Here is a 242,880-nt window from a genome sequence, read left to right as displayed (position 1 = left end):
GGACACGCACCCGCTCCGCAGCGCACGGGGCAGGCGCGCGGGCGGTGCGCGGCAGCGCAGCACCCGCACCGTCGCGCCCAGGGCGGCCCGCGGGGGTGCGGAAGCCGGCCCGGGAAACACTGCCCGGCTCTGCGCTCCCGGGATGCCACCGCTCGAGCCCGGCCCCGAGCCGCCCGCGGCCCCGAGCGGAACGGGAGCGGTGCGGCTCCGCAGCGGCCCCGCAGCGCCCCAGGACTCGCGCGGCTCCCGCGGCGGCTGCAGCCGGAGACCAAACGCCTTCGACCGGACAGGAGCGGGGTGGTCAAGCAGCTCGGAGCCCTTTAAAGATATATTAGCTTCTCCTAATTCAATAACGTCTTGCTAACAGTTCAAATAGAGAAATTATTAGTTTTCTCTCAGCGAGGCGGTCTTGAGTTAGAGGCTATTATAATTGTACATTTGAAAATGTTAATCTCAATACAGGCCTAATTAATTCTGCCTTGTTGCTGACAAGTAGTTCATCAAATATCTGATTCGAAGATTTTCATAATGAGGATATTAATTAAACTATGAATAATCCAAAGGTGCTTATATTGAAACAATACCTCATTACAATGATTAAGTCCTGATTTCGAATATTATACCTTTAACAATTGTCACCCCGCAAACACAACCTTATGGATGAGCCTGTAAATGGCAAAATGTAATTTTGGGATATATTTTTTCCTTGTTGGGAAAAAAAAAGTGCCCCTCATTTTCAAACACTTCTGAAATAGGTTACACACAGCTTAATGATGATCAAAATGACTCTTTTCTGCAAAAAAAGACCCCAAAGTGCGCGTACAGCTGCAAACCCAAGAGGGTCAGCATCATTTCACTGTATTCTCTTCTTGATTACAAGCCGAGCCCATCAAACACAACATAATTACAGTAATTTCAGGTTTATTTATTCTAATGCAGTTTCCCCATCTCTCTGGTAATTATGAGCAATTTTTTCGCCCAGGGAATCTTTTTGCATTAACAAAAGAGATAACGCACTGAAAGCCAAATTTGCTGTGCATTGAGAAAAGCGAAGAAAAAAAAAATAAAATAGGTGCGAGCTGCCATCTCTGCAATTCTCCTATATTGGAGCTCTGCAAATTGCTTGCAGGTGTATGGAGCAGAGCTGTCAATAGGAAGGGGCTTCCAAATTAGCAAATGCACAATGTTGAAGTAATGAAGACAGACTTAGCAAAATTGCCAAACAACAGATACCTCTTTAATATCTTCCACCCAAAAAGAAAAAGGGGGGAAAAAATCCCTTTGGAGTGTCCCTGCGAACCCCCTTGAATGGCTGGGAGATGTTGTATGTGTGTCAATCTAATTGCAGAGCACAGAGCGGCCCCTGAAGCTGGGGGGGGGAAATCAAATATCGGAGCCCGAGCCCGTCTGCACTCGGAATTTGCTCCCTTAGTTTGACAGAGGGGCATCAGCAATCCCCGCCGCCGCCCGCTCCGCTCTCCCCGCCGCCGGCCGCCGGCCCCGCTCCCGCCACCGCCGCCGCTCTCACGCCGGTGACAAAGTGCCATGTGCCCCCCCCGCCCGGTGCCCTCCCCTCCCGCCTCTGGGCGCCGGGCGGTAACGCTGCCCTTTGCAAGGAACCGACAAGCGCACGCCGCGAACCCACCGCCGAAAACGAGCAGCCCCCGGCCCCCGCGGGAGCCCCGAGCGGCGAGTGCCCCGCTCCGCCCCGGCGCCGCTCTGCCCGCGCAGCGCTCCGCGGCTCGGCTCGGCTCGGCGCGGCGCGGCGCGGCTCGGCTCGGCCCGCGAGCTGCCCCGGCGCTGCGCGGCTCGGCTGTGCGCGGCGCCCCCGCCGCCCGGCCCGGCCCGGCCCGCCGCCCCGCTCCCGTCCCTCGCCCTGCGGGCAGTTTGCGGGGAGCTGAGCCGGCGGAGCCGCCGCCGGTGCTCCTCCCGCCGCGGGGCATCCGTCCGCGTCGCGCCCCGTGCACTCACCTACCCCCTCGGGAAAGGAGCCTGTGTCGCCACCCTTACCTTCCGCCTCAGTCCCTGAGGCTCTGGGCACAAGTCTTTGCTTTACAACAAACCAAAGGACCGAACGCGGCTTTTTGCTACGAAAGTTACAGGAGCGAGAGAGTGTGAGAGACAGGGAGAGGATCGGGAAGGGAGAAGGGAAGGGGAGAGGGAGAGAGGGGGGGGAAACAAAAAAAAAAAAAAAAAAGAAGCCGAGCACAATAATAATATCCTGAGAGTGCAAATGTGGATTGAGATCCCCCAGAGATGCACATGCCTCTGAGCGCAGCAGCCTTTTTGCAGCTCTGCTCTTGCAGAATATGACTGAAATTTTCTGCTATATAGCCTCTGTCTTTATAGCTGATGAAAAAAATTGCAGATTATTAGCATAAATGTTTACTCTTCATTACGCTGATGACATTGTGCACTCGAGATCTTGGTAATCTTTGGGAAAATTATGAGTAATTTTTAAAAATTTTAAAGCAGCAGCAGTTACCATGCAATTCAGGCTAATTCTGCGTAGGCTCCGAACGGATATAATTATCGAGGAGTCAAGATGTTATGCTAAAAACTATGCATTGATATTCCCATTTATTATGTACATACAACTTTGACAATGTTGATGCTTGAAATAGCAGGAAATTGTCTTGCGCAAAAATTACAGTCCATATTAGGACATGTGAAATTGCGAAGAATTATATAGTAATTGCAGGCTTTCAGATGGGAGAGCCAGAATGCTCAAACTAGTGCAAATGTGGATAAAATTACAGATCAGAGCAAAAATTAGGGAAAAAAGGGGTCTGGGATTTTTCAAGTTGGCTATAGGATTCCGGAAGTGTCTAATGCCACATGATTGCTGCAGCTTTAGGGGAGACATTCATGCCTCAAATAACTCCTTTTGCCAGAGCCGCTTTAATTGAATTTCTCGTGCTTTTTCTTTTCACCGGGCAAATGAGTAAATTGCCTACCCACGGCACAAGCCCGGCCGGCCCCGCCCGTGCGCCGGGGAGGCAGAGGGTGCCCCTCGCCCGGGCGGCTGCCGGGCTCCCCCCCCCCCCCCGGACCGGGCTGGCCGCCGAGCCGTCACTTAGCCCGGCCGCCCCCCCGGGCCCGGCCCCGCTCGGCCGCCCCCGCCCGGGGCCGGGGCCCATGGTGGGGGGGAGGGAGCGTCGACGCTGGGACGTGGGGCGGAATCAGCTTAGGCCCCCCCCCGTAACCCTTCCCGGAGGGCTGGGGAAGAGGGGCAGCTCTCGCCCCCGGCTGCCCTGCCCCCCGCCGCTTTCCCGGCCCCGGGCGGCCGAGCCTCGCGGAGCTGCCGCCCTGTGCGGGGCCACACGGCTCGCAGCGGTGCCTGCCCCGTCCTACCGGACAGGGAAAGAGCACGGGAGCGCAGATCACCAACACACACCCGGCTATACGTGTGCGCCTGCCGTGCGCGCGGAAGCCCCGCGCGCCGATGCAGCCGCGTGCCTGCGCCGTCGGCAGCGCGGTGCGAGCCGCATCCCGAGCGCGTGCGGGCAGCGGGCGAAATGCGGAGCCTGGAAGGGCTCCGGGAGCTGCGGGGATGCTGCAGGGTGAAGCACGAAACCCCCACGCGCACACCAGGTGCGGGCAGCCCAGAGAGAGCTGCTAGCGGGCACCAGCTAAATGCTCATGAATAAATAATAAAATAATACACCGCGAAATAGGAGACGGAAAGCGCGGAGGGCGACAGGGACGGCCCGCGGTCTCCTCGGCTCGGGGCGCTCCGTTCCCACACGGCTGACAAGCGACCCCCGCCTGGGCAGGGCTCTCCCCCCTTCCCCGGGACCCCCCGCCGCTGCCGGTGTCCTGCCCGACCCCACGGGGCCGAGCCACGCTCCACACCGCACCGCTGCACCGGGCTGGAGTCGCTGGGCGAGGGTGGGCGGCGGGGAGGGGACTGGGGAGCAGGTGTTTGGGGGAACTTTATTTAACAGCGACAAGCGCCTGTAAAAACGACGAGGCGGAAGGGCGGGGGTGTTATCCCTGTCCTGGCCATGTCCCGCGGCCACGGCCTCCTCGCGCATCCCGGACCAAAACCTGTTACCTGGTAGAGGGGGTGTCCCTGTCCCCTGACACCCCCCGGTCCACGAAGGCACCGCGCGCTGCCGCGAGCACAGCCCCTGACAGACCGCGGGGGGTGGGGGAGTGTCCGCACCGCGGCTCCCCACGCGTGCCCCTGTCTCTGGAAGCGGCCCCGCTGCCTCCCGCCGCCCCCACCCCCCAGTTCCGTGCCCGCCGCCCCATCGCTTCGCCGCCCGCCAGCGGGGAAACTCCTTCCCCCCGGCCCGGGCGGGCCGGAGGCCAGTGCCGCCGGGTCTGCCCGCGGCCGGGAGGGTGGCGGCGGAGAGAGGCGCGCGGCACGGTTTCCCGGGGGGGCTCTGGGGTCTCCTCCCCGTCCGCGCCGCCCGTTCCCTCTTTGTCTCTCCCGCTCCCTCCTCTCGCTCCCTTTGCAGCCGCGTCTCTCGCCCTCCAACACCCCCCTCCTTCTCTCTTCCTCACTCCTCCTTCGCCCCCCTGCCCTCCTCCCTTCGCCCCAAGCTTTCCCCAGGCTCTCAGGAGCAACCCGCCCCCCGGCGTGTCCCCCGTGGGGCCGGCCCCCCCGCGCCTTCCCCGGCCCCGCCCGGGCTCCTCATGCCAAGGCCTGTCGGGAGAGTCCCGGCCGGGCTGCACATTCCCTGCCCCGGGCGAGCTGGCCTGGGCCTCTTCATCATCTTGTCTGCAGCGGGACCCTGCGCACCGGGCCCTCTCCCCCTCCCCCGCCACCCTCGCAGGCCGGCGGGGCCCTCGGGGCAACAAGGGGCAGAGACCACCCTCTCACCTCCCTTTACTTCTCCAGCCGTCAGGACCTCCAGTGGTGCGGCCCGGAGGGGTACCCTCCTCAGGGTTATGGCTTGGAGGGGCACAGCCGGGAGGGGCACGTCCCGGGAGGGGCACGTCCCAAGAGGGGCAGCCTAGAAAGGGGTTCAGCTCGGAGAGGTGCAGGGTGCGGGGCCTCCCAGAGGGCTACATCCTGGAGGGGTCCAGCCCTCAAGGGATACATCCCAGATTGAGATGCAGCTTGGAGGGGTGTTCAGTCGGCCTGGAGGGATCAAGCCCTCGTGGGGTACATGCTAGAGGGGTTCAGCTATGAGGGGTGAAGACAGGAGGGCTGCATCCCAGGGGGTTACATCCTGAGGGGTCCAGCCCTCCAGGGGCACATCCCAGAGAGGCCCAGCCGGTGCTTCCAGCCCTCGAAAGGGCCAAGTGAGGCTCTGGGGCAGCCACCGGCTCCGGCCCAAGCAAAGCTCCCGGGCAGGCTGCCGGCCTGGGTGCTGCCGACGGCGAAATTTTCCCGGGGCAGGGCTGCGCCCCAGGACCCGCTGCAGGAACGCTCCGGTCCCCGGACACGGCCCTGCCCCAAACCCCTCTGGCCCGTCTGGGAGACGGCAGGAGACAGTCCGTGGGGGAAATGTCGCTGGCGCCAGCGGGCGGGGGCGGGGGTCGCCTCTGGGCTGCTGCCGGCAGCGCTGAGTGATGCATGGCTTCGTCGAGAAGACTGGCAGGGGCGATTTTGTTGTAGACGCGAACAGGGACCAGGGAAGGGAAACAAGGTGAAGGGGGGGTTGCCGGCTTGCGGCAGCAGTTGCAATGGGGAGGGGGTGGAGGGAACACAGCTCTCCCCCCTCAGCGAGAGCCGGGGTCCGGATCGACACCCCCAACCTCCCCCGTCCCCAAAGAAACAGCGCGAGCACCATGGAAACAATAATTTATTTAAATAATCTCTGCTTACTGTAAAAGAAACATTAAAGAGTGTTTAAGTTTTCCATAATAAATAACCAAAAATACCCTTTTTCGTTGTGGTTTGCTTCTTTTTTTTCTTTTTCTTTTTTTCTCCACGACTCTAGACATCAAACGGCGCAGGGGCAGGAGCAGTGGCTGGGTTGCCGGCGTGGGGGCGGAGGGAAGGAAGGGCTCACGGCGGCTCGACGGCCGCCCCGGGGAAGCCCCGTTGGGGCATGAAACCCACCCGGTGGCATCGCGCGGGCGGGAGCCCCCCCGCCGGGGGGGGCAGAGCCGCACCGGCACCGCCGCTGCCACCGGCCCCCCTTGCCGGACGGTTTCGTTCATGACTAAAAAGTATAACTTCAACACGGGAGGCTCTTGTTTTAAATCTACATATAAAAATTATTTATATTTTTTTAACGTTTTATTTTTGAATCCCCAACATCAAAGTGAGGTCCATCCGCAAAGGCACCTATCAACTTTAAAAAAATAAAAAATAAAGTTAACCAAAGTTCTGCACCGGTGGTTCGATGAAAATGCCGGGGAGGAGGAGGAAGGACGGAGCGCGGGAGGTGGGTTCTTGCTCCGCAGCGCGGGGATGTTGGCGGCGGGAGGGCGGACCCCGCGGGGCCGCGCGCATACGGGCTTCACCGCCGACGGCGCGACGGGACGGGACAGGGCGTGGAGCTGCGCGGTTCCTCCCCGCCGGGACGGCCGGAGCCGGCTTCACCAAAGCACCAGTGCTGCACCTCGGTGCCCCGCGGCCGCCGGGCGCGGCGCCGCGGGCTGCAGTCTCTGCGGCGCCTAGAAGATGCCGCCGCCGCCGTGGTGGTGCGGGGGCTGCGCCGGCTGCGGGAGGGGGGCGGCCGCCGGCAGGTGCGCCGGGCCGCCGGGCGCCGGCGGGTACCACGAGTAGCTACCGAGGAAGGCGGCGGCGGGGCTGGGGCTGGCGGTGCCGCCCGCCGTGCGCGGGTGCGGAGCGAAGTCCCAGGTGGGGGGCGAGGCGGGGGGCGGCGGCGAGGCGCTGCGGCGGGGGGGCGGCTCCGCCGGGATCTCGCCGCTCTTCCACATCTTCTTGAACTTGGAGCGGCGGTTCTGAAACCAGATCTTCACCTGGGGGGAGAGGGGCGTCAAGCGGCCGCAGCCTCCGCGGGGCCGCCCGCGGCGGGTCAGGGACGAGCAGCAGCTCTCGCAGCCCCGAGCGCTGCGGGCCGAGCCCCCTCCCACGTCCGCACCCGACCCCGCGGAGGGCGGGCGGCCCCGGCGCAGCACGACGTGCCCGGGGCCCCGCGGTGGGGGAGCCCTACCTGTGTCTGGGTGAGGCCGAGGGAGGCCGCCAGCTCCGCTCTCTCGGGCAGGGCGAGGTACTGGGTTTTCTGGAAGCGCCTCTGCAGAGCCGCCAGCTGGAAGCTGGAGTAGATGGTCCGGGGCTTCCGCACTTTCTTCGGCTTCCCGTTCACGATCCTGATCTCCGGCTCGCAGTCTTCCTTCTCTGCTGCGGCAGAAACGGCGGCCCCGGTGAGAAGAGGCATCCCCACCGCCCCGGGCCCAGCCCGCAGCGCGGCATCACCACCCGCCCCGTCGGGCCGGCGACGGGCTCCCTCCCGGCCCACCCCGGGTCCCGAGCCCCGACCGCCTCCCTCGCCGTGCCTGGCGGGGCCTCCCGGCTCCTGCGAGCCGCGTCCCAACCTCGCCCCTCCCCGGGGCTCAGACGTACCGGAGTCGTTGTTGGCCGGAGAGGCCCTGCTGCCGTAGCGCCCGTAGGAGCCGTAGGCGGCCTGGTAGCCCAGGTCGTAGCCGGCCTTGGCGGAGTAGGGGGCGGTGCCGCCGCCCGCGTAGGGGTAGGAGCCCACCGGGCCGTAGGGCGGCCCGCCCGCCGCCCCGTGCTGCTGGTTGGTGTAGTAGCTGCTGTCGGTGGCCGTGGAGACGGGCAGCGTGGGGGACTCCTGCGGCTTGTGCAGGCCGCCGTGCTGGTGGTAGCTGCCGGCGGAGATCTGGCTGGCGTGCATGTCCGGCACCAGGCTCTCCAGAACCCCGGTCATCCCGCGCCCCCGCCCGCCGGGGCACGGGCCGCCGCCGCCGCCCCGCGGCCGTCCCCACCGGGGAGAGGCAATCAGGGACGCGCCACCATGGTCGCCGCGCTGCGCTGCGCTCCGCGCCCGCAGGGCCGGGCCGGGCCGGGCAAACCGCGCTCCCGCCGCCGCCAGCGGGACGGGCTCTGCGGCGCCGCGCGCCGCCGGGACGGCATTTAACACCGGTCACGTGGCGCGGCGCACGTCACCTAGCAACAGCCAATGGGGCGCCCGGCCACCCCGTATCCCCGCGGGTTCGCGGGGCACGGGCACGAGCTGGCCGCGGGGTCGCGCCCGGCGTGGGGCTGCGTGGCGCCACGGCCGCCCCGGCGGCGACGGGACCGGTTACCGGGACCTTCCCCGGCCCCGTCGTGCGGTTCATTCCACCGTCCCTCTTCGCCGGCGCGGTCCGACGGGGCGGTCCGGCCCCCCCGCTGGCGAGCGCTCGGGGCTGCGACTCGGCCCGGCCGCTTCTATCGCCCTGTGCCCGGTGTGTGCCCCCTCCCGGCCGGCGAGCCCAGGGAAAGGCCCGCGGTGTCCGTCCCGTCCCTCTGTGAAGGCACAGCCCGCGCGGGCGCTGCTGGCGGCGGGCGCCAGTAGGACGGCAAGCGGCGGGCGGAGCTGGAGGGGGGGCCTCGCGGCTATTCTGGCCCCGGCGGAGCGGCCGCGTCGGGGGTGTGCGGCACCCCCCTCTCCGTACCGGGCTGGCAGCGCTTTCCCGCGAAACCTCGGCAACGTCACGCGCGGAGCGGGGACGCTCCGTCCGGTACACACGCACATGTATTTTACAGCGCAGCAGCTGCTGGCGGCACCCGCGGAACGTCCCTCCGCGCGGCGGCCGGTAACGGCGCGTTGTTGCGACCCGGGCACGACAGCGGAACCGGCGGAGCCGGGCACCCCGCGCAGTCGCCCGCCTCCCTGCCCGGCCCGGCCGGCCTGCGGCTGCACCGAGAGGGGCACCGGCCATCGAGGCTGCTGTGGGGCGGGCGGCGCTGCCCTGGGCCGCTCTCTGCCGAGCGGCAGGAACGGGCGGGCGGCCGCGGGCAGCCGGCACGGCGTCTCGGAGCCGCGGGGAAACGGCTTTGAGCTGATGTTTATGTTTGTATGTTATTTTCTCTCGGCCGACCGCCTCGCCGCGGAGCCGAGCCGCTTGCCCGGAGACGCGCTTCTTTCGCGGGGCGATGCCCGATCCCGGGGCTGCGGGGTCGGGGCGGGAAGCTCACGGGTGTTCAGCGTGGGCCCCCGCGGAGAGGGCAGAGGGCGGCGGCGCTGGCGTGGGGGTGGCTGTGACAAAAACGAGGGGGAAAAAAGAGACTCTGGCCGCCCCGGCGTTATTTGCAAAGGGCCGGGGATGGGCGGCCCCAGCGCGAGCCGCGGCGCGTGGCCCCTCAGGACTCCCCGCGCGCTGGGCGCGGCGCCCGCTCCCTCACGGCGCAGGTGCCGGTGCCGGCCGTCCCGCCCCCGCCGCCGGCCGTCTTCGCCCGGGCCGCGGCCCCGCTGCGGTCTGTTTGAAGCGGGGCGCGGCTGGAGCCTGCCCGTCTGTGCCCGGCGGGGCGGCGTCGCGGCGTCGGGCGAAGGTGAGCGTGGCCGGGCCGGGCTCCCGTGACGCCGGCGGTGGCAGGTGCCCCCGGGAGTGGGGCCGCAGCGGGCGGGGGGCCCAACCGGGTCGGCGTTAAGTCCGGGGTGCCTCCGGGAGAACCGGGGGTGGCACCGCCGGTAACCTGGCGCCCGGCCCTGCCGGGGCGAGCGGAGCCCGCGGAGTCCCGGGGGCGGGCCGGGAGAGAGCAGCCGCGGCTGCGGAGACGGCTCGGCGGGCCGGCGTGCTGCTGGCTGTCTCGGGCATAGTTGGTATTTAACGCAAAGGAAGCTGGCTTGTGAAACCCGCAGTCCGATCGAACTGCTGTCCCAAGCCGCGGCGGTGCGGTGCGTGCCCGCTGCTGGAGGGGGCCGGCAGGCTGGAGCCGCCGGGGGTGGCGGGCGGCAGGGCCGGGGCGGCCGGCTGCCCTTCGTCAGGCACGCTTGGAAGCGGGCGAAGGCGTAAGATAAAAACAGAAAAAAAATGGGAGAAAGGCCGTGTCGCCTTACATTATCTCATTCTGAGGGCTTAATAACGCAAAGGACTTTATTGGAAATTTGTCTTGCTATGTGGCAAAACCTTTTTTTTTTAAAAAAAAACCTAAGTATTTCGGTGCTGTATAGCCCCATGCTTGTGCATGGTGGTTCAAACAAAAAGTTAAGGCATGGTTTTGTTTACTTCAGTATATATGAATAGCCTGTATTATGCAAGTCGTTCCGCATAAGTTAGCCCAGGGCTCGAACATTTAAGTGAATTGTCACATGGTAGCTGCTCCAGTCTTACAGCTTTGTTCCTGCAATTTGTTCTGCGTGTGTGGAGGCCCAGGCTGTGCTGGAGTGACAGCTTGGGAGTTACACATATATTCACACAGCTGATCTTGTAGGTGTGATTTTATTATTTCTCATTTGCCTGAACTTTGTTCATAAGGTGGCTGTTTTAAACACCAACTTGAATAAATAAGGGCATGACGCCTTTGAAGGTGAGCAGGTGCAGGGGGGAAGACATCACGTGGAAGTGAGGGAGGGCGGGCTCATTGTACTAGATAAGAGACAGCTTGACTACTATGAATCTTTTAAAACATGCTCTTCTGAATTGGTCTTGGTATTAGCCAAGGGCCAGCCTGATGCCATTATTTATGTGGTTTTGTATTCTCATGTTGATAATTTTAATTCTACTTTTTTTGTCTCTGCTTTGGGAATTGTGGATATTGTGTGGCTAGGTAATTAGAAAAGACCCAGGAACAATGGGGCATGAGGTAGAACTTCAAAGGAGAGGAGGCGTGTTTTGTATACTTGCTATAACTGCTCTGCAGTCTTGCTTGGTTTTGATGTAGTAATCATGTTACTATTTATGTCCTGTGAGAAGGAATGTTTGGGTGATGCAAAATATGTATCTTATGGACATTAGTCATTCAGTTACACATGGGAGGGAGGTGCTTGCCTTCTCGTTGCAGAGCAGTTCACTGTTCAAAAGTTTTGGTTGTGAGGTTTATATGAATGTACAGCACTTATTGCCAGAGGCTGCAAAACTGTTGATTGGGCTTTGTTGTTGACTCTTTTGTTTTAAAACCTCGTGCAGCTAGGACTGTGGACATACTTTGTTTATCGAATATACTAAACGGTGTGTACAAACACAAGAAAGGACTATCAGTCTTCAAAATCACCATGTCTCTAGCTCATCAGTTTGTAATGGCTATAGTAACTCCTGCCTGGTATGTTTGTTTTTTTTTTTTTATTAACTCTTACTTCTGATTCTCTTCCTGAAACAGACTTCACCTGAGGAAAAATATGAAAGCACTTGGAGGCTACATCCTCAGTCTTTATATAAGGTATAGATTTAACCTAGGGATCAACAGGGAAAGTTGTTCCATGATGTTTTAGCTCAAGTTTGACTTGAAGACAACCACATTCAGTATTAAGAGATTAACTTTTAATCTGCTGTAGTTGTTAATATTATTTTATTCATTATGATCCACAACTGCCTGAACCATTTCACTTATTTTATTGGGAATGTGATGAATCTTGTGGAAATGGGCCTGTTATTTCTGATAATGCTGCAAAAAAGTAATTGGACAGCAGTCCCTACTGTAGTGGCACACAAACAAGTATGGGTTTCTTTTCATGGTTGTGGAAAATGCTTTCCAGTGGATTTGTGGTGATACACTGCATGGTATAGTCCTGAGGGTTTCCCTTTCTAATAGAAGGGTCATTTAAATAATGTGCCAGATGAAGCCATGAGGAGGGTTTATGTTTGCATTGTACCTATGAGATCTGATATTACACTCTGGAGTAATGGTAACAGTTAAATCTTCCTTTTCCAAGGGATTAAGCATATCAGCTTTTAGGGAATTGTATGAATCTTTTCAACGCCCATCCAGAAGCTGGCTACCTGCTATGCTTAGTTTCAGAATCTAGCGTTATAATTTTCTTCTCTAAAAACTGTTTATTGTCCCATCCATCTGTGCCTCAGATTACTTCATTCCAAAAATCACAAAACGCTTTTGGGAAGAATATGCCCCCTTGTGTGGCTTCCCGAGTTTGTTTTTTTTTTTCTTAGTTTCTTGTTGTAAACAGCTTAAACAAGCGTGATAAGAGATATGGGCTCTGTAAAATCCTTTCAGAGTTGTTTACTAAGCTGTCATGGCCCCAGATTATCTTTCTTAGTGAAGATTCACTGGCAGCTCAGCACCTTTTCACTGGAAACCTTTGCAAACTGGAGCACAAACTGTGCTTTTTAATAGTGAATTAGTCTGGTGGTGTTCAGCACAGGTGTTTCTCATTTGTTTCCTTGTGCTATATTGAGGAAGTACACAGCCTGATACATTGGAGTGAGTAACACCAGCATGCTCTTGGGTCTAATTATTGCTACAGATGTGGGGTGAAGGAAGGAGGATTTGTGTGCAGAGTGTGAAGGCAGTAAGGCAGCAGTCCTCCATGTGGGGCACATGGGTTTTGGGAATAAAGCAGAGCACACCCAAGCAGTGCACACCCAAGCAGTCTCTCTTGCCTCCTTTATGGCTGTGAAATCCCACCCAGTGCTTAAGTAGGGCTCTTTAGGCTGTTCTGACCACCTCTTGTGTTTCCAGATTATTACTTTTTTTCATTACCATCTGTGTCATAAGTAACAGCACTGACAAAAGCTGTATGCTTTTTTCTATAGAAGGGGATTGGTAGAACAGCTAGAAAGTAACCTTTTTAGTAGTGCTGTATGGGAATGTTAACTAGCCATGGGTTAGGCAACCATGGCTGCAAGTACATGGACACTCTGGAGCTGGTGATTCCGAGTCCACTTTATACTGGATTTGAGCAAACTCGGGTTTAGCCCACAGGTAAATCTTTGTTGAAAACGTTTTGTGTGTGAATATTTAGATGGAAAAAATACGTAGTAAGATCATATGTGAAAAATACTTTCAAGATGAATCATTAGGTAATTTCTAATATTGCTGTAGATGACAAGTGCAAGAGAAGCTGAGAGGCGTATTTTGTGGGAGCAGGTTTAGGCTGAGTTGTTAACTTGTATTATTATGAACTCTTGTTTTCCACAGGTAGTGGAAAACAGATTCATTTATTTATTTATTTTCCCCTTGATTGTAACATCTGTGCAACCTTTACCTGTGCAGTCTAAGTACAGTTTAAGCAAACTGTTTAACATTGAGAATAAGCTAGACTGCTTTGGTTTTACTTTATTGATAAATATAATAATATTTTATTATAAAATATAATAAAATTATTAAGGGTTCAATTTAGTGGACAATGGTATTTGGAGCTGAGAAACACTCTGTCACCTCAATGTGCTTGGATGAGTTTTGATTTGTAGTGCCAGTGTAGTTTCATCTGGAGCATGTTGCTTGAGCTGACACCTCCTCTAACTGGCCAATAAGGTCTGTTCATGCTGGAAAACATGAATGTCTTGCTTGGAAGGATGGAATGTTTGTTTTGCTTTAAAGAAGATATGCTCCAGAACAGACCTCCTAAGTGGATTATACAGCTGCAACACACTTGGGGCAAGTCCTAGGTGGCTGCATTTCCAGCTGGAATACCATACTAAATTGACTCAAACTGTGGGCAATGCAGATTGCAGAGCCTCTTCATGGGAACACTTGGACATATGCTCCAGGATTTGGCAAGGGCTCTCCCTAGTCTTCGTAGGCAGCTTAAGCAGAGATGGTGAATTGCTTGAAGTAAATTTAAAATAAAATTTTTTCCTGTAGTGAGAAAATATGCACATACAAATCACAAAAAGTAATTGTACTTGTAGTTAATTTTAATTTTCTTTTTGTTTTTAAAAGTGGTAAAGTCAGCATGGTCAGAGGTGAGTGAGTTGGGATGACTTGTGAAGACACAGCTGTCCCATGAACTGGCTGGGGGACCATTTTTTTGAGCTGTATAGCTGAAGTCTCTCATGTAAGTATGAAAACAGAGGGAGTTTGGGGCAGTGAGTTGTTTGTGAGGAGCATTCAACCTCATAGTCTGCATACATATCTATCCTGAAATTGTTCCTCGCTTGGAGGGAAGGGGATGAAAAGAACTGTATTCAGATTCACAAAGAGTTACTGGCCTTTTGTTTCCTTGTGGTTGCTTAGCTTACAATATTGGCAGGTGCTTTACACATGTATTTCATCTGAGAGTATTTTTCCTGTTGGCAGAATGCCTAGATCTGGGAACTACATGCATTTTATGAACACTGCTATAAATCTAAATAAATTAAATTAGAATGTTGCTTTTGACTTGTATGCATGGCTGTCAGGGGTTAGTGTTGTCACCTAAACAATCTCAAACTCCTTGAATGCTCTTAATTTTTTTTTTCTTTACTTGGAAACTAAATAACCCACGAGTAGGTAAGATACTGAAAACTGAGGTAGAGCACAGCAACTGCTGAGAAGGGATAAAGTGGTATGTGGGAAGTTAGCTAAGAAAATTCGATTGCTTTCGGGCCCTCTTACGTTATTAAGTGACTTTGCATCTAATTTGCAAAAGTGGTTGAACAAATGGATTAAAAATAATAATGGGAACATCCACGTGTAAAGAATCGAAGTGGCCACAGGATGTCCCCACTGTTCCATGCTGTTGCATCCGAATAGGCCACTTATCCTGTAGTACAAAGCTTGATGGTTTAAGTGTGAGACTTTATATGTTGGAGGTTTATCATTGATTTTCATATTCCCAATCCTTATTAATTGACAGGGCAACCAACTAACATCTGGTCTGATGGAGAGAGAAAAGGGAAAAAGAAGAATGCTTTGCTTGGCTGGCTTGTTTTAGGTCTGAGTTCTCTTTTAACTTCCAAAGATTAGGAATGGACAAGACTTTGATTTTTTTTTTTTTTTTTTTTTGGAACACTTACTCATTCCATGTGAATGCGATTTGGTTGCTTAAATTAGAATGTTAATTTAATCAGAAAGGTAGTTTTCTGCCTACTTTTAAAAGCCTGCTATAGTTGGTTTGCATGTTGACTAAGAAATCAAAGGGGGTACTTCTCTAAGGGCTTGTCTGAGAAAGGCTGGTGCCATTGAATAAACTGAAGTGTGAAAGTAAAAGTAATGTTTTAGGGTTGTTAGGGTAACTTACCATGGAAGTGGTTTAATTTAAACAGAAGGAAGACATTCTGTAAAAATAACGTATCCGTGCAGGAAGCTGGTGCAGACAATAGCTACGCTGGTACACCCTGGATTCTCAATAACTTATGTGTCCAAAAACTATGTACCATATGTGATGGAACAGATCATGGCTGATGCTATGCAAGGATATATGCAGGGGAAAGTATAGAGCATAAGGAGCTCTACATTAGGGCTGGGACTTTATGTGGAAAACCTCCCAAGTCCAAGACCATGCTGTTACAGGTAGGCTATGGCAGCAATGTTTTCCTTAAGAATTCTTTATAGCTACAGCAACTATATCCAATTGCTTCAGATTTTCAGCATCTCTGAAAATCACAGCCTATGTTTTGAAGTCAGATAGTTTTTGAGATGAGGAATGATAACATTTTGGTTAGCTGCTTGTGCCTGGAAATCCATGCAGTGAGGCTTTGTACAGACAGACATATACTTTTTTTACATGCATGTGGCCATTCAGCCTTCTGGGAAAACCTGAAGAGGAAACTCTTCTTCCCTGAGCAGGCTGTTGCTTTTGTTAGTCCTTTCTGCAGTGCAGGAGCTGAGAATTACATTTTAGTGTCAGTGGCACACTTGTCTTTTCCTACTGACTTGAAGGCTGCAATAGTGGCAGCATTCTGCACTCTTGTTTATCTGGTAGCTTCCAGGCTTGGATTATCTATCCTATTTTAAATAGCTCTGTAGACCAGACTTGTCTAAATAACTACAGTAATTATGCTGCAAACAACAGATGACTGGCATTTCACCCAGAGATGTTTCTTTGGGAGTTGGTAAATGTGAGTTTTCTTTCTTAAGAAGAGCTACTTTAGAAGTAAGCTTGGAGTGTAGCACTGAGTTAACACATAAACTACATCTTTTCTTGTCCATAAGGGCATGCTACTCAAATCTGTATGATTGTATATGCTTTTGTTATTGAAAGAGCTTGGGGGGAGACAAAATAGGTGTTTTATGTGGAAATATGTTAGCTTTTTTGTACCTATGGTTTTCATGACCAACGTGAAAGGATTTTTATGAAGGCGGCATCTGCTATCATCCACTTTTAGTATATGGAAGATTCCCTCCAGACCAGACTCCTCCTACTGCTACCACTGCCTGCTTGGTCGGCTCATTGACATCAGAAATAGCTTTGCATGAAAGACAAAACTCTGATGGATCTTTTAGTGAGGCTAGTACTGTTCAAAACAACAGGACTCTTATGTATCTAGAGAATGCAAATCTTGACTCAGACCTAGTCTTTCAAGTCTTACAGTCACTGATGTGAAGTGATCCAATGATGGAAGCTGATCACCAAACAGATAAAACTTTTACAGTGCTTCTGGAACTGAAAGGCTGGAGTTGCACTACAGTGTGTGCAAGGCATGAACAACTGGGCTGTTGAACTCGGACTGGTCAGGTTTTGTAAGGAGCCTGCAGTGCTGCTAATTGAGAATCCTGTTGTGTAGATTTCAGACGGAAGAGTAACTGCATTACTAAGTGCACCGCAGCAAAGGAAAAGGCCACCTTACAAGCAGGGAATTTGTGTGCTCTAATTGAGGAACTGTGAACAGTTGTTCTTGAACAATGTGAGGCAGCACATACTGGGAGGAATAATTGCCCTTCAGACATAAACTATGGGTTGCATGCTTGCTTAGTAATACTTTTTATGTTCCTTTGGCTACTGTCTTCCTTTTTTCTTCCTGCATATGCATACCGTTCTGGAATGGGGAATAATTAGTGCAGGTTTTCAGTGAGAGAGCCAGCTGCCTGGAGGTTATGAATTCTCTCCTTTCCTCATTCCCTAGCAGGAATAAGGCAGGAGATGGCATTCCTGCCTGGTTGGGTTCAGGTCACTTACTACATCTCATTCTGTGTATCTAGCCCTGTAAATGGTTAGAAGAAGGCAGCAATAAGAAATGTGGTCTCGGGTCCACTATCTACAGTATGGCATTGCTGGCATGGCTCTTCTGGCTTTGTGTGTGTGTCTGTGTGGCACAGGAATGCAGCGGTGCTGTGACTGGAGTATAGCAGCTGCCAGCTTGCTGTGGGAATCGGAATTCAGATGTTGCTGCCTCTGACCAGAAGAGATGTGTGCCACGTCATCAGCCAGCTTGACTTCTGGAAAGAAAAACGAGGTGGGGAACACTGCCTGTCCAGGTTATTGGCCTCTATGTTAGCTGGTCCAGTCTTGACAAAATCCAGGAGCAGAGACAAACAGATAGGAAGGTGCCTGCATAGCCATATTGTTAGGAAAAAAGCTTTCTTCCAGGAGATGGCACATTTCCACCAGGTGTTGGCAGGGAGACTCCAGCCCCCTGGTGGAGGAGGAAATCCTGTTTTACTTTTCATTCATCCAGCAATGAAGACAGACCTTTCCTAGAAAGATAAAATAGGTATGACAGGAAGAATTCCTCTAACTGGTAACTAGCTGTGGCTGCCAGCTGGTGCTCACCTAGCATACCTGTAAATGTTAAATTCTGTTATATCAATGGGGAGCTGTGGAGGGGGGAAGAGATTACTGTGTGATGAGAGGAAGCGTGAAACTCACCTGGCTCTGGAGGGGGAAGGAGAGAGCACTGTCATCGCTTAGGTGGGGTGGGGGAACAATGTGTTTTGCAGTCCAGAGATTTGCTTTTTATTACGTAAAACATAAAGCATAAACACTGTTAAGTTGAACCAGAGCTTTTTTTACTGTTATTGAAAGTCATCTTTTGTATGTGCTATGAAGACACTAAATATTTTTTAATTCTACAAGTGTCCTCACTGTTCTGGGGAGGACTGGATAGAGGTAATTTAGCAGTTTGTAAGAGTTATCTGTCTTTAAGACAAAAATGTGTTGGTTTTGATCCCTAGTTTGCATGACCTAGTTAACTAGTTAAGTTTCTCAGAGCTCTGCAGAGACTTAATAGTAACCTTGCATTGTAATTTGCAGCTCTTCAAAAGAATACCAAGTTTCAACAAATGTATTACAGTTGAAGGTGTGCTCAGTGAACTGATAGCAAAGGTAAGTAAATAAGCTGCTGTGCCTGCTTCTGTCCTGTTTGCCTGATGTGCTACTCAGCAGTTACTTAAACATATTATAGGGAGGTAAATAAATTGGACCTTCCTTTCTTTCAGGTGACATCTGACAGCTAGCTGTTTTCTTGTTGCTTCTAATACATCTTCTCTTTTGACAGCAGCTCACTTGATGGAGTTGATGTGCTGTCTTTAACACAACTCTAGTGTCTGTTGTTAGCCAGGAAGTCAGTGATGCATCATCTCTTGAAATTCTGTTAATCTTAAATTCTCATTGCTGTATACATCCTTTCTTATACTGTTTTTTTTTTTTCACTGTAAGGGTGGGCCACATTCTCGTGGGAGTTGTTAAGGAAGCAGTTAAAGGTAACGTGTCATTTTAAAAACAAATGTACATCGTGTCTGTTGCTTAATTGCACAGTGATATGTAACAATACTCAGTTCATCCATGTACACAAATGTGGGGTTTGCACTGGCAGTTTTAGCAGGAGATTCTGGAAACCTGGGCTTTCTCCTTGGTGATGGTATTTGAAGGTGAAAAGTACAGCTGTACTTGTGAAAGCTGGCAGAAAAAGCTCTTTTGCAATAACAGTGGTTATACTCTTGCATCCTTACTCCCTACTGTTATGTGCTATTGAAAAATGGATGATTGAAATTTGAGTCAATGTAAACCACAACGGTCTTAATGAAAAATGTGGGAAAATAGTTTTAACATTTTTGCCAAGCAGCTTTAAACTGTGCTTAGGGGTAATATGAATAAATCTCAGGTAATCCTCTGCAGAACCTGCAAAGGAAATAGAACCATCTTGAGGATTTAATGCAATTCCTTCAGGAGGTTGCCTGAATGTAGTGTTTGGACTTAATCTGCACGAAATGTTCATGAAAAGAAACATCCTTGGCTAATTCCCTACTTGCATTAGGTATTTGCACTCTTCTTACAAGAAGAGCAGCAATGCCTGACCTTTCTTCTGCATAAAACCGAAACTTCAAAACCACATTGCTATCAAATGCCTGGTGTGTTTGTGTTTTCTTTCTGGAGCATGGTGGTATCTTTTGCACAAACATCACTGTTGTGACAAGGCGATTAATGGATAAGTGTTTTCTAAATCTGTCCACTTGGCTGCACTGTAGATTTATTAATGTTAACTTAAAAATCTTCCCCTCCTGGCTTATTTCCTGAAGTAGTCCTTCACCTGAGCTTGAAAAACTTTTAATTTCTTGAGGTGTTTCCAAAGTTCTGGAACCAGGTCTTCTGTCAGAACAAGATTTTGCAAAATCATCCTGAACGTGGCATAAAGGCCTACAGTTTATATCCTCTGCCAGATTTTCACATCTACACTTATATAACATGTTGAATTCAGAAACTGAAGTGAAATTGTTTTGTTGGTCTGTCTGTGTGACATGTGCAGCATAGTTTTTGGGCAAAAGCATTTTTTTGGTGCTAAACCAGCTCTGGAGTTAGGATAAGGGGGTATGTGAGCTAGGTATAGCCATAGGGACTGGCACCTAATCCCCCTAAGGCTCGCCTCCCTGCACCTCTGGCCCTGGGTACATGCATAGGTTGGGCAGGAGCCACAGGAGAGCCTCCCACCTAGCCAAAACAGCTGCAGAGGAGGGGAGGAGGGCTCTGCACCACACTCCCTGCTCCCCAGTGGAGCCAGCTGTTCCAGTGTCCACCCTGGCAGAGAACTGGGCCTTTGGGAACAAGTGGGATAAAGCCAGTGGAACTTGCGCATTATGGGGGCATGAGGGATGGATGTAAGGAGGTGAAGAAACCAACTTGCTTTGTGATGGTTGTGTAGGCTTTCCCTAGTCCTTATCCTTTTTCTTGCCCTTGGTAGTTTTCTGCAGAACCTACTGCATTGTGTGAGATGTGGCTGATCTCCAGTAGCCTCATAATGCTACCACCTCTTCTGAGGTACAGGAAAATTAAAACAAGAGCATGCACTGTCACGGATCTCTAATATGGTCTCTACCAATGGGTTTCCAGACAAAGATCTGGACCCCACCTGATTTGAAAATTGTTTTGCTTTAGTAGGTGCTAACAGTTTTGCTTGTTTCATATCTCTGGCATTGAATATTGTGAATTGGGAATTATATTTCAGTAGAAACCCTTCTTAGGATGGCAGAGTATAGCTATCAATTTATGGATTACTTCATTCACATATTATCTATTATTATTACATATTGCTCCATCAAACACAGTATTAGCTTTAAAGATCATGCATAGAGGAACAGTGTTTAGTAATACATAGCATTAACAAACAGCATTACTTGGCAGCCTGGCCACCCAGCTTATAATAAAAGCTTTGGCTTTCACATCAGTGAGATCTTTGTATTGCTGCCAGCATGCTTTCCACAACACTGCTTCATGGTTGTGTAGAACTTCTGAGAGAAGACTTACAGAAATAACAGGCTACATCATTGTGCAGCAAGATTATACACTGCTTATCATAGATGAAGTGCTAAGTACTGGCTGAGTCATCAAAGAGATTGAGATTGATGTGTGTGTGAGTGGATGGCTGCATGTTTAACTTCTTCCTTGTGTTCCTTGGTGTAATATTGTCTTAGCTGTTCAGCCTGGGTACTTTCACTAATACTTGCTGTGTTTAGCTACTGCCAATTTTGACTAAGCACCAGTCACAACAAAGGGCAGAAATTTTCTAAACTTGTTCTTCCTTAGCTATCTGGGATATATCTGCCAAATTCCTTAAAAGAAGTTTTATTCTTCTTACCTGATGCTTCCAGTGGTCTAGTACACATAGATTAGCTGGATTTATACCTTCAAAATGTGCTTGATCATGATTTGCGAATGACTGTTTTTTCAAATATTCTGATTTTATAAAAGGAACTTTCTTGAATTAAATGGCTGCTCCTCTATTATATAAATGTTTAGCAGTTTCCCCCTTTTTCTTGTGCATATCAATGAGGTTTACTTCAAATCTCAGTTATTGCAATGGAATCAGAGACATTATAGCATGTGCCTGTAAATACGTAAGCAAAACAGTGGCTTGACCTAAAGCCAGCAATAAAATAATGACTTCAGCTATAAAAACTTAGAACAGTAATTTCTCCAAAACACTTTATTCTGTCTGGAGAATCAGAAGTTTGTTTTAAAAAATAGTCTGGAGCATTCAGGAAACTTACAGGTAAGGTTGTTCAAACACTCTAGTGCTACCCTGAGAAAATCAGTCTATGACAACTTTATCTTTCACCTCACAGTTCTTATTATCAGTGAGCATTAACAGCTTTTATATTAGACAGAGAACAGCAATATCTTGCTATTACAGAGAAAGCTATGCAGCAGAAAATAATAGGTTGCTATTTCCTGTACAGCTTAAAAATAAATAGTGTTAGCATGTATATTCAGTTATGTGCTATATGAGCACTTCAGTTTAACTGTGCAAGAGACTTTGTTGGACATTTGCTTTTTTGTTTAGCTGCTAAGGCTTCATTGGTTTGTGGGTTTTTTGGGTTTTTTTTTGTTGTTGTTGCTGATGGTCAGCGTTCAAACTGACAAGCAGTAATTGGAGGTCAGTAAGCTTGCTTCCAAGGCTGACTGAGGTGCTGGTTGTGTCAGGCAACCACAGCTGCTGTTGGCTGAAACTCTCCAGTTTCACATTGTGTTTTGGAAGGCTCTTGCAAGCCTCAGATGAGGTCACTGCATAACAGCAAAAGAGCAATGAGTGAGAAGCAACTAAGTTCTAGGATCCTAATTTTTACACTTTAAGGGATTAAGAAAATTTGTAGATCTGCTGTAAAAAATGTAGAACAAGAGCTGAGAAGAAACAAAGATGCAGCAGTAGTCTGAAAACAGCAGCAAGTGTACTAAGAGCTGTCTTCCAGGGTTAGGGGGTTTGCTGACTCTTAGACCTCTGCCTATTAGGTCATTAGTGCCTGGCTTCAACCTTTGATCTTTCTGCAGTTCTGGAAGCTCTCTTCATTTTTTTCCAACACAAGGCCAAAGTGTGTGATTACAGTGAGGCCATTGTACTAAACATCCCACGTGGACGCAGCGCAGAAGACTCGGAGTAGTGGCTTAATGTTGCAAGAATTCAACAATCTGCATTGTACAATGTATATTCATCTCAAAACAGCCTTTATTAAGTGAATAAGGCCTCGTTGTTTTTGTTTAAACAGAGTCTTTTTGCAGGAGGGAAGATGCACCTCAAGACAAGATAAGGGATGGATAATTAAACTCCCCTGTGACACATTAGACAGAGAGGAGAGGGCTGTTTGTCAAGTCAGAACTGTTGGAGAGCAAAGCTCTTGGGAGAGAATGAGGAGCAGCAACATGAGACCTCAAAAACTCGGGGACAGCAACACTGAATTGTGTTGTTAAGTGTAATGAAACTTGGACACCTTTGCTGTAACTCCCAATAATGTTGGAAAACCACCAGAGTTTATAAGTTCTGTGCAATGGATTAATTGGAGACTTGACTAACCTGAAATTACTCGTATCTCGGGAGAAGTGTGCCCTCTAGGTCAGGACAGAGATGCTGGAAGTATGTGTGTGTTCCTTAAGAAGGGTTCCCCTGTTTAATTTTTAAGAAAAGTTTTCTTTTTCCCTTGGTATTTGGGTGAGTATGTAGTAGTGTCTTTAATGGTTTATTTTGATTGCCATGCATGGTTACCTTCCCTCGTGATTTATGTGCCAGATTCTTGGCCGTTTGGGGGCATCACTGACCGTTCAGGAGCATCACTGCAGATTTGGGAGTACAATGTGCAGATTGGATACACCCCAGTGTCTTTGGGTTTGTTCTGGTCGGTGGAGTAGGGCAAACCTGGGAGCTTTAACATCTTTTCCTAGGCAGTGAAAGAAAAGGACTTGGAAATAACTGTATCGCCTGATTACCCAAGGCTGCTCTCTTGCATATTTGCTAACATGTTTGCTCCCTTCCTGCTTGTATGAAAATACCTGATATTTCTTAGCTTTGCTTTTATTGTACTCCACCACCACTGATGATCTGGAGTCCAGTAAGCTAACAGTACCCCGGAGCACAGCTTTCAGACTACTTACAGCAGTTTCTTTCTTGTTACTGTAGCAGTTACTTGCTTTTGGTTACCAGTGAGCTGTGCTAGTAGTTGCCAACTCTGACTGAAGCACGGACGTTTTGTTGGAGTTGCAGCACCTCTTTGTCTTCCTCCTCATCTTTCCCTAGTTTAGATGGCCCGCCCTCAGTGTTGCTCAGAGAACCTGCCCAGGAGCAGTGGGTGAAGCACTGAGTCATGGAAACAGGAGCTGTGTGTGCTGTGCCGGCAGGGTTCTTGGAGCACCTTGGGGCAGATGCCAGGACAGACTCATTCAAGCTCGCTCTTGCCTCTCAGGCTTAACCACTGGCAGGCTCTGTCTTGTCCCACATACCAGCACCCAGACTTGCATGGCATTACAGAGGAGAGTCCCAGGATGTCTGTGCTGTAAACAAAGATGTAGCTGTGGAGCCAAATACTGAAATCTTTTGAAGGTCTCAGAGGCTGGAAGGGTTGTGTTGTGAAATTTGTTTCGGCAAGTTCAGTTCAGTGACCTTACATATCTTTTTTTTTTTTTCTTTTTTCTTTCCATGTTTTAAGAATAAAAACCAAAGGGAACCAATAGATCATCTGTCTTAGTCACTATCTGACACTTAGCCTAGCTATCAATTTACTTAGAAAACAAAACTGACAAAATGTGTAATAAGCTATACTTAAAGGGAATCCTAGGACTAGTATAGGCATTAATAACAATAGGAAAGTTAGGGAATCACATTGTAGTCAGGGGGCAGCGTCTTAAATGCTACCATTTAAAAGAATAACAACAACAAAAAGTAAAATCTTATTTTCTTTGACATCACTGCAAAAGATTTCTCTATTTGGAAATGATACACTTTTCCATTATTAAAAAGGGAGCATGACAGCACAGCTAGGCTTCCTGTTAAGATTTGGTATCTTCCTACACAGTCAGTAAGCAGAGTGTGTTTACCAGGAAATAACTGAAAATCTTCCTGGAATATTACAGATACTCTGTCCAGAGCTGGCCGTCTCAGACAGTCCTGGTAGCGGTAGACCTCTAATTGTAATTAAAAACCAGTAATTGGGGATTTATTTCACTTACTGGAAGCCCTCCTTCTGGTTTCAAAGAGCTGGATCAGTAACTTACTGCTGTCAGTCATCCTGTTATCGTCCTGTATTTTGCTGTGTTCAGTCTGAAGAGTGAAGCTATTCCATGTTGTTATTTAAGCACTATCACTTAAGCAGGACATCACAGTGCCTGACAACACACTATTAAAAAGTTAAGGTTCTTTACTAAAGTAAGGAACATGCAGCCCCATGAATTTGGCTTTCCTTGCTGCAGCGTTGCTGTGCAGCTATGTGTGGTTATCCTCGGCTACACTAGGTTTGATCTCTGTGGGTTTGTGGAAAAGAATAGCCGCCTAGGGGGATCAAACTTCTTGTGGATATTGGCTGCTCTGTTGCAGTGACTGCCAGCTTTGCTCAGGATTAAAGGTGCTCCATGGAGCTGAGTATGGTAAAGATCTGGTCTTTACTGATTGGAAATGGTTTTGCATGTGCATGTTGTTAAAAGTTGGTCATGGTATACAGAGTCCTCAATAGAGCTCAGTGTGTAGAAACTGCAGTCGGCACGCCTTGCCTGTGCTATTCAGAACAGGTAAAGCAAGGTGGGACACTGGAAACCAAGAGTGGGCAGAATGTTCCCTCTGCAGGAAGAAGCATGCCCATTGCTCTTAAAAACCTAGTAACTTGCATTACTGAGCCCAGATAGTCTGCTGTGTGGGTGGGGAGCTGGAGCAATGGCAGCACTGGATGTGGTGTTTCTCTTCCTTTTTAGTTTTCCACTGCTTAGCAGTGCAAAGGCACTTCCCCATATGTGGAAACTGGTCAGGATCCTGCAGATGTCGCAGTGCTGTGTTTGTACTACAAAGGGCAAACCTACCGTAGCAACCGTAAAGTCATCCTGGTCCTTTGAATCAGTAATGAGTGCTGAGGCATTCCTGCGCAGGGTGGGGTGAAGCAGGGAAAGGCAGGTGAGCCCAGGACATGGCTTGGGTGCTCAGCCTGGGCTGTCTGTAGTGACCAGTAACCCTCCCAGCATCACTGCTACTCACCCTTGCACAGGGGGCAGGCAGCTTCAGTTAGCCCATCTGCCCCTCTGGCTTTGGATAGTTCATTTTCACCTCCTGTTGTGCTGCTTGTATACCTGAGCACAAGACCCAGGGACATGAGTTCTCTCACAGGTTGCCTACAGTCTCATTTTCACCCCTGATCTCTCCCCAGGACATGTGGTTGGGCCTCTGTTGATAGCTGTACTACTGGCTCTGGGGCATATTGAGAAAGTGTGAATAAATCCCTAAAGGGAGTAAAATTATGTAAGAATGTTAGATAATCCAGCTATTTTGTATTCCTCTCATCCTTGTATGCTAACACCTTGGGTTTGTGATCACGTTTGCCTGGCAGAGGCTGTCACTGTGACAGAGAGGTGGTCCTGCTGCCCCTGGTTGCCATCTCCTCTGCTGTACTGAACCCTTTGTGTGCTGGTGTTCAGTGTGCTTGTGGTAAACTGTGCATACTGTAGTGTGGCTTAATGGTGAAATGGCAGCCTTGGTGCCCTTAAGGAGTACATTTTCGTGTGCAGTTGGCATACATGGTGTTAGATAAACCTTAAGGTGTGTCCAAGAAGCAGAGTGAGGCAATTGTGTGGCTGGAGGCATAGAATTAGGTTGGAGAAATGTGTTGCAAAATTTTTGAGGAGGAGGCAGGGAAAAGGGCAGAGTTGGCCTTCCCCCCCTTCACTGCTTTTTGCTGTTACTTGGGAACACAGGTTTGAGCTGTAAGGATTGTTTTGAAGATTACAGCACTAGAGTTTAAAATCCCACTCTTCGTGTACTTTGTGTTTCTGGAGTGACAGAACCGAGGATGGATTTTTCCTTAAATAGTGCAAGTGCAAACTCTGAACAGGGAAGACAGTGTAATACTCAGGAACATTTTTCTGTAACTGAAATGCTGCATCTCTGGTATTTATACCCTTTCCTGGGCTGCTTCCAGGGGCATGCAGGAAAGACTTATTTCACAGCAAGGAGACTGTCATGGACTCAGGAAGGTCTGGAAACAAGACCAGCTATGTAAAAATTCAAAAGATCTCTTTCTCTTCCCTTTTTTTTGTTCTTTTTACAAGATGATGGCAGACAGTGGCTTGCTGGACTTCTGTCTCAGCTGCATGTAATGTATTCCAGAGTAGCAAAAGACACAAAAGCCATTATACTGAAGGTGTAAATTAGCTTGTACTCAGGACTGTTGCCAGACCAGAGGACAATGTGTGAAGCATACCAAATGATAGAGCTGGGTATATGGTCATGATAATCAGTCCAGAAAGAGGCTGCCACCTTTTTGCTCCAGCAATATATGAATTGGCAAGGAGAGAAAGAGCCCCTTCATGCAGGAATTCATGAAGAGGAGAGAAAACAGTGTTAAATTAGCATTTGGTGTCTCTAGTTGCCAAAATGTCTCACTTGGGCGGCATGTAACTGCAGGGCTGTGTATTCCCAGCAGCATGTTTCTGGAGCCCAAGAGGGCTGGGGTGGAGCTGGGAAGCACCTGCCATGGTGCACTCCCACTTTGTGGTGGTGTGTGAAGGCAGGCAGTGGCTGCCGAGTGATAACTTCTGCTGAAAGTACCCAACCCGTGTGTGGAAAGCTGCCTGGGGGGGTATGGAGCTAAATAAGTGACAGAGTCCTGGTTTAAACTGTAGCTTCCAGCTCTGTACCAAGATTAAAGGAAAGACAAGATGTGTGGGTAGGGTGTGCTTAAATGTAGGAAGGAAAACTACTCTTCAGCTGAGCAATGTCTTCATTGTATTCCATACAGAATAACCTGCCAGCTATTGGCATAGAAATGTACCACCTCCAGACATGTAAGACCAACAGCCAGTTGATCAAGGCTAAATTGCCTTGTCTAGAGTTTGAGAGTTTATATCCACACTCTGATGTTGTACTGGATTAGAAAATAAGAAACAGAAGCGATAGAATGGTGTGAAACACAGCAGTATGGGAGCTGCAGCTAAAACAAGGCTCAGATAACTACTGTGTTGTACATGAGCAACTGCCAGATGAAATTCAGGAATTCCTAGGAAGGCTTTATTCTGTGTGTTTTGAAGATAGAAATATAAAATCTCTATGACAATAAAAGTCTGCCTCCCTTTGTAATGACTTAAAAAATGGCATTATCCTGACACCTAGGAAGCAGTTGGAGACTGTGGTCTCATTGTGCTAGACCGATGCAAGGAAGTATAAGCCACCAGTAAATAGCTGTCGATGAATACAGTCACTTTAACAGATTTGCAAAGCCGCGTTGCCCATTTTTAATTTTTTTTCTTTTGCAATAGTTTATCAGTGGATTCATATTAAATAGCCAGCTAAATTTATTCTGTTTTCAAAAGCTGCTTGTTGGGTCTTGTTTTGGTGCAGGCTGGTCTCATTTAGAATCTATGTTGACGGATGTATGTAGCCATAAGCTGCCCTTAAGATGCTGGAGTGTGTATTATCAGATTATTATCCTTAGAGTTATGTGGATTTTTAGGTATGCTTTAATCTCTTGCTGCTTCTTCCCTGGAAGACTGATTTTTTAAGTAGCAAAGCTGATTAAAGCTTTTTAAGTTTTGGGTTTTGTTCCTTTTTTTTTTTTTTTTTTTAAGGAAAGGACTGCATGCACTTTTATTTCTTCACCCATGTTCAACTAAGCTGTAACTGTTTGCTCTCATAGTTTAAAATAAAGCCTTTGTGATAGTGACTTGTTCTGCTGTGACTTTGGTGCTAATTTATTCAGTTAATCACTAAAAGAACAGTATTGCTGACCAGTGACAAAGCAGAGTCTGAGACTGAAAGAAAACTGCTGCACAGGCTTAAGGTGGAAGCTAACGTAGGAATAATGGTGATAGACCACCGGCTGACTGGGTAAGAGTCGGTTTACATGTCTGTTTACTTTTGGATGCAGAGGGAGAGAGCAGTTTGGAAGGAGGAAAACAAGTATTTCCAAAATCTCTGCATGAACTCAGCTCAACCAATTGACTATGATACCTAACAGAATCCATTTGATGTAATGCATTCTTATTTACCTGCACTCGCTTAAAAATGAAAGTGTTTCTAACACAAGCACGTTTTTCTGATCTTCAATGTTAACACTAATTGCATCTCCCAGTATCCACGCTCTGAATCATAACTGGGAGACCTTTGGTTTATGATGATGTTAAGCATCTCTTTCTGTTTTCTGGGTTTTTTTGTTTTGTTTTTTTTTTTTTTTCCTCTTAATAACTGAAAAGTTCATAATGTTTATCATGGCTAAATTTAGTAGTGATAGGATGGGATTCATCTTACTGAACAACAATGAATACTAGAAGAAACTCCATCATATAAGAAGTATGATTTTGTGGCTAACACCATAGCGGGATCTGGGTGGGTGAACTGTGACTGTCCATTTTGCAGCTGAGTTAGGCAAGTATTTAGTATGATCTGAAAAAAGCCACTTCCTTTTTCTTTGCCTCAAGTCTCTAAAAGCTAAATGTGGTGGATGCTTCCTTTTTCTTATACTTGACCATTTGTGTGTTCAGACAGAGAGTGGTCTAGTCTGCTATAAGCTGGAGTATCGTCATGTTCTCCAGTACAATTGAGAGTGTTTAGCTTAATGGGGGAATCGGAAACCGTTGTGGTATGGACACTAAGGTCATTCAGAAGCAGCCTACGAAATTTGACAGATGGGACTTTTGCAGGCACTTAATCTGATCTAAAAGATGAATTAGGGGTGGTGATTGGAGGAGAGTGGTGGGGACCAGCCTGGGGGAGTTATCAAACATTCTCTTTTCCTGGGCAACTCAGCTTTTGTTCCTTACCTTCTGTATTTAATGCAGTTTCCATGATTCAGCAAGCTCAGCATTCAGAGAAGTGCCAGACTGATGTCTATAGGCAGCCCTGTCTTCTGTGTCCTTCACTTGTGCCTGCTATCCATAAGTGTGACCCTGCTTCACAGAGGTTACAAGTACTTCTTCCTGCAGATGCCATCTTTGAATCCTTTTTCCCCAGTTAATTTTGTGTTGCATGTTTACAGTGGTGTTTATGAGAGACCAAATCGTCATTTCCTACACAGCTTCTCTTATACAGGCTGCTGTCATGTCCGTTGGTCATCTTTGAAAGAAGAGAAGCAAATTTTGCTGCTTCAAGGCAGTTATGGCAGGGACTGAGAAAAGACAGCCCTCAGCTCTGTATGCCATCAAAAAATTAGCTTTCTGTGCACAACATAGCGATAAGTAACTATTGGGGCTGAGCAACGATTTGACTTCACTCCAGAAGGGCCTGTGTATGCCAGAGATGTAGGGTTAAGGGACAGCTGACACAAAGCAGCTATTTATCAGTGAGCATAAGCATTATTAGGGATAACACCATATCCTGTGTGTAGGATATACCCTACATTAGTGATGCCTTGTATTTTCTCAGCCATAAGAATGCCAGCTGTTATCTCTGTTTCACAGTCATAGACTGATGGGACAATCACAGTTTGACCCATTAAGGTGAAGGACCCTAAAGGACCCGCAATGCCTGCATCCTAACCATTACAGCCCCTTCATCAGTAAACTGATGGAAACAGAATATTCCTTCAGGTATCCACTCCTACAAGAATGGGGTGTTTGTGCATATTTTGGATTATATTTACAAAAATGTTTCAGGTACAGAGACATCTGCTTTTGCTCATGAAAAAATGGGATGCTTAACTTGGCTTTGATACCGTGAACTCCTAGTAACAGTTCCAGAAGAACACTCTTCCATTAAATAAGAGATTAAAAAAAAAATTATTTGAGGTTAAGTAAAATTTGCACGTAACTTCTTTTGCAGTCCACAGAAGGAAGTGGTGGTCATAATCTGAGACAAAGTCTTAAAGCACAGTTTATCCTCATTGACTCGTTGTCCTGTATTTTGATTCAGAAAGGAAGGACAGGATTCTGAAGGAATGGAAGCAGATATTGGGAAGTTTATAGGGAAAAGTCTAGTAATTGCTGTAGTGTTTCCCCATTGTTCATAAATGACACAAGCCTGTCTGCGCTGAATGAAATATATCCTTGCAGCCTTATCAGAAGAAAAGAGGGAAGTCCTGTGAATGTTTGCCTTCTGGAGGTTGTTTCATATGAAGCAGAACAATTTGCCTCCCTCAATGATACCATTTGTTTGAAGAAAGCAGTGGATTACTTGCTGGGCAACTTGTTACTCTCAGTAAACTGCCTCAGCCCTACAGCGTCTGGGGGCTGGTGTCTCTGCAGGCTGGGATCAGAACATTTGACTTGCTACAAGCTGTACCTTGCACCTTAACAATTTAGATGAGGAAGCCCACCCTTAAATTACTTTGTGAGGCTCTTGGTTAGCAACTGCCAATTGCCCCTTCCCAGGGGGGAAGGGGAAAGTCTTTTGGTCAGCCCTACAGAGGAGAGAGACAACTGCTGCTATCTCCTGGCATGGTAAGCCCAAGTGAGAATGGCTTGAAGGAGAAGCAGGCACACTGTAAGGAAATCTGGTGCCCTTGGAATAATATAGTCTGGCATTAGTATGTACTTTTAAAGATAATTCTACAGGGAGGAGAACAATGCTATCACTAAGTAGTTGTTGCAGCATTTCTGCCAAACTTTGATTTTCAGCAGCAAAATAAGCTTAAGGAATGCTCTCCTTAAAACTGCTGTTTCTTGTGATTTACACTTCAGTCACAATCAGACTTCTCTGTGGTTTTTTGAAGTTTCTGAGTCAGACTTCTGCTTTTTCTTTTTAAATAAAAACCTCCTTAGTTTGGGAATAGCAGTACTACTGCAGGCACCAGTTCCCCTTTTCTATACAAACTCTTGTTGCCCTACGTTGCATAGCTCTGCTGCCCCACAGTGAGGAGTCCAGCTACAGCCTGTGAAGTGATAGCCTACTGTCACACCTGTCTAAACACAGCTGATTCCTCCCTGTTGTGATAACACCTCCTAAGTCCTGCATCACCTTGGTGTAGTTACTGTGGAGACTGGTTGGGATACCCACCCAAAGCTGACTGCTTTGTTTTAGAGGGGAAAATAGGGTCTTTTGCTGGTCTGGGTTGCTGTTCTGCAACACTGTGAGTAAGAGTTGTGCCTTGCCTTTACATCTAGCTGTGGCACATTCAGGAAGTTTACAAGCACAGTCTCTGCACTTTGGCTTTGGTCTCTGTGTCAGAACTCCATCTCAGCCCGTAGTTAGGCACATGGAGGAGAGCAGTGCAAGGCAAGATGCTACTATGCTGGGTGAATGTGATAGAAATTTAGGATAGCATGAGTGTGCCCTGGAATGAAATGAGAGCTTGCATTTTACTAAAGATAATATTGTTTGTTGCTTTTGTGTCATCCGAACCTGAAGAATTGACAGTAGTTTGTTCAGAACCTTGTTCTTTCTTGCTGGTTACCATAGCCAAAATATCTTAATGTTTTATGAGACAACTCTATGACAGTATGGACCTTACGATAGGATATAATACATGAAAATGCTGAGTCTCTTCTTTGGATATGAGTATTATAAATTTTGGGAGTACTTGGTGTAAGGCTTTGAGTTTAGTACTTTAGTGGTACGGTACATTGATAGGATAGCAATACTTCTTTTATCTTCATGTAGCCAGAAAGTGGTGCTGTCATATTTAAATGAATCCTGTAGAAACAGAAAATGTTCTAGTGTGCTTTTTGGGGACTAATGAAAAGTGTCCATAGCACTGCTTGGTTGGGACTGTGGTTGCATTTTGAAGAAAGTCTGGGGTCACTGAGCCAACAGGTTTATTGGCAGACCAGCCAGCTTGCGGAGAAACTGCTTTTGTTTTTAATGAGAAATACCATATTATTAGCACTGTTTTGATGTGGAGGAGTCAGAATTTCTGAGCTTGTTTGACATTTTGCCTTGATTGGGAAATTTGGTTGTGGTTTTTTTTTTGTTTTTTTTCTTTTTGTAAATAACAATGTAATAGCGACTGCATGCTGGAAGTGCTTACTTTACTCATGGCATAAGAAAGCTTTTCCTGTTCTGTGTGCGCATTTTGAATATGATCCAGAATCCAGGAGTGATTCACGATGCCTTTGTAATAGGCACCTGACTCACATATATCATGAATGAATCAGCTTCCTAGGCCTGATGGATGCTGTTCTGGGAAAGAGATGTTCTTTGGGCATGGTACAGCGTGCAAGCACATGTTCCTAGTCTCTTTCTGTGTTCATCCCATCAATTACTCAGACTGTAAATCCATGTCTAAATTGTCTTACTGTTTATGCAAATTAACATTTCAGAAAACCAGTATTTTGCCGTTGGTTCAATTTATTGCATGAGTAGAAATTCTTGGGCTGCTTTTATTCTTTCCCTTGTGACACTTTACTACTAGCTACCTCAGTGGTAGCTTTGTCTTTGCATCACAGTGGCTCTGCAAAAGACGAATTTGCAAGTGGAAGAGTGTTGCAATATAAGAGTTTCTAAAGCTTCATATTCAGCTTGAATATAGTAGGATGAAGTAGAAATGAAACAGGAGAGTTTAGCTTAGGAAAAACTACCCATATTTTGGAGGGTTTCTTAAGATTAAGCTGACTTGACATATAAAATACTTTTAACTGACACTTTATTAACCTCAGTGTGTTTAGAAGATTGAGAATAATTTCTCCCCTCTCCCTATTGGCCAAGGAGAATTTGTGTTTGCTTAAGCAATACGTTAGACGTTGCCATAGTGTTGTTATTACAAGAATGAAATATGTGACAAAAGCTACTTATGAAAAATGGTCACGGGCAGATGACCTTGTTTCTGAATATTGGTTCCATGTAATGGAATTAGAATTATTTTTTTTTAAGAGTTAGGAAATCACAGCTGAAAAAGTTATGTTAAAAGAACATATGTTAAATGCAGACTGAAGCATGTTTAGGAAATACCAGAATTAAATTTTCCTATGTAACCTTGTGAAATGTGGACTGGGCAGAATTTTCTGTTTGCAGATACACTTCTTGAAACTTACAGTTATTATTATAGGGTATGATTTCTTAACAATGAAATATCTTACATAACATAAATAAAAACTAAAATTGCATGATTTTTTTGAAAGTAAAGTCAAACATACTTTCCTTTCTGATCAAGGACAAGTGAACTTTTTAGCTCAAGAATTTTGTAGGTGCTTTGTTCTTAAATGTGATGCAGGTATATGTTCATTATGCCGTGTGCTTTGATTTTGAGTGTCTGGTTTTGGTCATGAAGCATGAGAACTGCAGTGTTAGTCTTTAAAGTGTGCATGGTACAGGAGTACTTACATAAACCTAAATGAACATAGATTATTATTCTCTGGTTCAACTTTTGGGGTTCTGTAGAAATACGACTAAGAAACAGCTTTTATTGTCACTTTGTACTATGCAATGCCATTAGTCCTTGCTGGTATGTAAACCTGAAACAATTTTTTTGATATAGTGAAATATTTTCTATTTCTTTGTTGTAATGCATATGGAAGCTTTTTAATGTTGTTATATAGTATGTAATTGCTAGTAAAGTGTCCTATACTGCATTTCATATTATACTTCCACAATGAAAGTAGCTTTTGTATACTCCACTACTGTTATACTTACAACAAAAGATGAAAGCAATTCATAGTTGAAAGACTGCATTTACATTAAAGTATAACCTGGAATATTGTGTTGACTTATGAATGGGAAAGAATGAGTGGTTTATATGCATTTATCAAGTGTATAATAACTTGGAATTCTTGACCATCATGGTATGGTTTTTATGGTATAAGCATGGTATAAAGAGCCAAAGATCTGAACACAGATACTGTGCTTGTAGCTAGGTGCTATTACTACAGTGGTAGTTCAGAAAAAACTACATATATGCAACTTCATCAGCCACCAGTTTGGAGGCTGCTGCTGCAGTGGTGGGTCTGCCTGCAGCAGACTGGCCACGGTCTGTGCCTGAGCCTCTGAGCACTGGGGGTGGGAGTGGTACCCATCCTTGTGGCTTCTGTCTTTTCCTTTCCCGAGCCTGCATTTTTTTACAGGAGAACTTGAGATGTGAGAATCTACAGGCTGTTGGTGAACTTCTAGGTTCTAAATCCGTATAGATTTTTAGATCTTTGTGTATAAAGTTGTTTAATTATGAATAAATAAAAAGTTTTGCTAGCAGTCATCTGTAGTTGCGCCTGCTCACGTGGATGAAACTGCCATAAGCAAGGTCAGACTCTCATCAAGAAAGTAAGATTCAGCAAAAGGCAGCATGAAATAGGCGGTATCAGCTGCTGCGATTGCCAGAAGAGAAGTTCCTTAAGCAGCTTTAGAGTTCATGTGGATGAGAGTGGAGTAAGAGGGGGAGTCAGATCCGCAGTTCTCAATAGCTACAATGTTTCTCTAGCATGTCACTTCTGTTGATGTGAGAACATAACTGAGGGGAATGTTGAAGGGGCTGGAATAATTGCTTTAAGCCACTTCTATGGCTTTCCCTCCAGCACCCTCCTAATACGGTGAAATGCAGCAGAGAGATCTGCATGAGTTGACTTACCTTGCTTATAGGGAACCTCCTGCCCTACTTAACAGGGATAGGAGTGTTGTACACAGCCTGTTAATACTGCCCACAGGGCATGCAATTCTCTCTTCAAACCTCGAAGCTAATTCAGGAATACTTCCAGTATTGACAGGTGGCGGAGACAGCACAGCACTAATGGACTTGCAGACATCCAGGACATCTGTGCCACACCTAAACTTTAACCATATCTGGACAGATGGCTAACAGATCTCTGACAGTACGGGATGTTGGTTGTCACAGGGTTGCTGAGCTGTTATCAATCCTATTTTGATCATTGTTAACATATGTGAGGTAAACTCCTTGTACAACCTCATGAAAATGTCTTTTCTTGAAAGTTTGGGGCACAGTGCGTGTCACAGTGTGTGTCCATTTGCAGCATGGTTGCACAAGCACAGCTTGTCTCTGTATCCTCTCTCAGTTGCTCCGAACACAAGCTGTATCTCTGCGCTCTGACTAACATTTGAGGCTTGTCAACCTTACGTGGTGGTTGCTTGGGCAGAAGCAAGGAAAAGAAATACTGGCTTAATAAAAAGCAGCAGTGTTTTGTTCTGGTAATTCGGGAGGGTAGGATTGGTTTCTCTAACGTGTAGCAGATTGTACCTTGCAGCTGTAGCCTGTTGCCAAGAGATGGGATTATGCAGACCCCGACCATTTCTTCATACAATTGTAAGACCAAATGGACAAGTTGTCCTGTAACATCCTGTGAGCGTGCTCAGGTAGTGCAGTGCCTTGCGGGGCTACGAAATGGGGTATGACTGCAGTGAGCTTACAGCTTGTCATGGGTGGTGCCCATAGCGCAGCCCAGCAAGATGAAATGATACTATACTGGCAAGATATATTACATTAATATATATATCAAGATAAGCACAATGCAGGTGCTTATCTTATAGGTAGCGTGCAGTACTGGTGGTGCTAGAAACACTTTAAGAATTAGAAATGCTTTTTGTGGGTTTAGGAGATCTTAAAAATGAGACAAAAGCTTTTGTTTTTCACCCCAGCCAATGTGAACTTGTACTTTATCTGGAGTGGAGTCTGAAATCTACGTTCTACCATATTGTGTTTCCCTATAGACAAACAACTTCCTTATCAGTCTTGATAAGAGTCAAATAACCTCCTGTATTGAAAAGGCAATGTTCACAAGTGGCTTCTAGTTTCAAAGCCAAGATCTTATTTCCCATGAAGACTATCGTGCTGCATCAGCTGAAATTGTTATTGGAAGACACAGCACTAATCTGCTTCTACTGATGATGAAATGTTCCAGTGTGAAATTTTATTTTATGTTCCAAAGATGTCAGCTGCATAGCAGGCATTGTAACTTGAAGGAGGAGTTTGCATGCAACAGCTGATATGTTTTTGAGAGTAACATACATCCTCTAAAGTTGCTAAAATTATCATTCTAATTACTTACTGTAATAGTAGCCTTTTTTTTTGGGGGGTGGGGCTGGATGTTGTGCAGACATCGCAGCTGCTGTGATAATCTGCACACACTGAGTAATGAATGCAGTGCAGCAGAAGTGGACCTTGCCCAGATGGTGGCACAGAAATCTGGAACTCCTCCCACGCAGGCGCTGACCACACCTGGCCCTCTCTGCCTATCCCAAAAGGATCCCTGTAGGTTGTCAAGGCTTAAGTCATTTCAGTTTATGACTTTATGACACAGATTTGTTGGCCTGTGTGTTTTCTGGGGGTGCCTGCTGTGTCTGGTAACATTTTTGCCTCACGAGTGTGAGAAGTGTATATCGGATATAGAATGGTTATGCACTGCATTCAGGGTAGCAACAATATGGCTTCATGATTTTGCCTAAAAGAAACTGACTCTACAATTTTGTCATAGAAAACAAACAACCTACAGCTAGAAGGATGAACCAGGATACACTCTATTTCTGCAACAGGTCACAAAGGGAGGGTTGTACAAACATTGTGTAAACTGGTAAAATTATTTGGATAAATTTGAGTTGTATTGTAAGAATCATTTCGGTAATCCACTCCACGTCAGCCTGGCTCTGCATAGTGAGGGGTAATGCTGGACCAGGAGAGAGTGTGGCTGAGTGGTGCTGTGGTGGGTTTTGGTGGGAAATGGCTGGGGCAGGAGATCTGCTGAGGCAGCTGTGGGCAGTGTATCTCACTTTCCGTTTTATTAGTTACAAATGGAAATGCTGTAGTATCTCCTAGATTTTTTTTTCCTTTGTGCTTTCAAAATTAGAGTTGCTAGGATTGCTTCCCTGCTTTACTACTTTGTTTTACACTTTCCAAGAGTACAGCAGAGTTGCTCTGACTTTGCTCTGTAAGAGCAGAGGAGCAAATCTGGTCTGATAGGTAGTGGATGATTTCGAAGTGTAGGGTTGTATTGTTTTGACTCTCTGAAAACTGAAATGGTGAACTGTTTTTTTCAAGGTTTGGTAGCCTATGTTAGCTGACAGCACACTGACCCAACATGGTCCTTAGAAAATATTACTACTTTATTTGGCTTGGCTTATTTAGGGCTGTCAGTTTTGTAGGGCTTTTTTCACTGTGGCCTCAGCTTTTTGCAGGCACTAAGAACACTGCTAGGACAGGCCTTGGTAACTCTGTTTTAGGGAAACATTTTCTATTTATGGCAATTTCCAACTACTTCAGCAAGAGCAGCGTGGCTGGACCTGAGTTAGAAAGTACCAGTAGGCAGTTTACTGCTGTGTGCTCCTAGGGAAGCAGTTACAGCTGTCACAGCCTGTCTGGGCCAACAGGGACTGTAACTCATGGGCAAAGAGTCAAAAGTACATGGCACTGTCCTTTCCCCACACCTCCTCTCTTCTCCCCTGGTAGCTTTATCTCTTCCAAGTGTTTCCAGCTGGTTTCCTGAGCTTGATGTGCCTTGTTCTATCCAGCAGTGTGAGGCAAACTCCTAAGTATATGTTTGCGCCTCCACACCACCCCAGCCTTATTTGAATGTTTCCAGAGCATAGCTTGGCTCATCACATTGCCGCAATCTGGTTAGTTCTGTGCGGAAATGCTGTGCATGTTTTTTCTAAACTGGCTCCTGGTAGTTCATTTGCTGGACTCTATCTCCAATATCAGAAGAGACCATGAAGAGTGTTTTCCCCGCTCTCCTTCCTCCTTTGTACTTTTTTGCTACCTGCTCCTGAAGCCAGTTTCCCTGGCTGAAGGATCATAACCTGCCCAGCTGACCTATACCTCTGTTCTTCCCTCTGTTGTCTCCTCTGAACATTTCACTTGCTGACATAAGGGAAGTAGTCTGAACTGCGCACAAGGTCTGGAAAAAGCGTGGATTTATTCAGCAGCATAATGTTGTTTTCTTTCTTACTGTTCTGTTCTTAATAACTCAATAGATTTTTGGTGGTGGCTAAGCACTGAGCTGATGTTTTCACGGAATTATCATAACCCCAGACCAGGCTTTAAAGAAGTAATGGCTAAAATACTCTTTTTTTCCCCCTCTGAGGTGAGAGAATCTAGCCTTCTATACAGTGGGGATACTAGAGTCATACCTATACTGAAGAGTTTGGAACTAGTAATTTAAAAACTATCATCTGGACACTTTTCAGGTGTTTTTAAAGTAGCTTGCTTGTAATATTCCTATAAACAATACTATGCAAATCTGCCATTGCTACATCTTTGATATATCTTCATACAGATTTGTTTATAAAACTGCACTTCCAACTGTGGTTGTCCAAGTTGTTAGAGACAGTCTGGCAATTGCCTTCAGTTGTGCTATACATTTGAATAATAAAAGTTACTGTTTTATATATCAGTGGACGTGAGCCCTGTGAGCTTCATGAGCTCTCTTTTTGCTTATTATCAGCTCTGGAGAATTACCTTTATTCATACAATCCTGGAAATTTATGCTTGACTGTATTTTTTGGAAATATTACAAACATAATTTTATATTATGGGAATACCTACTGTGTAGTAGGCATGAACTTGGGGTTGTGGGTTTTTATAGGCTTATATGATGGGCTTAAACTCTAGGGTGTTTATATATAAATTGCCTTGATGGGTGAGGGCTAGAAAGAAGCTTCCAGTACTGGTGGACTGTGCTCAGCTGTCCTATGTCATGTTGAGGAAGATTCAGAACTTGAAACGCTGACAGCTTTTTTCCCTGAAACACTCAGCAACTGGGCACAAGGTTGTTTCTGCATTACTGCTGTTCAGTGTAGGTCATACTGTAGTGCCAAAGAACTGTAGCCGTACCGTATGAGTGGTCAACACAGCAAGGTAACACACACACAATTAGATGCAGAATTTGTGGTTGAACAATGGCATGATTAACAGGTATTTCTGTTCTCCTTATTCTAAAATACATACATATCAATCATATATATATAAATCCTATATCTAAAACACTTAAATGTGAAGTATATTATTATATTTCTATTAACTGAGTATTTTTAATGTATTTCCACTGTCTAGTTGCTACTTATCAATTAAGACTGGTTGGACTGGAAACAGAAATAGCTTCTAAACAGGGGAAGGAGGGTTTCAAGACAGGGAAAAATAGTAGGGCAAGATTTAGGAAGGATGGGTAGCATTTGTGAGAGAGTAATGAAAACAAAAAATACACAAGTGGAACAAAAAGTTGAGATTAGCTAAGGGGGGGCTATGTGGTGAACCCTGATGGCATATATGCAGCCAGGTTTGCAATGGCAAAGAAACATGTATGTCTGTACTATCAGATTCTTTCTCTTCTTCCTTTTAACCCACTGTAACTCTTGAACCTATTGGCTGCAAAATTTAATAGGGAACAGGATGTCTCAAATATATTTAAGTTATTAGAAATTTAACGAAAATCAGCAGCTGGGTAAAAGAGAACAGCCTGATTAGTGCTCCCTGCTGAGAAAAGGCAGCTACATCTTGGCTCCCAGTCACCTCTACCAGGCATTGGCCAGCTGGTCAATGGGTACACGCATCCTGCACTGGCCGGTCAGCCAGCACACATGTAGCTGTGAAAACATCATGGACCATATGTCACTTGTCTGGCTGAACAGAGTGCTCGGGGATAAGTAGATTAAGAAATCTAGGACATGTCTATAGGAAACCAGCCATCACATTTCCAGTGGCTCGTGGAACAATGTGTTGTTTTAGCAGTAACGAAGATGTGATGTTTTACCAACTAATGTGTGCTTTAGAAGCTTCTATATGTATAATCTTGAGAATCTCATAGTCAAGTCACACATGAGGGGAGAGGCTCTGAAAAGTAGCTCTGGAGCTCTTGCTCTGGTTTGAAGGAGGAGTAGGAGTAGTCACTGTGCCATAATTGCAGTGTTGCCAATCAATTTATGCATGATGCATGTGCATTTCCCTTTTCATAAAAATAAACATGAATTGATAAGAAATATTTCCAAATTATCTCCATCTGTTTGTGGAGAAGCTGCCAAAGGAATGGTGGAGAAATGGAGAAAAATGCAGTAAATATTGCCATTAGGACTTCTTTTTTTTTTTTTTTTTTTTCTGACTGAGAGTGTTCCTTCAAATATTTTTAGTGCGTTTGATCTCATTTTTTCTAACTTTTAAAGTGTGCTAAGTCATCTTTACTTGAATAAGGGAGTAAGAAATTTGGCCAACATAATTTTGAGGAAATGTACTTTACATTTTAATTATGCTGATGCACCTGTTCCCTGTAGCCACTCTTTGTGGCATCAATGCATTTTCTTGTACTTTATTCAGTTTACCCAGGTATACCTTTCTTAACAGAACAGTATATTGGTGATGGTAAGATTTTAATGAAGAGAATGGGGGGGAACCCCCTAATAAACCTATACATTCTTTGAAGAACTGGGAGGGAACCAGAATCTGGGAGGACTTCCAAAGTGATAGACTCTTTGTCACTGTTACTCTGGTTCAGGGACACATTGACTGTTTGAAAACAGCATGCATCTTCACTTTGTGATGTTCCTGTGTTTGGGCTGAAATGCCAGTTCTGTGTTCAATGCAGTGTGTGTTCCAGTCCCTGTTGCATGGGTTGAATCTGGGAATATTTGTCCTGTGCTAGACAGAGTTGTGCTGGAGAGAGGGGACAAACCTGGTGGTTACTGCACGGGCTGTGGGGACTCTTGCCCCCATCCCAGCCCCCTGCTGTGGGAACAGTGCTTGTTAGTCTGCTGTCGCTTGGGGCTTTGTAACAGTCACCGGGCTGGTGGTGATCCTTATTGCTGCAGTCATACTGGTGACGATGTGATCTGGGAAATGATGCCATTGATGTCAGCTTTTCTCAGCAGTGTTAGGAGATTATTACCAAGCCTTTGGGAATATCTGTGTATATACATGGGAAATAGTTCCCTTTAATATCTTTAAAACTAGTGTGATAATGAACAGGAGATTACTCTGGCTTGCAGATTTATTCATGATACTTACACTGAAATACACATAAGTTTAGGTATTACATGAAATATAAATGTGTTTGATTTTATGATAATTTGTCTTGTGTTGGAAGACATGCTTTATTTTAAGCACATATGTATGTGTGAAAAGGACTAAACATACTAATGATTAACATACTTAACCCAGGTAACAGGTGGCTTGCTCTCATGCGTGTGCCATGCAGTTATTATTTCAAACTAGAGAGGATTGTAAAATTAAAAATATCGATTTCTGCAGGATGTTGGCACCCGTAGGATATACCGGTTAATGGTGAGGATCAATTTTTTTTTGCAGTGGAAAGAGTGTATCTTTGATACTATAGCACTTCTATAAATATGGCTATATCTTTTACAGTCAAGCTTGGAGAGTGTCTGAAAAATGCCGTATGCTGGAGAACAAAGTCTGACTTCACAAGTGCTATAGCTGCCTATGTCTACCCGTTATTTTATTGGGAAAACCATCAAGTAGCAAAACAAAGAATTGTGTGTTTAGCAGAATCTTTACATTGTCATTTTCAGATTCATTTAGCAAAGAGATGAAATCAATAGGAATTGATGGATTGTAGTAGAATAATGTAGAGGAGTTACAGAGGACTGTATGAAAAATTTATTTGTAAAAAGGTTGTAATTATTGGTAAAACTATGAGGTATGAAATGTTAAGAAAAAAAAGAGTTCAGGGACAAGTTGTTCGGACTGTATGAAAAGTTTATTTGTAAAAAGGTTATGATGATTGTTAAGTACCTAAGGTATGAAATGTTTAAAAGAAAAAAAAAGTGGAGGGGCGGGATTTGTAGAGGAGTTATAGAGGACTGTATGAAAAGTTTATTTGTAGAAAGGTTGTAATGATTGTTAAAAACATAAGGTATGAAATGTAAAAAAAAAAAAAAGTTGTAGAGGGATGAAGCTGGGTTAATTAATGTTGATAATATAAAGCTGTATAACAAACCAGGGTTATGTGATATTGTGCTACTTAATGTTTTAAAATTCTTAAAACATATGGTTATATTAATGAGTGGAGGTAAAAGAATATGAATAAAGATATTCTGGATGGAAGCTGATCTAGGCTGACAGAAGTCATGCTGTGTAATTACCCTAATTGGAAACAGTAACAGAAAAACAGATAGGCAAAGAGCATTACTAGAGAGGGATGTGGAAAGGATTATTTTTTTTTTTAATGTGAGACCAGCAGGAACAACTTTAACTGAAAGCAACAGAAAATCCATATGAGACTGGCCAGTGTGTTTTATGTGTATGAGGAGATACTGAAAGAAGGGCTGTGCTCTGAAATGATGCTCCCTTTGCCCTAACTCCTGTCTTGACATAGAGGTTTGTCTTTTGAAAAGTGCTGTAGTTCTTTTGTGCATAGTGGGAATGGAGTAGAAATGTAATGGTATTAAAATCTGTAACAGTTGAGCAAAGCTTAACAAAATGACTACAAACTATTTAAAATCTGCTTTATCTTTGAAGAATTATGTTGCTAAATAGTAAAGAACAAACACTTTAAATGAGAAATTTGAAACTGGTACTCAAATCACTGTCAAGTGAAGCTATTGGGAAAACTGGGCCTCACTTTGATTTCCTATGAGAAACGGCTGGAAGAAATGTGTTATCAGCCTCTGCTGCTTCACTGATAGGGAAGAGCAAAGCAGGTACAAACATTCTAGGCTTTCCTGTGTCGGAAGCCAAAGGTCAGTAAACTGATGCTGTGTGAGCTGATGCCCTGGGTTATTCTTCAGGGACTTCCTTGTGTAAGTAAGTGATTATGTCTCTGGCACAAATTTGCAAATTAGTTTTTCTGAAAATGTTTTAAATATATTTAACAACACAAGGTAGAGGGACGTTATATGGCCTGAGACACTGTTTATCCTGTGTATTTGAAAGATCAGTGCTTTTCTGAACCTCAAGAGAGATTTAGCTTAACATAAGGGCAAGAGTGGAAGAGCTAGCTACTCAAAAAGAGAGATAAATGGCAGGGAACCAAAACAAATGCACCCAGCCCTCACAAACAAAAAAACCCCAAAAATACTCTAACACAAACAACCCCTCTGTGAAGGGAAGGGAAAAAAAATCCAAACACCCTATGTCTTAAACCTGTGTTTTCTCTATTTTAAAGATATTTTGGAAATTAAGTTTTAGATTTCTTTTTTTTTCTTTAAACCTTTCTTGACTTGGAAGAAATAAATCTTAGTTGGCTGTTGCAGTTTGAAGAGACGTATTGTAAATTGTATTAGCAATATTTTATCTTCTAAGAGAATGTAATTTCAGATGAACCTATGGAGTGACAGTCAACCATTTAATTGGTATTGTGTGCAAGGCAGAATGTACACACCAAAGGTTACCTTGAGGTCTGCAGCTATAATTACCATTGACCAAACCAGACTTCTCATTTAATCAGCCCCCCTGAGAAATGATGTTGCAAGGTTAAAGGATTACTATTTTTCAAGAAAGATGTCAATAAGGAATGAAGACTGCTTACAATTTTGCAGTCTGTCTTGCCTCTCTTATGCTTGAAATCTAATGTGTGTTGGACAGACTGAGTTGGAGAGAGAGGGTTGGACCCTGTAGTGTATGAAAAAGAACTGTATTCAGAACTCCTTCCTACCAACCCTCCCCCACAACCACCTACCCCCCACTCCAAAAAAATCTCAAACAAAAACCAACAAAAATTTAAAGTTGAGGAGAGAAGACATTCAGGTATCATTTAAATACATTTAAGACTTGATCACATTCTGGTGAGTTTTTTAAAATTTCAACTTACAAAGAACTGAAATGGGGGAAAAAATGTTGGAAGTGTGGGACTGTCCCTTGGTGCAGAATTGGATATAATGTTGGCTGAGGCAATTTGAGGTGCTGAATTCACAGCTATGTAAATTTAGGAAGAGACATGTCATGGCAACTTTTATGTCCTTAACAAAGGCTTCTTAGCTCTACTGTGTGCTTCCCTTCTTTCATGGGGGTTCACATTTGGTTATGATGAGAAAACTCCGAGAAGCTCTTTAGATATTTTCTGGTGTTGAGGTAAAGAGTTAATTGATAACTTGACGCTAGGATACATAGGCTTGAGAAAATACTGTGACAAATGTCCTGTGCAGCCCAAGTATAGAAATACAGTTAAAACCATGTAGATAAAGATGGTTACTTACAGCTTTGAATACAGGGAATTAGGAGGAAAAATGTTGGCAATCTTTCCACCTTTATGTAACCATATCTGTAGGCCCTATGCAAATGGGAACTCTGCCAATTTTTGTTAATGAACTGAAAACCTTTTAAGTGGCTTGTGGATAATTTTGTGGCATGGCTTGATTCATGTAAAATGGACAAATCTAAATATAATCTAAAATGAGACTGCATCTTCTGTCCACGGGTTGGTTGGTTGGTTGTTTTCATACCTTGGGATAATGAGCATAATAGTTACCTGAAAATAGAAGACACAGCAAAAACCAGGCGCATTAACACAGTGTGCTGAAACCCCTTCCTGCTTCTTCCAGGGGAGCTGCATTGCTTGGATGCTGGAGCAGCAGAGCCATTTCTAGACTTTGGTGCCCTTTTTACAGCACGTCCTCCCAGCGGGCAGAGGTTGTGCCATGCCACCATGTGGAAGGCACAGGGCCACAGCTGCAACACTGTGCCCCTCTTTTGCCACTGGTCAGGAAACCTGCATCTGCCCATTTGTTGTCGCTGTCACCCTTCCTTTCTTGTCGCCTCCTTCCATCTGCAAACGATGTGTTTTTGTCCACTTTCCATAGCAGGATAATCTAATAGCTAGATAGCGTGAAGCAGGAGTTGGCTCTACTGTGACTTGTTCATGCAGCAATTAGCACAGTGAGGCCGCAGATTAGTGTAACAACTGCTGTCTTGGTGAAAACCAGATGCTTTGCTGTGGATCTCCAGAATTAAAAGCACAGCCTCTGTGTTAAACACGGTAGCTGTCAGGCTTGCATCCTTGTCACAGGGAGGGGCAGTGCAGCGGAGTGATGGGCTGCATTCCTGCGGCACACAATAGCAGTGGCACCTAAGGAGCTGCTACAAGGGGCCAAGGAGGGAAGGCGCAAGTACTGCAAATTTATTTATCTGCAGTGTGGGAAAAGTGTGGTTCTTGCACTTTCACCCCTGAGCATTTATATATAGGCTATACCAAACTTGCCTCTACCTAATTTGGTTAGGATCTTCGTGATTCTCAAGTTACTTTCCTTTACATTAATCTGATTTTCAAATCAACTGCAAGATTCAGGATGTGATAGGGAAGGATCTTAAACATTCACAATGAGCACAGCTTTCCAACTTTCAGCAAGCTAGAAATATGTATTTAAGACAAAACATGGAAGTCCTACAAATTATCAGTGAATGCCCATGTTCTCTTTTTCAGGAAGTACGCTTTGGCTTGCACATCCCTCTCAGTACAGAGTTCCCCAGCAGTCTTGCTGGACGGTTTGAAAGTGATTGCCGTGGTAACGCCACTTCCCACAGCCAAAAAGGCTTCAGGCAGCTTGTCTTGGTATTGCCTTTGTGCTCGGTGCTCTTAACAATTACAGTCCAAGTCCCTAATTATCCTGCTTCACAACAACTTTCCTTCTCTCCTGCTGGAGTGCTTGAAAGGGTGCAGTAAGTAGACTAAAGCAAGGATTTATATCTTTCAGACTTGTTCAAAATCAAGTCCTGACGACAAACTAAAATGCATTACAAAAGAAAAATGTTTTGATTTGGTTTCCTGCTGCTACATCCTCCTGTTTAAGACTAGCGTACACACATGCACGCACACGCTCTTCCTTTAAATCTCAGATGGGAATATGTTGCCAATTAAGAACGTAATCCTCGAACTATGAGAACCAAAAAGGGTTTGGCTAAGTGGGAGCAAGACAAAGTGGTTGGTTTTGTTTTCTGAGTTCCTCTTGGGGTCCGGTTTTATTGAGCATCCCAAACTGTATGGAGGTCAAACTGTAGCTACTTGATGTTTCTGAATGTCAGGTATTAGTTATTTTGCTGCATCCTATGCCAAATACTGCTGTTCTGCCTGTGTTATGGCAGTGAATGTCTTGCAGTGAGTCTGACAAATGTCCGTTTGTCCCAGGATTGTAAAGCTACTGTTCCATAAGGAAAGCTGTGAAGGTGAGGTGATACAAAGTTTGTGATCTTTAGCTCAGAGGCAGCAGTGGGTTGCAGTATGCCCCTCTCAGTGCTATGTCGCCCTGTTTCAAGGGCTGACATTGGATGCTTTCTTAATTTACATTTGAAACTGTTGTAATTGCTTTGCAGGTGAATTCAAGGACTTGCAGTATTAATAGATAATAAACAAACAAACCGCTACACTAAAGCAGCTCTTAGAACCGAGGAAAATGCTTCTGTGTGTTACAGACCTTGATGTCCCCTCACATTTAAATGATTGTAGCAGAACACAGATTTGGGTTTTGGGATCTACTGGAGATACTCCTTGTAGAGAGAAACAGGAATCTTTGGTTAGCATGGGATTGTACTGTTTACATAAGTAATGTCTAGTATTATGACAAAAAACTTGTTAGTATTTGTTAGAAAAAATCCTGCTTGTCTTTACATTATTAGGAAGGCATATGTTTGTGTTAGGGAAGCCAAGTGACTATTAAACGCTGCTTTTGTTGTTGATGGAAATTCCATGTTCAGTTGTGATGTGTCAAATATGAATGTAAAAGATCTGCCATTCCACAATAGCTGTCTACGGTATATCCCGATGACAGTGGAGCCAAATTAATCTGCTGTGTGTCGGTCAATATTTGCAATTGTTTAGAGAGTTTCCTTGATGGACGTTTATATAGATAGTGGTTCATTGTCCCTTAAGTGGATGTCACCTCCTGAGATGCATATTCTCCCAGGGGGAAAAAACAATCATGGCAAACCTATCATCACTCCATAGAGTGAGGGACATTCATTTTCTTTTTGTTTCATTGTGAATATCTATTCGGTGTGCCCGACACTGATTTAATACCCCACCCCCACCCCCCACCCCCCTTTCTGTAACGTACAATTGCAGTTGTCTAGTTTGTGCTGTTTCTTAGCAGAGTTTGGGATAGTTGCATTTCACACATCAAATCCTTCATACAAGGCAGAAAGATATATAGGTGTATAGGCGGTTGGTGGTTTTTTTTTTGTGCACAGTTATCAGAAATTAAAATTTCTCTTTTTTTTTCCCCTGTGAAATAAAAAGTCAAACTTTAAAATCAAGACTATACAGTTAAAATGGTAAGATACTAAACATTGCTGTGAAATTCAAGAACTTATATGGAATTGGACTAATTAACAATTGTAGTTCACAGTTCAGAGATGGTATGAAAGGACTGCCAATATGTTCAGCCCATCCTTAGCAGCTTCCCTGTCTTCTCAGGTCTTCTGCCAAACCCGTCTATAGTGCTGATGAGCCATCTGTGCTTTTTCTCTTCTGTAAACCAGACATCTGTAAACCTGGGCTGTTCGGTATTGACACCTCTTACATAGCATGGCAATAGGTGATATATTTTTGTATGTGAGCATTTATTTAGGAAGAAACAATGTTTGGTTAACAGTGTCTCACTGTACACTTGAGCAAATTTATCTTTACTCTGCTTCACTAGATTAGTGATAGGTTTAACCCTACGCTTGTGAATTACTGTGCTTCACGTAGAATAAGTAGTGGCTTCTCAAAATGTGCCTTTGAAAACTCATCCAAATAAATGTCTTTGTTCCTCAATACCTTAGTGAGACAAAAAACCTTTGCTTTTGGCTGTTCAGGTCTTCCATTTTTAAAATTAGTTGTGTTAAAAAACCTCTCAAAGGAACTGTCATCTACACAAGTGGGTTTTATTTATAGGAGAGTGGAGCTGGTTATCCTGCAGGAAGGACATATTTCTTCTGTCAGAAACAAAGAATTAAGCAAACTAAACCAAGGAAAAGGTCTGTTTTGTCTGTGCTTACTAATTAAAGAAGAATTAAAAAGCAAAAGATAGGCAGGGGAAGAGAGATCAGAGTTTGATTTGCTGTTTGGCTTCAGTTTGTAACTGTTTTCTGGCTCCTTGTTAGGAAATCCTCTTCCTGTGCCCCTAATGTCACAGGAGAGCAAGGGGAGAAATCTTGGGGTCACAGGTGTCCGTGGAAATGGTATTAACTTCAACCAGCAATGAGGGAGTTAGGTACAGTGCTCAAGAGAGGGACTGATCTTATGTTAGCCCAGGAAAACTACAGGGAGGGAAGAACTGTTATGGCAGTGGGATGCTTGAAAAAAGCGCCCTGAAACCATCTTTTTCCTTCTGTGTTGCGAATGGCTCAAGCTTTAGGAGAATGAATTGTGTCCTGACAAGCTTGCCTGTCAGTCTGTGACACCAGTAACATCCAGCCTTAAGGCAGCCAGTTCTCATCCACGTGTGCTTGGCGTGCTGGGCTGCGGGCCCTCCTTGGCAGCTTTGAGGCACAAAATACATGGACAAGGCTCTTGGGAAACAGGATTTGGTTGTTATTTGTGCTTGCCTGACTCTGTGTAATGCATTATAGATTCGTGAGTCGCTTCTTTTGCTCTAGCTTGTCCCTCCCACTCAATCTCCAGAACTTCCAGATGCCTGAAGATTTCATAAATAGGCTGCACGAGGGAAAAATACATTGTTTGAACTGTCCTGTTGGTAGGAGATTTAGTTCAAAGGTGGGTGTTTTCTGTGCCAGAGGCATGATTTCTGCATGTCAGTGACTTGTGATGCTTGGGTTTCTTTTGCAGTGATTTTACTTACGTTTAATAACTGAACAGTCCTTTGAAGAAAAAAAATTAGAGTTAACAGTTTCTTTGTGTGTACGTATCTGTGAAATTTGTTTAAAGCTAGTCAGGAGACAATTTTTAACAAAACTTAAAACAAAGCAAAATGTATTTGGGGCTTGATTTATATACAGAAGCCTCTGGTGCACAACAGAAAGTGGCAGAGTAAATAGACAAAAATGAGACTGGTTGATGAATAATTATAGCAGTATTTGAAAGAAGAGTAGTTTACAAATAAGTACTGTGTTGTGCACACAGGACTAGGGTATTCTGCAGTGCTCCCATGGTGTTTGTGCTCTCCCATACCATTTGTGCTTGGCCACATGGGGCTGTCAGTATCTTAAGTGTTGGGACCACTAATGCCTCTCAGCACCCTTACAAGTGGAGGACATGCCATCCTGCATGACAGCTGAGGGAGAGCAGAATATCTTATTCAAGGTTGCTTGGCAAGTCCAGCTGTTGAATTCCTGTGGCAAAAGCACTGGAGTTAATCTCCTGTTGCAGTGTTGGTGTATTCCTTGGTATGCCAACTCCTAGACAATTCTAATATAACAGAATAACTTTGCAGATTTTTCAGACTTTGGAGGGTGACATGGCACATCTAGAATGACCCCTGCAGAGGGTGTTTATTCAAGTTCACAGTGGCAGGTAGGGCTAGAGGAGGAATCAGTCTGCAACATGCAGCTAGGACTCTCTGGAGTGAGGTTAATAGCTTCGGTCCCTGAATGCCTATTTCCTGAATCCACTCTCAGCTCATCTGCAAAAAATAGTGTTGCCACTGCCACACTGGATTGTCCTGACCAGTGCTGCAGTTACTGACATTGCAGACTATATACAGACTATATACAGGCTCCATGGGCTTTACTTCAGAAACCCCTCTTCTACAGCAGGTAAAATTTTACCATTTTTACAACAGTGACAGTTGAACAAAAGTCATATTAAAATGCTTTATAAACTACAGTAGTAACTTTTTTCTCTTGCTATTACTGTTTTGTTGAACTCCCTATTAACAGTGAGAAATTCACGTTACATGTTGGTGCATGACTCATCCTAGGATGTACTATCTGTTGGGTGGTGGCCTTGGATGAGGCAGAGAGGTATCTCGTAAGTGGCTTTTATCAATAAATTAACTCAAAGGTAATATTCCTACACTTCACCAGTGCCCTTTTGTTTGTTTGTTCCGTTTCCTCTCCACCTCTAATATTAAAGGAGATGCCAATGACAAATAATTTTGGGCAATACTATGTTTCTTGTATTGCTTGGATGTCAATAATATTTCTCTGCAATGCAGCCTCAGGGATTGTCATATCCCCCACCCAGTGGCTTGCAAGGAATGCATTGGATAATGACAAACTGCAGTGCACTGTGCTCAGAGAGCTAATGAGGTGCTTTGTTCTTCAGCACCAGTACATATTTCATCTGCACCTTTCATGTACAGAAGTGGAGTTTTAACTGACATTATATGTATCTAAAAGGAAGTGAATTTTTGATGTGAATGTAGGTACTAATATCTTAACCATAATGATTTCATTATGTCCTCGAAACTCAGCATCATTGTCCTTGTGGGAAATGGATGTTTTGAATATAAGGTAGGAAATTACCAAAGGGGATTGAGGATGCCCTTCTGAAAGGGTGTCAGAAAGATGCTGGAACTTGTTAGAAGGAACAAGGGTATGATACATGCTTAGATGTGGCTTTGCAAGCCTTTCCTTGACACTAAGCATCTCTATTGAATGCTGGGGCTGCATTTCTACAAGGTGCATGTAACCATATGATAAATGTGCAGGAAATACATAATTTCAATCTTGTTTCTTTTATATATATGTAAAAAAAATAATAATCTCATTGTGCTACTTAAAAGGCTGGTATTTTCAGACCACAACTCTGGGTGGGAATGTATAAGGAAAATATGAATTTTGACTCTTAAGAAAATTACGTGTCTCCTAATATTATTAAAGTGGATATCAGCTGCTGGAGAAGTTGAGCATTGCTACCTGTGTAAAAGGATGCTGTTCTGAGCTCTGTAAAATACGCTAACTTGCTTGAGTTGTCTCTTCTATTGTATAGACTCTTGCTGTATATTTGCTACTGTTGTGCCTGATATTGTGCAGTAGTAAATGAAGTGATATGGCTAATATCTGCCGTGTGCTCTTACACTTCTCTCCCTGCAGGAGAACAGTGAATGCAGTGAAGTGGTTTATTTGGGATTTTTTTTTTTAACTGTCTGTATATACAGGCTTGCACATGTTGTTATGCACTTGTGCTGAGAGGTCAAGATCTAAGAAACAGTGTGGTTTGTGACATTTCACAATCCAGCTGATTCTCAAGATAACCTTTGGTTTCTGCCCAGGTCAGCCTATCACATAATACTGTTTTTGTCTGCAGAGTTTTTGAGTTCTGGAGCAATTCCAGGTAGTAGGTAGTGGCCTGATCTGAGGTTGTTTTGACAACGATCTGCAACCCCAAAGATAAATCTCAACAATGTAAAACTTTATTTCTTTGCATGTCTAAATCAAACTGCAGCTCTGCTTCCCTCCAGATTGATACAAATCTAATGGTTTTTTTTTGTTTGCGCTAGCATGCATCCTCATTGCCCCATCCGTTCCCCATGTGAAATGGAGGGTGCTGCCTGAAGTACAGATGCTCTGAAAGAAGAGTTGCTGGTTTTCTGCTACAACTGCAGGAAAAGTTTTAGTGTTTCTTCTTACCCCCTGCACTGTTCATCTCCTCCTTCCCCTCTGTTGCACTGCCATAGACAGCTTGCTCTTACCAAAAACTAACTTGAATGCAGTGTTAATAAGGTGAGTAGTGCTTGGATGTGAGGAGATGGGATAAAGGATGGAGACTAGGGGGCCTTCTGGTAAATATTTGCACTGAAACTGAGCTGCAAAATTTGTTAGTTGCTTGAAAAATATCTTCTGTGTCTGTTTGCTGCTGTCTGCCTGTATTACCAAGATCTGCCTTTGGAAATCAGTGCTAATGCTTTCGGAGCAGTGTTTCAAGGTGTTCTAGAATCCATGTGCGGGCTATGATTTTGCTTCAGCTATGTTGCAGACACATTAGTGCAGATTAAATGGAAGAAGATAAAAGGCAAGTTGATGCAATCATATTTGCAGAACAATAGAAGTGAGGGTGATCAAAGGCAAGCGTACAGCTGGGTCACTTTGCTGGAGTACTCCTGACACATAGCTCTCTTCACTTGAGCTGCTCTTAGCAGTTTTCCAGGCTCTTTGCAGCAGGAGTTGGAAGCATGCCCAAGGAAGGTGTTTTGCCATTAGTTAGTTTTTATTTACTGCTCGACAGCTGGGAACCAAAGAGTAGAGCCTGTTCTTTGATAAGTGGTTGACTTATTACACACCTCTTTAAAGTCCTTTCTTCAGCAGGAGTTATGCTTGCTAGTGCTGAGGTCTGAGATATTGAATGCCTTTTTGGTATGTGACAGATCTTTTGAAGCTACTAAAGTTGGAAGCACCATCAAACTTCCAAATTGTTTGTAGAGAGAGTATAACAGCTTGTTACAGAAAATAAGAAAGTTAGGGAATAACAGTGAAATGTTGAAGAGCTGCATTTGCTCCTTGTTGAACAAATGGTGTTACACTGCAGCACCTCAGTTAAGAAGGGGGATCATTACCCTAATGTGTAGAATACTTTGAGGCTGACAGCTGAAGGGAACTGTGGAAGTGTTTGGATTAATTACTGTTTTCTGCTGTATTTAGTATTACTGGTATGGCTACCACTCCTATAATCTGGCATAGGTTCATTTACATAATTAAACAATTCTATTGTCAATAGAGATTTGAATTGCAGCTTAAACATGCTGGTATGTTGAGGCAATGTAGAAACTCTCCTGTGACTTGCTGTGGCACAAACCCATTGCTGTCCTGGATTTTAGTGAGGATTACTTAGCAAAGTGACGTGCTAAATTTGAACAGTTGATCTTTTTGTTTTTTTGAGAAGCATGTCATCTGAAAGTTTGGATGTACATACACTTGCATGTTTTCATAACAGCTAAAATTAGTCTGGCTTAGTGATGTGTTCCTATAGTCAAGACCAGACCAGCAGGTGTAGAACAGACATCGGTAAAAATGCTTGAAGGATGAAGTGCCAAATGTTACAACTTGAGAGAGAGGCTCAAGAGAGACCTTGGGGCTAAGAAGGAGCTCACTGTTTATTCAGATGTTTCCTGACAGAAACTGTGGAAGTCAGTAGCTTTTGTGAGAAGGATTGATGGGCAAAGGTGAAATGGTGCTGGTGAAAGCTGAACTACTGGTTGATTTATGGCAGCCACCCGCAGCACACTGAGCACTAAGGGCTGCTGAGGTATCACACTGCTGATGTTTGCTATGGAAAGGGTGGATGGTCTGGTTTTGATCAGACATCTTCTAGGTTTTCTAAATATGACCCACAATGCTGCCATCTTGCTCTGTCCAGGGAGACAGTTTGCTCCAGGAGAAGTTTTGTATTGTTTTCACTCAATATGCTAATGTTCAAAGGGAGAAAAATGACCCCTTTTCTCATCCAAATTATGTATTTTGTAGTAGATAGGTTTTGTGACAGTTTGAGAATGGGGGCTCTTCCTTAATCTTGTTTTTTATTATTATTCTCCCTAGCTGTTTTGTATGTTTAGAGATGTTCATTAATCATGGCAGCGTTGTCATTTCGGATGGGTTTTGTGAGGCATCCAGCATGTTAGTACCTGTGAGCTGGCTGCCTCCTGCTCCAGCCAGCCACAGGATCACACCAGTCTGGCACAGGAATAAATAGCTTTACCTTCCCCCATCTTACAAATCTGCTGAGTGGGTCAGTCTGACTTCTTTCTTTCCTTGGCTTCCTTCCTTCCAGCTTTCACTCTGCCATGCCTTTGAAATACACAAGAAATGGTACAATACCAGTTCTACAGAACAAAAGAATAGAAGTGAAATGACTTGTCCATGTTCAGGAAGTAAGAAAAGAGACAGAAAACAAGCTCCTTAATTCCCAGGGCCTGCCTGGTAGAGCCAGCACAATCCCCTAACCTGACAGCTCCTCTCTCTTGCCTCTTACCAGTTATTTCCCATACTCATTTAAGAAAGTTTCAGGACTGTGTGCTTCCTTCTGCAGTGCTCAGTCTCAGTTTTCTCCTGTAGTAACCAAAGTGGTTTGAGATTCCCAGGTCCTTTTCGCTGTAACTGTCTTTTTTCTTTGTTTAGCTACAATTTAAATACCAGCCAAACTGTGTCAGTATTGTTACTTGCCATGACTTCTTCTGCTACCCTTAGCTACTTTGTTGTGTAGGCTGATAGGGGTACTTGAGAGCAAAATCTAATAATGCCATTTCCGTTCTCAGTAGATCTCATTCCTGCTCTTAACCTGTTCGTCTCCTCAACAGCAGTATCTGGGAAGCCATGCTTCCAGTTTAAGATTAAAGACACTTCAGAGATTACTTCTATAGCACTGGAAGATAACAAAAGAACTTTTGTCGCACAGGTTGCCAAAAGTGTATTTAGAAAATATGCAAATACCCATTTGCAAAAGAAACTCAATGTGGACAGAAGTGATGGAGAAGAAGGAAAAAGCCCTGGACTTAATTGTCCCTGAGACTGACTTCCAGAGTTGAGTGATCATTGGTGTTGTGGAAGGGTTATTTGAAGGTGTACGTTTTTTTGTGGTTTTTTTTTTTGTTCAGTGATCTCTAGAAGAGTAACTGCATCAGTTCTGTCAAAGTAGGTGTGGACTAGATTCACCAAATGTAGAACTTCAGTCTGTATGTGCACTGTTTCCACAGTTGCATACGTTTTGCATGCGAGGTGCCTGACACATCCCTGTCTCAAATCAAATTAAATGCTACAACATATCATAATTGGGGCATGGAGCAGTTGAGATTAACAGGCTGGAGCACAGCTATCATAACATCAAAGCTATAGAGTGACATGCTCTGGGTACCTATTTTCTGCTCAGAGTGCCTGATCAACCCTGGGTCTGTGCTGATGCACAAGTGGGTCTCTAAATGTTGCAGTACAGCATTTTCCAGCCACTCTTTTTGGCGATTTCTAGTCGTCTGAACTTGTTTATGAATTTTTACACTTGAATGTTGGTTACACAATGGGGTAGTACACTGATTTTATTCATTTTTGTTCAGTAGTTTGGATTTTTTAAATTTTTGACTCAGTTAAATGTTCTCTTCTGCTTCAGAGTGTACTTGTATGAATCTGTGTACCTTTTTAATGCATAAAAATGGCTTCATAGTTAAATGTATTCCTTTTGTGCCAGTCTACTACACGTGTCTTCCTTAGTGGTTCTTGTTCTGAGGGCAGGAAAGAAAGGGATGAATGAAATCTCCATTTTATACTCAGTTAGTTATCCAAACACTTTGCTTTGTCTAACAGCTTCAGGTTTTTCACTAGCAAGATCCCTCAATCATAGTTTGATCTTTAGAGATGATTTCTACGGACTGCTTTACAGGCAACTTTTGCATGTCGTTTAAGAGATTTCAATCAATTTTAACTGACATTTGTAATCTGGGAAAGAAAATTGTGCAACTGAAGAGCTCTCTTATACTTCTATGGTATAAATATGACATCACTCCTTTCAGTGTTTGTGGTATGTTGGTTTTTTTGAGTGTTTTTGTTTTGTGCTTTTTGTAAATCTTTTGGTGAAGTTTAGCAGAAGCAGTATAAACAAGGTTTCTAGGTAATGCAGTTAAGGTCAGTGTTTTACTGCAGTGATTAAGACAGTGCTCTATCATGTCTGACTGTATCGTTCACCGAATTTCTTTCATTCCCAGGTGTGAATTCTTATCATATTCTTTGCCTCTTCCACCCGCTGCAATTAGCTCAGCTAAAGTAAAGATAAAGTTTCTAGAATCAACCATATTCTGTTTCATGATTGTTCTAAAGCAAAATCAGAGTCTCTTTCATTGCATGTTTGGGGCACCTCAAATAAATAGCAGGTCAAATTACTAATCTATTAGCTCTTTGTCTGCCATGGTATGTGCAGTTAGTCATGAAATATTCATGCAATTCAGAAAAAAGCTGGGGGGGGGGGGGGCTCCTGAAATGAAACCACAGTATCATAAGGTCAATCAGCTTGCTGCTCTTAGATTCAAGCGCAGGTCAAGCCTTTCATCCTAGAAACTTTGCCCAAGAATTATTTACTTTCAGCTGTCAAGCTTGTTAAATGATTACCTAAGTCAATAGTGTGCATTTTCTTTATTCACTGGAAGATTTTTATAAATGACTTTTTTTCCTAAAGGATTACGTTTTTACAGTACATGGTTCTCTATATGTAAGCTTTTCACAGAAGTCCTAATCCAGCTTCAAATTAAATCAATTGGCAACTCCTGTTGACTTCAGTCAGAACAGCATAGTGCCTGTCTGTCTTCGTGTATTTGAAGGAAGTCCATTCAGCAGTAGAAAGCACATTCAATGGCACATAGTTATAAGATTAGTGGGTTTAAAAGAATATAAAGTTGCATATGCGCATAAATACAAAACTAGATGTACTCTGGTTGGGGTTCCTACCCCATCTCTTCATCTGGCCCTGAAGGATGAACAAATGCATGATAAAAGCGAAGCGGATAAAATTTTTATTTTAAATACAAAGAAAAATAAGAACCTTTGTTAAACCTATGCTAATATTGTGTTCAGTATGATCATAGCAGAAGAGTACCTTCTTCTATGTGCAAGTGACATACACATTTTTTCTGTTCTTGTGCTTCCTCATCAGTGAAAAATGTTCAAGGGAAGAAGGTTTCAGTTTGAGGGTCATTTTTTTCTTCTTTAAATAAATGTATGTCTTGGGGAAGGTGAGAAGAATCCAGCTTGTAACCTAGAGCAAAAGGTGACAAGGTTGGCTCCAAGACTGGTTGAAGGAAATTAATTTCATGCATTCAGGCTGATGCTTGTAGAAGCTTGCATCTTTTTCCATTATGTCAGGTGAACAAAGTGTTGCCTGTCATCTTTATTTCAGCACCTCATTTATTTTGACTAATCTGGTTCAAAGTTTTGGAAATTTTGCAGATTAACACCAGAGACCCTGATTTTGTATTTATTGGCCAGCATGTTGTACTCTGAGGATGCACACTGCAGTATCTTGTAGCACTTGCAGGTGCCTAAACACATCTGTGTTTTTGACACAGTCCAAGACAGGAATGACTTTCTAATTCAGACTGGAGAGTCAGACTAATGAGAAACATTGACTGGGGATACATAAAATTGTGGAGTCATAGGGATGTTGGCTGGAAAGGGCATGTAGTCCAGCGTACCTCCTGAGGCAGAACGATTGCCATCGGGCCAGCTCTAACTTTGCCTAGCTGCATCCTGAAAACCTCCAAGGATGAGGCGGCTTCCAGGCTCTGCAGGCTGACCCCCTGCTGGAGATTTTTCTTCCCCCCCCCCCCCAAATATCCAGCCTGAATCTCCCAAGCCTCAATTTCCAGTTGCAGTTTGTTGTTTTGTCCCATGTTACACTGTTTGTTACTACGGGAGTTTAGCTCCATCATCTTCATAACTGCCCTTGAAATAGCTGTAGTCTGCTGTTGGAACCTCCTATTGCCTCTAGCTAAACATAGACCAAACACTGAGAAAGGACAAAATATTTTGTAGGCAGATTTTACTGTAGTAGAAAATACAACCTGTGGCACATGCTCCATACATACCTGACCAGTGGCTGCTGAAGCTGTTAAATCATGGTAGAATAGAAGCGTGATCTATAAAGCATGAAATTTCCACTGGCTACCAGCCAGTGTTTTTCTTGAACAATTTAATGCTCCACCCTGTAGCAGGATACCCTGCCTAGCAGCAGGGTCAGGAAGTGATACATGGATTTGTTTTTTGAGTAAGAGCCTACACTGGCATAAAAAAAAAAGCATCTAAATCCAACAGCCTTTGTGCATCTTCCAGCGGAACTGACACATTCCCATAACCTGTTCCTTTTTAGTTAATGGTATGTGCAGTCCTTTGGTGTAACATGCTACCATTAGAGACAGAGGAGTCATGGGGAGGTAGAGCTGCTGTTGGGTCCAGCTGCAGTGTGTTATTTCTAAAAAATCATGTAGAGTTAAACACCTTAACATTACCCATTTCCAGATAGTACCTGCAGTGTTGTTACTGTGATGTTTCTGGCAAAGTATAAAGTAGTTCAACAAAGTTTCCGAGACCAGCTAAAAAAATTTGCTGCATGACATATATCAAATCACCAGACCAGTGGGAATTTTTTGGCCTACTGTAAATACAATGAAGACTCAGGTATTCTGATGTGTTAAATTAATCTGAAGTTACTGAATTGAAGTAAAATGCTAAAGTGAGCCCATCTGCAATATGTGCTGCTCTTAGGAAGCTGGTGCTGGTTGAAGAAAGATTTTCTGGGATACTTATATACTGATTTTTTTTTTTATGGAAGGGGAAGTGTCCATTTCTTGTATCATCCCATTGACTATGCCTTGCAGTAAAGCATTTGTGATTTTTGTAATACGGAAGTTAGGATTTTTAATGGGAAGTACCCTTTTAGTTGCCAGGATGTGGAAAAAATACATGGTACACTTTGAAAAGATGATTTCATATGTAGTTATACAATCAGGATTTCCTTCAAGGAAAAACAGTTGAGGAGATTGTTAAAAGAGCCTGTTCTGTGTCGACTCATAAACTGAGGTGCCATTGACTTCCCAAGCGCTGTGCATGCTGTTTCTCTGCACAGTGTTCTGCCATGACCATGGAGTAAAGATCAGGTGCTCTGCAGCTCTTTGAGATTGAAATGCCAAAAGCTGTTCCAGTTGCACACGCTACTGGATAATGTCTCCAGATATTCCTGCCACTGGGGAGGTCGTGGGGACCTGCACAGCAGCCCCTGTGGGAGCCTGTGATGCTCATCTCATTGCAGTGTGGGATGCACCCTCCCTTGGTGCTGCTGGTGGTACACTGAGCCCCAGGCCCTTGTGCGCTCTGCTGCACAGGGCTGGATAGATGCCTGTAGTAAAAGATTGCAGATCAAAAAACTAATTAAGCGGTTATGTCACACAGTGAACTCTAAAACAAGGATTGCTTTAGATATTTTCTGACAAGCATATCCCGCAAAGCTAAAATGAGGCACAGCCTTCTTTCTTGTGCAAGCTTTTATTCCACCTATACAGGAGGGCATCTCCACTTGAAACACAAGTCAGTCAAAATCATCTGGAGATATGCTGCTGTGGGATGCAGACTCCGAACTCCTGTCAGAGGCACTGGGAGAATTGCTGGTGCACCTGTGTAGAAAATTTCTGCCTTATTACCATAAAGAAATAGAAACCCACTGTGCATTGTCAGGGATTTGTGTGTTAATTATCACATTTTTCAATTGAATCTGGTCCATGGTGACATATCTGTAAGGAAGTATTAAACTAGATGAGGAGAAGAACACAGCTGATTAATGATTGTCATGATTCTTCTCATTTGCAGTTGGAATCTGGAAAGGGCACTAACTTGCACACCGGTAGAAAATTTATTTAATACTCCTATATTTCCCTTCCTTGTCCTAGATGATTTTTGTCTGTGTGTCTGCTTTTTTAAGAGGTGAGAATAATAAAATGTTAAACTTGGGAATATAAAGATCTATATTTTTGATGTTATTACAGAATATTTAGAAATCAGTCTTTGACCTCTTCTGTATTGTTCCAAAGGTCAGGTCTAAAACCAAAGCTCTACACTGGGCATGAGACATACGAGTTCCTTTCCCAGCTTTTCTACTGATCTGCAGATTTCTGATATTGCTGAGGATCTTTCCAGTTTTGCCATCTCTAAAGTAACAATAATGATACTGATTTCCTTGGCAAGGTGTTTTGACAATAATGAATGTAAAGAGTTATTAAGAGCTGGGTTTTATTTTCAGAGAAATGTTGCATTCAAATGATTTGTATTTGTCACAGAATTAACATATTTTATTTGTAAATCTTGCAAATTTTCTTTCTCCTCTGATGGAATAATTTTCATCGACAGTTTTCAAAAGTTGTTTTATTTCAGTCATGAGAATGCTTTCTTTTTTTTAATGTGCTCCCAGTGGATTCTAGTCAGTACATGTTTTGCTGTACTTATGCTTTTATTTAAGGAATAACAATGGAGACAGCAGGTGTGGTGATTGATTCTGGAGATTGATTGACTAGTTAAGTGCTGATGTCTATAGGAGGAGTTAAAACCATTTTTATGAAATTGAAAATGAAAGAAAATTATAAGGGTGTGGATTTTTGTTTAGTGATTGAGACAGCTTTTGCTGTGTATTGTTAGAAAATGAATTTCCTGCACAGTAGCAATTAGATTTCTTGAATTATATTATCATTCTATTCAGTTTCGTATTATAGTTGTCACTTACATAATGAGCCTTTTGTAAGCAGCTCTGATATACTAAATCTTGCTATTTCACACTGGGAACATGAAAGAAATAAGTATCTACATCTGGATTTCCCTGCATGTCCGATAGTCTGCACAGTAAGTTTTCATATCCCAATGACGGAACCGGCATGATCTCTAAATGGTAGAAGATGTCCTTTCTGCTAACTACCGGTGAGCAATGCCAGCTCTCAGGAGGCACGTTTTCGGTTTCGCTGCTTTGTTTCTACTTAGAAATTCCCACATCCACACTGACTCTTACGGGGGAAATACCACTAGTTTTATGATTTTATTTGCTCAGCTATGTTTGTGCATTAGTTTTAATTTTTTATGTAGATTGTACACAAAATATAAAACTGTGCTTTTCTAGCATGAAGACGTATAGTCAGAATAGGAAAAAAGGGCCATGAGAAGGGATATTAGAAGGTAAATGATAGAGGTGGTTTAGCAAGTATCTAGTTAGTGCTGTGCTAGCTGTGCCTTCTTGTAAAAACATGTTTAACTACCTTTCCTTTACGGAAGGCCTCAGATTTGTTGCAGTCAGGAGTTTTGTAGCCTCTCATCCATGTCATGCCAGCAAAGGGAAATAGGTCAGTTCCCAAGGAGCTAGAGGGAAGAGGAACTGGTGTGGGCAGGTTGCCCAAAGGTTTCGGCTCAAAGCTGGATGGGGTTGTGTGCTGTTACACACATGGGTTTCCAGGATGGCTGGGATCATGGAACTGAAACTACACTAGCAGGAATGGAAATGTCTTGGAAAGTGCTTTCCTAGAACAGAGCATGTTCAGTGCAGATGAAAAATGCCAGTATCACTTGGAAAATTGTGAAGAACAAGTCCATTTAATTTTGACCTGTAGAGAGGACCAACCCAACTCCAGTAGCACTCATAAATTGTAGAGGAGCAATCAAACTGACAGTAAAATGATCCCCAGTTCCTTCTTCCAGACTTAAAAAAACCCAACCAAACAACCAAAAAATTCCTTACAAATGTCAAAACAAATTTGTGGTCTTTTTGCAATGTAGTAGTTTGAGAGAAGGCCATAAGAGGAATGAAAATGAAGGTAAGGATGTACCCTATGTGAATTGAATTAAAACACCTTCAGCAAGGTATGCATATCCCCAGTCAGATTTAAAATATTGAGATGTGTGTTTGTGTGTTTGTACTTATTTGTAAATTAAGCGAGCTATATATGTTACTATTTCTGTCTGCTTCAGTGAAAAAACAGCATATTGTAGGATGTGCACATTTAGGATTTAGACCATTTCTGAGCTTCTTCTCTTCAAATAAGCAAACTAGTTGTCTTGTTAGTTTTTTGCCAATGTGCCATGCTTGCATGTCAGAGCATCTGAAATGCTGGGTTCCTGACAACAGCTCACTTCCCAGCCAGCTCCAATTTAGGCAGGACTCTGGTGTGTTTCCTGTTACAGCAATGCCTGGTTATTTCCTTTTTGTGCTTATTAGGTCTTGCATGTTTAATGAAAATATGCTCATTAGAGACTCCAAAATGTACACCAGTCTTAATCTGTGATTGTTTCAGATGATCTATGGACATCCTCTTTGGTTTGTACCCAAATAAAATTGTGCCCATTTCTGTGCCCTCTGTGCAGGGAGGGAATCCTTTTGCTGTTCTTAGTCATGATGACATGAGAGCACTCAAGAGACTGCTGTGTCCCCCCTCTGTGACAGGGGATCTGTGGGGGAAAACAAGGGTGAGGACACCTGATGAATGAGGGCACTTTGCTGCCTGGCAAATTCCATGGGGGTGTCTCCTCCCTGTTGGCGTGGTGGGAAGTTGGAGGAGCACCTAAACCTCTGAAGGAGAGCCATGGCTGCGAGCTGAGGGAGCTGTGCATGGCCGCTGGCATGTGCCCTGGCAGGCAAGGCTGGTTTCTCGGGGGAGACCCTTTCCCTCAGCCTGTGTCAGGGGTCTGGTGGTGCTTTGCAGACATCTGCTTCTGCCACCTGCTTGCCCTCCACAAGCTTAGCCTGGTTGGTTGCCTTCTCGTGCACCACCCAGATGGCTGGTGCTTGGAGGTAAAGATGATGGATGGGTTCAGATGCAGCATGAGGGTTTTCGGGAAAATTAGGCATTTGGTTTGAGGCTTGGCTTGGACATGAACAGTGTTTGCACTTCAGGAAATGGGCTTGTTGGCTTCAAAGGCAGCTACTGGGTCACATTATCTGCAAAACATTTTCTACATTTGTATGAAAAGCAAGTGACTGCTTAGAAAGGGGGAAGTTGCAATGTTTAATAGAGAGAGGGCTAGTGTCTAAATAAAAGGAGTAATTGAAAAGTCCACGGCTTCCTTGCCAAATCAAATCAGATTTTTTTCAGCCATTCTCTAAGAATTATTGGTAGATATGCTATGTGTGATAGAGGGATGCTGTCCTCATGGGCATGACAACTAGTGACAAATCAAAACTAGAGTAAAATGTCCTTCCATAAATGCGGTGCAGATATGGTTTTCAAATCAAAGGGACATTTTGTTAAACCAGCTAGTCTGGGCTTTCATGTTCCACAGTAACTCCTTGTTTAGCAACAAATGCTTTTTATGGTAAAATCATTGCTTCATTCATGACTCCTATCCTTACATGAATAAACCCTTTCCATTTCACCTTCTTGCTTTGCAGAAAAAATCACTTTGTTTTAGGCTTTTTAAATAAATGTGGTTTGAAAAGAGTGTTTAATTAAATAAGGACCTCTGTTGCTCAACTGTTAAATAAAGATCAAGCTCCATTTGGCTGCAAAAACTTTCCAGACATTGCTTAGCAAAACATACCTTATTTTTATAAAGGCATCTGGTATTTCTGGACACAACATTCTCTGCTAACTGTAACTGCCAGTTTCTTTCAGTGGTGTTTTTATTGTCTATCAAGACTTGCTAAGCTGCTGCCTTGCCTTGATTTATGTTAGTGATGAAAACCAGTGGTTTGGAACAAGGTATAATCAGTCAGTTTTTCATGCATCCCATGACTAGCCATTGTCTATCTTAACTTACTTGCATTATGTTTCTGAAGCAGTTAGTCTCCCTGAAGCACTCTTTTTGAGCAGATGTTACCTTTTAAATTTTATCCTCGTTACCAATTAATCCTTTTTCACTGTTCATTCAGTAGGTAACAATAGGGTACATGTTTCTCCCCCTCACAGTTTTGTATATGTATGTCCAAGAAAGGAAAAAGGACACACTTCAATTTTTAAATACATTGTTCTGCTTTAGCTTGTTTTAAACGGGGAGTAATCTCTTAAATTCTGCTCCTTGTGTGCAAGGAGGAATGAAAACAAAAAATAAAATCACTTATTCTGTAGGATGGTGCTTAGCGGCAGATCTTTGCAAGGAGAAAGGTATTTCTTCTGATAATAAGACTGGAGTGTCTTTTTTCCTTTGGTCATAAAAAAAATGAACGCAATGATGAATCAGTGTTGCATAAATGAAATTATATGGTGGTAAGTAACATTAAGCAAATTATTTCAATGTTTTTTCTATATGCTTGTGAAAATTAGACTCTAGCTTAGGTCTTTTTTAATTGAGATGTTTATATTATTCGTATCTGGAAAGTATAGAAGTCCCGCAAGACTTATGTGTTCATTTAGTTGCCTATAAATGAAACATTGCCAGCTCCTGGCATTTGGGGTATGTGACGCAGGCTTTCAAATCACAAGGTTGGCTTAAAAACTTGTACCTTTTAAGAGGCTTTTTTTTGGTCACAGCCCTCATAAAGCACCTCTTGAGAGATGTATACCAGATCAGTGCGTTGCTGCCTCTGTCCTATGCTCCCCAAGGCTGGTCTTGCTTGTTTTGCTATGTTTGAGGAGCAGCTTTTCAAAGGAGCCTTCTGAATTGCGCTCTGTGGGAGCAGATCTTCATGGTGTGGCTGCATGTTACAAGATCGCCCAACACCCTTCCCCTTGCCTCTGTGCCTCCTTGTGCCCCTCCTCTCTCAGAAATCCTGCCATACCATGCAGCCTTCTGGGGACACGTGTTGGCTAAAGCACTTTGCAAATGTTTCATGCTGCATGCTAAATCTGTTTTCTCCAGTTGTTACAAGAAACCATGATAGATAAAGTACTGTCATGCAATTCTCTATTTCAGTATCCTCAGCCGTCTTGAGCTTTCTTAGGGCTGAGGTCAGAGTCTGCTCCTATGACATGGATTCTTTTTTTTTCTGTGGGTACGATCTGAGTCATGAAGCAAGCCTGTGGACCTCACCTACTTTCTTGTTTAAGCTTCCTTTAAGTTAGCCTATGACACTAACAGACTAAATTTCCTGTGATAGGCGTGTGCCCAGCATGCTTATTAAATGGCTGAGGTACTTCATGTCTGCTTAACTATCACTTATCTGGAATTCACACCAGAAAACTTGACTTGCCCTGGATGTCAGTGGGTTTACCAATTTAGCAGATCTGTTTAAACTGACTGGCTAATCTTGGGGCACACTTGCATAAAGAGCTTCAGCTGAGGTCAAGCCTCTATCATGCCTCTGTACACATCCACTACTCATGCATGCTGTGAGTTAGGCATCACTTGCAGGTACTGTAATCTGAGTTTGCTTTTCTGACTACTCGCTGGAAGTGCACAGAAGCATTTGTTTGGTATGACAGTGGAGAAATAGTTCGGGAAGCTGATGGGCTGCCAGCTGAGCCCAGGGAGGTGGGACTGCACATACTCGGCACGCACCGTTTGGCATATTAGCAGGCACATTGAATAGCTGGGAAAGGAGAGCAAAATTACCCCAGGAAAAGTGCATCCCAGTGCTGTCTGGTACAACCTGGAGGAAGTTCTGTTATGAACACTCTATGTTACGTGTTATTGGCTACAAAATCACACTTTAAAATGAGCTTAAAAATAAACTCATAGAAAATAAAAAGTATAAAGAACGACTTTAATGACCTTCCTAAAGACTTTGCTTTCTTCTATGTAATTCTCCTTTCTTTCTTCAAAGTTGCTGAAGTCCATGGTTTTGTTTTTGGGGTTTGGGGTTGCTCCACCACCCCCACCCACCCCTGGAATAGGTGAAAACCGCCTTCAAAATCTTTTCTTCTTTACTGAGGTATTTTATCTTGAGAGTATTTACAAACTCATGATCAGCAAATTGCCAGGGTTTTCAATCAAGGACAAAAACTCCCACCAGCTAGCCTTTTCTGATAAAGAACTTTATCTGTACTTTGGCTTTCTCTTTTCCTGCTTAGATGACTCTGACTCATGGCTCAGCTGAGTCATCTTCCAGCACAGCTGATTGCAAGCTTCATCTCGCATAGGACTCTACCCCCTAAATCCCTTCACCAGACACTTCTTGGCTTAGCAGGGCCAGGACTTGCTTTTGATACAAAGTTCCAATTTCTTTCTCTGAAATTGCATTTTGTGTATGTTTTATCACTTGAAATTTCATTCAGAGTTAGAAGTCTATTTTAGTGTTTACATGAACATCAAAAAGCTGGCATTTTTTCATAGCTGAAGCTGGAAACCAAGCCAAGTAGAAAGATACCAACATATTTTCTCACCATTCCTGTCTGCTCTCCACTCCAACTGCAGAAATCAAGGCATGTGTGGGGAGAGGCAAACAAAATCCAGAAATATTGTCCTGGATCTGGTCCTCTAGGAGAGTATAGCTGCTTTGTCATTAGTTTTATTAAAATTGTAGTGTCATTAATTGGTATTATAGGGAAAAAGATTTCATCAGTCAGTGGGCTAGGACATTACCGTGCTCTGTTAAGGCTGTCATCTTTGCCCTGCTCCACTAACGCTTAGTAAACTTTCAGGACTACATTAGGAAATACTGTCCAGCTAATCATGGGCCACAGAACTTGTTTGATGGTGAATTCAGCATAGCCTTGAAATAAATAGCAGGATATGCAGCACTTCACTCACAGCACAGCCTATTTCACAAACTGCCGAACAAGTTACTCCCATCTTTTCAGTAGACATGTGGTAAGTGGCCTTATTTTAAGATATTTAAAGATTTTAAATCAAAGAACAGTTGAAAGAATGATAATGAGTGACCTAAATCTTTGAACTGAAATATGAACAGGTTCTTTTGAAACAGTCATACACACACACACTCCTCTTTTTCTTCTTTTTTTTTTCTTTTTTTTTTTTTTTTTTCCTCCAAGGACTGGCTGGAGCAGAGGGAAAGCAGCACAACCTTGAGGAAAATTCTATTAACTCAGTCAAACTTTGGAGGACTATGTTTGCGGGTGTTTTTTATTATCTGAGCACTCAGAAGGATGAGAACTGTGACAAAGCTCAGATGTGGATCCAAACCCTCCCATAGTTTTGGACTAGTAAAATAGATACTGGACTGTCTTTGGTGTTGCTCTTAAGCTGAATATGCTACCTCCTTCACCTTTCTTCTACAAGCCACTTTGCAAGGTGTTTCTTTCACTGGCCTCAGTGCTTTAGGGAAGTAGGTATTGTACTAAAAAGATTGTTAGCTTTAAAACAAACTCAGCAAAAATTTTGTGGAAGACATAAATACATGCAGCAGTGGTGCCAAATTACGCCCAGATTGGGCTTCTCAGTCAGTCTGTCTGGCATACGTTTACCAGCTATGGATTTCATTTGCGTTCTGCAACAAATGCCTTCATTTTAATACAGTACTGATGGTCCAAGGCTGGCTGTTAACCTTAGGCCATCCCATTGATAACTGTGAGAAAGGAAAACCCACAGCTAGCTGAGAAAGAGAATCTTGTTAATGTACAAAGAAATGAGAGTTAGCTCTGAAAGCTGCATACCTGAAATTTTCTAATGCAAGAGAGCCATAGATTTTATTTTCATCAAAATGTGTACCTCTGGGGAAAAACACATTCTCCTGAGCCTGGCTTTTCTGGCTGGCCACTATTTCAGGATTGTGGCAATTAAATGAGCATGAAGTGTATGCTGCTAGAGTGGCATTAAAATAGCTTTTTATAGAATAAGGATCAGGTGTATTATTTTTTTTTCTTTAACAGAAGATACTATTAGTTATAAGAAACCAAGGTCCTGATTCCTTAAAATCAATGGTAAGAATCTTGCTTGACTTTCAAGGGTATTAAGATGTTGCCTCTTGTTTGAGAATATCCCCAAGGAAAGACCAGTGCTTGACTATTTTTCTCTTCCTCTTCTGGTACTACAATTTGACATGCATGTCATGGAAGATCTCCCCACAACTGAACCTCTTGTTTCTCACAGCAGTGCATCTTCCTTGCAACAAAGCTCTGGTCTTGGTTTGATGTCACTGTGAATTCTTGCTAATGGTATGTGCCAATATATACAACAGGATAGAAACACAATTTTGTAACATGACAGGATGAATTTTTTGTGGGTTCAATACCAGAGTCCTGTAGAATCAGACAGCATAGAAAAATGTACACCACTTTTAGTTTGAAACAGTTCTATAGAAATGTGTTTTCTGTTCCTCTGCTCCCCCAGAAATCCATCTGTCTTCTGCTGTTTTAGCCAGACTGCAACAGTTTTGTACTCTACTTAAAAAAAGGACATTTTTGGCCTTATGCTATTTGTGGTTCAACTATTTCAGGACATTGCCTTTACTTATGAAGCCTTCTCTTAGCCGCCTTATTCAAGTAACTTTTCTTGTAGAGCTCCTTGTTTCTGGATTTCAAACTTCAAGGTATGAGTATATGTGACAATAGCAACTTGAATGGGGTTTACCAATACCTTAATTTGCTTTGAAATATTTTGAAACAGTGTGTTGACAGTCTTTACTATTGATACAATTAATAGGATCAAAGTTCTACATACAACTCATGTAATGGTGTTGTATCTATTAATTCTTGTTAGTTCCAGAGGGCAGAAATCTTGTTCTCTGTAACTGTTGGGTGGGTTGTTTTGTTTTGATTTTTTTCTTCTATTTGCAGTATAACCTCCCACTGAAAGATTGTGGAGTCTAAATGCTTTTGTAAAACAGAAGTTGGCTTTCGATTATAGAAAAAGTCAGAGTTTTTTCAGTTGCTGGAAGTAAAGGATGGTTTAATTATTCATCAAGACAGTTGTTTGTCACTCTAGATCCTGTGTTTCTTGGCATTTAAGAGCAAACATATTCCCCCCCCCCGCCTTCCCACTCAACTAGGGCTGTGCAGAATTAAAATCAGATATTGGAAATTCATGGAGAAAGATCTTGACCTGATAAACTTTCACAAAGAGCAGTTACTAAGCTGGGATGCAAACACCTCTGCATGTGGCCTCATCCCTGGGAACTGCATGGGTCAGTGAACACTTCCCTGATGTCTTTTGCTGGTATCTCAGACAGCCTAACAGTGGGAAGCAACTGTCCTCAGTCAGCAGTTCTTCTGAGCTTGGGACACTGCATAATTTCACGCTCTACACTTGCTACTGAATCAGGTGGTACACAAACCATTCAACTAGATACTGATGTGTTATGAGTAAATCCTACAGTGCTGGATGTCACAGTGGCTTGGGGGCTTGCTGGGGCTCCTGGCACCTGAGCCTCTCTCATCTGGCTGCTCCTGAACACTAGTGGTGGTATTTGTGCATCTGCCCTTGAAGTGCCGCAACAAAAGCCTCTTTTTCTGAAAGCATGGGCAATATTTCAGTATGATCAAGCTAAGTCAGAAACCCCAAGTGCACAAATATGTGTTATTAATGAAATAGATTCTAATGTGTCTAAAGTACCAAACCTTTGGGCAACCACTCCTTCTTTGGTGCATGGATTTTTGATGTGATAAACCCTGACAGCTCTTGCGGAGCCATTATAGCCTAGTACAAAACCAAACGCTTTTATTACAAAGACTCATGGCACCAAAAAACTTGTGATGGTTTTCTATTAAATATGGTTGTGGCAGATGTAGTATAAAAATGACATTTGCTTTGAAACTGCTCTAGCACATACATACAAGCTGCTGTCCTAAATGTGATTACATAGTCAAGATACTTCTTCCCCATAGTGCTGCAGTCTGCATTCTGTGAAAATAAGTTGGTACTTAGTCTTTTCAAAGTCTCAATTTTGAAACTTTTGAAGTGTTTTAAGACTCTTTAGCATGCATTGATACCTGTTTTACAGTTAAGAAAGCTGAGGTACAAACTGATTTGTCTGAGATTGCAGAATATGTCAGTGGCAAATCTAGAGAAAGAGTAACTGCATTAAAACCTGTTGTTTCATAGCTGACTTAACGCACATTCCCTGTATTGCTGTGTGGAGAGGTTAAAGTGCAAAAAATGCTTGTTCAGTTCAGAGATGCAGTGCTACGCAAGCAGCATTTAAAAGTAGTGTGTATTTTCACTGTTCTGATTTGGTTCCATACTGCTGTCAAGCAAAATTGCTTGGTTACTTTTGGGGAGGGGGCGGGGCATGGGGGGAGTCTTGAGTAAAATGTTGTCGAGGTCAGTCAAAAGAGACAGTATTGAGGCTGTTTGGAAATAGCAAACCAGAAAAGTTGAAACAACTAATCCTTTTGTGTGGCGTTGCAAATAGAACCCTCATGAGCTGAGAAAGGATTGTGGGAGTGGGGGAAGGGAGGAGAGCAGCATTTCACAAAGCAGCTAGTGCAGCAGTATTTCAGCAGAAGGTGATTTTGGGGAGTAACTGCCTGATTCTGTTTCACTAGCACCATAGAACAAAACACCTGCAAACTAGGAGTTCCCATCTGTGTTGTCCCTGTTCCATTTGCAGATCACTGTTGTTGTCTGTAGTACTACTTTCAGTGCAGCACTTGGCAGGGGTGATATTAATTAGAAAGAATAAATTTCCTACAATAATCAAAACAGTTTGACACACACACTTTTTTTTTTTTTAGATCTTTTTACTTATTCTTAAATGTAGGTCACTGGTTTTGGCAAACTTGGACATGGTTTTTGTAACTTGAAAAAATGTGCACAGCTTGGTTGCCAGGCTGCACCAAGTTCATTTGAGTGTGTGGAGGAGCCAGAGGGTCCAGAAGACCTGGGGAGTGGCAGGAGGGAATTTCATGGTGTGGCAAACCCATGGGAAGTGTGGATGGCATTCCAGCTGGCCTGCTGCTGAAAGGAACTTAGAGCAGCTGAAATGCTGTTCTCTGCTTTTCCACTTGTGTTAAGAAATCGAGACCATTCTGTTGTGCTTTACGTACCTGTACCTGACAGTTTGTGTGTTCAGCAGTGAGTGCTGCTGTGTTAGTGTGATGTTCAGATACGCAGGTTTGCAACAATAAATTTCCTTGTGCACGTACAGTCCTTGATGCTGACTTTCTGCCTGAGCTAAGTGCTATGCGTGAGAATGGGAGCTGTTACTCTCTGAATTCCCTGGTCTTTGTGTAATTAAGTTATTGGCCATGATTGTATTAGCTGTGGCAGGCAGGCATAGCCTTGAATGCGTAAGGAACTCTGGTCAGGCCACTGCATACTGTATGCTGTGGGTCTCCAGGTTGCCTATGCCATCAGGATATAGGTTTTTTTTCTGGAGGTACCACAAAGAAATGGGATTAGTGGGTTGGGATCATGCCACTAAGCTGGTGCTGAAAAGGCCACTTTTTTTCCTCTATCCCCAAAGGGTTACACTTTTCTAATTTAAATCTTTTCTAATTTAAAATTAATTACTTGTCTAGATTATTTTCTATCTTTTACATCAGACTTTAGCAAAAGAATACCATGGGTGTTTTTTCTGTTAGAAGAGTGGTTTCACGCTCACACCACAAGAATGGGATACAAGTAGGGATGGGTAGGCATGTGCTGTCTATACATGTTACACTACCCAGCTTTTCAGGAGCCCTGCTATCCCTGGGGGAGGCTGTTTAGCAGTAGCTGTGTCAGCTGCCAATTTATGCATACTGGTGAGCCCAGAACTACTTCAGCAGTTTGCATAATTTTTGTAAAGCTCCAGAAATCATGTTTTTGGGATATTAACTGGCAAATAGCTTTTTACCAGAAAACATGACTACTAACCAGTAGCTTTATGATACAAATTCAGAAAATATCTTCTTCCAAAAAACTTCTTGAAAGCTCATCCAAAAGATTGTGTTGCAGAAGAGTTTTATTACCCATTCTGAGATTATCAAACATGTTGAGCTTCAGGAGGTAATTTCTGTTCTTCACTTCAACTTCACCTTTAGCTGTAATATTCTTTTAGGGTCTGATATGAAAGGTGGGTTTCTGCTTTACAGAGCATGTGGCATGTGTGAGGGCACAGCCACAGTAGGGATAGCCTTTGGCTGTTAAAAACCAAAATATACTTAGAATGTTTGTTTGGCTTTGCTTGTATGTTATATACTATAGCTTTCTCAGTGTATGTAACTTGAGGGGGCTTTCCTACATCATGCTGGCTACCGTTTTGATTTGGAAGGAATAGAAACATCAACATGCCTTCTAATTTCCTCTGCTCTGGTTTTGTTTAATATAATTAGCTTACTAAGCAGTAAAAGGCAGTCAAGGTCATTAGCAGCAATTCCATTCTTTGTCTTGACATGTTAGCTACCCACTTTTCCTTCCAACTTTTCCTTAAAAATCCAGTTTATTTTAAAAATTTCCTGACTGTAGGAACTCATTCAAATTTGAGTTCCTTTCTGGTTTCTGCACTGTGCTTCTTTTGAGTCCAGAGAGGCTCAGGTGGCAGCTTCTTCTGCAAGGTATTATTTTCTCAGAGACCTGTGATACTGTTCTTTGTGCGTAGAGAGGAAAATACAGGGTAGGTTTCTAAAAGAGCTCAGGGGAATGGGAGCAATTGGCTCCAATTCCTAAAGCCCCATTGAATGGGGTGAATGAATAATAATGTAATGGCAATGTATGAGAAACACCTGGAAATAACACCTGTGTGATTTGACCCTCTGTTGTGTCAAACAAGATGAGATTAGTTCATAATTTCTATGCAAGTAAGCACCACTGGGCCCCAGTCTTAGCGACGCAGCGGTTTGATCACAGGAGTAAGCAGGCTGTTTCTACCTGATTTCCCTCATTGACCCCTGCAACTGCACCCAGCTTTTAGGGAAAAGGATTTTGTTTCCAAGCAGTTTTCTCTTTCTGCATATACTTTTCATTGCTTTTCCTTTCACAAGCAGAAAGTACCTGAAAGATTAGAGAAAAAATACCAGTTAGGGCTTGTCAAATACCTCTTCCATACTGTCAGATGTTTTATGAACTGAGCTATCTACGTAACTGAAATAATTTTCATTATAAACACAGCAGTTCTGTTTATCTGGGAAATATTGTGGTTAAAAATGATTCATGTATACCTTACAGAACTATTCCACAATAAACATTTATTTTGCATAAAAGATAAATCCTAAAGGCAAAGGTTTTCAGCTCCACTTCAGTGTCTGGCTAGAATTTCAGACAGATTGTCTATTTCAAAATCAAAACAAACCATTTGAGGCCTCTGCATTTTTAGAATACTTCTTTCTTGATAACAGCCACCTTGTAATTGAGTCTCTGGACTCTTTGGCATTGTCTGTTCTGTGTAAGGTAGAAATTAGCACCTCAAAGTAGATTTATTTATTTTATTTTTCAAAACCAAATAACAGTAGAAACATTTGCGGTTTTTTATCTGTATTGCAAACATTTTTTGAAAAATGCCATATTTATGTAATTAAACTGAGAAGTTCCTCAGCATTGTGTATTAGGGGACAAAAGGATATATTATATGTCTTATTAAGGTACTCTGCATAGTAAATGCAAGAATCCCTGCTTATGTCTTTTATAGAACTTAAGTGCAAGTACACTACACAGTTCCTCAGAAAAATATTAAAAAGTCAGTCTAAATTGGAAGCTTGGGGTGTGGTGTTTTTTGAAAGTGATTTAAACTGATGCGTAATAGTATTACAGTCATCACACGTAAGGTCTGATCATGGCTATCTTGCTTCATTATTCACCTCTGATAGAGAAGTCCAGAGTGCTTATAGCTATATTTATTTATGGATGGCCTTTTTTTAGAGTCTAAGGCTTTTATTGTATATTAGGTTTTATTCTATATTATGAAAGCGTATATTGTCTTGCATTTGAATCTATGGTGACTGTTGTTAATTTCCTGCTCTAATCTATGCAAAACACTGATTTTACAAGTAATGGTCATTTTGTACATGTAGGAAACACAAACAGACTCTTAATAACTATCTTCTTTCTTTTTTGTTTTCCCTGTGACAAATATAGCGCAGACTTACAGTACTGTTCTACTGACTGATAAAAGCAAATGTTTTCCTAGGAATTGTGTCTTTTCCTTCCTTGCAGCTGCTATCCTTGTTCTTCAGTCTCTTTTGACAAGTTAAGGTAACACTTCAGCTTCATTAAACAAATGATATTACCTGCAAAGCTTCCAGAGGTAGAACCACATGCCACTATGTTGAACTTCTGCAGTACCTTTCACGTAGAACAAGGTCAAGGCTAGTATTGCCGCAAGACCTAAACATGATGCTTAAGAAGGCTTTTTCCAAAAACTGTGATGGGAATCTCCCCAGGAATTGTAATGTGAGTGAAGAAGAGGCAGGCTGGAAATAATATAAGCAGATGTCCATATATATGCTTACTTAGCTAATGGTTAAACAAAGAGAATTGATAATGAGTGATTTAGAAAGAAAGCATATAGATGTAATTTCCTGTTGACATTTAAGGCATAAATACAGAAACAGTGACAGCATAATAGGAATCTTAAGGTCCTTTGACCGCATTCCCTTTAGTCTTTTGAAGTTGCCTCCTTGTCTTGCAAAAGCTGAGAGGAGCACAGGTGTTGTGAAGGAACTGATGATGTAGCTGAAGGATGGCATGTGGTGAGAGAGGGGCTGTTCTGTGCCCTGGCTGTGGGCAGTCTGGCTGCTCTCTGCAGAGCTGCTTCTGCAGATCTAGTCAAAGTGTCAGTGAATCCCTTGCAAGGAAAAGATAGGAGTGACTGACTATTCACCTCTTCCTAATGCATATTGCGTGCAGCAATTGATGTGAGCTCCTAGTCTGTAACAAGGACTCCTGAAATGCCTTCTTGTTATTACAGTTAACTGTAATTCATATTTTTTTTAGTAGAACAGTTTTCATGTTTAAAATTTTTCCATTAAAAGATAAATATTTCACTGGAGCCTCTGGATAAAACTGTTTTTCAGACTTCCCAGATATCCTCTAATTTTATTCCAGCAGTAGCAAGAAGTAGCAGTCTCTTTTTCTTCTTCACAGATGTGCAGAATGCAGGTATCAGGTACGTAAATGATAATCAGTTTCAGCAGTCTGACTCCAAGGTTGCTGATACTTCGGTACAATTAAGTCAAGTCTAATCTTAAGATAGTCCTAAATCCTGAGTAAATATAACATTAGGGTTGCAATGAGTAATTCCTGCTTTTCAAAACCAGTGATTGGATGCACAAATATTAAAGACAAACCACATGGGGGCCCAGCTCATAAGATTTCTAATCTACTTAACAAGATCATTTTATATGGCTAGATTCAATTAAAAAGATAAATACATTCATTTTTCTTAGTGGAAAACCTGTACATGTTTTGCGTTCAATCTAACTTACAGGATGTAATTTTAACCATTCACTGTGGCAGTGATTTGAGGTTTTTTTAAACCATCCCAGAAATGAATTTATTGCATTAGTAAGGGCTCTGAAAGATCTGGCAAATCTTGCTGGGGCGCTTTGACGTTTTCTCCCTAGGTATCTGCCCTCCTCTTCCCCTTCTGTGGCAGGGCACAAGGGAGATGTGTACTTCTGCCTCCCTTCTCTAGTCCCCAGGCTGCCACGTTTGCTTAAGCTGCGGGTGAAGGGCTGGGAAGGTGGGGTTAGCAATGTCCTAAAGAGCAGCTGCTGCAAGGCTTTCTGGAGCTCTTCTGCCAACGTCCAGAAATTCATAGGGAACATTTGCTTGTCTCTAAGAAATGGCACTTCGGTTAGATTTGAGTAAATGAGACTGTAAGAAGATCCCAAAAATCTCTTATACAGAAATAGACTGTAGGTTGTCTGCTCTAGGTTGATGCTCTGTCCTAAACTGGCAGCTTGTTTGCAAGGTTTCCGTGTGATTGCCCATTCAGCTATAATGTATGAGTATGCTATTAAGTCATCCACGACTGCAAATGTTAAGGCACTGAGGAACTATTTAACACGATGGTATTACTAGACTGTAACTTTATCTGGACTGTTTATTAGGATTGGATCAAGTGATAATATACTGTTAAAGCCAGAAGCTAGATAACTGAGCAAAATTTTGTAAGAAGGTTGTAACTTATGCAAGAAACTTACTGTATGCTCTGGTTTATTACCTTATCTTCTCTCAGCATGAGAAAAAAACCCAACCAAAACCAAAGAAGTTTGCTGTGAATCTCAGCTTAAATTTTATACATGGTTTATAAAGGTCATTGTGCCCAAGGCTCCTTTTTTTTCCACTTAATCAACTACCACTTCCATGGCCCAGTTGCGTTTCAGCAAACATCCCTTCAGTGTAATGTGACACACCCAGTGAATTTGCACAATGTGCGCTTGAAGGAAGCCCTGATCTTTTTACATCTGAGGACAATGATTCAAGTGTTTAAAATTATCTGAATGTTCTGCATATCAATTCAGCATTGTTGTAATGCTTGGGTCTTTCTAAATGTGAAATTAGTAGATTTAGGACCCAGAGCTCCCCTGGAGTGTCCCCATAGATAGATTGTAGGTCACAATAACATGAGACAACCTAATTACCATAGCCATTGAAGGGAGTGAATGCACAGTAGGCACTGGATTATGAATGCTCAGTTCCAAGGAATCCATTCCCTAAATGGTTGCTGCTGGGTCCTTCACAGGCATGTAGGGTTTTTTTATCTGTTTAGTCACAAATTTGTTCTACAACCATTGTGACAATATTATTACTTAAAACTATCTGCAAAGCTGTGAAAGATTCATCAGCAGATACAAAATGTATTTATGCAAATGCTTCTTTTTTTTCCCCTTTTCGTGCTGAAACTGGGGTTGGGGGGAGCTGCTGATTCTAGCTTGGATTGTCATGCATATGACTTCTGTGTCCCTTTTATGTCTGCTTTTGTTTTTTCATATGTCATGTAGATGTGGGGATAGTTCCAATCAGAAGCCCAGCAAAACTTGAGGAGCTCAGATTTTAACTATATAGCTGAAGATAATATTTTTTTTTTTTTTTTAGTATTGTTGGTAGCCACAAAGCTGTCTCCATTGCTAAGGAAACTGAGATCCTGCTTCAGGCTGGGGGACAGGCACCTTTCTGTCTTCAAAAAAGGTGCCCAGATTCAGTTAGAGAACTGGAGTTCAATATAGTTGTTCTCTAGAAATGTTGCTGTGTTTATGGTCTACATTACTCATCTCTAAAACCGGATATAGCAACCATTTTACTCTCCAATGGTAACTGATGTTGCAGCGCTCATTTTTTTTCTGTATTTCAAAGTTTAAAAATTTAGAAACTCGTGGGCAGGTTCTGCATGGATGTGCCCAGGTCAGCTGGTACACATCCTTCCTCCAATATAGTCCTGGCTTTGCTCTTGTTATAACATGGGCTTGCATGTGAGCACTTACATCTCAGCTTCATAAGGGTCAATTTAGGTTCTGTCATCTGGGAAGGGGTTTAAGTGTCAGGAAAATAAAACAGGTTTTGTGTGCCACCATATTGTGTGTACATTACTGGAAAATCTTTTCCCGCATAGATGATGGCCCTAATGAGTTGAAGTGAAAGTTACATCTCCATCCACACTTGTCCCCCTGTAGCCCGGGACTGAGCTGGGCAGGCCTGCCAGTAAACTCTTTATGAAAAACTTGGTACCTTGAAAGCTTTTACGTTAAATTACTTTGGTTGCAGAAGTGACTGAGGCAGGAAGCTGGAAATGCTAATTTTGTTTTGCCATCTACCACTTTGCTCCTTTCCACATACTATGCTGAAATAGTTACACAGGCGTTTGTGTAGGCATCTGTGTTTTTGTGGGTCAAAAAATGGCAACAGCCCTGGAGGGCAAAATTTGGTTCCAAATAACACAGTTCTGGGTAGTGCCTGCATTCATTTCTACTGCAGAGCAAGGGCAGCCTGTGTGAGGTTAACAAATGGAAACTGTTTCCACGTTGTATTTAGTGCAGGGTTTAGAGAGCAAAAGCTGCCCAGAAGTGAATTGGGAGGGTCACCCATTCTGCTGGCTACCCAAATACTTTTTCTGACTTGGCTTGCACCAACTCTAAAGGAGTTGACCTAGGAAAAGTATCTGTGGACTGGGGTTTTTTGTTTGTTGGGTTTTTTGTTTGGTTGGTTTTGCTTGTGGTTTTTTTGTTGGTTTGGTTTTAATATGATTTTGCTTTTAGAAAACTTCATCCTAGGAAATTAAAGAATCTGCTCTTCAAGCAGTGAAAAGATTATTTTCAGTGCTGTTTTTTAAAAAAAATAATAATCTGATTTATTAGTTAGTAGTATTTGAACTTCTAGTAGTAATCTTAATTTTGGTGAGGACACAGTCTTCAGGTTCATGATTTTCCTACAGTAAGAATTTATTTATTTAAGAATACAGCCCACAGGTATAGTACAGTAACACTGTAGAGATCGTATATCTTCAGTATATACAGATGTTTAAATACGCAGACAGATAAAAAGTGAATTTTACAAAGTGAACTGAGTGTTTGGGCATCTAATTTTTTATTTTAACTTTAGCTTGTTTTAAATGGTAATCATTTCCCTATTATATTATTTGGAAAATCTCCAAAGAACATATCTGCCTATTTAGACACATAAGGATCTGTGAAAATACTATTTTTCGAAGGAACTGTCTTCATGAGGAGGTGAAGCTGTTGCTGATGGTATATTTAACTGCTGAAGTGTTTTTTTTTTTAATGTAGCTTCATGGGTTGTGGCAAGAGTACTAGAAATTGTTTTGTTCCATTGCAAAAAGTTTCCCACACCAGCTACACTTAATGTTTCACATCTGTGTGATAAAAATGTCAATCCCTCAAACTAGGACATAAAAAAAAAAAATAATTGAAAATATATACTTCAGGACTTCAGGGGGGGATTTCTTTGTTTCTGAGGCTGCTGAGCTACATTACATCTCATCTGTAAGGCTGGGAGGATATTGGGAGCAGGGAATGTAGCAGGGATATTTTCATCTTGAAGTCGCCCCTTCAGGCCCTGCCCAGGGCAGGCAGTGGTGCCCCAGCATCAGTGGGCAAGGGCCTGAGCTGGGTTTCTGTGGGCGCTGCAAAATGAGATGGGCCACCCCCTGCTCAGCCCCAGGCCGTGGGACAAAGCTGTCATTATTTGATGGAGGTTTAATGGCGCATTATAAAATGAAAGTCGTGGAGGCCTGTGTGGCTATACTTCGCTTTCACTGTGTGTTAACCACAGGGTGAGTAATTGAATGCTCACCCATGTGTGATCATCTGCGCTGCTGCAAGCTCATTATCGGCATTAGTGTGCTGAAGTCACCCGAGCCTCCGTAATGGTGCGGTATGTGGCCACCGCAAGAAGTGCTGCTGTCTTTGTCCTTGTCCTGAGATGCCAGCCAGCAGTTCCCGGTAGCTGTTGGAAAATCTTAATTTATAGAATTATTATAATTCCTTTCTGTGCTAGTAAGGCTGCATGCTAGAATCTAAACTCTGCCAAGAAATTTGCATGCTTGCGTGCCCAAGTGGCTGACTGCTGATCAAATGCTGTTGCTCTATGATTTTATTTTAATATGAGGGATGTGTGCAGCTGAATAAGCATTGCATACAGTGAGACTATAGAGAAAGAGCAGAGGAATAAAAAGCAGAATAGTTCAGGTGAGATCTCAGGTCTATGGAAGAGCAGTGCCTGGAAGCTTCACTGGTCTATCATGACATATGTAGATGCCCAGTTATTCCATTTCTGCTGCATTTTCTTCAGGGTTTTCTCTGAAGCTCCAAGGGCTCTATCTGCTTTGCCACATGGTGCTAGCAGAGGTGTGTAAATGGGTAAGCATGCCTAGTATCAACAGTGAAAACCAGTAGTGAGGACAAAACAAGGATGTGGTAAGGTGTGGGGCTGCCATAGGGAGAGGTAGCCTCTCCTGCCTCTGTGACAATAGACTGTGCAGAAGGTGCCCTTAGGGATTAAGAAAAACTTGTACTGATATTTTCCATCATGTTCTTGATCTCTACAAAAACCAATCATATCTGCTAATGCACCGCTCCAGGAGATCACTGACTGCTGAGAAGAGATCAACTGACCCACTCCTCTGAGCAGTTTCTTGAATGCCCCAGTTGCATCACCCCCCTGATACCATATTGGAGATCCCACGGCATAGTTTGTGCATCACAAGTTTCCTGCCAGTGGCATTTGTGTCCTTGTGGCCTGACCCACTCCTTAAAGAGGCTCTTCACCTCTCCTGGAAGGACCCATAAGCATATCCTGCTAAACGCAGTGGGGGGAGGAGGAAGCGACTTCACAGTTGGAATGTGAATTGGCAGTTCAGGACGTTGCCCATCTGCTGTCCAGGGGAGCACTGCCTGCAGAAATTGGATGGATCGGGTCAAAGGTGAGTGATAGGATGGAGAAGATGAACCAACTTTTTTTACATATCTACATCTTTATTTGCAGAAGAGGGGAAAACAAATGTTAGCAACTATTTCAGGCAGTTTTTTTGGTAAATGACAAAGCGTTTTGGCATGCAGGAAACAACTGCTTCCCCTCTATAGAGGTTTTGGGTACTTGAAAGGAAACAAGGCAGCTCCAAACCTTTAAAGGGTGAACCAATTACAAAGCCTGATTCTCCTCCGTGTAAAGCTTTTTAAGAGTTTCTCTTGTATCAGATGGAATGATGATTCTTCTGCATCCCAGAATACCATTGTGTTTGGTTTCCTAGAGTTTACCTCCATGTGGCAGTGGACTGCACTGGAGCTTTATGAAATTTGTATTTCCTAATGACATTATATGTGGAATATTCCATGTAATTCAGTCCCCAAAATAACTAATAAAGTGGCAAAATAATAAAGAGTATTTATTGCAGGGTTTCATGAGGAGACTTGAAACTCTGCTTATGCTGCAGAAAACAGGGAAATGTCATTGGTTTTCAGAATGTTATTTTTCTGTTTTACAAACAATAGAGCCTTTCCCCCTAAATTCTTATTATGTTCAGGGGTTTGGTTATTTGTCTGCTGCTTGACAAGGGCCTGTGCCTTAGCTGCATGCTTAGTGCATATGTAAGATGGTCTTTGTGATTATGTGCATGTGCTTGCAGCCAGACTGCTATGTCCATGCAAACCCTTCCTGACCGCAGAGGTGCTCTGTGCAGACTCAGGGAGGAGGTCTGTTGCCTTGTGTTTTATAAGTCAGAAGGTCAGGGACTCCTGTAATGCAGAAGGGGCTTCAGCAGGTATCAAATATGAAGCTGCATTTATTGAGTAGGACTGGAGGACAGACAGAGGCAAAAACCTAAGTGATGTATTAATGGGTAAGGTACTACTGTGCAAGTGCAGTTCCCTTCATGTGTTACACAATGGCTTGAACAGCAACAAAATTCACTCCTCAGATCTGCCTAATCCCGTGTCTTGCAGTGGCTGTAACACTGAGCGTGCTAAGTCAGCAGGAATTGTATGCCTGGGTGGGGAAACTCCTGCACAGGAATCAGGGGTTGGATGGACAGCCAGAAATAGACCCATTCAGAGGCTGAGTTTGGGCTTTGAAAGTAGTCAGAGCAGAGGCATTCGGTTTCATTCCTGCATTTATTAATAGCTGGCTGGTGCTGTGCAGTCCAGTTCACCAGTTCACCGGGGCCAGTAGGCGTTGCTTGTGTGCCTTTCGCAGCTGCTGGTGCGGCAGCTGTGGGGTCCTAGCCAAAGCACCCGGTTCCTGCAGGTTCCTCCTCCACAGCTGGCATAGCTGGAGGGGTCAGAGAGGAGCAGTTCCCTGGTTCGGAAGAGACTGCTGTCACCTCTTAACGGCAAGCAGGACCCCCAGCAGTGGGGAGGGGGAATTGAGAAACTGCTCTGAAGTGGCTTTTTCAGACCTCAAGGCTGCTTGGTCTTGTCTGTGTTGCTCTCCTTTTCCCTTATCCCCTGCTCTCCCCCGACTTTGTAGACCGTGAAGTCGACCTTTACACCAGTTGCTGTCCCACTGCCCTCCTCCTGTCTCCTAGTGCTCGGGGGTGGGGGGTGGTGGTACCTGGGGAACAGCCATGGAGGTGGCTCCCTCATGTCTCCTTCTGGGACTAGGGCAGAGCACCAGATGCTCTGTTCCTCACATGCATTGCTGTGCCTTGGGAGGAGATGCATGCGTTGGGCACCCTGACCCAAAGGCACAGCGTGGGGAAGGCCAGCAATGTGCTGTTGGTATGTGCTGATGGCACTGGGGTAAGTGCGGAGAGAAGTTCGGTGCTGCATGAGGAGCGCCCTTATGCTGGGGACCGCTGGCTCCTGGATCCAGCCCGCTCAGAGGCCAGGGGTGTTTAACAGCTGCAGGAGAGTCCCCAGCACGTTTGCCACCCCGGAGAAGGACAGATAAGGAAGAAGCCTTCAATTACATTAGTAAAAGAAGTGGAGACCCCAGCCCCAGTAATCACAAAAGTGAGAGGGGGAAAAGCAAGAGCTAGTGGTCCCCTCTGGGAAGCAGTGCTTGTGTGGGAGGATGCAGAGCAGCTGCAGGGAAGAGGTTTCTCATGCGAGTTGGGGCATGGATTGGTTGAGGCTTTAAGTAGGAGGGGTGAAAACACCTGAAAACCTTGTTGCCCTCTCAGTTTGCTATAAGAGGACAGTGCGGGAACCTCCCACTGCCTGCGATTAGGGCATGATGGCTGTAAATGGATGGTGACTAAGAAGTGCAGAGAGGAGGGGTGGCTGTGTGTTATCTCCCCACTCGCTTCTCCATTGAGTGCCAACGGGTGTCATAACTTTGTTTTTCACCCATCGTGCTTATTTTATTTCACAGGTTTTCTTAGCCAAGCCTGGAAAGTGTTCCTTTTTCAGGCGTGCTTGAGAAGGTCTGAGGTAGTCTATGCTTGTTGTTTATGGACTGGTGGGCTGTTGGTGTGTTTTAACTTAGATTTGCAATTTTCGGTGTTTCAAATATTAAGAGTTTAAGAATAAACAGAATGGAAATTAACTCCAGTACATTAAAATTACCTTCTGGAGGAGAAAAAAGATGTGTAATTTTAAAAAAATTTGACACAGCAAATATGTAAAACTTCCTGAGAAGTCCCTGTGCTATCCCCAGGGAAGCTGGGCCTGCCACTCTTACATTTCTAAGATTAAAAAGCAGAATAAGATTAAAATAAATATTCCAGAATTTCTCCATATGTTGTAAGGCTAATTTTTAAAAGCCTTTTCATGCTGCTACTTGAGTTATTCAGTAACAAAATCCCTGTGTACTCTTTTAGGAATGGCATAGTCCCCCACTTCTTTGTCAGAGATGATCTTTGCCAGAGGCTTCCAGCCAAATTTTTTTGTGTGCTCCATACCATTGCACAGGCCAGATAAAAAAATCATCCCATTCAACCTTGGGAATTTCAGGAATAAGTGATGAAGAGAAAAAACCAAACAACAAACCTGAAGTGTTCTGCTGAAAATGATGAAAAGGATTTTGGGTCTGGGAGCATGTGGGTATCTCCTGGTATGTATTGCTGAGATCTGAGGGCTGTGACAGTCTCCAATAGATAATTTCGGTTTACTTTTCCTTACTTTTCTAGCACAGAATAGATGTTCTCAAACAATAATGTAGCATAGTAACTTCTCATTCAAACTGAAAATTATAGGGAAAGCAGCTTGAAAATTGTACCATAATGGATTTTTTTTCAAAGTAAACTGTAGAGCTCTCCTTTTAAAATTGTGCTTTGGTGAAATTATCTTCAGGTATGTTCTTCTCTACATTTCATTTACTTAGTTTCTTTTAAAATTAGATACTGAAATGCCATATCCATCACAAGAGTGGTGCACATTCTTCACACATTTTCATTCAAAACCTGCCTCTATTTCTGTGAAACAGATGGGGGTGAGCCCATAATAATACTGAAACACATCTTTCTTTCTATTAATTCTTCTCATGGATTATATGATATGGCTTAGAAATTAGATGCATCATGACAGTTCATTTGTTTCTGCTCTGCATATGAAATTCAAAGCTTACAAAAGTGCCTGAAAGCTAACCTCACAGAATAGAAATATTGTAGGACTTGAGCTACATGTGTCACCCTGAAATTGGGTCTTTGGTTTCATTCTTTTGTGTAGACTTGTCCAAGGTTAAATAGAAGATGAAAGCAGTTTTATGCTATATGTAAAGATGGTAAAACTTGCCAGGTATCTGCAACTACCACCTAAAAAGCTGAGTTGTCCTCCTTTCCTCCTCACTATTCTGATAAGATATAAAACAAGCATACCCTCCCAGAAAGAACAGAACAATGGATGCAAAACTGTCTATGCATTTTAATATGGCCATAAGCAAAGCTTTGGTATGTCAGATACAATAGAAAGAAGAGACTGCTGCTGCTTGCTAGGAAACGAAGTGGGGTTTGTTCCTCTTCAGTAAGTTGTGTTTCTGTGGTTCATGATAGGGCATGTTATTTGAGGGAGGAAAAAAAATCTGTTTCAGTGTGTTGCAGCCTCCTTTGCTGGAAGAAGGCTGGAGCAGTGAGGGGTGGCTTCTATGGTGCCACCAGTATCATCAAGCAGGTGACCCAGAAGCTGGTACCTGCTTTATCTCCTAGTTGAAATATCCCAGGGTTTAATGCACATTATGGTGCATTTGCATCAAAGGCGCTGGGCTGGGCATCAGGTACAACTTTTTTAGTTCCCTTCTAGTCTCTATCTCATCACCCCTGCTGAGGGGGAGGGTATTACGCAGTATTTGGGCTAGTGAGTGCTGCATGGACAGATTAACTGCTCTTGATTTAACCTAGATATCCCAGCACAATCCTGCAGTGGGCAGGAAGGACATATTTGTGTAGGTATGTCCGCCACAGTTTGTCGTTGAAATACGTATCAGACTGAAGTTGATCCGGCATGACTAAAATTTTATCATAGCTTAACAGGAAATTAATTTTTGTTGTCGTTGCTAAATAATGATGGTCCCATATAGATCTGATCCCTACAGGCTAAAATCAGTTTGAATTAACATTTTGATTATTTCAGTATGTTTGTATTTTTAAGAAGTTGTTAGGATTTGTTAAGCAATGACATTAACAAGTTGGCGTTTCATGATGGATTCGAGGATGGATTCCAGGGGAGAAATCATGCCTTCATTGCAAAGCTGAATTGAGGAAATGGAAAGTTTCAGTCTAAGGATCAGGTTTTGACTTCCTAACCCATGAGGGAAATCTTCATATAGCTTTAAATATTTTATTTCACAAGTAACTTATAAAATACACCAAGGAGATGTGCATTTGGACAGATATAGCCTAAAAGGCAAAAATAGAGATGAAGACAAACTTAACAAATTGAAGGAGTTGCTCACATGCAGGCTGATTACAGGCAATGGGCTTTCAAGATAAGGCTTTAGGGCAAGTTAGAAAATTCTCACTTCAAAAATCACCTCAAAGCAATCCTTCACTACAAATGAATGCTTCTCCAGTTGAAACAAGGGACCTGATTTCTTATTTCTGTTATGTGAAAGCTGAAATCATATTTAGCCCCAATTCACAGCAATCAAAATAGTGTGCTACTTTACACTTGGTAATTCTATTTTATGGCACTTGAAAACTTTGTTCTAATTTCTGCCTTGCAGAATTATAAACAGGTTTTATTTGTTATAGCTCTCATTCTAGCTGCAGGTGAAATAATACCCTTTAGACTTAAGGGGAAGGATGAGATCTAATTTCTGAAAAGGTTCTTATTTTACAGTGGCATTTGGTGTTCACAGTATTTCTGTATGTTCAGGACAGAAAAGTAAAGAAACAACAAACCATGATCACTTTTCACAGTTGTTTTTTGTATAATGTGTTACTTTTTAGCTTTGCATTCCAAGTGCAAGATAGATAGTTTTAAAAGCTCCTCAAATGCATTAATGTGACTTTCAGATGGAATTGTGGAAACCAAAGGACAATCATTCAGACACTATTCTAGAGACATCAGTTGACAAAAATGCAAAAATGTTTTACTCCTGTAAATCCAAAATCAGACAACGGAGATCAGTAGGGTCAAATTAGAGGCAGAAGGATGCATTGTGTTCTGATCAAGAAGTTGTTCTATAATGTGCCATTACTAACAGACTAACATTTGAGGGGTTTTCACTGTAATGCCTGTTTGGAATGACAGTCATTATGATATAATTTTAGACTACACTTTCAGAGACATAAGTATCTGCAGGTGCAACTGGGCACTGGAGAACCAGGGCCTCTTTCATCCTTAGGTGATAAGCACCTGTGGTTCCTGCACTCTGCTGCTCTGAAAAGGAGTAGGTATAGTTCAAATACCAAAGGGCCAGTGCACTGCTCTGTTCAGGGGAGGTCACTGAGCCTCACTTGTGTCTAGTGAGTAACGATGGATGTTAAGAAAATAACTATATCTGTGTGGGTGGGCAACAGAAAGATAATGGCATAAACCAAAGTCCCAACTGCAAAGGCTTTAAAGCCCTAATTTCTGGTCTTCTGCTTATCACCCTGGGCACAGGCTGCACTCTGCAGCTGCTGAGTGGCAGTTACACATCAAGAACCACAAAAGGTGACAGCAGTGTGGTGGTGCTGGCTGGGGTGTCCACTGGGCACCCGATTTGCGTGGTTTCCCACTGGATACTTGTGTTTTGGGAAAGGGCAGGAGCAGGGGAGGGAGATGCAGCTGTATGTTCTGTGTTCCTTCTATGCAAAAGAGATGATGGGCACTGGGCAGGAGTTGAGATTGCGTCCACATCGCTCAGCATGTCAAACTGTTCCTCTGGAAAGAACATTTTGGACTATGTTGTCCAGAAGACAGGCATTGTCAGGCATCCACAGGCCTTGTTCAAAATGAGATCTCCAGAGCTCTCAAACATGTTTGTTTTAAATAAGAAAGTGAGTAAATTCCTATATTTAGCAGCTGACTAGGCCCTCTGTTTTCCATGTATTTATTCACATGCCTAATTATATTCCAATATTTACTTCCTTTACAATTATTGGAAGTACTCATGTAATAAAGTTAGTATATGAGCATATTCATGATTAAAGCTTAAATATCACTAAGTTGATTATTTCTCTTCCCAACTGTTCCCTCATTATTCGATCTAAATAATATGAATGAGTAGAAAAAAATAGTCAAGACATTAAGTTTTCTAAGAAGAATCACACCAGGGTTTTTTTTGTAGAGGAGGAAAAGGAAAGGGGGTGGGTGGGGGGAAGCGGGAGGAAACTTAGTTGCTGATACAAAAACCTATAACCATGGTGCTGCTGCCACTGCTAGTTTCATTTTTCTAGATGTGCCTAATGTGCCTTTTCTGATTTTGATAAATGCAACTCTTGAAACAGGTTTTAGAAGAAAAGGTGGTTGTATTTTCCCTTTAAAAATTCTTAATTTTTTTAGATGTTCTAGAACTGCAGTTTTTAGGAAAATTAATTATTTGCAGCTACCAGTGCAAAAACCCCTGCTTTTTAAAGTACTTTCTGTTGCCTCTGTCCTACCTCATCTTCCTTGTTATTCCTATTCCTAAGAAACATATAAGCATCCTCACTGCTTTTATTTCCACTAGTAGTTTGTGGAAAAAATCTTTACTATTTCTACATCTATTAAAAACATTTCTGAGCTACAGATTTTAAAATAATTTTTTATACCTTTGAACAATGAGCTTCTGTTCTGCACGATGTGTTTTTGAATACTATAAAGTTTAAAAGGGTCAAATATGCAGTGTGTGGAAAAGCAGTAAGTTGTGAGTAAATGGAACTGCTGCTTAAAGTACAGATTCATTCTGTTGGATGCAGTTTCTGAACGTTATGGATTATGATTAAATGTTGTGTTGGATGTTGTGGATTAGTAGGAGAAGGAGGTTGCCTAGATTGTGAAACCTCAGCGGTTAAATGCCATTCTTTTTGGTGCAAGGGAGATACCTGCCTTGTCTTAGAAAAAGCATAGAGCCCTATCTGCTTATGTAGAGGTTAACAATCTGTCCTGGGAGCCCCCTTCTGTTGTGGTGACAGAGCCTGAGCCATTGGAAGATTATTGCTCAACCAGGAGTCTGCAGTCATCTATGCAGTTCATAAGTATGATAATATGGAACTGCCAAGAATTTTATAGCTATGAATGTGCATTCATACCAATAACACCTGAGGTTATGTCTTGCTAATGAAGGCATGTGGAGACAAGGCACACAAATATTTAGGTGTTGGCTTACTGTAGTCATGCATCTTCTTTAACAGGAAAGAGACACATGTCTTTTCATAAAATATTTTAGAAGTGCTTTTCTTCTGAGGTGTTATGCGGATAAGAAAAAAAAGCACGCAGGGGTATCGCAAGTTCTCATCATGAAATAGGAAATGAAAAGACAGTAGAGCTATAAGCTATGAAAAACTATGGAGAATTCAGAAAATTGATGTTGCTTGAAAAATTACTTCCTTTTACTGATATCATTGCTGGAAGATGAGCAGGGACCCAAGGAAATGAGAGTGTGTCATGGATTCCTGCTTTCTAAGAGGATTTTGATGCTGCCAGTTGAATTGTAAAAATGAGGCAGTTGCTGCTGGCAGCCTGCTTCAAAAGAGTATGTGCATTTGGCATTATTTATACGAGGAGGCTTACAGCTGACCGGTAATTTGGGGGGTTAGGCAAGGAGGAGATAGCTGTAACCTTTTGAAGGGCAGACATGACTTCTGGCTCATGATGCTTCTTTGGTTCCTGAGGTCACAACTTGTGAAGACTGGGGATAAGGAACAGAGAGCAGCCTGCTGTTTTTAGGCTCTGGTTTGGCAATTACACATGTTCCAACAGAACATAATGCATAATTATGAGCATGGAAATAATGATTCTCTGTGTATATGTTAACCCTGTTTGTTTGGTGCATCATGAGCTGATTCCGTATTTTCTTAATTGTGAGTTTCATATGGATTTACTGTTCTTGAGATTGAAGGGATGCAGGTATGAAATGGCTGAACTCCCCCAAAATGGAGTTTTAACTGTTGTTTACCATCATAATGCCAGAGGACTAAAGGGGAGCACATTTGAGAACAGTTTGAAATAGGGTGCTTGGGAGAATTATAGAAATAAGCTGACTTCTAAGCCAGGAACATGATAGGAATTACAATGAGAACAGTATTAGCAGATAGATGGAAAATATGGAGTTTGCAAAGGGACATCATGCCTCTTGGAATTCTTTCAAGCGGGCAATGAGCCTGTAGATAAAAAGATGAGTCAGTTGTCACAACCTCCTTAGATTTTGCAAGTTGCTTTGAGCCCTTGAGAACCTAAACTGGTATGCAATAGAGAAGATCCTATTGTAGATTAAGAGCTGGCTGAAGAAAAGGGAGAAAATGGGAGGAATACATGTTTTTCAGAGGAGATATGTCAGAGGGATGTATGCTGTTTGCCATGTTTAAAGAATTAAGAAGGGATGTGAATATTGGGGAGATAGTTTTATAGAGGCAGCAACCACGATTTGTGAGTCAAAACTAAAGCTGGCTTTAAAGAAAGGGTTTTGCTGTATAAATGACTGGAAATAAAATAGCACGACTAAGGTTTATACTGTACAAAGTAATATGCTTGAATTAAAAAATGGACTCCGAATTAATTTGTTCCCTTCAGGATCTTTGTTTTCCTGTAGTAAGTTTGCTGTCATCTCAGTGCCTAGTTGCAGTAAAAAAGGGGATTAGAAAAATAGGAATTCCGACTGGAACACCCAATGAAACAGAATGTAAAATTATGTTACTGCTTTAAGTCCATATCTTTTCTGCATTTTGTATGTGGTGTGATGTGCTGGCAATTCTGTCTGAAAAGGCATATAGTGAAATGACAAAAGTACAGAGAATGCCCAAAGTGTTTAGAAACATGTAATGATTTCTATTTGAGATATGCATTGGACAAGGAGTCTTCTGTGTGAAAAGAGATGATTGAAGTGGGATATGCCAGAAGTTTATAAAATCATGAAGAAGATGGCTAAGGAATGTTCATTCACTTATAATACAGTGGGCACACAGTGAAGTTGTTGGGCAGGGGAGTTTGAAGCAGAAAGTCCCTTTTCACACTATGCACAACTTAATCGCATATCTTACTTTCACAGTTGCAGTAGAAGCCAATAATATAATAATAAATATACATTACATTCTATAAATTAGAAACTGTCATAAATACAGTGGTTTGAATGAACCCATGGACAAAGTCTGTAATCTGGGGGGTACCAGCAGGAAAGAGAAAGAGCACTCTATTACACACTCTTGCAGGAGACTACTCCTGACAGCTGTTAGGCAGGTTATTGAGCTAGATGAACTTTCCTCTGAGTCAGTATGTCTGTTATTTCATAAAATTACAAAATTATAATTTTATAATTACGATTGCTGGGGAAGGAGGGAGTGGCAGTGGCTGAAACTCTGCCAGGGGCCTACTGAGAGTTTTCCTCCGTCTTGGTCTATTAAGAAAACAGAACACTTGCCCTGTCCCTCCAATAAAGCACAGCCCTAACTTTGAACTTCACAGATTTAAAGATTTGGAGAGGGCCTAGAGTCCACCTGTGAGTTCCTAAAAAACATTGCGGTGCCTCCTGACGTTGCACCTCTGGAGCTGTGTTGCCACTGAAGCTATGTTGCTATTAATGAGAACTACCCGGCTGTGGCTCCCTCCTGAATGCCTCCATGCTGGGAAAATCCCTGCAGAGGGTCATTTGTGGGAAAGGTAATGCAGTCTGTCTCTTTTTGGGGTTAATCTAGTAACTTTATCTTAGTTTCTTCACAGGCCGTGCCCCCTCTTTCTCAATGGATCTTGATCTTTGGGATAAAAATAAAGAATGGTGCAACAGAGATTGTTAACATCTTCCTTCTCTTGTGAATTGATTGTGTAGGATGTGTGTGGGCATATGTTCTAGCCTTGATTTACTAATCACAGAAAAAAGTCATACTGCAGCTTTGTTGAAACTTGTTTTGCAAGATAGTAAAAGCTGCTGTTGACTTACTAATAATAATGAAAAAAGAAAGAAAGAGCTGGCTAGGTATCAACCTCATGATAACCAGAGAAAAACATTGCTTGTACTGAGAATGGGAAGTCTTGTGTTTCTTGATGCTAGAATAATAAAGAGGCTTGATACTTAGATTATTTTATTTTTATTTTTCCCTGACTTAGGATCCCTTTAAAGTAAAAACTGACAGATTGGTTGTCTTAAAGTATTTTGTCCAGGAGGCTATTGTTAGACTAAATTTGTTGGCTTTGGTTTTTTTTAACTTTTCTCCCCCTTGCCTCCCCCAACAAAGTGTCATTGCAAAAAATTCTTCTTCTATTGCTATTAACAATGATGAGGAAGAAATCAAATGCCTTTTCAAAGGAGTGTTGCACTTGGTCTACAACAGAGTCTTACTAGAGTTGTTTATTTCTGTTGAATGTGTTCACATTATGTTTTATGTCCTGCTGATACAACTCCTAGTTGTAACTGACAAAATAATGCTTCCAGTCTGCAGGTGTTTCTGCTCCATTACCTCGATGTTGTTATATCACTGTGATATCATGATGACACTGCAAAAGCTCTCCAGCAGCTATTCCATAATGCCACTGACATGGCCCAGTCTGGTTACGTTTTGGAGCCCTGGAGCGCTCAGAGTTGCAACGTTTGGACTTTTGGCTTTTATAGTGTTTGAAAGTACTTATCTTGCAAGCACCCTGTTATGAGCATTCCAGTGTGGGTCTATCCAAGGCCAAGACGTACATATTCTGTAGAAATAAAGGTTATTCAGATGTTCCAGAAAGGATGAGGAAGTGTTGGATAAAGAAAAAATGTCAGGAAATGCAGTAAGAGCTGCAGCAGCTTTGTCAGAGCTGCTGCTTCTCCTGTCTGGGGCACACCAGCAGTGTTCAGCGGACAGTGTGTTCCCATGCCCCTTAAAAAGTGCACCTTTGGTTAGCAAAGCAAGGAAAAGCTTTTGAGGGATTCACAGAGGGGAGGGTTGTGGTAGGGCATAGATATTAACCATACCTTCATGACCTAGCTTGAGGTACTGGAATGCAGGCTCACCCTGGCATCTGTAAAGATACATACATATATATTGCTACAGTTGGACTATTTTTAGGTACCCACATCATTTCAATACATTGTGCGACATTATCTACAAAAGATGAAAGAACCCAGGTACTTCACAAATCAAGTGTGTGTTAAAATAACTCTTCCCAGTGGACTGCAGCATGCTGCTTTCTTTTCTCCTTTGTACCTCAAATAGCAACAGACTACATGCAGACAGGGAGCAGGACACTGTACTTCAAAGTAGCAGATCACTTTATGATTATATATATGCAGCAAGAATTACAAAATAACAGAAAGAATACTCTGAAACTATGCAGTATTCCCTGTTGTAAACTTTAGCAAAAGGCTGCTGTTCAAATTGAAGTAAATCACAAATATGTCTTCTATTACGATGAAAACAAAATGGGACTAAGGCTACGCACCCAGCAATACTAAGCGTGTGCCACAAATTTATTGCTAAGTAGTAAAACTGCTGCTAAGCAAAGTGGCAATTTGATATTAAGACTACATAATGCTATAGGACTATTACTTCAAATGTACATAAAATATTTTTATCTACAATAGGGTATTTTTGTGTTCCTGTTTTGCCACAATATTTTAGCTTCAAGATAGGGCCAGCCTGTTACCTACACATCTAGGGAAGCCTTCTTAATTGACTTAAGTATTAATTCCTGTGCTTTATCCATACTTGTGCATAGTATGCAGGCTATGGTTAATGCTTACGCATTATCTGCAAAGTGACTACCTCCTGTAAGAGCTTCTTTTTCTAACACCAGATTGCTGAGTGATGCAGACTTTCCCTGTAAGATTGATACCCTGATTCTTCCCTCTGTATGCAGCTGTCATTTTGGTATCCTGAGGCTCAAATAAACTTGGCGTGCAGCCTCAGGAACACAGGATCGAAGGGCTTGCAGTCACTGCTGACAGGCACAGGCTTGTGCTATGACCTGATCCCACTGCATGGTGATTGCCCTGCCATGTGCAGGTGGTCAGCAAGTGCTTGTAACATCTGTTGATTTTTATTTATTGTCTACAGAACACTCATCTGTTCAGATTTATTTTCTAACTGCTGCAAACCTGCTGGATCTGGTAATTTTACTTCCACAAATACAGACAAATCAGTTCCTTCTCCCAGCAATGGTTGGTCGGCTCCAGGGGTGACAGTGAAGGGCTTGAGAACTGACATGTTGAAGGTTGGAGTGGAACAGAGAAAATTCCTGGAGTCTTTAAATATTATGTGAAAATGAAGCAATGAAGTGGAACAGAAGGAATTTTTTGACACTGAGCACTTATTCTCTGGTAAGTACAGCTGCAACCCACGCTGTACTGCAAAAAATTCCCAGAGACAGTGTCAGAAAGCATCATGAGGGACATTAGCACTTGCTTACAGCGAAGCATACTTGTTACTAATACAGCATGTTACTCCAAGGATGGGGACTGTTGGCCAACTGTGCATATGTTCTGGTATCCCAGCTCAGCAGCCAGTAACTGCAGAAGCAAACTTGTGAATTTTCAGATTTCAACGAGGCATTTATAACAAGGAAGAGGAGGAGGAGACAGAATCCAGAAACCAGATCTGGCTGTGGGTTCTGCTGTAGTTTTCCTCTGTGATACTAGGGCATTCTCTTGCCCTTAAGTAGACTATCAATCTCTTTGACTTGGAGGTTATACTACTACTATACCTCACAGGGGAAGAATGAAAATGCTTTGAGATAGATCTTTATGTTCTGCAGGGAAATCACATCATTACTGTAGAATAACTGCATTTTATTTGATTAGTGTTAAGAACAGATGCACAGTAAAATGAGTCAGTGTACCTTTATTTGCACTCAAGAAGCAAATAATCATGCCTTGATCTAACTGCCAGTTAGGTCACTGAATTGTTTGAAAGTGGACCTTGATCCTTGGAGATGGTGATTGACTTTAGAAAAAGTTCAGTAATAACTGATGCATGCATTTCACTGAATGTGGTCAGAAATTCACAGAAGTTTGCTTGCTTGTATGCTGGAAAACATACTATTTATCTGGTACATACTAAAAACCCACACACGCCCAAGTAAAGAAAGCAGTATGTGTGCCATGCAAGAAATGATAGGAAAGGTTGCAGCCCTAGTGAAAACAGAGAACACACCTCTCTCTGACTGTATCATCTTACCTTCTGCAGTGTTCCCAGACATATGGAATGAGCTTGGATATGGGGTGTTCTCTTGGAGAGTGCTGGCGTGGCACATGCATAAATAAGCAAGGCAGAGGACTCCCAGCACACCCACACACGGGGACTGTTAACTGCAGTTGAAGAAAATATATTTGTTGTAGTTATTATAATGTGTATTTTAGAATAGTTCCTCTTATCACATAAAGTAGGACTGGGCTTGTTTAAACGTGAATGACATACAAAAGTTCAAAACCTGATTTTTAGAACTCTTGGAAAAAACACTTCTCCTGACAGAATTAATCTGGAGAGAATGACCAAGCAAGTGATGGTCTGCAAATAAACATTAGAGTAGTTACAGTGTATAGAAACGTGGAAATGTGTTTGTGCCATAAATCTTTAACCAATTTATAATGTTATTGGAATAATTGCTTAAAACTCAGTGCCTTAAATCTTGATTGCCTACAAGGCACAAATAATTTTGTCTTTTCATAGGAAGGGCATTTGAAATTTAGTTGTGTAGAAAGATGGGGAAAAAATAATGAGAAAACTAAATACACAATGAATACAGAATTCAGAACCGCATTTGAAACCTTTCCAATACCATATAAAAATGTGCACTTCCATAATTACTGAATGACCTTTCCTTCCTTGCCCCAGTTTTTAGTTGTTTGCAACAAATGAACAAAAGAACAAATCCCTTGAAGTCAGCGAAGCCAACACAGCAGCTTCCATAAACCCTTTGCCAAACTGATTAGATTTGCTATTCACTCACTAAGCCTGCCTGGTCATGGCAGCATCATGCAATGAATCTTTTCATTGAATAAAACTGGAATTGCAGAGGAACTAATTTTTTTTGTATGAATACTTCTGTGGTGCTTGTTTAAACATGAAATTGTTCCTGATTATCTCACGTGTGAGCAGTCTTTTTCTGGAATAAAAAAAAAATCTTCCTGTTAAGCTTAATGTAGTTGTTTAATAATTAAACAGAAGCAGTTAATTGGAAAATACTGTGTATATTTTTCCTTTGGAGGATGTAAACGGTTAGTGGTTGGATAAAGAAGTGGTATTTTTAAAAATTCTTCCTTGGATAACAGATTTTCTTGATTTGTTGGGGTTTTTTTCTTAATTTGTTGGACTAAATGAGAAAGTGAAAGTATCTGATAGTTTCTGCATGTAAAATAGCAGTACAGGTAGATTGGCATGAAGGCAGAAGAATCCTTTGTTTCTGTATAGTAACTTAGAAAGCTCCAGAAACTAAAGGTTGCATTGGTTTGCATGCAGCTTATGAAAACTACAGCGTGTCCTCCAGTCTCCCCGTAACTGCTATTCACATCCAGGCAAAGCAGGGAAAGAGAACAACCCGATTTTCATTCAGACAGCAGGTCAAATCCTGAGTGGACTGGGCCTTTACAGACTTTATTTAGGATATATATTTTTTTATCAGCTCTTGCATAATTAACACTTTCATCATTGTTAGTGAACACATTAGCAAGTGAGTTTTAATATAACAAAAGATTGGATTTGTTCATTATGGATTGATTTCAAGGACTAAAATGAATTAGAACTATATATTGTCCAGAAAAGAAATATTTTTAAATGGCGATCCAAACGAAGTAAAGATGATGATTGTGGTGCTCAGTTCTACCTTGTCCAATTTTTTCTTCAGAAATCAGGATGTTAATCTAAAGAGACAGGTGAATAAATTTGTTAGATTTATTTTTATTTTAAAAGCAAAAAGACTTCTATTAACAAAGAAAAAGTAAAGAAAGTAGAGGAAGCATCTTTTGGAGGCTGCTAGCTTTAGACCTTAACCAGAGAAGCAGCCCCTGCTGGTTTTGTTTGCAGTGGTCTGAAAGCCATGTTTAAACATGTCCTGAACATGGGTCCTTTTGAATCAGTGGCAGACACAGTTTGGTTGGCACATGCGAATGAGAGGGCTGTTAATACCAAAGCTGTAAAATTGTTATAGACAATGACTATCAAAAACCTTAAATCTATTTAAAGAAAAAAAAAAAAAAGGCAGATTTCTTTGCATGGTTCTTGTCAATCACTGGAAACCTCTGTGCAAATATACTGGGCTTTACCACCTCCATGGAAGCCAGATGGTCAGCTGGCTGCCCTCATAGCTGGGTCTGCTCCAGGACCTGATGTGGGGAGCAGGTGTAATGAGTGTGGCAATGACCAAGCAGCTGCTTCCACTAATTTGCTGCAGGGGCAGTTTGGGGGTCTCAGCTATGCTGTGCTGTTACAATAAGCTAGATAGTGACCTAGAGACCAGATTCCTTAAGTGACTGCAATTCCTGGTCTTGTGCTTTGCAGACTGTCTGAGGGCTGGGTCCTGTGTGTCCTGTACCCAGCGCAGCCCTTGGAGGTAAGTGCTGTCAAGGTTGTGTGAAGCTGTGCTTTGGGTGATTGCCAAAGATGCTTTAGTCAGGGTCTGTGTAAGCTACGAGAACAAAGGTGTTTTGTACTGAGCAATGATTATTTTTGGCTCCTGGTGGAGTTAAAATGTGTACCATGACAGTTCATCTTGCTTCCTGAGTTCTTGGGGAGAATCTCCAGGGAGATCCTACGAATATCTTGCTAGTAAACCTTCTCTCTTCCTCCCCTGCTCCCTGCCAGCAGCTACCCAAGAAATACTTTGCTTACATTTTTTAATCTCCTCTTCTAGCCTAAGAGAAATGGTTGGCTGCTTTGTCCCAAATTGTCTGGAAGATGCATATATAGACAGATATTGAGGGAGACTTGGCTAGAACTGCCCAAAAGTTTGCATCTGGTGTCAGGCTGTTTCTCTGCCCTGATGAACAGTGGTACAGGACAAGCAAAGTTTCACATGCAAGACACGTTGTAGATCAAGGAGCATGCATAGTATAGATAAATCTGGGAAACAGTCAGTGCTACAGATTTCACCTGTGGTGATGTAAGAGATTTGGGGACATATATGTCTGGCTGAGAGCTACAAAACGGCGCTGCAAAGGGGCCTATGATGTGTTATAATGATGTTTTAAGCTTAGGCTGCCCTTACTCGGGGGAGCCTTACGTAGTGGTGTATGTAACTAGTGTATCAGATACAGGTATACATTCAAAATTACTGCAGTTTTAGGTCTTAGTTATCAGTAATTTTGAAGGAACGTCCTTAATTTTTTCCACAGCAGTCCAAACTATGGGTGTTTGGTTCCCATTTGTCACCAGCATTTGTCTGATCTCTCCCTAGCTACGCTCATAAAGTGCCTCCAAGTATGTTTACAAAGATGTTTACTCTCCAAACAGTTCAGCCTGGTCATTCTGAAACTACTTAAGGAATGTACCCAACAACTTGGGTGGAAAAATATTCTCTCAATGTAAAAGACCTAAAGAACTGCTATATAACAGTGGTTGCAGTGTTCATGGAAAAGTCTGAGTCCGGACTGAAACATTTTTTCAGCTCATATTTTTATTTGTATATTGCTTTGTAATAAAATTCTATTACTTTGTATATTGTATAGAAAAATGAAGTTAAAGCCATGACACTAAATGTTAAAAACTCAGACTTAAAGACTTTAAACCTGTCTTTATGGTGTATCATGTCAAATTCCAAACAATTTGTCTACAGAGGTAGAATATTTTTATTTTGCAAGTCAGTAAAGAATGGCAGAATGAGAAAGTTACAAGAACATACCAACATCTTCATCTGCAACTGTAGTTAATCTGATTTAAATGTAGCATCAAGTAAAAAAGCTACATCTTGGAAATCTTTCTGAAAAGATACTAGAGAGCATGAGAGATTGAGGCATTCTTCATTCAGTTATAAATTATATAAATACATATATAAATAAGTGTCAGTTCTGTATAATTCAAAATACCAAGCACGTAAATAAAACTATTTTAATGATCTGGTTTCTAGACTGTTTGGAGGAAAACATTTTGCTTACATGGTGTTGACCAGTTTGTCTCCCTCACCACTGTAAGCACCTTTATCTCCTGTGCTGCTGTTTGCTAGCCCTAGAAAGAGATAAGAGGATATAAGAACAGCCATAGAGGATATACTGCAAAAATAGTCTGATAGCCTGGCTGTGTAAAAATTCAACTGTTTATTGTAGCTGTTGAAATGCATCCGTTCTATAAATGTAAATAATTTGGAGGACATGCAGTTCTAAAAATGGTATGTGTATTGTGTTTAGGAGAAACCATCCAGAAGGTTGATCCAGGCTACTGACACTTAAAACGAGCTTATGTTTCTGAACTGAAAGAGCTCTGTAGTTTTAGAATTTGCACAGTGAACCAAACCTTTTTGGCCTGTATAATTTTTTCAATCTGGAATTACATCAAATATAAAATCAAGCCTTTTTTTTTTTTTTTTAAATGAAATGGGAAGGAGGTTTACATACTTCAACTTTTCAGGACCATTTGATGTGCTGCATTAAAGCTGCACAGCTGAGTATCCACAAGTTGCATGTATTTCTTTGCGTAGTATGTTTTGTTCATATAAATGATAAAAGTTCAGAAATGTAAAGCATTGTGTCTTGCCAAGCTCTAGCTTTTCCATCCCACGTTTTCTGTTCTCGAGAAATTCCTGCCCCCCCCCCCCCCCCCCCCCCCCCCCCCCCGTGTAATTAACTATATGGTTGTATGGAGGAGGAAAGTACTGCTGGCAGTAGTAAGGCTTGCTCAGTATGTAGACACAGGAGGCAAACACCTTGTAGCCCTTTGGCTGAGTATCAACCCACCTTTAATAAGCGTACAGCTTGAAAACTCTGCAATAGCAGAGAAAGAGAGACAGCTTTGATCTGGCCATTGCCTTTCTTGGAATAGCCTCGTTATTATGCATAGCAGAGTGCTCATGCTTAATTGGTCATCGTACCTAATCTTGGTCCCCTTTTATACAGGGAATGGTACAAAAGAGGAATTCCTGAAGTATGTGTTAGTTATAGATAACCCACAGTGTGTTTGTTTTGGAGGAAGAGCAAAGGAAGGAAACTGACTTTTTTAAAAAAAAAAAACTTTTTTTTTTTCTCTCCTCATCCAGACCAAATGAAAATAGTACAAAATGATGAGAGACCATCCAAGGTAACTCTAAGCTGTTTGTGTGCAGTTCTGCTCCACCCTGTATACGATCTATTTTTGTTGTTCCTGCTGTGGTCACTTGAGACAGGTTTTAATATAACTATGTCTTGGAATGCTTGTTACTGCATCTGGAGATGAGAAAACTCTCCCTTCAGCAGCCTCTGTGGATAACAACAAACAGGTACAGCATGCCCAGGCAGTGCTGGCTGGAGGGAGGGAGAAATCAGATGAACCTAATGCACCAGTATCATTCTGATGGCTCTGGATGAAAGTATCTCTGTGACTCCTTACACAAGTTGTTGAGTACAAGCATGACTTAAAAAGTAACTATAGTTATTATGGGAGTATTATAAGCACGCAAATTTAAATGGTCCTGAAGGGCAAACTGCTAAGAGTTTGGTACAGACCTCGAAGCTGTTTTAAAAGACTTGTTTTCAAATCTTTACTAATTACTGTGAAATGTGGATTGTAGTAAGCCTACTTGTAATTAGTCTGGGACTGCTCCCTCTTATGGGTCCTTTAGTGAAACTGTTTATGCCAGTACAGTTTTCTGCTGTGGCAGTGACTGTGAAATGATTGAACACTGGATTAAGACTTTGAACGAGTTGGGCATGAAGAGCAAGCAGGGAAAGGACTCTTAGCAATAAATATCTGGGAGTTTAATTTAACAAAATGTTTTGTTTCCACATTAGATGCACGTTTCTGGTGCATTTTCCCCTTGCTTTTGATCAAGGGTGTTTTGGACTTGAGCCAAAGACTTGTCTATACACGGAGTTATCCTAGAGTAATTACTCTGGAGAAAGTAGCCTGGATTAACTCCATGGGAGCAGAGTATTGTTCCAGCAGCAGTTATTTCGAGTATCAACATATTTGAGTGCTGTCTGGATTGCTCTTTTCTCACTTTCTCTGGAATCTGTGTGAGAAGCAAAGCTTCTCTCTTCATATCCCGGGTATTGGTAGGAAAGAACAGAGTCTCGCCATGCTACTTGGCATTCACGTGGTTTTAAAAACCTCGCATCCGCTTCCCTAAACCAGAGCACTAAACCAAGACCCTGTTACAGACAGCAAAACCTCTCTCTGGGGTGGATGGTGTGTGTTAAGGCACGCTTGCAAATACTCTTTTGGAGTTACGGGTGGATGCGTGAGATAAAATGATCTGGGATCCAAACCCACGCATTGTTTCCAAACAATTAAAAGGTAGGGGTAAGAAATTCTCCGATCTGTCCAGAGACAGGAGATGCTGGAGGGAGGCGCTGGAGAAGACTTATGTAGACCAGAGCCTCTGTCCTTGTGTGCTGTCTGAAGACTCTGCAAAACAGAGACACGCACGCACTTTTTTTCCTTTTTCTCCTGGATGCGGTGTTTGGGATCGCGTACGCGAAGCACCTGTGCCCCGTGCCCACAGCTCCTCTGGCCGTGCCCCCGCTCCCGGTGCCGCGGGCTGCACCCGGCCCTCACCTGCGGCCGCGGCCCGCCCCCGCCCGGCTGCGCCTACCGGCCTTGCCTGAGGGCAGCGCGAAGCCACGCGAGGCGGGCTTTCCCCCGCGGGCCTCGGGAGGCGGCCGGCGACCCCCGGGCGGGGCGGCGCCCTCGGCGGCCCTTCCCGGGGGACAGGGGCCGGGCCCCGGGGGCATTTTGTGCCGCCCCCGCGGCGTGGGCGCCGGGGCTCCTCGGCAGGGCGCCGCCGCTCGGGGGCCGGGCAGCCCGCGGAGGGCGGGGCGGGGCGGGCTCCGTCACGGCGCGCGGGGCCGGCGCGGCACAACGGGCGCCCTCAGCGCGGGGAGCGGCGGCGGGTTCCCGTGGCCGGCGAGAGCAGATGGCGGCCGCGCTGCTCCTCTACCTGCCCCTCCTGCCCGGGCTGGCCGGCGCCTTCAACCTGGACACGGACAACGTGATCAGCCGGCGCGGGGAGGCGGGCAGCCTCTTCGGCTTCTCCCTGGCCATGCACCGGCAGCTGCAGCCGCAGGAGAAACGGCTGTAAGTGCTCCCGCGCCTCGCCTGGCGCCGTCCCGGGCCGCCCGCGGGGACTCTCCTCCCTTCCGCCGCCGCGGGACGCGGGCTGGGGCCGCCGGCCCGCACCTGGCGGCGGGGAGCGGGGCCGGGCGGCGGGCCGCCCCGCGGGGAGGGGTCGGGGGGCCCTCGGAGGGACGGGGCGGCACCTGCCGCGGCCCGCGGGGTGCTGCGGAGCCGCAGGCCGCCCGCAGGACGTGCGGGGGAGCGGGGTGCTGCCGCGCCCTGCTCGGTGGCCTGTGGGGGGCAGCGAGCGGCAGCCGCGGCTGGGGCACCCTCCCGCCTCGGCCGCCGCGCCCGTGCCCCGGGGGGGCTCCGCCGGTGCCCCAGGGCAGCCCCGGTGCGTGCCCGGGCTCTGGGGGTTGCTCTCCCCGTGCCCCCCGCCCCCGGTAACGCGGCGCTGCGCTGCTCGAGGCGGAACCTGCCCGGCAGCGCGGGAGGGAGGTAGTGCGAGGAAATCGGGAAAAACAAGTCGATGTTGGTGGCGTGTAGGTAGGTGAACGCTGGGAATGTCCTTTGGGAAGCAAAGCAGGGCTCCTGTCAGGATCCTTGCCTCTTCGCGACCGTGTCTGAGCCGTGCTTCGCCCCACCCTGTCCAGCAGTGCTAGATAGAGCCTGTTTTACTTAAGGTATTGCTATTAAATAAACGTTCCTTCCCCAAACAGCTTTAATTCAAGGGAAGATAGGCTCATAATCCGTCCAGAGTTAATGGGAGAAGGAGGCTGGAAAGAAATCTTATCCTTCAGAAAGTTAGCTGGCAAACTTACAAGTCCTGTGGGCCCATTTTGCCCACGCTTGTGTTTTGTGTGATTTCATAGAAGCTGCACCATGTAAAGAGCATAAATCATAAATGCACACATTCCGCCTGCCATCGAGTAGGCAAAACGACCCATGGTGTCCCGCAGAACGAAATACAAACCTGTGAGCTCCTTTTCGGAGTTCTTTATCTTAATTCTTGACAGGATTACTCTTGCATCGGTCTTTAGTTTGCTAAGACAGCATCCCCTGAAGCTGGTTAGCTTCCCGTTGTATTGTCACTGGTTGGGTGAGTGTGGCAGAATATGCAGAGACAGAAAGCCAGTTACTGGGAAGTCAGTAGAAACACAAGAGCGGTCACAGTATTCAAGCTGGTCTGCGATTTTGGGCTGAAATGCTTCAGAGATTATTAGCATGAAAGTTCTGTATTGTATGTATAGCAAGTGCTTCCTCAGGCTATCCAAATCTGGGGACAGAGCAGAGCCAGATGCTATCTGCCTTGACATGGCTTTCTGAATCCAGGCTTTCATGAGCAGCAAGTATCTCTAACAGAGGCCAAACCGGACTGCATTTTATGGTGATGTATGTTTCTGAGTACGAGATGTCTTCGCCATTTTAAACTCTATTCGTGAGTTTTAGCATAAAGAATTTGAGTGCTGCCCTGGGTAGTACTCGTGGAGTGAAAAACCTTTTACATCATGCAAGCATGTTATAGTTGCTTTGAGCATAATTTTTCTGTCTGAGAGGAATGTGTGGCTATAAGAGAATGAGACATGAAACGCGTTGAACTGTTAACTATCTTTCATAGGGATGGAAATGGGTTCAGCTTGCTCTAAGTTCTGTCCCATGAAACAGATGGGAATTGGGGTGCGGAAACTTGAAGTGAAGCCTCTCATGCTAGGCTGCATGTGTCTTTTAGATGAACAACATTGAACTGATACTGAATGATTTGTGTAATCTATTCCACAGAAGCAGTTTCTGAATAGCTTGACTCTTTATAGGTGGAAAAAATGGTGTCTGCTGTGCAGATACTTGGTGAAGGTGAAAAGTTGTGGGAATGGATGTTGTACTGTGGTCTCCTGAGAAATGAGTATGTCTAATGCCTGTATGCTGCCCGTTATCTGTAACAGCAGGAATTTTAGTAGTTTGTTTTCAGGGGTGCAATACCTCTGCATTCCCCACTGTGTTTTTGTCTGTGTCATACCTCTACCGCAAAAGTTGTTTTATGTTCAGCTATCTTAGTCAGATAAAGTATTTAATTTACTCCCTCTTCTCAAATGGATACCAGCTTCAAAGCTCAGTTACAGTTTGAGTGTGAACACTGTTAAGTAGTTGCCAAAAATACACAAACCCGATTTCATAATTGAAACTTAATTAGAAGTGACACTTGGGTTCTCATCTGGCAGGGACCCCCCCATTCAAAAAAACCCTGCCAACCTGAGCACACCTCTCATCTGGCAGGGACCCCCCATTCAAAAAAAACCCTGCCAACCTGAGCATTCCCTCACCTCTCTAATTTTACAAAATTAGAAGTGGATTGTAACAGACATGCAAGATCAGTCAATCCTTGGAAAAAGAAGCAAATGAGGGAAAGCAAAATATGCGAATTCTATTCAAGGGCTGTTTTAGTCTGTGGCTTGGAGCAAGACTTGGTAAAACAAAATAAATGATGTGTAATTTTTCTCTTGCCTCACTTAAGTGGTTCTTAAGTGAAATGGTTCCCCCTTCCTCACACTGGATGATTCAGTGTTAAAAACAGAGGTGGAGAATGTCTAGGAAGTGTGACAAATAAAGGTACAGCTGAAGCCTTTGGTTAAACATGGTATTTGCTTTTGATCACCTTTTTTCTTAGTCACAGGATACTGTAGATTGCATGTTGGCTTTGAATGGCAGTCTTTTCATTCGTTAGCGTTAGCTACTAATGCCATGTTTGCTAATGAGGAAATTACTTAATTCCCAATAGTATGGCTAGATGACTGTTCAGCTGCTTTAACTTCAATTGTAAGTGGTACTGTGGACTAGTAGCAGGATTTCATTTTTCTTTGTGAATGTCTTCAGGTGAGAAAAGTTGGAATGTTTGTCAGTTGGAGAGAAGAAAAAACCTTTATTAATTCACAGTGACTGAAAGTGGACTGCTAATGGCATGCAGGTGTGAAAGAAGCCAAATGCAATCTTAATGTGCATTGAGGGAGCATTAACTTTGGAGGTACTAGGGCAGCCTGCCTGGATTTCTGTGTACGGCTCTGATTTATTGTCAAGCACAGTGAATCAGGTAGCAGAAGAGGCTAACGGAGCTCTAAGAGAGCTGGGCTTGTTACTCTGTAAGATTGTTCTGATTTTATTCTGTCAATATGATGAAAATAATGGATTTCTAGTTCTGCAACGAAATGGTGGCACAACAGCAGTGTGTTTTGTCTGCAGACTGGAAGAAGGTTTGTAAGTTGTCCGGCAGGTCCATTCCAGTCCTTTTTGCTTGTAATTCACAATGATTTAAGCAAATACCTTGAATTAGAACACAAACCCCAAGAATATCTGAATTTGTGTATAACTTGCAAGTAATTCTGATATTATTTTCAGCAGAAGTACGGGGCTGAATTCACATAGGCATCTTGTTACTATTTCAGGCAAAAAAGAATGAGAGTGTAGTAATCAACATTCAAGGTCTTCTCACCAGCTGAAAAGCTGTGTGGTTGAAAGCTGTGGATGTGCACTTTACGTCAGGACTGTGCTGACCATTAGCAGCAGTAAAGTCCTAAAAATTGCAGTATCTACTGAAATTTTTAGTTGTGACAGGTTTTGCTGATACTGCATATCTCTGCTGTGAGCTGTTGTATCAATATGCCACAGAGTTGCCTTAGGTCAGCCAGGCTGCTGACATTGCTGGGCTGCTGCAGTGCATCCTCAGTGGCATTTAGCCAGTATTTCTGTGTCGACTGAGGGCTTGTGCTCTTAGACACTGCTCCAGCAACAAAAGAGCTGGATTATGCTGGTCTGCAGTGGAAAATGACAATTTCTGCTTGCAGGGGTGGTGTAGTGTAATTCAAGGTTCAGGTAGACTGAATGAATAAAGTGCATATGTACATCTTCGGGATTTAATAATAATGCTGGTCTTTTTGTCTAATTGACAAAAGCACTAACTAAGGATTTATTATTACTTTTTTTTTTAAGACTGTGTCCTTACTGTCTCATTGCACTTAGCTTTCCACCCCCCTGCCCCTTGAGTGCCTGTTTTTGTTTATGCAAGCTATTCTTGGATAACCTGCTTAGCATGCTTGATTGCTTTCTCAGTTTGTGATAGTAGAGGAGTTTGTCTGTGTTCAGGATAGATGTCCTGTGGCAAAGGTCAGGATCAAATGAAGTTGGGAATGAGGAGGGAGGAGTAGTTTAAGATTTTTGAAAAGTAGATCCATCATACTAATACTATGGGTGAAAGAAGTGGGAAGATAAATTTACGTTGCATGAGAGGGAAGATTATGGAATTGCTATAGGTGGAGTCAAACTGCAGAAGGCAAGCTTTTTCCCAATGCTAAGTCTGAGTTGTGCTGTGGGTTATCTGCGGCAGAGACACAGCTGACAGGTTTACAGGTCAGGTATACAAAAGATTGGAAACTCACCTAATTGTCACTGACTCCCATTCTTGCAGGTGGAAAAAGTCAACATCTTTATCTTTGGATGGTTTTGGGTTTTTTCTTTTGGTTTTCCTCAAAGGAACAGGAAAGAATTGTGCGCTTCATCCTGCAGAACTCTGCTAAGGCAAGAAGGATGAAATGGAGCTCATCATCAGCTCAGATACGGACTAGGAAGTTGCACTAGTGTAACCACTTCCATCAGTGTAGAAAAAGAGCACACCCTGCAAAGCACTAGTGAAGTCACAGGTTGTACAGCAAAAACATGCTTCTGCTGGGACAGTTTAGTGCAGGTGGCTGTAAAAAGGCAGGAAAGATATGCTACAGTACAGTGCTGTTGGCTGTGTGGGTTCACAGGTTCAGCTTCACTGTAGCATCAACTGGTGTGACAGATGTTCATAGTGTAAAGCTATCCTTCCCACACAGTAAGTCGCAAACCTCTTGTCCCAGTCCTCCATCCTCTTGAGAAACTTGTTTTCCAAGAGGTCTTATGCTTTTCAGATAACTTTTTTTCTATGGTCACCTGTAAGTTCATAAGAATCTTAAATCATGCTGTGGTAGATGTGTTAATTTTGTTAATAACACCAGCATAAGAAAAGTAATTGCTATGCTAGTGGGAGCTTTCGATGAGTAAGGAGTGTAGCATATGTCTTTTGTCAGCAGTGATGATAAATGGCCTTATGTGCAGACTCCAGCTTTGAGAAGCAGCCTAGGCTATCAGCTTCAATTACAGCTCATAAAATTGTTATGCTTTTACTGGAAGATGCTTGTACTTGATACAGCTCCTTGGTTTCATAGCTTTTTGTTTTTACCTATGCCGAGTCTCATCGCTAAATCAGTTTCTAATGTAAGAGGTACCATGTCTTTGCATTTACATTTCCAGGGTAGAGGTGATGACAAGTTGAGAAGCATTTTGGCTTATGCTTTCTTATTTTTAAATGTCTCAATAGATATGAATGGAAATTCATGGAGGCATAAATTCTTCTCTCTTCAGGCTGTGCATTTGGAAAGAGAAGGGTATTCTGTAAGCTGCTACTCTGTGTAAAACACGGACCTACCAAGCCATTCCAAGAGTATTAAAGTATAAGTGATGGCTCAATTAACCAAAATTGCTTTGAATTCATCTAGTCCAAGTCTGTTGTACTCATCCCTGTAAAAGGATGGAATTTATACCAGGTAGTTCTTAAATATTAGGGTGTAAATCAACCCTGATGAACACAGCATATGCAAGCCCAGTGAGCTCAAAGTATTAGACACATCTTGGAAATAGTTCAAAAACTTAATCTTGCATTCTCTAAAACTAGCAAGGTTAAAACAGTGTAACTGGAACAAAATAACACAATGCAGGCAAGGATGGACCTTGATCTCAGGAAGGAGGAGAAAGGCTTTTTTCTCATTACTGAAGTGAATGAAAACTAGTGAACTACATAAAGTATGAGTTAAGGACAAAGGAAAAGCATTCTTCTTGACAAGTTGCGTTCTTCAGCGCGGGCTGTGGGTCCTGACAACTCTGCTTAATGACGCCTGAAGGCTGGGCAGAAAAGTGTTGGGTGGAGGGCTCACAGCTGGAAAGACCAGCACCTATTCTCTTGCTTTTTGAACTAAGCTGATGCAGACACACGCAGATGGGCAAAGTGGACGTGTCCGTGTATATGTCTGACATAAAGCCTTCAATGAAACTGCGAGGTATTCCAGTGTGAAAAGGACTTGTAGTCAGTGTTTGCTCTAAATATTGAGGAAGGAGAAGTCATCTTACACCCTCTTAGTCTGACCTGTAGTTGGATTTGAGAACTGTAGTTCAAAGTTGGATGGGCTAAAATGTGTTTGAAGAGCATAAACACTTGCCATCGAAAACCTGAGGTGGGAGGGAGCTGGAGAAGCATTTTCTGCAGTTCCCTTCATGCAGTGAGAGGTAGGGTGCTGAGTGGGTGAGTCTGCTGTGTGTGTGCTCTGCCCTGGTTCTCAGCAGTGTGGGCTGAAGCTGAGCGAAGAATCAAGGCTCTCTGTCGCTGGCATCCTGAAAGCTTCAGCTGGCAGACAGCTGTGTGAAGCTCTTTGCTGTCCTGATACTATGGACTGACTGGCACAAGGAAATTTATAGTGCTCTTTAGACTTAAAATGTGACCCCATCAGCTACAGAAGGGTAGAAAGTGAGGGAGACTGAATATTGATCAAGATGCAGAGGTGTCGAGTGAACCGTTCAAGTATCTCATACACCACATAAGGCCTGCTTGCTGTGTGCTGCTCTCTTCCAAAGCAGCAGGATTTTGAACAGATGTGCTAGCAGTCCTTCTGCAACAGGGACACTAAAGGGACCACTGTATCGTTAACATTATTTATGAGTTAGAATCTTAAAATTTAGCATTTTTATCGAGGACATAGTTTTCCTTCAGTTTCTGTTTTTGTTTTCCAAATTTTCTGAGGTCTTGAGAGCAGTGAAGAGCTTTCAGACAGGTGTGTGCAGACAGATACGTGCCTGTAGTATTGGGCACAGAGGCACAGCTGCATTGGAATTATTAAGGGAAGATATGCTACAATTTCTGTATGAGTTTCACTCTTGTGCCTGGCTACTTTGATGGTGAATAAGACTCTTTAAGCTGGCATATACTTAAAGAATAAACTGTAAGGCAGTGCTACCATCAGATATGGATACATCTTCATCCAGGTGTGGAGCTTCAGGTACTGCACTGTCCGCTGTTGAAAATACCGTTCACCTGTGCAGAGTCAGAATTAATCCCTTGTTTTGTTACAATCTAGTAGAAAAGTGGCTTGTACTCTGGCAGGAAATAGTAGTGTGTGTTTTGTCTTCTTCAGAAATACTGGCTAACCCCATCAGTCTGCATCAGGACTATTTGATGGATCTGATCTGTAACTGCAAGAAGAGAAATGTAAATCTTTGTGGTGTGACTGTCAAATTAAGTGTTTTGATTTAATTAAACATTTTGTTTTTTTAAGTTTCTGAGAAGTCTCTTTATATTGATTGACTGTCCTTTCATAAATATTTTGCAGTTGTGTATGCTCTTTCATCCAAATTATCTTATTTATTTAACGGTAAAATAGAAAGGAAGAGAAGCACAAAATCACTATTACGATGCTTGCTAAGATAAATGCAATTTTCTGTGTAGTATATGTTGCTAATGCTGCTGATGTTGCTAATGTAAATTTGTAAATAACAAAGAAAAATGTAAGCAGAAGCAGGACAGGTAGGTTGGCTTCATGTCTCAATGTTCTTGTCTAAAAGGATAACAAGCAGAGAGGAATGGTTTACTGCTCTAATTTGTTGCTGTCTGGGTTCTCCACAATTGGGTTGCCTGGCAGGGCATGGGCAGGGGCCATTCTTTTCTCCTCTGCTAAAACTACTCAAAACCTTTTCCGTGTGCCAGAGTAACTCAGTTTTGTAAGGAATGCAATCTGGTAAGTTTTCATAGGAGAGACCTCATCCATTTTCAGAAGAACTGCTGTTCAAAATCAGCTGTTGTTCAATGTTTCAGAAGTAGCCTGGGGCTGGATGAATCATTCTAGCCAAGCTGTAAAAATGGCATGTTTTGGGGACGCACTCTGCAGAAAGGTCAAGAATGAGGTAGGGTGTTGGGCAAATGGCTATTTAAAAACAAGTAAGCAAAAATCCATATTATTGAATGAGCAGATGGTGGTCTATACTGTGAAACTTGAGCTGGAAAATTAACACCTCAGTGGTATTTAACAAGGGTAGGTACAATAAGAGGCATAAGAATATTTGAAGAGAGAACTATACAGGATGGTCTGGAAAATTGAATAATTCATTTATTAGCATTGGATATTGTTGATTGTGATATATGTAAGCAAGTTGCTGCTTTGAAAGTAATAGCAGAAGAATATAGCCTAGAAAAGCTATGTGAATGTGGAAAAGAAGTCTCACTTCCTTTTTTAAGGGAATTATTTGGTATATTAAAAGTAAATGAACCAAACCATAGGTTAATAAAGCTCATTTTGCAATCTTAGCATAAGATATATTGTATTCTTGGGAAAATGCACTTCCTTTGCTTCTAAGGTATCGCGAGTATCACATTTTCTAAGAGTATTTTGAGAATTCCACAACTGTTGCTTTGGAAAAGAGAATTGCAGTTTTGTTGGTTTAGTTTAAAGAGCGGGCCAAATGTGTTCTGCCGTGAAGTACCTGAGATTAGACTTTTGTATGAAAATGGCAGCAAAAAGTACTCGTTCTTGCATTGTGATTTTTGGAGTATTTGCTAGTATGGACTGACTGGTTTTGGCTCCTGTTGGAGCACTGGCTGTTTTTCTCATTTCCTCTTACATCCTTGTATCCAAAAATATGTAATTTCCTAATACTGATTTCCTTTAAGCAGTTGTACTAATGTGCTGAAGGTGTTTTGGCTGTGTTTGGAAGGGAGAAGTTCTGCAGTATCAAGAATAAAAGCAAGAGGTGTTCGTGGGATGCTCCCTGTCCAGATGCTGTCTACAGCATAAAAGTGTACTGGAGGCCCTCCAGGGTAACATGTACAGATCCTGCACTGGATTTCACTGGCAGCTAAGTTGCTTCTAGGTTACTTTACCACTGTATTCTTCACATTTGTTTTCTACTTTCAAGGACTTTGGAGATCTTTTAAGAAATAAGGATTAGCAAATACGAATGATCAGCATTGTTGTTGTCTGTTGATAGTGTTCACAGAACAACAGACTTTCTTACAGAGACTTGAGTGTCGTTTCCTATTTAGTGAAGATGACAGTTTTCCAAATGGAGCTAAATGTGCTTAGCATCTGCAGTTTTCAGTGGGCATTGTTACTGTCCTCAAAAGCAGGTCTATTAAATATATCTTTAAAAAACAAAGCAAAACAGGATTGCATATATGCTGGGAACAACTCACCCCTGTAATGCCTGAGGTTGTTTGCTCAGCAGCACATGCCTGGGTCAAAGGTCTGAGGGAAATTCATGTTTATCCTGGAAGTGCTCAGAAGTGGCAGCCAGCTGTTGCTGATAGCAGCAGGCACATTATCATTGTGGGTAGGTGTATTTTCTGTGTCCTCTTTTCTCATAGCTCTTTTCGCATCACTCTTACAAGAGAGTTACAAAGATTGCTTACCCTTGCACTTTGTCATTGGTGCTACTGAAGCTGCACAGTGGTTAAACCTGCTGGCTCTTAGACCTTAGCAACGTCTAGCGGAGTGTGTGAAAAGAGATCACAGCTCATGTCTAATTATCTATGTTTGTTTAGTGTGAAAAAAACCTTAAGTGAAACCCACAGTATTTTCTTGGCCAAATATGCTGAAATAAATTCGGTATATTTTTTTCTTATATAGCCAACTCCTGTAGCTGCTACTTACAAATATGGCATAATTATGCAAGCCCCTGTAAACTTTTCATCTATTCAACTTATTTTTCTGCTAGAGGAATGTTTGATAATTATGTGGTATGGCCCCAGAATATTGCTGAAGAGGTGGGTTTCTTCCCTCTTCCTAGCCAAGCTATGTTCCTGCCTGTAGTAGAAGAATACTTTTGTTGTTGTCAGATCAGATCCAGTCCTAGTAATAGCTGCAATACTGTTGGCACAACTCTCAGCCTACAGGAACACAGGGTGTTAAAATTACTTGAAAACAATTAATTCCAGGTTCTGCTCAAGTGAGAATGTAGGCAGTGGTGAAAAATGGAAAAAAAAAAAAAAGTACGTGTGAGGAGAGGCATGTAAAAATTAAGCATGTGTGCATGTGGAGGCGGAGTGGTATATAGTGGAAGAGAATGCAGTGGGGTTTTTGGCATAGTCTCAAATTCAAGTTATTTTGCAAACAGAAGAATCTTGTTCTTAGGTTTTGCAGGCTGGTTGAAATTCTCAGTTTGTACATTCCTGCTCATGGTAAAATATAATTGCTACTTCTTCCACAAATGTGGAAAAGTTTCTTGTGAATATATGATATATTTCTGTTCATGTATTTGATCACTGTTTTGATGTCTTCATGGAATGTAAAAAAAGACTCCATAAGTGTCCCAATTGCATGGGCATTTGTATGACTTGATTCTCCTAAGACAGTACCTTATCGGAGTGATGTTCTTCTGAGTGGTTTGAATGCCTGTGTTTTCAGTTAATTTGAAGCAGCGGTGGGACTGTGTGTCAGTACATGTACCCAGTGACACATCTGCCTTTGTCATTAAGTTCATGGCTTGAAGAAAAGCCTTACTCAAACTGTGGATCCTGTTATAGGCATTTAACCCAGGGCTGTGATGGCTTTAAGACTGAAAGAATAATTTGAACGGTGCTTTAGCATGCAAATGACTTGGTCGACTGTTGAAGTGTGTGTTTGCTGGCCATTTGTGTACTCATTCTCGGAAACATTTATTAGGGATTAAGTTTCAGGAAGCTACGTGCCTTTCCTACACGTGTGGAGTTCTTTAGCTTGTTCCTGCAGGCTGTGTCTCTGGTGCCATGGGCTTGTGTTGGCAGCTGCGAGGGCACAGCTTAGCTCAGAGCGTGGTGGGAGCGCGCTTTTCACTGGGGCTCTGGCTGGCAAGTTTTAGTTGAATGCGATGAACTACTTTTGCTCAGATGGTGAATCTGCCAAAGTCACGTATTACCATTTCTGTGGTTGTGTGTCTAGTGCAGATTTGTACCTGTCTTGTTTTCCCCCTGAGTTCAGAGGGAGAAGGCGGTTAAGCATCTGGAAGAGAAGGAGCAGGAGGAGTCTCATAAATGGGATGTACTGTGGGACTGTGGGATTAGTTGCTGTAGCATGTTGTATTGCTCATAGATTCCACTGTGGAATGTCTGTCCCTCTTACTGTACTTCTTTCATGCCTTTTAATGGTTTAATTATGGTCATAAATGAAATAGATGCACTTCATTCAGTGAAGGAAACAGGGGAATGACATTTCAACCCAAATATTTGTTTTGCACTGTATTAAAACTGTAGGGTTTTTTAAATGGCGTTTGGTATGTTGGTGAACAGTATATGCCTGTTACGGTTGTTACCTCTAACAAGTAGTACCTTCAAATACTGACTGGGAGCACTGGGCTTTCAGATGGCTTTTTTGGAGAAGGAAAAAAGTCTGAGCAACTGTTTCCGTATTTTGATGACTTCCATGTTTGTTTTCTAAAACATGTAACATGCACCTGGTAGATGGATGTGATACTCCTTTTGTTTTCCATGAACTTTAAATGGAGATGGCATGTGTAGTGGGGGTACAGAGACCTGCAAATGTGAAGAAGTTCAAATTTGAATTCAGAGGTTTTCTGTGGCATGAATGGCCAGCAGCCCAGGTGCAGGAGGCAGGAATTCCTGATTTCTGTCATGTGCTTGCTTACTTGAGCCTGCAGAGTGAGCGTGTCCACAGAACCACAGCACTAACTCACCTGTATGGTCAGTGCCAGCATCCACTTTGTCACAGCCTGTTCTGTGGCCAGAGCTGGGGCAGCCGTGGTGGGCCAGGGCCATGGTGCGTGCGGGCTGTGGCGTGAGAGCGAGATTGCGGTATGGGGGCAGCAGGGACGGGCAGTTATTTTTTCTTTGCAGGTAGCCAGGGACTGCAGGGTCACCTCTGCTTTGTTGCAGCTGCCCTTGCTCGCTTGTCCTGCCTGCCTGGGCTGGCACCCGACTGCCGTTGCTGCCCGCTGTGCGGTGGCAGGGCTGTGCCCAGCTGGTGTGGTGGGACCCGCGCAGTGGCAGCGAGCCCGAGGCAGGCATGGCAGCTGTGGGCCAGAGGGGCTGGGGCCTCTGCTCTCCAGTTTGTTCCGTGAAATGGTGCGCTTGTCGTTCCTTGAGTTAAACCCCATGTTGTTATAAGAGGATTTCATGTAGTAACAGGCACTGCCGTGTTAGAAGAGCTGAGTGGAAATCCCTTTGACATTATTTCTTCCATAAGTTTATCATAGATTAATTATAAAACTGCCTAATACATGTTTTACAGTATCACTTCATGCTGAAGTCTGTTTCTGGCACGGATGTGGTTCCTTCTTTTAAATCTGAAGGAATGTATAGTGTGTAAGGGAGAAATTAAAACTGTGTTATACAGGTTTCACTTGCTATTTGACAGTATGAAAAATGTGAGTTATCTCCTGGTTATAGCCAGAGAGTGGCATCTGAAATGGAAACTGTATTTTTGAAACATGACTTTGGAGCAGACTGTACCACTTCTTGTAAGAAAAGTGCTTTCTGCTAATGAAGATGAGATCTGCAAAACCTATTTGAAATCCTTAGAGGCTGGGCTCTGGACTGTTAGGGGAAAGGGTTTATTTTTCCATGTGACTTTCAGAAAGTCAGTTATAAGTGGCCTTTCCAGAACAGCAGGTATGTTTGTAGTTCCAGTTTTGCTTTGTAGTACCTTGCCCCTCATCCTTATGCTGCTTTTGACTTCTTTTCCCAGCCTCTGTCATAATCCGTTTCCTAAATAAGGCAGAACAAATAAAATGAAAATCATAATCCTTCAAGTGCCAAGCCTCCAGGCAACAGAGATTAGTGGTGTACTTAGCCATGGCTTTGGACTGGTAGTTGGAAAATGTAACTATGGAGTAGCAGATAACAGCTATTTTAAGGTGATTCTCCTTAACAGGCTGGCAGTGATGGGTATCTCTGTAAAAAGTGTCACAGACAAGTCCCCTGCTGACACAGTTACTGCCTGTATTTTTCTGGGAGAATTTTTTTTTTTCTTTTTGAGAATCCCAGTCCCATGGTTTAGCTCCTGTTTCCATTAGCAGCCCAAGTGTACGGAACAATCTCTCTGTGCTAATTAGTCCGTGGTGTTCCTTGTCCTGTGACTTGCTTCTCTTTTGAGAAGCTAAATCCAGGCACGAAGCAGAGGTGGTGCCAGCAGTATTCAAACAGAGCGTCTGTCCCATTGACCACCTTCAGTTATGTTTAGATATTGTGGGGATTAAGGTGTTCCTGTCCTCCCCATTGGTCAAGTTTAAAAACTGTTGAGACCAAACCAGTGCAGAGGACTGAAAATACAGCTCAAGCAGGAGGCTCTAGATGTCCACGTTGAGATCAGGGGTCTGTGCCTGAAGGTTTAAAACATTTAATAGACAATTAGTGACTGGTGATTTGGTAGTAAAATTTGATCTAAATATGAGTTAGTCGTAGTTACTCTCATTTCTTCATTTTGTTAATCCATTGAAAATCTTTGCAAGCAAGTACTGGGAGTGTGAGGAGAAAAGGATACAGGGGTCTATCTATCTGTCAGGTCAGGGGTAGAAGAAGTTTCATAGCATTTAGCTTTATCACTTTCCAAATTTGCTCCCCATGTGTGTATGGGGTCTTTCTGAAAACAGAGTGAAGCGTACAATCTGCAGTGGCAGCATTGTTACCTGAGAACAGGAACCCTGAATTGAAAATTTGTGCTCAATGAAGTTTGCAAAGTTGGAATTTATTTACACCACTATTTTATTCTGCCTGTATGTGGAAACAGCTAATGGTTTGTTACCCAGAAACACTTTCAGTGATTTCTGTGCCAATCTGTTAAAGCTCAGAGCTGGCATTAGTGATGTGATGCTGTTACTTTTAAAGAAAGGATGGCAAAGTCATGGTGCCTTGTTTGGGGTAGAAGATATGTGGAAAAGTAAAGAATCTGAGGAATGAAGAAAGCTTTGGGAGGTAGCGGGGTATCAGAGCTCAGTGCAGGCTGTGGTATTTTTTGTATTTGTTTAAATAAAAATGTAATTTACTCAATGGAACCCTCTTTGATGAATAGGATTCGCTTTCAAAAAGAGTTGAAGATACTCTCCATCCTTTGACTTGATTTCTTTTGAGTGAGTGTTTATTCCAAAACAGAACTGTAATGAATTGCTGATACTTCAGAGAAGAAAAAATACGTTGTGAAAATTGTATGTTGTCCTTAACAGTTCCAGTCTATAAGGAAGGAAAAGAATTTCAGTGTGGAGTGAGGGAATGCATCCAGGAGCTTGGAGGTTTTCTGAATTTCTTATGATAAGGTTTTCTCATTTTAACTGCAGCTTCCCTTTTGGAAGCGACCCGGGTAGTTTCATGAGCCATATTGGAGGGCGTTCAGATAGCTGTGAGCAGGAACTACTCCCAGTGCTCACTGTTGTTGCCATTAGCCGAGAAGGAGCCACAGCCACCTACCAAACTTCTCAAGAATTACAAAAGTAGGGAGGGTTTTAAAATCTGCACCTTACTGCTTAATAGTCTGTTAAAACAGAAAGCTTTTTCTGATGTATTTTGCTTTGGATCTTAATAACTCTTTGGGCTACTTTTGATTAAATTAAGTTACAGCCATTCTACTTGACGTTTACCCAGCTGTTGTTGCTGAACACCAGTCAGCAGCAGCCGACAAAGGGAGTCCTGGTGCCTGCCTGCCTGTGGGCAGTGAGTTCCCACCTCCTTTCGCTTTCTGGGAATATGTGGGTTTATAAGCCATATTTTCTACGTACAGTTATTGAAAGGGCTGGTCCAGACCTGGATCAAGTCAGTAAGATGTCTTGATGCCTTTTTGAGGCTTGAGTAGTGCTCAGCGTAACTGATGAGATGGAGTTTTTCTTGCCTCAGCCGTTGCGTTCAGGTGTACCATAGTATTGCAGTGAGGTAGGGTCGGTGTAGGTGCTCGAGGCTCGCACGGAGGGATGGGTGTTGCGCTGGTCCCTCTCTTGAGAGGGAGGGCTCGTGCCTGTCCCTGTTACACGTGGCAGCTACACCTTGCACATGGAGGTACAGTGGGGTCACCGGCACCTGTGCAATGCAGGCACCATCCACCTGGGCCAGGACTGCGATTCGGTGAGGCCGGTTAGTTAAACTGGCATTGTGTGCCAATACGGAGCTCTAATCCTGTAGGATTATCTCAAGTTTGGCCATGAACCTGAGGTTGTAAGGGAGTAAATCTGTCCCTGCAGATGCTGATAATTGGCAGTGGAGCTTCAGTCATTGCATTTCTCCAAGAGGTAATCAAGAGAAAGCAATAATTAATCTAATTCTAACCAACAGAGCAACAAAACTGATGTATTTGGTTTTAAATTAGAATTTTGGTTTAAATTGGAAGGTGCATGTTTCAATTATGGGGTGTAACTGGAGCTGAAGAGCATTGTTATTTTGTGCCAGGGTATGAGAGAATTCTGATTTTTTCCCCAACATTGTCACTTGATAGACACTTCTTTTTATCTACAGAAATGTAATGTAATGAGCTATTAAAAGAAGTGAATTTAACACCTGTGGTGTCTGATTGGCTCAGGGAAAACCTTAGGTTTTTATAGTATATATTTAAGCAAGGTGAATGCAGAAAATCAGGATTCAAGTAGTATGAAGCATCTGATTCTGTAATTTACATGAGGAATAGTAGTAGTATTTTCTTTTGCCTGACTTTTAGCTCATACGGTAAACGTTAGCTACTAAGTTATCATAACTCAAATCACAAAAAGCTAAGGCTCCAACAGGAACTAACGCTCAGACATGTTTATGCTCAGTATACTGTATGGCTGAGCTTTTGTTTTCTCCATAGTAATAAGGCAAACCTGCCATGGGATGGAAAATCAGTGAATGCCTGCATGTTGGGGACTCTGGGGTTGTCATCTCTGACTGCAGTTTTGACATGGGGGAATTGCTTCGGTATCTAAATACGGATTCTGGAGCCTGACTTTGGGCATTCATACCTGGACTGATAGTGACTGTAGCCTGTGTACACCTTCAGGGAGAAGTTCTAATGAACAAAATAAGGAAGTTCTTTGGTTTTAATCTGCGTGTTTCACCTGCCAATATAAGGAGACAGCAATAGCTAAGAAAGCATCTCCTCACACACGCCCCTCCCCCCCCTCCCCCCTTACCTCTTTCCTTTTGGGAAGGTTTTGCTTGCCACTGAGAAAGCTGAAATGGAACATGTGTAGCTGCAGAGAAACCTAACTCGTTTTTGGCGTAATGAGCTCAAACTTGATTAAAATTCTTCTATTAAAACCCAGCCAAGTAAGTAGCCATACAGTAATGACTGGAATGTGTCCTCAGTCTGGAAGGAGTCTGTTGCGCACGTAGCACAGTTCAGTGTACAAGACGATTCATTTGGACTGCTGCAGTCATGCTGAAATTCACACTGGTGCATGGTCCATGGCACACTTGCCTAGTCGTCTGCACATTTTTATTTTTAAATAAAGTAATTTGGCTTTTATAATAGAATTCTGATTTTTCAAGCATGCCTCTTGAACAGTAGGCAAGGTCAAACAGCAGCTCTGTTGATCCACGTCACAATGTGCTTGACAGGGATTTTTATGTTTTGCTTGGTTTATTCAGCCAAAGATTAGATACATATGACTTTTTCTTACCTTCCTGATAATGTTGATAATCCCCGTAACATTTATAATCCTTATCATCTTTAGTAACCGGTCTTGCAGAACCTGGAAGCATAGGTTAGTCTTCTGTGCTGTGGTCTTTGGGGCAGATAAATAGAGAAGTACAAAGGAGTTTTGACACTTTTTAATGGGTCTTTGCCTGCTACTTCAAAATACATTTCAGGATTTACTGTAGCATCTGCCTGAACTGATCTAATCCTTTGCAAGCACCTGCTCATAATGTGTGCTACTGTTGAATTGTGTTGTGAATGAGGATTTGCAGTGATGTACCTAACAGAATTCAAGATTTTTGGCTTTGATGAGCCTTGAAGACTAGTGACAGGATTCCTGAGAAAAGTTCTTTGAAGTCTGGAGGGTTTAAGTCTGCTTTGAAATACTCTTGTTTACAGTGGAAAATAACTTGGGCAATATTTGGACAGGGGAAATGAGCACTGGGAAAAATCTAAGCTCGACTGTTTCCTTTTGAGGTCATGTTGGATTGATGCTTCTTTATTAAGAAGGCTGAACAATTGCATTTTTCATCTGCTGATCTCAACAGGTCTGTCTGAGATGCCATTGAATGTTTGGGGCATCTGATGTCAGATGGCACATCTTTCGACTTGATCTTCTGTTGGCTACGCTGTTTATTCTCTGATGCTTCAGTAGGTCCTCCCTCTGCCTAAATTGTCATCAAATCATGGTCACATCGTGGTATGTTGGAAAATGTATCATTTAGCTGGAGAGAGGATATAGTCCCATTGAAAAGAACAGGGTCATAATTTTCTTGGTCTAGCACCACTGCTGTAAGTAGTATGCAGATGGGTGAATTAAACCAAGTTAAGTATTTCAATTCCAGAAGCTTTTAGTTGTGTTCACAATGTTGAAACAAAAGGTTTCTGATCAAATTTCTGTAGGTGAAATGCAGTACGTCAGTTTTACTCCTTAAGCTTTGAATGAAAAAGTAGAAATAATACAATTTTCTCTGTTAGGAAATCAGTGCCTCTACTTTCTTAAATTCTTGATTTATTAATGTTAGTAATCTCATCTGTCTTTCCCTGGGGGGCTAACAGAACTGAGAAGAAATTGTATCTGTGCAAACGTTAGGTATAGCTCAGAAACAGATAATTTGCAAAAGAATTACTTTTTTTGTTACAGTTAAATGCATTGTTGCCAAAATTAGAAAATGAAGTTATTAACGGCCTTTCTAAAAGCGTGGTTGTTTAGATTACAAACTCTTGGGATGACTACCGTGTTTCTGAACAAATCTTTGAAAAAAGATGCCAGATGTATGTTGGGAGAAAAGAAGGAAACACTTTAAACCAAAACCCACCCACACTGTGTGTCGTCATCTTTACTTGAAGGTTTTACTGTTGAGGAGGTTACCTTCGTGAGGGCAAATTATGTATTGTGGGGGAATTTATTTCTGAAGAAGTAGTGAAAATGTGTAATTCTCTGTTCCGGACAAAGTGTGTTTTCTCATATCAGTTTCGTTTTGTGTCACGTTAGTGGTGGTGAATAAGCATTTTCTTAATAACAGAAATTAGGTATTGATCTTAACTGATACAGTCTTAACTGTTAGGCATGAGTAAAGGTGAGGCTCGTTCTTAGTAAGAAAAGCATTCTGAGGGACTGCAGTGTGCTTTGTCCAACTGTCACAACAAAGCAGGCAGAAGAGCTTTTTTCTCAAGCAAAACTCTGCAGCGGAAGCCTTAAAGGAGGGTCTGAGTTCCTCTGAGCCTTGTGGATCCAACTACAGTCCCAGCTTTGCCTCCTTGGCACTGTAACTTCAGGGATCTCTTCTCTCAGCTCTTTTGTACCAGGGTCAGGAAACACATGGAGTCTGGTTCGGCATCCACCCATCACACCGCTGTGTCGCACCTATCCGCACGCTGTTCTCTCACCCTCGTTTATCAGCTGAGTGTCATGTTTCTTGTTTCTTCCACGAACTTACATACTGGTTGTAACTAGTTTCAGTTAGCTGCTTGAGAGGCAGCTGTGCCTTGGTGTGTGTCTGTGACACTTCAAAGAAACATAGACAACGTAAGATACGTTCTTTTGGCTGAAACCCCTTATTTTGCAAGTAAATATGTCTACTGGTTATTTCCTGATGATACTCATGGTGGGGGACAGTTGATACAGGAAAAAAATTGGCTTTTATTCAGTTTTTAAAAGAAGAACCATCACATTTGGTTACCAGAACAATATCTAAGGAGGGATTGTTACAGTGGCCTTTTTATAGGAGAAATAACTCCTTTGTGGGAGAGGCCTGTTGTTGATCAGAGATTTGTTGGAGAAAAACATTTGCAGCTTCAAAGTGAGGTATCTGGCCAGAGGAGTGAAGTATTGCACGTTTGCACAGAACTGGGAATAGTTCAGTGCACACTTCCTTGGTCCAGGAGGGATCTTGCTTTGCTTCGTGGGTGGAGATACTAAGGTGCCCATAAATTCAGCTGAACAGTGGCACAGGACTGGCATAAAACCAGAAGACAGCCTGAAAGCACTTGTGTTCACTGTTAGTGGGTTTGTGGTCATTTTAGTAAAAATACTTCTCCCACCCTTACCAAAAATTTCTAGTAAGGCAACAAATACCCTACATGACTTCCTGATAGAAGACGTTTTTTTGCAAAACTGCCAGACACTTCTGATTTCTATCAACGTCTCTCAGGAAACATTGCAACAATAATAGCCAATAACAATACATTTACTGGTTTGCAGGGCCAATAATTGCAGAACCTATTACTGCTTTACAGCCCTTCCCCCCCCTTTTTTTTTTTTAAGAACAGTGCTGTGATGTAGCTTTTCATCCATCTTCAAATGTTTGCATGTCACACCTCTAGCAACATGGTGAAAACACTTCCTGGTTCTTCTGGCTTCTTCTTTTCTAATATTCTGTCTACAGATCCCTTGAAATTATTTCTCTTTCCCTGCAGATTGCTGGTTGGAGCTCCTCGGGAAAAGGCCTTTCCATCCCAACAAGCCAACAGAACAGGAGGGTTGTACAGCTGTGACATCACATCTCCGAATGCACGCTGCACACGTGTCATATTTGATGAGGAGAGTAAGTTCTTCAGTGCTTTTGTTTGGGGTTGAAGTGGTTGTCTGATTTTTCTTATTTGATGCGGTCCTTTCCAGAGGCAGTGTATCAGGCAGTTGCTTCTGTGAATTTATACGTAATTATTTTTGCATCAGAGTAAGTTGTAGCTTAACTGCTAAGATAATGTAAGATGGTTAGATCTTGGTGGATTTGGATGTTCTTATTCTTTAATAAATTGATGTGACATGAAGTAACATGCTGGAAGTGTTTAATAAAATGGATGTTGTCAGTGATAAACTGTACAGACGCTGCCACCTGCAGACTGTCTCATGTACTGTATGAAGTGCCTTTAAAAAAAAAGAAAAAGAAAAAGTAGTTAGATGTTAATATTTGAAGCTGTATTATGATACTCTGCAGCTGACCCGAAGATGGAGAGTAAAGAAGACCAATGGATGGGTGTAACTGTCCAAAGTCAGGGGCCAGGAGGAAATGTGGTGGTAAGTGTAAAGGACTAACTTAAAAAAAAAAAACATTTTGGGTCTACAGTAAATGGTTTGTGTTTCTATGCAGCTTTCTGAATGGTAACTTTCTGATGTTTACTCCTATGATTTATTGTAAGGACTTAAATGTCTCCCTAGCAAATTAAGGCACCTGAGATTGTAAAAGCTTTAAATTACCTTATTTTTCTAACTACGCATTAGCCTTTTTAATAGCCTTTGTAACAGTCTAGGATGGACAGTTCATTTTCAGGTTGTCCGCTTACTTTTTTGGTGATAACACACATTGTTTCTTTTAAATACAACTGACTACAGAAATAGGGAAAAATAGTATGATGAGGCTGTAAAAGTAGCAGGTTATCATCAGCCAGTTTTCAAGATGATCAGCATCACTTCAGCTTTCATAAGAGACTTTGGCCAGGTTGCTCCTATGAATTAATGTGGCCATTGCACTGCAGTAAGGCTACGAGGTATTCTTTATTTTGTACAGTACAGAGAGAAAAAGTTCTCAGCAGTTACCAGAGAATGTTACTTTTTAAGCTATTTTTAGTTAAATAAACCTCCCATGGTGCTGCAGGATACCAGCTGCATCATAAAATGGGTGTGCAGTGAAGCTTCCCCATTTAACTGTATTCTTGCAGGTTACTTTTCACTTCCAAAACTGGAGGCAGGTGACTTCAGGGTGTGAATCTGGAATTATTTAAGGATATAGAGGCAGTAATAACTTGTTTCAGTCTGCCTCAGAACCCAAAGGGGGAAAGAGCAGGCAGAAAAAGGCCTGGTCATTGAATCATCAACTAATGCTGTCTTGTCTTTTCTGAGAAGAAACTTTTATTTGTAAGTGGTAAGTAGTAAATGTACTTATGCAGATGAGGTGTGGGCAGCCTGAAGGTCACTCTGCGGCAGGGCAGTACTGCAGTGCTCCAAGTGTGGAGCAGCTGGATGTTTGCTTAATATTTAAGCCTTGATAGGAAGCATAGGAAAAGTATGCCAGCTGAGAAACCTGGCTCGCTTGTGATCTTCACACTCTAGTACAACTGGTTCTGCAAAAACTAGTGCTGGCAAAGGGGTTTGATTGCTCCATTTCTTTTTACAATGGTTTGGTGTTTTGGGGGTTACAGCACTTAACCTTTTAGACTCTTCACCTGGGAACAGAATTCTAATCAAATATTTAACACAGAGGCTGAACAGCTGCTAGGTTAAGGAACAGGTTGTTCTCAGCGCTGCTGCACTGTCCCAGCGACAGTTATCCCCTAAGTGGAACATTCAGCATAGGAAGTAGGAACAACTTCCCTCCCCTTCACTGGAAGAGCATTCAATCTCTGCTTCGTGGCAGTCTTCTGGAAGGGGTGAGTTCTGAATAGTCTCAGGTAGATGGTAGGTGAAACAGCTTCTCATGTCCTGCACAGGCGTGTAAGTCACTTAACTCTTGACAGCCATGGGGAAATGCAGCCACTTCTTCCTTTACAAGACATAGGGTGGTTCTCTCCTTACTTCCTGAAAGAGAGGGATTAGGTATCAGGGAAGGCTTTAGGGCTAAAAAGCCTAATTCCTACAGAGAAGAAGGGATTTAACCGTGCGGCCTTCCGTGACCATGAAGCTGGTTGCTCCGATTTGTATCCATAGATGCCCAGTTTTTCCCATATGTTGCCCATAGGGAACAGTGGACATTCTGTCGTTGCAACACAGGTGTGTCTACAAGGCGACTTACAGCGCTGCTAGCATGAAGTATTGCTAATGGACCAGCCTTCTTCGATGACTCGCATACAAACATACAGAAAGCATCACTTACTATTTCTTCTATCTTGCAGACATGCGCACATCGCTATGAGAAAAGGCAGTATGTAAACACAGTGCAGGAAACCCGGGATATCATTGGAAGGTGCTATGTGCTGAGCCAGGATCTTACTATTAAGGATGATATGGATAACGGAGTGTGGAGTTTTTGTGATGGCCGTTTGAGAGGCCATGAGAAGTTTGGTTCCTGTCAGCAAGGTGTTGCTGCTACTTTTACTAGAGACTATCATTATATCGTGTTTGGTGCCCCAGGCACTTACAATTGGAAAGGTACGACCTGGCTTCCTTCCTGCCTTCCCTTCCCATTTCCTCTGAGGTTGCTCTCAAGGGTTGCATCCTATGGGGTTTTTTTTGGGTGTTGTTTGTTTTTGTTTTTGTTTTTGTTTTTTTTTTTTTTTTTGAGGCGGGGGGATGATAGGATATAATGATTTTTACCTTGTTTTCACAAAATGCTATGCTGCTATACCAAAAGTATTTACTGAAGTTCCTTTAACTATTTTTGAGGGAGTACTTATGAATGGATAATGGAACATTGCACATATGTACAGCAAAATTTTCCCTTACTAGTCTTAATCTTATGGTGGGATTGAGTGCTTGTTTTGAGCCTTCCATACTGGAACAAAATACTAAACAAATTTAAAGTTATTTGTCCCATCTTTTTTCCTGCATTTGAGCAAATATTAGATAGCTACACTGAGATCTTTGTTTATCCTGCAGTATTCTCCACTTTTGAAGTCTATGGAAAGTAGTTCTTCCCAAATTAAATACTGGAGGATTGCAGGAAGGTAACAGAGCAATACGACATGTATTTGTATCTAAATCCATGGATATCCATGTAAAATTTCATGGATCATCTCTCTGCCTAAGAGCTAAGCACTCTATATCATCTAGGAGATACTCTGAAATTTAAGGGGAAAAACCCCCATAGATTTTCTCTGTTAGTTTATATTGAGAAGCATCTGAACAGCCAGCTCTGTCTCTTTTTCTTAAAGTGTTTTTTTCCTGTTGCACTTCGTTACACCAACAGCTGCAAGTACTTCCCCCTTTAGAACATCTGATCTCAAATTATTATGGGGTTTTTTCCCCGTTGTACACCTGTGCCTGCTATATGAACCATGCAAAATCTTTAAGCTCTGGCACAAGGTGTACTTTACTGGAAACTTAATCTTGCACGTATCTGTCAACAAAATCTAACCAGGTTGAAACAGCATATTGAGTTCAGATGCTGCTTTACTTCAATTGCAGAGAAGTGCTATGACAGTGTATCAATCATAAGAGTACTCTTCTGTATGATGGGAAAACACGTTTGTGCTCGCCAGCATGTTAAGTACACCTGTTGATAAAAGGGAAGCACACGTTTTATTGAACAAGAACTCTTTTCCCCTTAAATAATGTTTTTGAAATATATCACTGGTGTTTGTCATAGCTGAACAGTAATTTTTGTGTGTGTGTGTGTGTATTCCTGTGTACTTACCTTCCTTTTAAGAGAGGCTTTATGAACTTACAAACTGTGGGACGAGGGCGGTTCCTGACTAAGCCAGTCCCATGTTTTTGTTGAGAATTTTCTTAGTATCCCATGTTTTTCAGATCACTGCATGACCTCTCTGTAGAGCAGCGTGAGATTCTGGCACACAGAAATTCATCGCCTTTGGAAAACCCTTTCACCCAGTGCACTGTTCTGTGTTTGTCCCATTTAAACAGCAGTCACTATCTCATTCATTGTAGTTAATGTTAGTTTGGAACCATTTATCTGTTATTTTTCTCCCTTACCATTCATTTGCTTTTATTTTATCATTTCATTTCTTCAGGGGTGGTTCGTGCAGAGCAAAAGAACCAGACATTTTATGATCTGGGTATCTTTGATGATGGGCCTTACGAAGTTGGTGATGAGAGCCGCCAAGATAAGAATCTAGTTCCTGTTCCAGCTAACAGTTACTTAGGTAGGATTAAGTACATATGGTAAATTTCTTTAGGCTTCTTAAACATTTGTGATCCCAGCCCTGGTGCAATGGTATGAAATGGGAGGAGAAAATCCTTCATTTGTGGACTCTGTAACGTGTTAACCATTTTGGATGATTCACATCTCCCTCTGTGTTTATGGGCCAGTTTTAAGTGTAGGATGATAGTCTGCTGAGGTAGCTAGAAGAGCTGCTAATGTAATGAGAGGTTTAAGAGCTGTGATGAGGACCTAGAGATTCTCAGGGGGTGATTTTAATTGCTCTGATGGTTAAGTACTACCATGTGCTCTTGGAAAGTTTTATCAAAATTTGAGTTTCTGGATGTAACTGCTAAGACTGCAGTTTCTCTCTCCTGGTAGGTGAGTGCAGTTTGTTTATTCTACTAGTTTTTAAAAACTGCCTGGCCTTTTTACAGGCCTTTAAAACAGCATAGTATGAGTAGTGCTTTTATTTTAAGTGTGTGTGTGTGTTGCAGGAGGCGATCTCCTGCACTTTGTGTGCACACCAAAGCAAAGCCATGTCCTTAGGCCGGTGGATGTTACTGTACAACAGTGAGACACGTTGGTGCAGAGAAAAGGCTACGCTGCACTTCTGGAAAGGCCTCAAGTCTAAAGTGTAAAGAACCTTTCTGTTCTATGCAGATTTCTGTGGTGTACTGATCCACTGCTTTTGGCACGTGCACAAATACAGTTCTGGTAACTTGAAACTGGTATTCTGTGTGGGTGGTGGAAAGCTGAACAGATGGGAAGGGCATTGCTAATATAAAAGGTAAAAGCAAGTCAAGAAAAGAGCCAACTTAGAGCTATCTGTTAGAGGAAATAGTATTTACTGGGTGTAAAAAACCCAAAACAAAACCCAAAGCATCACAAGAAACCAAACCCCCCAAAACCCCTAAGAGCTTGTGTTAGAAAGACAAGCTGATAGCCTCTTCTGGTGAAGTAAGAATTGGCAAGGTGAGGAGTGCTGCGGAGGTGTCTTTTCCTGCGAACACAGCAATACTGACTTTTTGCAGTTTCATGACAAATGCATTTATCTCCTAAACGTAAGTGCTGCCCTTGATTTGTCACAATCAAAACCACTTCCAGGCATGCCTGCTGTTCCCTGGCATCGCTGTTCCCTCTGTTTAGACAGTAAATAAACATGGTTATAGCTGCTTTGCTTAACTGCTGTTTTTTTCTCTTCAATCTTTCACTCGTGTTTACAGGTCTTCTATTTTTGACAGCTGTATCTGATACTCATCCAGATCAGTTTGTATACAAAACATTGCCTCCCGGCATACAGGTGGACAGACCGGTGGATGTAATGATGAATAGCTACTTAGGTTTGTGACCACCGGAGGTGGCAGCATCTGGTCAGACATAATCTCCAGACCTTTGACATGATCCTCTCCCCTCCATCCCCCCTCATCTCAAATACACCACAAGTAAAAGCATGTAAAAACAGGGGTTTGGATGAAGAGGAGCTTGAAAAATAACACGGCTGATTTGCCATGCATTACGGCAAACCCTCTCATCCATCCCCCGGATGGGACTCCCTGAATTTTTCTGAAACCGCCTCATGGTGAATTGCTGTAATTGAGAATTTTCATAGTAGTGGTGAAGTGTTTCAGAAGGGAGATTTCTGTCTGCTGGCTAGTGTCTGTCTTCCGTGCAATGTGTGTAAGTTTCTACTTTGACCTTTATTGGATATGTTGGTATATGCAATATATTCTTTCAACTCAGTTTTTCATCTATTTTAAGATGTGTTGGTTTCATAAAGAATGCATAAGACTAAATTGATTTGAACGCGTCCTTTAGGGCTGCATTAAATCAAAATGCCAATTTCACCATTACTGTGTAAGGTGATTCTCAAATACTGTCTACATCACCATGTAAAATACTGTGCGTGCGCGGTGCATTTTGCATGTTTGCAATAGAGTGATACCAACTTGTACTGAGGAAGTTTTACAATAATTTTGTCAGAGGTGAAATACTCGAGCTATATTCAAGTGGTAAGATGTAGTCATTTCTAAACTGCTGTGTTTAAAAATAGTCTTGTATGTAGTCTTTGTGAAAAGTAGACCCGAGTGAGTAATGGAATAACAGATTTTGCGGGGGAAATACTTAAATGTAATGTATGGAGGAGTGTCAGCTTGTAAAAGTGCATCCACCGGTCCAAACAGAAATGGAGAATTCCCAGTATATCACAGTCAGTTTTAGACAAAGCTTCCATTCGATATACCACTTTAATATAGTTAGGGGAATTTATTTTTCCTATTAACAATACAAGCTGTTAGTTTGTTTGTTTTTATTTTTTTTTCTTTCTTTCTTTCTCTGTTAAAGGTTTCTCTTTGGACTCTGGTAAAGGAATTGTCTCCCAAGATGAGATGACTTTTGTGTCTGGTGCCCCAAGAGCCAACCACAGCGGAGCAGTTGTTTTACTGAAAAAAGAGAAGAATCAGAGAGCACTTTCCCTTGAGCACATGTTTGAAGGAGAAGGGCTGGCCTCTTCTTTTGGCTATGATGTTGCTGTTGTGGATCTCAACAATGATGGGTATGGCCTTGGTTAACTCGTGCTGCCTTTATAATGAAGGATGGCGATCTGGTTTATTTCTGCTTTGGTTTCCCACAGTAGAAATACAAGGAATGCCAAATCCCATCTTCCTTGTTTTGCTGGAGGGAATGACGAGCATTGCAGAGAACCAGTCAGGACATAGTCTGTGTTTCTAATTATAGAAAAGAGTTTTATTTAAATTTAAACAAATAGTGTAAACAAAGAAAGAGGAAACAAATCTCATATGCAAAGGTGGCCCTAGAAGATCCTTGCATGTTTCAAAGGGCAACCTCTGATAATCACCTTGTGCTATCAGCAGAGCTGTTGTTGCCTAACCAGTTTAATGTACTTTTTAGTCTTTGTCCAGCAGCTTCTTGGCTAGCTGACCTCGAGACCACAATCTGAGCAGTTATTTTCCACCATTCTTCTGTAAAAGCACTGTGGGTTTTTTCCCTTTTAAGATGGCAGGACATTGTTGTCGGAGCTCCGCAGTATTTTGACAGAAGTGGAGATATTGGCGGTGCTGTGTACGTCTACATTAACCAGCAAGGCAGATGGGAAGGAGTGAAACCTATCCGCTTAAATGGAACTACTGACTCCATGTTTGGTCTTGCAGTTGAAAATGTTGGGGACATTAATCAGGATGGATATCCCGGTGAGTGAAAAATTATTACAATAAAAATGTGTGTGACTTTTTGCTAATGCCAGACTTGTAACACCCTACCCTTATTATCATTGCAAACTGCAGAAAGATTAAGAATGATTTGAAATATTGCAACTTATTTTCAACAGATATTGCAGTGGGGGCTCCGTATGATGGTTTTGGCAAAGTGTACATTTATCATGGATCCAAGAATGGAATAAATACAAAACCAGCACAGGTAACAAAATAACCTTTACTATATATCATCAGTCTTTCACAGAATTAAAGGAATGACTGAGCTATCCATCTTCTCCCTTGCCATTACTATGAAGTGGGGTGGTGGGTATGCAGAAAAGGCCCAGGACCCTTCCAAGATTGCACCGTTGACCAGAAAAATTAGGAATTCTTCATTTTAATACACATTTTTCTTTCTGGGGCAGTCCTTTGGCACCAGTAGTATGTAGAGAAGGAAAAAGGCATGTAGATAAGTAAGGTTTGTTTTTTTTGAAAGACATTTGAGGACTGGAAAATAATTAGCTTCTTTATTTTCTCTTTTCACAACTACTACTTCACTTTCTTTTTTAATAAGAAATGTTTATGCCTTTTTCTTTTTTTCTTGAGGACCACTGTGTTCAGTTGGCAAGGTGAGAATGGAACTTGATTACACTTCCTAGAATACTTTCTAGAATGCTTTTTCAGTTTCAGGTGCCTATACTGCACAAATACTATGAGTAAAGACAAGCTAGGCAAGATTTCTATGCAAAACAGTCGTTTCTGGTACTCGTTGCTATCGCAAAGTAACTTCTTGGAAGAAAAGCAAATCATCTTGGCACTTCGGTGTCACTTACCTGAACACAGAGGTCTCTCTTTTGGTTTTTTTCTGGCAATAAGACAACAATGTTCACTTACTTCACTTTTATAGCTTTTAAATGTCTGAATTCCCTCAATCTGTTTGCTCTTTAGATTCTCGATGGTGAAAAAACAGGCACCAGATTCTTTGGTTACTCTATTGCTGGAAACATGGACCTGGATAAAAATTCCTACCCTGATATTGCTGTTGGTTCCCTTTCAGATTCTGTATCTGTGTTCAGGTATTATATACAGAACTATAACTAATTACACCAAAGTTTTGGTTTTAGTTTTAGTTTTTAAAACCAAACTGCTTAGAAGTAGCAAAAAGGTGCTTGGCCTGGAGTGTATTTTTCCTTCTAGAAGTTGGAGGTTCCATAAATTACTTTGTTACTTTATCCCCCTCCTCTTATTGAGAAGCTGCCTTACAGGCAGTGCAGGGTGAGGGGGTGAATGTGGACAGTCACTGTGGAGCGCTGATGTGTGCAGTGCATCTGTACCCCAGCTTTGTCCTGTGGTCGCATACTTGGATGCCCATGTCTTTGGATGGGATTAAGGGTGATAAGTAATTCTTTTGCCTTAAGGAAGAAGTTAACTGATACATTTGTTAGAGCTTTTTGTCCCCTGCTGTTACATAAATCTAATTCTGCTCTACTGAAAATAGAATAAAACTAAACCAAACCCCTCTTTTTGTAGCTGAGGATCCAAAAGCAGTGAGGCATCCAGTCTTGCTGAGGTTGCAGTGGGGTCCATGAAACAGTTCTGAGGAAGCCCTGCAGATAGGGTCCTTTTGGATTTCCGTAGCACATGCCTTAATTGGAGATGAGGTCACAGCCTTTTGCAGACCTCTGCTTTGTTTCCAGTTTAATGTACTGTTAAGCTGAATCACTAGTAAGGAGCAGGAAGAGGACTGTCTCCTCCTCAGAGCTGTGAGTGCTGCATCAAGTTCAGGTCTTTGGTGGTTGCTGTCAGTCCCAGAGGAGGAGAGGCAGAAACTCCAAACTGCTTATCTCAACTCTGGGGATGCAAACAACTGCCTTTCAAGCAGAACGACCTTTCCTCCAATTTCTTTGATGATCCCATCTCCAAGGGTGTATTCTATCTGTGTACATAACTGAACCGTTCTTAGATAACTCTGAGACAACACCCAACAACAAAAACAACTCCCATTGCTTGTGGAAGAGAACAGAGTAGGTGGAAGGAAAGTCGGTTAGTTTATTAAGTGTTCTGCTTACTCAAAAGGAGATTTAATAATTTCTTGATAAGGGCAGTACAAAAACTTCTAGAGAGGTGAGAACAAAAACCTTTATGGTGGCGTGATGGTGCCAAACAGTGAAAAGGGTGGGCCCAGTTAAAAGAAATTTGTTAGAAAAGGAGGAGGTGGCTTAACTGGCCACTTTAAACAGCCTTAGATGCTTTGATGAGGGTGGGATCAGCTCATTCATTTGTTAGTGTGAACTGTGTTTTCTTGTCCTTTCCAAGAGGGAAGAGAAGGGGGAAGCTGTCAGGCTGAATTGTGGATACAGCCCTACTTACAGAGGAGTCAGGAAATGAAAACATTGCCCACAGCAACCCAGGCTCCACATTAAAGTTGTCGCAAACATTAATCTGAATGAACTTTAGTACCTACAGTTGTTCACAGGGGCCGAATTACCATTGTGGTGGGAACCATGACTTTGAATTTTCTGGTTCTTTAATGTGTATAAAATGACAGCCGCAACATGACATTAACATACCCTGCTTCCCTGTCAGGCATTTAATACAATTGTGTTTTGTGACTTTCTTTGCTTAGCTATAAGTAGTTTAATTTTGTTTCTAACCATTATAAAAGCTAAACTATGTTTCTTGGGGTGTCTTTGCTGCCAATCAGCGCAGGCATGGAGGGCATCTGGGATTCACATGAATTATTTCATTAACCTTAACAGAAACTTTTCCTTCTTCTTTCACCCCTTCTTTTCATTCCCCGTTTTTTCCTCAAATGAAGATCTCGGCCTGTGATAAGCATCAGAAGAAGCATTACAGTACAGCCTGACAGAATTGATCTAAAGAAAAAGAACCCTGAGGACCCTAGTGAAATATGGTAAATTAAAAAAAACCAAACCAATAAAACAATATCAGAATCCTCGGTGTATTTCAGTTAGTGATGATGTTAAAGTGACAGGGATATGACAGTCTTGCAGGTTAAGCAAATGTATCTGCATCTGATCATACTGACTTCCTCAATTTGCTATGACTACTGTGCTAAAGACAAGGTGTGGAATATATTCTGTTCATAATGTCCATTTTTGAAAATGAATGTCACTTTGCCACTTAAGTGACAAACTTTAGTACTTTTAACACTTACAAGTATCTTAACTTGAACAGCTTTCTCATGAGTAGATGCAAGAGCAAATGCCAGAAAATACTTTTTTCTTATAGCTTATCAACCATTTTTTCTTGCTTTGTAATTCAGTTTAGTAAGCAGCAAATTACTGTTCTAGCATGAAAACCACAGTCGTAAGACTGACAGTATCAGACGGTGGACTATTAAAACTTTTCAGTCTGTCAGACCATGCTGTATTGAAGTGAGTACTAATTTCTTGACAATTTTTACAGGATGGATGTGAAAGCATGTTTTCAATATACTGCAAACCCCAGTGATTTAAACCCAAGAATAAGTAAGTTTTGAAGAGAAATATTTTTGATCTGTTTATCACATGGTTTATTTTTTGTTTTCTTCCTCATGGAAGAATAGAACTGAAATTATAGTGGCTTGTCTGGGACTGTGGCTGTCAAGTTTAAACTGTGACTCATTACTAAGGTCAGTCAGCTATCACGCTATCTGTATTTAGAGTAATGTATATTTAGAGTCATTCTGGTGTGTTAGGAAGTTCTGTGGGGGACAGGCTGAAGTTTTACAGGTAATGCAACTGCCAGCGAACAGCTGCCACACGGACCAAAACCATTTTGCCTCTCTAGGTTACTGCTGCTGAAGAAAACAGTTCTAAAAGCCCATTTTAATTATCATTAGTAAACATTATTTCTTACTAGAGTCTTACCCTAGAAAACAGCGTTCTGTATTCATGAAAATGGTTTTGTAGAAATCAGTAACTGTAATAAAAAAAATCTTTTTATTAACAGAAGCCTGGAAGACTGTGCCATAAATATAGTTACAAATGTAAAGTGTTAGTTTCTCATGTCTCCTGTTTTTCTAGTTACAATGTTGCTGTTACTACACATTAGAAAACTGTAAGATTTTGAGATGAAATGAGAAGAATTTTAAGCCCAAACCTCTTTCTCCTCCGGTCTTGATGTTCTCACTTACTTTTAAAATCCATAGGATGTGCCTGAATAAGGTCCTGGTCCTTCAACAGGTCCAGTGCTTCCAGCTCTTGGCAGGCAGCTCACCTGTGCCTGTCTGCGTGCTCCTGAGCCCTGGCACACTTGGTGCTGTTCCCATCCTTGCAACATTGCGCTGAATACAGAGATGATGAAAAGAGGCACAGAGTTCAGATCTATCAAAACATGCCTTGGCATACAACTAGAAAGCTGTAGTCACACTTCTGCTTTCAGTATTAAAATTAACAGCGCACCTTGACCTCAAAACCCTGCTGGCTGCGTAGGTGCCCTTTGGGACAAACCAGACATGGGTACCGAGGTCCGCGTCTCTGCCCTGCTGGCTCCGCAGCAGCCATTCCAGCTCCAGGGGGTGGGTTCTCCTGGGGTGAAAGCATTTGGCTCAAAGTTCCCTTCAGACACACGCACAGGGTACCCTCACCTGGAGAGGGACAAAACTGACAGATGGAGAAGGTTTTGTAAATAATGAAAACAGCTTGTCAAGCCCAGCACTGGCTGAAACAGTCCTAGAATAACGTTGTAAGATAATACCTGTTCTTTTTGATAAGGTAAGGGTTGTTTTGTATACTGACCTACTTTATTTCTTCATATAGAGATCAACTATACATTTGAAGCAGAAAACGAGAGGAGGCAGTTAGGCCTGCCGTCCAGGGTACGGTTTAAGGACCACCTCTCCGATCAGTTTACTGCAAGTACAACCCTAAGGGGGCAGAACTCAAAAGAGTGTGTGACAACCAAGCTTGTACTGCAGGTAAGGCAGCGTATTTTATTTTTATTCCATTTAGATACATTTAAACCAAAACCATGCTCTTTTTTTTCAGCCTCATGGTACCTTTGTATGTAACTCAAAAGTCACATGAAATAAAAGCTTCAAAACTAGAAAATAGCTGTAGTTAAGTAGCACCTTACTACTCCCTGCACACATGCTGCTTCCTGTTGCCTTTCTCACAAAGTGTGAATAAAAGCTGTAGCCACTGCAGCATGCTCTGCAGGTCAATAGAGCTGAACTAATTTAGAACAACAGAGATGGAATAAATGCCAAAAATGGAGAGCTGTTTCCAACAGAAGTAACTTATAGAATTTAACAGTGTGACTGGCTAGGAAAAGAATTTTAATCCATGGGTTTCAGAGGGGATAAATGGGCAGGGCAAGAAAGCTTGCTATGTGCTGCACTGGCCCTTCAAAGTGGCATTCCAGCAGCTGCTGAACAAATTCTCTATCTGTGGCTCTGCACTAGTGAGCCAGCCTCCACACTTGCTTTTGACCACAGCCAATTAAAGAGCTTGAAATTATGCAATAGGATCATAGAATTGTTTGGGTTGGAAGGGATCTTAAAGATCGTCTCATTCCAGCTGCTGCTGAGGGCAGGGACACCTTTCATGAGATAGGTTGCTCAAAGCCCCATCCAGCCTGGCCTTGAACACTTTCAGGGATGGGGCATCCACAACTTCTCTGGGCAGCCTGTTGCAGTGTGTGATTTTATTGTTGTAGTGTGAATTTCACTTGCCCGAGTTACGATCTGTTGCTCCTAGGAATTCTTGAGGGTGACGGAAATCATGAGGTTGGGAAGCCATTTAAAAAAACCCCAAAACACCAGTAGGGCTGGGCTCCTTGTGTTCTTGCATGTTTCTAGAAAATGCTGCATTTCTATATAGTGAATGGTTTTAATACTGCAAAATGTAGCAAAAAAGACTTTTTGCTTTATTGCTTGTTCTAAAATCTGTATCAAAAGCTAGTCTTTGTGCTGTTTTTTCTTCTCTGGACTGTACACTAACTGTGTCATTTAAAATATTTTAACAGGAAAAAATTAAAGATAAGCTACGCCCTATTCCAGTATCAGTCAGTGTTAAAGTTGCTGGCCTGGAGTCTAGCTCACCTTCCACACGAAAAGAGAGAGCCCTTCCGGATCTTATACCAATTCTAAATTCAAATGAATCTGAAACAAAGACCACAAAAGTAAGCCTTTGATATCACATTTTCCCATAAATCTGCATGTTGTTACATCACTGAATTTTAAAGACTGTAGAAAGCTAAATTATGACCGAAGGAAATACCTGGGGTGGCGCTGGACTTGTAACTACTGGCTTAGATTTTGTATTTTGTTTAGGAACTTGTTACAAAATTTTAGGAACTAGATCCTGTTTCTTTTGCAACAAAAGTGAAGACGGTATAGCTGCTAGTTTTTTTTCCCTCTGCCTGACAAGTTTAGGAGGGAATGGACTTTGGCCATCATCTCCTGCTGTGAACACTTGCCCCACATGACAAAATAATGCACAGTCTAATTCTTCCATGCTTAGGATGCTGCGTAACAGTGTTAGAGCTCTGCAGCAGTGAAGTAAAAGAGAAGGAATATCTCAGGTAAAAGATCTCATTTCCTCAATGCTCATTGAAGAATCAGCCTTAAGGATGTTTTTCCTTATTAGAAGTGTACCTCTCACTTAGAATTATCTAACTTTGCCCTTGAGTCACATTTAAAGTTCTAAATTACCAGCTTCAAGGGCTGTGTCTTACAAAGGAAAACTCTACTGACAGTCAAGAAGTAAAGAGTCAGGTTAAAATCTTACTCTACCCAGGAAAGCATCTCCCGGTTCCCTGTAGATGCTTTATGCAGTGCACATCAGAAATCTTGTTCTAAGCTAGTATCATGTGGCATGGAGTAAAAGTCCTTTGGTTTTATTTAGGTGGAGTTCTTAAAAGAAGGATGTGGAGAAGACAATGAATGTCACAGCAATCTGAAACTTCAGTACCGGTTTTGCGCTAGAGAAGGAAACGAAGACAGGTTTACTTATTTACCAATGTAAGCCTTGATTAATGCATTGCTAAAATTCCAGTTATGAACAAGTGCCTAAAAGAACTTTTAGGAGAGGATTTTGGGAGGTAGAGCAGCTTTGTTCTATTAGTCTGGCAAACACAGCCCTGTGTAGTAGTAGTGCTGGTCTGTCAGGGTGAGGAGGGTGGGGGAATGGGGATGAGCTTGGTGGCTAAGAGTCAAAGGGATACAAAGTTGGCACAACTGTGCACCTGTGGGCTAAAAGTTAGAAAAAAGGTTTCTAACCGCTGGAAAAAAAAGATTCTAAACCAGCCTTGCAAGTAGTCTGTCTGCAATACTGTTAACTATTTTCGAGATGAAATTCGATTGTATGACAACATGATATACTTATAGTCTGGTAGCCTGAGACAAGCAGTTACAGAGAAGGGAACAGAGAAATGAATTCATCATAATGCACACCTAACACCCTGCTGCATCCCTCCCCCCGGACGGCTAGTGAAATGAGAAAAGAGGTGTAAAACAAACAAAAGGAAGTGAGGTGACTGACTGTTGACGGTCACCTTTAGCAGTGAGTGCCACAACCTGACTCGGAAGCCAAAACCATGTATACCTTACAAGAAAAAGTAGATCAGTAGATTTATTCAGAGAAAATTCATGCTATTAAACATAAGTCAGATGCAAGTGGCCTTTCAGAAATACTATGAACTCTTGATTACTCGAGGAGTGTACCAGTTTGTTCTATCCTGTCAACTTCGGGTCACTTTCAGAGACAAAATACTGGTCTGGGAAAAAAACCCTATGACCATTCATGTGTTTGTGGTCTTACAGTAGCTCTTCCCTGATAGAGGGAATTGTATTTGGATAAACCATAGTGAGAAGCAAACTTTCATACATGTTTGTTTTCCTAATGCACGCAACCCTGTATACTCCATTTCTGCAGTGAAAACGGCATGCCAGTGCTTGTGCTGAAAGATCAGAAGGATATCGCCCTGGAAATAACGGTGACAAACAGTCCATCTGATGCAAAGAATCCACAAAAAGATGGTGAAGATGCATATGAAGCTAAACTAATTGCAACTTTTCCAGACAGTCTGACATATTCTGCATTCAGGGAGATGAGAGGTTATCCTGTAAGTATTTTTAAGAGAAAAGAGGTTCAATTTTTAAGATATTTTCAGCATATTTTTACTTCTAAATGTATTCTGTTTAATCAGGAGAAACAGCTAACATGTGGTGCTAACCAGAATGGTTCTCAAGCGGAGTGTGAACTTGGAAATCCTTTCAAAAGAAATTCCAATGTAAGTTGCACCTGTTCTACTCAAGCTATACAATCCTGATTGCATGTGTCCAAAGTTTCTGTGTGTCATACCTGGAAATTTGATTTGGATATGTCCTTTTAACTCTAGAGCTTGATGGTGTATTTCTTACAGTATTGCATGTATTAATATATTTTATAAATTTTTTACATATTTCATGGATGTTCTTTCTTGTCTAGGTAACCTTTTATCTGATCTTAAGTACCAGTAAAGTTAATGTTGATACAACAGACTTGGACATTAATTTGAAGTTGGAAACGTAAGTTTTCTTTGTGTGTGCACGCTATGTTTTTATATACAGTTGTACACATTTTGAATTACCTTGTTCGGTTCGCAAAAGCAATTTCACAGTAAAGTGGAAACTGCTAAATTTGTAAAATAAACAGCATTGTTTCCTTTTCCTTGTAGAACAAGCACTCAAGTTAATTCGACTCCAATTACAGCTAGTGCTAAAGTGGTTCTTGAATTGCTTTTATCACTTGCTGGGTAAGTGTTGATAGCGTAACAAACTGGGGGGCTGGGGATGACAGTTTTACTGCAGATTTCATTAAAATCTGATTTTTCTCCTTCCCCGCCCCCAACGGAAAAGAGTGGCTAAGCCTTCTCAGGTATATTTTGGAGGTGACATCGTTGGTGAGAGTGCTATGAAATCTGAAGATAATATTGGAAACCTCATAGAGTATGAATTCAGAGTGAGTAGTTTAGATTAATGTCAACAGCTGCTTTTAATCAAATGAACAGCTTCTCTCTTTAGGCATACAAATACTTGGAAAAGTTGCTGGATTTGAAATTGGCTTTTCTTGTCCCCAAATCCTGACTTCCTGATCAGAATATGTAGTCTAACTGCAGAACAGAGCTTCTTTAGGCCTTGATGTTTTCCAGTCCTGTGTTGAGGAAGTGTCCTGAGGCTGGCTATGCATTTTTCCAGAGCAGTTCGTGCACACTCAGCCATGCAGCACAAACCCCCATGCAGGCAGGGAACAAAACTTCAACCCAGAAGCCTGTCTGTGGCATGTCCTGGTGTGAGCTGATGCACACAGGCAGGGAGTGTACGTGCTTACTGCATGCAGGACTGAGCAGGTACAAGATGACACTGCAGGAGCCACTGTGAATGTGTAGGTCTGTTGCACTCTTTTGGTCTTCCGCCTCACAAATAAATCAAGAAGGCTGAGAGAGACGGTTTTGGTTCTGCAAAAACTGTTTATCAGCAAGAGATTTGCTTTTTCTGCATCACTGATGCAAACCCTGCTGTCTTTGTACATTGTAGTTTGTCAGGATTCATGTCCATCTCTTTCAGTCCTTCACTTCCTTCTGTTACCTGCATGCGTGTATTAAAGTAGACACAGATAGAATATCTGTTTTAGAACTTGCTGTCATAAATGGTAATGCTAAGAAAGCAAAAAAATAGGTTGGGAAATAACTCCTGCGCTTTAGAAGAGCAAAAGCTGGTTATCTTTCTGTGTCAGAGTTCCTCATAAACTTGCAATTTGCCTCAGTAACAGAATTATTTGTTAACTCTAAATTGGAGTTGTTGTTTCACATTAAGACAGATTTCTAAAAATCAACAGCTTAGAAAGTTCACGTTAGACAATTTTAATACTTGCATGTTTAAACTCTACTTACTTGCTACCCAAGTGTGCTAGTTCCAGTATATGCTTTGCTTTATACTGTCAGCTGTCTTTCATCTGCCTGTTACCAGTGTGGGCTTAAAACTTGCCCAAGTCAGTAACAGTTTCAATCAAGAAGAGATTATCTTTAAAAAGTATTTCAGAGTTTAAAGAATGTTTGTTTTAACAGGTAACTAACTTGGGCAGACCACTGAAAACATTTGGTACTGCTTCCCTGGACATCCAGTGGCCAAAAGAAATTAGTAATGGCAAATGGCTGCTCTATTTGATGAAAATAGATTCCAAAGGCTTGGAAAAAGTCTCCTGTCAACCTGAGAAGGAAATCAATAGTTTGCGTGTTGCGGTATGTTACCCTCTCTTCTGTTTATGAATTAGTACAACATGAAGGCACTGCAGCATGGGATAGCAGGGTGGAAGAGCTTGCTTCCAGTTGGGTTTTGGGTTTTTTTTGATTTTTTGTCTTAAGCAGCTCATAAGCTCAATACATGAGCAATGTGTCAAGTAAACTTATCAGGAGACTTAGTAACAGTTAATGAAGATAATATGCTGAAATGGAGGTGCTGTATCATGGTGACTCTTTTTGCAGTGGGCACTGCTGTCATATGCTCTTACAGGATGACACTGCTGATTGCTTTAACAAATTTCATCAGCGTTATTGAAATCTGATCGAATTCTTACACAGAAGACAACGAACAACAGTAAACATCTCCCCAGCCCGGGTGAATTCCATGTACTTTTTTGAAGAGAAGAGGCTTGCACTTAAATTTACTTATTTATAACAAATACAAGAAAAGGAATTTCTGAAGCAAGTTTCATAGCCCTTCATTGTGCCTATCTAGCAAAATTTTTTTCCTAAGCCAGGGGTCCTCAAACTACGGCCCACGGGCCCGATACGGCCCCCCAGGGTCCTCAGTCCGGCCCCCGGTATTTATAGAACCCCCCACCCCCCCGCTGGGGTTTGATGGGGGGGGGAACCAAGCAGCCGCAGATGACTGCCTGCCACTGCATCCGCGCGCCTGCCCCCTGGTTAAAAGGTTTGAGGACCCCTGCCCTAAGCCTTTCTTGTCTTTTTTTTTTTTTCCTTCATATAATGTTAAGATTATGATTTTCACCATTAAAACTGCAGGCACACAAACCCATTCTTGTTAGATCACTACATTAGTTAGTAAAATTTTCAGTGAGTGTAATTAAATGTTAAAAAACCATGCACATACCTCAGCACAATCTTACTTATAGCACAGTAACATTAATAACCTTTATATAGAACAACAGTGGAAATAACATTGAAAGCTTTATAAATCTAAAACCCTCTTGACCTATTAAAGAACGTAGTCAGTTGACCTTTCTTTAGGTAATCTCAAATTCTAGTAATTGTCCTGAATATATCATTAGAAATGAATGTAGACAAGTATGGATATAGAATGATGGCACTCGTGCTGATCGCGGAACAAGAAAACACTCACTGCTGATTTCTGTGCTTGCAAGGGGTAAGAATGAAGAGATACTTAGGATAAACTACTAAAACTCTTCTTACTCTTATTTTTTTCTTCTTTTTAGGAATCCCATAATTCAAGAAGGAAGCGTGAGGTTGCAGAGAGGCAGATTGCAGATGGCAAGACATTTTCTTTATTCTCAGAAAGAAAATACAAAACCTTGGTAAGCGTATTACACTGAGTATAGTCTTGTCAGATACCTCCCACTGCACTTGTAAGAGGGCTTTTCTCAGTTTGACAGGGTGCAAGAAGGTATCTCTCTGCTTTGTTTTCATCTTAAATTCAAGTATCGACACTTCTAAAATTTGACCGCTTAGATTATCTACTGGTAAGAGAGAAATAGGAAAGAATTTATGTATAGTTATCTACATAAAATTTTCCTATTGCTGTCAGCAGGAACAGATGTCGGTTCTTGCCCATAAATGTGACGCATATAACCCAGTTTTTAATCTCAGTGTTTTAAAAAACAGTTTGTGAGGATGTGCTTTTATTTACATGTAGAAAGTTGTAATTGCAGGACTGCAATGTGAATGCACGCTGTGTGGACATAAAATGTCCCCTGAAGGGTTTAGACAGCAAGGCATCTATCGTGCTGCGTTCCAGGCTGTGGAACAGTACTTTCTTAGAAGTAAGTCCTCTTACCTGCCATTTTTGGAAGGTTGGAGTTCTTTCCTGTTCTGTGTCTAATGTCCGTATCTTATTTTGGAACAGGAATACTCCAAAATGAACTACCTGGACGTTGTTGTTAGGGCTTCGATTAGTGTTCCTGCTGCAGCTAAGAATGTTAAACTCACAAATGAAGCTGCTCAGGTAAGCTGAACGTTTAATGCTAACCACGTTGTGGGTGTGATGTTTCCAGCTTATCTCAAAGGGTGGTGGGGGGAAGGGAACCCAAAACATTTTAAAACAACAGTAGCTAAATGTTTACCTGAGTTTTGAATTACTATTTTTACCTTTCAATTGAGTTGGGAAAATTCACTGCCATATTAAAATGATACCAGTAGGAACTTTTTCTTCAAAAACATATTGTAGATGAGAGAAGACATGTTGTTAGATAAGAGATTAAGATTGTATAAATTGTCCTTCCTATTAAACATGGATGCCTCTGAAGTGCTCTTCCCATCCTCATGTATCTTCTCTCCTTTAGGTGCGTGTTACTGTCTTTCCTGCAAAGCCAGTAGCACTTTATACAGGAGTACCTTGGTGGATCATCTCGGTGGCTATTTTTGCTGGAATACTGATGCTTGCACTGTTGGTGTTCTTGCTATGGAAGGTGAGCTTTTATTTGTCTGGCTATTTTTTATTTCCTTGTCTACAACTGACAAGACAGCAGACTAATTAAGCCAATTATTTATTTTGGTTTGTGTTTGGGATTAAAAATAGAGCAAAACTGCCCAAGCCATACATTACCTTTATCTGTTTCTCAGTTTTGCAACATTTGGAATGAAAATGGTTATATGGGAAGACTTGTTACGAAATTTTTCTGTTTTCACATCCTAAAAAGGAAGTACTTGAGCTCTGAGCAAAACTCAGGACAAGTGTTTGGAGACCATAGTTACTTTGATACAGATGGGTACAGCTAACGAACGGGCTTCTGCAGTTAGGTGTAAAACTTCATGTGAAATATCTACAAATGTTAGCAGGGCTTTGTTCTCATAACAATAGGAATACCATTAAACTGACAGTAGATTAATTAAAATAACCAGAAGGTGCAGAAATAATACGTAGCCAGGTGTCTTGGTGAATTTCTGTAGCATCGGTGTTCTATCTTAGAAACCCTAAAGCAGTATGTGTGTATAACAAAAGGTTAGCAATTTCCAAAAGGGGGAAAAAAAAAATCAAGTACCTATTTTTCTAACTACTTTTGTTGGCATTTTTACAACTAATTATGGTTCCAAGTATAACAGGGCAGTCCTTTTATTCTTAGTTTTTACAGGCATAGGCAGTTAGTATTTGCTGTTATGGGATAGCAGAACGTTAGTAAGAAAGAAGAGGTGAAGAAGAATATCCTATCTAGCACTTTCTTCTGGCGAAAGGACAGCAATTAGCTTTGCTGAGGAGCTACTATTTGCTGCAGGTGACTTTTCACAGGATAGTTCAGGCTTATTTTCTAATAAATGCCCAGCCCCTGCTGCAAATCTTCCTTGATTAATTAAAACTTCGGGTGGGCTCGTAGGTTATATAACGGCTGGTGTTTTACTGCACATGAAAATATATTTTTCACACGTGCATGCACATGTAAAATGTGTGTAAAATGCTTCTTTTGATGACAAACACTGTGCCATCTTACAAAGGACAAATACAGTACTTCAACATCAGTTAAATGATCAGTTTAAGACAAATGTGTGTGTTGTACATGCCAAAGCAGTACTAATTTTGGTTCTACCCTAAGTTTTTGTCTATCCTGTGCACCACTCCACAAACAGGATTCCTTTTAGACTTCTTTTTGCTCTTCACAGCCAGCTTTAATTCCTCTGCACATACTTTATAGTAACTTTTCTTTAAAAGATGTATTAAAAATTTATCAAAATGCCTCTAAAATAGTATTATTTACCTCAGGTTACCCTATTATTTTACAGATTGAGTTAGTCCAAGAAGTTCTCAGATCTAGAAACAGCTGAGTTCTTGTGATTTTTGGTTTGTTTTTTTTTTTTCCTGTGAAGGGATAATGGGAAGACAGTTCACAGACTTAAGTCAGTTTTAATAGGTTTGACTTCTTCCAGTCCAGAAAAATTGACTAAATACCTTGCTTCCTTGTAGTGTGGTTTCTTCAAGAGAAATAAGAAAGATCATTACGATGCCACATATCACAAGGCTGAGATCCATGCTCAGCCATCTGATAAAGAGAGGCTTACTTCTGATGCATAGTATTGATCTACTGCTGTAATTGGTAATTGATGATTTTTTTTTTTTAATTTTTAGCTGTGGCACATGCTATGGTTGTGGTGGCTAATGAAGCAGCTTTTACTGCATATGTTCTATTAACATTTGGATTCCAAACTATCATACTTGCTTGCTCATTCTGTCGATAGATTTTTAGCTTTTGGTGCACGAGAACAAACACAGACGCGTTTACCTTGGTCTAAAAAGCTTCTTGTCTATTTCTTTAGAAGACATGTTGATCTGTTGCAATGGTTTTTGGTCTTTTTTTGATTTACGTTTTAATAGTACAAGTAAGGTTTTAAACTTGAGAGATGGTAATCAACACTGCAGAGTTAAGATTTAAAGCTAAGACTACATGGACGGTAAACTTGCTTTACTAACCTTCGGTGCATGCTAAAAGGTACATGTTGCTTCTAATGAAAGGGGTTTTCATAATGAGAATTTAATTGCTGTGGAAACATCTGTTTTCCTTCAATTCTAAAGTATTACTTTTCTAGGAACAGACTTTCCTCTGCTGAAGCTACTAGATGCGTGATGATTTATGTTCCTAGCAACCTTTATTCAAGTTGCTACATGCATGTACATTCTATTAATAAGTGATGCTTGGGACGAGGGGGTGGGGAAGAATTCTTAACTAAAATGTGTCAAAACAGTGTTTAATGAAATCTTAACTAAGAGATGGCTAAAGATTTGGTCTATGCCTTGATGTAATTTTTAAAAAAATTCAGTTCCATGTAAATTCTAATTATATTTAAAAAAAACCCAACCCTTGACCAACCAAACACAAAAATCCCACCACCCCACCTACTATGAACAAAACCTTGCCACTTCAGCCTTTTTTTTTTTTTTTTTTTCTAGCAGTATCTAATCACAGCTGGATGGCACAATAATAAGCATGTAAACTTGAGTCTCTACCAGTCATCCTCTTTGTAACACTGTGGCCATAACTCCATTTTCGTTTTAAAATTAATGTCAGTCCATTCCTCAATATTTAAAATCAGTTTTTACAGTAGCTTTTGATAAAAAAATTGCACAAATAAGCTGTACTAGATTTCACGTAGGGAGACTTGTGTTGTGGGACATTACACAACTTTCAAATTAGGTCTGGTTTTTATCCTACAGCAAACTAAGCAAGACTCATGTTCTAACGCTGCATGTGTAGTTAGTTCAGGTGACAGTAGTGGAGTTGGTGCTTTGAAAAACAAAGCCCTACTGTAACTTTTCTTGAAGGTCCTGGAAATCTTAGCTAAATCATGTCGCCATACAGGAAGACTGATTCAGGAGAAGCAAGCTTTTCTGAACTGTACCTACTTGTCTGTGTAGCATTAAATTCTCTTATTATGTGAATTAATAGCTTTGTAAGAAGACTTAAGAGACTTGTAAAACAAATTTAGAAAAGTTAGTGAAGGGAATATTTTTAAGGTATTAGATTACCACCAGATTGTCAGACTGTGCCATTTTGTCTTCATTGGCTGCTGGAACAACTAACGTAGACCTGCTGACTCACATTTTTACAGCTACACAGGCTACATTTTTGGCCTATGTATTTTTGTCTTCAGTTTGCTTACCTGTACATCTGTCTGTGCAAAGGAAGAATTTACTGCCTCCCATAATTGTAGCAGCACTTTGGCAGCAAATTGAACCTAAACTGTTCTTTTTCTTCTTTGCCCCAGTGTGGGTTCTTCCAGCGTTCTAGGTACGAAGACAGTGTCCCCCGGTATCATGCTGTAAGAATTCGAAAAGAAGAGCGACAGCTCAAAGATGGGAAATGCAAAGACCTCGAGACAAAACAATGGTTCACAAAATGGAATGAAAATGAAAGTTATTCTTAGGGAAAAATTCTTTTCATCCACACAGTTCAGATAAACATCCAGGTTTTCATTAATGGAATACTGATGGAGTTAAACCTATGAACACTATGGACATTCAGCATTTGATTGTAGATATTACTACTTATATTGCGGCTTTTGTTTGCACAGTTAAAATTGCTTCAACAGACTTTATTTGCATTATTTAATTGCCAGACTGCCTCTTTCCACCTTCAAATCTAGCTCATGCTTCATAAGATACTCTGTTGATATGGGGTCTTTCCTGCAAAATATGCAAAACCACTACAGCAGACCTTTTCAGTGATCCTAACCCTCTTCACAGGTATGCAAGGAGTGCATGACTAAGGTCAAGACAGGTTCTCCATCCTTCCCTCAATCCATTATAAACACACAGTGGCCTTAACACACTTTGTTCAAGTAAATCTGAAGACCTGCAAATCTACTTTAGTCATGAACTTTGCCTGCTGCAGTAGTTAGGGCTTAACAAGAAGCATCATCTTAAATTACATGTGCAATAGGTCATGTTGCTCAATATTACTTTTTTTTCCAGGATCAGACTGTGTGATTCTTGTTCACAGCAAATATACACAGGTGTTTTTTTTAAGAGAGGCTTGAATATTAGATGTACTTTTTGTATATAGACATTTTAGTCATTTTTGTATTTATTTTTGTTATAAATCACTGTCTTTGACTAACTGTTAGGCCAAAGACTTAACTGAACTTTCAAATCCACTGTGTTTTTGAACTTAGAGTATAAGACCTGAGGCTTTCACTGCATTTTAATAAGTCACTGAAGGTGCCAATGCGTTCTAAAAATGTAAATATTTATTCCAGTGATGTGTATGTGGGCTTTTTATTCCTCGTACTTGTAACTTTATATAATAGAAATTATCAGGTCTTGTAACGCAATTTGTATATTACTCCAGACTATTTAACGATTTGGACACCATACAGAAGTAGGATTTTTATACAGTTTTATACTCACTGCAAGAAAGTGAGAGGTTCTCTGGAAACAGCTCTCCAGGTTCATAAGGACTTACTGTTTGGCAAAAGGCATTGACTACTGCAACTGTTGTATAGCACTTGAAGGAGGCTCTAAATGCCTAACTTACCTTAATGATGGGGAGCGGAGTTGATCCATGTTGAGACTACTGAATCCTCTTGAATACCTGAATGTTGATAAAAGTAGAACCATAATGTTGTGTTTATCAGTAATGTAACTATTGTAACATATCTGATAAAACTATTTAAAGAGTTTACTTTTTCACCCATGTTCTAAAGTGTTGGTACTATTTAAGAACAAAGATTTAGTTCACAATTGTTTATTCCATGTAAAACAAAATTCTGCTCAAAAAGTATGCACATTAATTGCTAGTAATTTCAACTATGCAAAAACCTCTTGGTACTTTTTCCCCCCCATAGGGTAAAAACCTGCTATGAGGGCAGTTGGCAACTGTTTTTACTACTAACTTTGAACATACCTTCTTGGAAGGTGTGGTCACCTAAAATGTTATCATTATAGAAAGTGCATTAATTTAATGACTCATCTGTCTGCTAAATAATCTTAGTATGCTGTGACCCTGATTTTATGAACACTTACACACGTATTTAGCTGTTACTCAGTTTTTGAGCTTTTAGAATTCTGTCTTACTTGCTGAAAGGTTCAGCAGCTTCAGAAGCCAGGCTAATCAGGGGCTAAGACTAGTTTGACAAATAGCCTTGGATTTAAAAGCAGGTTTTGGCCTTCGCCTAAGAAGATGAACATCTTAACAGTGTTAAACTGAAAGTTCTTGAAAAATAAGTCATGTCACTGGTATACTTTTATCTTTTTTTTTTATACCAGCTAGCAATGCTACATCATTCCATGATTAGAAATTACCTGTGGATATTTGTATAGAAGTGTGAAATAAATTCTTTTTTTAATTAAACATTGGTTTGGTAATAGTGATTTATCATAATTAACTGAGCTAAGTTCACTAGAAGAGTAAGCTGAAAGTTGCAAGCTTTAACAAATTGTCTCATTCTCAATGCTGCCATAACTCTTGGTGTCCTCTGCCATGCAAAGGTAGGTAAGGCAGCTGCAGGAGCTGACGTGCCACCTCACTGAGCAGGCTCTTGGCAGTTTCCAGTGTTGGTAAGTCAGGCACGGAGTATGGCAGAGCAGGCTCTGGCAAACCAAGTGTCAGCTCCTGCATGGGGCAGAGCTACCCTCTCCCTCCACACTTCACTCACACTGCAGGCTCCCTTCAATGCAAGCAGTCTTCTAAAAGGCCCCCCCTGCCAGACAGGTGTGCCTGGAACTAGGGAAGATGGATGCAGCCCCCATAATTAGTCAAGGGCTTCACATATCTATCTATAGCTAGCGGTGCAAGTTTGATACTGACAGTCAATTACATTATTGCAGGGTCCAGCTTCAAGTCCATTAAAAAAACCCAAACCAAAAGGCAAAAAGATTTCCGGGGGGCGGGACGACCCAACAGTGAAAACTTGTGGCGTATCTCCATTTTTAAGATGTTGACCTTCATAGGATGCTTTGCTTGTCTTTGCTGAAAGGGAAGACCTTTTGCTACAATGAAGCCTGAAGGTAAGGGTTGACTGGACACATGCTTAGACCCGTGTTTGCTGTTGCAGCTGAGCAGCTTGTAGGGCTAGAACCAGAAGATGCTGCTAGATCTTTCAGAGCACGTCAAAGATGTGGACTCAACCTGCATTTATTAAACAGTTACTCTAACTTGGCATAGCTACACCCACAAACATTTGCCCACCGCAAGACAAAGTAGGGACTGGGAGAAAAATAGCTGATCAGAAGAAGCATAGTACAATATAGTATGTTAGGTTTTATATATGCTCATATTACTATACACACCTAGTATGAGATGTTGTATATACTATATTCACAGTAGTACAGTACTATACATAACAGTATATGTATGTTTTATATATGTACATACATATTAGCATACCATATTTGCTATATGCAGTGCGTGTATATATATAATCTACACAGACAAACTATATAACCTAACGTACATAAATGGAATGCTAGTAAACTGCAATACCTGCATATACGTTTAACTGTCACAGCACTGGAGAGAGATCTTAGGAGAGAAACTTTCAATATAAGGGACCATCACAGCATAGCTTCACTAACCTGTGCAGAAGTGATACGTGGAAGGAAGAAGAGACAGCGCAGGTTGCTTTGATGTATATGTCAGGAATCAACACGGAAGATGGAAGTGGCACTGAAACGCCAGTCCGCATTCAGAGCGGCCACATTACAATGCTAACACAGTCACTGCAGCAGCATGTCTTAACCAAAATAAACACACACAGAACCAGAAAGCTGCCTAGGTACAAACAACTGAAGTGACTTCTCCCAGCACAGAGTAGGTGATTGTCAGGAGGCAGCTGGACCCAGTGCTCTGAGCCAGCAGAGGCTCATGGACATGCTTTGGGTGTCCTGCCTGGCAGCATGTCCCTGTGTGACAAGAAGAATGCAGGCAGTGTATTTCCCTGTGGTGGCTGTTGGTTCGGTTTTTATCCCAGCACTCTGGCATCTTTAAATCTCCATTTGTCTTCCCAGGCCCTGGATTCATAAGTAATACTATACACCTTTATAACCTTGTAACTTTTGCTGGAGCCTTAACCGTGATCCTTGTGAGAAACACACTGCAACTCCTCACTCTGAGATACCACCACAGAAATTGGCCTTAATCCCCAGCCTGAGTGTGATACTGTCACTGCGCAGGGGTGGGGGACTGGCAGTTTGTGTTTTCCATACTTGAAGACAGTCACCTTTTGTCCTTCAATTTCTAGCTCCGCAAAATGGTTGTTTGCAAGCAGCACCTTTTCAGGGCCATACTTGCCTCAAAGAGCCTAGAAACCAGAGAACTGAGTTTTTAACAAGCTGAGGTGTCTGTGCTGCTGCTTACCTAACTATGGCAGAACAACATATATACCCCTGCTGCTCGCCATTGATGTACAGTGCCAGCCCTTCATTTCCTCTTATCTATCTCAGTGTCTTCAGAGGATAGGGAAGGAAAGGACAAAAAGAGTCAAATACTGTTGCCAGAAGCGTGTGAAATAATACAACTGCTAAATTGATTAAAATAAATGTTTGTGGGATATTACTTGTTTTCTTGAAGCAGAGGGGACCAACAATTAACATTACAGAGCCAAGAAGCATATCATTGCCAACCAGCTTACAGGACAGCCTGTGACTGATTCTAGCTTAGCGAGGAAGAACAACTTAACACCAGCCATCCTGGACCAGACCACAGATCCACCTGAATCAGCATCCCACCTCCGACAATGGCCAACAGTTAAGTGGCATGATGGTGATCCTCTGCTGTTCCTGTTCCCACAAAAAGTTGGTGCTCAACTTCAGTAGCTAAGTGTATTTTTCCTATGGAAGAAAAAACGATCCATGGTAATCATTAAATGTCTTCCACTGCCTTCTGATCTTGAGTCACAAAGTTGTACATGGCAAAAATACACAAACTCCAAAGTTTAATTACCCATCTGTATGTTGAAATAACTACAATTTCATTAACTCTTACAGAACCCCCTCCATATTTTTTACCAGCTTTGTTGCCCTTTTTATTTCTACTCCTGCAAAAGAGACCAAAGCCACATCAAACCAATGTAGCCCTGAGAATTTTCCAGCATAGCAAAAGCAGCTGAACTTGCTGACAAAAACCCAAGAACAATGAAAAGCCTTTGTGCTGAGGAAGTATACAAGCTGAAAAGAGACACAGATAGATGGACCAGATGACTGTGGAGGCATCATAGCAAAGCATATAAGCCACTGAAAAAAAAGGAAGAGACAGTCTACAGATATCAGTACCTGGCAACCTAGGTTTTCTTCCTAATCTATGATGCACCTATTTTGGAGGAAAGGGAGGAAAAGAAAAAAAGCATGAGTACCCGCAGCAAGCAAGAATGGTGACTTCCAGTAAGGAGTTATTATGTATCACCTTAACAAACCAAGAAGTCTTTCTATGGAACACCCTGCAAGAATGCTATGCTTCCAATTATCTTGTTAAATCTTAAATTGGGGGGGAAAAGAAAAAAAAGTAGTAATTGCTTAGGTTGAAACTTAGGTTAAATGCTATGTTTTCAATTATCTCAGAGTCTGATTTGTCCCATTTAAATTGTGGATCCAGATGCGTTATAATTTCAGGAACACCAATAAGCAGGAATATGAGTAGAAAAATGCCAAGTGACAAAAATAATACGGTTCTCCTTTTTGCTTTGTGTAAGAATTTACACAAATTGGCACATCAGAATTCCAGCTACCATCACACTGGATCAGATCAGAGTAAGCCCCCAGAAGATCATCAATGACAGAAACAGGTTTTAAAAAGGAAGGGGAGAAGGGAAGAGAGAAAGAGAATTCAAAACACTCTCCAATATTTTAATGTAGATCAGTATCTGATTGTGGATAACTGGCTAGCTGAAAAAGGTCTCATACACATAGTCCAGCTGGCTGGACAAAAATGCACATCGCTCTCAGCTTATCTGAAGTAAAGCAAAATACACTGTCTTTGGCTGTCCTTGTTACACAATAACAGGAAGATTTCGGTGGGAGAAGAATGTTGCAGGTGGGAACAGATAACTACAGAAGAGAAACGGGTGGACTTGGTATTTAGGCAACTAACCAATAATGAGCTTAACTTTTGTAATATGTATGAGCTAATTATAACAAGGCATAAAAGGTGACTGTAAGAGACAATAAACGAAGTCTGCTGATCACTCATATTGAGTGACTGTGTCTTCCCTCCGTCGCGACAATGGCGCCCGAACAGGGACCCTAGAGAGGGCTGAACCTGCGAGCCACGGTTCGATGGAGATTCGGGTACCGGTCCTGAAAGCAGCGCAGGAGGCGGCAGGGCACAGTCCCCGCGCCCGGGAGCACCTACAGAGGGTCCCACCGGCCACGCGTCGCCGAAGTCTTGCAAAGGCTGCAACAGCGCTGACGAAGGTATGGAGAGACAAGCGACGTACGATTCGCTCATATGCTTTTTAGAAAAGCGGAGCGTTCGGGACATAGATTGTAACAAGGAATTACTCGGGTTATTAGCGTATGGGATAGCATCCGGGACCCCCGCGGCAGCGGCGAGCGGCGGCGCGGCACGGCAGGCCCCTTCCCGGCCGCGGTTTCTCTCCAAGGCGGCACCCCCCCCCCCCGATCGGCGCCATGGCGATGCAAGCGGCCAAGCGAGCTAACATCTGGCTGCCCCCAGAGGTCAATCGGATCCTCTATATTCGGAACCTGCCGTATAAAATCACAGCGGAGGAAATGTATGATATATTTGGGAAATACGGACCTATTCGACAACTCAGAGTTGGAAACACTCCTGAAACAAGTGGAACAGCTTAAGCTTCTCAAGGAAAAATACGGACTTGATTACAAGCCCACAAAAAAAAAAAAAAAAAAAAAAAAAAAGAAAAAGTGCTTCAGATGTCACCTACAAGAAATGGGTTTCTGCTTTGAACTAGCAAACATCTCTGTGTTTAAAAAGAAGCCTTTTTGCCTTGATGGAGATAATTTATTCTGTATTCTGTATTTATGCTGTATTCTGAATGTGGAAATTGGTTGGGACTAGGAGGCTGGCTTAAAGGCATTTTGCAAACGGGATTATTATTTTTGATCATTATTGTAATAATAGTTTTTTGATCAAAACCAGCCAAAATTATTTGTAAGCATTAGGCATATCTGAAGAGAATGCCTTTATTTGAATCAGCAGTTAAGGTGTAGTTTAGTCTGATGCTGTGGTTTTATCTGCTCCTGGTGAATTTTTGAAGTGATGAAATCAGAGATACAAGGTATACTAAGAGTTACAAGGTAATAAGGTAATAATCTAAGTAAGGGTGCTGGCTTTTATATCTACAAGTGCAATATGCTTTTATGTAGCAGAGAGAAACTTTAACAATAATGTTGCTTGAGCGAGATGTGCATGTGACAACTTGGGAAAAGGGATATCACAACTGGAATGCAACAGTGTTTCTATGTCTGGCAGAGTGAAATCTTTCAAGACCTGAGTTTAGACAGTCTATAATAAATTGTTAGTATTCAGAAAACCCATCTTAAGCCTCTTTTGCTTACATAGTGTTATGGAAGTCAACTGCTATTGTAGAGAATTAATGATTTTTTAATACATATTAACAAATACTACTATTTTAACTTGAGGCAGTTGAGTGAGAAGTACTCACGTGTAGCATTTGAGGGAATGTCAGCATAAATCACACTTACAATAAGACTGCATTTTTAATTACTGTACTCGTTAAGATTCGATGATGCCATAAGGCTAAGGCCTTTTATCACGGATTGGTTCTGAACTAAAAGGTGTGTGCACATGTAGATATGCACATTTGTGTTATTTTCCTTAATTGGCTACAAAATAATATAATTAGGTTGGGGACTAGATCTTGGGATTTTACCTATTATACTTCTGTTTGTTAAGGAACGTGCATAACATACAGCACCCATGTAGGCTTGGCTTGTGGCATAGTTATCAAATTTAGCATAGACATTCAGACAGATAAGCAACGTACTCTTCTTGTGTGTATCACCTACAAGCCATTATGGCTTAGTGTGTAAATCTGTATGTAACTGTTGAAAAATCCACTTATGAATGTATATAGCTTAGAACTAATTTCCCCCCTTTGTTAATTCTTTGATATCAATGAGGTGTTCTTCAGAAAATGTATGGACTGGTTGGTTGCATAAGGGCAGTTGTTATTTGGACAGAAAATTGTTAATGATCAGGGATTTTCCACTAAAATATTTGCAAATATTCCTAGTCAAACATCAGTTTGGTTTCTTTTTGGGTTTTGAGCTTGCATTAGTCCATGTTCAGAACTTTAAAATTACCTTTGAATTTTTTAAACTTTTTATATCACTGGAACAGAAAGAGCATCTAAATTAAAGCTTCAAGCTAACTTTATTTTTCAAGTATTTCTGGAATTATCCTTCTGAACTGAGATTTTATAAGTTGGCTGTGTATTTTCCTGTGTTAAAACGCTGTTATTGAAAATGGTCAACCAGGCCTATGTCGCCCAAAATAAAAACGGGGGAATTGTGGATAACTGGCTAGCTGAAAAAGGTCTCATACACATAGTCCAGCTGGCTGGACAAAAATGCACATCGCTCTCAGCTTATCTGAAGTAAAGCAAAATACACTGTCTTTGGCTGTCCTTGTTACACAATAACAGGCAGATTTCGGTGGGAAAAGAATGTTGCAGGTGGGAACAGATAACTACAGAAGAGAAACAGGGGTGGACTTGGTATTTAGGCAACTAACCAATAATGAGCTTAACTTTTGTAATATGTATGAGCTAATTATAACAAGGCATAAAAGGTGACTGTAAGAGACAATAAACGAAGTCTGCTGATCACTCATATTGAGTGACTGTGTCTTCCCTCCGTCGCGACATCTGATCAGTAGTTTAAACAAGACCACGAAAATGCCTTTAGGTAAACAAAGAGGGTTTGTTCTGCTCAGAACACAACATTTAAATGATTATCCACAATTCTTTATCCACAGTTGCTTCTGTGACTGCTCATCCTGCATGATTTTCCCTAAAAGTGCTCGCCATTTACATTATTGAGAATGGGCTCTAGCTTACAAAGTGCTGTGACTTATCTAGCCTCTGAAAGCCTTTGCTACATCTGGCTGAGGACTGCTGTCCAAAAATAACTAGGCAGTAGGCCAGTTTTCAAGGCATGCCTGTAAGTTGAAACATCAGGCAATGAGACAGTAACGTACAAGCACAAAATATGAAGCCAATCCCGAGCCATTGTAAGAAATTGCAACAACTTACAAACACCCAACTTACTGCTTGTAGGCAGTGCTTTAAACTAGTGCTGGTTCACAACTGGTTTTATGCACAGCAGTTCTTAAGTAGGAGTCCCAAACTATTACAAACTTGAGCAGCGTAAGCTACTACTTGGTGCTTCTGGGAGTGGCATACAAGCAGCAATAAAGCAAAAATTGTCTGTAAACTGTATTTGTAGACTTGCAGAGCCAGATAAGCTGTTAGTTCACCCCATTGGCCACCATTCCCTGATCAGAACAGAACAAACCAAAAAACAGGACAATTTTTTGACACAAGATGCAGGTACTGCCTGATTACAAACCAGATGAAGCAGTCTAATCCTGAAACACAGTTTCATTCTTACCTATTATTGGTGCTTATATTATGTCACTGCTCAGAAAACTGCCTCTAGAGGTAGAATGAATCCATGTTTTCTGTATTTCAATAAAACAACAACAACAACAAAACCATTATAGTATCTTCATCTCTCTAATAGGAGGCTCCAAGCAATCCAACAAAGCACTGAACAGATTAGTATGACAAACAGCAAAACGATTCCTGCTCTAGCAGAGGCCACTGGATATCCATCCCCGCTATCAGGTCACGGACAAGTCATGGGTACATGGCACATTTAAAGGAAACCAAGCAATATTTAAGAGTTGGTGTCAGAAGATAAATGTATGTGGCAAATACAGGTATCCACAATAAAAGACACAAATTCTATAGCGCCAGATCCACTATTGTACTGTATTGTATCAATTTTGAATTACAGGATCCAATACCTACACTGCAGTAAGTTTTTCAGAAATGCTTAAAATCCCTCTTAACTACCTTTTTTGTTAGTGTTCTGGATAGTTCTACCAGAGCAGGACAAGAAACTATTAAATACCACTGTTTGTTACCTCACATGTTGCATTAGCATCCTAACAACTAGTAAAGTGATTTAGTGTGACATACAGTCCAAGTACTTTTTAACCAACAAATCCACGCATTCCACTCATGGTCGGGAGTATATCTCCAAAGAGAGAAGCCCTATTTGTTCCTGTATTTTTTCTCTTTTTTCCGATAACTGAAACAAACCTTGCACCCCGGCCCCGCCCCGGTGTCGCTCGCTGGCGCGCTCCAGCCCGGCACAGGGCGGCACAGGCCCCCCGTCCCGCGCGGACCCGCGGCGCACAGCTGTGCGGTAACGGCTTACCGCCCTCAGCCGGGCCTGCCCTCACGCCGGCCGCCGGCGGCTTTCACGGGGTTCTGGCCCCGCCGGCTACCGACGCCGGGAGCCGAGTGTCCGCAGCCATGAAAGCGCCCCTCGCCCGCCTGGCCCGGCCCCCGCCCCGGCCCGCGGCGAGGGGAAGCGGCGGCGCCGCCCGCCCTCCCTTGCCGAGCGCTGCCCACCGAACGAGCAACCTCCCGGGCACCCCTCCCGCGGCGGAGGGCCGGCACCCACGCGTGGGCACCTGTCGGCCTTGCTGCGGGATGGCACCCGCCGCAAGGGCGCTCGCGGCCCCAGCCGCCACCTCCTCACACCCACCGGCCGCCGCCTCCGGCCTCCTCACGGTTTCCGCCCGCCTCACGGTTTCCCGCCCCGGCCCCCGGCCCCGCCAGCAGCACCACCGTACCTGTCCGAGGCTATGCCCCTCCGCCGCCTTCTTCCAGGGCAGCGTCCAGACGCCGGGACAGCGGAGCGGCCGCCCGCAGCGGTGCGACCCTGCCCGCCGTCGCCGCCCTCTCCCCCGCCCCGCCGCTGCGTGGGGCCGGGCCGCCAGGAGACACCCGCCCCGTCGGGCCCCGCCTCCCGGCCGCGCGGCGGAGGAGGCCGCGGGCTGCGCTGGGGCCGCAGCCGCTGGCGTGGCGGGAAATGGCGGCCGGGCCGGGCCGCGCCGCGCTGAGGTGAGGCGAGCGGGGACGAGAGCCGCGCCATGAGGCTGCTGCGCGCCCTGCTGCGCGGCGCCTCCCCGGGCAGCATCCCGCAGCAGGTGGACTTCTACTCGCGCTTCTCCCCCTCGCCGCTCTCCATGAAGCAGTTCCTGGACTTCGGTGAGTCCCCGCCGGGCAGTGCCCCCGCCGGGCAGTGCCCCCGCCGGTGCCCGCAGGCGCGGCTCCGCCGCGGTCACAGCGCCCCCCTCCCCCCCCCCCCCCGTTACCGCCGTCGCGGTCCCCTGCTGTTTCTTACCGCTTCTTGGCGCTGTCCTCCTTAGCAGAACAAGGCTCTGCTTCCTTCCGGGAGTAAAGAGCCCAGTTAGCTCCTTCCCCGGAGAGCTGGAACTGTGGCAAGGTTGAAATTCAGCTGAAAACTCCCGTTTTCTGGGATGGCAAAAGTAGTCTGGATTTTGCAAAACCTGCAGTGTCGGGGAGAAGGTGGGGCCAGTTCTGACAATTGGTAATGTTAGAGTAGTGACTCAGACAGGTGACACTTGTTAACGCCTTTTGCAAGCTGGTAGCAGGCAGCCCTTGAAGCTGTACCGAACCCCAGGAACGATCAACCTCAGCTGGTGCCCAGCCGCTGGGACACCAGTCGCTGCCTCTCCTCTGCCAGGTGTCTGTGCCCTACACAAACACCATACCCAAACGTTGCGGGTTTAGACGTGTGAGAGAAGGAGCAGGACGCAGACACCAAGAGCCACCCCGGAGCTCTGGGAATCTAGCCTCGAAAATGAGTAAATCGGTAGTAGTATCCCAGTCTTGCAGTCTGCACTAAAACCACTCCGTAAGGCTCCGAGGTTTGGCTGGCTGCTCGGAAACAAAAGGGATCACAGGAATTGTGCTGCTTCAAAGCAAAGACTATGCAGAGAACGGTCTTGTAAGTCACATCGAGAAACCTCAAAGCTTGGGGATGGAGCCATGGTGTAACACATTCTGTTTCGGTACCCAAGGCACTCTCATGTGCATGAATGTTTACGTAAATGTTGTAGATAAACATTTAACTAGTTGCATTGCTTTTTATGGTTTTCTAAGTAAAACATATCTGAGGGCTAATTCTAGAACCCTGGACTTTGTGTAAGTAGGAGGACTTACACTGACAAGTTTCTCTTAACTCTCCGCTGTTACTTCATCCATCTCTTCAGTGTTTTATACACTGCAATGAAACGCATCCACTATTTAAAACTCCAGATTTGTACAGCAACCCCACCATATATTTTGTTGCTCCCATACTTTAAAGCAAACAATCATGCAATTCAGAGTTCACTTTGACCTGTATTTTATCACTAAAATACATATAAAATAATGCTTACCTTCAAATCAGTGTTTATTTTCAAGGCACGGTATTTCCTCGTGTCAAAAGTTAGGCCACTTTTTTGCTGTTAGTACCTGAACATAAGGTAAAGAAAATCTTGTAAACTTTTGCTTAAAATACTTTCTTCTCTCTTTTGCTGAAGGATTTAATAACAGTAAAAACTAATGACAAAGGCAAGAAAAGAGCAGAGTGCAAGACGAAGACGGTATTTGTAGGACATTCTGTACCTGCTATAATCTGATGGTGTTTTCATTGGGGATTTTTTTGGCTCCTTTTGCTAGAGTGAGAGCAGCGGAATAGGAAATCATAAAATCTGGTAATGCTGACTTTAAAAAAAAAAAAAAGTAGTCTACTTCTAGTTCATCCAGGTTTCTACTTAGCAAATAAAATATTCCATAAGCAAATTTAGGTCTGGATCATATACATCATTCATACCTTGGCTTAAAAGTGCACAGTATTTTCTGCAGGAATCTTACCCATTCACAGTTGCACAGGGAAACAAAGTCATTTGCCCATTTCACTGAAGGCTTGCTTACCCTAAGCTGTCTTCCATATTTGACCCAAGATTGCAAAGATACGGCCTCCAGATAGAAAACTAATTTGTAGAATGTCATTCGTTGAGTATATGAGGCATTTGAAGATTGTCTTTACATTCTAATGCCTTCAACCAGACTTGTTCATGGAATTTTACTTGAGAAAAGGGCAAGGCCAGTAACAGTCATGCCTGAAATGCAGTCTCACTAGGGAGAAGAATGAAAGGTTTCTGGGCAGAGGTCATATGTAGACAATGTGTGTAAGTGTCACTGGGGAGGAATTTCTTCTAAGCTATTAACTTTTTTATTAAGTTAACTGACATTCTCTCATCAGTGTAGTTTATGATGTATCTCAGTCTGGATGCATTAAACTAAGCTACTCCATTTCAATTTGGTCAAGGTTTTTAGTTTAAGATACTCCCGGCTTCGTCTTTTCTCATGTCCCATTCTTTCATATTCCACAACTCCTCTTGCCAAATGGAAGGAGTGAACTGAGCAGAAACACCAGAGTTAATTTTTAGGAGTTAGCCTGAGGTATGTACTTCACTGCAGCAGATGAGCAGGATAGTAAGTTCAGATGCTGTTTACATGACACTCTTGAAGTCTAGAAAGAAGGCTGGCTGAGAATTAGGTAGAGGATTTCTTAGCCTCTTCCCCACTCTGCACTCTCCCTTCTTGCCTAGTAAAACAAGCGTTGTGGGACAAAATTTAGGTCTTGATCTTAATAACCACATTTAATTGCCACCCACACATGACAGGACAGGTCAGTTATCAACAGGTGCAGTAACTTAGCTTCTAGCTTTTAAAAATGTAAAAAATTAAAAAGGTAAATGTATGGGAGAACTACTACCATAATGACTAAGCAGAGTAGTTGTCCTATTTTATCTTTCAGTGTTCATGTGAATTCATTCGTCTGTCTTCTTTTCTTGTAATACAGTGAATTTAAACTACAACAGATGCACCTGAAAGTGAGATAAATATTACAGAATTTATTTTCTGAATGTATTCCAATATGAGTTATGTTCAATATGGTAGTTCATACCAATATGGTAGTTCAGTAACATCAGTGATAAAGCAAGGTATATGGGACCATGATACTTTCTCAAGCATCCCTCCCATAAATAGTTTCCTGTATTGGTTTCATTTGTGTCTCTGACATGCTTAGAATGACATACTGTTTGATCAGTGCTAGTTAGAGTCAGTGTTTGCTGCAAATAAAATTAATAATTTACATGGATAGAAACAATATTTAAAGTTGAATAGTATGGGTCTGTAAGTAGTTTATATATTGAAGATTCTTGTTATTGCAATAGGGCTGGCAGGTTTCAATAGGTGTTTACATTTTGAAATACAAATGGGCTGCTACCATGAAGGAAACATGCTTACCAGACTGGCCTAGTCAACTTGAAAAACCAAACTGCAGACCTCTTATGCAACAACGTAAGAGTTCTTGTAGTTCTCTATCATAAGTACTGACTTTATTCTGATGTTGTCATAAATTTATTTTGGTCTTAGGATCTGAAAACGCTTGTGAGAAGACTTCATTTATGTTTCTGCGACAAGAGTTGCCTGTCAGATTGGCAAACATAATGAAGGAAATAAGTCTGCTTCCAGACAACCTCCTAAGAACACCTTCAGTTCAGCTGGTGCAGAGCTGGTAAGAACAGTGTCATTTCATGCCTTTAAGAGTGGCCTTCTGCATACACACAGGTTGGAGGAACAAATTCTTTTGTAGAGAAAGAAAATTTCATGTGTTTGTAACACGAACATCACTTATTTAGACTAAGTAAATACTTCAATGTGACATAAATCAGAAACTAAATTTACAGAGTTGGAAGAAACCCTATAAGAGCAAGTAGAGAACCCACAAGGGAATTACAAATCATTAAGTATTGCAGATAGTCATGTATGACAATTCAGTAAAAACAAAAATCCACCAGAACAATGTTGAATGGGGGACTTACTAAAATGAAGAAGCTAGCTGAAGAAACCAACAGAGGCAGGCTAATGCACAAAATGTTTGCAAAAGGTAGTAGAAGCCATCTAAAAGACAGGTTATTGCAGACTGAGAGTAAAGGTATAGAAAATATGAAGAAAGAGCAATAGGAAGCTCCCAAAGCCAAAATATGTAAACAGAAATAATGTGAGGCCATTAGAATTAAAAGAAGGCATCCTTTGAAAAGTAAAATTTGTTTTCAAATAAGGAACTTAACACATAAGCATAAAATTTTGTAAAATAAAAGCAAACCAGGGATTGCCTAGCAACTGGTAAAGGCACATGGCTATTTAGAAAGGCTTTTAAAGTTAAGAGAACAGAAAATCTGCCAGTGAAGAAGTGGGATTGATTAGATGACTGAATATGAAAGGAGCTATCAATGAAGATGCAGGCTCTTGATGAAATGAGAACGCTTACATTCTCATGGTACTACATGACATTGATCAAATGGGAAATGAATTCCACTTGGACAAATGGAAAGTAGAGCACAGAGAGGGACCTCCTCTCCCTGTATGCTTGTTTGCTTACAACGGAAAAAGAAATTGATGCTACTGGGGATATTTTTCTGAATATGTCAGTTGATGGGCAAGAAGGCAAATAGCGTTACAAGCTAAGTAACAAGTGGGGAGGAAAATAATTGTGGCACTGTGTTTGCCCATTATTCCTCTAAAATGCATGCAGTTTTAGTCACTCCATCCTGAACAGAAAAGACCAAGAGGGATAATCAGAGGGTTGGAACAATTTCTACGTGAGGAGAAACCAAATAGAATTCTTCAGCTTGGAAACTACACATCTCAGGAAAGAAGTGGCAGAAATACTCAAATCATGAACAAGCTGGGAAGATTTTCTAATAACAGGAACTTGCTGGGGCTGCAAATAAGTGATCACCTACTGGGTTTAAAACACAATGAAGATCTTTTACGCATTCTAATTAAATTGTAGAATTCATTGCTCTGGAAATATTGGAAGAAAAATCATGAATAGATTCAAAAGGATCTAACAAAATTCACAGAGAATAGGTCAATCGGATATATCATATACAATGATTTGGAAACAAGCCATCTTGGAAAAGCATAAATTGCTAAGCAAAGGGGATCTAGGGAGGCATACCGGAATTGGTCTGTGTCATGTTTCTTTCATTTAAAGGTATGTCCAAAGTCTTCAGGAGATCCTTGACTTTAAAGACAAAAGCTCAGAAGATTCAGGGGCTATTCATAGGTAAGGATTTTCTGTCACATATGTTAATATTATGTAGGACTGGCAAGAAAGTGGTAGCTTAAGAAAAATTTCAGCTATTTTCAATCTTTACATAAGAACTGCAGTAATGTTACCCCCTGTCTGTAAAAGGAGGGTACATTAAAACATGAAACAAAGTACTTCTATGCCATATCATACTGATCAGGGCTTTTTTTGTTACGCTGAAGAAGCTATGAATACGTTAGACTTGATCAATTGTTTACAAATGCCTTACTTAAAATGCTGGAACTGATGTATGTAACTTTTCACCTGTAGAGTAAGTTTAGTCATTGTTGGCTGACCATTGCTGCCGTTTGACAGGCATGGGATGATCTCCATGAAAATGGTTGACAGTTTTCTCTTTTCCTTGGCAGTAACCAAGATAATACATAAATTAATAATTTTATAAATAACCAGTAATGGTTGAATACTGTTTCAATGCTAGTCACTTGAAATACACTGTAAAGACTGACCTGTCTTCTTAATGCTGTAGGCAGACCTATTGTATTGCTATATGTAATGGTCTTAATTTTTGTAGGTGAATACTGTTTGCCAGAGTATTAAATTCACTTAAAAGTGAAACATTAAACAATGTATTAATTTCAGTTTTACAGATACTGTGATAAAAATCCGTAATCGACACAATGATGTAATTCCTACGATGGCTCAAGGAGTAATAGAGTACAAGGAAAGCTTTGGCATCGATCCAGTGACCTCACAGAATGTGCAGTATTTTTTAGACCGTTTCTACATGAGTCGCATTTCAATTAGAATGCTCCTTAATCAACACTGTAAGTGCCATTGTTGAAAGGAGGGGAAATGATACCTGTACTATGTCAATATATTTTCCTTTCATTTTTAAGGGCTTAATATGTACTTATATGCTTCTTAGGAGTACACTATTTTTCTTGCTATTTTATAAACTCATTAATACATAATTAAAGTATTTATTAATAGTAGGCTTTCCAGTGAAGATTGGAATTAATAGATTGCCTATAAATTTCTATTTAGGAAAACTGAAGACTAGGAAAACTAAAAATATATTGGGTATTAAATAATACTTTATTTTTTGGCAGCTTTACTCTTTGGTGGGAAAATTAATCCAGCTCATCCAAAACACATTGGAAGCATCGATCCTAGCTGCAGCGTTGTTGAAGTTATTAGAGGTAAATTCAGCAGATAGGAACAAGAATCCTGAAAACTTACATGGATGTCTATACTGAGAGCCAATACACACTTTGATATTCATACGCTGTTTAGTTCTTTCCTGTCTGGAGCAGAAGTTTCATTTAAAGTGTAACACAGTTTTGTCACTTTTCCGTATTAACCTGTTTTTTCTAAGAAAATACAAAGTCCCTGACAGTGCAGCATGTTTTCCATTTTTTTTATTTCTCCTTTACATTTTGCCAAAAAGAAAAAAGTAGAGTTGGAAATGTAACTTTCTGTGTTGTTATTATAGATGGCTATGAAAGTGCCAAGAGACTCTGTGATTTATATTATGTGAGCTCTCCAGAACTAATCCTTCAAGAGATGAACGGTAAGTGAATATGGGATGAGGCACTCTTGAATGTAGTGAGGGCTTCTTCTAAAGTAGCTGGTGGTGAAATGTTCTCCTTTTACCTTTTGTGTCGTTTATATGTTATCTATATCTACTGTCATAAATAGTTTCGGGGTGGTGATTGGGATTTTTTAAAATCTGGCAGAAGACTTTCCCTGTTCCTCCCTTTAATTACAAAACTGAAATCAGTAGAAAAGTTATTGACACTACAGCTCTTGATGTAACAGATTTTAGCAGCCACCTTTCCTCCCTAAGGCTTCTTGAACGTCTTCACCCTACAGTCTGTTGCTTGTCACCCTCTCTGCCCTTTTTGTATCACCAAATTTTATACTAAACATTCCATTGCAATTTCTCTTGCTTATTCAGCTATCATGTTCTTGTAGTTGTAATTAGATAGAGTATGCTCAAGTCATGGTACAAATTATTTGAACCCATTGGCTTGAAAATTTGACAGTTTACACCTGTGTTACTGTGAACTCAGTGACTGTCCTCATAGTCCTGCTGAATGCTGAAAAGCCTTTCTGACACTACTCACTAGAGCACTTTTCAAGACACTAAACATCAAATTCGGACAGACCTACAAAAACATGTGCTCAAAATTGTTTCTACAGGTAATTGCGAAAGCCAAAGTGCAACCATGGTAACTTGGCCTATGTAGCTAAAAGCAAAGAAAGTCTGACTTGACTACACATTCCAGATCTTTTCTCCCTATTCTATGAAACCTGTCATTCTGTATCTAGGTTAAAGGGTTTACCTCTCTCCATCTTTAGAGCCTGATACTAAAAACATTTGTTAGGAAACTGTTGGTCATGCTAACTGATTCTCTGTACTGAAGGGTCGCTTAATAGTGTATGTGTTCCAGAAGCCAGAACAAATAGCGCAGTTTTTACAGGAGGAGTGACCTTTTGCTCAGTGAATTGTGAAGGTGAATTAAACCTGACCCAGGCCAAATACACATTCCTTGCCTGCAGCTGAGAGTGGAGACCATTATTTAAACCTCAGGCATGGAATCATGGAGTAGAGGCGTGGAGGGAGACTGTTAACTTGAGGACAGGAACCTGACATATTTTGAAAGTGCAGTTTCCACCCCCCACTCCTTTTTATTTTTGCTGGGTACATAATTTGTTCTAGATCTTTTGACATCATCAGTCTTCAACACTTATGTTCATAAAGCACTGGTCACTGACATTCTGGTGAGAAATTATTAAACCAAAAGAACTTTAAGAACTAGCAGAATTTTCTAAGTGACCTTTCCTTATTTTTTGATATAATGAACATGTTCCTGTGATACATTTTCTAGATTTTGTTCTTTAAAGAAGTTTGAAAACTGTACCAGTTTTATAGACAGAATTGTCTATATAGTTTTTGTTAGTTTCTTGTTAGAAAGCAGCTGATTTCTAAGTGGATCCAAGAATAGGCTGTGCTGTAGTTACTATTTTGTGCATTATAGATAAAAGAAATTCAGGTTGGGACAAACCTCAGGAGGTTTCTAGCCTGACTGGCTCAAAGCAGGGACAGCTGTGAGGTCAGATCAGGTTGCTCAGACCTTTATCCAGTTTGGTCTTACAAGTCCTGTAAGGATGGTGACTATGTAACATCTCTGGGTAACCTGTTCCAATGCTTAACTGACATGGTGAGAAAGTTTTTCTCTATATCCAGTCTGAATCTCTGTTATTTCATCTTACACTCACTATTTCTTGTTCTCTTACCATCTGAAGAGCCTGACTGTCTTCATTATAACTTCCTCATAGGTATTAGAAAGCAACTATTTTATGTCTTAATCAGTGGTGCCACAGGGGGCTTTAAGTTCTAAAGCAGCAAGCACATTTGAAAATTTTGAGAATCACTTCTAACATACAACTTTTCAAAATACTTCTGTTCAAATTTTCCTTCTTTTGTAAATCATCTCAACAATGCAAATAAACATTTTGAACTACTGCAGGAATGAATAAAAGATACCGAGTTTGCTCTTTTATTTATTTAGACTGTCTTTCCTCCAGCTAAATCACCAGGACAGCCCATGCAAGTGGTGTATGTGCCATCACATCTCTATCACATGGTTTTTGAACTTTTCAAGGTCTGTGCACTTACCATTACACAATTCTTTTATACATCTTTGTTTAGTGTTTGTAATTGTTTGTATTTGCTTGACTACTTGAACCAATTCTAGATAGCAGTGTGTATTTGCAAGTGCAAAGCCCTTGCTATTTGATTGCAGGAAGGTACCTAAATTGTACTGTTTAGACAAACAGATAACTGCATAGAAAATGAACAGCTTCAGAAGATGTATCTCCTTTACCTAGACACTGAATACATCTGACACCTTTGGAGTAGACTGCTAGAAAGTCTTAAAAAAAGTGTAAAGACATTAATTAATAAAGCAAGTGAGAATAAGACATACGTTAGGACTTCTTCAAATCTGGTATACTGTGTAACAGGTCCTATAGAACTCTCCTCAAGCAGTTCGGTCCTAGACTTCTCTTGACCTTTGTGTCATGTTGCATGTACTATGCATTATAAAGAATTCTACAAATAAAACTGTACATTAAAATATTCAGATATTTGTTCTAAAAAAATTAAACGTTTGAAGTCTGTGTACTCTAATAAACAATATACTTATACTGAATAAAGCAGAAATGTTTTAGAAAACTCTTCTAAAACTATATATGTCCTGATTCTGAAATATGTGCTAAAAACAACTTTCCTAAGTTGAATGTTTTAAGGTAATATACAAAGTGGTAAGAACAGGGTTTAAGTTGTACTTGAAAATTGCAGAATGCAATGAGAGCCACCATGGAACATAATGCTGATCGATGCATTTATCCTCCAATTCATGTACACGTCACATTGGGAAATGAGGATTTAACTGTGAAGGTACCCACTTTTTTTATTGTTTTGAATTATTTTGATTCGTTCTTTTTCCCTCTGTTATAGGTAGCATATTACTAACTTCAGTTGGTGGTCTCATTCCAACAATAGATTGTCTGTTATGATGTAGTATGTAAGTAACAGGACCATTATGGAATTTCATATACTGTGTCACCAGGAAATTCACGAACAGGTTTGCGCAGTCACGCTGCAGGCTCTGCAGTAGAATTCTATGTCTAGTTTATAAGCAGCCATAACTAAACATGAAGTAGCATCTTTACATCATTGTGATACCAGCATTTTCTAAGTGACAATGATAGAGCTATACAAGTGTGAAACAGCTGGAAAAAGGGAAATAAACACTGTATATTCCATGCAATTCAAACCTCCCTGAAGTACAGTTGGCAGAGTAATTTCTTCTTTTCAAAGACCAGAAAAGCACTGTTTTTTTCATAGCTATACCTAAACTGCAGTAAAAGAACTCAACTTCAGTAATAGATTTTAATAAGTAGTATTTAACTGGCAGTATTCTTCAGGAATAAAGATAAAAACAGACAGAACCTGACATTTGCTAAAAGGTATATATACTGACATCAGACAAAATTGAGTTATGAACAAGATAAGAACAATGCATGATTTGAGTAGAATTTTCTTGCTTCCACGAGATTATGAATGCTGCTTATGGTAGTATTTTATTTAAATGGTTTGGATAAGGGATGAAAGGGAAGGATTCATCCTCTCTCTGGTCACTGCTGTAGCTGAGATGAAAACTTAAGAAAACCCATAATTTAACAGGGAAAACTTTATATTATGTTTTACCTGAACTTTCTCTGGATCATTGTTTGAGAGAAGCTGTGTTTTATAAAAATGCATCCAGGGACATAATGCTACATGTTCCTTCTTGTTCCAGATGAGTGATCGTGGTGGAGGTGTTCCTATGAGGAAAATTGACAGATTGTTCAACTACATGTATTCAACAGCACCACGTCCACGTGTTGAGACGTCACGAGCTACACCTTTGGTATGCAAATCTTCTATACCTTGTCATCTTGAATACGTTACATTGTCACAAAAGAAACCATCTAGCTAAAGCTATGAAGTACTGATTTTATAGATGCAATGAGTATCACTATTTGAATGTTACAGCTTAATTATTTTTCTGAAAATAACCGCAAAATTGCATAAAATCCTAAAATACTGAAAATTATTTAAACTTACTCAGGATTCTGGTTTTCTCTACCGAATACAAAGATCAGTTACCTCAAGCAGAAAACTTAGCTATGCTGCATTTACTGCAGTAAGGACAGGAGTGAATTGTGTGGCCACTGAATGAAGGGAAAAATAATTATAGCAATGATTTTGGATCAAGTCCGTAGTTTCATTTATACTGTGTAGTCAGTGGTATCATCCCCCAGCAAGGACGAAGGTACGTCGATGTGACAGGGCATATGAAGAACCTACTTTGGTCTTGTTTGAACTTAACAGATGCAAAATAATTAAAAGCTTTAGGTCTCAGTAAGAAGCTCTGAACAGCTTTCTTGAATTTATTGTCTCACACTGCATCATTTAAGATGTGTTTTTAAAGTGCATCTAGATGACTGTGCAACAACACTAGATCATTACAGAGATGTATTCTGTATGTTTAAGATTGTCTGAAATTTAGTAGATAAAAAATTTATACTTACGCTTCAGGGCTATGTCCTGCTACTACAGACAGGGCTTGACAGAATTTTAGTATAAGCTATGAATTCACCGGCATTGCTGCTTGGACCTTTTTTGTATATATCGATGATGAAATGTATCTGACTTAAGTACTCAGTGTTCTTAAGATGAGCAGCTCCATGAGGCGACAGATTCAGCACAGTTTTCTCTAATGGTGTCATCTCTTCTTGAAAAAAGCTACCATAATACAAGAAGCGTTATCTAGCAGCCCTGTCTGACAAAGGAATGAAAGTTTTCTCATAATCACAATTATCCATGCATTCTTCTGTTTTTGGGGTGTATATTAGTTCGGGGAGGGGGGGAGGCATAATAGTTAATATTTGAACTCCTCTTACTGTCAAACATCATGCTTAGTTTGTCTATTTACCTGTTGGGTTAAAACAGAAAATACCGCTGATTGATGCAATTAATGAAAATACACTTTTTCTCTTGGATTAGGCTGGATTTGGTTATGGCTTACCCATATCACGTCTGTATGCACAGTACTTCCAAGGAGACCTGAAACTGTATTCCTTAGAAGGCTATGGTACAGATGCAGTTATTTACATAAAGGTATGATGTAACACTACCATTTTAAAGTTAGTAGCAGCTCTGATCTGCTAATGGAACTCATTGTTCTCTTTAACTTTGATTAAAGAGAATCATCAGCTACAGTCTTCTCTACCTAACAGGCCTTATCAACGGAATCAATTGAAAGACTCCCTGTATATAACAAAGCAGCCTGGAAACATTATAAAGCAAACCATGAAGCAGATGATTGGTGCGTGCCAAGCAGTGAGCCAAAGGACATGACCACTTTTCGCAGTACATAGTTTTTCCCTCAACAGTTCACAAGTAGGTGTCTGTAAAAGGAATTTACAAGACCTGGTTTACACCAAGATGCTGGGCTACATTTGATATGTGAAAGTAATTTTAAGTGGAGTAACAGAAGGTTTGTAATGTAGTTACTCTTTTCTGGAATTAAAAAAACCCACCCCCCACCCCCCGCCTCCCCAAACAAACAAAAAACCTCAAACAAACCCAAACCCAAGAAAACCCCCAAACCTGTACATACTTTTAGATTTTAAGTGAGAAGGTCACAATTTGTTCCACTTTCTATTTATGACTACTTTCAGTAGGTAAGTCAAGGGAGCAGTAACTTCAGGTTTTATAGGGATTAATGCAATCTGTATCACATCTAGTGAGAAATGTATTAATTCATATAATTACAAAATTGTTTTAATGAAACAACTATTGAAAAAGCTCACCAGAGCATTATTTCCATTATACAATATTACAGATTAACAAAAAACTCATGTAAGAAATACTGAGGACCTCACTGCTATACCTTTGCACCTGTATGACACTTTCTATTCTTTTATCTTAAGCATGCTGAAGTCTAATGTTGCAAAGTTACATAGGTTGCCTATACATCTTGTCTACATCAAGGTTTTTTGCAGCTGTAGAAATCACACTTCAGTCTGTAGGGATTAAAAAAACCCAACAACCAATTCTAGCTGCTACCACTGGTATAATGTATCTCAGGTATGTGGTATCAGTCATATTTCTTTGGTTGTAATGTGAATATTTAATACATGTGAAAAACTTACCTTACCGTGATCATTGTGAATTAGCAGATAGTGTTGGCTTATGTACAGTAAAGATACGCTGTCTTGCATTTGCTTATAATTCTGCAGGTAATGCCATGCCAAAATGCAGTATCAGTGTCTAGCCCTAGTAAGATCTCAGACTCGGGTATGTCAGATTGCAGCTGTAAATGGAAACTATTTTAATAAACAGATTTTTAATGTTTGCCTTTAATGGGGCATTTCTATTACTTATACAATAGTTATCTTCTCAGGAGTATTTAAAAAAAAGTGGAATTAGCAGGTTTTGAAAATACCTTTGTATTTGCGATGTGCCTCGTTTATGTAGTGACTGCAAGTCACAGTATAGCAGGGGTCCTCAAACTATGGCCTGCGGGCCGGATACGGCCCCCCAGGGTCCTCAGTCCGGCCCCCGGTATTTACAGACCCCCCCCCCCCCCCCCGGGGGTTGGGGGGGAAACCAAGCAGCCACAGATGACTCCCTGCCACTGCATCCACGCGCCGGCCCCCTGGTTAAGAAGTTTGAGGACCCCTGCACTATAGCATAAATAAGGCAAGCAGAATGTGTTTATCAAAGGCAAACTGTCAGAACACACTGGGGAAGATAGAGAGGGGAATGAGTATTGCATTTCAGGTACAAAGTCCTTTAAATAAAAGATTCAACTTCCTTTAATACCTATTGTGCCATCTTTGTTCAAATAATACACATCTACATTGCACCTTGATCCCTGTCACTCCTGAACATTTTAGGAGTGATGCAGTTAAAGACACTGAGAACTAATCCTTTTCTCTTAGTCAATTCATTGCATGTAATCCTGTGATCTTTATTTTGCAGCAGACACGCATAATCCCTCTCAGAAAGAATAAGCCTTAATTTTGCTAGTTTACGAGTTCTGCTCAGAGCAGAAGGTGAGATACAAGTGAAGGGAATAGGTGGTAGGTTAGAAATTGAAGTCATGCTATTCTAGTTGTAACTGAGCCAGGTTAAAGATTACCACCTGCTACCTCCCTAGCCTAGGTCTGCAAAACAATAAAATGGTTTTATACCCTGGTACAAGCTAACATCAGTCACTTTAACAGGAGTGATTTACAGAATGGACTATATACACAGTTAAACTGACTCTCTGAGGGAGGATTATTCTACTTCTATCACCACCAGAACAGTACCGTTACCTGCTCCACTCAAGCCTGTGGGCACTTTGAGCGGCCACCATTTTAGTTCTTTATAAGGATGCGAGGTGGTGACTGGTGTATGTTTCAATGGGCATGGCTACACATGAGGAGAAGCTACAGTTGTTCTCTTCTTCAGCCCTCCAAGAGGATGTGAGAAATTCCACATCCTGTAAAATGGCGCCTGTACAACAGTTAGAGGGAATGCTTGCAGCTAGTGCTTTTGCTAAACTAAAGCTGAAAGTTACAGCAAGGGATTTTAAAAACTCAGCTCTGAAGCTGAACATCCTAGCTTTTACACAAAGTTTAAATGTTTTAACAACTTAATTGAACCGATTTTAGTAAATCTGAGAGCTACAAGAGATTATTCTGAAGAAAAAAGCTAACTTTTCTAGAAAAGTCTATTGCAGTCTTTCATATGGTATTATTGAAATAAAACCTCCTTCATATTCTCAGCTAGCTACTGACCGAATTCTGATTATTAGAACAGCTTGCTGTGTAACTGTATTTGTATCTATCTCCTCACCCACCACTCCAAATGCTTGTGGTGAAAACACAAATGTTTTTTGTGCAAAATGATATTTTGGTTTACAATGTTTAACCCTACTTACAAGTTTGATCTTTGATTACTTTTGATTTAGATAGAAGCTCAGAAGATAATTTTTGTGTTTAATATTTTCATTACTGTACTGAAGTCACTGCTAGCACACTGGTTTAAGTTGAAATGAATCACTGTAGAAAATCAGTATGTTAACTCAGCTATCAAAACGCTGAGATTAATAGTCTTGTATACAAATGAGCTCAGTCTTGCACTGTAAAATTGATCTTGGTTTGTGTTAACTTAATTTTTTGAAAGAATCACTACATTTATTCATTAAAACTGTTTTAAAAATTAAAACTTCCAGTGGGGTGTTTTTGTGGTTTAGTACTAAGCTAGTTCTGCGGACCCAGCCTTCTCATTTAGCATCTCACAGATACTAAATGCTGTTGTCTGTGATAATCAATGTTCTTATGCTCAGGTGCCAGGTGAGTTTATCATCCCTGTTGTGGTCCCTGTTTAACTACAACAGCTCTGCACACAGGCAAACCTGCAAAGCCATTATTTCCACTTGTCTCCTTCCTGAGAAACAAACTCCTCCATCACAGAGTGCAGCATTCAGTTCAGTAGGCTTAAAGGAAAGAGGTAATACATGATTATCTCAATGCTCTCTGTTCTAGCTGAAAGCACTTACTAAGAAATAAACTTACGTGACTGAATTAATCCAAGGGTCGTTTTTGTTTTGTGATCCTAAGCATCTGATTATTCCGTACTTCTAATTACCCTCTCTGTTATCACTAAGTCAGAGAGGAATGCTGCCCTAAAGTCTGTACGTTTGGAGTACAAACTCAAAGCTACTGGAAACAAAGTAAATAAGTTAAATCATGACCAAAGAACTGTTTCTTAATGCACAAACCTGAAAATTGAACCTCTCTTTAGAAGTAATTATTACCAAGATTTTCAAACTTTATTTTGGAAATGCACAATGTGCAGAAGCATTTCCACACGGTTCTTTTGCTGAAATTCATAAGACATTTATACAAAAAGGTAGTAACTGTGAAACACCAACAGTGAAGTTCATTCATTTAATTAAAATGAAAAACAGTCCATAGATTTAAAGGAGAACTTGGTCCACAAAGCAATTATGTAAGTTTTGTTCTAGCCCATTCTATGGTGGAATTGATATTTAAACGAGTCTATGTTTCTGGAATAATCTAATTAAAGGAAGTGCTGTTGTAGTATCTCTAGAAAATAGTATGTAAATATACAAAACACCAATTCATGTTCTAAACTATTCTGAGAATCAAATCCTCCTTTAAAGAGAAATAATCTGTAGTCTACAATTACAATTGAACATTTAAATACAATGCAGAAACCCAGTGCTTCAGTGATTAATTTTTCCTGCAATTCTTCCCTCATAATTTTAAGTTTGAAAAACAGTATAGTTTAAAATTAGCAAATATATAAATTTGGTCCGCAAAAATCTTGTAGCAGGTAGAAAAGAGAAATACATGTATTGCAAATTGATCTTACTCATAGCATAAATCTATAAAACTATGTATTATTTAGGAAAAATAGGTTAAAAAAGATCTTATTTATAGGTTTAAACCTTGTTCCAACACCATACGGGTAGTGTACAGAAAACTTGTTATGCCTAGTATATGTAGTTTGTGAAAACTACTTAATATTTCTTGTTACTTTCTCAGTAAATTGCAACACATAGAATTCAAAAACAATTAACACAGAGTTCAAAAACAGTGAACTTTGAATGAAAATCCCAGAAATACAAGAATTTAAACAAAATAACCCATAAATTTGAAATACATGCTTTCTTTTTAAATTAATTTGACATTACCATTTTCTTAATTTTTACTATACATCTTTAGTGGCAACAGATAAAGACTGTCACAGACTGAATTTGTTGGCAGGATTTTTCTATTGTCCCTCTATCAGATGCAACTCTTACCAAATGCTAGTTGACTAATATTGGAATGAATTTTAAATACAGTATTCTACTTTTCACAAACATCAATTTCAATGAAAAGGGCATATGAGGTTTTAGAAGCACAAATATTACTTAAGACAGGAAGTTAAGTTATTGTCTATTTTAATACAGGCAGAGTCAACTAGGAATTAAAATACTGGAAACAATTTCATTGTATTGAGTTGTAATGGGGAGGGCCCATAATTAAAAAGTAAAAAAACCACCTACCATGTTAAACTGTTGCACTTTCCCTCCTCCCTCAATTGTACAGTTATATACAAGTCTGATGAACTTCCTCAAGATGAAGCACTAACATAAAACAGGGTCATTTTAGCAGCTTGATTCAAGAGTGGCTACCACTCTGCCAGTCTTGCGAACTTCTCTCTCCTTCTTTTGAACCTTTTCCTTCTGCTTTTCCAGTTTTTCTTGTGTTTTTCTAATATCCTTGATTTTTTTCTTTATTGTTGATCGGTCATTTTGACTGGAAACTCCCAAAGCCTGTGGAGGGGGGGGGGGGCAGGGAGAGAAAACCAATTCATTAATTTTTTCAACAGCACTGTCAGTTCAGAACAGCTTAAGAATGTGTTACTAATTTTGCTGCAAAATAGCCTGTTTATTTGAAAAATAAGGACCCGAGTCCTCAAGAGCACTGTAAATGATAATCTGGATAATAAGGTAAGTAAGGAAACAAGGAACTACTCTTGTTTGATTGTAACAGCTTCTTGTTGCATTTTACAAACACGTAGACACCTGAGAATTTCCAAAAACCAGCAAAAATAATAGTCTCAAAACATTATTCTAGCTCTTTTTATACAAGAGGACTTTATGTTCAGTAACTACTCTTAAATTCTTAACATGAAGGATTTTAAATTATTAAATGCATTATTAAAAAGTGTATTCAGTAAGCAAACAGTACAGCTTGATTTTGATCAGCAGGTGGCAGTACCCGATTCCAAGTTACAGGCGTACACTATGGAACTCCGAATGGCTTTAGGCATTAATGAAACTTCAAGCATCAACATCCAAAGTTCTCCAAATAGAGGCAGTCATTTGACAGACCAGTAACAGGTACTTCCTCTGTGTCCAAGGAAATACTTATTTTTAAAAAAGTACAGGACATGCAGTGTTGCATGCCTGTTCTAAAATGCAGGTATATTTTTGAGACTGAAGTTATACACCTTTTTTTTTCCCCTCCCTAAAACACACAGGTCCTACTATGGATCATTAAGAATAATTTGCCTTATGCCCGAATAGCCCAGTGAGCCTCACTTTGGTCACACACCTTGCCTGTCCAAAATGCAGTCTGATAATCTGAGAAAGAAAGACTCAGAAGTTTACGAGCACTGTAAAGGATCCATACCATAGAGGTTCCAGAGGTCAAATAGCAAGAAAAGGCTCAGAAGTAAAACCCAAAACATTTAGAAGGTCAAATAGGATTTTAGCCTTCCCATTCGAAGAGGGGATGTGGAAGAAACAGATTCTATAACACGATCCTGCAGTTCCATGCATCTGAATTGGCTGGACCTTATTTTGATATGACCTTAGGCTGAGATTGATGATAGACATATCAAGATCCTTTGAGGAATTACGTTTACTTTCATTTCCTCAAGATGCAAACAAGGAAGAAATACTTGGTATTTTTCTGATTAAAAATGACTGGTCTTTAATTGTGCAATCAGTTACTAAATTCTCATCTAACTGTACAGTCTCCAAGTGTTTCAGAAGCAAAACTCCATAGCTTAAAAAGCCACGAAAACAGGAAAATAGACTTTGTACATTAAAAATATGTCTGAATAAGCAGTGAAATTTATACAGTTACAAATTACCCTGGGCTATTCACGTACCTTTAACTTCTCACTGTCGAGCTGCATTAACTGCTGTCCATCTATGTTCATAGCTGTGAACTCTGCGATATACTGCTCCATGTTCATTCCCATTAACCAGTGGCACACTTGCTGGGTGGTCCATTCAGAAATAGGTCTGCTGTGCCATTGATTTTGCTTTCCTGTTGTTGTAAGTTCATCATCTAATGCCTAACCAATTGAGAAAAGTCACTGTAAGTAATGTTGAATTCCAGTGGCCAAATGAGTTTGATTAACAAAATGCATTTTTAAACATACTCTAGCCCCAAAAGAACTTAAGTTCTTGAAATCACAGTTTATAGTTACTTTGCGTAGGAGTTTCCTATAAACAAAAAGACACTACAACATTCAAAACAAAGTCAGAAACGGAGAACATAAATGGTTTTCTCTAAGAAATTCTATAGCAAAGCACTGGCTTAAATTTGATGTATCCTAACAATGAATTCCTCAGTTAGTTGGTTAAGGAAGCATAAAAGCTTGCAGCCTTTCACTGAGTGAAAATACACTTTGCCAGCTCACAGAGCTTTTTAAGTTCCCTGCTCCAATTTCAGTTGGCTTCTGAGGGGAAAAAGGTACTGCTGTTTGTCCTGAAGCACTCTATTACTTCATCACAAAAGAAAAGCTACATAAAACAGAGCTCACTGTCTGTACAGAAGAAACTCTAGTGCAATACTTGAATCAGGAACGTCAGAGCTACCTGAAGTTTTATTAACTACCCAAAATGATCTCTCACTAGCTCATCATCGAGTACGGGCTGCATTAGACTTGCAGACTGCTCCACTAGGCAGCTTCCACTATGCAGACAGTACACTCACATTTTCCAGGGAGCCTTACACATGCCATCTGTAAACAGAAAATGTGGAAATAAGCATCCTTCTAGTGATTGATTTGAGACATGACCCTGTAAGTTCCAGGTGAACAACTACAACTCCCAGCTGCAGTGATCTCACAAAATCCAGCTCCCTTGATGGAAAATTTGGGAGAGTTGTTTGAATGTAACAAAACAATTCTGGCAATTGCAAGTGATAGTAAGCCCTGCCACAGGATCTGACCATACAGTAAACTGGATCTGAAAGCACAACATGGAACATGTCTAAGGTGAAACAAATACAATTTTAAATGTCCAAGATATCAGAGGACTACATGTAATTAGAAACAGTTTTGCTTTACCTGGTCTGTGAAACAAAGGGCAGTAGTTACATTAGGAGGTGGTGCAGATATATAGGAACAAGTTTGTAGAGCAGAACAGTTTCTGCTGAGGTACTAGAAGCATTTCAAAGGATTTTCATTTCCAAATAGCTCTAGTCTGGTCACACAGACTCAACAGCCACTAGCAGCTGGAATGCACCAGGAACGCTGTTGGAGCAGATCTGATTTCATTTCCAAGATAAAGTAAGGCAAGTGGGGACAATTGGGAGATTTACTTCAACAATAAACTACTAATCCAAATTAAAATGCTAATATAGATGTATCAAGTGTGAACACATCCACTTTCCTGACATGCAAAAGAACAGCAATTTTCATAGAACAGCAGCACAGGGCTCTAGAAGTGGTTTTGCTTGGAGTGTTCTATACAGCATCTGTATCAAGACAACTGGGGCACAATGAGTTTTCTATCCAAGCTATCAAGCTTGAGATGCTTTGTTAAGGAAAGAAGATTCACTGCATAAATTATTAAAGGAAATTCAAAATGTTTGTTTATTTGAAATCATTTTAGACAACAGTACTCCTCAACCTAATACTGTAATACAAAAAATATAGATAACTTCTTATTTTGTCTCATATTAACAAGTGTTTATGAAAAATACACAAAAAAGGGGAAACACTATACGTTTCAAGTTTGACCTGTATCTCAGTCTAAATACTAACATAGATATTGCCACTTTTAATAGATTATCTGCTTTTATCCTTTAAGGGTGTGTGTGTATTTCTATCTACCTGTATCTCCTTCACACTGAGAAACATGTAAAATGTTTTATTCCAGTTGGAACACACTCACTAGTTTTATTTAATCTGTGCCAGCCATGAAAAACCTTTGCTTCTGTAATTTCAGAGTGTAAGTACTTGAAGAAAGTGTACTCCTGTCAAACTGAAGCCCAGATTCATTCATTTCTCCAGGGGAATGCAGTCCCCCAACCAAATCTCAGGGGCTCTCTCCACAAGTTCCTCCAAGCAGCACAGATTAGAGCAGCTAACAGACTGTCCCATGGAGGAATCCTCCAGACTGAGCTACTAATTCCAATCTAGGTTTTCAGCATCATCAGTTGCTAACAAACTCCTCCTACTTCATTCAGTAAAGACACAACCCTAAAACAGAACAAGTTGTACCAAAACCTGAATCTGTGTTAGAACACTTAAGACATCATCTCACAGAAGTGAAAGTAAACAGGAAGATATTTAATCCTGTATAATTTGATATTTTCACTACTGCAAAAGAGAAAAGCACATCTGTAACTATTTTTTCAGAAAACGAATAGGAAAGTGAAAAGTAGAGAGGAATAAGATGAAGAACACTGATTTTTGAGCAATGCTTATGGATCATTAAGTAACACCTCTACATCATTTTTCCCCCCAGTTGTTTACTGTCCTTCCAGAGGCAGAAGGTCTGTCCCAGACTTCTACATCAGAGTTATAGTCCCCAACTCAGCTGCCACACACACACCAGATCAGCTGTAAATTCAGAAAGCAGAACTAAAACTATAAGGTATGGAAGCACAAGAAAACCATGTGCTGCTGCGCAAAAATGCAGATGATTCAGAAGGCCAGTACAGAAATACTGAAAGCTCTAAAGATAAAAAATACAAAACCAGGTGCCATTATAGCATTTAAGAGATTAAAGACATTAGAAGGGTAGGAGGAATTATCAGCTAGCTTGCTGTAACTAGCTGGGTGCTAAACAACCTGACTCTCACCATGCAGTCACTTCTCCAAACTGCCTGTGAGTACCTGCACAGCAGAGGCAGATTCTGCAGTGCTGCTCTCATGTAGATTTCAAAGTATTTCCATCTCCTGTCTACTAACAATTCCAGGATTCGTTGGGCAGCATGCAGTAGCCCATTCCTCTGAAAGCAGGGGTTGTTATACTGGCTAGCATGATTCCTACTGGATATTTATGAAACCATCTGAACAACAATCACCAGGCATAAATTCTACTTGTGAAGGGCTTAAGTTAAGGATTCGAAATATCCAAAATTGTTCTAAAAGATCGGTTACTGATTTTTTCCTAGACCATGATGTATTGTACTACTAATTAAAGCCCCCCAAGAACAGAACTACCTATTTTTCTTCACACATACTGCTTTCCAAAAGAGAAACCAACTCAGAACTTATTTATCATTCTCAGAACAAACCCTGGTAATCAATATAATTACTGAAAAGGTACAAAACCTTTTAACTGGTTTCAGCTGGAATAGTTTATCTTCTTCCTAGTAGCTGGAGCAGTGCTTTGTTTTGGATTTAGTATGAGAATGATGTTGGTAACACACTGATGTTTTAGTTGCTGCTAAGTAGTGCTTGCTCTAAGTCAAGGACTTTCATTTCCCTGCGCTCTGCCAGCGAGCAGGTGCACAGGGAGCTGGGAGGGAGCAGAGCCAGGGCAGCTCACCTGAACTAGCCAAAGGGATATTCCGCACCGTGGAGCGTCATGCTCAGCAGGTAAACTGGGAGGGGTGGGCCAGGGCCGGCTGATCACTGCTCTCGGACTGGCTGGGCTTCGGTCAGCAGGTGGTGAGCAGCTCTATTATGCATCGCTTGTTTTTGGTGTGGTTGTTCCCCCCCCACACACACACCCCTTTACCCCACCCCCTTTGGGTTTTACCCTGCTCTCCTTTTCATTAAAATTATTATTATTACTACTGTATTTTATTTTATTTCAATTATTAAATTGTTCTTATGTCAACCCGTAAGTTTTACCTTTTTCCCTGATTTTCCTCCCCGCCCCACTGGGGGCTGGGGGGAGTGAGCGAGCAGCTGCGTGGTACTTAGTTGCTGGCTGGGATTAAACCATGACAATTGGTCATACACATAAGCAACATATGAACTAGAGAGACCACTAGAATCAGAATAATCTATAACAAAAAGAGGCTTAAATCATCACTTTATACATGCACAACTAGTAATAGACAACTTTCATTTGAGTTTTAGAACCAGAAGTTTACTGAAAGTTGTAACACTGATCAAAGAACAATATTCAAGAAGCTCTTTAGCTTTGTTAATCTTACAATTGATAGTGCTTGAAAGTTTTAAGAACACATACTCCATTCATGAACCATTCCATTCAAAAAAATGCAGGGAGCACACGCAATGATAGATATGAACTGAAGTTCCTCTGGTTTTCATTAATCTATGACTGTCATCTCTGATAAAAATCTGCAAGAAATTAATCCACTAGTGAAAACCTATGAACTAGTTATATGATTTTTGTAGCCCCTGATTTTTATGTTAAGTGATTTCATATTTATAACCTTGTTTGTAAGACTGTTCTGACTTTCTACAAAAACTTCACTGAAGCCTGGTCTAACATAGCTGACAACAAACCCCTCCACATTCATGAAACACCATTTAGTTTTTTTCTTCAGTCATTATCACCACCAGTTTGGCAAGTCCTCTAACTCATATCTGGAAGATGACTGTTAATGACACTTTTAATGACGACTCCCAGTCTATACAGGATATAATTTACAAAAACTCACATCAGTCAAACATCAAATGAGACTGTATGTCAGAATGTTACTGAAGTGTAGGCTTCAGGTTTCAGCTGTAGCCAAAGGAGTTAGTTCTCCAGGGGAATGAACACTGACTTCCAGGTAACTAGTTTCTACCCATACATCAGAACCACCGTATTCTGCCTTTTTTTTTCCTCTTTTGTTTGTTTTTATTTAGATGGAATTTTACGGTAAACCAGACCTGCACAGATGTGAAGGCAAGGTCAGAAATGCTGCAGTTTTCATTCACCCAGGAAGTTGCTTTAAAATTGGTGGAACAGAAAGGTGTCACATTTAAAATTAAAAACTGCAATTTGATCAGACAGAGTTAATTCCAATTTTAATAATATAACTAGGATCAGAACACAAAGGCTGATACACTGGTCTGTGTCCTTAGTTCAGTAACAGCTTACAATTCTTTACAGTGTTCTTCAGCATTCAAATATGGAAACAGCCATCTAGTTTCACATTACACAAATCTGTTTCTATTAAACATGCTGTAGTGTGAACAACAACATCAACAAGACACATATACACACTTTGAAACTCACCTCATTTGAAGAGAAGGTTAAAGTGTGTGAACGACCTGACAGATTTGGTTCTGTCACTAAACCTGAAAGTTCACAACTTGGCTTGCTATGGTATGTATCATCTATGACAATTCTACTCTGCAAACAAGTGGAAATAACGTTTTATTAACTCACTCCTTGGAAAAGCAGATCATAAGGTGACATTCTAGTAATTTTGATTTTTGGTAAAAAAAAATATACTATCAGTTATCTTTAGATCACATATTAAATGCACTCACTACATCAAGCATCTGACTTGTTTTTGTTAAACTTCTGAATTCAACAACACAGTAACAAATTTAAAGCAATATCCCCAATGAAAGCACCTTGTGTGGACTATCGGTCCATAACCTGAAACTGTGTTAAAGTACACAAGGAAATACAGGCAGTTACTTTTTCAGCAAGCATACCAAACTTGGGGAGAGGCAATTTAAGATTAATTTGGTGGAATTATTCATATGGACTTTGTATTCAACTGAAACCTACGCAAACCTATCAATGTGCTCGAGAAGGTGTTGTTCTGCTAGCAACATAAAAATCAATTCTAATTGTTTATAGTCATTAGGATTCCCATGGCACAGAAGCACCCCATAATTTACGAAGTTTCTGAAAATGAGAAATAGGTTTAGACTTCTTAGTTGCCCACTATTGAACCACTGTAGTTGACAGTGAAACAAATAGGCTCTTTCCTTGACATACATTGAAAACTGGAACAGTGAGGAGCTTTTGGCAGCTTGCAGATCAGAGTTTAAATTAGTTAATGAACAGAGAATACAGAGCTTGCTTAAGGACAAACTTTCCCAAAACTCTAAATTCTGATTTAAGGTACTGTATTATATTGCTGTTCATTTTAAGAGCTTTGGTGAAGGTGGTGAAACACTGGCACAGGTTGCCCAAAGGGGTGGTATATTCGCCAACCCTGGAAACATTCAAGGTCAGGTTGGATGGGGCTCTGAGCAACCTGATCTAGCTGAGGATGTCCCTGCTCATTGCAGGGGGGTTGGACTAGATGGCCTTTAAAAGGTCCCTTCCAACCCAAACTATTCTATGACTCAATTTTGAGATGGCTGCATTTGAGGCACAAAATCATGTAATCTAAAAATTACTTTGATATGATGAGTACCACCTAGATTTAAATCTTTAAGATTTTAGATCTTTAAAAGAATTTTTGTAATAAATGGATTGTATCAAGCTATGCAAAAACCTTCTTTAATGTACCATAGCATAAAAACACTGTAACAAAGCTGACCATTTTAGAAGTTAAACAATTACTCAGATGTCTTTACAGAAAAAATGGTTTAACACTGTAAATCTACAGTAATTATGCAGTATGACAGCCTGAATGTTATTTTCAAAACAGAAAATTCTTCTAAAAGACTTTGGCAAATTGATTCTTTTAATAAATTACTATGACAAAGTAACAGTAAATTTCAGGTTAGATATATGACTACTGTAAGAACTATCATATTGAAAAAAAGTAAAATCTTCATAGTATTTACTGTTTACATTCAGTTATTATAGTCTGTGTTTAAAGGAAGCTTTTGGATCTGTATGCCTGCCTTAGCGTCTAAAGGCAGCAGGATCTAGGTTCAAACTTATCCAGCAGCCAGTATTTGTACAACTCAGGCAGGTTACCTGAGCAGCCTCTGATTCAAGCTGAAGAAGACTATGAAAAAAACCCAGATGCTACACTTGAAAACTTCACAGCAGATTTGGTAAGATAATCCTTCTAAAGAATACTAATGTATGCATTTCCCAGAATATTTTCTAGTTTCATCACCTGAATTTCCAACTCTGATCCAGACTTTTACATTATTTTTCTTTAGCAAGTAAAAAATAATTCTGCCAAAAACAAGCCTTCTAATCTTGCCTTTCTACAATTTCTCGGCATTATTCTGCTGCCCACAGAAGAGCAAGCAATTATTTAGCTTTACTTTCTCTGTTTCTCTAAGTGTCTAATCAACTAACTATACATTGTAAGGATGCCATACCATACCCCTATATGCATGAATAACCCAAGATCCTAAATTAGCTGATGTTAAAAGGCATTTTTCTTCAGTAACTTATGCTCCTATAAGAGAACTATGTTTTTGCGGTTGTCTTCATTGAGCACTTCTGTATTTGTGTTCTGATTTCATTTTAACCTGAACTCTAAATTTTCTAGATTATTCTGGTTTTGTTTTGGGGGCAGATACTTGACCTTTGCACTCCCCCTTTGACCCTAAATTACTGATACACATTTCCAGTATTAAAAAAAACAAATAAGAAAAAAGAAAAACACACCAAGAAAAAGAACAAAACCAACTACCAAATACCACCACAATCCAACAAACAAAAAAACCCCAAACCACAACTTGAGTTTTCCTGCTACCTTTCCATGGAGTGTGGTACTGTATACGACAGGAAATGGTGTTCTATTTAGCATGTAGATTATTTTATTAATGACATTATATTTTACAGACTTCTTCAGTCTTTTAGATGTAAAAGTATTACCAGAAACAACAGAACACTTTGTCCATCAACCTATTCTCAAATTCATTTCAACTCAAACTGAAAATTTATTTAGGAGCTCTTATTTTAGCCACCCCTGCTTCACTCTTCCTACCTTTGCAGAGCAATTGAGAACAATTCAGAAACAAAATTGTAAAAAACCAAAACAAAATTCAAAAAACCCAAAAAACCCAAAAACGAAGACAGGATGATACTGCAGCAAAATATTTAATGAGACTTTAAAAAAAAATACGAAGAACACATAGCCAGAAGTAAAGCATCTCAGCACCAGTTGTAATGTTTTCTCCTCCCCCTGCTCCCATTTGTTTTAAAGAGGTAATTTTCTTTTAAGGGTTTAGAGCCAGTTGCAAAGATTTTTGATTCTTAAAGAGCACAGAATTTAGATAGAAATGGTTTTATAGGTATGCTTCCTACAGCTTAAGGTACTAGGATATAAAGAGTTTACACCAGTGTTGTTCCTTGCAATGAAAATAAAACAGTGCATACAAACTTACAGAAGCTAAATAACACTCTGGAAAAATAATGACTATGAACAGCATGTATGTGTTTCTATTGTATCAGAGAATGGGACTAAATTAAGGGGCAGATTATGTAAAGGGACTAATTTAAGAACTGCGATTTGGTAATCTCGTAAGGCTAAACAGTCTGCAAACACTTGGATTACAGGATTTGATTTCTTGTGTTTCTAGTTTTCACAAGCAACAACAAGTTGATTCATTACTTTGCCAAATTGTAAGTTTAAGACTAACTTCAGTTTTAAGAAAACAAAATCCTTCCAGGTCAGTAATTTTAAGAGGCAAATTTTGCATGAACAGAAAACAGTTAAAATATAATTACAATCCTTACACCATCCATATTAAAAACACAACTACAGAAATTATACACAATGTGAAAGACTCAGTATAACAGAGACTCTTATGTGACAAAGATTTTTAAGGTTCCTACTTTTACTTGCTCTTCAAGAAGGGCTTTCACCTGATCATATGGGATACGACTAACATAAAAACAAAAAATGCTATAGAATTAGTATCAACAAAAAGCAGTATTCTCTTAAATTCTGGGAAGATGGTTTTGTCTCTGCTGTTATGTTGTTTTAGTAAGAAGACTCCTTGCTGAGTGGTCAAGCACATTTCTTTCTCAATTTTAATGTCTTTTCACAGCAAGGTTTACCAGCCAAAGCCTTGTTACTGTAGTGCAAACTTACTGATCAACTGCAAGTTAAGATCTGCAACGATAAGTCATTCCAAGCAGTAGCTACTGTCATGTTACCATCTTTATAGAAGACCCTGACCCCAAAGTTGCAAAGTAAAACCAGCCTGACTTCAGAGAGGCTGAGTATGATTTTGGGATCAATTAATGTCTAAGAATCTGTTCTTTAACAGGGTCAGCTTTCTACCATTTCACAAAGCAGAAATATAGCTGAAGACTTGTATATTCTTCCAGCTGCTGGTTTGCAACTGGCACTAAGGAAAAGAACAGCATGCAGCAATTACATACTGGAGCATGAGAAGGAAACAAAAACAGTAGGCAGGAAACCAGCAGGAAGGTTAAAGTGATAACCAACTTCAATAAAGTATACAGCAATGAGAAGAAAAAGCTATTATTTCAGGGCAATGTGGAAAGGAAGAGAACACCTGATCTGCTAAGATCTATACCTTTTTGATTGCCAAAAGAAGTGTCTATATAAGCACGTTAAGGGGTGCTTCAGCGTATTATGGGTCCTTATAGTAGTAATGCAGCAGTGGGACTTCTACTACACTCAGAAAAATTATTTGAGACAGACAGAAAGGAGGAACGAATGGGTTCTTCTGAACCAATGACTTTTGAAAGCTAAACCACTGAATGTTTATCTATACAGAAAACACGTCTAGATAGTTTTGCTACAGCCTACTAAAGAGATCAACCATGCACTCATATTTAATAAAAAAAATGTATCAAAGTGTAAGCATATCCCCTTCAACATGGATCTTGCAGTTCCAACATCCTCAGGTTATTTACAGAAACATCTTTTGGGCTTCATGCTTCAACAGAAGTAAACAGTGCAGAAGCTGTAAATACATGAGACTAACACATACTGGACAGTATTCTGTGAAGTGTTGCTCTACTTCAGAGATTAAAAAGTTCCTACTCAAATTCCTGTGTTAATAGTAGGGTATTTTATGGTTCTAAAACCACTCTGTATTTTTTATGACCTATGTATGCAAACAGCTTATTCCTGTCACAGGGACACTAAGAAAACAGAAGGTAGTTGTAAAAAAAATAAAAATATTATAACAGCATTTTAGTGCAATCAGCATCTAGAAACATGGAAAGCCAACTTGTTTTCTGTAATCTATGCAAGATGACAGTGACTTCATGGACTACTACCCAGTGAGTTTCTCTCCTTGATTCGTAACTCATTTCTAATAACATAGAGGAAAAGGTAAAAGTGAAAGGGTATTTTAGACAACTGAAGTGAAAAAGAACAAATCAAACTTAAGAGGTTACTCAAATAGCTACAATTTTGAATCTGACAAAATCCAAAGGAAATAAAAAAATGAAGGTAAGTTAATAAGATTGTTAATAACAGTCTTACATTGAAATAGATTTTAACAAAATATTTAGACAGCACTCACATTAAGCTTCGTACTTTTTATAGCCATTTCTTTCAAATAGTTTGAACTGTAAAGATAGTAATTTTATTGTTATAGACCGAACTGTGTACCCTTACTCTTAAGATCTAGTTAAAAGGCTTTAAATTATTATATATTATCAGTTACTCGGAAGCAGTTTCCTAGAAGAGAGTGTGTTCTACAGATGTGTCTCTTGGCTTTCAATATTAAATTCATTAATGAAAACCAGGATGTTATCTTCATCCACCTCCCTGGTACTGAACCCCTACATACCAGTATGGTAAGAACTAGTTGGCCAGCTGCCTGGGGAGCTGACCTCTATTTATGTACTCCTTCCTCCAAGTGTGAGACTGTATTAGACAGGGAAACAGATCTGCCTTTTACTGTTTTTACTTTTTACTTTTTTTACTGTCCTAAGGCTGGCGTTACTTTCAGCATTATAAACCCGTGAAAAAACATACCCTGTGATTGTTCCTTAGATTCTACTCTAGCCTGCATAGCCTCCACTGATACTTCAACTGAACAGGAGGGAACGGGAACACTCACACAGTTTCTGCTTGTGAGGGCTGTGAAGCGTCAAACTTCTGCAGCAACATTTGTAAGAGGCAATGTGGTCAAGGACTAAGTGATCAAGCTTCCATATACTAAGTACTGATGTTTTTACTTTATCAAGATGCAATGCTTAAATATTCAGAGCACAAATTAATCATCTTTACCTTGCTTCTGTTCTTCTCTTGACCATGTTCACCACTGTCCTGCCCGCTCTGAGTAATATGCAGGCTGCTGCTAGAAATCTGAGGCTCTTTGTGGCTGTCTCCAAACCAAGAGAAAGGCATACAAGTAGGAACAGGGGAATCTGAATCTGATGCAGATAGATTGTTGCCAGAGTCATCCAACAGTTCTCGGGAACCTCTGAAATAAGTAGGTTAAATTGTTTTTAAACAACAGCAAAACCACCCACCTCACCCCCCAAACCAACAAACTCAAAACACATACCACTCATTTTTACCCATTTCACAGCAAAATATTTAAAATGTAAACTGATACTTGCCTTTAAGTATCCACGCAAAATAATCTGAGTTATTGAATAACACAAATTTAAGAGCTTTTGCAGTATTTCACCGAACAATTTAATAATTTCAAATAATTTGCTAATTTACTCAACATTCCTAAGCAAAATACAGTTTTTATATTTAAGATAGGGTACAATGTGTTAATTTTATGAGCCACTTTAAAACGTAATCCTGCTTTACTGTTTCCTCTATACTATTCTATCTATTCTTATTTCATGAGATTAGAAGCTCGTCTCCACATCATTATATTAAACTTCACAGAATTTTGCCACTGTTATACTTGAATGTACTTTAAGGTCAAATAGTAATGATAGTTTTAAAGAACCTGTTAAAAATTTTAGGAACGCAGCATGTACGTATTAAACAAAACAACTACCTGCTATCCAGAGAACCTCTTAGATTTTCTTTTTCTTGTTTCTTGCCCTTGCCTCCAGATTTCCGTAATCCACTGAAATGAAAACACAGTTTTCATAAAGCATTTGTTTACACAGTGCAACTTTTTTTTTATTCAGCATGCTAGTGTTTACATTGATTTTAACAGTTACAAAAAGCCACATTTATGTTGTTAGACAGAGCAAGATTTTGCAGATTATGCATGCAATTAAAGAAGTACTGTCATTCATATTTTATTAAAGAACCATGACAGAATTATGAAAGTAGCTTTCAAAGACCACATGTAATCAAAATAAACACAGAAAATGCCCAAAGAAACTTAGCATATAGTGTACAACCAAGAGGAAGAACAGAGTTTTACTGCCATATAGCTGTCCATATGCAATGCAGAGTGACTTGAACTAAGTCACTACCTACATTCTTTGTGTGTGAAATTATCATTTTTACATTACGTATTATGATTTATTTGTTGCAGTACCAATCTGAGTCTTTGATGTTAGCTTGCTTCAACAAGTTTTACACGTAGCTCCAAAGGAGCAAGCCTTATTGCAAAATGTAGCAACTCTTCTCTGAAATCTCCAGAGTTCAGGTGCCACACTGCATTTCCAGACAATATGCAGCCTGCACTTTTTTTTTTACCCCTGCTTGCAATCTTGTCTTCTAAATGAAATTCAGAAATCCATTCGTCACTGCTGCCTGTCTACAAGGAACAGTTCAGTAAGCAGCTACTATAGCCAAACCTTCTGTAACAACACCTCTACTGTAGAAGAAATTAAGGCAAGACAGGTATCTATTTTAGACTATAACAACAGCAGGACATAACATTAGAGCCTAGGCTCCAACAATATTTTGGCATAAAACTACTTACAGATTTGCAATATAATTCATAGAGAAAATGTGTATTCAGATAAAAACTGAAGAACCCCAAGAAATTCTTTGAGGGGAAAAAAAGCCCAGAAAAATAAAATCGAGATGTGGTAGAAACATGAATGCAACATTACAAATGCAAGATGAAAAAGACTCTGCCCCATAGTGTTGCTATGAAGTAGCATTACTGATTTCCTCAACATTTTTTTGTTTATAGAGAACATTATATTCTCCAGAAGTAACACTGAAGTTTATTTATTTCCAAATAAACACGAGTAAACTCTTACCCAAAATCTGGAAATCTCCTTTTGGACTTCCCTGATGACGTTCCTTCATTTGTTTCTACAGTCCTGTCTTCATTTTTCTTTTCTTCTGCTTTTCACAGAGGGATGAAAAATAAGAATGTTATTCTAAAAATACTTGCAAGTTTCAAGTACTTATGATGATGTTTGTAAGCAAATAAGATACTAAACCCTCAGTAACAGTGTTAAAATTCACATTCACACATGCAGATACCAGATGAAAATACTACAGTAATATCAGCTTAAGTTACTCTCTATGGCATCTTCCCATCATTCTGGCTGTGCTGTGCCATTGAAAAATGGCAACACATAAGCAACAGTTGCTTATGACTGCTCAAAAATACTGCTTTTGATAACCAGGAATTCTATACTGTCTACAGAAAGCTAAAGCTTACCACAGTATTTTGCTTTAGGGAAATACAACCAAAGGATAGTTTAAGACAGCTTTAGAAAAAAGTACCTCTTTCTACCTTTCTTTTGCAAAGTGTCAACTTCAAAATACACTAACTAGATAACTAGTATAAGATGCATGAATGAAACTCAGTTTTAAAGCAACAGTTAAATACAGCATTTAATCGTTCTTTATTATGCTTGAAGTAAGATGCTCCTTTTGCATTTTTTCTGGTTCAGTAGCTAGTCCAGGCTACCTACGTGGAACACAAGCTACGTATGCAAGCTGCTAGCTCCAGAGAGCGCACCTAACCAACATGATAGCCAGTACCTGGAGAGCAGACAGATCCTAACAAGCTGAGTTTCTTGGGAACAGTGTATCAACTGTGACTATTCTAAAGAAATAATTGCGACTCTGAAGCTCCTCCAAGACTGTTGTATTTTCAAAATAGTATTACAATGTGCTAGGATCCTACTTTTCACCAGAGGAAGCATGTTCAATGCAAACTGCTCAGTTAAGTGAAATTAAGTGACAGACTTAAGCATCACACTACCTCTTCCTAATGGATTGTGACAGATTACTGCAACTCCTGAATGTAATTCCTTTTAAATTCTCAGGCTACTAGATTTTTTTTTTTAATAATTGAAATACTTTTCGTATTGCAAATCAGGTGTTTCACAGCTAAGCTGCCTATGAAAGAGACGCAGCCTGATTTTTGTGAGACAAAGCAGGTTTTAAGCTCTGCCTTCAAGACAACTCATGACATGAACTTATGTACACAGATGCCTTCAAGGATGGTAAAACCCAGAAATCATGTTTTCTATGCAAAACTCAGGACAACTCCCCACCACCCACATCAGCTAATAATCCTTCCTGAAACATATAATGGTTATCTCTGTTGTCTAATTAGTTAACGACTCTTTCTAAACACGTAACATCCAATAAATTATAACTACTAGCCAAACAGGTTATTTTTCCTGTCAGCTTAAGCATAAACCCGGAAGAATTAATTTTAATATTGACATTTGTTTCCACCTTTCTCACCAGAGGTAATATTTTCAGAAAAGAGGTAATTCCTAAAACACAGTACAATAGGTTAAATCACAGACTGATACGATGGATGGAAAGGTAATAGAAAGGATTATTTCAGTGGAATAACAGGTAGACATTTTGATACAGTTAGAAAGCAATAATCTAGCAGAAAGTAGCACTTAGTGTCATTCTGCATACAAAGCGCGAGCTTTCAATACTAATCCTCATTTTTGATGTACTGCATTAATTAGCTCTTTCAGTGATTGCCAATTCTAAGAAAATGTTCGCAATGCTTCAACCACCACAAAAAAATTGTAGAAAAGAAAGCAATATCACTTGTATATTAGGTACTTGTTTTGATAAGATTTTTTAAAACAAACAAATAGAATGAGAACAGTATATAACGACTTCTGTTTTCAGGGTATTGAAAGAAAGGTTTTGTCCAGGCTGTACAGAAAAGACAGCAAGTATAATCTGCCTTTATATATTGTGCTAGGTGACTAAAGGAATTATAAAGCATTTGAAATATTTTATATGATCCCTTTTCTGTTATTCGTAAGAAAAAAAAGCCAAATATTTTAGCAAATAATGATTAGTAGTGACTAGGCTGATTATAAAACCTTTAACCTTTTCTTAGTGAGAAATACCCTAGGCCTAATAAATAATGCAGTAATTCCCATAACATTCAGAATCTGTATCTTGTTTGAACACCTGGATAAGTTCTGGCAGCTCAAAGCCAACAATGAATTATTCTGCGAATCAGGAAATCAGTGAAACTTACTCTCCGATACATTGCTACATATGAGGCTAGTGTTTTACAGAAATGTGTTAGGACCTTTGCTGATTATCCACAGTCAATAACTCAGCTCCCCTCTAGCTTGCGCCAAGGCAACCATTCAGACTGATTTACAGGTCTGAGCTTTTACCAAACTGACTTGGACCGATTCCTTCCCACAACTGCTTAATTGAAACAGCATTTATTCTGCAGGCACCTTTTAGATTCTTGGCACTATAAATTAATTTAGAAATGTTGAGATTTTGTAGAAATTTGAGAACTAACTTGTTGCAAAGGAAGGAATTAAAAGATAGGTAAGTATTTCTAGAACATACTACTGTTGTACCAAAATCTTTCAGTAAGTAAAAATAGAATACAATGAACTTGCATACTTTTTTTAAGAGTTAACAAGTGGTTTTAGAGCAGGAAACTAGTTTGTAGTCAATTAATTTTCCCTCTAAGTTTATTGTTCAATATTCATTTATATCTAAAATCTCTTAATACTTCAACCCTGAAGGATTAAAATAGTAATACACCCTTAAGTCTTACCCTTGGCCCCTTTTCCTTTTGTTTCTCTTTGCTTAACATTCTTGGGATACCCTTGAGGAGAATTTGGAGCCATCTCTTCGGGAGGAGGTGAACGACTAGTGGTTGTGCTATTTTCGTTGTTTGGTTTGTGTACTGGAGAAGAGTGCGTGGAAGCAGAAGGACTTGACTCTAGAGGACTTTCTGTGTTTTCTGTTTGTTCAGGCTTTTCACTCTTCCGATCTATGTCATCCAGGCGTGGGAAAGTTAATTTTTCACTTGTTTCTAAGGCCTTGGTTAGGTACACAGTGGAAAGTTCTCTGTTGAGAACAGTATCTTCTGAATCCTCATCCTTCAACAAAGTCAAAAGTTATTTTATGATAAACATGACATAAAATAATTTACTATCTGATCTTTTACCAGGATATAAGAATATGCTATGCTACACACAAACTTCCTCAGTTTAGAAAATTTTAACTTAACCACGTGTAGACACCACCTAAATCACATGAAGCTGATTTTACAGGCTTTCCTTTATCCACCCCTATACAGATCTTTCTGCACATCCCAAATCATCTTTCTTTAGCCAAGTCAGAAACCTTCTGGTACATCTTAGCCATTCCAATTCAATGCAATTCAGTCTGACTGAAGTAGTTCAATCTTCTCCCTCTATGACAGGTTCTCCCACATACCGAACTACATACACCTCAATTCTTCAGCTGTTTTCCAGAAATATGCTAGAACATTTTACTGGTATACTTTTTGTGGACTTAAATGATTATTTATGGAATAATGAAGCATTTCAGAAGTGTTTAGTCTTTGAAGAAATATGGTAACTTGTTTCAGATTAAGGAATTCTAAGATAGGTAAGCACATTTTACAACATACCACTGTCACCATATCAAAATCTTTCAGCAAGTAGAATACAACAAGCTTGCATACCATTTTGCTAACTTCAGATAAACTGTGCCACAAAGAACATGTCAGAGGTCACATATGTGGTATGAACCCGAACACACTTTTTCACTTGATACAGCATAAAAATATGATGCTTTGGCACAGTCTGAACGAAGCACGGACAACAATTGCAATTGCAAACACAGATAAAACTGAACATACATTCAGGCTCCTGAATGTGTAATTATCTACCAATATCAGTACCTGTAGATTTGCAGTCTGTTGTCCAGCTCCAAGAGATTCTTTCAGCTTCGATCGAGAAGGTGGCTGGCGTTTTACTTTCAAAGCAAGCTGAGCTTTTGCTTTGTGGGCACTAGTGTCTAATCTGGGAGTATCCCCAACAAAAGCATCAAAATCTGCAACAAGTATGTACTTTTAAACAAAAAAAGCTTGATATGCAAGGTCTAGAAGAATATTCAGAAGTTAAATCAGAATTATTCTACCTGTTAATCATTACTTTATGAAAAATACAGGTTTATATAATACAACAATATTTTAACATACTGTGACAGCAATTTCTAATTTCTACCCGATTTATTCAATTAAAAAAATATCCATCAGGATATAATTGTATTATGGCTTGAAAACTGAGTTTTATTCTCAAATAGATAAGAATTTGTGCCCTATATTTGTTCCTATATTTGTTCTTTAAGATAGAAACTTTTTACGAAGTACATAAACATCTACCAAAACTTTTTAGAGTATGCTTCTTAACTGAAACACCATCTGATATTTTGTATCTGGGCACAAAATCACAAGACAAATAAAAAAAATCATAGCAAGCTTTGGTGTAAGTCTGACTTATCTCAGTGTTTTGGTCCCACTAACATTATCGTTTTCATTATTAAATAATCTGAGGAACAGTGAGGATGGATGTCTCTCCATTTACTACTTCTTCCCTACAGCACTTCAGAAATACACTACTACAATACTGAAAACATGCAGGGACCTGAACAAAAAAATCCACACTGGCTCAGGTCAAACATTTACCCAGTCAGCAGGAAACAGCAAACACTTAACTACTTCTAACAGTGAAAAAGCCACTACACATAACTCCTCCTAATTTTTGTTAAATGCAGATCAAAAATCCTACAACCTACTTACCAGAAATCAACATATCTGAAGAATTTAGTCTTTCCTCTGTTGATTCAGTTTCTTTCTCATTTTCTTCTCTTATCTTTGACTGTTCATTATATTGGCCTGGGCTTTGATAACCATCTTCCAATAAACTGCCACCTCCAAACATATATGGCATTCTCTCATATACTTTTAATTTACTTTCAAGCTCTGAAATCTGCAAGAATTAAAATTCAGAATTGAGATACAACTCTCCAAGAATGCAGGAGTTTATTTCAAAAATATAACACTACTTTACTTTTTCCTGATGTATTTTCAGCTGTCCTGCATATTCCTGGTCTCTCTCTTCAAGCAGCCTCGAATGATTCTCCTCTTTTTTCATGAATTCTATTTCTCTGGTGAAATATATTTGTACATATGAAACAGTAATATATAGAAATGTAGAAAATCACATAGAATAGAAATATGCACAGTTACATTTACTAAAAAGCATTCTGTTAGTAAACATCAAAAAAATATCAGTCTGTAAGGTATAATTGATTCATTAATCTTGTAACATCACAAAACCACCTATGTATTTTTATGCTTCTATGGTCCTCAAAAAGAATTACATATGATACTATATTTTACTCTGAGCTGAAAAGCATGAGACATACACACAACACCAGTCATTACATCTTACTCTCTTCCACAAAGATACGTGCACGAACAGTATTCTCCTTCCAAAAGCTATGGTAAAACTCTTTGTAGGAAAGTAAATTGCATTTCAAGTTTCTGCTTGGTTCATCCCACAGAAACTGCAACGGTTGGGTTTTACAAGAAACACTTAAAAGGAGGAAACAAAAACAGAAGCTGCTTTTCCTGCAAGTCAGATACAGGACCAGAAATGTGTACAACATCTACACAAAACGCAAAATCTTCAGGGACAGTGAAAGGAGTAATGAGAACTTGCTAAACAGTGAGGAAATGGAAACTAGTGTTAGCAGTCATCTTAATGTACTTCTGGACTTCCATGCAGATAAGCTTGGGAGGAGAGGGAAAACAAGACCTTTACAAAGCTCACCAAACAGCACAAAATTGCCTTGTGAATAGTAATATTTCTGGATGTGGACTACAAAGCAAAAAATCATGCTAACTGTCTAACAGTAAGTAGCATAAATAGAAATAGGGGACAAGAAATGTATACACTTACAGTAACTATCAAAAGTAACAGTTGGGTTCGCAATATCAAGACACTTATACAAGTATTTAGCAATTAGCTCTTGTTTAGCCAAGAAGAAAGAAGGCAGGACAAACAGACACAATCGCATGACACCAGTGTGCAAGTCTTACACAAATATATCTAATAAGCAGCATTACCCCTACCAAAAACCCAAACCTGTTAACAGATTGAAGATACTGGTTTTGTGCTGACATTTTGATGGGCTAGATACAGATCCCAAACTCCAATTTTTCTCAGAATTCCTTTTACTCCCCCTAAAAGATGTAACTCCTAACTCAGTTTATCTGGCTCATTATATATCCTTTGATGCCTACCCTATCTGGAACATTTAAGTCTGTTAAGTGGGTTTTTCACAAACAGCAACATTGCCAAACTGCAAGCAGACATTCTGAAAGTATAGATGCATTACAGTTTCTTAACTGAGTTATTTTTAAAATTTGTTATTGAAATATTAGATATTTTTCCTAAGCTTAGAAACAAAAGCAGCAGCAAAATTTTTGAAGAACCTTTCCAGAAGCTGGTCACTTACGGTATGGAAGAATTCAGCATGTATAGCCCACTGCTTCCCTAAGCTCTGACAAACGAAAAAAGGGTGTTAAGCAAATCCTAACCCTAGGTACTGTTGTCAGTTTTCCCCATAATGTACAAAACATACAAGCAAGAAATACAGACCTGGTACTTTGGGGTACTTACTTTTGTTGGTAATCTTTAAGCAATTTCTTGGCCTTGTTGTATTTCTTTTCAAGGGCGTCACATTGTTCTTGAGTTTCTTTAAGACGCTCGTTTACTGTTTTGCATAAACTCTGTGCCTCTAACCAGTACATCTCTAACTTTTTAATTTTCTCTTTGCTTTCATCTAAGTTTTGCTGAAGTTGGGCTCGACTCAGTTTCCATTCATTTTTTTCTGCTTCAACGATTTTTAACTGAAAAGATTAATACTTAAGCAATTAAACTAAAAGATGAAATAAAACCCAGCTGTTTATACATGTTTAAGTAAAGAATAGCTCATAACAATTAAATACTTATCAGTAATATTAAAACAAGACACCAAACTTTTAAAGACATCTTATCAACTCTTTGAACCCTTGCTAGTCCAAGCAGGTTTAGAACTCAAACCTAAGAGTCTTTTACTACTTCCTCATTTGTACTACTTCTTTTTAAAGAGATAAAATGAGTAAGACCTTTATTGTTAGCTTATGTTGACTTGTTCAAGATCTTAATACCTCTGGAGGGACCTATTTTGTTTACCTTCAAAAGCAACCAGAGATACAGAATCTTAACCTGTATAAGACAAGCTCAGTGTCCTACCACTATGTTACCAATAGCTTTTTGAATAAAGCTAATGAGTTGATCTTCCCCTGCTACTTTATAAGGCACTGGTCTTTCTAATAAATTATGACGTACCTATGGTTTGCTCTTCTGGGGCTAATGTATAAAAATGCCAAACATTCCCTCAACAGAAGAAAGGGATGGGGCCCCTTCAGTTTGACAGCAGCCACATTATAAAAGGGAATGTTAACATATGAAGTTCTCCAGGCCTTGGAGGAGCAAGAAGGCAGAATACCACTTAGTTTGTCCACGTCTCCTTCTTTGGGGACACCATTTACACTGAGGCAATCACTGCTTTTGAAGTCAGTTAACATCATCTGCTGATGGAACAGAGACGTTGAAAGGACCAAGAATTTCTTGAATTGTAAATGGGGGACCAAGATGGGACACCAACATTTTGAACGTATTTTTTTTTTTAGCAATCCAGTTGGGCCAAATTTCAAGAATACTGCAAGGAGGAGGGGCACTGTCAGAGACCAAAAGCAAAGCTATCATAAGAACATGTTGGCTGCCTTGCCCCTCTACACCTGAGGCTCTGAACATTTGCAGAGTGCAAGAATAAACCCCAACAGATACTGTTATTCAAGATTACTGCAGTCTGAAGCACTCTCCTCACCACTTGCTACCTGCCTCCAGCAATCCGCTGCAACATGGCCTAGGGTACACATTTCTCAGCAAGGCAACACAGAAGGGCAATGGAATAGAAGAAGCTGCTCACCTACAACAAATATTTCCAGAAAAAGGCCATGCACAGATCTCCATCAGTGGAAAAAAGCAGCAAAAAGAACAAGAAATCCTTTCTCAGAGAAAATAGAAGTGTTGAACAATTAAAAAAAAACCAACAAAAAAACCCCAAAACAAAATAACAAAACCCCCAACTGGAAATCAAGCTCTCCCCAAAGCAGGTCAGAAATTTGAGGAGAGAAAGAGGGGAAACAAGGTAACAGAAATAACTTTCTGCTAACAGAAAGTCAACCACAAACCATTGTCTGTAAGGGCTAAATCTACATTCAAGTAAGACAAGTTCTATCTGCTGAAAATGTTCTCTTATTTGTTCAGGAGCTTGTTTCATACAATACTCCGCTATATTCACTTCTACTCTAAGCAGTAATATTGAAGCATTCATTTTATAATGGCACAGGGGGGATTTTGGGGTTGGGGCTTTATTTGTTCTGTGGTGGGGTTTTTTGTTTGTTTGTTTAATTTGAGCACAGCTCTTCAGTTCAGAGATGCCTGTCTAGCATAGCACAGAGTACATAGAGCCTGAGGCCTAAATCAGATTGATGCCTTCTGCATTCTGCCTATTCTTGGTAAAATTCATAGTTAGAAATAAAAAAAATAACGAAAACCCCCAAACAAAACCCACATCACCAAATTATAAGATTCTTTGAAAACTTACTTTCTCCTTCAGTTGATTCACTTCAGCTATTGTTACTGCATGCTTTAATTGCAGCTGAAACAAAAAATTGTATGAACATACACAAAATGTCACTTGAAACAGTAGTTTGAATTATTTGTCCATGATTCCCTTCTTCCTCAAACCATTTTTACAGTAGCATAGTCAACTTAATTATTTGTCAATTACAGAAGAACTGATCATGAGCTTTTTAAAAAAAAGCTGAATTCAAATTAAACCCCCCAAAAGTTCCACAGTATTCTATTTGTTACAAAAATCAGTACACAACCACCTATAGTTAAAAATCCCACATTGTTGTCTATGCATTCAGAAAAGTGAGTAGGTTAAAACAATGTTTCAACATGTCATGAACATGAAAAGACAGCAATGCACTTATGATGACAACTGGTACACAGAATCAAGTAAAAATTTAACAGTGCTAAATATTTTTACTTATTGGAACTTACAAATAAATGTACTGGCTTTGTTTTAAAATTAAGCCTTGTAGTTTACACCATATATTTTCAGAGGATTATTAGAAATGCATAAAAGCTATATCCTAGTCAAATGCAAAGATAATCGTTACCATATATTAAGAAAACAGAACATGAGTGCAAAAGCACAATTTTTGACAATTATAGTTATTTCTTGTATCTCACTTTCCATCTGCAACCCTAGGGGGATTATTATTTTTTTTTTTTGGCAAGGCATAGTGCACCAAACACATTAAAACAAATGAATTCATTACTACCCTTTGTTTAGATTATGTTAATAACAGTATAGTAATGATTCTAGCTGAGAATTTAATTGTATCCCAAGTAAACACAGCACTTATGAGATGCTGTAGCCTGCTGCTATGCTTCCTAACCTAGAGAAACCGTAAATGTTCTCTAGTGATCAACGGCCCGAAATTTCAACTTTCTCAATGACATCATCAGTGTTATCAAGAGAGCAAACTTAAGGAGGTCCACAGAATACTGATCCTTTACAAAAATAAGCTGATGTATGCACAAATGGCATCTGATGAAACGGTTTCTTTGCAGTGTATTTCTCTCCTCCAGAGTGAAACTAACAGGGACTTAAATCTACCAAAGCTGCCCAGACCCCTAAAGGCCAAAGACTGCACCACTTAAATCCCTGACTAAATTCCACAGACCTGTATAAAGCAAACTGTTACTTCATAAAAAACCTTGGGGAAAGGGAACCAGATTTTCCAATTATATTAATTTGGGATTCACAGTCTGGAACGGCCTATTGGGTTTACGAATTCATTACTTCCAAGAAGTACACCATAACAAACCCCAGAAGGGACCACCTGAAAAAAAACCTCCAAGCCAAAAACTTGCCTATCTACAGATCAAGTGCTTTTATATACACAGACATTTTCCAGAAGACCTCAGGGCAAGAAACAGAGTAGAAGATTAGATGTGTTTTTCTTGTCTTCCTGAAGAAGATCTAACCACAACACTCAAGACCATTCAGAATGGGCATACCTGTTCTCCCATGCTCCCCCTCCCAGCTAAAGCCATTCTACTATGCAACAAATAAATGCAAAGTCCAATGGGCCAAAGACAATGAAGAGAAGCATCGCATCTATTTAACGCAATGTTCAGACATCACAAGGAGGGAGGTGGTGTTGGGTTCTAATGTCAAGGGCTTTTTTTTTTTAATTTAATTTAAATCAAAGGGCCAGATATTATAAATATGCACAGGGAGGCTGGGATCAGAAAATTAAAGACGACCTACAATTCAAGGGACATTTACCAGATATATTCATTGGCGATGCTGGGAAAACAAACCCAAAACCACAGTGAGGGGGACATGAAGGAGATTATATTTCAATCTTATAAGGTTCAGATGCTCCCTAGTGCACCACAAAGAATATTTAAGAAACTGCTATCATACCTCTTTAAATTTAAGAAGAGATTGTGCTGAATCCATATCCAATGGTAAACCAATATCTTCATTTTCAGGAAGATCAAAAACTTCTACAGATTTTCCATGTAAATGCGACTCATATGTATCATCATCATCATCATAGTCATCATCCTGACAAGATGGGAAAATAATGACTTTCTGTAACACACATACTTTGCATTATGGTAGCAGTAATAACAAAAGCACATAATCAAGGAATCCAAACTGTTGCAAAACTTGTCCACCACTTACTACTCCTTTTTAGTTTCTCATACCTACACTAAGTTTCAAAGGTGACTTGCAAACACTGTCATCAAAGTTACACAACAGAGAGCCAAGTAAGCCATATACAAAACAATCATGCACAGCCGATACTTTAAAATGTCTTTTGGATTATTGATAAATTGGAAGTATAGTAGTAGTAATAATCATGTGCCTTGATAAGAGTACAGTAGTGTATGAAGTTTTCATTTTCTCTTTTTAGCAAGCTGCCCTTTTTACCCTTTTTTTGCTTCCATTTGATTCAAAACACATTTATTCCATTTGCAGAAGTTATTACATGTAATGGTAATCACATTATTTTAAAAATATTTAAGTACGTATGACGTTTTACCTGCTCTGTATCATCATGACCATAGTGCTGCTCATACAGACATCTCTCTTGCTCTAAAGTCTCACTAATGAGGCGGGCTACTTCACTCTGAGTCCCTGGCTTCTCTCTCCCAATTAGAAACCTACAGAAGAAAAAGAAATTACCCTGCAGCAAAAAGCTCAAGATATTCTTAGGAAATTAAGTTTACCATCCTGTTGCCTTTATTTTTGTCTTTTTTTCATTAATGGAGAATACAAAACCATAATATGGAAGTTTCACAAAGATGTTGTTAAAGTATTATTTTGTAGAGGACATACATACCTCACTGTTCCTTTGGTGTTTTTTAATACAGTGGCTGCAAAGAACTGAGTAACTCCCACTAGACTTATGCCATCAACCTCAACAATCTGATCATTTACTTGAATTCTGCAAAACAAATAAATGCTTAACTATCTGGTCAACAAAGACACTTTGGCTTGACAGATTTTTGACACAGGAAGTATCACTTAAAACTCACTACAATTTATAAAGAGAAATTCCGAGTCCCAAGAAATAATTGCTTAGAAACAACCTCCTCTTGCTCTGTTACTACGCAGATCACCAAATAAAATTTACACAGTATTTGCCTTAGTATTTTGTATACTATTTGCAGTGATTGGCGTCCTGGGGTGTCACCATGATTTTGTGGCACTTTTACACATGGGCACATTCTAAGCTTTTCTCATATATGCTGTATGCTTATTTTGAAAAAATGTCCTATATTAAATAAAATCCTGTTTCATGAAAAATTAACATAAAGCAGTAATGTAATATTTATTCACTGCATTCAGCTTTTGTACTTTTTATTTAGCATATTCAATGAAAACAATTTGGCTCAGTTAGAAATTTGTGAAAAGCAAATTCAATTCAATGAAAAACTCACCGTCCATCTCTCTGAGCAGCTCCACCATCTGTTATTGTTTTTACAAAAATACCTAGTTTTTCCAGTCCCTGATCAGCACCAACTCCCATTCCAATAATACTGATGCCCAGACCACTGTCACCTAAGGGATTCAAAAATCTAACATTAGCTGTATAACACAAGACGGAACACTTTAGTGAGCAGTTTCAAAGCATTCCAAGTCCTTCCACACAAAAGATGGGAAAATTCACTTTAAAAAAAAAAAGATGACAACATGTTCTCTAGATACTACTTAAAGCGTTTTTGTTCTGTAGTTACGACTGCCCATTAGATTCAAAGCTTCATGCTATCTGGAGGAGTCAGTATGATGCATGCATTGCATGTATTTTCGTGCAGACTGTCACTCAGTATTGCAGTCTTCCTAACTTCAATTAAGTATGACAATTTGCACTTGGTAGAATCCTATCCAGTTAACGTTCACTGAATTCAACAGAACTAGCCACAAATGGAAGCCTGAACACACATTCAAAAATTTAAGACCTAAGTTCAGGGAAATTACAGTTTAAAATTGTTTTATCTTTTCTCTGCATAGTATCTCTTGCAAATGTTCAAGGTTTGATTTGCACCTTTTTCAATTTCCACAGGAAACACTTCCATTTTTTCCACCCTTTTCTCAAGTTCATACTCAGCTGAGGCTGCCACGGGGTCAACTTCTTCATTACGTCTATCATAGTCTTCATTTGAGTAAGTACTGAAGACCTAAGAAAGGTAACAGAAGACTTTTTTTAGTGCCTTCCCACCCCCTTCCAAACATGATAGAATTGAAAGAAAAATCAGTACGGAAATTGAAGTGGTATTTTTAGAGATCCTGTTGATGAACAACCATCAATTTAATAAATACTGCTGCTGTAAGACAGTTTCCAACTTGCACAGAAGTACTGTTGTAAAAGCTTCAAAACAATTCCTTCAAGATTTTTTGTGTTGTAAATGCACCAAATAGTTAAAAAATCAGTCAAGGAAATCACTCATCATCTCTTTGATATAGTGACTTTTTTTTTTTTTTTTTTTTTTTTTTTTTTTTTTTTTTTTAAGGACTACATTCCCCCAAATCCTTCCTCCTCTCTTCTTCCCTCCCCCCACACCATCTGCCAATCCCAGTGCTTCAAACAGATGTAGTTTTCTGATTTTGCAAGGGAATCAGACAGTTTCCCAGGAAAAGGAAATGCCTTGTTACATACATTACTATTTTTAGTAATCACTCCAGCTGATTTTCTGAATTGTTAAAAATAAAAGATAAACAAACAACCCGAATTAAGACAGAAATCCAGAAAGAAAGAATGTGCTACATATAACAGTAATTTCACTTATCATCATGTTCATTAATGGTATTTAAATTCATAAGTTAGAAAAAAAAAAGAAAGAATAATATACACACACATCCCCATTTATCTGAAAAACAAGGTTTATCTGCTTTAGTTTTTGCAGGCACTGAGTGTTTTACTCAACATCGCTGTAAGACAGAAAACAGTTATGGACTGCAGCTGCAGCAGCCGTCTCCCTTATCAAGAACACCAAGTTAACTTACACTGGCCTACTAAATTTTTGCAACTTTTGCATTTTCCCACTAAGACATCCTAGACAGGTAACTGCAATCATTTAAGTAAGACAGAACTGTAACCAGACATAATAAAAAATTTCCCAGTGAATTTACATCCACTAGTATATGGTGTTAGCTCTGCATGGCAGTAGCCTCAGACACAGGAAAATGGTTATTGACACAGATTACCAAAAAGCAATTAATATAACTCAGTATTTCCCATGGGGAGCTTACTGCTTCACCTCCAGGCTATAGCTGAAGAACAGTTTCACAAACTCTATGCCAAATCTTGCAAAACAACTACTCCAGAAACATGGCATGGCCATACAGCAGTCTAGTAAGTAAAGAAGATTAGATCCACTGGGCTGAAAGGGAAGGAAGAAACCCACTCTCAGAAGTCTTATGTTTCCCCCAATAAAAGAACCTTTCTGAAAAGTTTCTCTTCCTATGTCTTGCATAAAGGTAAATAAACTCCTTTGGACTATCATGCAGATACCAGTAGGCAACAAATGGACACAAAGACAACAAGGGCTGCACTTACAGTATCTGCCTTCCATAAACTTTACAGAAAAATATGCAAAATAGACAAAAAAAGCTAACCAAATGGTCTCAAGTACCCTTACTTTATCAATATCAGAAAAAAGGTGGCCAAGTTCTTCAAATTAATCTCCGTCCCCACCCTGCCAAAACAGTAAATAGGATATGAAGCCGAAGCATTTAATGAAGCACTATTCTCCCTTTGGAACAAGACCAGTCTAGTTTGGTTCCTTTCCATCCCAACAAAAAAATAAATCTCTCTAAAAATATAGTCAAGTTATAATAAGTATAATTTAATAGTAATAATAAAAAGGAAGTTCACAAACAGACAAATGATAACTTGTTAATGAGACTATTTGAGTTCTGGAGAACAAATAAAATACTGGCATGAAAAAAAAGAAGTTTGCTTATTTATAAGTGTGCATATGATCTAGTGTTAATAATACAACTAAAATGTTAAAGATCACTATCTAACAGCTGAATGAACAAAATGTGGAAGATGGTAGCAGTTCATTTTGGAGACACCAACAACTGTATTTTCCTGATTCTTAACTCAGTGGTCTAACTCACCAAGCAGAAGATTATGCAAATAGTCACTATCTACTGAAGAATTACATCAGCAAAGGGATGACCAGTTCCTTATACAACCGTTTATAAAGTGCTGGAAATTTTGGGGAAGCAAAGTTGCACCATCATACCATCGTTACATATACTTCAAATCTTAGGCTGACAGCAATATAATACTTCTGGAATGTCTAAAAATTATTCAATAGTTTTCCAGCTTGGAAGTAATAGCATTGTTCTTGAGAGTCTCGTGGAATTTGCCCATTTTGACACAAAACTGATCACAGGAATTGATCATCTGCTGGGAGTGGATCACAGAATTTAAAACTAGTGGTGGCTTAGATTCCAGTGATGTTTACAATTGTTATTCATAAAACAACAGCATAAACATATCTATGCAAATGAAGACTGCTAATATTTGTGCACACTAACTTTTTAAGAAAAACCTACCTGAAATCAATTCTGACTAATCCACTAAGGGAATAAATACATACTCTTCTCTTAAAGCGACAGATGGCAAGTGCGTGAGAACATTCAGGTAATATTCTAAAAACCATAACCTCACAATTAAGACAAGACAGATCCACTTTGAAATAGTAAGACCACTCCTCCTCCCCCCCCCAAAAAAAAAAAAACCCAATTTTGAGGAAAAACACATATTTACAAAGAAAAGAGGAAAAGCAAAACTGATATATAACCAGAAGCCAAACACTGCTATAACAAAAAGAAAAGCAAGAGCACACTAAAAAAAATACAGCCAAAGAGTCAAGGGCAAAAGACAGAAATTTTCATTGTGTACATGTACACAATGTGTACAGGAATCCTAACATGCTATTCATTTTTTATGAGACTGAAACAGTAAAATTGTTGCTACTAATACAGAAAACACAGAACTGCTCAGCAAGTTGTTCTTGCCAAGTAGCAAAAGTAACATTAAACACAGTTAAAGTGTGGATAATAAATAATGTAAGTTACAAGTTACACAGTTTAGAAGATTGATGAGAAAGCTAAACAGTTCATCCCTGTGCTGTGTCTGCTGGGGTTTAGTCATTGAATCACACTAGGGACAAAAGAAATTCTAATCTTACTATTTCGAGGCCACTGCTAGCCAGAGGTCATAAAATTATTAGTGTGCAAGTGGTATTTTTGAAAGATATGCTTTAGCAAACACAAATTAATTGTCTCAACATAGGAGAAACAAGATGAATTCTGCTGTGGAAACCATGTGAGTTTTACAAGCTTTTTACCACAGCTTGCTATGTATCTAGGTGGTTAACCTAGCATTAATAACTTCTGGACCCTGTCAAGCTATGAAAAACTAATTTATTTTTATGCTCAAGATCTTTTTTCTTCAGAATGAATAAAAATAACTTGAATCCAAAAAAGTTCTAACAGAGTGCTGAATTTTTAAGGATTATTTTCATTAAACTGTTAAGATACATAACTGGTAATTTTCAAATATATTCTCAGTCCTTGGACAGCAAACGTATTTATTTGGAGACAGAAAAAACCAGCACTCTCTGCACCATGAAAATTAATCACTTTTTGAATGCAAAAGTCAGTTTGCCTCCTTCTGTGAAGATGCTAATATCAACATTATCAGAATCAGCACTCTAAAAAACCCAACAAAGTCTAAAACATCCCACCGCTTAATTCCTGTTACCATACAGAATTAAATATCTCCATTATATCATCTTAGTGCTATCACAGAAAACAGCATTATCACAGAAAACCAATGACCTTGCTTAATCCAAACTCTTAGCAGTACATAAAAAGGTCTACTTAAGAACTATGTTAGTTTTAGCAGGATGTTAATTTTGTTAGAGGGTAACAACTAATTTACCACGTGTTTACATAAAACTGCTACAGTCATAAGACACAAAGACCTCCACTCCCATACTCATTTCTAGTAGACAGATTTGTTTGTCTCTGATCGAGAGCAGAACATTACAGAAGTCATTAAACAGTAAGATTAAGGAATCAATAACTGCCCAGAAAGGCTCCCAACTAATTGGAACGGAAGCAATATCAACATCCCTTTAAAATTCTCATGTAATACCACAGTTTTGGCTGGAAAGCCTCACAACCCTTCGCACAGGCAGCTGAAGTAACACTTTGCAGCTTGAGAGAGGGACTGCAGTGTTACTGACACCCAGCAAGGACTATACCAGCTGGTTCACCTTTCTTCTGAAACAATTCTTACTTTGAACACGGCAAATATTCAGAACACAGGTTACAGCTCAGGGGAAATTATCTAGTAGTGAAAAGTTTCTGCTTTTCAAATTGATCGCCTTTGTGATGCCTGGCAAATTGTGAAATGCCTAGGCAAACATGAATAATCATTTCACACAGTAGGACTGAAGTATAATGTACCCTTCATAGTACTCTCCAGTTAAAGTAGGTATCTTGTTACCTTTACTCACTCTTCCCTCTGTTTCCGAGATCTACACGGTTACTATTTTATTACCACTACTTGTTATATTTTTAAGTGAAAAGTGACTATACCTGATTTAAGTCAACTCATGTTATAAAATCCTCTAATCAGCGAACAGAAATACCTTGCTTTTTGGTGTGTTTTTTTGTTGTCGTCATCATTGGTTGTTGTTGTTTTAGGGGGGTTTTGTTGTTGTTTTGGTGTTGTTTTTTTTTTTTAAACACGCTTTGAGTCTTCTTCGAAAAGTATCCTTTATAACTAACATTCCATAATAGAATGTTAGTAACTGTTAAACAGGTTAATATTACAAGCCATTACACTCAATAGAGCCGTTTTGGTTAGCAAACAGGTGGACAGGCAGGGTGTGCACACTTACGGACTTCATCCTGCAGCTTTGCACGGCTTATCAAAACGCCCAACCAAGTCAGTTCACAAAGGCAGTGCAACCTTGCTTTGTATCTACAGTACAGGAAACTTCATACAGGTAATTCCATCACACATCAACCAAGTCTTTTACCAGTCTCACTACTCTCTACTTCAATCTCAATAAAACCAATAATTTTTTTCTCTGGTTCTGTATTTCACTGCAGTAGCAAAGGCACTGGAGCTAGCTAGAAAGCCAAGACAACATGGTACCTGATTCAGTCAGGTTAAGCTACCTGCTCCAGAAGACGAAACACTCTTTCACTATCAGGTATTTTACTTTTAAATCCCAGTGAAAGAAATACTGAAGACAGAGAAAAGCACCTATTCAGATTCGGTACATTGATCTTATTAAATATCAAACTTTCAGAGCAGAAGTTGACAGCTGATCCACTCCATGGAACTGGAACTCCACTGTGACCTGGTTGTACTCCACCACCATTCTCAGCTGAAGTGGCACTGCTCTCTGACTGACAAAGGGATCCCAAACAGAAGAGGCAAAAACTACTCACAAAACCACTTAAGAGGGGGACCTGCAAAAAATATTGGCTCCTGAAAGACACTGTATATAAAGAAATTCAATTATGAACATACATAAGCTTCACAGTGTCTTGGTACCACCAATTTAAGCCTGGCAATCCAGAAGAATTAGATAGGCATCGTTCTTTAGTATTCACCAAAACAAAAATTTTGACCCGACCATATCTAAATAGCAAGCAAACTGGTATGAGTAACTTCAAAAGAGTAACAATGAACACAAAAATAGCCCACCTGGCTGTTTTCTAAAGGCCGTAAGAAGAAACAAGAAAATAACCTTGCCATACCAGACTAACTCAATTAACTAACCTGCAGTAATACTGCCACTAGCAATGATCAATACCCCAGGTCTGAAAAGGAGGATCATCTCACTATATCAAGACACATCAGAGGGTGATAGAGCAAAAGGGATTGAGAAATAAATCTAAAGGATTTGCATGTTGCCTTTTGGAATAATACTTTACTACTCAATAAAGATCTAAGAACCCTGTAAAAAACCTCTGCTACACTGCACCTTCATGATCTCAAGATTGCAAACTAAGTAGAACAGATGCACACTCCTTTTTACTGATGTCCTTCTGAGTGTTCACCTTCTATGTTAGAATTATATGAAAAGGGATAATTTATTTATTCCATCTCTCAAAAAGTAAACTACAAACAAGTTTCAGCTACTGCCTGTTCATTCTTTATCAACCTAGGTTAAGTATTCCCAAGTGCTCCTAACAGGAATCATCATCACAAAGATGCTGAATCTTTCAGCAGTTTAACTGTTGAGTTAATGAACTGTCTCCTACAAACTTGCTTATCTTTGCTGACCATTGCCACTTCCTCAGTGTTCGTTCTGACTACATCTCCCACAAAACCCTCAAGTGCCTCCTATTCAGCCCCTTTCCTCCCTCCTGTTCCCCATAGCTATTCTCAGAGCAATACAGCACAGTTTGGACATGCATAGTGACCAGCTAACATTAAGTCAAAAAGAAGAAGTAACTTAAGTTAAAGCTGCAGCCCTGCCACTAACAAGGGCATGAATCTGCAACTCTGATAGAAGTGCTATTTTTTTTCCAAACCCAATAGTATTCTGAAAATAACTTTAGAAAAGTATCTATCTCCCTTCCTGTCAAATCTGGGTGAAACTGATAGGAAGTTAGAAATTGGAGGGGCTGAAAAAGGAGTGAGGATGGATAGGTGATAGCCTGTCATCCTCACTGTCACCTCACCTGACATCCATAACCTCCGTGTTCTCTTATTTATCTATAGTTTGACAGCATCATCAAGTACATCAAACAGGGCAACCACTGTGTTACATAACTGCATCCAGGGAATAATTCCGTAAGAAATACGTTAATATCTTAATGTAAAGAGTCAAGCTGCTCCAGCAGTGAGCCAGGATATAAAAAGAAATTATTTGCTTTTTCTGATCTGGTTTAGCTTTCTGCTCTAAAGCCCCATATCCTGGCACTGGACTCTCATCCAAAGACTCTTGAAACACCAAATCAATCTACCATTGTAAAACTCACATACCAAATATTTCCTAAGAATCACAACACAAGACGTGCGATAAAAAAAAGCCAAAAAATCTAGAGCTGAAAGTGCTTCTTTCTGGACTGAACAAAGGTCATGGAATCAAAATATAACAAAAACCAGAAAGGCATGTCTGAATATTGTTTTGAGAATTGTCTGAATAATATCAATTACTGAAAATATTCATATTCTGAATACTGAAAGAAATTTTAGTAAGAGTTTAAAGATTGCATTTCCTCAAAAAAACCCCAACCAACCACAAATAACAAAGCATGTGTGAAAATATGTACCTTCTTCCTTCAGTTAATGTAACATCTCATACTGTGAAATTAACCAGCTGGAAATGCCATACTCTCAGATGCGGACAGAACACAACAGGGTTACTTTTTGTGAAAACTCAGTAAAAGTACCATGGAAAATTTTAGATAAGAATGTTTTAATGTTGATGCAAGTGATAAACAGAGCTTCAAAACAATTAAAATCTATGCATTATAAACAAATAAATTGCCATTGCAAAAGATACCAAACAAAGCAGGATGGAAATACACTTACATTATTTGGGTCAAGAAAAACAAAGGCAGATGACTTCTCACATACAAGTCAATTCTGCTTAAACCTACTCTCACATAAATCTCTTGTTTTCCTAGATCAACCTGCATCCGTGTCACGTACTTCTTTCTTAATGCTACAACAGTATTTTACTGAAGTGCTTGACCAATGGCTGAAAAACAATTGTCCGTTTATGCAGTCATCAATTCCCTTAATTACTGAAGAAACTGCAGGGTTTGGGTATCTTCCATCAGTTAGTGTATCTTCTATCTCTTTCCATGTCTGACATTCTAAGTCTACAAGTTACTGTTCAAAAATGAGATGTATGAAGCTGAAGCACTACTCTGCAACATTTTGTTAAAACAGTGTTCAGGAGACTACACATTGACCTAGAAAAATTGTGCATCTCCTAGAAGTGGTCAGCATTTACAGATATGCTGTTATACAGGAGATCAATTCAAGTATATCTTCATTTACTGCTTCATTAACTTCCACAGTAAGCAGTTCTGTACTAAAAAGATTGAAGAGTATGCCAGCCTGAACAGTGCCCCAGCTATACATAAAAGAGCTCTATTCTGCTGTGCAAGACAGAAGCAGCTGATACTTGGCTGGTTAGGACAACACACAAGCCGTGAAACTGCTTTCAGTTTCCTTATTTAAGAATAAGTTAAAACTTCTGCTTGACTGTGACAAATATAAAAATAAAGCCTTTATGAAGGTTTGGGTTTGTTGTTGTTGTTTTTTTTTTTTTTTACCTGTGTTCTTCACTTAATCATCTTAAAAGAAGTATTATTCACAAAAAGCTGGGAACAGACACTCCCACACAACATAAACTTGGTAACTACTAATTAAACAGACTTAGAGGAGCAAATAGCTGCACTATCTTTTCAGTTTACCTGAGCTGCAGAATTTCTAAGGATCATAAATCACTGCAGAAGTTAGTCATAATGTTATTAAAGGTTTTGAAGACAAAGTTTGACACAGTCTGAGGTAAAAGCATCTCAAGAAGTCAATTTGGAAACAGGCATTTGTTTTCCCAATGGAAAGTTTCAAAATCACAGATGTCAAACAGCACTCAGTCATTACATTTATGTTAATTAAAGCCTTTCAAGGTAATCACATAATTGAAAGCGAGTTCAATCTTTAGGTTACAAAAGCAAAGTGAAATATAAAGGGATGACAGCACAGTTACCTGATGTTATCTGTACTGTCTGTAATATTGATTATTTACACAGTTTATTGAGAAAACTTCAAGACAGACTAATTCAGTTCCCTTGCAAATACCTTGGACAGCTGAGTGTGCTTTACATTCCTTACTGGCTTCATATATGGCAACAAGAGACTAAAAATAGCTCATGTAACATAACACAAACCCAGTCTATGAAGTTCTGCTAATAACTCTACAGTACCACTCTTCATTACTGTAGGGAAAACAAGCAACTGAAACACAATGTTCCTTAAGGTCTGCAGAGATCTAGCAGCAGCAGGACTTACAGAGTCAGGTCACCCACAGCAAGTAAGAAATCTTCCCACACATCATTTATCACCAGATTCTACAGAATTGAAATATTTATTTTAAAAAGTCTCATCAAAGCTTATTTTCACAGGCACAGGGCAACAAAAAATAATGGAGTATCTGCATAATTATGTTCCATCTTTCTTGAGATTATCAGATGAAATTATGTTCCTAAACCCTGCTACAGATGTCAGCCATTAATTACGGATCTCTAGCACGGGTCAGATGGGGTACTAACAGTGTCAGCTACCTTATACATCCCTGGAAGCTCCACAGTCTCCTTTTACTCAAAAGCCTTGGCAATTTTACAGCTGACTAGAAACTTTGAAGTTCTCCTTGCAGCTACAGCGCATATACACTTTTTAGGGTGCCCATGTGTACGTTATATCCATCACCTACTCATATATCCAACTTCCCTTTTGGGTATATCAAGTACAATGGTCAGAGTTCCATCACTGCAGAACCCTGAGAACACCTTCTGAATGTTTTGAGTTCTTCCAGTCTTACCAGACACCCGCTAAACAGCAGCTGCAAAAGACAGAGATGGTTTCTTCATAATCCCTAGAGAGGTGCAGCAGGAAAACAGCAAGAATGCCAAGGTCAGCCTGGCCTCTCTCTGGAACATCTAAGAGGAGGAGAAACACAGATCTCCTCTAGTGGCTGTGGATGCCTGGAATGGCACTCACATTTCAGCCCAACTTACTAGTCTAAATAAAGCTGAAAAAACAAGCTACTAGGATACATTTCTCACTACTATGGCACTGCTCTAAAATGTGGTAAGGACCAAGAATATTCTTTTGCTACCACTAAGGATTTTTCTTTTCCAATTTAAGATGTACTAAAATCTACACATGAAATCAAAAGGGGTATTTCCTCCTGTGAGGTGAAAGTGAGACTTTCTAAAAAGTTAATGAGATATTAAAGGTACATTACTAAAAAAAGATATTGGGGAAGTGCAAAAAATGTTTGAATTCTTTATTGTACAGAGCACAAAAGCTGAAACCCATCTACCAGGACTAATTCCCACCAAGTACCACAGAAAATACGAAAAAAAAAAAGGCAAACAAGCAGAAAGAAATCATTGCTTATGCACGAGGAACAGAGGGGGAAAAGCTATTGAAAATGACATACAGAAAGAGATCCTATACCCATTATAGGAAAGATAAGTACTAAGTTTCACTGAAAAGGGATAAAGGGAAGTATCACAAGCTTTAATTTTAGGGGCTTAAAAAGAAAGTTCACTGACCACACTACTGTGAAGTACAGTTTATTCTGCCAATCCAAGTGAAGCATTATGGCAAGAGCTATGTTATTTCTAATGGAAAACCGCTAACAGTTGCTACTAATGGTCCATCTCTTGATTGTGTAATTGATAATCTGGTACAGGTTGGTTTCCATGGCTTTCAGAGAAGCAGCTGTAACTAAACAGTGCTAGTTACCAAAACGTGAGTTTCGTCTAGCAAGAGCTTCCATCGCAGGTGGCACAGATTTCTACTCATGATTTCAACTAAGTCTGGCATAGATGTAACAGACAAGGCAGGAAAAGTCTGTTACAGCCACTGCTTCAGTAGGATTTCAGCAATGATCAGTAAAACCCTACCTACAGCAGGAAACCAGCAATCACTCACTCAAACACACATTTACAGGAGACACTACAGGGCACTTTCCTCAGATACCCAGTGCACAAATGAAAGGGGAAATGGACAGATGCCCCTCGGGCCCTCTCTCAGCCTCACAAGGCTCATTACGCAATTTCCAACACTGGCACTCTTGCTTTCAGTGCTCCAGGACACCACTAAAGCAGCATCAACTACAAGAAAGCCATATAAAGTCAGGAGAGACTACAAAACCCCCATATGCAACAAAACGTGTATTTTGCCACACCCAAAATATTTTCTGGGATACAGTACTGGTGTGCATTTAGCAAACTGGGAATTTGCAGCTCTCTGCTGCAGGAAGCACAGGAGTCAACAGATTTTTTTTACATCCCTCTGATCTGTAAAAGTGAGTCCTGACTCTGTACGATCAAAGTATAAAAACTCTTTATTGAAGATTATGTTTTTCATTCATGTAATAGTAAAAGAACAGAAGTATGCTTGAGAAATCCTGGACAGTTTCCCATTCCATCCTGGTCTGCATCTCCCAGTTCTCCTCCCAAACTTTAAGAGCGACTAGAATCACTTAAGTCTGCAATGAGACTACAGGAAACACAGTCTGAGTTGTGGAATGACTTACTTTGTATCTTTGGCAAGGGAAATTCAGACACCTAAACCTTTTTCGTTTGTTAGTGCTGTAACTGACAGTACTCCTCATTATCCAGTCTGCCCTGTAACTTCTACTTTTGCAACTTCGTAACTCCAAAATGCTCATGTTAACGCTCCTACAGCTCATTCACCAAGCCAGTAGATAAAAAAACCCCTGACAACATGTATATGGTTATTCATTAGACAGAATTAAAAAAAAATCTCAAACAACAGCAACCAGTCATTTAGTACTTTCTCTCAGTCAATTCTGAAAACAAATCTGGAGTTGAATTTTAAGGTTTGTTATTGGCAGTTTTGTTTCGTTTGGGTTTTTTTAAAACTTTTGTACAAAAAGTAAAACTGAAAAAATCCTTCCTCATGCAATGCCTCAATTTTAAAGAAATGAAGGCAAGTATTAAAGGTCATGCGTTTATATCTATTACTAAAAGCTTATTGCTCCTGAAAATGTCCAGTAAGTAAAATAAAATCTCACGTGTTTCACTATGCTATCTTATGAAGCTGCTGTGGTTCAGAAATCACTTGTAATTTATAAATGTTCTGAACAAGAGAGAAATTTTATTTCTACTCAGTTTTGAAAATAAGCCATAAACATACACTTTAATGTTTTTTAAAGCTTTGAAAAAAACCACCACAGGAATATATTTCCTGGGTATTTTTCACAGCAAAACAACAAAATAAAGAAAATTCAAATGTACTTACCTTGATAGGGGCTGTTGAGAACTTAACTTTTCGGTCTGGCTCAGGATCTTCCTCTTCAGAAAGTCCAGGAAACTCCTCATATTCACTGTCATACATATATTCATCATCCTCATCCTCCTCTCCCTCCAAAATTTCTTTGCCTTCAGGCCCTTGGTTTTCTGGCTCTGTATCCTTGCCATCATCAAAAGCTACATTCTCTATTCCAAAAGCACTGAAGTTCCCGCTTTGCTTTTCCACCACTTGCTCCTCCTCTTCAGTATCCCCTTCTTGCTCTACATCATAAGCTCGTGTAACTGGACCATCTTTCACAGACATCCCATCTCCTTCTTCCTCCCAACTGGTCTCACCGCCTTCTGTAAACTCTTCTACCACTTCCAAAGAGTAGTCGCTCCTCTTCCTTTCCTGTACTTGACATCTGAGTGGCTGATCCTTTTGACCAACACGAACTTTCTCCAAACCTTTTTCATGCCCTGAGGTTTCATCTTGTGCAACCAGCTCTGCACAGCTCCTCTCTGTGGGGGAAACCTGGGAGAAAACACTGTCTGATCTCTGCTGAGCCTCTGCTGTGCCCATACCCCACAGGCTTCTCTCAAGTACCAGTTGCTCGCTTCTGTCTTTCCCAAGCACCTCGCTCATCTCGTCTCTGAGAATCATAGGCACTTTGGTGGATACAGCCTTCTCTGGACATCCTTCAGCAACAGCAGATGAACCCAAACTGTGGTGGCCTCTCAAAGGGTCCTGATTCAGAGGACTATAATTTTTGGACATTTCTTTGGATTCTTCAGTATCACTGTCACCCAGAAAGCTTTCCAGCCTTCTAGAAATGGGCCCTGCATTCAGGAAGGAGGATTTGGAACCACTGTTGGGATGTTGCTGCTTTAACTCCTCACCTTGATTTTCAACCTTCTCCAGTGCAATTGGAAGACTCGCTTCTGTATTAAAACTGCAGTGGTCCACCACACTGCTGCAATCAGAAGCTGAACTGCGTCTCCTCTTATCGTCACTTCTTTCACATTTGCTGGGGGAGTATCTGTCCACTGAGCTGCGTTGTTTTATATTTCGCTCAAATAGCTTCCTGGTCTCCGAAAACTTTTCCGCCAGGGCAACTTTGTCCAAGTCTGCCTCATCACTGCTACGGATGACCTTGTCGGCAGCAGAAGGCACTGACAATGAATCTGCAGGACTGCTGCAGGGGCTGGTGCTGGTATTGAGAAGATTGTTTTTCTGGACAATGAGGAAAGATGGGCTACCTGGAGAAGGTCCGTACTCTGCTGCTGTGGCCCGGCTGATTAATTTGGTCTCAGCAGGTGGGCTGCTTTCACAAGATGCTGTGGAAGAAGAGCCTCCCATTTGCAGAAACATATTTTTGATCTTGTGTACTCTATTGCCGTAAGTGGCAGCTCTGCCTCGACTGTGAGGGTCGTTTCCCCCTCCATTGGAAGAGGTGCTCAGCTTCTGATGCAAGCCCGTTTTGTTGGAAGCGTATTCAGGATTGTTTACGCCATCGAAAGAGCATTTGATGGCGTGGAAATCGGATTTGTAGGCATTTCGGTGCGGAGAAGCACTTCTTAAAGTCCTTTCCCCTTTGCCTTCGGTTTTCATCATCGTCGGAGAGAAAGCCCCCTCGACTCCTGAAGAAGAATGGGAAGGACGACGGCGAGGCACAAAGCCTCCACCCTCCAGCAGCAGGCAGAGCAGATCCCGCCGAGGATCCCAGGCGCAGGCTCTCACTCGGCCAGCCGCCGCGCTGGCGCCGGAACGGAGCGCAGGGCAGTGCGCGGGGAGCGGGGGGAATCACGGCGCGACAGCGGCCGCATCGGGCGTTATCCCAGCGCGGCCCGCGGCGTGCGGGAAGCCATCTGCGGAGAGACACAGCCCGCGTTCACTCGGGGCCTAGCCGGCTGTGACACGAATCCGAAACTCGGGGAGGGAGACGCCGCCCGCCGCCGCCCCGCGGGATACAGCCCATTGTGTCCGCCGGGACCCGGCTGCTCCCGCCCGGCACCGACCTGGCGGCTGCAGCAGGGATGCGGCGGCGGCGGACAGCCCCCCCCGCCGCTCCCTCCCTCCCTCCCTCCCTCCCGCCAACGGCCGTCCCGGGCCGGGCCGGGCGGCGGGGGAGGGGGCAGCGCCCGGCCCTTCCTGCCGCCCGCGGGAGGCTGGGCCCGGGCCGGACCGCGCCGCGGCTCGGCGGGACGGAGGCGCCCGGGCGCGGCCCCGCTGCCCGGAAGGGGGGAGCCGCAAGTTTCGGCCGCAAGTTGGGGCTTCCCCGCGGCGGCGCCCCTGCGCGGCGGGCCCCGAGGGGCGCGCAGCGGAGCCGCCCCGGCACCTCGCCCCAAACTTTCCGAGCCAGCCTACCTGGGGGCGGGGGTCCCGCCGGCTCCTTCCCCTCAGCGCTCCCGGCCGCCCAGCGGCCGCGCACACCACGCCATCGTTACCCGCCGCCGCCAGCCGCCCTCCTTCCTTCCCTCCCTCTCCCTCCCACTCCCGCCCCACCGCCGCCGCCGCCCCGCGCTCCTCACTCCACCCCCCCCGCCCCCGGCGCTCCCGCCGCCGCCCGCCCGGGGCTCTCACACTGCTCGGCGCCCTCCGCGCGCTGTGTGCCGGGCCCGCGCGCGCGCGCTCCCTCGCTCGCACACAAAGGGAGGGAGCGGCGGGCGCGCCCTTGTCCCTCGCCGCGTGAGGGAAGCGCGGGGCCGGGGGGGCGGCGGGCGCGCCCGGCCCCGGGGAAGCGCCTCCCGCGCCGGGACGTACCACGCCGCGGCGGGATGCGGGTTTCGGGTGATACCATGTCGGGGAGGCGAGCGGGCGCGGGGCCGCCCGCGGCTGCCCGGGCCCCCCTGGCGGCCGTCAGCGCGGGGCGGGGCGGCGCCGCTCAGCGGCCCCGCCGCCGGGGGATGTTGGGCGCCGAGGGGTGGCCGCGGGTCCCGGAGGGAACGCGGGCACCGAGCTGCCGGCGTTGGGGAGCTGCGCGCCATTTTCAAAGCCCCGGCTCAGCCGTGGCTCCCGCGTGGAGGGAAAGCGGCGGCTGCCGCGGCCGAGGCTCTGACAGGCGGGAGCCACAGCAGCGCCGAGCGCGCCTTTCGCCTCCTCTTCCTCTGAAAAATCACGTCGTTCCTACGCCCCCGGCGCCGGCCGGCATCGACCCCAAGCACGGGCGCGCGGCCCGGGCCGCTGCCGGCTGGCCGCGCACCCGCGGTCGGTAGCCTCGGGCAGCAGGAGCTGCGGCTCCACAAGCAGGGCTGCGCGCGTCTGCTTCGCCGCACCAAATAACGAGCTGGCTTCAGCCTATCGATCGGTTCAAGGCAGGGTTGGCGTGACCGTCTGGCTTCCAGCGTAGCTATTCCCACAGAGCGTATGTGGAAACCACACAAAATAATTAGGAGAGCGCTAAAGAGCACTGGTAGTTACCAGTTATTAGGCAACTGTTATTACCAGGTTGTGTAACAATTATTCAGAAGTCTAAATACTTAACTCTTTGAAAAGAATTGTTTCACTGGTTTATTACTCAAATCAATGGTGATACTTACGCATTCTCTGAGACGCCCCAATTGACTTTGGCTTAACTGGGAATCACAATACCTGGAATATTTCACAGCTTGATTCAAAATCTATGATACAGTTTCAAATTAGTCTTAATTATGATTTTGCAATAAAAATAAAATCTTGTTATAGATACATTTTTCTAATGCTTTGTTTTTCTAATACAAAGCAGGGACAAACTTGTTGGGACTTTCTTGTGGGTTTTCAAACATCTCAGGGACAACAGCATTTCACTGAGACCTGCCGCTAGTCTTGGATACACTTGGAAACACCATTTTGAATGAAATCTTAATACAGATTGTTTCACTGTAAGAGCAACAAATGTTTCTTATTTTAATAACACATAGGACTTACCTGGAACAAGCAGTGGTGATCTCTCTCCCACGTGCTCCTGAGATAGTCCTTCGTATAGTGTTTGTAATTTGGGTTGAAATTGCAGGACTTTACCACCACCTTTCAATGAACAGGGCTGCAAGAAATAGTAAGCAAAAGTTTCTTTCACAGACCAAAATACAAGGTTGCTCAGCAGTTTGGACATTGCAGGCAGAGAATGTTCTGCATACCGCTCAGGGAGCCTGGCAGTGCCTAGAAAAGGGTTCAAAAAAAACCTTGTCAGAGCTCAGGAACAACGTAATAACAAAGCCCAAAGCATCTCTGAACACATCCAGGAAAGTCAGAGCCCTTTTTACTGGCCAAAAGAAGATGGCGCAGGAAGATATTCTTGTGTTTTGAATTGTCCCATGCTTGAGGAAGCAGGAATTGTAATTACAGATCCTGAAAACGGTTTAATTTCATCAAAGTACTCTTATTTCCTTACAATTTCCTATCCTAGCTAGGAAAACATAGGTTATTTTGGCTAGCCATGCTGCTTAGGAAGGACAATATTTATCAGGGTTGATTAGTTTCCAGTGAGGAAAGACTCTGAATTGTGTTCTAGGTGAACTGATAGGAAAGAAATAATAGAATTGTTTACAGAAACAATGATTTAAAAGATCAGAAGAATTCAAGGTAAGGACCTCTGGAACTTGAGCAAAAAGTCTAGGAAGGTGACGTAGTTTATGATTTCTCATAGCAAATAACTAACTGCAATAAAACTTGGGAAGTGTCTCTTACGCATTCAGGCCGTGGTGTTTTCCTTGAAAGGTGGTGAAACAACAGTGAGTAAGCAAATGGTTTGCATTGAGCAAGAAGCATCTATATGTTGTCCTTTAAGATTATTTCAAAAACAGCAGCTTCATGGGGGACCTTAGCAACTCAAAACCTTTTTGGGGAAAAAGGAAATAAGTGTAGCAGTATATGAACGCATGAATCTAGTGAAGACAGACAAAGAGAAAACTAAGTAGTAGAAGAAGAAAAAAATAAAATTGAGGACACTTCTGCAAACTCAGTTGTTCAATCAACTACTGAGGTACAGTGTTTTTATCTTAGTACGTGCTCTGAATTATGAGGCATATATGCACAAAAGGAATCCATTCTGATGGTCATCAGAAAGCGATCAAGCATATTCTGAATGGAATAGTATTCCTGTGACTACTTGTCTCAACCGTTTCAAAATCCCTCCCCTATTGCACACACATGCCTGTGCTTATGATTTGGGGGGCGATGTTGACAGAGGAACAACAGACGTTCCCTATGAGAAGATCAGAAGAGTGTCTAAAGCAGAACTAAGCAAGGAAAGAGACTCTCAGGAGGTCTGGATGAGAGTGATATTCTGTTATTGGTGTGAGATTACCCTCTAAGAAAGATCTAATAAATACGTAAATATACAAGCTCAGATAAACCCATTCCTTAAATAGTTTATATTCTTTCAGCTTCTAAGGACAGGCATTCTTTTAGACTTCAGTTGAATGACTAATATAGCTAAAATGGGGCATGTATTCAGTGGTCTGGGTTAATATTTATTGATACTGGTGGATTCAATTGCTGCTATTTATTGAAGACAAGCATAAGAAACCATTAAGCACATGTTCTATGCCAAACAACTTTGAAACTGGTATCATCACCCCATTAACATACTTTAATCAACTCATGAAAACGTTGGTCAAGTCTTTTTAGAAAGCAAAACACCTGAGCAAGCAAAGCTTTGGCCGGGGGCTGGATGGTAAAGCTCCTTCTCTCTCCATTGCTGCTTTACTGATTCCTACAACTACCTGGTTAGAACACAGCTGAGGAGGAGTAAGTGCCTCCCAAGGCGAGGAGAGCTCAACAGCCTGTGAAACAGCTGAACGTTGTTAAAGCTGGTGATCAGCTGAGCCAAGGAAACCTCTGTGAGACACATCTCTACCATTCATTGCAAAACTTAGTTCTCTGAACTTCTACTCTTTAAAAGTTATCTGCTTTACCCACATTTTAGTTTTATCATGTATTTTGAAATGCAGTCTCACCAAATTTGTGTTTAATCTGTTTAACACGAGTTATGTCAGCAGTTTTAAGTAGAACAAGTCAGTGGGTTTTTTTACACTTTTGCAGAAAGCCAGGAATAGACAGAATAATTAAGCATTAGAGTTCCACAACTATTTCTGTAGATTTTTTAAAGTTGTATTTTAAGAAGATATTTTTCTATCATTTAGGAGTAATTAAAATGTTCTGGAAGTATTTCAGTCGTATGCAGTATAATTTGAACAGTAATTTTGAATTTGAAATAGAGCACCTTCTATAAGCTTGGTGGGCAATTTTGCAATGTCTATCATTAGAATTAAGAAAGCAATCTGTAATTTTAGAAGACTGTACTTATGTTCAATACAAAGCTGAAATAATAAAGTAGTGTTTTAAACTCATTACTTTCTAGCACTTCTTCACAAAAATAAAGCAGAACTAAAATCTGAATTGGTATTTAATAGTCAATAGCGCTTAATCAATGAAGGAAAAGCAAAAAGTTTCAGAGCAGATGAAGGTACAAGTCATTTGGTCAAGGCAGTGTGGCAGTAACTGGACAAATATGGAACAAAAATCTGCAAGAAGAACGCTCAGGGTCTAAATATGGTAAAATCTATGAAGGACTTTTCCAAGGCTTAAGGGCAGGCCCAGCCAGGCTGCCATACAGCACCGTGTGAAATAAAGATGTTCAGATACCTCAGAAGAAAGTGACACAAAAAAAGGACCACCACTAGAGCAGGATTTACAGTATGTAATGGTAAACTAGGGCAGATTTCAGAATGGGATTCCCCTAACAGCTTGTGTTTTGTGTAGAACACTACAGTTGCACAGCAGGACCCTAAAGACTGCAAACGCTGTGAATGAAAAAATGTTTTAAAGACAGGAGCTAATTAAATTTGACTCAGTTCCATTCAAATTGTGCCGAATAATGTGGCAATTACTCTACTGCATGCCAGCAGTGCCACAGAGAAAGCCTGAGACATCATTGTGTTTATCTTTGCCATTGTATATGAGGATGTATATGTTCAATATTTATTTTAATTTCTAAAATTAGAGCCACAGTTTTTTGGGTAAGTTAGTGCCTGTGCCAGGTTTTGTTAGCCTTTCCTCAAACTGGTCCCCAGAACATTCAAGAAGCCATTGGTAAAATACAGTAGTTCAAGTTGCAATGGCTAATAGCAATGCTGTAATCCTGCAGCTTTATTTTTGGTTTATCCTGCTATTGCCACCTCTCAGCCTCCCCCATTCTCCCCTTCCATGGTCAGCTGAGCCAAGTTATAAAGAAAAGGCCTATTGAATAGAGTGGTGCTTTGTGGAGGATGACGTATTTTACAGGCCTAATATGAAATACATATCCTATAACTAGCACTTTGATCAAGAAAAAAATTTACTGTTAGTACAAACCTTAACAAGATTTAATTTTAGCGCAAGTAAGTAAGAAAACCTGCACTGTTGCAAGCCAACTTTAGTTAGGAAACTATCATACTAAGCAGTGCTGTTAACAAGGCATCAATACTCAGGACTCACACCCTCAGCTTGCCTGGTTCTCTCATTGCAGTAATATTTACACCACAGCAGACATTAAACATGGGTTATTAAGTAGAATTTTAGAAACAGAAGCAGCTCCAGCAAAGGAGGGTTGCCCTCTCTTGTTCCTAAACATGTCTGTCATGCAAAGCTCCAGGGAGGGGCCATTCTGGTGTATAACACACCAGTGTCTATCTTGCTGAATTAACTTTCATAAATCAGTATTTTCTTTGTTGCTTGTTCACTAAGAGTCAGGTCCTTCAAGGATAGGGCTGTCTGTAGAAGGGTGAACTTAATTAATGACTAGTTCCATTACTTACTTCTACAGCCCACCCAGGATGCTGTTCCCCAGAAATGCTGTGAATTAATACCATGACCACATATTCTGGCCACAGAACCACAAACATTAAATGAAGATTGGTGGAACATCACCGAAACCTGCACTGAGCGTAGCTGGCCTGCCAGCACATTACCAATGGTCCTTGTGAACTAAGGAGGGTTCCTTACATTACAGGTCTAAGATATGTAGAGATAAAATCAGAAGACTCTCTTGAGTCTTGAGTCTCCAGAATCTCCTGAACCTCAAGGTAAAATATTGGCAGTTGAATTTCAGAGCTGCATTAAAAGAAATAAATCTTTATTGCCAGGAAGGCTGAACAGAAGACACTTGAGACTTTCCTCACCTTACAAGCCCCACTCCTGAAGTGTCCAAACCATCAGTCATTTGCCACATGGGCAAATTCATGGAAGAAAAAGAACAGGGCAGGAAAGAAATGACCACATTGTAGAATTCTGTGAAACTGGTTCAAGACCCTGCACAATAAGCAATTGTTGGTGTGACAAAGAGGCAGGAGGTCTTAATAAGAGCACCCCACCGAAAGCTGTCGGTACTAAAGGTCCGTCCGTCACTGCATTTTCCAGCCTGATAACTGGAATATGCTTGACACAGCTTTATAAAATTTACAGGATTTTAGGAAATAAAGTGTGTGGCTATTGTTGATTTTACTGATTTCCAATGCAAGAAGGCTTATGCTGTTGTACTGTCTCTGTGTGCTCTGTCTCTTGCTCTGCAAGGACTTTTGAAAACTGGCCAACTGGTTTGACCAGATTTGACACAGGATAAGAGTTTTCAACAATAATTATGTTCCTACCAATTTTGTAAAAACAGGCAGCCGGAGAGAGAGAGGAGAAAGAAAGACCTTGCAAGATCAGTCGAGGGAAAGGTTACAGTAAGAGATCACCCTCTATTAGCCACTAGAGAATCCTGTATAAGCCACACAAGACTGAAACCTGATGGCTGTATTAGTCACAAGGAAAGCCTTATTTTGAAGTCGCATCTTTTTAAAAACAGTCAGTCAACCAAGAAACACATATTGGGAGGGTAACTGGCTTCTTTAATTATGAAGTTCACAGCACAATTTCTTATTCTGATGTACTAGCTTCTGTACGACCAAGCAGTTTTATACAAAACCCAAAGGGTTTCGATAGAATAAAAGTGCAATCCCTGATCTGAATTATAATCAAAACATTCAGTGTGTACTTTGAAAATAAAGTTCTCATTTAAAAATACTTTAGAGGACAAAGTAACTATAAAGTGAAACATTTAGGCTAAAGAAAATATTTTGCATTAACAGAGACTGATTTTTATTTTTTTTTTTAGAAAAATAGAAAAAACTGCATGTCACTTGAACAGAACCTTTTTCCCCCCTCATTTTTAATTTAGCTTTTGAATCCAGTAATATGTTGTCCAGATGTACCAAGAAATAGCAAACTTATGACTGGAGTCTTTCCTACCATAAACCCTAAAGCAAGTGGAAAAAAGAAACCTAAATTCCCCAAATACAAGAAAAGAAGCGATCTATCAGAAACAATCACCACGTTTCATGCTACTCTAAGAGGACTGAAAAAATAGTGCCTGGTGAACAGAAGGCATTAACTCCGTCTGCACAGGAGAAAGACCTGCCAATTGCCTGTTAAATCTGATCTAATTTGAAAACTGCCATCAGACCTTTGCCTTCAAGTGTTACTCTTAGAATAGCTTCAAGAACATCGTTAGCAACTGGTGGATTGTCACTGTTTCAGCAAAACTACTACTAAGGGATTCACTTTGACAGTATACTGATTCAATTAGACATATTTAAGATGAGTATCAGTACTCTCTGGGAAGATAAACAAAGTGTCCATTCCTTTTATTGGTAGAATGAAGTTTCTAATTTCACAGGAGTTGAAACCAGACTGGCTGATTTCCTAGGCATCATGACTGGAGCTGTTTCACAACTTGCTTCCTAAGTTTTCTGACTGCAAAGCTGCCAGCTTGTTTTGCACTTCTTATTTTTGGAGCAGAAGGGTGAGAGGCTCTTCACAGTGACTTTTTAATGTAGGAAACCCTTGAGAGGTAACTACTAAACTGAGCGACCCTCCACTAAATGTGCTTTAGAAACAAACTGTTAAAAAGATCACTCCTGTATCATGCTTAGTGTTATTCTTACAGCAAAATTCAGTGGGGATGTACTCATATAAGGGATAAAACATTTGTTCCTGTATCTTTATTTAAATAGTAATGTAGTACTACTAGTGGCCATAAAGCAAGTTACTGCCTTCAAAAGATTCTGTTCCTGCATTTAGTACCTCCTTATACCATGATCCTTAATATTTTAATTAACATTTTAAACAAGAAGAATGTCTTGGGGATTAATCTAAAGTACACTGAAATAATTGGAAAACCACCTTCCCTCTGAAATTAATGTGCTTTTGATGAGTAGAGTCCTTAACAACCGCCCCACACACCCATTTGATGTATCTTTGCCTCCAAGCCAGCACTGAGGCCGTGGATTACCATCACTGCGATATCATCTGTAATGCTGAGCTGGAGAGTCTGCAGCCTTCCACCAGCACTCAGAGGACAGGTCTCAAGTGTCACAGCATGGGAAGCAAAATCAGGTGATTCTGAAGTACAGCTATACTGAATCATAGGAAGTGAAAGAGAACTACACTTTCATTATAAACTTTCTCTATACTGAGGTTTAAACCTCTCATAGCAGAGTTACAGACTTAGCCTGCAAAGTTGTGCTTTAATATGGTCATAACAACTGCAGTTTAAGTTACAGAAAAGCTGATTATGGCAACTTGGTTTAAAAATGAAAATAAAACCACAGAGCTGCTCACATGGGTGTCTTATGGGGTGAGTTTATTGGTATGGCAAAACATCACGAGGCGTAGCAGGAAGGTCAGTAGTATCAACAGAATATTTGCCTTGAGGGACAATCTATCTCTGATATATTTATTGTACCTATAGCTCTAGGTGTATATTCATACCAAACACCAGAGAGCTGGAGATCACAGCCTTGTAGTAAAGTGTGCCAGCAAGGTAAACTACGCTGTGTTTATAATTACATCTTTCCAAAGACTGGTATCCTAATGAGATTTTGGAAGTATCTGTCTACACACTTGGACCTACAACCAAAAACCAAGTCCTAGTATGCTGCTAATGTGTCTCATTTCCAGGTCACACAACAACCTAGCATGCCTTTGGAAGGCCTGGTTTGGAAGCATGGATGTGCACTGGATGATTTTGGCTGTGAACATTTCCACCAAGTCATTCTGCAGTGCTCGTGCTGACATTCCAAACCACTGAGCATTTTTAAGCAGGTGCCCATTTCTTAGTATCAGTAATAGTCAGAAAATATTTCTTGCTTCCTAGCTCCTAAGTTTCTTCCTGAAATTACTTCTGAGATGCAGACTAGGCAGTGTTCAGCTCTGCAGTAATAAAAGCTCAGTAATGTGTCTACTTCTGCTTTAATTGTTTGAGAAATAGGAGTTTTTTCTTACTGTTATTTTTCAGCATTTATTTTCTGACCCAAAAGGCTCTCCAGTACAGCCTAAAGTTAGAATTTTAAATTAATAAAACGCATGCAGGGTAATTTCTGGATTGTTTTACTCTCATTGATTTGATCTTTTTTCTTTGTTGTGAAAGTTTTGCACACGAAGGTCTAACTAGCCACATTTTCAGGAAAAATAGAGGGATCAGTCCCTTAAACATAGCAAGCCCCTTGAAAACTATTTTAAAAATAGTATCTTTCAAGCATGTATGAAATAAACAAAAGGCATGTGATATGGAAAATAAGTTGAATTGAAATAAATGGAAATATGCCATGCTCTACTAATAAACTAAGTTGATTTGCTTAACATTCAGATTTCACAGATGTTCATAATATGAGCAAGTTAACTCTACTAGAATTGCTCCGCAGATTTGGCCTCACCATGCAGTAGTACTCTTCTATTTGCCACAATAACTTAGCTCACATTCCACAAACTGAGGCAGAAGTTTTGTGCTGGTTGTGCTTGGTGTAGGTAGTTTCCTTTACACCCATCTCAGGTGATGGGAATGAGCATGGCTCTGCCAAGAGACTGGAACCACACTCATAGCTATCAGGGAGAAATTTGACCCTTCCTTTCTGTGGTATAGGGAAGTATAGAAAAAGTACAGGATGTGAGTGCGAGAGTAAAGTGTTCTCTTTAAACCTGCCTGATTGCTATCATAGTGAGATATAAAGCCTTTATTAGATGTCACTCAGTGAGAGCTACATAGCTTCTTCATTGTTCTCCTTAGCTTATTCCTAGGTAATAAAAGCTTATAGTCATAAAAAGTTGGTATTGTGCTGCATCACAAAGTTTCTTTTGTACTTTAATGCAGACTTATGCAGCCTGCCTATATAAAAAAAGAGGAAGTCTTTGTGTCATCTCCTCTTTAAAATAGGATACTGTGACTCAAAGCTCCTTCAAATCAGTGCAAAAATACTTAGTCACCCATTCGTCATGATGATGTTCATGTGGAAAAAAATTGTGATCAATCACAGCCATAGCCTTTGCTATGTTTTCTGCACCTTGTAAGCTGCCCACTAACCTCACCTCTCTCGTGCTTCTCATGCTTCAAGCCATGAGCTAGGCAACAGGACAAAAGCAATCAGAAAATATTTTTCTTCTTACTTCAAAATTAATTGAATTAGAGACAGAAAATAAGAACATTTCAGTTCAGAATGGGCTGAATTTTTCGATGATTAACTGTTAAGAAGAACTTTAATCATCAAAAGAACCAAAATTATCATCTTCCCATGGCAGTTATTTCTATCCATGATTTTGCTACTTAGGGGAAAAACAGTCTTAGAAAATACCCCTGCAAAGGAAGTCACTTAGACACAGACTAGATTTAAAGTCAATAGGTGTATCTGGCTTGTCTTTGCTGGGTTTATGGACTATGGAGAAGATTTATGGTTTGTGTAGATAGTAAGTCTGAAAACCTACTCAGCCCTCCAGCAGATGCAGCCATCCAAGTGGCCTCATTACATCTCAATGAAAACTACCATTCCAGAGAACATACTTAAATTTATTGTGTAAATTTATTATATACCCCATAGCTTTATTGTTTACCAAAATCTGTATTTTATCCTATTCTGGAGGCTTCTTTCTGTTATGCAATCATTTCATTAGCCTGTCTAGACCACAATGTGAGGTCATCATCACACCATCTGTTAACCTTGCTTGGGTTAGTGTGTCTGCAACGCAGTTCAGCTCAAATGTTGTTAGAACATCCTCAAACATGAGGGTAAGCCAGGCCAAGTCATACTTCCCAAGCATAGTACAGGTAATGGATTTACTATTACAGGTAATACAGCTAGTATTTCGTCATAGGTTTATTATAGAAGTATTTATTTAGAAGCCATTTCAAGCTCATATTGGAATATTTTGATCTGAATATCTGAATTCACATAAAAATTAGCATATTTGAATGGCACGGAATTATTTAATTTATAGTACTGGTACAAATGTGGAAAAAAAGCCTGTAATGTGAGGACAGATGTCAGAAGAAAAAGCTATATTTTGATATTCTGATTGACGTTGAGTAAGACCTTGCATGCACCAGCCTATGATCTCAGTCAGACGGTGGGAAGGCATCACATAGTGGTGTGTTGTGAAGATACCGGTGTGGCCCCTCTGTCTGTGACTCCAGGGTTTCAATGGATACATTGAAATACAGATTCATCCAAGACAAAACTTGCAAACTTGTTTAGTTTGACAGTAACAGAAGCAAGACAATATTGATAGCAGACTTCTATTGTGACTTACCTTCCAATGAACTGCATTGCCATGCCAGCAGCAATTGTTTACATATATACAGAGTGAGGGCTTCTTTATCACTCCTTGGAGTCCAACAAGGTGATTAAGACCTTATTCTACAGAGGAATAAAAACAACATTTGAAGTAAAATATTATTTCTTAACTGTTCTGTCAATGTAGAATACTTTAATTCAAGAACAGCAGAATAATTGATATCTGTGAATATTACTCTCACTAAAAGAACATCAGTAATGAAATGCTGGAAAATTTTTAAATCAAAAAGAAATAGCTTGGGTTTTTTTTTATTGTTCATTGTATTAAAAAAAAATCTCATTTTAAAAAATATATGAGTACTGCATGGAGAAATAATGAATAGCACTAGATACAGTATGTATTGATTTCTTAGGAAGTTAGGTTTTTTTAAGTGAATATTTTGCAATCATTGCTTCTAGTTGTATGATCTGCTTGTATTTATGAAAACCTAGGCTTTAATTACTTCCATATTTTTGCTATACAGCTGTATTTAGTTTGACATCCCTCATATAAACCATATTCTTGTAAATAATAAAAAAAGAAAATTACATAAGTTTTTACCTGAATGTTGAATAAGCAGCCTCCAAGTTTATCTGCAGAAAGGAAAATGCATTTTGGAAAGAAAACTGAAATATTGCTAGATGTTTGTACAGATGTAATTTAGGTCCTCACGTCTTTTTTAATCTGTATTTTCTTAAATATAATTTTGTTGACAGTTGTGGAACTCTGTCTTGTCAGGCAACTTCTGTTAAAGAAAAAAAGATTCTCAGAGAGTGTCAAATGTACTTAGTACAATTCACATGTGGCTTTTTAGAGGACCAGCTCAATTGAGCAACTGTTTCACACTTGTTGCAAAACACAGTACTCTCTTAGGAGTTGGAGGAGATAAAAATGACCACAGCAATATGGCCTTAATGATAATGGAGCTACCTGGCAATTCCTTGTCTTGGCAGGGATGAAGTGCTAGTGCCAGTACAGGCAACTTGGCACATCATCTGTGCCTGAAACACCTGTGTCAGGGCAGTACAAAAATGGTTTGCTTCAGTGCCCCAGGGACTGGAGAATAACAGTGGCTGAAGCTTGGGTCTCCTTAGAAAGAAAAGCCATGTTGCTCCACAAGGGTGTAAGTAGGCATATTATTTGGGCAGCTCAGTATCTTTGTTATTTACCCTGCCCTCCATCCTATCCGACTTGGAAATGATTACTGTGCCTCTTAAAACAGCTGGTATAAAGAGAAAGCTGCCATTTCAGCCAAAATGTTGCAGGACCAGATTATTCTCACAGAATCATAGAATGGTTTGGTTTGGAAGGGACCTTAAAGGTCATCTAGTTTCAATGACTGCTGTGGGCAGGGACACCTTCCACTAGACCAGGTTGCTCAAAGCCCCATCTGACCTGGCCTTGAACACTTCCAGGGATGGGGCATCTGCAACTTCTCTGGGCAGCCTGTTCCACTGTCTCTCTCCTAATGAAGAATTTCTTCCATGTATCTAATCTAAATCCACCCTCTTTCACTTTAAAGCCATTACCCCTTGTCCTATCACTACAAGCCCTTGTAAAAAGTCCTTCTCCAGTCTTCTTGTAGGTCCCCTTGAGGTACTGGAAGGCGGCAGTAAGGTCTCCCTGGACCCCCTCTTCTTAGGCTGAACAAACCCAACTCTCTCAGCCTGTCTTCATAGCAGAGGTGTTCTGGCCCTCTGGTCATCTTTGTGGCCGTCCGCTGGACTCGCTCCAACAGGTCCACACCCTTCTTATGTTAGGGCCCCCAGAGCTGAGTCCAGTACTCCAGGTGGGGTCTCACCACAGTGGAACAGAGCGGGACAATCACCTCCCTCAACCTGCTGGTCATGCTTCTTTCGATGCAGCCCAGGGTACAGTTGGCTTTCTGAGCTGCAAATGCACGTTGATGGGTCATGTTGAGCTTCTCATCTACCAACACCTGCAAGCCCTTGTTCTCAGAGCTGCTCTCAATCCATTCTCTGTCCAGCCTGTATTTGTGCTTGAGATTGCCCTGACTCAGGTGCAGAAACTTGTACTTGACCTTGTTGAACTTCATGAGGCTCACACAGGCTCACCTCTCAAGCCTGTTAAGGTCCCTCTGGATGGCATTGCTTCCTTCCAGCGTGTTGACTGCACCACACAGTTTGGTGTTGCTGGCAGACTTGCTGAAGGTGCACTCGATCCCACTGTCCATATTGCCAATGAAGATGCCAAACAGCGCTGGTTCCAATACTGACCCCTGAGGAACACCACTCATCACTGGTCTCCACTTGGACATCAAGCCATTGAGTGCAACTGAATGCAACCATCCAGCCAATTCCTTATTCCACCAAGTGATCCACCTGTCAAATCCATGTCTCTCCAATTTAGTGACAAGGATGTTGTGTGGGACAGTGTCAAATGCTTTGCACAAGTCTAGGTAGGTGATGTCAGTCACTCTTCCCTTATTCACCAATGCTGTAACCCTGTAATAGAAAGCCACCAAATTTGTTAGGCATGGTTTGCCCTTAGTGAAGCCATGCTGGCTGCCACCAATCACCTCCTTATTTTCCATGTGCCTTTCATGTGTTTTCTCAAGGGTGAGAATACACATTGACGTCTCCACCCTGTCCCTGAAACACTTTTTTCTTTATGCAAGTTTTGCATTTGAATTGTGTAGAGTTGTACATCACTAGCTATATCCTTATTTAAAAAGCAGAAATTTCCCAGATCGTACTTAGTAATCTGTTCATTCCTTTTCTAACAAATCCTGTTAGTTCACTTCAAAACACCTTCATCTTCTTAAACTACAGTAATGCCACTCTGTTCTGAGGGCCAGTATGAACTGATACCATTTTTGGGAGGCTGTGATTTTCAGCTGGCAGGGAATGAATGAAATCAAGGGGGAGAAAACAGCTGATTTTGTGCCAATGCTTGGGATATCAGTTCTGCCAATTGACTGTCATCCACTACCAGCAGATGTACTATAAAAGGAGACGAAATTCATTGTTAGCATGTTGCTTGGCGGCCAAAGCCAATTACAGAATGGAGAATCGAGCCTTTCTAATAAAAGAATTTGCATATGGAAATTACACATATTTCCCTATAGTGGTAAGTATTTTCAAACTGCTTAAAGGAAGGCTTGGGTAAACTCATTTTATGTTAGCATGTATTAGCATAGCTCCTTATTTCACACACAGTAAGAATTTTTTTACTGTTATGTTTTAGTCTGGTACTTCATTTCTCACTGCTAATATTCCTTACTCTCTATAAATGTTTTCCAAGATAGAATACATTTTGATACCTGACATTAAAAGCATATAGTGATTGCCAGCAAAAGGAAAAGACTGAAATGGGTTGTGAAATCTGGTGAAAATAGACTGAAGGGAGACAGTAACTATTTTCAAGTATATGGTAGTTTGCTAGTTTGAGGAAAGCAATACACTTCATTTCTTGCCCTTTTCTTAGTGGATGTTGGTAATATGATTAAAACAGCAAGGGAGACTGAGATTACATGCTGTGGAAAGCTTCCCAACAGATACAGATTGTGGAGCACAGAATAGATTGTCTAGGGAAATTGTGACATCTTTACTGTTGGAGGGTTTTTAAGAACTTGTAATAGATGCCTCTCCAGAGTGTTTTAAGCAGAACTGATCCGATTTGGGACTGGGCATGTAATACATGACTTTTCTGGGTCTATCCATTCTTAATTTCTATGAACCCTTTCAGTAGTCCTGATAGTTTCCTACTAAATTCATACTGCAAACTGTTACCTGTAAACTTGGCATACAGTTGCAGCTACGTTATAAGTAGTAATGGGCATTATATTGACATTTTAGTAGTACTACCATTCTAAAAGTACATTATACCAAAATTGCTAGGTGTTATTCACATATCTGCAGAACAAATCTTATGCTCTGCTTTATTTCTGTGCCATTTACCACCTTCCACGTCTTGGCCCCGTTTTCTTCGCTAAATAATGGCAGAATGTATGCATCTAGGTTTTCTTAGTAGCAAAGAAAATCTTGCCTCTGTCTTGAAGTCTTCTGATCCCTTGTTCAAAAGGCTTAGTAGTAAAAAGACTGGTTTCAATGTCCAGTCCTTTCATTGGTGTCAGTGTCATGTCCACCACACATTGCAGATCAGGTCCTGTCTTCCACTTCTCCACTGATACAAGACAAAGAAGTTAGGAAAACTAAAAACTAGATTTGGAAATTTCTGCTGTAGCTTCATAATTGGAAGGGACAGAGGAGATGGGGAGACTGCGACAGGGACTGGTTTAATGACGTTACACTGAAACTTCTACATCTAAATTCATACAGTAGTGCCTTAAAATATTTTACTTTAAGCCCTGAAACAAATGTTTCCAACCAATTTATATATTGCATGTATGCATATATGCATACCTTTACACAAACATGTATTTCATTTTAAGTTAACTGTATCAATGGCAATATTTAAAAGCATTAAATGCAAATTTATTAAGGGCAGCAGTTATTAGAGCATTTTTTCTTAAATTCACATAGATGCAGTATCTAGAAATACCCTTGCTTTCTATCAAATAAATAAGATAAATATTTCTATACAAATTAGATTTGTTTCATATTTGCAAATATATGTATAGATGACTTTTTTGTATTCCTTCTTTCCCAAATTATGCTACTCGAAACATACCTGATCGCTATGTATAGCATGACAGAACCATTTGCATCTTTTTTACAATGTAACATGGGCTAAATCTTGACATCTTTGTACCCAAAAAATCTCAACGACATCCACAGGAGATTTGCCTAAGGGAAAAAAAACCCAACATCCAACACTCTCCCCCACCCCCCCACCCCCCAAAATAACCTCTTTAGATATTTGGTTTGTGTGATATGGGGAACAACCCAAACATGCAACCTCCCCCCACAACTGGGTACTTAATCTCTCTTCAAAGTCCTGCTCTGCTTTTTTTCTCAAATGTTAAATAAATATTTCCTTTCTGTAATATATACAACCAAGCTGGAGTGTATTGGAGAAAAATAGGTCTGCTTTGGCTGTTTTGTAGCATTCGTGTAATGCAAAACAGTCTGATTTAACCAGGCAGGTGAGCCAAAGCCAGTGTTGCTGTAGTACACACCTTTTTCTTCTAAACAAGTCTAAGATACCTAAACTCATTGCTAAAACTCACTAATCAAGTCTCATTATCTCACATTCCAATCACTGCCAAATCCTCTTCTCCATCTTCAACAAATACAGTTTTCCCTGCTCTGTACATACAGAAAGATGCTGCAAGGGTCATTCTCCCAATCTGTTGCTTCCATCATGGCCCCTCTCTGGTTCTGCATGATTTCAGACACATGCTCTCTGTTCTCATGCCTAGGGCCTTAGACTGGCCTAAAATTATAGTCTTTCATTGAAGACTGTGATTGACTGGATTCTGGTCTCCATCACATAATTGATTAAATTTCAGGGAAGCATATTTCTACACTTTATGCTTCTCCACGTGCTGTGTGAGACCTTCCTGTAGGCATCCGCAAGAACATCATCATGTTTTCCGAAATGGCTTCTGTGAACTCACCTGTTAGGTGCAGTGCCTACAGAAACCGGATAGTAGCTCGGCTGTCAAGGCTGACTCATTTTCTCTTCTTTCCTTGTTTATTAACTGTCTTTATGTAGTTGTCTACTGGCTCATATCTTATACTCAGGGTATGCCTATATTGTCTCTCATGCAGAGCTATGAGCCCACATGAAAGGCGTAGTGAGAAGGCTGCAGGTAGGTGTGCTGGGTCAGGGTTGTTGCTGCAGGAGTGTAGGCTGCCTGTCAGCAGGATCTACTGCCTTGAATTAACAATGCTGCTCCCTTCCAGCTGGGAGCTGGCTTGGATCTCAGAGGTGCAGAGTGTGGAGGAGCTTGCTTGCTTCAGCCTGCAATGTCCTGTGAAGATCACAAAACCCAAGGCAGGGTTTATCTCTTTATTCTCTGTTTACTTGTCACGCTGGGCCTTTGAGGTGCTGTAATGGAACATACAAGAAATAAAAACAGTGGAATAATAAGAAAAGATAGTGCGTGATTGAATTTTTTGTGGGGAACTGATGTTCATGTAGATAAAGATGTAAAGCTCATGATCTGTTGTCAAGTAATAAAAGCTATTTATTCAATGTTTGCTCAATTTTTCAGCTATTTGCTCAATAAATGAGAACTTCACTGCACATTGATAAAAGAATAAAATAATAAAAAATGAGAAGGAAAATATTTATTAGATAGACTCTGCCTCTAGGAAGGTTCTTGTGACATATTTTCAACCAGAACTAATTTCTAACAAAGGTTTCCATTTGTTTATAATTCTAAGACTGGCTGTGGAGGGGTAATAGAGGCGAGGACTAGACATGAACAGAAAAGGCCTTTATTTTCACAGTGAAAATTTTGGACAGTTTTCAGTTTTCACTTGAAACCTCCTATGTTCGTAAGAGATTTTTTTTTTTTAAATAATGAAAACTCAGTATTCCAAAGATAAGAGATACATTTTAGGGGGAAAAAAATACTTATGAGAGTAGTCTGCCACTGAAGAACAGCTTTGATAACAAATATTTGACCAGCCTAACAAGGAACCTGCTTTTCAAGGGAAACTATTTCCATTTTCAACATATATTGCTACTTCTTTCCACTTTGTCAACTGGCATAGACAAGAACCACAGATTCCCACTTGTGCCTGGGAGGCCGGCTGTACCACTCCCCAAGGCGCTGAGCCCCTGGGGCTTTTCGAGTAGATTGAACATTGCAGCGTTTCATTGAAATGGCTGCTATTCAGTTTTTCATTTCTGAGAAAGAAGAATTGTGATTTTGCTCCCTAATCCAAGTATTGTAGCAGTAAAATAATATGTTCCACAAGAGACTCCAGAAAGAGGTATTTCACTAAACAGAGCACTGTAAGATTATTTCATCTAGGATAACATCATTCTTGGAAGGTTTGGGAGACCTATGCTTATCTCTTGAAGAATATTACTCATCTCTCTCCCCTGCTATCTTTGAAAAGTACCCCCTCCTATGGAAAAATATAATTTTACAACTGCTCACTGACCTAGCCAGACACATCACGGGTTCAGAGTGAATTGCAGGCTGAATGTAACAGTCTCTTCCAGCTGATTTATGCCATTTTGCATGGAAAGTACTGAGGCCTTTAGCCAACACTGTGAAGCCTGGATGTAATATGTAGACTTGTATGTGTTCATCTCATAAATTGGATACAAAGGGGAAGCAAATGAAAAATAAGGAAAATGGGTGGATATAGTAGACTAAAGCAAACAGATTAGTCACTTAGCATGATTTGATTACAGTTGGTAGCTGATTTTCTGCTTCCTGCTTCATTCATGTTGATTTTTAGGGTGTAAATGAGAGTAATATTTGGTCCAATTTAGGAAGGTTGGGTTTAGTTTGTTTTCGGGCTTCACTATGTGTGGAAACAAACAAGAGTGTGAATTACTGCAGCCACTTTTTATTTTGGAAAACAAAACCCAAACAATTCTTGGAAACTGGGGGGTGGAGGGGAAGTATTCCATGTATTCCATTAATCAGACTGCCATTAAAAGCTTCCTCTGTGAAAAGGCTAGGTTAGAGAACAAGGTGTAAACCTTACAACTGAGCTAATTCCATTCTAATTCTATTTTTGTTGCTAACTGACAAGGGAAAATGAACCCTGTTCAGAAATCTTATTTAAAAGTCTATTCACTTATTAAAGGACAAACAAGATTTCAAAGTAAGAGGTGAGTGGACTTAATTGATGGAAAAGCCTGGTGAATGCCTTGGAAAGGAAAGGTTTCCAGGAGCATCAGAATGATTGGAAGCTGGATTCCTTGACCAAAACATTGAAAATATTTCTCACAGTGATTTACACCCTTAGTGACCTGAGTCAAGTTATCCCACTTTTTGGGAGAAAGTAAAATGTATGTTACTAAACAAGCAGTAAGTTACATGATAGATGTGCTTATATTAAAAAAAATGGTTTTTAGGAGTTGTTGGAAAAGCAATAATTTGTGTTAATTCATACATAATCTACAGTAAAGCCAAGGTAAAATCCACACAACCCAAACCACAGCAACTTGTTATAGCATGCTGCTTATGTCACAGTGGGTTTTAGGATCAATTATTTGTGTTAATAATTAAAAGGAATTTAAGATGTCTACAGTTTAACATAGATTTAGCCAGGCTTTTGTGGCCAACAGTGTAGGTATTCAAAGCACATTAACCAAAAGTATGCATGTCCAATTATATAAGAACCAGCTTTGCTTTGAATACAAGTTTCCAACTATAAAACACATGAGCAAAAATGTATCATTTTATAACCAATTTCTGACTATGTCAAAAAGTTTCATAATGAAAACAAAATGAGGAGGAAAAAAGCACAAACCACTGAAGAATGAGTCAGAACCTGATCTTGTGCTGGCAAATATCCAGACTGTTATAACTGAGTTTAGTATTACTGAGATTAGAAACTCTCCCACGTAGTGCAATAAATTGGCCCAGGAGATGAGAAATGTAATTCCAACTCATTCCATGATGGCCATGTGATACTCTGTTGAGCTGTACGAGAAGCTTGCTAAGCATTACGCAATGCATAGCCATACAAAAATCTTTAGTACAGCTGATATTTGATGAGGGAGATTTAATTCAATTAAATATCTTTACATCTAAGTAGGAGGCAACAGGCACAATCTCTTTTCCAAACAACTCTGGGATGCTGAATAATGCTGGTGGGATGCAAAGATACTGAACATGAAAGAAAGATTTCTGCATTCTTTTTATAGAATGTGAAAAGTAACTAAGTTAGTAATTCCATTTTGTATTATCTTAAGTCAAAGTGTTAATTTCTTTTGAGACAAGCGTTGGCACTGAAAAATACACTGTGCATGTCTAAGTTGGGTGGTAGGAGGAGTCAGGCTTATTAACATGCAAATAGATTTATCTGAGCACTAAAATGGATATGCTAAGTAAATGGCTGTGCCAGGGAAAGTGATTCTACCAAGTAGACTAAGACGACAAAGGATCACCTGGTAAAGATGATGAGAGTCAGCTTTCAAAAACAATTAGAGATTATGGAAAGAAGTGTCAACCACCATTTTAGGTAAATGGTGGGGCATAAGTAATTTATATAAGACAGAAGAACAGCAATAATAGTAGATGTCAAAAAAGACCTTAATTAGGAAAAAAAGGCTGATGCAGGAAGGGGGAACTCAAACTAAAAAAGATGCTTAAGAGCAGCGACAAAATGGGAATGCAGAAATTTACAATATGTTTTCAGTTATTTTGCTGAGGTCTGCAGACTTGCTGTACCACCTACATTTTCTGGCATCTGCACAAATTTTGCTGCTATCATGTCCCTGAGGAGGGAAAAGAAGAGCCTGTAAAGAGACAGAAGTCTGGGAAATCTATGCTTGCTGATACCCTGAGGAAGGGAGAGCATGTATATCCTGTGGCCATTGGTCAGCAACGCTCTGCGGTTCTCCTACAAAGAAGTAGCAGTCAGGACTGTGGGAAGCATAAGACACTAGAGTCCTCTGAGACCACAGGGAGCACACAGAGTTCTGCCTCGCTGAGACCCAGGTGCAACAGCACAGGGTGCCTCTGCCAGCAGGTGCTTCACCATCGCGGGGACAGGTGCACCAGTAAAGAATGTCTTCCCATCACAGGAAAGCCATCTAGAAGTCTAGCATCATGCAGTCTAAAGCAAAGACATGTAAAGTAAAAGTCTTTGTTTCCACAGGTGTATTTTTCCCCTTTTAAGAAATATACAGCAGTGACCTATGAATGAAAATAGCATGGACATATGAGTATAAGTAGCATAAGCAACAGGGTAAAGAAAGTAAATCTGGGGAGCTTCAGGGCTAGGCTTAAGTAGAAATAAAGGGACGGAAGCATGTCCAATGAAAAGAGATGAAGCAGTTATTCCAGTAGAAGTGGAAAACTGCCAAGCTGAGATTTGTCACAACAGGCATTGGAAGTCTTCAAATGAAAAGGCCTGGGAAGCATTGCAATTACTGTGCCTTGGTTCATCTCACATGCTGCACATTTTAGAAAGCTAAATGCCTATCACATGTTTCTTGAATAGCATCCCTCGTCACAGAGTTCCAGAACTATTTCTAACAAGGAAGCTCAGAAATAGGCTCACATGCTTACTAAATCATCAATTCTGCTTGATTTAAAAAAACAAAAGGCAAACCAAAACCCCTTCAAATAACTACATTCATAACATCAAATGGGTTTATTTTTAGTTCATAAAAATACTGCATAAGCTCTTCAAAATTCAAAAATAAAGTCCTTGGAAGTAAGCCTAATATCGATTTTGTGAAGGTCAATATCTCAAGAACTATGTTTTTTAGTATATTTGGGACATCTAATAGTATTAATGTTTTTCCTTCGTGTTTTTTAGATCTAATTTCAAATAACATACCAACAACAATATTAAAAGTTTAACAGTTAACAGACTCAACCATTAATGTTAGTAGTTTAAGGGTACTTAGCCAAAACAATTCCACAGATTACGATCTATATGGTACCACAGATTATGATCTATATGGCAGATTTTAATACTCAATTAGAACATCCTATAAAGAGAGCTCCCTAAGAACTATTTCGTTATTAAAAATTGTCCAGAAAATAGAAGAGCAATTTTCTTTTCCTTTTTGATTTATTATATAGTACTTAATTATAATTTATAGTTAGACACTTAGACTAGGAAAGCTATTCTTTAGTCTTCCAAAATAGTCTTTCCTCTTTGTAAGATGTTTGTTGGTTGTATTTTTTTGTCACTAGAAGACTATTTGAATGCTTCTGTAAGGAATAAGAAGGATTAACACATTTTGGTCATTTGTACCCTGAAAAACTCTGATATAATGATTTAAATGTTTGCTTTCTTGAACAATTAATATATTAAGATATTATCTATTCTAGTGATGATTAACAGAAGACTTAAAAAATAAAAAATATTTCTTGCCAACCTGTCATCAAGGAGAAACAGTTTAAAAGGTAAGTGTGATAGGGTAGCTGGACTGCCATATGAGGTCTATCTTTTTCCTAGGAGTTACACCCAAAAGGAGGACTGTCTTTTAGTACATTTTGAAGCAGGTCATAGACATTCTGCAGATTTCCATAATTTCAAACAATACCTTGCCAAATAAACAAACAAATCTCATAACTGAATTATTGTGCTGTATCATATGCTTACTGATCCTTAGGAAAAGTTAAGGACCTAGATATTTCAGTACTAGTCACCTAGCATTATTAAATCTTTCTGGTATTCTTTGGTGTCTTTCTGGATTTGGCTATCCTAAATAATGTTGGTTTCCCTTATGTTTCTCTGCTGAATCATGAATACACAAAAAACCGCTGGTCCTCACATACAGTTATCTGGAACATCAATATATATTTACACTGCTTATTATGTTATTAAAAGATTCATAAATGGAGAAAAAAATTCCTGTTCCTGACATGTATTTGGTCAATAGATTACTGTTTGTATACAATAACCTATGAGCTTATTTCTAGATATCCTTTAATTTTATAGGCAGATGGAAAAAAGAACTGATGGGATCTGCAGTAGCAAGAATGCTAATCAGGCATTCATTTTGTTACAGATGTCAAACATGGAGGTGCTTTGAGGCTATTTCAAGCTTAAAGTTTGATTGATTTAAATTGATTTAAAAGTGCTGCTATACTTACAACTTGGAGCTGTTTGACTATTATCTGTGTCAAATAAAAATACCATTCTTCAGCTTTCCACTTACAGAAAGGTTTAATTATACTTGCAACATTCAGACTTTTTCAGAAGCAGAGAACACTTCCACCTATGATCCTGGATTCTTGGCTGTGCCGCAGCTGTTTACATGGCTCTGCTGTTACATACCCAGACGCTAATACAGCTGAACGTGGAGGGATTGTCTGTGCCATCAGTGCTGGTGTAGGGCTAACTTTCTAAATGGGTCAGCCTTGCTTTTACTCCACACTTCACTGATTCTGAGATACGAAGTATATCCATTCTGCTCTAGGGATACTAAATTATCCTGTAACATCATGCATAGCTGCTTTCAGAAGGCTTTGTGGACAGTGCTAAGAAATCTCTCAGGAACCCTTCTGGGTCAGCACTGTCATCCAGGAGCACGTCTGGACATAACCACCAAATTTCAGATCTCTCAGGTGCTTGGCTGAAATACTGGCTACTGATCTCAGCAGAAGCATTCCAAACCAGTGGGACAGATGCATGATTGATTGTTACCTGCAACATACAGGTACAGCTAGATAAAAAGCATAGGCATAAGGTCATGGCATACCCTTTTAAGCAGAGAACAACATTGCTAGAGGAGTAGTCATCAGTCCCACGATACAGAATCACTTAAGAACTGCCCAGAACAGAGACCTATCTTTTTTTTCCCTCAACTTCTATTACTCACTGTTTATTTTCTGAGGTAGTTGATACACAAGAATAAAACCTGATCATTTAAATACACTGATACCCTCTTTTCCCTAGGATATGCTAATTTTTGCAGAAATTGGAAGTAATTTTATACCATCTGGAAGAAGTGGAAAATAGCCCAAATTAAGATTTTACAGTTCATGAGGTATACATGGTACCAGTGCTTGTATGACTTGCTTCATGTCACACCCAAGCACTGCAATGAAATGTTAGTTTTAAATGTCAATAAAGTTCTGAAAGCAATCTAGGTTAATTCCTGAGAATAAGCTAAACCTTCTTTATTCTTGTGGTTTGCAGTTCTAGAAACAAAACCAGAAATGTTTTCTGTTCTAACTGGTTGAGCAAACTAGGGATTGATGTGGTTTTGTGGTTTCCTTAGTTGTACCAGGAACTAACCAAAATACCCACCGGTCTTCTTGCCAAGTCATTCTCTTTATTAGTTTTCTTGAGTCATTACTACACATTACAATATGAAAAGGGAACATCTTAGACACTCTTAAGGGTTTTTTGTTGTTGTTGTTGTTTGTTTCTACTTTCATTATATTTAACTTTTCTTTTACAGTGGACTTCAAGCTTGCACTGTATGGATAATTCAAATGTCATTATTGAGTCGTAATTCAACATGCATCATAGAATCGTAAGATGTTAAAGATTAATCTCAGTGCACAGTTTGACAAGATAAAATCATTAGTCTTTAAACACTTTTACCCTTATGCTATCTTGGTTTGAATTTAATTGTGGCTATGTCTCTTTGTGGCACCTTCCTCATGCAAGTAGGACATCTAGAATAGAAGAAAAGGAACTAAATAAAATTTTGCTCCTGAAAATAACTTCAGTAGAACATATATTTCCAGTTGCATGTATCAAAATTATCAAGTAAATTGTAGGTGAATTTGAAATTATTTTATGTTTAAAATACTCTTGCCTGATGAGAGGGTAGTCTGGGAAAACATCACTGAGGTCCTGCCTTGTTTTATTCTTCCACATGCATTTGCTGCTAGTGACAGGATAACAGGCTAACACAATCTGTTGATCTGAACTAGTATGGCTTCTGGAGAGGTGAAAGAGAACTTTAGTGTTAAGCTGAAAGAAACAAAAGACTCATTGAAGGGGAGTCTGAAGTAAATGCAACTCAAATATAAGTCCTGACTGGAAGCAAAATTGAAGATTCTACAGAAAAGCACAAATCTATGAATCAGTCCAATACTAAAAGAAATTGAGAAAAGAATTTTAGTTAGAAGGTAAAAAAGGAAGCAAAGACACCATATATATGAAGATCTCACAGATATACACAAACATGTGGGTAACATTTCTGGATAGGCTAAGGTTCTGTAGAATGGACCTTCTCCTCAAAAATAATGAGTGCGAGTTAGCTGTGTATATAAGCAGTTAGAAAAGTTAAATATATTCTGTAACACCTAAGATGTCCCATTCTTGCAAGATGTATATACTGCCATATCAGATTATGTTTTCAAGAATAAAACTGCCATTAATGCAGCAAAAAGAGCACAAAGGAGCCAATGAAACTTCATGGGGTTCCTAACTGCTCTTGGCCCAAAGCTAATACAACTCTAAATTAGACAGAAAAGTATACCTTGTTGTATCAGTGGAGCACTGCTTACATATGTGAGTAGCTGCACATTAATATTACATTTGGAATCACTATATTGTCACTGCAGGGTAGCCATGATTTAGTATGTTCTGACAATTCCCAAGTGGCCCATTTTTGCACTTGGATTTCAAGTCCATCATTTCAGAGTCAATTACAAGGAGTTAATGGAAGGGGCCGTACCAATGGCAAATAATTGATATGGGCTCTATGAGATTAAATGAAATTATTTGTATATAACATTGAATAAAATAGTCAAATACACTTCACACAGATTTATTAGTATCACCTGCTCAGGAATTTTGTGGCATGAAAGACAAAAAACCTTAATGGCAAAATTTTACAAGCTCTGTGAGCGAAGAAAATGATCTCTGGCTTAACTTTAGGTGAAGCAAGTACGGAAAATGCTACAAGAATGCCAAAAGGCTGACTTCATAGACAGTGGGAAAGAAAACTTCCTAACAGAAAAGAGCTGGCTATTTCTAAGGTACAAGATCATACCAAGGCAGTTTGTCATACACATTTTTTAGAGTCTTTCCTATAATAGGAAGGAAAATAAATGGAACAAACCCAGAGTGGGTCTTAATTCTCTCAAAGGTAACTTTCTGGTGACAGATGCAGAATGTGCTATGGGGTCATGAAAAACATCAAGTGCAACAGGCTCCAGCTCATCAATCTACCTCAGTGACAAAAGAAAATACCCTTCATAAAAGAGTTCCTTCTGCACACAGTAGACATGAAAGCTGCAGAGAGAAGAGATGCTCAATAAGAGGTAAGTAATTTCCGAGATCCAGTTAGTGGAAAATATTTCATCTTGTCTTACTAAATTTTTACAGTCATGTTGAAATGCTGCCTTCTAAGTTTTGAAGCAAGGTTCGGTAAAGAGGGTAAGGGGCTCTGTCATTACAGACTCAGAGGAATAACTGCTGCTATTCTTCTACGGATCTGCTTCTTTGCAGGTGCTCAGCTGGAGCTTGGCAGAGCAGCTGTCTGAAGATTCCCTGACTCTGAGCAAGGAGCTGAGGACCTTAACAGTACCAGGCCAGAGGCTGTACTTTGTCTTCCAACTTACATGATGCCCAGGCAGTGTAAATGAGAAACGTAAGGCAATGTGACCTGACCACAAAGGAATGAGAAACAAAGCAGAGTCAGCGATAGAGGGAGTGGGAGGGGCTTGATGGGACAGGCTATAGGCAGGGGCACCTTACAATGAACAAACAAAGGAATAATATTGCAGGAACCAGCAGCAGAATGTAGCCATTAAAGAAGCGTCACTCCCCAAACTATACTGCAGGACCCAGCAGATGAGTGCTGGGGTCTACAGATACTCTGCAAACAGCTGTGAAACCTGATGGCAAAGCAGGTGGTCCAAGCTGAAAAAAATTGCCTTCTCTAGCTTTCTGTTGCTCTTTGAACTCAACTAGCAAAGGCTTAAGAAAGTAGATCTAAAGGTCTGGTATTGCTGATGACCCCTTGCAAGCACGTAAACCATAACCATACTTCCATAAGGTTAAAATCTGTTTTTACCCAGCAGATTTTCTTGTTGTAAATGCAGGAAGTTTGATGTAAATGCTATACTTCACGTGCATGTTAAAATGAAGTAAAACTGATTGTAAAATCAGGCACTTAAAAACTAAAACCAGTCAGAATTAGAGTTGCCTGTGCAGTATTAATGTCTTCTACTTTAATATTACCTTGATCATAATTTAATTTATAATTGCAGAATCATACACTTTTCCCTTAATTTAATTTACTTAGGGTGGATCAAGGCATGAAAAAAGATTGTAAACACAATCATCAACCATATATGGACTAAATCTGTGAATAAATGGTGCAAAAAGAGCCTGGATTAGACATAATGAAAACTTAGTTTAAGGTGACATTGCATCTTTCCTTATGGGTCAGAATCTAGTCTTAGATACATACAAAATTTCTTGCTATGACAAGTTACTTTGGCATAAGGAACTACCAGTCAAACCTCTTGCCAGGCCATCCACGGGGATTTGTTAAGACTGAAAGAGCATCTCCTGCCAGTGTGAAAAACCTTGGTTTTGAAGTTCTTGTTTTACTCCTTCTACTTTCTAATATTACTATAACAGGTATTCCTTTCCAGATACCAGTAGTATGATCTAATTTTGGTTCAATTTAAATTTTGTAAAAGAAATGGTACCCTTCTGTCCCAGTACTATCTCCTACATCACCAACATCAGTGCTTGACCATTCTCATTGCCCACACAGTCCTGCCAAGTGATTTGCCTGGACCACTGTCTCTGTAGTCCTCTCTGCCACCAAAAGAGGTGGTAGAAGTGTAGTTTTGTTTACAAAACCCAGGACAGTTATTTTGTATTTGTTTGTATAAAATCTTTAGTAAATGAACAACAAATGAAATTTGTTTCATAAATGAACAGCATCTTTTATGAAGTTAGTATAAGTTCATAACTTTCTCTGTCCAATAGCAAAATCTGACTGACTCAAATGGTAAACATTTTCCTTTTTTACATTTTTTACATATGTAAAAACATTAGCTTTTTTACATACGTATATAACCTTTACTTAGCTTCTTCACAACTTAATCAGGTTAATACAGTTTTATTTGTAAAACTAAGCGACTACAATTTCAGGTTTTAACCCTTTCATGTGGCTTTCTCCAACCTGAAAGTCTACAAAAATCTTGCTTTTTTTATTGTTTGCCCTTTCATCCACTTAAACAATTTTTTGAAAACTTGTTTCAGCTCTACCTCTGTTTTCACCTCCTTTTAGTAATGGCGGAATTCTTGTAATTGCCTGTTTCCATCCCAGGTGCACCTCCATGTGCCAGCCTGGCTCAGACATGTGTGGTTAATTGGCCATGCAGGTGTACTCACTTGGAGTCACCCCACTGTTCCAAGTCAGCAAGCCTTGGAGAAAGGTCAAACAAATCAGTTCAAAGAGAAAATATATTTTAGAAGCCGTTATTATAAAAGCATATCTGGGTTGTAAAGCTGAATTATTCAAGTGCTACTTTTGAGTGACTATGTAAAGATTTTTTGATCTGGCTCCTGTTCCTTCAAGTGATGAAGCATTGTAGCACTGTATCTCCTTGAACAAATTTAATTGCATTCCAGTTTTGAATGTTTCTGTCAGATGGTGGCAGATGTTTCAGACTGGCCACTATGAAACAAAATAACTGTAACTAAAATTTCCATTCAACATGACCAGGAATTTGCAGAAGAAAGGTACTGTCAGCTCTAGAGAGTCAGGCCAGGTGAAAACTGGGTACTGTTCTTTCATTCTGATTTGTGTAGTCCTTTGCTCTGTGCTTCATACCTTAATTCTTAAAGATAAAAAAAAGTCTTTTGTTTCCAGCTAAATAAAACTGGGAAGTTATGTACATACAGATCCTTGTTTGTTGTTGCCTTCTCTGGTTATCCCTTCTCCTTTGTAAAACAAGTAGAAAAGAAGCAGAAGCACTATCAAGTTGGGGGGTGGCGGTAGCATAACCAAATCAGAAAAATAATTTATTGCTTTCCTTTGCATGGGTCTAATGCCTGGTACACGTGGAGTGAAGCAAAGAATCCTCTTTGTCTTTCACACAGGGGTCAGACGTGCCAATACATGTTAAGACAGTTGTAGAGTACATGCTGTATAAGGGTAAACAGCAAATAAAAAAGTGGGTAGACTTGCTTGTTTGGTATGTGTGAGGACAGCATAAACACCCCATTGCTTACATTGGACATGCTTTAACTCTGCTTATTTGCATTTGTTTTCAACTAGTTAATTCTGCACAGACTTAGCTGAAGACACTAACTAGAGTTAATAAAATAAAAATAGTATTATTCAAATGCCCTCTCTATATACAAACACCTGAGAAGGTATTTAGCATATAATACATTGCTGTTTCCTAGAATTATTCCTGTAGCCCAGCTTATTTGTGAAAGTTCAAAGACTAGTAAAATGCTAAAATAGTTACGGAATTATAGAATCATTCCTCCACTCCCTCTGCCCCTTTCTGAATCATAAACCTCTGGCTTTGGTTTGAACAAACGCGTTGAAATGATTGCCTGTAATGACAAAGTGTGAAAGGTTTTGAGTTTGCCCCACTCAGAATGAAACCAAATGTAAGCACTTCAGATGTGGTCCTGAGGTGGAATGGCAGGTCTTCAATCTGTTCTGCGCTGCGCGAGCTTGTTTATGACTCCAGATGACACTAGAAGGGGTCATTGAGGCTTGCTCAGGAGAGTGGCCTTGAGCATGCACCAGTGTAGCCCTAGAATGGTTTGTATTTATGTATGAATATTTAAAGATTACGATGATGGGCTTAAATAAATTGTGAAATGTATGTGTTCTGCCTTATGCACTTGTATAGCATGTTTTATATAAATAAAAATCTTTTTTCAGTCTGGTCATTGTCTATTAGTATTTTCTGTCTTGATGAACTCTTATCTTAAATATTGCTAAGACTACACTCACTTTGGGCTCAAATTGCCACTGGAATATATTTTATACAGAAGATGCACGCTTCCCTAGGTTTTCCTCTTTAATACAAGGCCTATCCCTCATTTCATCTTGTTTTAAATACATACAACCTCATTTTTTAATGCAACATAATAAAAACAAGTAGTAGCCAATGTTATTCTAATGATTTAGAATTATTCTGAGGTAAGTCTTGATTCCAAACTAATTGAAATCAATAGGAATAAGTAGTTTCAGCTGGCTTTGTATCACGTCACAAAGCTTTAATTTCCACACAAACACAGAGATCTGATAGGACTGAGAGAATGAAAGAATGAGATAGCCATAGGTTCTGCATATATGCTGAGGTTGGTTGTTGTTCCATGTCATTGAGTGGTTTTCATTAAAGAAAGTAGGATAACCATGAGGGGTTTTTTTCCCCTCATACTAGAAGGAAAAAATACAGTGCTGGATTGTAAATGATCTACCTTAGACCTTTGTCTGCAACTATATCTCTAACTTTGATGGGTGTTCTATCACTGCATTGCAAAAATTGAAGAATGTGATATGGT

The 242,880-nt window shown here is 40.9% G+C and overlaps 5 protein-coding genes and 1 long non-coding RNA gene across 16 annotated transcripts in view; 3 read left to right on the top strand and 3 right to left on the bottom strand.

Moving 5' to 3' along the window:
* DLX1 (distal-less homeobox 1) overlaps positions 1–4,413 on the top strand; it is a 9,815-nt gene extending 5,402 nt beyond the window's left edge. For both annotated transcript variants that reach the window (XM_080399030.1, XM_080399029.1), the window contains one exon: positions 1–4,413. This exon is cut by the window's left edge. The gene's annotated coding sequence lies outside the window, so the exon portion shown is untranslated.
* Positions 4,414–4,940: 527 nt separating this feature from the next.
* Positions 4,941–7,832, bottom strand: DLX2 (distal-less homeobox 2). 2 transcript variants are annotated; one of them, XM_080398976.1, is made up of 3 exons: positions 7,493–7,832; positions 7,083–7,267; positions 4,941–6,888 (listed from the first exon to the last, which is right to left on the bottom strand). In XM_080398976.1, exons 1-3 carry the CDS (start codon positions 7,815–7,817, stop codon positions 6,580–6,582), a joined length of 819 nt encoding a protein of 272 aa, XP_080255102.1. In that variant the 5' UTR covers positions 7,818–7,832; the 3' UTR covers positions 4,941–6,579. The 2 variants fall into 2 exon arrangements, with proteins under 2 accessions (XP_080255102.1, XP_080255101.1); XM_080398975.1 differs by having other exon boundaries at positions 7,083–7,832.
* Positions 7,833–99,890: 92,058 nt separating this feature from the next.
* Positions 99,891–145,282, top strand: ITGA6 (integrin subunit alpha 6). 4 transcript variants are annotated; one of them, XM_080398834.1, is made up of 26 exons: positions 99,891–100,127; positions 119,720–119,847; positions 120,241–120,320; positions 122,132–122,387; positions 123,926–124,057; positions 125,280–125,396; positions 126,397–126,607; positions 127,069–127,262; positions 127,400–127,488; positions 128,214–128,341; positions 130,084–130,179; positions 130,695–130,756; positions 132,029–132,186; positions 133,236–133,391; positions 134,117–134,232; positions 135,146–135,335; positions 135,420–135,503; positions 135,701–135,780; positions 135,930–136,007; positions 136,111–136,213; positions 137,319–137,492; positions 138,707–138,805; positions 139,160–139,270; positions 139,354–139,452; positions 139,790–139,915; positions 143,199–145,282. In XM_080398834.1, the coding sequence occupies exons 1-26, from the start codon at positions 99,967–99,969 to the stop codon at positions 143,355–143,357; spliced, it is 3,387 nt and encodes a 1,128-aa protein (XP_080254960.1). In that variant the 5' UTR covers positions 99,891–99,966; the 3' UTR covers positions 143,358–145,282. The 4 variants fall into 4 exon arrangements, with proteins under 4 accessions (XP_080254960.1, XP_080254957.1, XP_080254958.1 ...); XM_080398832.1 differs by lacking the exon at positions 125,280–125,396 and adding an exon at positions 141,403–141,532 and having other exon boundaries at positions 99,893–100,127; positions 143,199–143,332; XM_080398831.1 differs by lacking the exon at positions 125,280–125,396 and having other exon boundaries at positions 99,892–100,127.
* Positions 136,228–144,601, bottom strand: LOC308068381. Its single transcript, XR_013929947.1, has 3 exons — positions 144,467–144,601; positions 143,094–143,303; positions 136,228–136,839 (listed from the first exon to the last, which is right to left on the bottom strand). It is a non-coding gene; the product is annotated as an uncharacterized lncRNA (long non-coding RNA).
* An 8,554-nt stretch (positions 145,283–153,836) lies between the features above and the next one.
* Positions 153,837–168,976, top strand: PDK1 (pyruvate dehydrogenase kinase 1). The gene is made up of 11 exons (XM_080398835.1): positions 153,837–154,211; positions 157,458–157,599; positions 159,085–159,156; positions 159,781–159,965; positions 160,251–160,340; positions 160,634–160,711; positions 162,733–162,809; positions 163,508–163,606; positions 164,511–164,621; positions 165,761–165,874; positions 165,994–168,976. The coding sequence occupies exons 1-11, from the start codon at positions 154,094–154,096 to the stop codon at positions 166,132–166,134; spliced, it is 1,227 nt and encodes a 408-aa protein (XP_080254961.1). The 5' UTR covers positions 153,837–154,093; the 3' UTR covers positions 166,135–168,976.
* Positions 168,977–169,687: 711 nt separating this feature from the next.
* On the bottom strand, positions 169,688–238,907 carry LOC308068376 (neurabin-1-like). 6 transcript variants are annotated; one of them, XM_080398826.1, is made up of 19 exons: positions 213,002–238,907; positions 210,248–212,106; positions 198,233–198,365; positions 197,628–197,748; positions 197,027–197,131; positions 196,727–196,847; positions 196,102–196,245; positions 194,200–194,253; positions 192,165–192,394; positions 190,548–190,644; positions 190,277–190,466; positions 189,377–189,528; positions 188,240–188,567; positions 185,478–185,565; positions 184,307–184,378; positions 183,574–183,769; positions 177,717–177,833; positions 172,445–172,633; positions 169,688–171,098 (listed from the first exon to the last, which is right to left on the bottom strand). In XM_080398826.1, the coding sequence occupies exons 2-19, from the start codon at positions 211,850–211,852 to the stop codon at positions 170,931–170,933; spliced, it is 4,110 nt and encodes a 1,369-aa protein (XP_080254952.1). In that variant the 5' UTR covers positions 211,853–212,106; positions 213,002–238,907; the 3' UTR covers positions 169,688–170,930. The 6 variants fall into 6 exon arrangements, with proteins under 6 accessions (XP_080254952.1, XP_080254953.1, XP_080254951.1 ...); XM_080398827.1 differs by lacking the exon at positions 213,002–238,907 and adding an exon at positions 212,822–212,966; XM_080398825.1 differs by lacking the exon at positions 213,002–238,907 and adding an exon at positions 212,606–212,736.
* Between the last annotated feature and the right edge of the window lie 3,973 nt (positions 238,908–242,880).

This window comes from Falco punctatus (assembly GCF_963210335.1).
Source record: "Falco punctatus genome assembly, chromosome: 8".
NCBI classification, from domain to species: Eukaryota; Metazoa; Chordata; class Aves; order Falconiformes; family Falconidae; genus Falco; species Falco punctatus.
The sequence above is the reverse complement of the archived record's forward strand: the minus strand, read 5'-3'. Positions and strand labels throughout refer to the sequence as shown.

Coding starts and splice junctions, on each gene's coding strand:
- DLX2 (XM_080398975.1), bottom strand. CDS start 7,817: ATGACCGGGGTTCTGGAGAGCCTGGTGCCGGACATGCACGCCAGCCAG. Junction 6,889..7,082: donor TCGGCCTCACCCAGACACAG/GTAGGGCTCCCC, acceptor CTCTCCCCCCAG/GTGAAGATCTGGTTTCAGAA.
- ITGA6 (XM_080398834.1), top strand. CDS start 99,967: ATGGCGGCCGCGCTGCTCCTCTACCTGCCCCTCCTGCCCGGGCTGGCC. Junction 122,388..123,925: donor AGGCACTTACAATTGGAAAG/GTACGACCTGGC, acceptor TCATTTCTTCAG/GGGTGGTTCGTGCAGAGCAA. Junction 127,489..128,213: donor TAAATACAAAACCAGCACAG/GTAACAAAATAA, acceptor TTTGCTCTTTAG/ATTCTCGATGGTGAAAAAAC.
- PDK1 (XM_080398835.1), top strand. CDS start 154,094: ATGAGGCTGCTGCGCGCCCTGCTGCGCGGCGCCTCCCCGGGCAGCATC. Junction 160,341..160,633: donor CGTTGTTGAAGTTATTAGAG/GTAAATTCAGCA, acceptor TTGTTATTATAG/ATGGCTATGAAAGTGCCAAG. Junction 165,875..165,993: donor ATGCAGTTATTTACATAAAG/GTATGATGTAAC, acceptor TCTACCTAACAG/GCCTTATCAACGGAATCAAT.
- LOC308068376 (XM_080398826.1), bottom strand. CDS start 211,852: ATGATGAAAACCGAAGGCAAAGGGGAAAGGACTTTAAGAAGTGCTTCT. Junction 198,366..210,247: donor TCTCAACAGCCCCTATCAAG/GTAAGTACATTT, acceptor TACCTTTCTTAG/GTCTTCAGTACTTACTCAAA. Junction 171,099..172,444: donor TCGACAGTGAGAAGTTAAAG/GTACGTGAATAG, acceptor CCCCCTCCACAG/GCTTTGGGAGTTTCCAGTCA.